Below are 261,068 nucleotides of genomic sequence, written 5' to 3'. Positions count from 1 at the left end.
TGCAAAATACTGTCTGTTTGTCATTTGCACACCTGAACGATTTAGTAAAACAAGCCACTAATGCCCTCGTATTATACCAAACGGAAATGATGCACAGTGGGTCACCTTGATAAAATACTCGTATGAAACAGATCAGCTCGCAAAGTAAAATAACAGATTTGATATATACCAGTGACAACTACCAACCAAATCTACATTAAGAATATTGATATATATTTATCGAGGCTTGATGATCGCATAAATATTTTTATCAATTTTTAAAACTAGAAAAGTATTGCAAAAACTTCCATAAGCACAAATTAACCTCTTTTTTTAACTACTTGCATGTGCATCAAAAAGTGGAAATAGTTATTAATTAGTATATTGATGGTGACCGCGTAATGGTAAAAGCAGAAGTAGAACTTTGCATGTGAAGTTCAAGGCGGAGAAACGGCTTTAAACCACGTGCTTTTAATTAAGTACACTCCTCACACGTGCTTCCAAAAGGTGACAGAGGACTTAACTTGTTGAATAGTTGTTAGATTAAACTATGTGTTTTTTCTGGGCTACACAACTATAGATGTTCTTACTGACTTACCGACGGACTTTATTTATAGCAGCATTTCAAATTGTATAAGTTTATTCTCCAGATGATGTGAAGAATTTGATACTTTCAGTCACAGTAATCTGCTTCACTTGTTTAGAAATTTGAATATGTATTGATCAAGCTTTTTCTTTAAAATGCAATACTGGATAGACTTGTAATTAATCAGTATAAGTATATATGATTAACATCGAGTTTCCCATAGTCCTTAGACATAATGTAAAAATATTGTGATATTCTAATGTTATATCATGTCCCAGTATTTTCCCACATTATGATGAATTTAGGACAGAAAGTCACAGTACAAAAATTCACAATTCATTTTTTTTTATTTTTTTTAATTAAGATAACATTTATTTTCAAAAATCTTTTTTGTATGTTTTCTAGAACTTTATATATATGGTGGCAACTTTGTAAACAAAATTTATTCTGAAAAAAATGGATAATGAGAAAATAATTGTTAAGATAACAATTTATCAAAGTCATGAAAGTGGCTTGGCATTAAAATGGTTTCATGGTGCCAATAAATATATCTTTTGCATGCATACAATTTGACAAACTTTTCATTACTCAAGGTTCATGAACAATTTTATAAACTGTGAAATGAATATATGCAAAAAAAAAAAAAAAAAAAAAAAAAAACAATATCTCAAGAAATTTTTCTCATATATGTATTCAAACAATAGTAAACAATTAGTGTGTTTGACTTTTTTCCTGTCAAATTTGTTACTTTCTGTCCGTTTACCATATAAACAGCATTGTATTCAATGTAATCTATGTCTGTGTCCTAAATCACAGGCCTATAATTTGTGTTATTTGAAAATAAGATATAAAACCTATATTGTAGAAATATAAAAGCAACAAATTTAGTAAATGAGTTAAAACATCTAGGAGCATTTAAAATTACAACAAACACCACTGAAATAAAATCTTTAGAAAAAGGGGTGTGCATTTCCAAATAACTTGTGTCCTAAATCCAAAATGTTCTGATCACAACAAAAATTTGTTTTCTTAGATAACAAAATTTTAACATACCGTCTTGAAGGTTTAGAAAAATTGACATTTGAAAATTAAAGCAATGACAATCAAATAACCAAACAAGGAAAATATTAATCCTTTATAACAGTCCGTAATTTGAAACCAGGGTAAACAGTGGCTAATATCCCTACACTCAGGTAATTAACAACTTGGCAATGCAGAAATGCCACCTGTTTTTATAAATTGTTGAAAATTATGGTTAGATTATTAATATTATTAGATAGGTATTGTGAATACCCGGTGTTATCTTGCAATTTTATAACATGGAAAAAAGCCCTACCGTCATATGTTGTCAAGATTTTAAGCAATTTTTCACGTACATTATTTTCCTCGTCTCTATGAAAAAAATATTAGTAGCTAGAATATAGTTTAACCCCATTCCTTTTTTTTTTTTTCTTTTGAAACACAAAATTAATACACTTCTCTTCTGACACATACTTTTTTCCATTTGACAAATTGATCCTAATAAACAATGAGCTTTGAAGAGGAAGCGAAATTCATTGGAATTGCTTAAATCAACGATCAGGACAAGTTCATTATTAATCAACGTTTAGATAAGTCAAAGAAGTGGCCCACGGTATGTCAATTCCTGTAGATTTGGTTTTAGCGCTGTTTCCAGAAATAGCGTTGGTTAGATTTTCTTAAGGTAAATATAATTGAACTTTACACGCAATTATCTCTATATTTAATTTAATAATCGATCAATTACTTCGACCTTTTAGATCAAAATTACTTGTTCAGTTTTCAAAATAGAATTGTATGTTGAAAGAGAAAGGTCATATTACTATCTTTGGAGATATTTTCTTTAACACATATGATGAAATTAACATTATCAATTATCTATTAAAAATAGGGTTAAGGTCAGATAACCTATGGACGTGTACACCTTATAATTAAAGAATACACATAATTGCAGACATCATGTTGAAGACATTGATGCGACTGTCGTACAAGTGAGAGGTGTAGCGCTATAAAACCTGTCTATCCTCCATTTTCTACATTTGAAAATGCCTGTACCGAGTCAGGAATATGACAGTTGTTGTCCATTCGTTTGATGTGTTTTATCATTTGATTTTGCCATTAGATTAATAACTTTCCTTTTTGGATTTTCTCGGAGTTCAGTATTTTTGTGATTTTACTTTTTGTTTATAGTCATCGTGAAACAGATTGACACACGACATTGACCAATGAACCCTAAAATTGAGGTTATTATGGTCAATGTAAGATGGAACCTACAAGACGGACATGTACATATTATAATCATTCAATGCACCAAGTATAGTTTACCATTTTGTATATTGTTTCTTAGAAAATGACTTTGTCATCAAAACTAACCATTGACCACTGAGCCATGATAGTGAGGTCATGGTCAAATGAACCTGGTATGAGGAGAATGTTTATCTTGCAATCATTCCATATAGCAAATGCATTGTTAATAATAGTATCTAAGATACAGACCAAACCAAAATAACTAAACGTTTATCAATGCACCATTAAAATCAAGTGAAGTCGATACAAAACCCGTCATACGTATTTGTTTATTGAATAATAGTATTCATTTTTCTCTGTTGCTTCACATGCTAATTCTCGTCTGGTTTCTACCCGTGAAGATTTATTTTCATTCTGATTACATTGTCATTTTTTTTCTACATTTTCGTTGTTCGTCCCAACACTCGTTTTTGACAATCAGACAACTATACAACGATAGAAACTGACGATTTATTGATTGATTGTTGGTTGCTTTACGCCGCATTAGCACAAAAATGCTATATCGCGGCGAGTAGAAAGTGACGAGGATGAGTTCACATGCAGCCTTCAACAAATAGAAAAGCCGATATCATATTGCAAAATTGCAAACGGCCCGACATGACGAAATAAACAATCAGTTGAAACAAGAAAGCATACGGCCTGAGATATGCTCTAATCATTTAACAAACAATATAAAAATGAAAAATATGACGGATAGTTACAAATCACTGAACTGACAAATTGTGTGTTTGCTCGTAAAAATTGTTTAATATTTTGCTATGTAGATTTATTCAAAGCTTACTATACGGTATGGATTTTGCTCATTGTTGAAGTTCGTACGTTGACGTTTAGTTGCTAACACCTACATCATTTCACGGTGGGTATGGTTGTCCTGCGAGAGAACGTTCTGTGCTGGTGATTTGGTCCTGTCAGGTGCTGGTGGGTCCTGATTCTGTGCTGGTGGGTTTGTTTACATTGTATCAGAACGGCAATAAAACGACTGTTTTGTTGCTTAATTTTTCTCTGATGCGTCATAAGTACCATGCAAAGTATATTACAACAATATTATATTGCAAAAGTCATGCAAGTTCGTAAAACGGAATTGTCCTGACGCTGTGCTGGTGATAAGAAAAACGGTCCTGGTTCTGTGCTCCTATGTCCTGGTTCTGTGCCTTTATATTTTAGTTAAAAGTGGCATATATTCAAGATCATTGATGCTGTACTGTTATTGACTAATTAACTGTTGTCTGCTTTCTTGAAATTGACATTGTTGTGAATCTGTTTACTGTTATTATGAGAGAAAATAAAAACTTTTTCTTTTTTTTTTAAATTAACTGTAATCTTATTAATTGACATGTTAATGGAACCCTTCTTGCACCCTTTTAAGATAAGAAAATATGTTTCCGATTTTCGGGATTACGATCATTTTGCAAGATCACCAAAATACGTTGTAATTTATACAATACTTATATAAAGTAGATGGTGTGGTATGTTTGTTGTCAATGGACAAATTTCCATAAGAAACCAAGGGAAGTATGTGTTAACAACCATACGTCATCGTACGACCTTCAACAATAACCCATAAAATAAAAATGTAAAAGGTTTTGCATAATAATGGAGAGCAAAAATATAGAACAAAGGACTTCCTAAGCGTTTGAATCATATGTCTTCACCAGCTTAAAAAACATTTGTTTGTGAACAATTTAGTGCTGACTATAAGAATGAAAATAGTATTGCGGGTTTGTTTGTTTGGTTTTTTTGTTGTTTTTTTTTGGGGGGGGGAGGGGATAAGTTAGAGCGAGGTTACAGTGAAAGTTTTAAGCTTGGAATAGTTTCCCGTAAGATTTAAAAGTTGTATTTTTAAAAGAAAAATGTATCTTATAGCTATTAAGAATCACTTGCTGTATCTGTAAGATGTTTTCAACATAATTGTTTTGTCTGAACGGTTATCAGGTATTTTTTTTCGAAAGTTCGATAGATCACTAAAAAAAATTCACTATTTTATGAAAGGGCAGACTAGAATATGTCAATTTCAAAATTTAAAATATCTCGTAGCTTCATACTACCAATTGAGTATAAAACAAGTATATAAGTTTAAAAAAGAAATTCTTAGATTAAACACCTACATTTAACTTTAAAAGGTCATAACAGTTTAAAACAATACAATTCTACACACACAAAAAAACTGGCTTAATTTCAACTGGTTATCAACCCGAATCGCTATAAGATCATATATAAGCTCACCTGTGTCAATGGGTCGTGTGAGGTTCATGTATTGTCTTGGAGTCCGCAATTACAAAAAGATCTTTTCTGAAATTACTTGACCAAATGTTACCAAATGATTTTTCAAGAGTGAATCTAGGAAAAACAATATTCATCAACAAACACGACCACTGTCTGTTAAAATGTATTCGAGTTTTTAGTTGCAGCCGATTCCATTGAGTATGTAGGCAAATGTAATATCTTTGATTAGCTTACTTGTTAGCTAAACCGTGAAGTCATTGTTAGGTAAGGTATACTACCCTCATTTCGAAGTAGCCTGGTCCTAGAGACAGAAAGATGTGTCATTTGTCGGACTAGTCTACTCTTAAAGTAAAGTAGTTTACATAACCTAACAATGACTTTTCTGTTCAGCAAGCAAGATAACCAAAGATATTCCCTTTGTCTACACACTAATTGAAATCGGCTTTATTGCAAAAGTTCAAGCAATTAGGGCATAACTTACCGAGTAAAAAAATCAAAAGGCCAATGTCTATCTACCTTGCACAATTCAGAAAATTCAGATCAGATAACGAAACTGGGTCCAGCAACATTTATAAGCAATTTAAGATTTTGCCCCCCCCCCCCCCCCCCACCCCCACAGTTTCCATTCACCAGAAATATTCTCGTTACAACGAATCATGTTAAATACAAAAATACCAGTTGCAGCCTTTTGTTTATCTATTAATATATGTATACGGATAAAGTTATGAAAGGCAGCAGGGTCACCAGGGTGAGGAGTCCATGTCATCTGAAATAAATGCTAAGCATAGATCTAGAAAGCGACAGATAATCATGACATTAAAAAAGCTCTCTTCTTTTCGACTTTTTGACATAAAATGAATTATATAGTATTGTGGAATTTTTATCTTGTGTTCAATTCATTGGTTACACCTTTTACTAGGATAACAATCCTGTCAAGTATGAGCTGGGTAAAATATTTCAGAAAAGAAGATGGAAATGTGAAAGTTTCCGTGCGTCAGGTGCAACAGCATACGAAAAGCTAGCATGCCTCGTCAGGGTGGAAGCTAAAAAGTCCACGAAAATTTAATTTAAAACCTTTATTCGTATCAACAAAGTTATTCAGATTTTGTTGTGGATTTAACCATCTACGACAACAAGAATTTTTTTTTTGAATTTTCAGCTCTTCTATAAATATATGCAAAGCAAACCATTGATCAAATTGCTTGCTATGATTGTTTGGATGTTTGTAAACGACAGGTAAGTAGTCTGTTTACTATATACTAGAATTTGTTTGGACAATAAACATTAACTTCAATTCCTGTCAGTTTGTATTTGTCCAAATCAAATCAAATCCCAGTATGTATTGAAACTCCGCATACCTATTGTTTGAAAACATCCAAGCAAACATATGCATAGCAAGCAAGTCAATCAAAGTTTTTTTTTGCATGCTTTTATAGAAGAGCTGTACTATATAATGCAAAGAAGCGTTTAAGTCTTTCGACAAAAAATACTATCAATAATTATTTCTTTTTGTCCTATGTAAACTTCCATACCATTTCCTTCCATTCATGATCATAAAATTGAACTGTAAAATATTCTTGGTACCTTCTTAGTACCTGCGAATATTCGTTGTTCAATAATGTGTGTCTTTGTGTTATTATTTTATGTGATAAATTGTTGTGTTGGTACACCACTGTAACAATGAAGGAGGAACTGAGGAGGGTTGGTTGGGTGGAAGTGGGGAGGGGTATGCGGAGCGCTAACAAACATGTCTATGCGGCATGGGCTTTGATCATTGTTGAAGCATCAATGTAAGGGGCATTTAATATCTTAATAAAACTATTCTTATTTTAGATACTATATATTGTTATCTGATATTGGACGAAATATGTTGCCTTTTTATGTAATTATGTAATACAAGTTACGCTCATTTGAAAACACATATTAAAGAGCCAAATGGATGCACAAGAGCTAAAATAGGAGTCATAGATCCTATTGACAACAATTATCTGCCCAATTTTATTGATTTTGTAACATTTGTTTCAAATATGACCAACTTCTTATCCAAAATCACCAGCACCGTATCAGGACCCACCAGCACAATGACAGGACTCACCAGCACAGTATCAGGACATGAATAAATTGAGAAAATGCTGAATTTTAATAAATTGCAATGTTTTTTCACAAAATTGTTTTGTCGTGTGGATTGCGGTATAGAAAGCGGACTCCATGAGCATTTTTGATTTATTTTTTCAGTTCTAGATTTTCTGAAAATGAGCATTTTTGTGTTACGCTTACTGAAACAGTTTAGAGGGTCAACTTTTTAAAGGTTTACATATGAACCCATAAGAAACAAAAAATAGTTGGATGCATGTCGGGTATCAGTTGAATGTATGTTTAACATCAGTTCCTCTCCTCTAGCTGGTTTGGAAGTACGTTGGTATTTATAAACAATATATGTTTATTGTTGGAAAATATAAAATCTAATTGTATGAGCTTTTAGAAACCGGATTAAAACAAATTCTCTTGTGTTTTCCTTCAATTTAACCATAGCACTTTATGTTTTTTTCAAACTTCGAATGGTTCTCTTTGGGTTTTATTGTTTTTATTTATAAATCGACTCACAGAAGGAGGAGCTGACCCCAAAGTAAATAGTACTGTACGGTTCGTTGAGAATAAAGCAGGATAACGTAGAACATTTGTATATTTCAGGAGATCTCATAATACAAATGCAAATTAACAAAAATGCATGTGTATACCGGTTACTTGTACTATGGTTGGTCAGGAACGTACTATATTTTACACTTTATATAAAAATTCATCGACTTGCGATGGCTTATTTCAGGATACTTGTTATCTTCAAATAAATGATTCCACAAATGTATATCCATTTCTATTAATTTGAACTTCTTACTTGGTGTTCAACCTTTCCAAATAAAATTCACAGTCATAATGTACGTGTACCCCATAACCATGATATCGTCACAAAAAACTTCTAGAGAATAATGAAATATAACAAAACTATTACAAATCTTTAAAGGAGTCTTGTTTTCATTCTCTTCATTTGTTATATGTTTTATACAATAAGGCAAACTGTTTTAACTATGACTATTAGCTTGAGAATACCAATTGCACCGTTTTATTTATCTAATTTTTGTAATCACTTTAAAGTTTTATGTTCAGAAAACATCAACTCTATTATGCATTTTAATCGTCTAAGTATATACCAAAACTTATGAACCACACAAGAGCTGATTTTTTTTTATTATTAAATTATGGGGTATATACAAAACATATTCAAAATTTGCGGGTACAAAATATGCACATTTTCAGAGACACATATTTAATATACACAGAGACATATATATGCTTATTTCTCTGCTATTAAGATTTGAGTGTGGCTATAGCTGTATAAGTATGAATACTATTGCTGACGGGATATCGTCTCTTTCTTTGCGATGGATTACATGTATAAGGTAGCAATAAACAGTTTGGAAAAAATACTAAAATTTGCCCTTATGAATTTAACCACCCCCTTTTCATTGCTTTCTTGCACTAACAAGCTTACTGTTTGCGTCATATATGGGCATATGTATGTAATCAGAATCTTCCATAGATTTTATATCCAGTATATAAAATGGTAAAATATAATTTCGTTTTGGTGTATCCATGGCAACAATCTGCATTTATTTGTTTTAAAATATTGCAAAAAGTGGGGGAAAGATGTCACATATTTCCCTAAAATGTGGCCAAAAGTAGAATTTCAAAGGCTTGAAGTAATACCTTTTCTGAAACTGTGTACATATATCATTCAGCAAATCCAATGAAAATCATATGTCTTTCATCTCGTTTTTTGGTAAAATTGCGTCAAATACTTCGTGTAGAAAAAGAGTGTTTGTAAACAGTACATTAATTTCTGGACCGATGGCCGGTCTAACTATGAAAATACGGATTGTCAAACAGAAAACAGCCCATAAAACATGTATAAAAAATAATCTTGATGCACTTATAAACCATCTTTGAAGGCTAAATTAGCACTCATCCGTCTAAAAATGAATTTTATTACACAATAACTTTCCTATTTGACAAATCCAAAATGCGAAACTAAACTCCTAACTGTATTGCTAACTAAAGCGTTTAAATTTAAATCAAGATATGATCCATGTTATCTACGTGATCCTTAATATTCACTCATTCTTCAAGAGTATTTTCTTAATTTAACATTATTGTTAATTGGTTACGTATTGCCTTAACCTTAATCATGTTCAACGGATTTCTATAATCTAACGTTTACCTTGACATATAACGAATGTGACTACACACTGCATCCCATTTATGTATTAACTGCGAGTAATTTTAAATTCAAATTTCATTTTTTTTCTTTGTTACTCGTTTTATTTTCTTATTCTTCATAGTTAAACTATCTTACGAGTTAAGTACATGTTCAAATGCTTTAAGTAAGTTGTTACATAATTATTCCAGGTTAAGGGATAGGAAGCTAGAGAGCACGCTTCCACTAAAAGTACATTGTCTTTAAATATTTTTCTTTTTCAATTATAGCTTGCTTACTTAACAATTGTACGTATTGTTAAAAGGCTGACCTATAGTTGGTTTGCTCACATTACACGTTAAGCCGAGGTCAGCTCGACCATTGTTCGTTCGGCCTTATTTGTTAATTATAAACGCGGTTTTTTCATGAATAAGTATTTGGTTTTGGTTATTTGAAATAAAAGGTAAAATTATAAACAAAAATGATTTTGATATGAACTAATACATGAGGGGGAAGATACCACAGGGACATTTGAGCTCATAACATTAACTACAAAGCCATGGCTAAACAGGTAAAAGTAAAACAGACAAACTATTATACACGAAACTCAACATAGAAAAAGAACAACACAAACCCAACCAAAATTAGGGGTGATATCATGTGCTTCGGAAGGGTAAGGATATCCTACTCTTCATATGACACCCGTCGAGCTGCTTATGTTGGTACAAATTCGGTAATAAGTCTTATTTGATATTTTTCGAGCTGTTTGAGTTCAAATGTAGGTTTTGTATTTAAGTTTTAATGACAATTGTTTGGTATAAACTTCACCAATAATGTATTGCCTTGTGCTTTGTGTTGCATGCAGGGTGTTATAAGAAGCTTTTATAGTATAAAAATAAACGAGTTTCTTGAAATATTAATGAAATTATTCAACTTTACAATAGATTTTTATACAAAACTAATGATCATATGCAGGTTTTTTTATACTTATTTCACATCTGTAACATTTTATCGTCAAATACTATTTGATGCAGTGTTGTCGATCACAAGCTTAGTAACTTTCGTGTTTATTGCCGAAGTTGACTGGATCGTTACATTCATTAGTTATTAAACATATTACTTGGAAAGCATAACGAGAATGTGAATTGAAAAAGTGTTATACTCAAATAACGCATTATCCTGCATCTAATATATATATATAAACTTAGACAGTAATGTTACAGCAGAATTGCACTTCATGATAATTTGACATGTACAAACACATTTATTAAGTAGCAAGTACTATGAATATGACAAAACAGAAATGTTTTAACTTCAAAATATAAAGATTTATTAAAAGGATATGCCCTTATATTAATCAAAGTTGACATGTTATATAAGAGATTCATTAGATACAGATACGAATATTTATAAATGACTATGTCGTAAGTCTTGATTAAAATACAATAAAAGATCAGGAAGGTTCATGTGGTAAATTGTTTAATGTTTTTGTTTTCATGTACTTGTAAAAGCAAGATTAATTGAATGTGGAAAATAACATGTTTACTAAACAAACTGAACGCGGATTTGAAGGGAATTTTTTTCTCTTTTTTTTTATATGACTCGCTTGTTGAATAGCGGTTATTTTACAAGGTATGTTTATATAAAAGATCCTGCAGTTGTTGTGATAAATTATATACAAAACAATGTTCACATTAGCTTGCAGGATCATTTTCAGTATTGTTCTGATATTTGACTTCAATACTGAAGTATCGGGTATGTATATTTTTTCTATTCAATTTAAGATGTAGTTAAGCACAGTTATTTTCTTCGTCCAATAAGTCCGTCAATTTCGTTAAATTATTCGACATAAGAGTATAATGTATACGAAACACGCATCTGTCGTATTTATTTATTATCCTGGTACCTTTGATATAACTTGTGATATTAGTTTTATCCGACGAGACACTTTAAATAGCGATATAACTATCTGTAAACAAAAAGACTCGGTGGTTTTATCATAACATCTTCCTTAATGTACATCGTTTGTATAGATAATGTCGATACATACACTTTAGAAGAAAACACTAAAGACAGTATGGATTTATTAGGAATATTAATATGAGTTAAATATGTTTTGGACTTGATAAGCATATGCTGCTACGCACATGAACTGCATTTTAAAATTAGCTAGAGATTTGCTTTTGTCTATTTCTATTAAATCTAGTTAGCTCATTTTGAAACTTTTGTGGTCTTTTAAAAAAATGACCGGAAAAGTAAAAGATGAATATATATTACCAGACTTTTTGATACTACATGTACCTTAAAGAAGTTTAGTGTTCAATTAATAACATATAATTTCTACTCATAGATATAAAAAAGAAGATGTGGTATGAATGCAACTCACCATAAGAGACCAATCAACCTAGAAATTAATAGTTATAGGTCATTGTACGGCCTTCAAAGCCCAAACCTCATAGACAGCTAAAAAGAGATCACCAACAGAAAATTTTCAAACGATAAACAAATCATTTAATTAATGTACAAAAAAACTAACGAAAAATTTATATGTAACACAGCAACAAACGACAACCACTTAACAGAAGGCTCCTGACTTCGGACAGGTACACACATACAGAATGTGACGTCGTTCAACATGTCAGTGGGATCTGAACTCTCCCCTAACCTTGGACAGTGATGTAACCGTACAGAGTATATTGTTTTTTCAACATTCAATGTAAATACCTTTAAACGTATTTGAATGTTCGGAAATATAAAAAGGTCAATGTAAATATTTAAGAATTGAATGCTTCTTTTTGGAACTTTATTGGGGTGTAAAAAAGTACATTCGCGCTTCGTCTAAAATTGTGCGCACGGTCAACGCTTTTACAATTATGAAGTTACAAAAAGAAGCATTCAATACTTATATATAATTTTTTTTTTAGCAAAGATCATGAAAACACGAATTTTATCGTTTTTTATATAATTTACCTGTGCACTTTATTTTCGGACCTCGTGTTATCTAAGTTTAATTGTGTAATGAAATTGCTTAAGGAATAACACGTGATGTGCAGTTAGCCAATAAGAATAACGTATTGAAATGAAACATACATCTAATGTAATTATTGAAACTTAAACAAATAATATTATTGCTGACAAAAGCATGTCTAAGGATTTTGTATATAAACAAGTATGAAATGGAAAAAAAAACATTAAGCTGTATGAAAGAGAGGAAGAAATAAAGTTGAATTTGATCAAAACGATTAAATCAGACATCGGGTTACTGGGTAATTAATTGTAATTTTTACGAAAAAGTCAGACGAGTGTAAATGATTAATGTAAAGTAGAAGACATGAGAAGCAAACACACTTATTTCGTGATCAATTTTACTGACATAATTTTTTAATGTTATATAACGTTCTTTAGAGTTGAATGACAAGTAATTTAGCAATGCAAAAAAAGAATTGACATACCGTTTATATCAAATTATTACAGGTGGAACAGTACCACCACCATGTAGAATGAAATGTCCGCATGTCCCTCCTGGTACAGTTAGCCATTGTGCTGAAATGTGTACACCAGGTAGCTGTAAATTCGGACTGATGTGCTGTTCTATTGGCTGTGGGAAAGACTGTAGAAGAGAAAGCCTTGTTTGTGGATAAAGCAAACATGTGGTAAGATATTATTATATATCATTGAAAAAATCTTCTGGTGTTTCATAAGTGTTGACGTTTTTTTTTTTCAAATTCATTTTATAAGGGTATTTCTTATGCAACATTTTAAAGAGTTCATATCATTTAATTGTGTGCTCTTTTAAGTCATCAAAGTCTTTCAAATTGAAAAAGAGATGATGCATTTGTTTTTTATAACTAAATGACTACTTTTATACAAAAACTTATTTACATATCCCTTTTTCTCAAGACGCTAACTTTTTATTGTTTGCCTTCAGTTAACAATTTGCAAATATATTTACCGTATGCAGTGAACTCAGCGAGACCTTTCTCATAAAAATCCGGTGATCGCAATACGCATAGATCTTTAATTGAAATAAACTATATGATATTATTGTACATGTTATACACGTGCGTAATATCAATGCTTCTTTGCTGCCATATTTTCACTTTATAGCAGACCGAGAGAAATCATTTTTACGATTATACAATATGGATGCGTAAAAAATGGTAAAATCGTGGACAGAAGAATAAGTTTTTGATATACACATGTATTGGTTAAAAAATAGGATAAACATTATTTTTCCCCAATGATTCGCTACATGTGACTTTATTGGTATATATCATTTTTCAAATGTGATTCAAGTTTTACACATTGTTATATAAAAATACATTTATTTAAGATAAACTTTTAATTGGATGTGAAATACATTTGATTTGATATTGAGGTATATTGCTTGCATTCATTATGCGAATATTTTCCATGTTGTAGGTACAAATATGAAAGAAAACAGATAAAAAGAAACGACATAATATTGTTTTACATAGATTTGAAATGATCGTTTATAAATTTTGAAATTATAAAGAACCTTAAATTTCAACTTCCTAGGTCAAAGTTAACCTAAGATGGATTTGGCTAAAAAAAAATGCATATTCCTTTGTTAACTTAGCTCCCTAATTATGAGGGTTTTTCTAAAACTCTGGATTTAAAATAATTGGTTTAAGTGTTCCTGATGAGGGAAAATCCAGAGTAGTGCTTCGAATGCATGAAATGTATATAGGATTGTTTTTAAATGGATTTATGTGATTTTAACATCGGTTAACTACTACCATCACTACTGCCCTGAATTAATTTACTAGATCTATAAGTTTTCATTGATCATATCTTAATCAACTCACCATAGATACCAGGTTGAACATTGTGTACAAAAGCCACACGTTAGGTAAACAAAAGACTTATCATTAAATAAAAAGTTGTAAGGTTAGATCAAATACATGTAAAAATTAAATGAGCATCGAAGACCCATGTATAAAGATCACAAAATAGACGATAATTATTTGCATCAGTTTGGTTGTGAAGGATTTTTATTAAAACGGTTCCAACGAAGATAGTAACAACAAATTACAATTAAAAGCGATCCTTTTCTGTAATAAATTTGTTTTTTTTTCTTGTGACCATACAGATGTTCCAATCACCCCTTGGATATTTACACAGGCAAACACAATGGAATATATTAATTTAAGGTAAAGTTTGCGACACCAAAAGGACGTCAATCTATTCACAACGACAACGTTACTCAAAAACCAAATTATTGGACGTCATGGAAATGTAGTCAAATTCACTGAAAGATTTCCTATAAAGGACTCTGTTTTTCTCCATTTCAAAGACAAAATTAACAGCAATGGGCAATGTGACAACTAAAACATCGGTGAAACTAAGGACCCTAGATTGACTACAAAGGAGTAGGTCCAGTAAAACCCTTTTTTGGCCCCAAAATATAGCAGTTTTACAAAATTGTTAAAATGTAAATTTTTAGTTATTTATTGGAAAGTAGAATGCTTATGCTATATAAACTATTTTTGACAATACAATGCACATATATCATGTATATCGGGTACTAGCATCATCAAGTCTTGCTACATTACTGAAATCTTCACAATTTTAGCATTTTAGCAGATGGTATTTGTTAAAAATGAAAGTGACCGCATTTGTTTTCATTCTTAATATTGAAATGAAAGTTGTTTTTGATGATAATTCATAACATATATAAAGGTTGAGAACACGGATGCGGCCACTTTTATTTTTGACAAATACTATCTGTAAAACGACATTTTTTGGCATATTTGATAGATTTTTCATATTAAAGCTAGAATCGGAGCGTTTTGAATGGCTAAATCAGTTAAAGTCTTTCACATAAACTAATTGAATCAACTAAAATAGACATTTAAGTGTTTAAAAAGTGTCAGATAAACCTGAAATATGAGGCCAACATCGGCTCTTACCGGACCTACTCCTTTGTTGATATAGTGGATGTGTTGAAATGATCGACTCTGTTCACATACTTTAATCAAACAGATCATGTGGGTGCATTTGGCTGACGCGTCTTATCTCGACCGAATACCCCGATTTGTTTATGAAAAATAAAATAGATTGCAACATTAAATGGAGAGGACTGACACTACTAGATATACTTGAAGAGAAAGCATTCAAATATTGTGATTTTTTAAGAATAACAGAACACACACAAACTTTTTATTATTTTGCATATTCATGATAGCAGTTTTATTGTATGTAAACTGACAGAAATAAAAAAAAAAAGTACATATTGTTTAGGGATTTTAGTATTGTTTAGGGATTTTAGTATTGTTTTAATTCATAATTTTAAAACTTTAACAATGTTAACTATTGTCACTTTTAATATGAAATAAAAGATGACAAAGAAGGTATTTCTAATCAAATGAATAAATGGGAATGTGGAGTATGGATCAATGCAAATTGACGGAATAAATAATCCAACGACAGCTGAACTGTATACAGTTTTAAACAATAGACATGTATTGAAATTGCCAGTCGGCACTTTAAAAACTATTTCCCTGAAACGTACATCAATGTTAATTATAATCTAGCTCCAAAAGATAGGTGTATACCTGTCCGTCTTACATGTGTGCCTCTGCCCGTTTGTTCTATGGACGTTTCGTTGTATTTGTCAAAATAAACAAAACAAAGATCCTGTACATGTGTATCACGCTTCATTTTATGTCATACAGTGTGATGTATTTCAATGGTCAATGTTTCAACTTTTCGAGCGTCACTGCTGAGTCTTTCGTAGACGAACGCGCGTCTGGTGCGAATATAATACATCAATCCTGGTATATATGACGAATTATTTCGATTCTAATAGGACAAATTCGGTAATTTTGTTAACCGTGAAAGCCCTATACATACGATACTGTTTTGGCTGTTTGTTTTACCCAATTTCGTATATATCAATAATATTGTATAATTCAATGATTATTTTTTAATCGCATTTCTCACTGACATATATGTTCTTCCAATGTAATTTTATTCGTTCTGAGGCGTACAAGAAGCTTTAAAATGCCCGATACTTACATTTGAATTTTTGTTTAAGGAAAAATATTTGTGACGTCACCTTGTTTCGTTACCATGACTAGACAATAACATCATTTCGCGGAATTTTCTTTTTATGAAATTGTACCATGAAAATTTAATTGAAAATAGACAGATTTATTTATTTTGCTGTAGAATAGAGATAAATATATTGTAATTCAATCTTTACCTTCGTAAACTTGGGATTTTGATGTCGAAAATTGACAATATCTGGCAGTATAAATAAGTTGGTCGTAACCTTGGATCAGCCGTTTTTGTGTAATACTGTGTTTGCACTAAAGGTAGATATATTGCGATTATACTAGTTGTCGATAATAGGTCGTTATCATTATAGAATTATACAGATAATCACTGTACAATCATACAAAACACTATAGGTTAATAGTATTTATAGTACAGAATACTGTAAAAATTAATTGCTGTCGGGTATTTGATCTTTCTGCACTCAAACCTCGCAAGTAATATTTATATCTTAATCCAATTTTTGTCATGATCTGATTGTGAATAATTCTCTGTATAGTAAGGGTATATAGTGCGTTTTTGTGTATTTACTGTGGTCTGTTTTCAAGTGTATCAATAAGTAATATAATAGCCATATATGGAGTTCGGTACTTTTCCCTCTTTTTTCAGTTCCCAAAACGGAAAATGAAAAGAAAATATCGTGCTATTTGAAAACAATGATAAAAGAGAGGCGGCGAAAGATACTAAAAGAACATTCAAAATCCTGAGTCGAAATCAAACTGACAACTAGCATGAATAGATGGCAAAAAAATGAAAAAGACTTACAGATAAACAATAGTTCCCGTCACTTAACATAGACCACTAATATATAATCAAAACTACCAAAAACTGGGGGTGGGGTAATTTTAGGTGCTATTGTAGTTTAAGCAGATCATGCACCACATGTTGCACCCGTGGTGTTGCTCATATTCGAACAAACCACGTTACAAGTCTAATTCGGTAGGTCACTTTCGGGAAAAGGGGACGACATAGAAGTTTAATACTACACTAGGAACAAATTCGCAATCATCTGTGAAAATGATAATCCATAACAGTCAACCAACTCGATACGGCGTCCGTTAAACTTACAATAGGAAGATTTCAACTTAACCACTTGAAACTCTTTGTTAACACCTTCCTTGTGAGCAGCACCTGTCTATCAAGAAAATCATGATAAGACATTGATGTCGTTTACATAAAAACATATACATTGTCTTCCAATTAAACGATTTAAAAACCCAAAAAGGTAATATATTTAACTTTCAGTTTCATATCGAATAAAGCTAAAAATAACTGAGTTGTATTTCCATTCCTGTTGTAAAAATATCCGATTTTCGGAAAATATCAGAAGTGGATCCACAGGCAATTATTATTGAAAGTTGACAGAATTGCGACATTATTTTACACTCCCATGGTTAGAATAAGTCCTGATTTACTCTCTAAATCGTTCAATATATATAATTGACGAACTTGATAACATTATAGTACTTTTAATTCATTTACGTTTATCATGTTTATGGAGTGAGAAAAACTTGCAATTTCGTGGATATTTGATTTCGTGGTGTTGCCAAAGTTACAAAGTTCATATGGAAGATTTGTCATTTGTTGGACATTTACATTCCTGCTTTTTTGTTAATCCCAAAGTCAATAACAATTGTTATGAAACGATTAATAATGACACAGAAATTGAGGAGCAATGCGATCGTGTCTTTTTTCTTTTAGATAATTTTATAATTATCTAGTAAGTAAAATATTCAATATTCCCATATAACAAGGATACTTAATCAACATCTTCCTATATGTTAAGCTTCATGCAAATAGTAGTAAACTATCAGCTAATAACAATTTTGCAAGTTTTAAAAGGTTTGAGATTTGTTTTAATTTTTAATTTTAGACTATTTGTGTGTATACATATAATCAGAACAACCATTATAACGTCTTAAAAATAAAATAATTGAAATTAGACTACTTTAATCCGTAAATTATTTTGTGTTATGACTGTGTGATACTCAGAAAATATGTTTTTATTGTCTCCCTCTAATGCAATTACATAAAAAAAATTAAATGAAAACATACGTTATTATCTATCAGAAAAAAAATACCGTTTTAACGTTTTGTGTAATTTCACAATTTATTAAAAGAATCAACAGAATTCTCAAAAACGTTTTCAACCTTTATTCTGTTTTTGATACGTATGGAACTTAAATGTCAATATTGCATTAACGTCCCTCACTTATCTATCAAAAAGTGTGTTACCTCTTGAAAAGATGTTGTTAAAGTGCACTTGACAGGTGTAAATCTATTTTTAGTTTCTAAATCAATTTTACGAGGATAATTGTCCATGTTTTAAAAATAGATTAATCGATATACCGAGGAAAAACCAATTATGACTGCAGAAATAGGATTTCCAAAATTATGTAACATATGTACATGTTAAAACAAGGCAACCTAACTAGTCAAACAATTACTATATAGTACCTAGTACGTTATCTGAATGGAACAATCATTCTTTTATTTTTGCCTGAATTTTACTAAAATGCGAAATCCTACAATAACTCCGGCATTAATAGTCACTCTCCGTGGGTGCTCACACGTGCACGTGAATGTATGGCAAAAAAAATGGAATAGTTTTAGAAACATAAAATAAAAAGTCAAAACTGCCAAAATTAAATAACAAAAATACTGAACTCCGAGGAAAATTCAAAACGGAAACTCTGTAATCAGATGGCAAAATCATAATCTCAAACACATCAAACAGATGGATAACAACTGTCATTTGTCCTGACTTCATATAGGCATTTTTCTATATAGTAAAGGATAAATTTAACCGTGTTTTAAAGCTAGCTTAACCACTTATTATACTTTCACTCATTTGTGTTTCAAAAGGTAAGTGTGTTTATGTTTACTTTCTGATAAGTATTGCAGTATAACTAATACAGTTGACATTAATATCTGATTAGATAATGCTACCCTTTATCGACAAGTCCTCATCTGACCTGGTATGGTGAGTTTATCATACCCATTCAAACAGATGACTGTAAAAAATTATAATACAATTACATTTGAAAGGAAAAACGTTTTCAAAGATTCGATCCAAACAATTGATTTAATTCGCATTTCGACAAACTTTGATAGAATCGGGGTTTTTTATTCATTTTTTTTTAACGTTGGAATTAGGCCCTAATCAAAAATTTAAATAACTGTTACAAAAACTAGATTTGCTTTAAATTTTTCTTGTGCTAAACATGATCAATGGTGGTTATACAAAGACAAATCCTTGACATTATTTCAAGAAAAAATATTTTTTTATATAAAAATTATAAAAGGGTATATACATGTTAAAAACGCAAATGTAGTACATATATATAGTCAGTGACAACCCTACAACAGATGTATCCATCGGATCGCCATCAATGCTGGTGATACATGGCCGTGTACACAATGTATATACAACTCGTCTAAACATCAACCCAACAATGGTATATCTGTAAATTTGCTTTCGCAAATTTTTGGTTCTTCCCTCGCCGGGATTCGAACCCATGCTATTGTGATATCGTGACACCAAATCGCCTGCACTGAAGCCGTCCAGCTAGACCACACGACCACCTGGGCTGTATCACCATCATTGATGGCGATCCGATGGATACATCTGTTGTAGAGTTGTCACTGACTCAGACGTACTTATATATATATATACAACTCGTCTAAACATCAACCCAACAATGTTAGATCTGTAAATTTGCTTTCGCAAATTGTTGGTTCTTCCCTCGCCGGGATTCGAACCCATGCTACTGTGATATCGTGACACCGAATCGCCTGCACTGCAGCCGTCTCGCTAGACCACACGACCACCTGGGCTCTACTAAAATAGACCTTTCGCTGGCCGTGTGTTACCTTTATGATATATATTGATTCTTCTGGTTTATCTCTTCTTTTCTATTTTTAAGAGTTTTTTTTTACATCTCGTTCATTTTGATGATCTTTGTTGGAACACAATATTCAAAACATGAGTACCAAATCTGCCAATGTATGGGTCACAGAAAGAATTTCAAGTGAAACACAGGGGAACAAAATATATCTAAGTCATTTTGGATAATATATTTTACAGTTGAATATATAACCGGTCTTATAGATGTTTTGTTGAATACATGCAAATGTGCTTAATTATATACCGCTCAAATTAAGCTGCAATGTAGATACATGTACATTTTTGCTTTTGTATTTACATGTTGAAGTCGGAAAATTGATACACTCTATCACATAACCTCTGTGAAACAATAGACGAAACAATTTTGTTTGTTTTCGTTTCCTCTAACATTTCTAGATATCTGTATTCTTCAAACAATTCATAGATATCATCTGTATTTGATTGTCTAACTATTCGAAAATAGTGAGTCAAAATTACATCCTTATTTCATTTTCTATGACATCACTAATGATAAATTGCAATATACACCAGATTGTTGACTTTATTTGAGCGGTAGAAACGTCTCCTCTCTTCTGTTGTAAAAATTGTGTTGATTGATATTGTACTGCATGAAGTGTAGTGTAGTCGTGTTTGTGGTGGTTTTTTTTTTTTCGAATTGTAAATTATAAGAACGTACGTGTCAGTGTTTTAATTTCTTTAAATTCGGGTTTAAATAAAGGCAACAGTAGCATACCGCTGTTTGAAAGTCATAAATGAATTGAGAGAAAACGAATTCGGGTTACAAACTAAAACCGAGGAAAACACATCAAGTATAAAAAAAAACATAAAAAAACAAACGAAAATATAACACACACAGACACGAACTACAAGATACCAACTGTCATTTTCCTGACTTAGAACAGGACATTTTAATACCACATTGATGGGTTGAACCTGATTTTGTGGCTAGCCAAACTTCGCGCGTTTATGGCAATATCAAATATAACACTGAAAGGACAACATAAAATGACAAGACTACAGCACAAATAAATACAAGGATATACCAAATAAACGTTTTCACATACACATATTTATTCTTGTAATTACTAAGTATATCAATCAAGTGTAACTGGTTCTATGCCTTAATTGGTCCTGTAATTTGAAAAATTAAAATATTCTATTCTATACGTTCTGACAAAAAAAGACAACTTTGAATTAGTTTTAGTGCCTATAAATTTGTCGAAACATTTGCTCCATTAACATAAAAGTACGCAATAAGTATTTGAAAGTTTTCAGAAAAACAGAGATAAACCAAATATCTTATTTTTAGAATTCAAATTTCCATGTTCCTAAAATAGAATGACACAAATACTACGGGTATTTTCTGGACACGTTTAAAAGCTAATGTAACAGTTGCGGTTGATATCGTCATACGTTTGTAACCGCACAGGAAAGTAAGTCATTATTGTTATAAATAGTGCTCTTATCAATATACCTTGATACCATGCAATATGCAAAATTTGTAGCAATGTTAGTTTAAGTTGCTGCGTTTACATCTGTTTAACTTGTACATGTTGTATCATAAACAATAATACTGTTTTTCTTACAGAAAATGGGAAAGGAACTACAGTTATTTTTGAAAGGTCTGGAAGGTAAAACAACGATCATTCGCATTGATGAAGTAAGTCTGATTTTACATTTTTTGATTCGTGTATATTTAATGTCTTATCTGAGTGATTTTGTATAATTTTAATTGATCATGAGGTGGGGGTTGTGCGGTAACACAGTACGGCAGTTATCCTGCAAACTACTAATGACAAGCATAGTGAAGTGTCTGTGTCTCTTATACTAATTGACAAACTGCCAGTATTCCTCAATACGATCAGCGCTTGAGTTATTGCTACTGTTGCTTCCTCCACAAATATTTTCTTCTTCTTCAAAACATAAACACAATAGGTAGAAAGAGAAAGAAAGACTTATACTTACATGGACATCTACATGTATACTCATTTTAGTTGGTGTAGTAATTGTTTCTAACACCATCTTATTGCGTAAAAGAGAGACGAAAGATAGCAAAGGGATATTCCAAATCATTAATCGAAAATAAACTGACAATCGCTAGGCAAATATTCGAAAACCGACTAACAACAGTATACCATTACCAATGAAAAATAAAGACTATGCTGGATTGTGTCCTTATGTATTTTTGGAATCGAAGAGTTGTCTGAACCTTTTTAGTTTGGAATGCAATCATGGGTTGGTGAATTGTACAAAGGTAAATAATGACGACTCACACTTTTGTTTGCAAAATTCTTTTGGGATAATATTGTAACTTTAAAGTAATTAATTATGTAAGCGTGTTCCGGCTGATATTTTTGTACAGTAGTGTATCCGGATGACTTTATCAATTCCGATTTTGTATCCGTTCCTGTTGTGTTTTTTTTTTTTTTTTTAAAGCACATAATGGGGCATTTGTGTTGAAATGCAAAGCTTGTTTCTTTTTTAATGACAGCATGGTAATAACAGTTATCAAATATGCTTTTTTTTCTAAATGGTTTATTTTTTGTTAATTGCAGGATGCAAGTATTGCTCAACTGAGAAGAATGATTCATGAGAAAACGTTAATCAGCCTTGAGGAAATGAGAGTACTCTATTGTAGTGAGTATTTGCTTAATTTCGCAAGACGTGTATGCCATCATCTATTTAAATCGAAAGTGAAAGTACAATTTAATCAACATAATTTATTTACTAAATAGTTTATACTGACGTGATTGCGTTTAATTTTGATTTCTATAGTTAGTTCATATTCGCTCATGCATTGACTTAAAAATAATTGATCTTCTGATTTAAATGGTTTTTATTCTCTGATCCGGCAATTTGTGCGGTAAACAAGATTGTTATGAACACCGATTCCCTTGTCGTTTACAAAACACTTAAAATTTCCCGAAGATAAGTTATCAGCTATGCATGTGTTTGGATTAACCACTTAATCTTATATTACTTTGTTGCAGTGTTTTTCAATTAGGAACAGTATTGGTATTTATACATCTTATAACATCTGAATGTAAAAGACATAATGTGAATTTTGCTTTTTTTTAAATTGTATTACACGATGGGAATGCATCCTCTAAGTATCTAAGTATCTTCCTTATGTACTGTATATGAAAGAAGATAGAGAGATATTCATGAGAGATATTCATATCTATGGCTAATGTACATTTTTTGGAAGTTACAGAAGTCCAACATATTTTATTTATGGAAGTATTCTACAGTCGGGAAATCATACGAAAATAAATAAGGCTCGTGTCCGCATACGGAGGTTCTAAATGCAAAAGCCTTTCCTAACTTACTATCATATATGGTGTGTGCTCATTGTTGGAGGGTAGGGTGACTTATAGTCGATTTCTTCGAAGTCATGTACTGTGTAGTGGAGTCAAAGAGCTATCGCGTTGACAATCATACCTCATCATCATATTTGTATTTAAACCATGCCTTGATTTCCTATTGCTAAACATTGGAAATATATGTATTGTTTCTCAATTTATCAATGAAACATTTTTTTCATTTACTAGTGTTACATGAAAGATGTTTACTGTTAATTATTCGGTGCCACATGTTAAGCAGGATCCGCTTACCCTTATCACGAATTTGGATTGGGTTCGTGGTGCTCAGTCTTTAGTTTTCAATGTTTTGTTTTTGTACTATTGTTTTTCTCTCTGTTTTTCTGATTACCTTTTCCTTTTTTGCCAAGGCGTTATCAGTTTATGTTCGAATAATGAGTTTGAATGTCCCTCTGGTATCTTTTGCCTGTCTTTTAGAATAATAGAATAAATCGTATAATTTGTATTTTAGGTAAGGAACTCCGAGATACTGACGAGAATAGGAAGGAGCAATTTTTATCGGACTACAGAATTCAAGATGAAGGGAATCTTGTTTTAGTTCTTCGTTTACGTGGAGGATCTGATCAACAAGGACAAACGAATGGAACTGACACAGGAACGGTAGAAATTGTTGACTCTGATACCGTCGAAACAACCGAAGATCTTTCACCTCCTTTAAAAGTTTTGGGTCCTGATGTTGAACTGACCTCTGAACCCGACATGATAACATTTGATGATGACAAAGATGGACTGAGGGCAAAGATGCCATGTGGTCATGCTATAGGTAAAATGAAACTTTCAACTTTTTCAAAATCATACAATGAGCTAACGTCAAAATATCATGACGCAGTGCAAAAAAAAAAATTAAAACAAAATCGAAACATAAATAACCGATAAACAAATATTGTATGGAGCGTAAATTTATGAAAGAAACTTAGTCAACTATTCGAACTAATTTTGAAAATTGGATTATATTGATAAATTGAAGTAAAAAATGCATTAGTCTGCACTTGACGTACAGTTGATGCGTACCTAAAGTAGACTTAGCCTGTTGAAAGTTTTGATGATAATCTCAACAATACTCATGAGAGTTGGGTATATGTAAGTAACATAAGAAACAAAGAAGATGGGATACGACTGCCAATGACAAATCTATCCACCAGACTATGGTCTAATAGAGGATAAAGTATAACGGCCAATAACAAAAAGGCTGTTACACAGTACACGCAGACTTGTATTTAAAATAAAATAAACGTTTAACATGTACGGTTTTCAATGTTAGTCACGTACAACGGTTAAGATTTCCGCCATAATCAAAACAATGTGTTGGTCTCTAATAGACATTATATTCAACGTGTAATCAACATTGAAGAAAAAAAAGAAACCCACAGAACGGCATGTACCGAGAAAACTGTTCCAAACACATACCCAAAACCCTTCTCGTGCTCTTTCAAGGATCATGAATTTGCATTTTTGTTTGAAGGCAATACATAAAAGTTTATAGTTACAAACGTTTACCTATTTTTAAATTTATTTTTTCTTGTATTCAAAATTATTTAAAAGACAAATTGAAATCAAATTTGCACTGACATTTTCTCAGCCGACCCTTATTTATGATAACAAAATCATTATTCAATACTTTGCTGACATTAATTATTTCAATCTTTATTTTTAGGCCCAGAATCACTCACAGCTTACTGCAGGAGTCTACTAACAAGTGGAAAATACGAGTTTAGATGCCCACATATGGATCCATCTTACTGTGGTCGAATCTGGGAATTCTACACAGTAAATAAGTTAGCAGTTCTGACAAAGCAAGAAAGAAAAGAATTTGAAACGCAAATAGCAATGAATTTCCTTAGAAAAGCTGTTGGAATTCAAGAATGTCCTAGATGCCAATCTTACTGCGAGCGAATGGATCGGAAAGACGTTCGAGTAGTCTGTCCTGTATGTTCAAGAAAACCCGGTGGGAGGTTTGAATTTTGTTGGTTCTGTCTTCGAAAATGGTCAACGTCGGGCACTGCTGAATGTGGAAACCTTAATTGTTCAGGAGAAGATCCAAGAAAGAAAATTTTAAGAGAATGTCCAGAAAAAAAGGTTGTCGAGGTTAGTTGTCCTTCTGTACGTGCTTGTCCAAAATGTGGTCTAATGATTGAACACAGGGAAGCCTGCAAGCAAATGGAGTGTCTATGTGGACAGAAATTTTGTTTTATTTGCTTGAAAATGGCAGATGAAAGAGGCCAATACACCTGTGGAGCCTGGAACTTTAAATGTGTAAAAGCGCCCGTGCAGACTCAGCTTCCTTGAAATCTAAACAAAATGTGATAAATATACAATAGTCATGTGATTCCGGTGCAAGGGATCAAACAATGAAGTGAATAGTTTTTAATTGGTCTTTCAACAATAAATTTACGGTTTACTCGACATTCAGAAATGTCTCCATAACAATATTGTATGTGATGTTATTAACATGTTTTTTATTGTGTTTTGTTATTTATCGTTTGTATGTAATGGATAATTAGTTGGAAATTAAAACTTGTGTGGGTGATCCTATTGTCAATGTCTTCGGACAATGAAATATGTTTTTGATTTTAATTAATCATATTGATATATTTGTTGAGGTGCTTGTTTTTGTTAAAAAAAAGAGGGACGAAAGATACCAGAGGGATAGTCAAACTCATAAATCGAATATAAACTGATAACGCCATGGCTAAAAATGAAAAAGACAAACAGACAAACAATACTATAAATGACACAACATAAAGAAAAAACAACACGAACCCCACCAAAAACTAGGGGTGATCTCAGATGCTCCGAAAGGGTAAAAAGATCCTGCTCCACATGTGGCACCCGTCGTGTTGCTTATGTGATAACAAATCTGGTAAATAGTCTAATTCGGTAGGTCACATTCACAAAAGGGAAGGGGATTGTAGTTACGATGCTATCATTTGTGAAACGGTTATTCCATAACGGTCAATCAACTCGTGATGGCAACATGATTTCAACTTCACCATTTGGAAATCTGAATTTGATTGTTTCCTTGTGACAAACAACCCTCTATCAAGAAAATCATGATAGGAATTGTAAGCACGGGAATATTATATCTAGTTCGATGGAATAGATTCGTTCAACATATTCACAAAATTTTGAATTATTTAGTGAGAGAACATCATCTATATAGCGGAAGGTAGAGTTAAAGGATATTGCTAACTTTTTGTCCTTCTTCCTAAGAAGTTCTTGTATGAAGTCAGCCTCATTATAATAAAGAAAATCTCTGCAAGAAGAGGGACGTAATTTGTAACCATTTGAATGCCGACAGTCTGTTGAAAAACATGTCATCCGAACGTAACCATATGTTCTCAATCAAGAAATCAAGCATCTTGATAATGTCAGTTTCAGAGAATTTTTTGTTTGTAACAGAGTGATCCTTTACAAGGTAGGATGTATCCCTCCCTAAGACAAGATATTTGTTTCTACGTTGGCCATTTTTTTTATGAAACAACGCTTCTTTTGACTTAATTTAGATGAAACAAAATAAACTGTATATTGTTTGATTATTTTTTTTTTATTTTTTTTTTTATCTAAAAAAGACATTTATTATATGAATGTCAGTATTTTATCTTAACGAGATATGCACAGTCAGGACAATATGAGGTAAATTGTATTTTCAGAAATCATCATAACGTTAATGTTTTTCATGTTTATCTTTGACAAACATTCCAATTTTAGAAAAAAAAATCAAATTTTGTAAAAAAAAAGATTTTGTATAATGTAGGTATTTCCTATAACAAGGGTATAATAGCAGATTTCGTATTGTTCATATTTTAATCTGTTGAAAAAGAAAAAGTAAATTAGATTTTTAGAACGTTCCTTTCATATATAAAAAGTTTGCAAACATTCGTGCCAAAAACATATTTCATATAGCATAATATCATAATAACTCATTTGTATAACTATATATATACATATACACCTGTGGCATCCAAAGTCAATGTACAAAATTAGTTCCTGGTATCTGTGATGAGTTTATTTACAACCACTGGGTCGATGCCACTGCTGGTGGAGATTTATTTCCCCGAAGGTATCACCAGCCCAGTAGTCAGCACTTTTTGTGCTGACATGAATTATCATTGATATGGTTATATTTATAAATTTACTGTTTACAAAATTTAGAATTTTTAAAATACTAAGGCTTTCTTCCTCAGGCATATATTACCTTTGCTTGATTTGACAAAACGTTTAGGAATTTTGGTCTTCAATGCTCTTCAACTTCGTACTTTATTTGGCCTTTTTAACTTTTTTGGATTTGAGCGTCACTGATGAGTCTTTTGTAGACGAAACGTGCGTCTGGCGTATATACAAAATTAGGTCCTGGTATCTATGATGAGTTTATTTAAATGGTTTTTGTGTCAATAGATAACGTTTCAGCAAATCATGATATTGACCGAATTGAATCATTGATTTCAATAAATAAAGGAAGTGATACACATTGTTCATAAAAATCTTATGTGTCAAAGAAAACAATTTCCGCAGTGGCACACACAGACTATTTATTTATACATTATATTTTATTTCGTCCCAAATCAAAAAGTTGACTCATATCAGTGACATGTCTATCATTAATTCATTAAGAACGTGACATCCTACCAGCGACATCGAAATTATTTTTCACGCGCACACAATTTACATTGTTATCTAAACGAAATTGGAACCAAATGCGACGATATACAACGAATTAATCGTAATTCCATGCAGCTTAATCATAAATTACGTTTTTTAAGTATTGCATAACCATAACAAAACTCAAAGAACATCAAAAGAATATAATGACGGAATAGGTGCATATATGCGTCAGGGTTAAACATGTTTATTGAGATCTCAAGTTTCACCTTTACCTTTAATCAATAGAATTAAAGAAAACACAATGAAAGGCAAAATGAAAACAGAACTCCCAGTCTGATTTCATGCCAGCTCCAGTCATCATTTAAACTGATTGGAAGATGCATGATGTCTTCCGCATATGAAAAATTAACACAATTCCCGATCGTCAGGGGTTAGTATCATACTATCATAAGTAAAAAAACCACTTAACCCATATGATACCAACAACTGGTTTTAGACTAAATGTGTTGATCTTAGATACAAACACCCTTTAAACGAATCGATATTAATTCCTAAATATGCAATATTTACTGACCTTACCACGATATCATAACTGCATATTTCCCCCTTGTAACAAATCAGAACGTGTAATGTTAGATATATTGTTGATATACGATGTTCTTATCATTAACAATGCGAACTTTTCTGATTGGGTTCTATTATTTTATCCCCCAGAACTAAAAATTAAAGAAACAACAGCCACAGCCTCCTCTGTCTGAACTTTTGACTTATACCTCGAATTCGACATACAAAGTCATCTCAGTACCAGAATCTATGACAAACGAGACGATTTGATTTTGAAACTATCAATTTCCCCCACCTTTATTTAGTAGAAATATACCAATTTCAACTATATATGCATTTCCCTACTTATTCAATATTCAAGAGATTGCAGCTCCTACTCAGAATTTTTAAAACATCACCAGTGTCAGAGCAGAAAGTTGATGAACCAGGGGTATGTCAAAAAACGTCTCGTCCTTTTTCTAAAAAAGTTCTTCGGAAGGTATTCCGTATAAACTTAACAAATAACATATGATGGTCTTGGTGTATAGACTCTGCGTACTGACGTTGCTATCATCTCAATAACGTGTTATATTGTTCTTTTATATGTCCTTGTTTTATAATTAATATTACTTTTACTGTCTGGTTTGTTTTCGGGGATATTCATTTGACGTGGCTCGGTACTTAAACATCCCGTCAATGTGTTGTTTGTGTTATTTGGACTATCTTTCATATTTGCTGATGTTTTTTTTATACGTGTGACTTTTTGTGTTTCATTATGACATGGTTCTGTACTTTCAAACATCCCGCCATTATGTTACTGTTCTATTATAAAGCCAATATGTTATTGTTCTATTATAATTTAAAAATATTTGAAAGACAAAATTACTTTATATCCCTTCCTGTGTGAGTTAACATTTTGACGTCAAACACGCGACCCTACACAAGAGTTGATGTGAATCATGCCATTCAGTCACATGAATTCACATATTTCAATCCTTTATGGGTTGAAATATAATACAAATGTAAGTCAGCTATGAATGTGGTTGTTAAATTTGATAGATATTTTTTTTTGCTTTTTTGTTAAATATATTTTTTTTTTTTTTTGGTTCTTATTGAGATTGTGACACGGTCTTGACTGCTATACCCCTATTTTGATAATTTTACTTATTTGTACTATCTTTCATATTTGCTGATGTTTTTTTTATACGTGTCACTTTTTGTGTTTCATTATGATATGACATGGTTCTGTACTTTCAAAAATCCCGCCATTATGTTATTGTTCTATTATAAATCCAATATGTTATTGTTCTATTATAATTTAAAAATATTTGAAAGACAAAATTCCTTTATATCCCTTCCTGTGTGACGTTAACATTTTGACGTCAAACACGCGACCCTACACAAGAGTTGATGTAAATCATGCCATTCAGTCACATGAATTCACATATTTCAATCATTTATGGGTTGAAATATAATACAAATACAAGTCAGCTATGAATGTGGTTGCTAAATTTGATAGATGTTTTTTGTGCTTTTTTGCTAAATATATTTTTGTTTTTTGGTTCTTATTGAGATTGTGACACGGTCTTAATTGCTATACCCCTATTTTGATAATTTTACTTATTATTTCTGTTTTGATCACGCATCGTTGTAAAAATAATGGTATTTGATGCGACTGTCATACAAATGAGAGATTTAGCGCTATAAACCCAGGTTCAATCCACTATTTTCTACATTTGAAAATGTTTGTTCCAAGTCACATGAGTCAGGAACATGGCAGTTGGTGTGCATTTGTTTTATGTGTTTTATCATTTGATTTTGCCATGTGATTAGAGACTTTTCGTTTTAAACTTTTCTCGGAGTTCAGTATTTTTGTGATTTTACTTTTTTTCTAAGTAAAGCTTTTCCTTGAAAATGTAAGAAAGTTTTGGTCCTAAATGCTCTTCAACTCTGTACACTTGTTTTGTTTTATAACTTTTTTTTTTCTAAGTGTCGATTATAAGTCTTGTGTAAACGCATGTCTGGCGTATCAAATTATAATCCTGGTACTTTGATAACTAAAAAACAGTTCATCTTGATTATCACCTTATTGTTATCTTAAAGTTGACGAACAATACTAAGGTGCTTGATATACTTTCCTTTTGGGTACCCCGTTTTGAGGGGGGTTTGTGTTGCTCAGGTTTTATTTTTCTATGTTGTGTTTTGAATACTGTTGCTTGTTTTTGGTCTTTTTTCGTGTTATTTTCACGAGCTTGTAAGTTTATTCTTGACTAATGAGTATTAAAGTCTCTTTCCTATCTTTTAACATGCTTATTACATTTGGTCCTTCCCTTATTTAAATACATTTCTCTATACTTATACATGTAAATGTCATGAAAGTTGCTTACTATTTAAGTTACGGATTTTAATTGATTTTGTTTTTGCAAAGGGCAAACACCACCTAAAAAGGTAGCCATAATATATATTAAATGTTTTGCAATTTATTTACTCGATATGAGTACGATTCAGAGTTTAAAAAAATATATCCTATACCGAAGAGGTATAGGAATAGTATAATAACAACTCAATAATTAGTGTAGTAGATTTTTATAAGGTTCAATTTTATTGATGATTTTAATTCGTAAAATGTAGGTAACAATATACTTAAAATATGCCAATCATACACATTGAAAGAATTTGACGCCTTAAAAAATGTAACGATTTGCCTATCAAAAGTAAGCATCATTTCAGAAATGCTGGTTTTGAATTTATAAAACTTTCGAATCAGATTTTTGTACTCATAAACCAAAAGCAACCAATGAAAATGCTGGATTTCATGTTTTGAGAAAAGTTTTACGACTTCAATCCATGATTTATTATATTTAGCTGTACATGTATAATCATTTATCATATACTTAGCATTAATATGATGGCTCCATGTTTGTTGTACTATAAAATGATTTATAATTGTCAATGGCAAAACTATCCCCACAACAGTTCCCGTAAAGTTTGACGACGTCATAAAAAATGTCTAACGCCACAATGGAAAAGCAAACAACCAATACGGGAAATACCGGAGGTAAATTGCACGAGAGACACTATTATTGGTTTTGTGCGCGAGATGCCCCTGATATGGGTTATCAGCCCGTGTGGGAAATTATGGCTTGTGTACTTCTGCTCATAACACATAATTATGCAAAAGCTATCATATCAATATCAATAAGTATATGATAAAGAGATATAATAAATGACATTTTCCATATCGGTCTGGGTATCATCCCGAAACCCAAATATCAGCCCGAGACTTAGTCGAAGTGATGATATGAGGTTCTTGGGATGATACTTGCACCGTAATGGAAAATGCCTTGTAACAATCTATATGTATTGAAAATCTACGATAAAACAAATAGAACTGCATTTATATTGAATTGGGCATGCACGAGGTAAATGTCTATGTTTATTCAAATTACACCAAGATATCGTTAAATGTTTTTTTTTTTTTTTTTTGCTTAATGCTTTTAATGTGTACGGATTGATAATTTAATCTTAGATGCATGCTTTTTAAGGTCTTTCCCCTACGTGAGAGAAGATCTTATTGTTTTTCTAATGTTTTTTCTTTTTCTTTGTTTTTTTTTTTATCTTCCAACATTTTTTTTTCGTATGGCTTCCCCATGTTTCCTTTGAAGTTATCAAGACCAAATATGAACCATCGATAGACCTCATCATGAAGTATAAACAGATGACCCTGTTAAGAATTTTATCATCCCCTCTAGAAGTTATCTCCTTTTTATTGTTTTTTTCAACATACAGTGTATAAAATGTTCCCCTCGATGAGCTTTACATTTTATACCTAAGCTAAAATATGTCCGACCGTCTGTTCAAAAGTTACAACGGAATGATTCTTAAAAGTACAGTATTGTGTGTATATCTTTTTAAAGGTAACATATATCAACTTACTATATACTATATACTTCAATTTGAGGTCAATGTAAAGTCATGATGAAATTTCACCTTGACCTTCACAGTATACTATGACCTTGACCATGTGATATTTGAAAGGTCAAGTGGTATTGAGTTGAATGGTGGTAGTCCCGTGTCTCTACTACTTTCTGTTCTTAAGTTTGGTATTGCTTCATATATTTAATGAATCATTGTGACCTTGATGAGTTTTTCCAAATTTTTACAATGTTGTCCTTCAACTGCAGATCATTTATCACTTAACAGATTTGAGATATCTGCTGACGTTTTAGAGAAAATTCAGTTTAAAGTTTTGCGAGCGGAGGCATGCATTTCTGAAACTAAAACAGCTTACCACCTGCATTTTTTCAGAAAAAAAAAGAGTTTAACATGATTATATGTTTGACCAAATATCAAAAACATTCAATGAAAAATATACAAAAAAAAAAATTTGAAATTTTCATGTTTTGCATTGACTTTGTAAGTTTCATAAGTTCTATTTTATATTAATTTATTGATATGCATAATTTTTGTCTCTTTGCAGAATGGGGTCATTTGATATATCAAATTGAAGGTGTTAATGAGCTCTACTCAAAAATGAAAATTTTAAACCCCTTTCTCATCCCAGTTGAAAGGGTGGGGTCATTTAGTGCAAACATTCATTTTCTCAGATGGTAAGGTTTGTAGCATATCAAATGAATGAACATAAAGCGTACATTTAAAATTTCAAATTGGCGTCCCCGAAAATTTGGTTGGGTGGGGTCATGGAGTGCAAAAACTATTTTTTTTTTTAAGATAAGGTTGTTGTATATCAAATGAAAGGTTATTTGAAATATCAACTTCCTGACCTTCAAAAATGAGTTGGATGGGGTTCCTAGTGCAAAAATTAAACTTTCTAGAATATGGCGTTGTCGCATATCAAATGAAAGATCATCAAATCTATGTTACATATATCATACTTCCGAACTCGAAACTGTAGGCGGATGGGGTCATTAAGTGTTAAAAGCAAAAAGTTTCAAAAAGTATGTTGTTGGGATGTACAAGTACCCGACCACTTCCATTTGTTTTTATTTTTTTTTTGTCCATCTGATGAGTTAAACCTTTTTCAACTGCTTTTTATAGCTTGTTCTTATGTTGTTCTGTTATACAACTACTCCAGGTTAGGGGGTTGGAATCCCGCTAACATATTTAACCCCTCCACATTACATTGTATGTATGTATGAGCATGTCCCATGTCCAATGTCAGGATCCTGTAATTCAGTGGTTGTCGTTTGCTCATGTGTTACATTTTTGTGTTTCATTCATTTCTTTTATATATATATAAGGCCGTTAGTTTTCTTGTTTGACTTTGTTTACATTGTCATTTCGGGGTCTTTTATAACTGATCATGCGGTATGGCTCTGCTCATTGTTGAACGCCTTTTAATGATCTATAATTATTAATTTCTGCTTTATGTTGGTTTCTTGTGGACAGTTGTCTCATTGGCAATCATACCACATCTTCTTATTATAAAAAATGCATCCTTGTTTACAAAAAATTCTCAGGCATGCGCTCTCCTTGTCTTTTTAGAAAAGTCATAAAATTGTACAAATCATTCTACATGTTCTAATACAAATACAATTGATAGACAATTTGGCAATAATACATGAGCTACTTGTTTGTTTTAATGTTTAATATTCATGCTGAACTGAGTCACGAACTTACAGCACGTTGGGAAAAGAAGGAAGGTTGGGTAACAACGTGCGATACCACTATTTATCACTGAAAATGACAGCTTTAAATATCAATCTAAAATTTCAATATTTCATCTTAAAAGGTGTGCGCACTATCATGATAATAAGTAAACGGTATTTGTTTTTGGGCCTTTTTCAAAAGCGAAATGTATCTTTACAATTTTATCATTGACATACATAACATTTTTAGAACAAAAATATTTCCATCATGTAAAAATAGATGTACATTGTAATAGAATTCGGGTATTTCCTATAACACTGTTATATAAGCAGACGATTTGTCAATATTCACATTGCATCTAGCTCTTTCAAAAGGAAAAGTATGTTTATAGTATTTTTATTAGTTGCTTTATACTTCATTTTACTTTAATTTTTTGGTGAACTTTATTCAAAAATATGTATGCCCTTTGCAAAAAGCGAAAAGCATTGAAAAAATACATTGAATTTATAATTTTCTGCTTGCAGATAATGGCAAAGATATTTCAGTTATTTCTAATAGGGCTTGAAAACAGGGCAGAAATTATTCGCATCCATGAGGTACGTCTCAATCAATCATTTTATCATGATCTAGCAATTTTTTGTCATATTGGCGTATATATATGTCCCTCTGTCCGTCTGTTATATACATAATATTAAATTAATGATTTTTGTAAGAGCTGATTATAAAAGTATTGAATAAATCAATGTAAACCTATTGCATTTAGTACTAATGGAGTTTCTAAATTTCAAGCTTAAATAACGACCATTTGTTTAAACATATATTCGTTTCAATAAGTAACAACAAAAATAAATTAATCGTACTGCAAAGCATGACATAAGACTTTATGTAATACTAATATTTTGTTGAATATACACTATAATTATAGATTTGTTTAGTTGCGATTGATTGCAAATTTTAGATTTATATAGGGAATATATTTTTTAAATCCCGTCATGTAATAAAATGTTTGTAAAGTAGATTAAGTCATCGACTGGACTTGTAATTTTAATCATGGAATTGCTATGCAATAATTTTGTATTTGATGATCTGTATTTTACTTTATGAATCTGATCTAATCACAATTAAATTTGTATTATATGCTGTAAATTTACGTATTTGATAAATTCGAATTTTCTTTCTCGATTTTATGAACACTGATTTCTTGATTTCCTATTTTTTATATAGAATGCGAGTATTGCTCAGCTGAGAAGAATAATTCACGAGAAAACCTCAATCGGCCTTGAGGAAATGAGAGTTATCTACTGTAGCAAGTACTTGTTCAGTTAAAGGAGGGGCAAAAGATACCAAATTGACAGTCAAATTCATAGATCGAAAATAAAATGACAACGCCATGGCTAAAAAGACATGGGCAAACAGACATATAATAGTACACAAGACACAACATAGAAATCTACATTTTTATGAATCAAGCAACATGAACCCAACCAAAAACGGTGGGTATCTCAGGTGCGCCTGGATGGGGAAAAATCCTGCTCCCTAGATTTTTATGGCATTCGTTTTGAAATAGCCAAAAAAGTTAGTATAAACTCGAGTCGTACTATTATTTATTGGAGTCCTGTATTTTATGTTAATAAATTTCCCACTATTTGTTTGAATACATACTTGTTATGTGATCGTCTACATTTTAGCTAAGGAATTGCGGGATATCGTCCGAATGGTAAAGATCTGTTTCTGACTGACTTCCACATTCAAGATGAAGGAAGTCTGGTATTGGTATTTCGTTTACCCGGAGGGTCTAGTCAGCAGGGACAGCCCAATGAAACTGTTACAGAAACCGTGGAAATTATTGACTCGGATAGTATTAACAATACTGAGGACATTTCCCCCTCCTTTAAAAGTTTTTGGTTCTGACGATGAGCTGACCTCAGAACCTGATATGATAACATTTGATGATGACAAGGATGGTAAAAGAGCAAAAATACCATGTGGTCATGCAATATGTAATCATGTTTATTGTTAATGTATTGACATGTATAAGAATCATGCTTATGTTTTAATTATGCGAAATCTATGCAAATGTAACAGTATAAAATTTGTTCAAGATACTGATGTAAAATACACATATATAATGTTATACATGTAAGATTGTAAATCATTAAATCATTTTATAATAACAAGTAAACTTTAAAGTTAAAAAAGAAATTTAAATAACAAAACTTTATACGTGAAAACTTATGAAAGAAATATTCTTTTATTTAATTTGAAAGATTTTTAAAAGTTGATTCATGACGGTGCATTTTAAATAACAAAAATATAACACAATCATTTGGTATACAATTCATGAAAACGGAAAGGATTTAAGACGTTTTTTTTTTTATAGAATAGAAGTGTCTAATGTTTATGTTTGTATTGTTCACATGTGCTTTAATATTTAATGTAATTGTTTATACATATATATTCTCTGTAACTATGTAATTTGTAGTTTATGAGAAATAAAAATTCATTCGAAGCATACATGTATGTGTTACTCTTAATCTATCAAATGCAAATTTAATAATTTCTAAAATTATTTTAAGTTGTCGAATTAGTCTCACGTTTGAATTTATCTGAGTCTTCTAACAGAATATTTCGAGTCTTCAGGCATTTACTTTAAGTTATGACTGGTTAACAAGAAAACAATCTTGAAAGGACTAGTTGTAAAATACATACCGCTTCCGTATACTTTACAAAATGTATATGGCAATTTTAACTCTTTTTTTATTCGAGCGTCTGGCGAAAATACAAGATTTTAATCATGATATCTATGATGAGTTTATTTCCCTCTTATATTCATGGTTATTTTGCCACGTTACACAAACAGTCATATACATTTAAAAGGTATTAGTTATAGTTATACACCGAGGGAAAGGTGTGTCTGGATAAGAAACCACGTCGGGCGGTGGCCGGAGTGGTTTCTTATCCAAACACGCCGTATCCCGAGGTGAATAACTAACTTACACCCCGGTCTAAACTATATATTGTTAACATTGATTACAAAATAATAAAAAAAAAAACGATAGCATGTATTTTATTAACAATATCAAACCATGATTTATAAGATTTATTTTTATTACATAAAACCCCACAAGTAACCTTTTTTGGTTATCTTCGTTCAAACTTTGACAAGTGAGTATATTTAACAATGTCAAGGTTGTTTTGCATATTCCTATTAAATACATGGGTTAACATTTTTTGTCAAGCGTTGGATTTGATAGAAGAGACCAAAGATAAAGGCAATATTATAACCCAAAGTACTTTAATGTACCTGTATAAGTTTAAGAAAGGTAATTATAACTATATTTTTTATCTTCCGGTTTTATAGAAAAAAAGCCCCTGCCCCCCCTTTTTTCTCGAGAATAAATAAACATTCATGTTCGGACCAACAAAGCGATAAGTGTGTCTGCAATAGAAACCCGATTACCAGACACTTTCAGAATACAAAGATACTAATTTATTGTTTCGTAACTCTTTCTTTTGGGGACAGGGGCTGATCCAGCTGGGCTCCCAATTCAACAGAAAGGGGTTAGGGTTCCAATCAGCCAAATGCATTAATATTTTAAATCGGGTCCAACCCGCGGAACCACTACCCCAGATAGGCCACTGAATAACGAGGGGTGGGGTGGTCCGAGACTTAGGATCCCCTTTAAAAAAGATCAATGCTTTAGAATAGAGACATATGACTGGGATAAAAAATATAACTTTCAGCAAAGATTACTTTTGTATTCAAAATAGATGCTTGATTTTTTTTTCGCTATTGGAATTTTCTAAAGTGTTTTCTTTTAATATCTTGAAACAATTTGTAGTGAACACTATTAGTAATTTCTTATGTTCATGCTATTAAAAGAATAATCAATTTCTATTGTTATGAATAACAATGGACTTTGTTTGCGGGATGTAGAAGCAGGGGTTTCAAGAAACCCCGCTCGTCACAGCCTGTGGTCAAAATCCACTGTTATTCGTAACAAAAGATCTATTCAATTTACACGTGTTACAAAAAAAGAAACTATCAGGTATAACAATAGAACTGGGGTGTAAGTAGTTTTCTCTAATTCTATGGAAATATTTGCCTTTCCGAACCCATTGTATAAAAAAAAAATAATCAATGTGTGGTTGCCGGTGATCTCGGAAGATGATTGGCTGAGTCAAAGGGTCATATCCTTTATCAGCGCCCTGAAATGATCAAAATGTTGTAACAGGTGTTAATCAAATTGACAACTTTGTGAAAAGTGAAAGGCACTCAAAGGGGATTTTGATGTAGAAAAGAACGAAATTTATCGTTTAATCATTAGACAAACATATTATAACATAGTAACGCGTGGATTATCGAATTTATCCAATCACGATAGTTAAATTATAAATTTTAAAGTCCTCGCCAAGGCTTGGATTTTAAAATTGATAATTTAACTATCTCGATTGGATAAATCCTATAATTCACTTGTATCAATGTAATAATCTATATTGATCCAATAGATGGTTATCATTTTAATGTTAAATTTTACTTGGCCATAAAGGAGGGAGGTTTGGCATGCCACAAAACCAGGTTCAACCCACCATTTTTTTTCCTTTAAAATGTCCTCTACCAAGTCAGGAATATGGCCTTTGTTATATTATAGTTCGTTTCTGTATGTGTTACATTTTAACATTGTGTTTCTGTTGTGTCGTTTGTTTTCTCTTATTTTTGAGTGTGAATTCACATTACTATAAACATGTCACGGTACTTATGTATCCAAAATTCATGTTTTTGGTTTTGATGTTACATTTGTTATTCTCATAGGATTTTGTTTAAAGCTTAGTCCGTTTCTGTGTGTATTACATTTTAATGTTGTGTCGTTGTTCTCCTCTCATATTTAATGCGTTTCCCTCAGTTTTAGTTTGTTACCCCGATTTTGTTTTTTGTCCATGGATTTATGAGTTTTGAACAGCGGTATACTACTGTTGCCTTTATATGTCATAAGTTGAAAAAACAAATACATTTAGTTAACTTAACTGTATGTGAAACATTGAAACCAGGTCTAACAGATCATACAAAACAACAATATTTTGTAACATTGAACAGTTTTTAGATAGCATAACAAAGTTACAGTTTGCTAAACTTGAAACACACGAGCCGAGTGCATAGGTACACCCATTACACAAAAGTAAATAAAAATGTACCTTTTTGTGATGCTCAAGTGATAAATATAAAGAAAAAAAGGACGATGCCGTCATCACTAAAAATTTATCAAATGTGTCACTTGTTTAAATAAAAAAAGCCAAATGCACTTTAACATACTATCGAACTCTAAGTTCTTTACTGTCTCTAAAAAATCGATCAAGTTCAGGTTTTTATATAAAATCTTGTTCAGAACTGCTGAAAAAATGATAATAAAAGGTAGAAAAACTAACCGAACACGATTAAATAACATAGATATAGGAAGGTGTGGTACATGTATGAATGTCAATGAGACAAGTCTCCATTTTAGGCGCAATCTACAAAAACAAATCATTACAAGTCAAGGTATTGTCTTAAACACGGACCTTTGTCTCATACCTAACAGCAAGCTATAAAGGACCCAAAAACGTCACTAGTGTAAAACCATTCAAACTTGTTCTTTATCTTAATTTTAAGGTCCCGAATCACTCACGGCCTACTGGGAAATACGAGTTTAGATGCTCAAATATGGATCCATCTTACTGTGGCCATCTCTGGGAATTTTATACAGTAAAGAAGTGAGAAGTGCTTACAAAAGAAGAACGAAAAGAAATTGAGACAAAAATAGCGACTAATTTTTTGAGAAAAGGTATTGGTATTCACGAATGTCCTAGATGTCAATCGTATTTTGAGTGTATGAATCGGAAAGATGTCCGCGTTCAATGCCCCATTGTTCTAGAAAAGGTGAGGGGGTTATTTGAATTTTGTTGGTTCTGTTCAAGGAAATGGGTACTGCTGAATGTGGAAATCGTAATTGTTCAGGAGAAGATCCTAGAATGAAAAAATGTTGAGAGAGTGTCCAGAAAAAAAGGTGGTCGAGGTTAGCTGTCCTTCTGTACGGGCTTGCCTAAAATGTGGTCTAACAATTGAACACATGGAAGCCTACAAGCAAATGGAATGTCCATGTGGACAGAAATTTTGTTTTATTTGCCTGAAAATGGCTACTGAAAGAGGATAATACATCTGTGGAGCCTGGAACTTTAAATGTGTTAAGGCGCCAGTGCAGACTCAGCTTCATTGATTACCAATGTGATAGATGTACAAAAGTCAGTTGATTCCAGTTCAATTTATCAAACAATGAAATGCATAGTTTGAAACTTTAATTTATTATATGTTTAATTATATAGAGGTGCTTGTTTTTTTAACGATTGTTGTTTGTGTGATTTTGTTTAAAAATAAAATGAAAGTCTATGTTGTTTTTCGGTGTTTTAGCCATTCCTTCATTGCTCTACACACATTATCAGTTAGCTACTGAAAACCAGAAAGTTTTAAATATTTGTCAACAATTCTTCAAATAAAGTTTAATACATGTGGCAACAGATTGATTATCTTGTTCAATTTGATACAAAATAGGTGGAAACTAATAAAATTTTAAGTGAAATAGAATCTCAAATGTCAAAGAGAAACCTTTAAAACCAATGCAAAAAAATCAAAAGCTATTGAGAAAAAAAAGTCATAGTAAAAGTAAGAACATAAAGACACCTTCGAAAAAGATAACGTAATATAGAACACCGCATTTTCCAGATATCATAATGGAGTTCAACCAGTTTCTCGTGCACATCTCTTGATTAATCCCATAAAGATGTAGATTTCATGACCGAAAATAACAATAAAAACATGTTCAGTGATCAAAAACACAGAAGAATCATTATGGAAGAGGACACAAAGCAATACAAGACACAAAGTTATTGATATTGTAACTTAATTCTTAAAATGTTGCAAATATTTATTATGTATTGCTTAACATCCAGTTGTAAATATGTCAAACATGGTCGGACATGACATAGTATGCAAAAGCATATTAAAATGAAAAAAAAAATAATGACGGCGTTGACAACAAAAATCATTCTGATTGTATAAAGGCTATTGTCATAACTTTTAGCCTTAAGATGGACCATAACATAACGGAAAGATAACTGTATAGTGGGAGATATTATGAACATAATTGTGCAAATTGTGAGTCAAGCATGAAATTTGGTATGTGGGTGGACTAAATGATAATTAAAAAAAATCAGCTGCTGGCCATAAAAAAAATCCTTTTTTCAAAATGGCCACCGCTCATTTTGCAAATGGCGTCATATCCAATTGGTTAAAATCGTACAATATAACCAAAATGAGGATGTTAATTTGATGTATGCCTTTTTGTGCTTCTTCGTTACATTTGTTGTTTTTATAGTTATTAAGATGATAACACAATGTTTACTGCTGTACCCCTATTTTTGACATTTTTAACTATTGTGTCTGTTTGTTTTGTTCACGCATCGGTGTCAATATAATGCAATTTGATGGGACTGAGAGGTTTAGCTAGCTATAAAACCAGGTTCAATCCACCATTTTCTACATTTGAAAATGCCTGTACCAAGTCAGGAATATGACAGTTCTTGTCCATTCGTTTTTTATGCGTTTTGTTATTTGATTTTGCCATGTGATTATGGACTTTCCGAATTGATTTTCCTCTGAGTTCAGTATTTTTGTGATTTTACTTTTTACATTTCGTAAATCTTTTGAAAGCTGTGTAATAGGTAAAATCCAATGTAAGTTTTGATAAAAACAATACCTACATGAAGAAAAAAGTGACTTCCAGTTCAAAAATGGCGGCAAAACGAGAATAAGGTCAATTTTGATAATTTCTATCAACCTAATAAGAGATATCACTGACTTATGTCAAATGCATATATATATATATAGTTTAGAAATACAGGTTGCTTATCTTATAATTATCTGACTAATACACAAACCTGTACACGGAAGGCCAGAACGGTAGCATTTACAGTTACCAACACAGCTGAATTTCTTGCATCCGCTTTTCAAAAAATCATGACACGAGGATCAGCGGCCACAAAAGAAGTCCATTTTGGTTTCCAAATGTCATTGTTTTTTTCTTTAACCCAACTTCTGTGTTCATGACTTGGTACATGAACCTGGCGAATGCATATATCCGGACGAGCCCAAACATGTCAAACTTGATATGCTTTGCTTTTGAGGTGCTATTCCTCCTACCACAGGTAATGATAATGAGTTTGTGGTAGGCGGAAAACGATTTTAATCGTGCCTCCTTAACCGAAAACGTTGATGTTTCCGTACATGATCCAAACAAATACTTCTATGATGTCCATGTCTGTGTCTTCATACAAAATTGGGCAAAAACGTCCGTTACATCTGAGAATACTCTCAAAGTCTGCAAAACTGACCTCTTCATTTTGCGATGAAATGCCGAAACAGTGTCACACCCATTAAATACACGGAAGAAAGAAGCAAATGTTACACAAGGACCAAACGCATTTGATATGGCATGTACAGGAAGCAATCGAAAGTCTTGATTCCTTCAAAAATCTATCAACAATTTGTTCACACCTAATCTTGCGAGTACTGCAATTCCTAATGCTACTACATCTATGTCAGTACTTCTTATAATTACTTTTTAAAACCTTTTTCAGCAGCATACTTATCATGGAAAATCATTCGTGTATCTGCTTTTTCATGGTTACAAGGGGGTACCTTGGAAGTATCCGTATTGAAATTGCAAAGAATATTTTCATTTTGAGTAGCATAAGCATTTTCATTAGTCTCTAAAGAAGCAATTCTGTCGGCAAGAAACTTGAACAATTCCGTTTTGTTGTCATCTTCACAGAGAAAACTACTCCAAATCCTTGGTGTTCTACCAGAACCAACAACTTTCCGTCTTGCACCAGTACTTTTGTTTTCGTCCCAGCTTTTAAATAATTAATTTAGTAAACATCAAATCAATGTCTACTCTTGGATACTTATCGAATGAAGATTTGTAGTAAGGCAGTACGATATCATTTGCATAATCATCAAATATGTTTGTCCCAAGTGGTGACAATAAATTAACCATTGCTGGCCCACAAACGATAAATGCGTCAGAACTTGGATTAGTTGATGGCAAATCGCAGAAATGTTTCAAGTATACCCAAATGCTGCGATTTAATACCACATCCTGACAAAAAGACGGGGGAGCAGTTTGGTTTTCATGGCTAAAGAAGAAATGAAAGGTATAGAAAAGGGACCGCAATTGGTGTTCAGGTTTTCTAGCTTTGATTTTAAACAAAGTTTTAAGTTTCATTTTACGGCTTTTATACGGAAACATTCTTTTTCATCTGGTTAAAAAAAAAACAGGTTGTCTTTCGCTTCGCATTTGCTTCAAAAGATCAAACTGTTTGAACCCAATTTCTTGGAGTTTATATACACATCTTACTTACTTCTGATTCAACAATTTCCTTAAAAGAGTAAATTTAATACAAATCTGAAGACTATTTTAGTAATGGATTTCCAAACTCGTTCATCACTTTGGAAAGCCTTTAAAGTTTTCCGAAGAAATCCTTTTGTGTTTTCGTTGAGTCTTCGTGACGTCGTTCATCTATTGTAGAATGGCCCAAACAACTAAATCTTTCAAATTCATCTGCCAGTTTACCTACTTCTGTTCCAACTAACATCCATCGTCTCAACGGGATCTTCGATTAAACGTATGGTACCTTTGGGTGATGTTCGTGGCGGGAAGCCATATCTTGGATATGAATCGGTAACCATTTAGCATAATTAACACGATCAAGACCAATATTGGTGTCATGCTTGATATGGACTGTTTGTAAAGTACGATATCTGACTACCGAAGGTACATGAAGTTCTTAATTCATAATTGAACGCCAGAAATTAAACTGTGGCCGGTATGACTCTATTTCATTACACCCGTACGCGTTGATCACATACTCGAACGTCACAGAGTCATGAACTATATTTTCTGTGTTGACGCTTTCAAAACGGCTGGCATTATCAATTCAAGCAAAACACCTGCAGTTATCTGATGCGCGTGTCTATTCCTAATTACGTTTGAACATATATGAAAAGCATCTGCCATTCTAGGTGTTGCAATATCGGCTTCAGTGAGGGCACATATTCATCCACTATCATGCAATATATCACTCAGAATTTTAAAACAAGCCATTTTAATGTGCAATCCATCAAACATGACGATACACTTATGTTCTCAGTATAAATCTGGCTATTCCCACTGAAATTGCTTAGCCAATACCAAAGGGATTATCTACAGCTATAATTGATGATTCTCCGATATAGTGAAAGTTAACCACCTTTTTCACCTTATCTATCTAATGCTTGATCATTGCAACTGGAAGGGTGTGTTTTCAAACAGCGGAATCAAAGAAGTAACACTTTATACTCGAAAAGAAGGGCCTAGATGTTTAGAGGAATGAATGACGACCAAGATAATTATGTTTTAGGAATTCAAATTCTCATCTGTTAGATGAACAACGATTTCCATCATTATGCCCTTGTAGTGCGTGTAATTTGTTCTTTATTTATAAATAGTTTGCGCATGCGCGAAATTGTTAAATGTAAGTGTATCATAACCACAACAAATGTCATCAAACAAATTCATAACATCATTAAAAATTCAAAACCGTTAAGCATGTAATAAATAAATCAAATGTTTGTGTGTTAATTTTGTAACAATTTCACGCATGCGCAAACCCAGAAAATGTCAAATATTAATTTCTAGGATATACGTCAAATATAAAGAAGTTATCCACCAAACCTGATAGTATTTTTTACTCAAAGAAGGTCAAAGAAAACGTTTTCCAGAAAAATAAGTATTTTAATCTGGAAAAAACAGCCATTTTAGAAAAGGTGCTGGCCATCTTGAAAAAATGAATCTTTCTTATGGCCAGCATTGTTTTCTTAAAAAGTATATAATAATTATGCTTCGTGCTAATTTTCATGCTTGTATCATCATTTGCACAATTCCCTTGATTTTGCTTGCTAATATCTTCCACTAGTAAAATCAGCTGAATGTTTAACCAAGTTCTATTGATATAGAAGTATAAGGCTTCTTACCCAGTAAACAATCCAACGTTGACATTACGTTGTGACAACGTAATACTATCGTTGTGACAACGTAGTAGAATTACGTTGGTACAACGTAATTTTGTGAACTCCAAGGCACGTGCTGACAACCATCCACACAACGTTGGCACAACGTAATTTGTGACGTAAATTATTACCATCATAAAACGTTGTAACAACGTCACAGCACAACTATAAATGTCCCTTGTCCTCATTTAATTGATAGAATCAATGCAATTCCATTGAAGAATTATGTAAACAGGGTCTTTATTTTTTCTCTTGATCCGTTTTAAGTTGTAAATTTTTCTATGTGGGAAAGATGGACTGATATGTACTCTATTTCCAAACTGCCAGCTGTATATGAAATTATCAAAAAGTTTTTTTTTTAATCTTTTTGGCAGGTTTCAGTGTGAAATGTATAAATATCTAGTTTTCCCAAAAATAGTTGTTTAAGGTTTATAAAGTCTTAAGTTTTTAACTTTTGCAATACTGAAGTACAAGAATTACACATTTCCATTTAACAAATGCAACTTTTCTTTCTTTTAACAGATAATACTTTTCAAAAAAAGGAGATTGTGTATGATGGGCAATAAGACAACCCTCTATCCTAAAATCAAATATTGATGATGTTAGCAATTATAGGTACATGTACAGCCTTCAACATGACATCTTGGTACATGCTTCAAATTCTGAATGTTTAGTGTTTCAGTGGCCTAGAATATAGATTTCACTATGATGGCGGAAATTCTAGAATGTAGGTTTCACTTTGACGATGGAAAACCATTTTTAATAAATTATTCAGAACTACAACAAACTACCACATTTACCTTTATATTTACTGAAAATTCATTCAGCTGGATTCACTACACGATTACAAGCTAGGAAAATTGGCCCAAAATCTGACTGTCTAATTTATAAATATATATATTCTACACAATTCATACACACTTCTAAAAATATCCCAAATGAAGATTAGAAAATACCTGAAATTCAATTCAACTAACTATTGCTTTTTTTCCATTGACCAACTAGAGATAGTATAAAAAAGAAGATGTGGTATGATTGCCAATGAGACAACTGTCCACAAGAGACCAAAATGATAGACCCATCCAAAAGTTAAGACTTCTTTTTTCTTACAATGTACATGTAGCTACATGAACCAATAAAAAAAATAATAGTTTGTTTCTGAATTTTTAATTTTTAGTCCAAATTTTAGTCTTGTGTTGGTTGTATACATTGTACATGTCATTCCAAATGTTGGTTTTCTGCCCTATAATCAGCTGGGCAATTTGCGCAATTGTTTCTGCATACATGTAGTTGGTATTGGTAATGTTTTCTACTCTAGCGCAGTGAATATAGTACACTGGATATGTAGGATGGCTTGTTTCGAAGCTAAGACATTTTCACATATATGTGGTTAAATTTTCGGAATACGAAGTGCGATTTTTTTTCACACAACAATTTCTTTGAAAATTTAATACTTTGAATACATTAAAAAAACTCCATAGTTTTACATATTTATACTATGATCCTCTACTTTCCAGATCAACACAAATGGTAAAGCTCCGTCACTTTTTAAAAATGAAACATGTTCAATATCACTAGAGACAATTTTTGTTTACACACAACTTTTGTGTTCCTCATTTGATGGCGCATTAGTTACTCATTTGGAGGCGCATTAGGAATATTGACCCAGCTGGTCTTGTGTTGGTTTCAGATCTCTGAAAAAAAATCATAAATTATAAAATACAAAAAAATAAATTGATCCGAACTTATGAATTACAGCAGTTCTTAAAAATTATCCTGTGTTTAAACATAATCAATATTTTTTCTATTGCTGGTCCTATAATAAACTGCAGATTCATAATTATTTTGTGTTGTTACTGAGATGTTTGTATCTTTGCCAATTATACACATTTTGATGATGTATGTTAGAAATTTAACACAATTTCAACAGTATATAATTATTCATAACTTATGATTAACCTTTGTTCTTATTTAAAAAATAAATTTGTTGTTAAATTGAACATGTGTTAATAAAATTATGTCTGTTCCAGAAAATACTATGTCCGCCCCTAAGGGACAGCCCTAAGCCCTTTTAAAAAAAAAATCCCAGCACCGACAGAATTAAAAATTAATTTAAGATATGCAAAGGATTCTACCTTAATAAATTTAGAATGTACATCGATACAACAAGACCTCATAGCATATGCCAATGAACGCAATCTATAAAATCAACAAATTATAATTTGATAAATAAAATTAATATAAGAAGAATGTGTCCATGAGTCACAAATGATCTTATCAAACTTAATTTAAAGGACATATTTAGAGAACAGTAAAGCAGATGCTCTCCAAATTCAAACTCTGTGTTTTATGATAATAAGCGTTGTGTATTGGTTGCATAACATGTGGTTTAGGCAAACTTTAGATAACAGAATCCAATTTTGAGTTCAATGTACATGTATGTACGTACAGTACAAGAGTTAAACTATATCACTCAGTTAAGGAGGACATAAAAAGAGCTGATCAACTGATGTTTACCTTTTTAAAATCTTGGTCCAAATTTTTGAGCTGGTGCATGCTTAACTGTTACATGGTTACTGCAATGATTTCCTCAACCTCCGACACATTGGATCTGTGGATTTATGTACAAGACTCTGGAAAAAAAAATTAAAAATACATTCAATTATCTTTTATATTCTTCTGTCTGTTTCATATAAAAAAGAAGATGTGGTATGATTGCCAATGAGACATATCTTTACAAGAGACCAAAATGACACAGAAATAAACATTTATAGGTAACCGTACGGCCTTCAACAATGAGCAAAGCCCATACCGCATAGCCAGCTATGAAAGGCCCCGAAATGACAATGTGAAACAATTCAAACGAGAAAATTCACCGCCTTATTTATATAAAAAAAAATGTATGCATGTTAGTCCAACAAATCTTTAGAACAAAGTGACAAATTTAAATGCATTCCAAAATGCATATGTTTTATGATTGATTACAACATTGTTTCTGATCACATATTTAGTGATTGTACATGTAGCTCGTCATTGATAAATATGTAGATTTCATACTATAAATTGTACAGCAAAAAAGATGTCCCTATGTACTCTTTTTTAACACCTGTAAACTGGGTTTACCCTGAAAACAAGAAAATTTTACCCAACTTTGATGGCTATCTTAATTTTTTTCTGTGACGCCTACATTTGTGTATATTTTACAACATCTTTATTGGCACAATTGTCTATTTCCATGTCAGACCCAGTGATACAATGATTGATCGTTTGTTGATCAACATCCTGTGGCAAATATTTCATGCATGTAAGCGACGACCCCCAGTGATATATGCAGTATTATCATTAATAGGCCGAGTTGGTAATATGCCAAGTTTGAAATGTGCGGAGTTTGTAATGGACCCAGATATCTAAAGTGCTGAGATGTTTAGCTTCACATTTTCTGATATTGATAACATGGATAAGACTTTTATGCTTCAATGATTATCAAAAAATAACAGAGCAAAAGACACTTGTAGCCTTAATATATATGGATAGTAGCTCTTGTCACAGATAGAAAACAAGTACTTATGGCTGTGCACCCCTCCCCCTTTTTTTACTTTCTACAGTTATTACTTATTATTAATTGCATATATCTTCAGAAACAACACAAGTTAGTCAAGCAATTTGATAAATGGATTCAAATAACACACATTATGGCTAAAATATCTTGTATCAGTGCAATATATTGACAGTATAAGAAAAAGTATCATATTTCAACACGGTCACGTATAACAGACTTGAAAGAGGCGCCCAACACGGTAACAGCTGTTTTATTTTCATTAATCAAACTTGTTTTTATCATGGAGAACCTATTTGATGTAATGTGCAATCATTATTTTACCTTTTTCTTTGTTCTGGAATCTGGATCAAGCTAAATTTCCACTGCAAATTTCTCACTGTTTTCAAAAATCAAGCGGCAAAAGTGCGCATGCTCAGACTTTTCATAGTATGCAGCGGTAAAACCCCGAGTATTGCTGAACGTTACACTAATCAAATCGTAAAAAACGATCTATGAAATCCAAGTGATAAATGATGACAAAATTTTAATGATATATACAGCCCGTAACAGAGAAGTGATCGAATTCGCGTTTCTTTACCGTCAGAATAAGTTACGTTATCGACAAACTTATTTCAGAAGTGACATAATTTAATTTTCTTCATCGACAAAATATTTCATGTACAATGTGTAAGTTTTCATTCTTTAAGTCGAAGTTTTTTTCTTTATATCGTCTATAATCTCTATACTTTCGTTTCCATGAAAAGGCAAATATAGCTTACGTTTACATAGAACAAGAACGAATTGCACTGTACATGCTGTAGTTTATACATTGTTTCTTTGAAAGTCGTTATAAAGAATTATTTACATCACTGTATACAGGTTCATTTAATTTTAGAAATAACCGATTATTTATTATACACTGCTTGCACTGTGAATATTTATGGGATTCAACACTGTAAAAGTTTTTCTTTCGTCTGATACAGAATACCCCATATCTTTTCTTTTTCATACCTATCTGTTTATTGTGTCCCCGGGATTATGTCAATCATACATTGTTGCAATACCGACATATAAAAAAGAAGATGTGGTATTATTGCCAATGAGACAACTATCCAAAAAAAGACCTAAATGACACAAACATTAACAACTATAGGTAACCGTACGGTTATGCGTGTACTTTGTCACAGAAAAAACTGAAATAAATTTCTTTCAAATCGAAGCAAAAAATACAAATGTACCCTTTAACATTTGAAATTTGAAATGTTAAAGACAAAATTGCTCTTTATCTTAAGTTATTGACGAATATTTGAAATTTAAACCTCTATAAGATGTGATGTACGGCATTTCATTTTATCATTGGTGATGATCCATATCTGACAGAGAAGAAATATTCATAATTCTCAGAAAGTTTTCGTAAATATTGTTAGATACCACTAATCGTTCCAACAATCAAGAGATCAGAGACAAACAGGAAAAAAAATATGAAAATGAAAAGATATGACTTAAGTGTTAGCATGTTCAGGGAGAAGGGCACCCAATTTACAAAAAAAATAATTGATGTTTTAAGAAACTGTAGAGAACTCCACAGGTTTTCAACAAGGGTAGAATTCAAAACCTTGAATATGAAAGCCTCGAAATCCATGATACTTTTTCTGTGCGGTAGTTATATCTACAAAATCCAATCATGTACACGACATATAATACATGTATATTCATACATGTATATGTATATATTGGGAATTTATTTTTGTTTCCAAACAGAATTATAAGGTTATGTATAAGTGCCTACGTTCACTGCACAATTGTAAATTGTCTTCCTAACGACCAGCAAAAATAAATGGCACAAGTTCACGTAGTCATAAAAAAAAGTCGTATAATTTACGTTATCGAACAAAAACTCAGAAATACGGAATAGTATAAATTCAAATTCAAATATTTTATTGGACAAAGCACATATGATACAATGCGTATTCCAAGATATAAACACATTAAACATGACAATTTATGCAAATACAACATAAAGAAAACATTTGAAGTACCAATTATATATATATATATAATATCACAGTATTACATAGTATTATACTTATGGTAGACCAACTGACATTAGATTATTATTACGAGCTTCAAAAGCTTGACTTAAATAAGTGAATGGTTAGGAAATCCCGTTTACCCTGCGTGTTTTAAAAGTCAAAGACAAATGTTTTCCCTGATACAAACGTTTTAAGAACTAGCTTTGTGTAACCTATAGACAAATTCGACTGTATATAAGGAAGTGAATATGTTTACTCTGATTTGAAACTATCTTATAGAACTTGTTTTAGTAATTGAGAACCTATGTTGTTTATGGGTAATAGGTGAAATGTTGCATGACCCATCAAAATGACAGCAAACGCAGTTTTCCGGACGATTTTTATTTGTACACTGTTAAAAACTGACAATCATGTGAAACGGACGAAGACATATTCTAACAGAAGTACAAATACCAGTCCTCCCTTTTGTGTATACATATGAGAAAACATTTCAAAGTTATTAATTGAATTCAAATCCATCACACATACGGTACACATTGTATTCCGAAACAAGAATGTGTCCAAAGTACACGGATGCCCCACTTGCACTATCATTGCACTGGCATTAAAATTAGAAAGATCATACTATAGGGAACATATTTACTAAGTTTCAAGTTGATTGGACTTCAGCTTCATCAAAAACTACCTTGAACAAAAACTTTAACCTGAAACTCCCACTTTCATTTTCTATGTTCAGTGGACCATGAAATTGGAGTCAAAAGTCTAATTTGGCTTTAAAATTAGAAAGATCATATCATAAGCAACAAGTGTACTAAGTTTCAAGTTGATTGGACTTCAGTTTCATAAAAAACTACCTTGACAAAAACTTTAACCTGAACGGACGGACGGACGCACAGACGGACGGACGAACGAACGGAGCCACAGACCAGAAAACATAATGCCCCTCTACTATCGTAGGTGGGGCATAAAAATAAAGGACTTCATTCCTATCAAACACCTTTTTAATTGTTTAAACCAGTATATTTCTTTTAGTTTTGGGTAAAATTGTAAAGGAAATAATACTACCAAGACGTCCTTCCATAAACCTTCTTTTTCTGTTCTGTCTTTGAAGAAATGACTTCTTTTCACCCAATCGAAATGGTGCATGGACATATTTTGTTTCATATTATTAGAATTATTTTCAGTATTATCGGTATTAAACTTGATTATCGACACATGAAAGTCTGTCAGCATTGTCAATCTTTTTAACGTTAAAGTTCCAATAGTTCGGTCACTACTCAGTTAAGTTTGTCGATAACGTAGCTAATTTTGACGGTAAAGAAACACCAATTCGATCACTTCTCTGTTACGGGCTGTATTAAACAATAAATATTCATATAAAATACATATATTAGAACATTAAAATTGGATTTGTAATATTTTCTTTGACATTTTGGTGCAAATTATGTCTGCGGGAAAAAAGGGGGATTTTTTTTTTAAATCGAAAAAATCGTAAATATATTCTAGTGAAGGCGAATGATCGATATATCCAGGAATACTCATTATGACATACCCCAAAAATTCGTCCAATAAAACCAGATTTTTACAATGTATTCACTACGTTCTTATAATGTCGATACGACGTAACATTTTGTTACGTCGGATTATGACAGTTATAAGCACGTTGTCACAACGTAATAAAATGTTACGTCCTGACAAGGTAGTAAATTTACGTGAATCCGACGTAATTTTATAACGTCGTCTGTACGTCTGCATCCAACGTTGGATTTTTACGTTCCCACAACGTTGGTACGACGTAAACTCACGACATGACGTTCAGACGACCATTAACCGACGTCGGGAGTACGTCGTGTGTTTACTGGGTAATGATCAAAATTAGAGTTGGTCAAACTGCTATGTGCCGACTGCTATATATTAAATGATTCTTTTCCGATTAAGTGTGTGGTTCAAGATTTTACTTATTTTTTTTTATATAATTGGCAAGGGTAAAGTTGAATATGTTGATTTTAAACGAGCCAAATTAATCTGTGTGGAAATGTTCGATACTACCATAAACTATGCTCTTCATTGTACACTTTTTACACCATATATGTGCATTTCATAAGATGATTTATTTACATATTAAACAAATTTAACGATATTTTTTAAAGAATCAAATGGAGCTCTGTAGAACACATGACCAATGCACCCTAATAGATTGTGTTATTGATTGATTAGTGTCTACGGCCACTTTCAGAATAATTTTGCTATTTCGAAGCAATCAGTTTGAACTGAATAGGAGGACGCCGGGTTGCCCGTTGAAAATCACCGACCTTCGATAGGAAAACTGACAATCCCAGTCAGCTAAGATTGGAGTCGACCACAGCTGCGACGTGCGAGATTCAAAACAAAAAAAAACTAAGTGTTGATAGACTAGTGATACAGTAGTGCAACTACTTAGACCACTAGGCCACCTACATTGTGAATTATACCAGATGCCTTGTCATTGGATCTAAAATTTTGATCACATCGATCGACGATTTTATTTAACATATAGCGTCAAAACTAGATTCAGTTTTTTTATTCAACATTTGATCAAACAAACTGTCCAAATGAAGAAATACTCGTAACGCTAAAATAGTTGTTCAAAGTAAACATTTTTTTTTTTCGGATCATTGTCCTCAATGTCATTTATCAAATGACAAAAATCAAACACGCAAACATATTGAACAGATACAAAACAACTGTCATATTCCGAGCTTGGTGCCAATATTTCTTTTAGAAAATAATAAGATTCATTTCCTTTCCTTGATAGATCTCTTTTCGAAAACAATTGCTTTCTCGAATGGATACGGACAATTGTACCCTACAACTAATTCTATTAGTAAACAGATCTAAAAAGTTGTACCTTGATACGTATTATAACAGTTCTGCATGAACTTATTCTCACATGGTTAGAACTTTAAAGGTAGAACTGTTCTAGAACTAATTAGAAATTATTTCATTTGGACTTGCGCTGTGTGATTTACGAATTTTAACAAGAATTCACAGTGACTGCATACTGAAAAAAACTGTCGACGAATTAGAGACACTTGTTATAAAAAGAAGTACATTTCTGTAGATTGAAGCAAGTAAGTAAACGTACAAATATACATGTAACCATTCAAATAAAATAGATATACTCTCTCTCTTTTTTTTTTTTTTATAAAATCAACATTTACTATGAGTCACAATGAGTCAGATCAGGTGATAAAATACAACCAAAACCTATATGAGGTTACGACCATTTAAGTTCCAAAAAAGGAAGGGAAGGGTGGGGTTGGAGGTTCTGTTTTTTTTTTCAAATAAAACAATATTATCCGAATTTGATGTTGTGGTCGAGCAATTCCCGAAAAATACATTCTGAATCCAAATTTTCCCATACCTTATATAGTGTTTAGCTTTGACAAAAATGAAAGCGTCAAATTTAAAAAAAAATGTTAAAGAACACATATTTTATTACTGTACTATAACATTTTTTTTAATACGTACATTGTCAAGCAGTTTCTGCCACTATGTCTTCTGTATTATCATTTTAACCTTTATATGGTTGACACTCTATTTTTATTTGTTCTGTTTATAAATAAAAGGTAAAGAAAAACACAAATATGTTAGATCAATACTTGTATATGTTGTTAACATTGTTTTATACTAGAAACAAAATACTTTTTTGGTAAAGTAGACAAAACACATTTGTTTTATGTGTTAACGTTGTTGTTGATAATTTTGTTACGATTGGTGTTCCATATAGTATTGTGAGTTTATTAATAGAATGGGGTTATGTGTTATATATGCTACCTATATCAGAATCAATTATGAATTTATTTATTTAAAAGGTAAGGTCATATATATGATATTAATACTATAACTTGAACCATGTACTATTATAAATGATCGTTATATGAATTACATGTAAGTATTGCACTTTATTTGACATGATAACAAAACAAAAATTATATAACAAATACACAAAAATATGGAACACAAAAGTTTAACAATCTATGTCTAACTTACAAATAATTTATTAATTTGGAAAATGTTACCAGACATGCACCGGAAAAATTTCAATGTTCGGGGGATAAAAATTTCACTGTTCGGGGGGGTATCCTGAATATCAATGAAAGATGAACCCTTCAATGGTAAAACCATAATAGTCAACATGGTCAAGTTGAAATCTAGTGAAATCTTCTGAAGATCAATTTTGTTTAACATGTTTAATGTTATTCGCGTGTGTACAGTACAAGAAAAAAGTAAAATCACAAAAATACTGCCTTAGAGGAAAATCAATTTGGAAAGCCCATAATCACATGGCAATTTCAAATAACAAAACGCATAAAAAACGAATGGACAAGAACCACGATGCGCCATTTTGAAAATGTGTGAGTGTTTAACTCTTAAATTATCGACGTAAATAAATTTAGTACTTTTAGATTTAAAAACACTTGTGACAATATACATTGTTAGAGGAGGATGACCAATTAAACATGATAAAAGATATACGATCAATTTATGAAATAATAAGGTGTAGAAAAGTAGAGACAATAATCTCTTTTCGGGCAGCAATAAACTTAATAAATAAATATAGATTTTAATTCTCAAATTCATTAATTTTTAGAAATACATTTATAGAACTTTAATATAATAATTTTATCTCAGTGTTTCAGTTCACATTTTGGCAAAATCCATTCATATATATGCAAATAACAAAATTTTGCACAAATTCTGACACCTAAAGTTGTATTGACTGACTTCTCGTTACTCTTTTGTTCATTACTTCACATCTCTCATTACATCTTGGTAGTTTTAAACCATCAGTTCACTTGTCTATCATTGTTCCTGAAAGAAAAAAGTACATATTATTGTATATAATAAATGTTGATGTATGTAAAACAAAAAATATGCATACATCATGCCCATTAAGGTGGCATGGAAATAAAATCACCTCTAGTTTTTATACATTTTGTATATATCTCTTCTTGTTATATTTGATGGTATTTTTTTATATTTTTAATGCAGCAATTTAAAAAAAAATGCTGACTTGTGATTTATCATTTGGCAAAGGTAAAATTTTATATTTCTGAATTGTTATTAAGCTAAAAAAACACTGATGATGAATTCAGACTCTTGCAATTGGATAATTCAATCTCATTGAATCCCTATGCATGTGATCTTCAATTAAACCCTTAGCTAGAAATTGATTATATAAAAAAGAAGATGTGGTATAATTGCCAATGAGACAACTGTCCACAAGAGACCAAAATGACACAGACATTAATAGCTATAGGTCACCGTACAACCTTCAACAATGAACAAAGCCCATACTGCATAGACACTTATAAAAGGCTTCGATAGGACAATGTAAAACAATTCAAACGAGAAAAATAACGGCCTTATTAATTATATAAAAAAATGAACGAAAAACAAATATATATCACATAAACAAACGACAACCACTGAATTACAGGCTCCTGACTTTGGACAGGCACACACATAAATAATATGGCGGGGTTAAACATGTTAGCGGGATCCCAACCCTCCCCCTTACCTGGGACAGTGGTACACGTTTAACAGTACAACATAAGAACGAACTATAAAAATCAGTCAAAAAAGGCTTACCTCATCAGATGGACAAAAATACAAGTGGACTTGGTATGGTTGATGTGTGTTAGGCTATTAATCTTGTTAATAGAAAAGAATGTCAACATTGAAAGTGAAATAAAGGTAAATCATTAGATTGAATGATTCGATCCACAAAAAAAATCATGTTTATACAGCATGTACAGATAAACAGTCATGGGACTTATTGAAATAAGTAACTTTTAAATCAAAACAAAATGACAATTTATCTATGTGTTACATATTTGTTTTTCGTTCTTTTTTTTTTTATATAAATAAGACCGTTAGTTTTCTTGTTTTTAAATCACCTATTTAAGTAGCAAATTCGAAATTTTGTCATAAAATGTGATTTAGTAGTTTTACTAAAATTTTAAACACATAGGTTTAGATAATATCTTTTTTTTTATTTGTATAATTGAAAAAAAATGAACCTTTTGTTTGTTTTAATTAGCAAGGTTTATGCCTTTGATGCTATCATTAAGCTGTAAATTCTATTTTATTGGAAAAATTGTTATAATAATGGCTTAACTTAATGAACTGATACTTTCTTAACAGATTTTTCCCAGCAGTGGTAGTATTTTTCCTGTATAGTTCAGGGTTTCATCTTTCAGATTATGTAATAAAATTCTACAGTTCGTGATAAAAAAAAATCACTGCTCGTGGGGTATCCTGAATATCAATGAAAGATGAACCCTTCAATGGTAAAACCATAATAGTCAATAGAACCCGCACACACTAATTGGCATTCACACACCTTTATAGTGTTAGTTATTGAGCACTTGCTCATCCTTCTTTTACAATCTGTACCTGTACCTGCTTCAAGTGTTCGTCTTTGAATGTTGCACTCTCCAATCTGCAACCCCAGTGCTCAGGTATAAACAGCGGGAGTACCTCCATAATTTACAGTGCCAATCTTATGTTCAAAACTTGACGATGTACATGTGTAACACAAAAAAATCAAACATGCAAACATGCAGTAATTAGTGAACATCAGTTTTAATTTCTGATGCGTAGAAAAACCATAAAAAATTGTCTGAAATCGGATAGTGTTTTGCTACATTTGTACATGTATTGTTTTTTTACTGTTGAGATCAGCTGTTATGTAATAATACATAATTATCAGGTTTGACATTCGTTGTATTGTTTACAATGAGAAATTCTTTTTGACGTACCAGTCAGCAGTTATTTGTATGTTTCGTTATATAATACTACTAGGATCTCAAAAGAATAAAACAAAAACTGGGATATTCTAAATTGATAATAAATGCAATAAATGTGATTTTGTTTCTTTCAAAGCAAAAAAGAAGTAGGTAAGTAAACGTCCTTATTATACTTGTATATATAAATTTATTTTCATCTTTCGTAACAAGAATTCAATACTTTCATGACTTTAAGTCATGTCAAAAAATAAAATTCAATCCAAATCTATAAGACAAAATAGACAGACGACATTACCAATTTTGACTTGTTAAAAGATAAGATAATCCTAGGTTTACACTACACATGCTACACAGAGTATCAGAATTAGAAAAAAATATTTTACTCAAAACCAACCTTCAAACAAAATTAGTAATTAATAATAATAAAAACAACAACAAACGAACGAACGAACGAACATGCAAGTATTGAAGGACATTAGCAATTAAAGAAAACATCACATGCTTGTGATAAAAATTATTCCATCTAAAAATTGATATGTTTGTTACATATTTTACTTTATTTAAGTATATATTATACGACATTTTTTTAGACATTTCGGCTATAGGTTTCTTCAACTTCTCTATTATCATTCTAACCTAAATATGGTAGAAAAATATATGATTTGTTCTGTTTATAGATAAATTATAAGACAAATACGTTAAACACATATTTGTTTATATCATGTATATGTTCCAGACCATATGAGTATTTGGTACATACCCATATGGTCCGACCGTATGCGTATGGTCGTGTGATTAACACTTCTTCTTCTGTGGGTTTTTAAAGGACGGCTTTCCTAATGGAAATTGTGCCCTATATGTTCCTAATGTTTTTGGTTTTTTTTTTATTTAAAAAAAAAGATTCTACTTAATGTTTGTATTTTTTTTTTTTTTTAATTTTTGTTGTGAGTTTTACAAGAACCTAGTGTGTCGCTTATTTGTCGTTTTTTATCAGATGTTACTTATTTTCTTTTGAAATATACGACTAAAGTTTTTATCAGTTGCCCCAGCCAGTGGTCCCGTGAGAATCGTGTATACGCACTATCCCACGGAGGTACTAACCATGGTAGTGTAAGTTTATTGCAAACTGGAACCAGACATTGACCTGTTCTCTGTCTGGTGATCAGTCAGGCAGAGAACAGACCACTGTCTAGATCCCGAAATGCCAAAAAACTGTTTCATGATCCCCCCCCCACAAAAAAAAATCCAAATTGTATATATATAAAGAAAATTATATTATCTTATTTTTATGATAATATACGGGACTTTATACTTCTATATTAATTTACTAGGATGCTCAAGGATTCCAGTTTGAATTGTACCCCAGACAACATTGGTACGTTGGCACAACGTTGGCCCAACGTATCTACATTCATTGGCCCAACGTTGTTTTTAAACGTTGGCCCAATGTATAAGTGCAAAGTGGCCCTATGTTGGCCCAACGTGATGGCTAAACGTTGGCACAACGTTGTAAGGTTTTATACAATACATTGGCCCAACGTTGGTCCAATGATGGAATAATACTTGCTGATGTTGAACAAACGTTAGGCTAACGTAGTAATACAAACTGTTAGCAAACGTTGGAACTCCGTTGGTTCAATTTATAAACCTTTTTATCCATATGAAGGAAACTAAAATCCATTCCAGGCAACAACTGCAATATAACTCCTGGTTTTTACATCAGTTCAAAATGGCGAAACTATTACTTCTTTAAATATTGCAATTATTGCGTTTTTCATTTCCACTATACCATGTTGTGTCTTAAATACTACCCGAAAATTTTGTATTTTGCCACTTTCATCTTCCTGAACATGCATGAAATATTTGCCAATGGATGTTTCAGTAACCAACAACCAATCAGTCTCTCCAGGAATTGTACTTTTGAATGTTACCCAATTTTCTTAAATAATGTAAATACAAAGGTATGATTAAATATAATTTATTATTAGCTAGACAAACAGCAAAGTTTAAAAAAATCTGTTTTGTATCTATACGTTGCTAAATCAGATCTAGAAGGAAAATTATAAAGTCTATTCATGATAATTCATTTATCCCCATTACAGTTTATGTAGAAATATCAAAGTATGAAGGCATTGATAATTCATTTCACACAGCTATTTTTCTAGTTCTGTATTACAACATGGTTTTTATTCACAAGAGTTATCCTTTTGTTTTCTGGTACACTTTGTTTTGTCACTATTTCTGACTCCGTCTTATGTTAAATCCTTTATCCAGTTTAGCATATCTTCATAAAAGTTATTTCACTGACTCTGTAATAAAGAAATGAATAAAATGAGTACTCAATGTATGTATATTTTGAAAATATTAAATCCTCCTAAAAAATAAAAAAAAAATAAAAAAAGTACATTGTTTCTGGTGTCCTGGCACATAACATTTTTTTACAATAGTTAGAAAAAGAAAAAATACTCTTGTTTTTAATATTTTCCCTAGCCTATACAAGCCAAGGCAAAAAGCATATTGCATGCTTTACCATAATAGTTAGACTTCACCAAGCTAGGTAGGTTAAACCGGACACTTGAGTGTAGAAATGGTTACAGGAAACTTTGTCAAAAAATGTTCTAAGTAAATAAATAAAACTAGTTGAAAAAAAATACAAAGTCAAATCTAAATACACTAGCATTAACGGTAGTATTAAACATGTTATACATATATATCTGTGAAATTCGAATCCGATGTAGCATAAAGGATGGCTATTATGTTAACTAACTTTCTTAAAGTTATTCATTCTGGGCTATCAAATGGTAGAATGCATTTTTCCCCATCTCCATTCCCATGCATTTTGTAGACAGGATGTTGTCAATAATTCTTATTATTCCTAGTTCTCTTTTTTTTCTTTTTTCACTCTGATTTATTTTGTCTTCTGTAGTACTCAAATACCTGACCTATAAATTTATATTAAAATGTAAAATTGTATATTAAAAAGAAAAGCTACTTCAAGTAATTCAGACACTAATTTATAGTCTTTTTCTTTTATAAATATCCGTCTGTGTGGTATAGTTTTTTACCGCACCTCCCGATTTTGTTTTGCAAAAGTTTTGCCGATGACAAAAAACTAAATTCAGCCGAGTCCGTATAATTATATACAAATAACAACATATTCTTGCAATGAATTTAGATAAGATTTTTAAATAAGATTAAGAAATAAATACTCTATTTGATATCTCATACACTGTTACACATGCAAGTGTGTATATATGATCAGGTTTCACAAATATATCGTATATGTTTGTATGCGATCTAGAAATACAATAAAACGAAAAAATTCATTATATTTCAATGAAGTAGAAATCATTATACCACATTTCTGAAACATTACGGAAAAGGTACATCTTAAGACAGATTTTTTCCATTAACTTCAGTAATGGTCATAAATGTTATCGTTATCATGGTTATAGATTTTAGAAAAAAAAACTTTTAAAATATTGGTAATTTACAATTTGTTTGAAGATACTAATGTTCATTGGCAAATATTTCATTATGATTAATAGGATTGAAATGATTTAAAATAAAGAAAATATTTCTCCCGAAACGTATAAACTTCAAGATCAACATTATAAAATAATAGAAATTAATATATATGTTTTAATTTTTAACAACATCCCTCAGATTAAAAATTCATTTTGTATTTGTCATTATTATAAATCGTATATATATATATATATATATATATATATACTAACTAATTGCTACCAAAGTCCCGATGCGTTAAAACAGCTACTAAAGTAAGCATGATTCAGCATTTTCAAAGAATTTAAGAAATCGGTTATTATCGAAAATCTTGATGTTATATTAATATTGTTTGGACGTACAATATGTTTTTTATAACAATTTAAGATAAATATGTTACTTTAAACTCAAAAAAAAATCGGGAAATGTGTAAACTCGGCCTCCAAAATGTATACGTGCCTACTTTAAATTTTGTGCCTTCTTATACAATTTAAAAAAAAAATATTGTTAAATTACTACTTAAGTCGCAATCACCGGAACATCTCTTGATTTTGTATTTAAACAAGTATAAGGTCGTTAAAGTCAGCGTATATATTAAGGATAAGAATAACATTTCTTTTCGGAAGTCTTTGTTAATAAACAAACAAAACGGCAGTTCTGTTGGCAAGGAAGTTATATTAAAATTTTGTAGAAAAAAATGAAATGTAATTAAAAACTTTCAAGAAATTACGAGTAGTTTGTCTGAAATTGAATTAATACATAAGGAATATCAAAATAATATGTTAAATTCGAATTGATACGTGCTGCAAAAAAAAGTGCACTGGTATATAAAAGAAAAACTTGATCCAACTTTTTGTTTTGTCTTATTAGCATAGAAATATAGTTTTAAGAAATGAATGCTTCTTTATGTATATTTTTTGACGGGAAAAGAGAAGGGGGATTTTATATTGTTGATCGTGTGAATATTTTTCGAACGAACCGCTTCGTACAAGTTATGCTCCAGTCAACACTTTTACAACTCAATCAAATTATTAAAATAAGCATTAATTTCTTAATCATACAATCTTGTTCTACATATGATACGCGTTTTAAAAACCTAGACGGCTATATTATAAAAATATTTGCATTGTAACAAACGTTATACATAATGTACATTTATATATTATAACTGACTAAGCGGTATGGGCTTTGCTCATTGTTAAATGCTGCTCGGGTGACCTTTAGTTGTTTATTTCTAGGTCATCTGGTCTCTTGTGGAGAATTGTCTCATTTCTACATAATGTAGATGTAATTTAAACCCGTCCCCTTACATCTATAGTCTTCTATTTTCTAAAGCATGCATATATTCTGGGTTTCTTTTATACAATTGAATGTTATTAATTGACAGGTAGTGTTGAAGAGTTTTAAATTCTTCCCCACATGTGATCATATCAATGTTTTCGTACTTTATATATGCATGCTTGCGTGCGTGCACTCTTAAGTTATATGTTTGAAGCAAGCGCATAGGTCATCATATATATATACATCTTTAAATTTCGAAGTGTCGGCATTTCACTAAAATAAACGCAATTGAGCTAATTTTGGTGCATCTGAAAGATAATGTAAAAGCCTTTTAGAATAATACCATAATTTAATGAACAAATAAGTTTTTCATAGAAAAATACATCGTTAAAGTTTATGTATGCAGGGAAATGCACACTTAAACCCCGTGCCTACTTTGGTGAAATGCTGACTTGTACGGAATTTATAAATAGTGCTCTTCTGTGTATTGGTTGTTCTAAAAATAGAATAATCTAAAAATACGCAACTCTACTTTCTATTTACAAAGAATATAAGTATAAAGATTGGTCATTTTTTTCTTTTTTAAGAGGTGAAATCAGTAAATATAGAATCTGTACTTTGGCAACTTCCCTGAATGATTTGACGGTGTCAATTTGTCAAATAGAAAGAAACTAAAGGATTTAAACTTTCACTTATTAGAAATTCTGCACAAATTACCAATTTTGGAATTATATGGTCAAAATAAGCATTACAGACCTTTTTTTCAATTTTGATGACTAAGTGGCATTCTGACTTTCTATCTGACAGGTTTTCATGTGGACATATTACTGTTTCTATTTGTTAATCCAGTTGTTTGACTCTTACGTAAACTAATTTTAATATCAAGACGCCAATATTGACCATACTTACCCTGGATCTTTTCACCCTAAGGACAAAACTGAGCATATTTTTGGTCTATACAATGTGTCATTTTCATCGTAAAGGCCTTGGCTAACTTTAACATGTGTTTTTCAATATAAATAGGTGCTTCATTAAGCGGATAACACGATAAACCGTCATAAAAGCCTGTAAAACCAAAATAAAGGCAACTACCCATAAGAGTGAAAATCTTCCCCCAGCACCGCCTAGGCATTCCATTGGGCTATATTCTAGCTCAAACTAATGCTTATGGTGTCTACTTCATGCCTGCATCTTTATATATACTAAAATATGTGGCCGTAGGCCAACAAAATCTTTAATCGACCCTTACCCCCAAATTCGATAGCCTGACGCCATTATTGATCATACTTACCCTGGATCTTTTCACCCTAGGGACGAAACTGAGCATATTATTGGAATAAACAAGGTGTCATTTTCATCGTAAAGGCCTTGACTAACTTTAACATGTGTTTTTCAATAAAAATAGGTGCTTCATTAAGCGGAAAACACGATAAACCATCAAAAAAAGCCTAGAAAACCAAAAGAAAGGCAACTACACATAAGAATTCAAATCTTCCCCCAGCACCGCCCAGGCATGCCATTGGGGTATTTTCTAGCTCAAACTAATGCTTAGGGTGTCTACTACATGCCTGAATCTTTATTTATACTAAAATGTGTGGACGTAGGCCAACAAAATGTTTATTCGACCCTTACCCCCAATTTGGATAGCCTGGCGCAATTATTGACCATACCAACCCCGGATCTTTTCACCCTAGGGACCAAACTGAACATATTATTGGTCTATACAAGGTGTTATTTTCATCGTAAAGGCCTTGGCTAACTTTAATATGTGTTTTTCAATAAAAATAGGTGCGTCATTAAGCGGAAAACACGATAATCCATCAAAAAAGCCTAGAAAACCGAAAGAAAGGCAACTACACATAAGAATTCAAATCTTCCCCCAGCACCGCCCAGGCATGCCATTGGGGTATATTCTAGCTCAAACTAATATTGAGGGTGTCTACTACATGCCTGAGTCTTTATTTTTACTAAAATATGTGGACGTAGGCCAACAAAATGTTTATTCGACCCTTACCCCCAATTTGGATAGCCTGACGCCATTATTGACCATACCAACCCCGGATCTTTTCACCCTAGGGACCAAACTGATCATATTATTGGTCTGTACAAGATGTCATTTTCATCGTAAAGGCCTTCGCCAACTCTAAGATGTGTTTCCAACATAAATAGGTGCTTCATTTAGCGGAAAACACATTAAACCATCATAAAAGCCTGGAAAACCAACATAAAGGCAACTACCCATAGAGTGAAAACTTTCCCCTAGCACCGCCCAGGCATGCCATTTGGGATTATTTTAGCGTAAAACTAAGGTTTAGGGTGTCCACTACATGCCTGAATCTGTATTTATACGAAAATATGTGAACGTAAGCCAACAAAATGTTTATTCGACCCTTACCCCCAATTTGAATAGCCTGACACCAATATTGACCATACGAAACCTGGATTTTTTCACCCTAGGGACCAAACTGAGAATATAATTGGTCTATACAAGTTGTCATTTTCATCGTAAAGGCCTTGGCTGATTTCAACATGTGTTTTTCAATATAAATAGGTGCTTCATTTAGCGCAAAACACGATAAACCATCAAAAAAAAGCCTAGAAAACCAAAAGAAAGGCAACTACACATAAGAATTCAAATCTTCCCCCAGCACCGCCCAGGCATGCCATTGGGGTATTTTCTAGCTCAAACTAATGCTTAGGGTGTCTACTACATGCCTGAATCTTTATTTATACTAAAATGTGTGGACGTAGGCCAACAAAATGTTTATTCGACCCTTACCCCCAATTTGGATAGCCTGGCGCAATTATTGACCATACCAACCCCGGATCTTTTCACCCTAGGGACCAAACTGAACATATTATTGGTCTATACAAGGTGTTATTTTCATCGTAAAGGCCTTGGCTAACTTTAACATGTGTTTTTCAATAAAAATAGGTGCTTCATTAAGCGGAAAACACGATAAACCATCAAAAAGCCTAGAAACCCGAAAGAAAGGCAACTACACATAAGAATTCAAATCTTCCCCCAGCACCGCCCAGGCATGCCATTGGGGTATATTCTAGCTCAAACTAATATTTAGGGTGTCTACTACATGCCTGAGTCTTTATTTTTACTAAAATATGTGGACGTAGGCCAACAAAATGTTTATTCGACCCTTACCCCCAATTTGGATAGCCTGACGCCATTATTGACCATACCAACCCCGGATCTTTTCACCCTAGGGACCAAACTGATCATATTATTGGTCTGTACAAGATGTCATTTTCATCGTAAAGGCCTTCGCCAACTCTAAGATGTGTTTCCAACATAAATAGGTGCTTCATTTAGCGGAAAACACATTAAACCATCATAAAAGCCTGGAAAACCAACATTAAGGCAACTACCCATAGAGTGAAAACTTTCCCCTAGCACCGCCCAGGCATGCCATTTGGGATTATTTCAGCGTAAAACTAAGGTTTAGGGTGTCTACTACATGCCTGAATCTGTATTTATACAAAAATATGTGAACGTAAGCCAACAAAATGTTTATTCGACCCTTACCCCCAATTTGAATAGCCTGACACCAATATTGACCATACGAAACCTGGATTTTTTCACCCTAGGGACCAAACTGAGAATATAATTGGTCTATACAAGGTGTCATTTTCATCGTAAAGGCCTTGGCTGATTTTAACATGTGTTTTTCAATATAAATAGGTGCTGCATTTAGCGGAAAACACGATAAACCATCATAAAAGCCTGGAAAACCAACATAAAGGCAACTACCCATAAGAGTGAAAATCTTCCCCCAGCACCGCCCAGGCATGCCATTTGGGTATATTCTTGCTCAAACTACTGCTCAGGGTGTCTACTTCATGCCTGAATCTTTATATATACTAAGATATGTGGCCGTAGGCTAACAAAATGTTAAATCGACCCTTACCCCCAATTTGGACAGCCTGATGCCATTATTGACAATATTGACCCTGGATCTTTTCACCCTAGGAACCAAACTGAGCATATCATTGGTATATACAAGGTGTCATTTTCAACGTAAAGGTCCTGGGTAACTTTGACATGTGTTTTTTTTTTTATTTAAATAGGTGCTTCATTAAGCCAAAAAGACGATAAACCATTGTAAAAGCCTAGAAAACCAAGAGAAAGGCAACTACCCATAAGAGTGAAAATCTCCCCCCAGCACCGCCCAGGCATGCCATTTGGGTATATTATAGCTCAAACTAATGCTAAGGGTGTCTACTACATGCTCGAATCTTTACTTATAACAAAATATGTAAACGTAAGCCAAAAAATTATTTAATCGACCCCTACCCCAAATTTGGATAGCCAGACGCCAATATGGACTATATCAATCCCGGATCGTTTCACCCTAGGGACCAAACTGAGGATATTATTGGTCTATACAAGGTGTTGTTTTCATTGCGAAGGCCTTGGCTAACTTTAACATGTGTATTTCAATATAAATAGGTTCTTCATTCAGCGGAAATCACGATAAAGCATCATAAAAGTCTAGAAAACCAACATAAAGGCAACTATCCATAAGAGTGAAATCTTCCCCAGCGCCGCCCAGGCATGCCATAGGGTTATATTCTAGCTCAAACTAATGCTTAGGGTGTCTACTTCATGCCTGAATCTGTATTTATACTAAAATATCGGAACATAGGCCAAACAAATATTTAATCGACCCCTTACCCCCAATTTGGATAGCCAGACGCCAATATTGACCATATCAACCCCGGAACTTTTCACCCTAGGGACCAAACTGATCATATTATTGGTTTATACAAGGTGTCATTTTCATCATAAAGGCCTTGGCTAACTTTAAGATGTGTTTCCCAACATAAATAGGTGCTTCATTAAGCAAAAAACACGATAAATCATCATAAAAGCCAAGAAAACCAACATAAAGGCAACTACCCATCAGAGTAAAAATCTCTCCCCCCAGGCACCACACAGGCATGCCATTGGGGTATATTATAGCTCAAACGAATGCTAAGAGTGTCTACTACATGCCTGAACCTTTACTTATAATAAAATATCACTACAAACTGCTCAGAGTCTGAATTGACCAGTTTTTGTGCTCGACCAGTAAAATCGAGCACACATTTTACTTGACTAGTCTCGACATCGTCTCGACTGTACTTAACTGTACTTAAGTGTACTCGACTAGGTCTCGACTTTACTTAATTAGTCTGATTCAGTACTTGATGATCTTTGTGTAGTCTGAAATGGTCTTGACCAAGGCTCAACCTGTCTCGACCTGTCTCGACAAGTCTTGACCTTCAAATTTAGTTTTGACTGGTGTAAATCAGCCCATCTAACTAAATTAAATATTGATCTTACAAAATTCAAGCTTATAAGGTAGTTTGATTTATTGCTGTCAAATGAAAGAATTTAATTTTACAATAGGTAAAAATAAAAATTATTATATAAATTCAGATAGGCATCTTTAATTTTTTTTATAACTTTTTCAAATCAACTTGGATTTTTATCAAACTATGCAGCTATTTCAGATATATATCAAGCTTACTGAATCCCATGTAATTTAGTTTTTTGTTGTATTGCTATAAAATTTAAAAATTTAATTAATCCAGGTAAAAAAAATAGAACACTATAATTTTTTTCACAACTTTTTCAATTCAACTTGGATGTTCATCAAACTCTACAACTATCTTTGCCATATATTGATCTTACTGATTCATAGGTTTTTATTTAGTTTTGTGTACTTCTGTCAAATTTAAGAATTTAATTGATCTAGGTCAAAAAGCTACGGTATTAGAAATATATCTTTCCTGATATATTAAATGATATTAAATTTTTGTTTTAACAACAAAAAAAAAGTGTCTTTTTTAAGACTTCATATTTTTTTTTAAATCAGCTTAAACCAAATAAACACCTTTTTTTGTTAAAACAAAAATTTAATATCATGAACTTTCATAACAATCCTTGATAACCTTTTAAAAAAAGAAATGTGTTTCAAAGTTACAGTAAAACTTTATTTAAATCAAATCTTAAAATATTATTTTGGTCAAATTTAATGACATGGCACTATACATGGTTTAATTACATCAGTACATGTGAGTTTTACAGGTAAAAAGAAAGCCATTCTTTTCTTACACTCGTGTATTACTTATCTAGTAAATTAAAAAAGCCTTGCGATTTAGATTTAACAGGATGTTGCAACTTTGATTAATGTTATTTAGAATTTAAAACACTGGTAGATGTGATCTTTTTAAAAGTTTGCCCCAAGCAAAAGGTATTGCTTTTTAAATCACCACAAATCAGAAAAACTATTTTAATAATTTCTTTAATGTTTCATCACTATTTGATATATTTATATAATATATATTAAAAAGAATAAATTATTAAATAATTATATATACTTTTTCCCAAATAATGAGGAAAGATGTATTTCTAATATCGCAGCTTTTTTACCTAGATTAATTAAATTTGACAGAAATACACAAAACTGAATAACAACCTATGATTCAGTAAGATCAATATATTGCAAAGATAGTTGTAGAGTTTGATGAAAATCCAAGTTGATTTGAAAAAGTTATTAAAAAAATTAAAGTGTACTATCTCTATTTTGACCGAATTGCAAATCCTAGCTTTTTTTTTACCAAGATAACTTTAATTCTTAAATTTTACAGCAATACAACCAATAACTAATTGATACAGGATTCAGTAAGCTTAATATATATGTAAGATAGCTGCATAGTTTGATGAACATCCAAGTTGATTTGAAAAAGTTATTAAAAAAATTAAAGTGTATTATCTCTATTTTGTCCGAACTGCAAATTCTATTTTTTTTTACCTAGATTAATATAATTCTTGATTTTGACAGCAAGACAAAAACAAAATGACCAGGGATTTAGTAAGCTTAATATATATCTAAGATAGCTACATAATTTGATGAAAATCCAAGTTGATTTGAAAAAGGTATTAAAAAAAAATAAAGTGTACTATCTCTATTTTGACCGAATTGCAAATCCTAGCTTTTTTTTTACCAAGATAACTTTAATTCTTGAATTTGACAGCAATACAACAAAAAATAAAATGACCTGGGAATCAGTAAGCTTAATATATATCTAAATTAGCTACATGGTTTGATGAAAATCCAAGTTGGTTTGAAAAAGTTATTAAAAAAATTAAAGTGTATTATCTCTATTTTGTCCGAACTGCAAATTCTATTTTTTTTTACATAGATTAATTTAATTCTTGATTTTGACAGCAATACAAAAAAAAAAAATGACCAGGGATTTAGTAAGCTTAATATATATCTAAGATAGTTACATAATTTGATGAAAATCCAAGTTGATTTGAAAAAGTTATTAAAAAAATTAAAGTGTACTATCTCTATTTTGACCGAATTGCAAATCCTAGCTTTTTTTTAACAAGATAACTTTAATTGTTAAATTTTACAGCAATACAACAAATAACTAATTGATACAGGATTCAGTAAGCTTAATATATATGTAAGACAGCTGTATAGTTTGATGAACATCCAAGTTGATTTGAAAAAGTTATTAAAAAAATTAAAGTGTACGATCTCTATTTCATCCGAACTGCAAATTCTAGCTATTTTACCTAGATTAATTTAATTCTTGAATTTGACAGCAATACAACAAAAAATAAAATGACCTGGGATTCAGTAAGCTTAATATATATGTAAGATAGCTGCATAGTTTGATGAACATCCAAGTTGATTTGAAAAAGTTATTAAAAAAATTAAAGTGTATTATCTCTATTTTGTCCGAACTGCAAATTCTATTTTTTTTTACCTAGATTAATATAATTCTTGATTTTGACAGCAAGACAAAAACAAAATGACCAGGGATTTAGTAAGCTTAATATATATCTAAGATAGCTACATAATTTGATGAAAATCCAAGTTGATTTGAAAAAGTTATTAAAAAAATTAAAGTGTACTATCTCTATTTTGTCCGAACTGAAAATTTTCTATTTTTTTTTACCTAGATTAATTTAATTCTTGATTTTGACAGCAATACAAAAAAAAAAAAAAATGACCAGGGATTTAGTAAGCTTAATATATATCTAAGATAGCTACATAGTTTGATAAAAATCCAAGTTGATTTGAAAAAGTTATTTAAAAAATTAAAGTGTATTATCTCTATTTTGTCCGAACTGCAAATTCTATTTTTTTTTACCTAGATTAATATAATTCTTGATTTTGACAGCAAGACAAAAACAAAATGACCAGGGATTTAGTAAGCTTAATATATATCTAAGATAGCTACATAATTTGATGAAAATCCAAGTTGATTTGAAAAAGTTATTAAAAAAATTAAAGTGTACTATCTCTATTTTGACCGAATTGCAAATCCTAGCTTTTTTTTACCAAGATAACTTTAATTGTTAAATTTTACAGCAATACAACAAATAACTAATTGATACAGGAATCAGTAAGCTTAATATATATGTAAGACAGCTGTATAGTTTGATGAACATCCAAGTTGATTTGAAAAAGTTATTAAAAAAATTAAAGTGTACGATCTCTATTTCATCCGAACTGCAAATTCTAGCTATTTTTACCTAGATTAATTCAATTCTTGAATTTGACAGCAATACAACAAAAAAAAATGACCTGGGATTCAGTAAGCTTAATATATATGTAAGATAGCTACATAGTTTGATGGAAATCCAAGTTGATTTGAAAAAGTTATTAAAAAAATTAAAGTGTACTATCTCTATTTTGATCGAACTGAAAATTTTCTATTTTTTTTTACCTAGATTAATTTAATTCTTGATTTTGACAGCAATACAAAAAAAAAAAATGACCAGGGATTTAGTAAGCTTAATATATATCTAAGATAGCTACATAGTTTGATAAAAATCCAAGTTGATTTGAAAAAGTTATTAAAAAAATTAAAGTGTATTATCTCTATTTTGTCCGAACTGCAAATTCTATTTTTTTTTACCTAGATTAATATAATTCTTGATTTTGACAGCAAGACAAAAACAAAATGACCAGGGATTTAGTAAGCTTAATATATATCTAAGATAGCTACATAATTTGATGAAAATCCAAGTTGATTTGAAAAAGTTATTAAAAAAATTAAAGTGTACTATCTCTATTTTGACCGAATTGCAAATCCTAGCTTTTTTTTTACCAAGATAACTTTAATTCTTGAATTTGACAGCAATACAACAAATAACTAATTGATACAGGATTCAGTAAGCTTAATATATATGTAAGACAGCTGTATAGTTTGATGAACATCCAAGTTGATTTGAAAAAGTTATTAAAAAAATTAAAGTGTACGATCTCTATTTCATCCGAACTGCAAATTCTAGCTATTTTTACCTAGATTAATTTAATTCTTGAATTTGACAGCAATACAACAAAAAATAAAATGAACTGGGATTCAGTAAGCTTAATATATATGTAAGAAGATAGCTACATAGTTTGATGGAAATCCAAGTTGATTTGAAAAAGTTATTAAAAAAATTAAAGTGTACTATCTCTATTTTGTCCGAACTGAAAATTCTATTTTTTTTTACCTAGATTAATTTAATTCTTGATTTTGACAGCAATACAAAAAAAAAAAAATTGACCAGGGATTTAGTAAGCTTAATATATATCTAAGATAGCTACATAGTTTGATGAAAATCCAAGTTGATTTGAAAAAGTTATTAAAAAAATTAAAGTGTACTATCTCTATTTTGTCCGAATTGCAAATCCTAGCTTTTTAACCAAGATTACTTTAATTCTTAAATTTTACAGCAATACAACAAAAAAGTAAATGACATGGGATTCAGTAAGCTTAATATATCTCTGAAATAGCTGCATAGTTTGATGAAAATCCAAGATGATTTGAAAAAGCTAAAAAAAAAAATAAAGATGCCTATCTGAATTTATATAATAATTTTTATTTTTACCTATTGTAAAATTAAATTCTTTCATTTGACAGCAATAAATCAAACTACCTAATAAGCTTGAATTTTGTAAGATCAATATTTAATTTAGTTAGATGGGCTGATTTTCACCAGTCAAAACTAAATTTGAAGGTCAAGACTAGTCGAGACAGGTCGAGACTAGCCAAGACAGGTCGAGACAGGTCGAGCCTTGGTCAAGACCATTTCAGACTACACAAAGATCATCAAGTACTGAATCAGACTAATTAAGTAAAGTCGAGACCTAGTCGAGTACACTTAAGTACAGTTAAGTACAGTCGAGACAATGTCGAGACTAGTCAAGTAAAATGTGTTCTCGATTTTACTGGTCGAGCACAAAAACTGGTCAATTCAGACTCTGAGCAGTTTGTAGTGTATGTCAATGTATTAAAGCCAACAAAAATATTTAATCGAACCCTACCAACCAATTTTAATATTAAGACGCCAATATTGACCATACTTACCGCGGATCGTTTCACCCTAGGGACCAAACTGAGCATATTATTGGTCTATACAAGGTGTTGTTTTCATTGCAAAGGCCTTGGCTAACCTTAACATGTGTTTTTCAATATAAATCGGTGCTTCATTAAGCGGAAATCACGATAAAGCATCATAAAAGCCTAGAAAACCAAAATAAAGGCAACTACCCATAAGAGTGAAAATCTTCCCCCAGCACCGCCCAGGCATTCCTTTGGAGTATATTCTAGCTCAAACTAATGCTTAGGGTGTCTACTACATGCCAGAATCTGTATTTATACTAAGATATGTGGACAGAGGCCAACAAAATGTTTAATCGACCCTTACCCCCAATTTGGACAGTCTGACGCCAATACTGGCACTATTTACCCGGGATCTTTTCACCCTAGGGACCAAACTGAGCATATTTTTGATCTATTCAAGGTGTCATTTTCATTTTAAAAGCCTTTGCTAACTTTAACATGTGTTTTTCAATATAAGTAGGTGCTTCATTAAGCGGAAAACACGATAAACCATCATAAAAGCTTAAAAAACCAACATAAAGGCAACTACCCATAAGAGTGAAAATCTTCCACAAGCACCGCCCAGGCATGCTGTTGGGTATATATTATAGCTCAAACTAATGCTAAGGGAGTCTTCTACATGCCAGAATCTTTATTTACACTAAAATATGTGGACGGAGGCCAACAAAATGTTTAATCGACCCTTGCCCTTATTTGGAAGGCCAGACGCCATTATTGACCATACTAACCCGGATCTTTTAACCCTAGGGACCAAACTGATCATATTATTGGTTTATACAAGGTGTCATTTTCATCAAAAAGTTCTTGGCTAACTTTAAGATGTGTTTTCCAACATAAATAGGTGCTTCATTAAGCGAAAAACACGATAAATCATCATAAAAGCCAAGAAAAGCAACATAAAGGCAACTACCCATCAGAGTAAAAATCTCCCCCAGCACCGCACAGGCATGCCATTGGGGTATATTATAGCTCAAACGAATGCTAAGAGTGTTTACTAAATTCCTGAACCTTTACTTATAAGAAAATATGTCAATGTAAGCCAACAAAAATATTTAATCGAACCCTACCAACCAATTTTAATATTAAGACGCCAATATTGACCATGCTTACCGCGGATCGTTTCACCCTAGGGACCAAATTGAGCATATTATTGGTCGTTTCAAAGTGTCATTTCCATCGTAAAGGCCTTGGCTAACTTTCACATGTGTTTTCCAACATAAATAGGTGTTTCATTAAGCGGAAATCACGATAAAGCATCATAAAAGTCTAGAAAACCAACATAAAGGCAACTATCCATCAGAGTGAAAATCTCCCCCCAGCGCCGCCCAGGCATGCCATAGGGTTATATTCTAGCTCAAACTAATGCTTAGGGTGTCTACTACATGCCTGAATCTGTATTTATACTAAAATATCGGAACATAGACCAACAAAATATTTAATCGACCCCTACCCCCAATTTTAATATCCAGACGCCAGTATTGACCATACCAACCCCATATCTTTTCGCCCTAGGGACCAAACTGAACATATTATTGGTCTATTCTAGGTGTCATTTTCATCGTCAAGGCCTTGGCTAACTTGAAGATGTGTTTCCAACAGAAATAGGTGCTTCCTTCACCGGAATACACATGAAACCATCATAAAAGCCTGGAAAAACCAACAAAAAGGCAACTACACGTAGAGTGTAAACCTTCCCTTAGCACCGCCCAGGCATGCCATTTGGGAATATTTTAGCTCAAACTAATGCTTAGGGTGTCTACTACATGCCCGAATCTGTATTTATACTAAAATATGTGGACATAGGCCAAAAAAATATTTAATCGGCCCCTACCCCCAATTTTAATATCCAGACGCCAATATTGACCATACCAACCAAGGATTTTTTCACCCTAGGGACTAAACTGAGCATATTATTGGTTTATACAAGGTGTCATTTTTATCGTTAAAGCCTTTGCTAATTATAACATGTGTTTCCAACATAAATAGGTGCTTCGTTTAGCCAAAAACATATTAAACCATCATAAAAGCCTAAAAAACAACATAAAGGCAACTACCCACAAGAGTTAAAATCTCCCCCCAGCACCGCTTAGGCAAGGCATAGTATAGCTCAGACTAAAGCTTAGGGTGTCTACTACATACTCGAATCTTTACCTATACTCAAATATGTGACCGTAAGCCAAAAAAATATTTAATCGACCCTTACGCCAAATTTTGATAGCCAGACGCCAATATTGACCGTACCAACCCCGGAACTTTTCACCCTAGGGACCAAACTGAGCATATTATTGGTCTATTCAAGGTGTCATTTTCATCGTAAAGGCCTTGGCTAGCTTCATCATGTTTTTTTCAATATAAATAGGTGCTTCATTAAGCGGAAAACCCGATAAACCATCATAAAATCCTAGAAAACCAACATAGAGGCAACCACCCATAAGAGTTAAAATTTTCCTCCAGCACCGCCCAGGTGTGCCATTGGAGTATATTCTAGTTCAAACTAATGTTCAGGGTGTCTACTACATGCCTGAATCTTTCTTTATACTAAAAAATGTGGACATAGGCCAACAAAATGTTTAATCGACCCTTACCCCCAATTTTAAAATCCAGACGCAAATATTGACCATACCAACCCCGGATCTTTTCACCCTAGGGACCAAAGTGAGTATATTATTGGTCTATACAAGGTGGCATTTCCATCGTAAAGGCCTTGGCTAAATTTAACATGTGTTTTTCAATATTAATACGTGCTTCATTAAGCGGAAAACACGATAAACCATCATAAAAGCCTAGAAGACCAACGTAAAGGCAACTACCCATAAGAGTGAAAATCTTCCCCCAGCACCGCCCAGGCATGCCATTGGGGTATATTATAGCTCAAACTAATGCTAAGGGTGTCTACTACATGCCTAAATCTCTATTTATACTAAAATATGTGGACGTAGGCCAACAAAATATTTATTCGACCTTTACCCCCAATTTGGATAGCTTGACGCCAATATTGATCATACCAACCCAGGAATTTTTCACCCTAGGGACCAAACTGAGCATATTATTGGTCTATACAAGGTGTCATTTTCATCGTAAAGGCCTTGACTATCTATAACATGTGTTTCCAAAATAAATAGGTGCTTCATTTAGCCGAAAACACATTAAACCATCATAAAAGCTTAGAAAACCAACATAAAGGCAACTACCGACAAGAGTTAAAATCTCCCTCCAGCACCGCTTAGGTAAGGCATAGGGGAATAGTATAGTTCAGACTAAAGCTTAGGGTGTCTACTACATGGTTGAATCTTTACCTATACTCAAATATGTGACCGTAAGCCAAAAAAATATTTAATCGACCCTTACCCCCAATTTTGATAGCCAGACGCCAATATTGACCGTACCAACCCCGGATCTTTTCACCCTAGGGACCAAACAGAACATATTATTGGTCTATTCAAAGTGTCATTTTCATCGCAAAGGCCTTGGCTAACTTTCACATGTTTTTTTTTTTCAATATAAATAGGTGCTTCATTAAGCGGAAAACACGGTAAACCATCATGAAGGTCTAGAACACCAACATAAAGGCAACTACCCATAAGAGTGAAAATCTTCCCCCAGCGCCGCCCAGGCATGCCATTGGAGTATATTCTAGCTCAAACTAATGCTTAGGGTGTCTACTACATGCCTGAATCTGTATTTATACTAAAATATGGGAACATAGGCCAACCAAATGTTTAATCGACCCGTATCCCCAATTTTAAAATCCAGACTCCAGTATTGACCATACCAACCCCGGATCTTTTCACCCTAGGGACCAAACTGACTATATTATTGGTCTTTACAAGGTGTCATTTCCATCGTAAAGGCCTTGGCTAACTTTAACATGTGTTTTTCAATATAAATACGTGCTTTATTAAGCGGAAAACACGATAAACCATCATAAAAGCCTAGAAGACCAACATTAAGGCAACTACTCATAAAGTTAGCCAAGGCCTTTACGATGAAAATGACACCTTGTATAGACCAATAATATGCTCAGTTTGGTCCCTAGGGCGAAAAGATGTTGGATTATCATCGTCTTACACAGATACTATATTGTAAGTAGAAAGTAGAATTGCATATTTTTAGATTATTCTATTTTTAGAACAACCGATACATTTCTTAATTACGTATAAGTCAGCATACCACCAAAGTAGGCACGGGGTTTAAGTATGCATTTCCCTGCATACATAAACTTTAATGATATATTTTTCTATGAAAAAAACTTATTTGTTCATTGAATTATGGTATTATCCTTAAAGGCTTTTACATTATCTTTCAGATGCACCAAAAATTAGCTCAATTGCGTTAATTTTTGTGAAATGCCGACACTTTGAAATTTTAAGACGTATATATGATGACCTATGCTTGCTTCAAACATCTAGATTAAGAGTGCACGGTCTTAAAATCATTTATATTATATCTCAATTAAACTTTTTTTTTAAATCTGGCATCAAGAGGGTTAACATTATAGTAAAGTTCCATCATAATTGGTCCATACAATTCCGAGAAATAGTCTGGACAAAAACGTGTTCAATAATAAAAATTAAAAAAAGAATCGTACAATAACAATTTTTTCCGTCAGGGTGACATAAAAAAATAAAAAGAAACGTTGAATAACAATACGTCACCTGTTGGGGTGCAATAATAAAAGTTATTATATCTTTATTTAATTTCAATTTTTAAAACAATTAAATCGGCAAAGGGTTTGCAAATATGTCCCAATTAATGTGGATTTACATGGGAAGTATATTGTTACAGCCATTATTATGTATATCATAAGTATAGATTTTTTGTATACAAAGTGAAAGAAACACGTCATATTAGAATTAGTAATATATTTTTGTACATATCGATTTTAGTAAAATGGTAGAACAGTTTTGGAATGAGAACTCACTTTTGTCCTATGAGTGTACAAAATTAAAAATCATTTTACAGCGTAATAAGCGAGAAAAAGGGACAAGCTTTTTGAGAAAAGCTATTACTTGTACCGAAATTTTGCAGTTTTTAGCTATTATCTTAGATATTATTATATCTAATACTATAAACTATGATTTTAACCTTATTTTACATGATTTCCAAAGCATCAGTCAATACAGGTGAGAGACACAGGCTCTTTAGAGCTTCTAGCTGTTTATGTTGTACAAAACTAAGCTTATACTGTTATTGACCAACCGACAGACACTATAACTATTAAAGAAAATAAATATAATAACTTAAATGATATAGATAAATTAAAACATATCCTCAATCCTGAAACAAAACAGGACACTTGCAAATTAGGCTCCTTCTTAAAAAAGTCACTAAGACCGAGGACAGGGAGTCCTTGATATAATTTGAATCTCTTATATATATATATATTGATTTAAAGAAAGACAAGGAGTATAGTTCAAAGTGTCTACATTGTTTATTTTCATTGTTTTATATATGTAAATTGTATATTATGTATCATGTTTTAAGCCATTGGCCCATATGGGTGTAAAGTGCTTTTCAATAAAGAATTAAAAAAATAACAAAAGTATGCTCTCCAAAAAAAGCGAAAATAACCCCCACCCCAAAAAAATAAAATAAACAGCTATAGGGTATCTTTTGATTGTAAGAAGTTTGGTAAAAATTCAGGATAGATTTTGAATCAAATAAATGTTTTAAAAACTTTTAACTGAAGACTGTATGTAATGCTAACTGGAAGAAAAACTAAGTCAATTTATAAGTAAAATACAGCAAACCAGGAACAAAAATGTTCTGCTAGGTAATAGCTACGGATCATAAACAAGCTTTTGGCCAAGTCCGGTATAATTACAAGATAGTTTTAGAAAATTATTAAAAGTTTAAAGACTTTAAACGCAGAGTGAATGTTATGTTTCCTAGGAGAAAAACTAAGTCGATTTATAAGGAAAAAAATACGGAAAAAATGAAAAAATTTTACAAAATTTTATTCTTGATATTTTTATGATCCTAAACAGGTGAGTGAATGAAATGCTTCGTGGCAGAAAAATATATGTTCACTTTAGTTAAATATGAAAAAAAACAGGATATTTTTTTTTCAAATTTACTCCTAGATACTATCTTATGGTCATTAACAAGTTTCTGTCCCAGTTTGGCAGAAATTCAGGACAGTTTAAGAAAGTCATTATAATTTAAAAAACCTTAACCACATGGTCAGTAGTTGTGGATGACAACGTCAGAATGTCGGATCCCTATGTCTCTTTTTTAGCTCACCTAAAGGGCCAAGTGAGCTTTTCCCATCACTTGGCGTCCGTCGTCCGTCGTTGTCGTCGTCCGTCGTCGTTAACTTTTACAAAAATCTTCTCCTCTGAAACTACTGGGCCGAATTAAACCAAACTTGACCACAATCATCATTGGGGTATCTAGTTTAAAATATGATAAAACACCCTAGTCTGGCATTTGTGACATCCTAGTCATACACAATCAACTTGATAATCCATAAAGACATCATATCTTTGTAAAAACTGTTCTATTGTATCTATCACACCTTCATTTATAATGTCTTCATCTAACACCCCAGTCATGCCCTCATAGCACCCTAGTAAGGCATTTGGGACATCCCAGTCATATACAATCAACCATTTAATACATACAGACATCATATCTTTGTAATAATTGTTCTATTCTATCTATCACACCTTCATTTATGATGTCTTCATCTAGCACCCCAGTCATCCCTTACAACACCCTAATCAGGCATTTGGGACATCCCAGTCGTACACAATCAACCATTTAAAACATTCAGACAATCATATCTTTGTAATAATTGTTCTATTGTATCTATCACACCTTCATTTATAATGTCTTCATCTAACACCCCAGTCATACCCTTGTAACACCCTAATCAGGCATTTGGGACATCCCAGTCATACACAATCAACTATATAATACATATAGACATCATATCTTTGTAATAATTGTTCTATTGTATCTATCAAACATTTTTTTTATAATGTCCTATCTAACACCCCACTCATGCCCTTTTAACACCCTAGTCAGGCATTTGTGAATCCTAGTCGTACACAATCAACTATATAATACATACAGACATCATATCTTTGTAATAATTGTTCTATTGTATCTATCACACCTTCATTTATAATGTCTTCATCTAACACCCCAGTCATGCCCTTGTTACACCCTAATCAGGCATTTGGGACATCCCAGTCATACACAATCAACTATATAATACATACAGACATCATATCTTTGTAATAATTGTTCTATTGTATCTATCACACCTTCATTTATAATGTCTTCATCTAACACCCCAGTCATGCCCTCATAGCACCCTAGTAAGGCATTTGGGACATCCCAGTCATATACAATCAACCATTTAATACATACAGACATCATATCTTTGTAATAATTGTTCTATTCTATCTATCACACCTTCATTTGTGATGTCTTCATCTAGCACCCCAGTCATCCCTTACAACACCCTAATCAGGCATTTGGGACATCCCAGTCGTACACAATCAACCATATAAAACATTCAGACAATCATATCTTTGTAATAATTGTTCTATTGTATCTATCACACCTTCATTTATAATGTCTTCATCTAGCACCCCAGTCATGCCCTTGTAACACCCTAATCAGGCATTTGGGATATCCCAGTCATACACAATCAACTATATAATACATACAGACATCATATCTTTGTAAAATTGTTCTATTGTATCGATCACACCTTCATTGATAATGTCTTCAACTAACACCCCAGTCTTGCCCTCATAGCACCCTAGTCAGGCATTTGGGACATCCCAGTCATACACAATCAACTATATAATACATACAGACATCATATCTTTGTAATAATTGTTCTATTGTATCTATCACACAGTTTTTTTATAATGTCCTATCTAACACCCCACTCATGCCCTTTTAACACCCTAGTCAGGCATTTGTGACTCCTAGTCGTACACATTCAACTATATAATACATACAGACATCATATCTTTGTATTAATTGTTCTATTGTATCGATCACACCTTCATTTATAATGTCTTCATCTAACACCCCAGTCATGCCCTCATAGCACCCTAGTCAGGCATTTTGGACATCCCAGTCATACACAATCAACTATATAATACATACAGACATCATATCTTTGTAATAATTGTTCTATTGTATCTATCACACCTCCTTTTATAATGTATTCATATAACACCCCAGTCATGCCCTTGTAACACCCTAGTCAGGAATTTGTGACATCCTAGTCGTACACAATCAACTATATAATACATTCAGACATCATACCTTTGTAATAATTGTTCTATTGTATCTATCACACCTTCATTTATAATGTCTTCATCTAACACCCCAGTCATGCCCTTGTAACACCCTAATCAGGCATTTGGGACATCCCAGTCATACACAATCAACTATATAATACATACAGACATCATATCTTTGTAATAATTGTTCTATTGTATCTATCACACCTTCATTTATAATGTCTTCATCTAACACCCTAGGCATGCCCTTGTAACAACCTAATCAGGCATTTGGGACATCTCAGTCATACACAACCAACTATATAATACATACAGACATCCTATCCTTGTAATAATTGTTCTATTGTATCTATCACACATTTTTTTTATAATGTCCTATCTAACACCCCACTCATGCCCTTTTAACACCCTAGTCAGGCATTTGTGACTCTTAGTCGTATACAATCAACTATATAATACATACAGACATCATATCTTTGTAATCATTGTTCTATTGTATCTATCACACCTTCATTTATAATGTCTTCATCTAACACCCCAGTCATGCCCTCATATCATACTAGTCAGGCATTTGGGACATCCCAGTCATACACAATCAACTATATAATACATACAGACATCATATCTTTGTAATAATTGTTCTATTGTATCAATCCCACATTCTTTTATAATGTCTTCATATAACACCCCAGTCATGCCTTTGTAACACCCTAGTCAGGCATTTGTGACATCCTAGTCGTACACAATCAACTATATAATACATTCAGACATCATACCTTTGTAATAATTGTTCTATTGTATCTATCACACCGTCATTTATAATGTCTTAATTTAACAACCCAGTCATGCCCTTGTAACACCCTAATCAGGCATTTGGGACATCCCAGTCATACACAATCAACTATATAATACATTCAGACATCAGATCTTTGTAATAATTGTTCTATTGTATCTATCACACCTTCATTTATAATGTCTTCATCTAACACCCTAGTCATGCCCTTGTAACACCCTAATCAGGCATTTGGGACATCTCAGTCATACACAACCAACTATATAATACATACAGACATCCTATCCTTGTAATAGTTGTTCTATTGTATCTATCACACATTTTTTTATAATGTCCTATCTAACACCCCACTCATGCCCTTTTAACACCCTAGTCAGGCATTTGTGACTCTTAGTCGTATACAATCAACTATATAATACATACAGACATCATATCTTTGTAATCATTGTTCTATTGTATAGATCACACCTCCATTTATAATGTCTTCATCTAACACCCCAGTCATGCCCTCATAGCACCCTAGTCAGGCATTTAGGACATCCCAGTCATACACAATCAACTATATAATACATACAGACATCATATCTTTGAAATAATTGTTCTATTGTATCTATCACACATTTTTTTTATAATGTCCTATCTAACACCCCACTCATGCCCTTTTAACACCCTAGTCAGGCATTTGTGACTCCTAGTCGCACACAATCAACTGTATAATACATACAGACATCATATCTTTGTAATAATTGTTCTATTGTATCTATCACATCTTCATTTATAATGTCTTAATTTAACAACCCAGTCATGCCCTTGTAACACCCTAATCAGCATTTGGGACATCCCAGTCATACACAATCAACTATATAATACATTCAGACATCATATCTTTGTCATAATTGTTCTATTGTATCTATCTCACCTTCATTTATAATGTCTTCATCTAACACCCTAGTCATGCCCTTGTAACACCCTAATCAGGCATTTGGGACATCTCAGTCATACACAACCAACTATATAATACATACAGACATCCTATCCTTGTAATAGTTGTTCTATTGTATCTATCACACATTTTTTTTATAATGTCCTATCTAACACCCCACTCATGCCCTTTTAACACCCTAGTCAGGCATTTGTGACTCTTAGTCGTATACAATCAACTATATAATACATACAGACATCATATCTTTGTAATCATTGTTCTATTGTATCGATCACACCTCCATTTATAATGTCTTCATCTAACGCCCCAGTCATGCCCTCATAGCACCCTAGTCAGGCATTTGGGACATCCCAGTCATACACAATCAACTATATAATACATACAGACATCATATCTTTGTAATAATTGTTCTATTGTATCAATCCCACATTCTTTTATAATGTCTTCATATAACACCCCAGTCATGCCCTTGTAACACCCTAGTCAGGAATTTGTGACATCCTAGACGTACACAATCAACTATATAATACATTCAAACATCATACCTTTGTAATAATTGTTCTATCGTATCTATCACACCTTCATTTATAATGTCTTCATCTAACACCCCAGTCATGCCCTTGTAACTCCTTAATCAGGCATTTGGGACATCCCAGTCATACACAATCAACTATATAATACATACAGACATCATATCTTTGTAATAATTGTTCTATTGTATCTATCACACATTCATTGATAATGTCTTCATCTAGCACCCCAGTCATGCACTTGTAACACCCTAATCAGGCATTTGGGACATCTCAGTCAAACACAATCAACTATATAATACATACAGACATCCTATCCTTGTAATAGTTGTTCTATTGTATCTATCACACATTTTTTTTATAACGTCCTATCTAACACCCCACTCATGTCCTTTTAACACCCTAATCAGGCATTTGTGACTCTTAGTCGTATACAATCAACTATATAATACATACAGACATCTTATCTTTGTAATCATTGTTCTATTGTATCGATCACACCTTCATTTATAATATCTTCATCTAACACCCCAGTCATGCCCTCATAGCACCCTAGTCAGGCATTTGGGACATCCCAGTCATACACAATCAACTATATGATACATACAGACATCATATCTTTGTAATAATTGTTCTATTGTATCAATCCCACATTCTTTTATAATGTCTTCATTTAACACCCCCGTCATGCCCTTGTAACAACCTAGTCAGGAATTTGTGACATCCTAGTCGTACACAATCAACTATATAATACATTCAGACATCATACCTTTGTAATAATTGTTCTATCGTATCTATCACACCTTCATTTATAATGTCTTCATCTAACACCCCAGTCATGCCCTTGTAACTCCTTAATCAGGCATTTGGGACATCCCAGTCATACACAATCACCTATACAATACATACAGACATCATATCTTTGTAATAATTGTTCTATTGTATCTATCACACATTCATTTATAATGTCTTCATCTAGCACCCCAGTCATGCCCTTGTAACACCCTAATCAGGCATTTGGGACATCCCAGTCAAACACAATCAACTATATAATACATACAGACATCATATCTTTGTAATAATTGTTCTATTGTATCTATCACACCTTCATTTATAATGTCTTCATCTAACACCCCAGTCATGCCCTCATAGCACCCTAATGAGGCATTTGGGACATCCCAGTCATACACAATCAACTATATAATACATACAGACATCATATCTTTGAAATAATTGTTCTATTGTATCTATCACACATTTTTTTTATAATGTCCTATCTAACACCCCACTCATGCCCTTTTAACACCCTAGTCAGGCATTTGTGACTCCTAGTCGCACACAATCAACTATATAATACATACAGACATCATATCTTTGTAATAATTGTTCTATTGTACCGATAACACCTTCATTAATAATGTCCTATCAAACACCCCACTCATGCCCTATTAACACCCAAGTCAGGCATTTGTGACTCCTAGTCGTACACAATCAACTATATAATACATACAGACATCATATCTTTGTAATAATTGTTCTATTGTATCCATCACACATTTTTTTTATAATGTCCTATCTAACACCCCAGTCATGCCCTCATAGCACCCTAATCAGGCATTTGGGACATCCCAGTCATACACAATCAACTATATAATACATACAGACATCATATATTTGTAATAATTGTTCTATTGTATCTATCACACATTTTTTTTATAATGTCCTATCTAACACCCCACTCATGCCCTTTTAACACCCTAGTCAGGCATTTGTGACTCCTAGTCGTACACAATCGACTATATAATACATACATACATCATATCTTTGTAATAATTGTTCTATTGTATTGATCACACCTTCATTAATAATGTCTTCATCTAACACCCCAGTCATGCCCTCATAGCACCCTAGTCAGGCATTTGGGACATCCCAGTCATACACAATCAACTATATAATACATACAGACATCTAATCTTTGTAATCATTGTTCTATTGTATCGATCACACCTTCATTGATAATGTCTTCATCTAACACCCCAGTCATGCCCTCATAGCACCCTAGTCAGGAATTTGGGACATCCTAGTCATACACAATCAACTATATAATACATACAGACATCATATCTTTGAAAGAATTGTTCTATTGTATCTATCACACATTTTTTTTATAATGTCCTATCTAACACCCCACTCATGCCCTTTTAACACCCTAGTCAGGCATTTGTGACTCCTAGTCGGACACAATCAACTATATAATACATACAGACATCATATCTTTGTAATAATTGTTCTATTGTACCGATAACACCTTCATTAATAATGTCCTATCAAACACCCCACTCATGCCCTATTAACACCCTAGTCAGGCATTTGTGACTCCTAGTCGTACACAATCAACTATATAATACATACAGACATCATATCTTTGTAATAATTGTTCTATTGTATCCATCACACCTTCATTTATAATGTCTTCATGTAACACCCCAGTCATGCCCTTGTAACACCATAATCAGGCATTTGGGACATCCCAGTCATACAGAAGCAACTATATAATACATTCAGACATCATATCTTTGTAATCATTGTTCTATTGTATCGATCACACCTTCATTGATAATGTCTTAAACTAACACCCCAGTTATGCCCTCATAGCACCCTAATCAGGCATTTGGGACATCCCATATTGTCAGAGTCAATCTATCACAGTCAGATGATTTATCCTTTATAAAAAATGGTACTGTGGCCTATAGACATGGTGTCATAGTCAATCGATCACAGTCAGGTGATTTATTCTGTAGCAATAATGGTACTGTGGCCTATAGACATAGTGTCAGAGTCAATTTATCACAGTCAGATGATTTATCCCGTAATAATAATGATACTGTGACCTATAGACATGGTGTAAGAGTCAATCTATCACAGTCAAATGATTTATCCCGGAAAAATAATGATACTGTGACCTATAGACATGGTGTCAGAGTCAATCTATCACAGTCCGATGATTTATTCTGTAACAATAATGATGCCTTAACCAAAAGAAATGGCGTCAGAGTAAACCTATTACAGTCAGATGATTTATCCTGTACCACCAGTGGTACTGTGGTCAATAGACATAGTGTCAGAGTCAATCTATTACAGTCAGATGATTTATCCTGTAACAATGATGATACTGTGAGTTATAGACATAGTGTAAGAATCAGTCTATCACAGTCAGATGATTTATCCTGTAACAATAATGATACTTTGACCTATAGACATATTGTCAGAGTCAATCTATCACAGTCAGATGATTTATCCTTTATAAAAAATGGTACTGTGGCCTATAGACATGGTGTCATAGTCAATCGATCACAGTCAGGTGATTTATTCTGTAGCAATAATGGTACTGTGGCCTATAGACATAGTGTCAGAGTCAATTTATCACAGTCAGATGATTTATCCCGTAATAATAATGATACTGTGACCTATAGACATGGTGTAAGAGTCAATCTATCACAGTCAGATGATTTATCCCGGAAAAATAATGATACTGTGACCTATAGACATGGTGTCAGAGTCAATCTATCACAGTCCGATGATTTATCCTGTAACAATAATGATGCCTTGACCAAAAGAAATGGCGTCAGAGTAAACCTATTACAGTCAGATGATTTATCCTGTACCACCAGTGGTACTGTGGTCAATAGACATAGTGTCAGAGTCAGTCTATTACAGTCAGATTATATCTCCTGTAACAATATTGATAATGTGACCTATAGACATGATGTCAGAGTTAATCTATCACAGTCATATGATTTATCCTGTAACAATAATGATACTGTTACCTATAGACCTGGTGTCAGAGTCAATCTATCACAGTCAGATGATTTATCCTATAACAGTAATGATACCTTGACCAATAGAATTGGCGTCAGAGTAAATCTGTCACAGTCAGATGATTTATCCTGTACCACTAGTGGTACTGTGGCCAATAGACATAGTGTCAGAGTCAATCAATCACAGTCAGATGGTTTATCCTGTAACGGTAATGATACTGTCACATATAGACATGATGTCAGAGTCAATCTATCACAGTCAGACGATTTATCCTGTAACAATGATGATAATATAACCCATAGACATAGTTGTCAGACTCCATCTATCACAGTCAGATGATTTATCCTGTAACAATAATGATACTTTGACCTATAGACATAGTGTCAGAGTCAATCTATCGCAGTCAGATGATTCATCCTGTAACAAAAATGGTACTGTGGCCTATAGATATGGTGTCATAGTCAATCCATCACAATCAGATGCTTTATCCTGTAACAAAAATGGCACTGTGGCCTATAGACGTGGTGTCAGAGTCAATCTATCACAGTCAGGTGATTTATCCTGTAGCAATAATGGTACTGTGGCCTAAAGACATAGTGTCAGAGTCAATTTATCACATTAAGATGATTTATCCCGTAATAATAATGAAACTGTGACCTATAGACATGGTGTAAGAGTCAATCTATCACAGTCAGATGATTTATCCTGTAACAATGATGATACTGTGAGTTATAGACATAGTGTAAGAATCAGTCTATCACAGTCAGATGATTTATCCTGTAACAATAATGATACTTTGACCTATAGACATATTGTCAGAGTCAATCTATCACAGTCAGATGATTTATCCTTTATAAAAAATGGTACTGTGGCCTATAGACATGGTGTCATAGTCAATCGATCACAGTCAGGTGATTTATTCTGTAGCAATAATGGTACTGTGGCCTATAGACATAGTGTCAGAGTCAATTTATCACAGTCAGATGATTTATCCCGTAATAATAATGATACTGTGACCTATAGACATAGTGTTAGAGTCAATCTATCACAGTCAGATGATTTATCCCGGAAAAATAATGATACTGTGACCTATAGACATGGTGTCAGAGTCAATCTATCACAGTCCGATGATTTATCCTGTAAGAATAATGATGCCTTGACCAAAAGAAATGGCGTCAGAGTAAACCTATTACAGTCAGATGATTTATCCTGTACCACCAGTGGTACTGTGGTCAATAGACATAGTGTCAGAGTCAATCTATTACAGTCAGATGATTTATCCTGTAACAATGATGATACTGTGAGTTATAGACATAGTGTAAGAATCAGTCTATCACAGTCAGATGATTTATCCTGTAACAATAATGATACTTTGACCTATAGACATATTGTCAGAGTCAATCTATCGCAGTCAGATGATTCATTCTGTAACAAAAATGGTACTGTGGCCTATAGATATGGTGTCATAGTCAATCCATCACAATCAGATGCTTTATCCTGTAACAAAAATGGCACTGTGGCCTATAGACGTGGTGTCAGAGTCAATCTATTACAGTCAGGTGATTTATCCTGTAGCAATAATGGTACTGTGGCCTATAGATATGGTGTCATAGTCAATTTATCACATTAAGATGATTTATCCCGTAAAAATAATGAAACTGTGACCTATAGACATGGTGTAAGAGTCAATCTATCACAGTCAGATGATTTATCCCGTATCAATAATGACACTGTGACCTATAGACATGGTGTCAGAGTCAATCTATCACAGTCAGATGATTTATCCTGTAACAATAATGATACCTTGAACAAAAGAAAAGGCGTCAGAGTAAATATATCGCAGTCAGATCATTTATCCTGTACCACTAGTGGTACTGTGGCCAATAGACATAGTGTCAGAGTCAATCTATCACAGTCAGATGATTTATCCTGTAACAATAATGATACTTTGAGCTAAAGACATAGTGTCAGAATCAATCTATCACAGTCATATGATTTATCATGTAACAATAATGATACTGTCACCTATAGACATGATGTCAGAGACAATCTATCACAGTCATATGATTTATCCTTTAACAATAATGATACTGTGACCTATAGACATAGTGTCAGAATCAATCTATCACAGTCCGATGATTTATCCTGTAACAGATAATGATACCTTGACCAATAGAAATGGTGTCAGAGTTAATCTATCACAGTCAGATGATTTATCTTGTACCAATAATGGTACTTTGGCCAATATACATAGTGTGAGAGTCAATCTATCACAGTCAGATGATTTATCCTGTAACAATAATGATACTGTGACCTATAGACATACTGTCAGATTCAATATTACAGTCAGATGATTTATCCTGTAACAATAAAGATACTGTGACCTATAGACATAGTGTCAGAGTCAATCTATCACAGTCATATGATTTATCCTGTAACAAAAATGGTACTGTAGCCTATAGACTTGGTGTCAGAGTCAATCTATCACAGTCAGCTGATTTATCCCGTAATAATAATGATACTTTGACCTATAGAGATGGTGTCAGAGTCAATCTATCACAGTCAGATGATTTATCCTGTAACAATAATGATACTGTGACCTATAGACATAGTGTCAGAATCAATCTATCACAGTCAGATGATTTATCTTGTACCAATAATGGTACTTTGGCCAATATACATAGTGTGAGAGTCAATCTATCACAGTCAGAAGATTTATCCTGTAACAATAATGATACTGTGACCTATATACATACTGTCAGAGTCAATATATCACAGTCAGATGATTTATCCTGTAACAATAGGGATACCGTGACCTATAGACATAGTGTCAGAGTCAATCTATCACTGTCAGATGATTTATCCTGTAACAAAAATGGTACTGTGGCCTATAGACGTGGTGTCAGAGTCAATCTATCACAGTCAGATGATTTATCCCGTAATAAAAATGATACTGTGACCTATAGACATGGTGTCAGAGTCAATCTATCACAGTCAGATGATTTATCCCGTAACAATAATGATACTGTGACCTATAGAAATGGTGTCAGAGTCAATCTATCACAGTCAGATGATTTATCCCGTAACAATAATGATACTGTGACCTATAGACATGGTGTCAGAGTCAATCTATCACGGTTCGATGATTTATCCTGTAACAATAATGATGCCTTGATCAAAAGAAATGGCGTCAGAGTAAACCTATTACAGTCAGAAGATTTATCCTGTACCACCAGTGGTACTGTGGCCAATAGACATAGTGTCAGAGTCAATCTATTACAGTCAGATGATATCTCCTGTAACAATAATGATACTGTGACCTATAGACATGGTGTCAGAGTTAATCTATCACAGTCAGATGATTTATCCTCTAACAATAATGATACTGTCACCTATAGACATGATGTCAGAGACAATCTATCACAGTCAGATGATTTACCCTGTAACAATAATGATACTATGATCAATAGAAATGGTGTCAGAGTAAATCTATCACAGTCAGATGATTTATCTTGTACCAATAATGGTACTTTGGCCAATATACATAGTGTCAGAGTCAATCTATCACTGTCAGATGATTTATCCTGTAACAATAATGATACTGTGACCTATAGACATACTGTCAGAGTCAATCTATCACAGTCAGATGATTTATCCTGTAACGGTAATGATACTGTCACATATAGACATAGTGTCAGAATCAATCTATCACAGTCAGATGATATTTCCTGTAATAATAAGGATACTATGGCCTAAAGACATAGTGTCAGAGTCAATCTATAACAGTCAGATGATTTATCCTGTAACAATAAGGATACTGTGACCTATAGACATAGTGTCAGAGTCAATCTATCACAGTCAGATGATTTATCCTGTAACAAAAATGGTACTGTGGCTTATAGACGTGGTGTCAGTGTCAATCTATCACAGTCAGATGATTTATCCTGTAACAATAATGATACTTTGAGCTAAAGACATAGTGTCAGAATCAATCTATCACAGTCAGATGATTTTTCCTGTAACAATAAGGATACTGTGGCCTATAGACATAGTGTCAGAGTCAATCTATCACAGTCAGATGATATATCATGTAACAATAATGATACTGTGACATATAGACATGGTGTAAGAGTCAATCTATCACAGTCAGATGATATATCATGTAACAATAATGATACTGTGACCTATAGACATGGTGTAAGAGTCAATCTCTCACAGTATATGATTTATCATGTAACAATAATAATACTGTCACCTATAGACATGATGTCAGAGACAATCTATCACAGTCATACGATTTATCATGTAACAATAATAATACTGTCACCTATAGACATGATGTCAGAGACAATCTATCACAGCCATACGATTTATCCTGTAACAATAATGATACTGTGACCTATAGACATAGTGTCAGAGTCAATCTATCACAGTCAGATGATTTATCCTGTAACAAAAATGGTACTGTGGCCAATAGACATAGTGTCAGAGTCAATCTATCACAGTCAGATGATATATCATGTAACAATAATGATACTGTGACATATAGACATGGTGTAAGAGTCAATCTATCACAGTCAGATGATATATCATGTAACAATAATTATACTGTGACCTATAGACATGGTGTAAGAGTCAATCTCTCACAGTATATGATTTATCATGTAACAATAATAATACTGTCACCTATAGACATGATGTCAGAGACAATCTATCACAGTCATACGATTTATCCTGTAACAATAATGATACTGTGACCTATAGACATAGTGTCAGAGTCAATCTATCACAGTCAGATGATTTATCCTGTAACAAAAATGGTACTGTGGCCTATAGACATGGTGTCTGAGTCAGTCTATCACAGTCAGATGATTTATACCGTATCAATAATGGTACTGTGAGCTATAGACATGATGTCATAGTCAATCTATCACAGTCATATGATTTATCATGTAACAATAATGATACTGTCACCTATAGACATAGTGTCATAATCAATCCATCACAGTCCGATGATTTATCCTGTAACAATAATAATACCTTGACCAATAGAAATGGTGTCAGAGTAAATCTATCACAGTCAGATGATTTATCTTGTACCAATAATGGTACTTTGGCCAATATACATAGTGTGAGAGTCAATCTATCACAGTCAGATGAGATATCCTGTAACAATAATGATACTGTGACCTATAGACATACTGTCAGAGTCAATATATCACAGTCAGATGATATATCATGTAACAATAAGGATACCGTGACCTATAGACATAGTGTCAGAGTCAATCTATCACTGTCAGATGATTTATCCTGTAACAAAAATGGTACTGTGGCCTATAGACGTGGTGTCAGAGTCAATCTATCACAGTCAGATGATTTATCCCGTAATAATAATGATACTGTGACCTATAGACATGGTGTCAGAGTCAATCTATCACAGTCAGATGATTTATCCCGTAACAATAATGATGCCTTGATCAAAAGAAATGGCGTCAGAGTAAACCTATTACAGTCAGATGATTTATCCTGTACCACCAATGGTACTGTGGCCAATAGACATAGTGTCAGAGTCAATCTATTACAGTCAGATGATATCTCCTGTAACAATAATGATACTGTGACCTATAGACATGATGTCAGAGTTAATCTATCACAGTCAGATGATTTATCCTGTAACAATAATGATACTGTCACCTATAGACATGATGTCAGAGACAATCTATCACAGTCAGATGATTTACCCTGTAACAATAATGATACTATGACCAATAGAAATGGTGTCAGAGTAAATCTATCACAGTCAGATGATTTATCTTGTACCAATAATGGTACTTTGGCCAATATACATAGTGTCAGAGTCAATCTATCACTGTCAGATGATTTATCCTGTAACAATAATTATACTGTGACCTATAGACATACTGTCAGAGTCAATCTATCACAGTCAGATGATTTATCCTGTAGCAATAATGATACTTTGACCTAAAGACATAGTGTCAGAATCAATCTATCACAGTCAGATGATTTTTCCTGTAATAATAAGGATACTATGGCCTAAAGACATAGTGTCAGAGTCAATCTATAACAGTCAGATGCTTTATACTGTAACAATAAGGATACTGTGACCTATAGACATAGTGTCAGAGTCAATCTATCACAGTCAGATGATTTATCCTGTAACTAAAATGGTACTGTGTCCTATAGACGTGGTGTCAGTGTCAATCTATCACAGTCAGATGATTTATCCTGTAACAATAATGATACTTTGAGCTAAAGACATAGTGTCAGAATCAATCTATCACAGTCAGATGATTTTTCCTGTAATAAGGATACTGTGGCCTATAGACATAGTGTCAGAGTCAATCTATAACAGTCAGATGATTTATCCTGTAACAATAAGGATACTGTGACCTATAGACATAGTGTCAGAGTCAATCGCTCACAGTCAGATGATTTATCCTGTAACAAAAATGGTATTGTGGCCTAAAGACGTGGTGTCAGAGTCAATCTATCACAGTCAGATGATTTTTCCTGTAACAATAAGGATACTGTGGCCTATAGACATAGTGTCAGAGTCAATCTATCACAGTGAGATTATTTATCCCGTAACAATAATGATACTGTTACCTATAGGCATGGTATCAGAGTCAATCTATCACAGTTAGATGATTTATCCTGTAACAATAATGATACCTTGACCAATAGAAATGGCGTCAGAGTAAATCTATCACAGTCAGATGATTTATCCTGTACTACTAGTGGTACTGTGGCCAACAGACATAGTGTTAGAGTCAATCTATAACAGTCAGATGATTTATCCTGTAACAATAAGGATACTGTGACCTATAGACATAGTGTCAGAGTCAATCTATCACAGTCAGATGATTTATCCTGTAACAAAAATGGTACTGTGGCCTATAGACGTGGTGTCATTGTCAATCTATCACAGTCAGATGATTTATCCTGTAACAATAATGATACTTTGAGCTAAAGACATAGTGTCAGAATCAATCTATCACAGTCAGATGATTTTTCCTGTAACAATAATGATACTGTGACCTACAGACATACTGTCAGAGTCAATCTATCACAGTCAGATGATTTATCCTGTAGCAATAATGATACTTTGACCTAAAGACATAGTGTCAGAATCAATCTATCACAGTCAGATGATTTATCCTGTAACAATAAGGATACTGTGACCTATAGACATAGTGTCAGAGTCAATCTATCACAGTCAGATGATTTATCCTGTAACAAAAATGGTACTGTGGCCTATAGACGTGGTGTCAGTGTCAATCTATCATAGTCAGATGATTTATCCTGTAACAATAATGATACTTTGAGCTAAAGACATAGTGTCAGATTCAATTTATCACAGTCAGATGATTTTTCCTGTAACAATAAGGATACTGTGGCCTATAGACATAGTGTCAGAGTCAATCTATAACAGTCAGATGAATTATCCTGTAACAATAAGGATACTGTGACCTATAGACATAGTGTCAGAGTCAATCTATCACAGTCAGATGATTTATCCTGTAACAAAAATGGTACTGTGGCCTATAAACGTGGTGTCAGAGTCAATCTATCACAGTCAGATGATTTACCCCGTAATAATAATGATACTTTGACCTAAAGACATAGTGTGAGAGTCAATCTATCACAGTCAGATGATTTTTCCTGTAACAATAAGGATACTGTGGCCTATAGACATAGTGTCAGAGTCAATCTATCACAGTGAGATTATTTATCCCGTAACAATAATGATACTGTTACCTATAGGCATGGTATCAGAGTCAATCTATCACAGTCAGATGATTTATCCTGTAACAATAATGATACCTTGACCAATAGAAATGGCGTCAGAGTAAATCTATCACAGTCAGATGATGTATCCTGTACTACTAGTGGTACTGTGGCCAACAGACATAGTGTCAGAGTCAATCTATCACAGTCAGATGATATATCCTGTAACAATAATGATACTGTGACCTATAAACATGGTGTCAGAGTTAATCTATCACAGTCAGATGATTTATCCTGTAACAATAATGATACTGTCACCTACACACATGATGTCAGAGACAATCTATCACAGTCAGATGATTTATCATATAACACTAATGATACTGTGACCTATACACATAGTGTCAGAATCAATCTATCACAGTCCGATGATTTATCCTGTAACAATAATGATACTTTGACCAATAGAAATGGTGTCAGAGTCAATCTATCACAGTCAGATGATTCATCCCGTAATAATAATGATACTGTGACCTTTAGACATGGTGTCAGACTCAATCCATCACAGTCAAATTATTTATCCCGTAACAATAATGATACTGTGACCTATATACATGGTGTCAGAGTCAATCTATCACAGTCAGATGATTTATCATATAACAGTAATGATACCTTGACCAATAGAAATGGCGTCAGAGTAAATCTGTCACAGTCGTATGATTTATCCTGTACCACTAGTGGTACTGTGGCCAATGGACATAGTGTCAGAGTCAATCCATCACAGTCAGATGATTTTTCCTGTAACAATAAGGATACTGTGGCCTATAGACATAGTGTCAGAGTCAATCTATCACAGTCAGATTATTTATCCCGTAGCAATAATGATACTGTTACCTATAGTCATGGTATCAGAGTCAATCTATCACAGTCAGATGATTTATCCTGTAACAATAATGATACCTTGACCAATAGAAATGGCGTCAGAGTAAATCTATCACAGTCAGATGATTTATCCTGTACTGCTAGTGGTACTGTGGCCAACAGACATAGTGTCAGAGTCAATCTATTACAGTCAGATGATTTATCCTTTTGCAATAAGGATACTATGACCTATAGACATAGTGTCAGAGTCAATCTATCACAGTCAGATGATTTATCCTGTAACAAAAATGGTACTGTGGCCTATAGACGTGGTGTCATTGTCAATCTATCACAGTCAGATGATTTATCCTGTAACAATAATGATACTTTGAGCTAAAGACATAGTGTCAGAATCAATCTATCACAGTCAGATGATTTTTCCTGTAACAATAAGGATACTGTGGCCTATAGACATAGTGTCAGAGTCAATCTATAACAGTCAGATGATTAATCCTGTAACAATAAGGATACTGTGACCTATAGACATAGTGTCAGAGTCAATCTATCACAGTCAGATGATTTATCCTGTAACAAAAATGGTACTGTGGCCTATAAACGTGGTGTCAGAGTCAATCTATCACAGTCAGATGATTTACCCCGTAATAATAATGATACTTTGACCTATAGACATAGTGTGAGAGTCAATCTATCACAGTCAGATGATTTTTCCTGTAACAATAAGGATACTGTGGCCTATAGACATAGTGTCAGAGTCAATCTATCACAGTGAGATTATTTATCCCGTAACAATAATGATACTGTTACCTATAGGCATGGTATCAGAGTCAATCTATCACAGTCAGATGATTTATTCTGTAACAATAATGATACCTTGACCAATAGAAATGGCGTCAGAGTAAATCTATCACAGTCAGATGATGTATGCTGTACTACTAGTGGTACTGTGGCCAACAGACATAGTGTCAGAGTCAATCTATCACAGTCAGATGATATATCCTGTAACAATAATGATACTGTGACCTATAAACATGGTGTCAGAGTTAATCTATCACAGTCAGATGATTTATCCTGTAACAATAATGATACTGTCACCTACACACATGATGTCAGAGACAATCTATCACAGTCAGATGATTTATCATATAACACTAATGATACTGTGACCTATACACATAGTGTCAGAATCAATCTATCACAGTCCGATGATTTATCCTGTAACAATAATGATACTTTGACCAATAGAAATGGTGTCAGAGTCAATCTATCACAGTCAGATGATTCATCCCGTAATAATAATGATACTGTGACCTTTAGACATGGTGTCAGACTCAATCCATCACAGTCAAATTATTTATCCCGTAACAATAATGATACTGTGACCTATATACATGGTGTCAGAGTCAATCTATCACAGTCAGATGATTTATCATATAACAGTAATGATACCTTGACCAATAGAAATGGCGTCAGAGTAAATCTGTCACAGTCGTATGATTTATCCTGTACCACTAGTGGTACTGTGGCCAATGGACATAGTGTCAGAGTCAATCCATCACAGTCAGATGATTTATCCTGTAACGGTAATCATACTGTCACCTATAGACATGATGTCAGAGTCAATCTATCACGGTCAGACGATTTATCCTGTAACAATGATGATAATGTCACCCATAGACATAGTTGTCAGAATCAATTTATCACAGTCAGATGATTTATCCTGTAACAATAATGATTCTTTGACCTATAGACATAGTGTCAGAGTCAATCTATCGCAGTCAGATGATTTATCCTGTAACAAAAATGGCACTGTGGCCTATAGACGTCCTGTCAGAGACAATCTATCACAGTCAGATGATTTATCATATAACACTAATGATACTGTTACCTATAGACATAGTGTCAGAATCAATCTATCACAGTCCGATGATTTATCCTGTTTCAATAATGATACCTTGACCAATAGAAATGGTGTCAGAGTCAATCTATCACAGTCAGATGATTTATCCCGTAATAATAATGATACTGTGACCTATAGACATGGTGTCAGACTCAATCCATCACAATCATATTATTTATCCCGTAACAGTAATGATACTGTGACCTATATACATGGTGTCAGAGTCAATCTATCACAGTCAGATGATTTATCCTATAACAGTAATGATACCTTGACCAATAGAAATGGCGTCAGAGTAAATCTGTCACAGTCAGATGATTTATCATGTACCACTAGTGGTACTGTGGCCAATAGACATAGTGTCAGAGTCAATCAATCATAGTCAGATGATTTATCCTGTAACGGTAATGATACTGTCACCTATAGACATGATGTCAGAGTCAATCTATCACAGTCAGACGATTTATCCTGTAACAATGATGATAATGTGACCCATAGACATAGTTGTCTGAATCAATCTATCACAGTCAGATGATTTATCCTGTAACAATAATGATACTTTGACCTATAGACATAGTGTCAGAGTCAATCTATCGCAGTCAGATGATTTATCCTGTAACAAAAATGGTACTGTGGCCTATAGACATGGTGTCATAGTCAATCCATCACAATCAGATGATTTATCCTGTAACAAAAATGGCACTGTGGCCTATAGACGTGGTGTCAGAGTCAATCTATCACAGTCAGGTGATTTATCCTGTAGCAATAATGGTACTGTGGCCTATAGACACAGTGTCAGAGTCAATTTATCACAGTCAGATGATTTATCCCGTAATAATAATGAAACTGTGAGCTATAGACATGGTGTAAGAGTCAATCTATCACAGTCAGATGATTTATCCCGTATGAATAATGATACTGTGACCTATAAACATGGTGTCAGAGTCAATCTATCACAGTCAGATGATTTATTCTGTTAACAATAATGATACCTTGACCAATAGAAATGGTGTCAGAGTCAATCTATCACAGTCAGATGATTTATCCCGTAATAATAATGATACTGTGACCTATAGACATGGTGTCAGACTCAATCCATCACAGTCAGATTATTTATCCCGTAACAGTAATAATACTGTGACCTATATACATGGTGTCAGAGTCAATCTATCACAGTCAGATGATTTATCCTATAACAGTAATGATACCTTGACCAATAGAAATGGCGTCAGAGTAAATCTGTCACAGTCAGATGATTTATCCTGTACCACTAGTGGTACTGTGGCCAATAGACATGGTGTCAGACTCAATCCATCACAGTCAGATTATTTATCCCGTAACAGTAATAATACTGTGACCTATATACATGGTGTCAGAGTCAATCTATCACAGTCAGATGATTTATCCTATAACAGTAATGATACCTTGACCAATAGAAATGGCGTCAGAGTAAATCAATCACAGTCAGATGATTTATCCTGTGACGGTAATGATGCTGTCACCTATAGACATGATGTCAGAGTCAATCTATCACAGTCAGACGATTTATCCAGTAACAATGATGATAATGTGACCCATAGACATAGTTGTCAGAATCAATCTATCACAGTCAGATGATTTATCCTGTAACAATAATGATACTTTGACCTATAGACATAGTGTCAGAGTCAATCTATCGCAGTCAGATGATTTATCCTGTAACAAAAATGGTACTGTGGCCTATAGACATGGTGTCATAGTCAATCCATCACAATCAGATGATTTATCCTGTAACAAAAATGGCACTGTGGCCTATAGACGTGGTGTCAGAGTCAATCTATCACAGTCAGGTGATTTATCCTGTAGCAATAATGGTACTGTGGCCTATAGACATACTGTCAGAGTCAATTTATCACAGTCAGATGATTTATCCCGTAATAATAATGAAACTGTGACCTATAGACATGGTGTAAGAGTCAATCTATCACAGTCAGATGATTTATCCCGTATGAATAATGATACTGTGACCTATAGACATGGTGTCAGAGTCAATCTATCACAGTCAGATGATTTATTCTGTTAACAATAATGATACCTTGACCAATAGAAATGGCGTCAGAGTAAATCTGTCACAGTCATATGATTTATCCTGTACCACTAGTGGTACTGTGGCCAATGGACATAGTGTCAGAGTCAATCCATCACAGTCAGATGATTTATCCTGTAACGGTAATGATACTGTCACCTATAGAAATGATGTCAGAGTCAATCTATCACAGTCAGACGATTTATCCTGTAACAAGGATGATAATGTGACCCATAGACATAGTTGTCAGAATCAATTGATCACAGTCAGATGATTTTTCCTGTAACAATAATGATTCTTTGACCTATAGACATAGTGTCAGAGTCAATCTATCGCAGTCAGATGATTTATCCTGTAGCAAAAATGGCACTGTGGCCTATAGACGTGGTGTCAGAGACAATCTATCACAGTCAGATGATTTATCATATAACACTAATGATACTGTTACCTATAGACATAGTGTCAGAATCAATCTATCACAGTCCGATGATTTATCCTGTTTCAATAATGATACCTTGACCAATAGATATGGTGTCAGAGTCAATCTATCACAGTCAGATGATTTATCCCGTAATAATAATGATACTGTGACCTATAGACATGGTGTCAGACTCAATCCATCACAGTCAGATTATTTATCCCGTAACAGTAATGATACTGTGACTTATATACATGGTGTCAGAGTCAGTCTATCACAGTTAGATGATTTATCCTATAACAGTAATGATACCTTGACCAATAGAAATGGCGTCAGAGTAAATCTGTCACAGTCAGATGATTTATCCTGTACCACTAGTGGTACTGTGGCCAATATACATAGTGTCAGAGTCAATCAATCACAGTCATATGATTTATCCTGCAACGGTAATGATACTGTCACCTATAGACATGATGTCAGAGTCAATCTATCACAGTCAGACGATTTATCCTGTAACAATGATGATAATGTGACCCATAGACATAGTTGTCAGAATCAATCTATCACAGTCAGATGATTTATCCTGTAACAATAATGATACTTTGACCTATAGACATAGTGTCAGAGTCAATCTATCGCAGTCAGATGATTTATCCTGTAACAAAAATGGTACTGTGGCCTATAGACATGGTGTCATAGTCAATCCATCACAATCAGATGCTTTATCCTGTAACAAAAATGGCACTGTGGCCTATAGACGTGGTGTCAGAGTCAATCTATCACAGTCAGGTGATTTATCCTGTAGCAATAATGGTACTGTGGCCTATAGACATAGTGTCAGAGTCAATTTATCACATTAAGATGATTTATCCCGTAAAAATAATGAAACTGTGACCTATAGACATGGTGTAAGAGTCAATCTATCACAGTCAGATGATTTATCCCGTATCAATAATGACACTGTGACCTATAGACATGGTGTCAGAGTCAATCTATCACAGTCAGATGATTTATCCTGTAACAATAATGATACCTTGAACAAAAGAAAAGGCGTCAGAGTAAATATATCACAGTCAGATCATTTATCCTGTACCACTAGTGGTACTGTGGCCAATAGACATAGTGTCAGAGTCAATCTATCACAGTCAGATGATTTATCCTGTAACAATAATGATACTTTGAGCTAAAGACATAGTGTCAGAATCAATCTATCACAGTCATATGATTTATCATGTAACAATAATGATACTGTCACCTATAGACATGATGTCAGAGACAATCTATCACAGTCATATGATTTATCCTTTAACAATAATGATACTGTGACCTATAGACATAGTGTCAGAATCAATCTATCACAGTCCGATGATTTATCCTGTAACAGATAATGATACCTTGACCAATAGAAATGGTGTCAGAGTTAATCTATCACAGTCAGATGATTTATCTTGTACCAATAATGGTACTTTGGCCAATATACATAGTGTGAGAGTCAATCTATCACAGTCAGATGATTTATCCTGTAACAATAATGATACTGTGACCTATAGACATACTGTCAGATTCAATATTACAGTCAGATGATTTATCCTGTAACAATAAAGATACTGTGACCTATAGACATAGTGTCAGAGTCAATCTATCACAGTCATATGATTTATCCTGTAACAAAAATGGTACTGTAGCCTATAGACTTGGTGTCAGAGTCAATCTATCACAGTCAGCTGATTGATCCCGTAATAATAATGATACTTTGACCTATAGAGATGGTGTCAGAGTCAATCTATCACAGTCAGATAATTTATCCTGTAACAATAATGATACTGTGACCTATAGACATAGTGTCAGAATCAATCTATCACAGTCAGATGATTTATCTTGTACCAATAATGGTACTTTGGCCAATATACATAGTGTGAGAGTCAATCTATCACAGTCAGAAGATTTATCCTGTAACAATAATGATACTGTGACCTATATACATACTGTCAGAGTCAATATATCACAGTCAGATGATTTATCCTGTAACAATAGGGATACCGTGACCTATAGACATAGTGTCAGAGTCAATCTATCACTGTCAGATGATTTATCCTGTAACAAAAATGGTACTGTGACCTATAGACGTGGTGTCAGAGTCAATCTATCACAGTCAGATGATTTATCCCGTAATAAAAATGATACTGTGACCTATAGACATGGTGTCAGAGTCAATCTATCACAGTCAGATGATTTATCCCGTAACAATAATGATACTGTGACCTATAGAAATGGTGTCAGAGTCAATCTATCACAGTCAGATGATTTATCCCGTAACAATAATGATACTGTGACCTATAGACATGGTGTCAGAGTCAATCTATCACGGTTCGATGATTTATCCTGTAACAATAATGATGCCTTGATCAAAAGAAATGGCGTCAGAGTAAACCTATTACAGTCAGAAGATTTATCCTGTACCACCAGTGGTACTGTGGCCAATAGACATAGTGTCAGAGGCAATCTATTACAGTCAGATGATATCTCCTGTAACAATAATGATACTGTGACCTATAGACATGGTGTCAGAGTTAATCTATCACAGTCAGATGATTTATCCTCTAACAATAATGATACTGTCACCTATAGACATGATGTCAGAGACAATCTATCACAGTCAGATGATTTACCCTGTAACAATAATGATACTATCACCAATAGAAATGGTGTCAGAGTAAATCTATCACAGTCAGATGATTTATCTTGTACCAATAATGGTACTTTGGCCAATATACATAGTGTCAGAGTCAATCTATCACTGTCAGATGATTTATCCTGTAACAATAATGATACTGTGACCTATAGACATACTGTCAGAGTCAATCTATCACAGTCAGATGATTTATCCTGTAACGGTAATGATACTGTCACATATAGACATAGTGTCAGAATCAATCTATCACAGTCAGATGATATTTCCTGTAATAATAAGGATACTATGGCCTAAAGACATAGTGTCAGAGTCAATCTATAACAGTCAGATGATTTATCCTGTAACAATAAGGATACTGTGACCTATAGACATAGTGTCAGAGTCAATCTATCACAGTCAGATGATTTATCCTGTAACAAAAATGGTACTGTGGCTTATAGACGTGGTGTCAGTGTCAATCTATCACAGTCAGATGATTTATCCTGTAACAATAATGATACTTTGAGCTAAAGACATAGTGTCAGAATCAATCTATCACAGTCAGATGATTTTTCCTGTAACAATAAGGATACTGTGGCCTATAGACATAGTGTCAGAGTCAATCTATAACAGTCAGATGATTTATCCTGTAACAATAATGATACTGTGACCTATAGACATAGTGTCAGAGTCAATCTATCACAGTCAGATAATTTATCCTGTAACAAAAATGGTACTGTGGCCTATAGACGTGGTGTCAGAGGCAATCTATTACAGTCAGATGATTTACCACGTAATAATAATGATACTTTGACCTAAAGACATAGTTTCAGAGTCAATCTATCACAGTCAGATGATTTTTCCTGTAACAATAAGGATACTGTGGGCTATAGACATAGTGTCAGAGTCAATCTATCACAGTGAGATTATTTATCCAGTAACAATAATGATACTGTTACCTATAGGCATGGTATCAGAGTCAATCTATCACAGTCAGATGATTTATCCTGTAACAATAATGATACCTTGACCAATAGAAATGGCGTCAGAGTAAATCTATCACAGTCAGATGACTTATCCTGTACTACTAGTGGTACTGTGGCCAACAGACATAGTGTCAGAGTCAATCTATCACAGTCAGAAGATATATCCTGTAACAATAATGATACTGTGACCTATAAACATGGTGTCAGAGTTAATCTATCACAGTCAGATGATTTATCCTGTAACAATAATGATACTGTCACCTACACACATGATGTCAGAGACAATCTATCACAGTCAGATGATTTATCATATAACACTAATGATAATGTGACCTATAGACATAGTGTCAGAATCAATCTATCACAGTCTGATGATTTATCCTGTAACAATAATGATACCTTGACCAATAGAAATGGTGTCAGAGTCAATCTATCACAGTCAGATGATTTATCCCGTAATAATAATGATACTGTGACCTATAGACATGGTGTCAGACTCAATCCATCACAGTCAGATTATTAATCCCGTAACAATAATGATACTGTGACCTATATACATGGTGTCAGAGTCAATCTATCACAGTCAGATGATTCATCCTATAACAGTAATGATACCTTGACCAATAGAAATGGCGTCAGAGTAAATCTGTCACAGTCAGATGATTTATCCTGTACCACTAGTGGTACTGTGGCAAATAGACATAGTGTCAGAGTCAATCAATCACAGTCAGATGATTTCTCCTGTAACGGTAATGATACTGTCACCTATAGACATGATGTCAGAGTAAATCTATCACAGTCAGACGATTTATCCTGTAACAATGATGATAATGTGACCCATAGACATAGTTGTCAGAATCAATCTATCACAGTCAGATGATTTATCCTGTAACAATAATGATACTTTGACCTATAGACATAGTGTCAGAGTCAATCTATCGCAGTCAGATGATTTATCCTGTAACAAAAATGGTACTGTGGCCTATAGACATAGAGTCAGAGTCAATTTATCACAGTCAGATGATTTATCCCGTTATAATAATGAAACTGTGACCTATAGACGTGGTGTCAGAGTCAATCTATCACAGTCAGGTGATTTATCCTGTAGCAATAATGGTACTGTGGCCTATAGACATAGAGTCAGAGTCAATTTATCACAGTCAGATGATTTATCCCGTTATAATAATGAAACTGTGACCTATAGACGTGGTGTCAGAGTCAATCTATCACAGTCAGGTGATTTATCCTGTAGCAATAATGGTACTGTGGCCTATAGACATAGAGTCAGAGTCAATTTATCACAGTCAGATGATTTATCCCGTTATAATAATGAAACTGTGACCTATAGACATGGTGTAAGAGTCAATCTAGCACAGTCAGATGATTTATCCCGTATCAATAATGATACTGTGACCTATAGACATGGTGTCAGAGTCAATCTATCACAGTCAGATGATTTATCCTGTAATAATAATAATACCTTGAACAAAAGAAAAGGCGTCAGAGTAAATATATCACAGTCAGATGATTTATCCTGTACCACTAGTGGTACTGTGGCCAATAGACATAGTGTCAGAGTCAATCTATCACAGTCAGATGATATATCATGTAACAATAATGATACTGTGACATATAGACATGGTGTAAGAGTCAATCTATCACAGTCAGATGATATATCATGTAACAATAATGATACTGTGACCTATAGACATGGTGTAAGAGTCAATCTCTCACAGTATATGATTTATCATGTAACAATAATAATACTGTCACCTATAGATATGATGTCAGAGACAATCTATCACAGTCATACGATTTATCCTGTAACAATAATGATACTGTGACCTATAGACATAGTGTCAGAGTCAATCTATCACAGTAAGATGATTTATCCTGTAACAAAAATGGTACTGTGGCCTATAGACATGGTGTCTGAGTCAGTCTATCACAGTCAGATGATTTATACCGTATCAATAATGGTACTGTGACCTATAGACATGGTGTCAGAGTCAATCTATCACAGTCATATGATTTATCATGTAACAATAATGATACTGTCACCTATAGACATAGTGTCAGAATCAATCCATCACAGTCCGATGATTTATCCTGTAACAATAATAATACCTTGACCAATAGAAATGGTGTAAGAGTAAATCTATCACAGTCAGATGATTTATCTTGTACCAATAATGGTACTTTGGCCAATATACATAGTGTGAGAGTCAATCTATCACAGTCAGATGAGATATCCTGTAACAATAATGATACTGTGACCTATAGACATACTGTCAGAGTCAATATATCACAGTCAGATGATATATCCTGTAACAATAAGGATACCGTGACCTATAGACATAGTGTCAGAGTCAATCTATCACTGTCAGATGATTTATCCTGTAACAAAAATGGTACTGTGGCCTATAGACGTGGTGTCAGAGTCAATCTATCACAGTCAGATGATTTATCCCGTAATAATAATGATACTGTGACCTATAGACATGGTGTCAGAGTCAATCTATCACAGTCAGATGATTTATCCCGTAACAATAATGATGCCTTGATCAAAAGAAATGGCGTCAGAGTAAACCTATTACAGCCAGATGATTTATCCTGTACCACCAATGGTACTGTGGCCAATAGACATAGTGTCAGAGTCAATCTATTACAGTCAGATGATATTTCCTGTAACAATAATGATACTGTGACCTATAGACATGATGTCAGAGTTAATCTATCACAGTCAGATGATTTATCCTGTAACAATAATGATACTGTCACCTATAGACATGATGTTAGAGACAATCTATCACAGTCAGATGATTTACCCTGTAACAATAATGATACTATGACCAATAGAAATGGTGTCAGAGTAAATCTATCACAGTCAGATGATTTATCGTGTACCAATAATGGTACTTTGGCCAATATACATAGTGTCAGAGTCAATCTATCACTGTCAGATGATTTATCCTGTAACAATAATTATACTGTGACCTATAGACATACTGTCAGAGTCAATCTATCACAGTCAGATGATTTACCCTGTAACAATAATGATACTATGACCAATAGAAATGGTGTCAGAGTCAATCTATCACAGTGAGATTATTTATCCCGTAACAATAATGATACTGTTACCTATAGGCATGGTATCAGAGTCAATCTATCACAGTTAGATGATTTATCCTGTAACAATAATGATACCTTGACCAATAGAAATGGCGTCAGAGTAAATCTATCACAGTCAGATGATTTATCCTGTACTACTAGTGGTACTGTGGCCAACAGACATAGTGTTAGAGTCAATCTATAACAGTCAGATGATTTATCCTGTAACAATAAGGATACTGTGACCTATAGACATAGTGTCAGAGTCAATCTATCACAGTCAGATGATTTATCCTGTAACAAAAATGGTACTGTGGCCTATAGACGTGGTGTCATTGTCAATCTATCACAGTCAGATGATTTATCCTGTAACAATAATGATACTTTGAGCTAAAGACATAGTGTCAGAATCAATCTATCACAGTCAGATGATTTTTCCTGTAACAATAATGATACTGTGACCTACAGACATACTGTCAGAGTCAATCTATCACATTCAGATGATTTATCCTGTAGCAATAATGATACTTTGACCTAAAGACATAGTGTCAGAATCAATCTATCACAGTCAGATGATTTTTCCTGTAATAATAAGGATACTATGGCCTAAAGACATAGTGTCAGAGTCAATCTATAACAGTCAGATGATTTATCCTGTAACAATAAGGATACTGTGACCTATAGACATAGTGTCAGAGTCAATCTATCACAGTCAGATGATTTATCCTGTAACAAAAATGGTACTGTGGCCTATAGACGTGGTGTCAGTGTCAATCTATCATAGTCAGATGATTTATCCTGTAACAATAATGATACTTTGAGCTAAAGACATAGTGTCAGAATCAATTTATCACAGTCAGATGATTTTTCCTGTAACAATAAGGATACTGTGGCCTATAGACATAGTGTCAGAGTCAATCTATAACAGTCAGATGAATTATCCTGTAACAATAAGGATACTGTGACCTATAGACATATTGTCAGCGTCAATCTATCACAGTCAGATGATTTATCCTGTAACAAAAATGGTACTGTGGCCTATAGACGTGGTGTAAGAGTCAATCTATCACAGTCAGATGATTTACCCCGTAATAATAATGATACTTTGACCTAAAGACATAGTGTCAGAGTCAATCTATCACAGTCAGATGATTTTTCCTGTAACAATAAGGATACTGTGGCCTATAGACATAGTGTCAGAGTCAATCTATCAAAGTCAGATTATTTATCCCGTAGCAATAATGATACTGTTACCTATAGGCATGGTATCAGAGTCAATCTATCACAGTCAGATGATTTATCCTGTAACAATAATGATACCTTGACCAATAGAAATGGCGTCAGAGTAAATCTATTACAGTCAGATGATTTATCCTGTACTGCTAGTGGTACTGTGGCCAACAGACATAGTGTCAGAGTCAATCTATTACAGTCAGATGATTTATCCTGTTGCAATAAGGATACTATGACCTATAGACATAGTGTCAGAGTCAATCTATCACAGTCAGATGATTTATCCTGTAACAAAAATGGTACTGTGGCCTATAGACGTGGTGTCATTGTCAATCTCTCACAGTCAGATGATTTATCCTGTAACAATAATGATACTTTGAGCTAAAGACATAGTGTCAGAATCAATCTATCACAGTCAGATGATTTTTCCTGTAACAATAAGGATACTGTGGCCTATAGACATAGTGTCAGAGTCAATCTATAACAGTCAGATGATTAATCCTGTAACAATAAGGATACTGTGACCTATAGACATAGTGTCAGAGTCAATCTATCACAGTCAGATGATTTATCCTATAACAAAAATGGTACTGTGGCCTATAAACGTGGTGTCAGAGTCAATCTATCACAGTCAGATGATTTACCCCGTAATAATAATGATACTTTGACCTAAAGACATAGTGTGAGAGTCAATCTATCACAGTCAGATGATTTTTCCTGTAACAATAAGGATACTGTGGCCTATAGACATAGTGTCAGAGTCAATCTATCACAGTGAGATTATTTATCCCGTAACAATAATGATACTGTTACCTATAGGCATGGTATCAGAGTCAATCTATCACAGTCAGATGATTTATCCTGTAACAATAATGATACCTTGACCAATAGAAATGGCGTCAGAGTAAATCTATCACAGTCAGATGATGTATCCTGTACTACTAGTGGTACTGTGGCCAACAGACATAGTGTCAGAGTCAATCTATCACAGTCAGATGATATATCCTGTAACAATAATGATACTGTGACCTATAAACATGGTGTCAGAGTTAATCTATCACAGTCAGATGATTTATCCTGTAACAATAATGATACTGTCACCTACACACATGATGTCAGAGACAATCTATCACAGTCAGATGATTTATCATATAACACTAATGATACTGTGACCTATACACATAGTGTCAGAATCAATCTATCACAGTCCGATGATTTATCCTGTAACAATAATGATACTTTGACCAATAGAAATGGTGTCAGAGTCAATCTATCACAGTCAGATGATTCATCCCGTAATAATAATGATACTGTGACCTTTAGACATGGTGTCAGACTCAATCCATCACAGTCAAATTATTTATCCCGTAACAATAATGATACTGTGACCTATATACATGGTGTCAGAGTCAATCTATCACAGTCAGATGATTTATCATATAACAGTAATGATACCTTGACCAATAGAAATGGCGTCAGAGTAAATCTGTCACAGTCGTATGATTTATCCTGTACCACTAGTGGTACTGTGGCCAATGGACATAGTGTCAGAGTCAATCCATCACAGTCAGATGATTTTTCCTGTAACAATAAGGATACTGTGGCCTATAGACATAGTGTCAGAGTCAATCTATCACAGTCAGATTATTTATCCCGTAGCAATAATGATACTGTTACCTATAGGCATGGTATCAAAGTCAATCTATCACAGTCAGATGATTTATCCTGTAACAATAATGATACCTTGACCAATAGAAATGGCGTCAGAGTAAATCTATCACAGTCAGATGATTTATCCTGTACTGCTAGTGGTACTGTGGCCAACAGACATAGTGTCAGAGTCAATCTATTACAGTCAGATGATTTATCCTGTTGCAATAAGGATACTATGACCTATAGACATAGTGTCAGAGTCAATCTATCACAGTCAGATGATTTATCCTGTAACAAAAATGGTACTGTGGCCTATAGACGTGGTGTCATTGTCAATCTATCACAGTCAGATGATTTATCCTGTAACAATAATGATACTTTGAGCTAAAGACATAGTGTCAGAATCAATCTATCACAGTCAGATGATTTTTCCTGTAACAATAAGGATACTGTGGCCTATAGACATAGTGTCAGAGTCAATCTATAACAGTCAGATGATTATTCCTGTAACAATAAGGATACTGTGACCTATAGACATAGTGTCAGAGTCAATCTATCACAGTCAGATGATTTATCCTGTAACAAAAATGGTACTGTTGCCTATAAACGTGGTGTGAGAGTCAATCTATCACAGTCAGATGATTTACCCCGTAATAATAATGATACTTTGACCTAAAGACATAGTGTGAGAGTCAATCTATCACAGTCAGATGATTTTTCCTGTAACAATAAGGATACTGTGGCCTATAGACATAGTGTCAGAGTCAATCTATCACAGTGAGATTATTTATCCCGTAACAATAATGATACTGTTACCTATAGGCATGGTATCAGAGTCAATCTATCACAGTCAGATGATTTATCCTGTAACAATAATGATACCTTGACCAATAGAAATGGCGTCAGAGTAAATCTATCACAGTCAGATGATGTATCCTGTACTACTAGTGGTACTGTGGCCAACAGACATAGTGTCAGAGTCAATCTATCACAGTCAGATGATATATCCTGTAACAATAATGATACTGTGACCTATAAACATGGTGTCAGAGTTAATCTATCACAGTCAGATGATTTATCCTGTAACAATAATGATACTGTCACCTACACACATGATGTCAGAGACAATCTATCACAGTCAGATGATTTATCATATAACACTAATGATACTGTGACCTATACACATAGTGTCAGAATCAATCTATCACAGTCCGATGATTTATCCTGTAACAATAATGATACTTTGACCAATAGAAATGGTGTCAGAGTCAATCTATCACAGTCAGATGATTCATCCCGTAATAATAATGATACTGTGACCTTTAGACATGGTGTCAGACTCAATCCATCACAGTCAAATTATTTATCCCGTAACAATAATGATACTGTGACCTATATACATGGTGTCAGAGTCAATCTATCACAGTCAGATGATTTATCATATAACAGTAATGATACCTTGACCAATAGAAATGGCGTCAGAGTAAATCTGTCACAGTCGTATGATTTATCCTGTACCACTAGTGGTACTGTGGCCAATGGACACAGTGTCAGAGTCAATCCATCACAGTCAGATGATTTATCCTGTAACGGTAATCATACTGTCACCTATAGACATGATGTCAGAGTCAATCTATCACGGTCAGACGATTTATCCTGTAACAATGATGATAATGTGACCCATAGACATAGTTGTCAGAATCAATTTATCACAGTCAGATGATTTATCCTGTAACTATAATGATTCTTTGACCTATAGACATAGTGTCAGAGTCAATCTATCGCAGTCAGATGATTTATCCTGTAACAAAAATGGCACTGTGGCCTATAGACGTGCTGTCAGAGACAATCTATCACAGTCAGATGATTTATCATATAACACTAATGATACTGTTACCTATAGACACAGTGTCAGAATCAATCTATCACAGTCCGATGATTTATCCTGTTTCAATAATGATACCTTGACCAATAGAAATGGTGTCAGAGTCAATCTATCACAGTCAGATGATTTATCCCGTAATAATAATGATACTGTGACCTATAGACATGGTGTCAGACTCAATCCATCACAATCATATTATTTATCCCGTAACAGTAATGATACTGTGACCTATATACATGGTGTCAGAGTCAATCTATCACAGTCAGATGATTTATCCTATAACAGTAATGATACCTTGACCAATAGAAATGGCGTCAGAGTAAATCTGTCACAGTCAGATGATTTATCATGTACCACTAGTGGTACTGTGGCCAATAGACATAGTGTCAGAGTCAATCAATCATAGTCAGATGATTTATCCTGTAACGGTAATGATACTGTCACCTATAGACATGATGTCAGAGTCAATCTATCACAGTCAGACGATTTATCCTGTAACAATGATGATAATGTGACCCATAGACATAGTTGTCTGAATCAATCTATCACAGTCAGATGATTTATCCTGTAACAATAATGATACTTTGACCTATAGACATAGTGTCAGAGTCAATCTATCGCAGTCAGATGATTTATCCTGTAACAAAAATGGTACTGTGGCCTATAGACATGGTGTCATAGTCAATCCATCACAATCAGATGATTTATCCTGTAACAAAAATGGCACTGTGGCCTATAGACGTGGTGTCAGAGTCAATCTATCACAGTCAGGTGATTTATCCTGTAGCAATAATGGTACTGTGGCCTATAGACACAGTGTCAGAGTCAATTTATCACAGTCAGATGATTTATCCCGTAATAATAATGAAACTGTGAGCTATAGACATGGTGTAAGAGTCAATCTATCACAGTCAGATGATTTATATCGTATGAATAATGATACTGTGACCTATAAACATGGTGTCAGAGTCAATCTATCACAGTCAGATGATTTATTCTGTTAACAATAATGATACCTTGACCAATAGAAATGGTGTCAGAGTCAATCTATCACAGTCAGATGATTTATCCCGTAATAATAATGATACTGTGACCTATAGACATGGTGTCAGACTCAATCCATCACAGTCAGATTATTTATCCCGTAACAGTAATAATACTGTGACCTATATACATGGTGTCAGAGTCAACCTATCACAGTCAGATGATTTATCCTATACAGTAATGATACCTTGACCAATAGAAATGGCGTCAGAGTAAATCTGTCACAGTCAGATGATTTATCCTGTACCACTAGTGGTACTGTGGCCAATAGACATGGTGTCAGACTCAATCTATCACAGTCAGATTATTTATCCCGTAACAGTAATAATACTGTGACCTATATACATGGTGTCAGAGTCAATCTATCACAGTCAGATGATTTATCCTATAACAGTAATGATACCTTGACCAATAGAAATGGCGTCAGAGTAAATCAATCACAGTCAGATGATTTATCCTGTGACGGTAATGATACTGTCACCTATAGACATGATGTCAGAGTCAATCTATCACAGTCAGACGATTTATCCAGTAACAATGATGATAATGTGACCCATAGACATAGTTGTCAGAATCAATCTATCACAGTCAGATGATTTATCCTGTAACAATAATGATACTTTGACCTATAGACATAGTGTCAGAGTCAATCTATCGCAGTCAGATGATTTATCCTGTAACAAAAATGGTACTGTGGCCTATAGACATGGTGTCATAGTCAATCCATCACAATCAGATGATTTATCCTGTAACAAAAATGGCACTGTGGCCTATAGACGTGGTGTCAGAGTCAATCTATCACAGTCAGGTGATTTATCCTGTAGCAATAATGGTACTGTGGCCTATAGACATACTGTCAGAGTCAATTTATCACAGTCAGATGATTTATCCCGTAATAATAATGAAACTGTGACCTATAGACATGGTGTAAGAGTCAATCTATCACAGTCAGATGATTTATCCCGTATGAATAATGATACTGTGACCTATAGACATGGTGTCAGAGTCAATCTATCACAGTCAGATGATTTATTCTGTTAACAATAATGATACCTTGACCAATAGAAATGGCGTCAGAGTAAATCTGTCACAGTCATATGATTTATCCTGTACCACTAGTGGTACTGTGGCCAATGGACATAGTGTCAGAGTCAATCCATCACAGTCAGATGATTTATCCTGTAACGGTAATGATACTGTCACCTATAGAAATGATGTCAGAGTCAATCTATCACAGTCAGACGATTTATCCTGTAACAATGATGATAATGTGACCCATAGACATAGTTGTCAGAATCAATTGATCACAGTCAGATGATTTTTCCTGTAACAATAATGATTCTTTGACCTATAGACATAGTGTCAGAGTCAATCTATCGCAGTCAGATGATTTATCCTGTAACAAAAATATAGTGTCAGAATCAATCTATCACAGTCCGATGATTTATCCTGTTTCAATAATGATACCTTGACCAATAGATATGGTGTCAGAGTCAATCTATCACAGTCAGATGATTTATCCCGTAATAATAATGATACTGTGACCTATAGACATGGTGTCAGACTCAATCCATCACAGTCAGATTATTTATCCCGTAACAGTAATGATACTGTGACTTATATACATGGTGTCAGAGTCAGTCTATCACAGTTAGATGATTTATCCTATAACAGTAATGATACCTTGACCAATAGAAATGGCGTCAGAGTAAATCTGTCACAGTCAGATGATTTATCCCGTAACAATAATGATACTGTGACCTATAGACATGGTGTCAGAGTCAATCTATCACGGTTCGATGATTTATCCTGTAACAATAATGATGCCTTGATCAAAAGAAATGGCGTCAGAGTAAACCTATTACAGTCAGAAGATTTATCCTGTACCACCAGTGGTACTGTGGCCAATAGACATAGTATCAGAGTCAATCAATCACAGTCATATGAGTTATCCTGCAACGGTAATGATACTGTCACCTATAGACATGATGTCAGAGTCAATCTATCACAGTCAGACGATTTATCCTGTAACAATGATGATAATGTGACCCATAGACATAGTTGTCAGAATCAATCTATCACAGTCAGATGATTTATCCTGTAACAATAATGATACTTTGACCTATAGACATAGTGTCAGAGTCAATCTATCGCAGTCAGATGATTTATCCTGTAACAAAAATGGTACTGTGGCCTATAGACATGGTGTCATAGTCAATCCATCACAATCAGATGATTTATCCTCTAACAAAAATGGCACTGTGGCCTATAGACGTGGTGTCAGAGTCAATCTATCACAGTCAGGTGATTTATCCTGTAGCAATAATGGTACTGTGGCCTATAGACATAGTGTCAGAGTCAATTTATCACAGTCAGATGATTTATCCCGTAATAATAATGAAACTGTGACCTATAGACATGGTGTAAGAGTCAATCTATCACAGTCAGATGATTTATCCCGTATGAATAATGATACTGTGACCTATAGACATGGTGTCAGAGTAAATATATCACAGACAGATGGTTTATCCTGTACCACTAGTGGTACTGTGGCCAATAGACATAGTGTCAGAGTCAATCTATCACAGTCAGATGAGATATCATGTAACAATAATGATACTGTGACCTATAGACATGGCGTCAGAGTCAATCTATCACAGTCATATGATTTATCATGTAACAATAATGATACTGTCACCTAAAGACATGATGTCAGAGAAAATATATCACAGTCATATGATTTATCCTGTAACAATAATGATACTGTGACCTATAGACATAGTGTCAGAATCAATCTATCACAGTCCGATGATTTATCCTGTAACAATATTGATACCTTGACCAATAGAAATGGTGTCAGAGTAAATCTACCACAGTCAGATGATTTATCTTGTACCAATAATGGTACTTTGGCCAATATACATAGTGTGAGAGTCAATCTATCACAGTCAGCTGATTTATCCTGTAACAATAATGATACTGTGACCTATAGACATACTGTCAGAGTCAATATATCACAGTCAGATGATTTATCCTGTAACAATAAGGATACTGTGACCTATAGACATACTGTCAGAGTCAATCTATCACAGTCAGATGATTTATCCTGTAACAAAAATGGTACTGTGGCCTATAGACTTGGTGTCAGAGTCAATGTATCACAGTCAGATGATTTATCCCGTAATAATAATGATACTGTGACCTAAAGAAATGGTGTCAGAGTCAATCTATCACAGTCAGATGATTTATCCTGTAACAATAATGATACTGTGACCTATAGACATAGTGTCAGAATCAATCTATCAGAGTCCGATGATTTATCCTGTAACAATAATGATACCTTGACCAATAGAAATGGTGTCAGAGTTAATCTATCACAGTCAGATGATTTATCCTGTAACAATAATGATACCTTGAACAAAAAAAAGGCGTCATAGTAAATATATCACAGTCAGATGATTTATCCTGTAACACCAGTGGTACTGTGGCCAATAGACATAGTGTCCGAGTCAATCTATTACAGTCAGATGATATCTCCTATAACAATAATGATACTGTGACCTATAGACATGATGTCAGAGTTAATCTATCACAGTCATGTGATTTATCCTGTAACAATAATGATACTCTCACCTATAGACATGATGTCAGAGACAATCTATCACAGTCAGATGATTTATCCTGTAACAATAATGATACTATGACCAATAGAAATGGTGTCAGAGTAAATCTATCACAGTCAGATGATTTATCTTGTAACAATAAGGATACTGTGACCTATAGACATACTGTCAGAGTCAATCTATCACAGTCAGATGATTTATCCTGTAACAATAATGATACTGTGACCTATAGACATACTGTCAGAGTCAATATATCACAGTCAGATGATTTATCCTGTAACAATAAGGATACTGTGACCTATAGACATACTGTCAGAGTCAATCTATCACAGTCAGATGATTTATCCTGTAACAAAAATGGTACTGTGGCCTATAGACTTGGTGTCAGAGTCAATCTATCACAGTCAGATGATTTATCCCGTAATAATAATGATACTGTGACCTAAAGAAATGGTGTCAGAGTCAATCTATCACAGTCAGATGATTTATCCTGTAACAATAATGATACTGTGACCTATAGACATAGTGTCAGAATCAATCTATCAGAGTCCGATGATTTATCCTGTAACAATAATGATACCTTGACCAATAGAAATGGTGTCAGAGTAAATCTATCACAGTCAGATGATTTATCTTGTACCAATAATGGTACTTTGGCCAATATACATAGTGTGAGAGCCAATCTATCACAGTCAGATGATTTATCCTGTAACAATAATAATACTGTGACCTATAGACATACTGTCAGAGTCAATATATCACAGTCAGATGATTTATCCTGTAAAAATAAGGATACCGTGACCTATAGACATAGTGTCAGAGTTAATCTATCACAGTCAGATGATTTATCCTGTAACAATAATGATACCTTGAACAAAAGAAAAGGCGTCATAGTAAATATATCACAGTCAGATGATTTATCCTGTAACACCAGTGGTACTGTGGCCAATAGACATAGTGTCCGAGTCAATCTATTACAGTCAGATGATATCTCCTGTAACAATAACGATACTGTGACCTATAGACATGATGTCAGAGTTAATCTATCACAGTCATGTGATTTATCCTGTAACAATAATGATACTCTCACCTATAGACATGATGTCAGAGACAATCTATCACAGTCAGATGATTTATCCTGTAACAATAATGATACTATGACCAATAGAAATGGTGTCAGAGTAAATCTATCACAGTCAGATGATTTATCTTGTACCAATAATGGTACTTTGGCCAATATACATAGTGTCAGAGTCAATCTATCACTGTCAGATGATTTATCCTGCAATAATAATGATACTGTGACCTATAGACATACCGTCAGAGTCAATCTATCACAGTCAGATGATTTATCCTATAACAATAATGATACTTTGACCTAAAGACATAGTGTCAGAAGCAATCTATCACAGTCAGATGATTTTTCCTGTAATAATAAGGATACTGTGGCCTAAAGACATAGTGTCAGAGTCAATATATAACAGTCAGATGATTTATCCTGTAACAATAAGGATACTGTGACATATAGACATAGTGTCAGAGTCAATCTATCACAGTCAGATGATTTATCCTGTAACAAAAATGGTACTGTGGCATATAGACGTGGTGTCAGTGTCAATCTATCACAGTCAGATGATTTATCCCGTAATAATAATGATACTTTGACCTATAGACATAGTTTCAGAATCAATCTATCACAGTCAGATGATTTATATTGTAACAATAATGATACTGTGACCTATAGACATAGTGTCAGAGTCAATCTATCACAGTCCGATGATTTATCCTATAACAATGATGATACTGTGACCTATAGACATAGTGTCAGAATCAATCTATCACAGTCAGATAATTTATCTTGTAACAATAATGATACTGTGACCTATAGACATAGTGTCAGAGTCAATCTATCACAGTCAAGTGATTTATCCTGTAACAATAAGGATACTGTGACCTATAGACATAGTGTCAGAGTCAATCTATCACAGTCAGATGATTTATCCAGTAACAAAAATGGTACTGTGGCCAATAGACGTAGTGTCAGAGTCAATCTATCACAGTCAAATGATTTATCCTGTAACAAAAATGGTACTGTGGCCTATAGACGTGGTGTCAGTGTCAATCTATGACAGTCAGATGATTTATCCTGTAATAATAAGTACTTTGACCTATTGACATAGTGTCAGAATCAATCTATCACAGTCAGATGATTTATCCTGTACCACTAGTGGTACTGTTGCCAATAGACATTGTGTCAGAGTCAATCTATCACAGTCAGGTGATTTATCCTGTAACAATAATGATACTGTCACTTATAGACATGATGTCAGAGTCAATCTATTACAGTCAGATGATTTATCCTGTAACAATAATGATACTGTGACCTATAGACATAGTGTCAGAATCAATCTATCACAGTCAGATGATTTATCCTGTAACAATAATGATACCTTGAACAAAAGAAAAGGCGTCATAGTAAATATATCACAGTCAGATGATTTATCCTGTAACACCAGTGGTACTGTGGCCAATAGACATAGTGTCAGAGTCAATCTATTACAGTCAGATGATATCTCCTGTAACAATAATGATACTGTGACTTATAGACATGATGTCAGAGTTAATCTATCACAGTCATGTGATTTATCCTGTAACAATTATGATACTCTCACCTATAGACATGATGTCAGAGACAATCTATCACAGTCAGATGATTTATCCTGTAACAATAATGATACTATGACCAATAGAAATGGTGTCAGAGTAAATCTATCACAGTCAGATGATTTATCTTGTACCAATAATGGTACTTTGGCCAATATACATAGTGTCAGAGTCAATCTATCACTGTCAGATGATTTATCCTATAACAATAATGATACTTTGACCTAAAGACATAGTGTAAGAAGCAATCTATCACAGTCAGATGATTTTTCCTGTAATAATAAGGATACTGTGGCCTAAAGACATAGTGTCAGAGTCAATCTATAACAGTCAGATGATTTATCCTGTACTGTGACCTATACACATAGTGTCAGAGTCAATCTATCACAGTCAGATGATTTATCATGTAACAAAAATGGTACTGTGACCTATAGACGTGGTGTCAGTGTCAATCTATCACAGTCAGATGATTTATCCCGTAATAATAATGATACTTTGACCTATAGACATAGTTTCAGAATCAATCTATCACAGTCAGATGATTTATCTTGTAACAATAATAATACTGTGACCTATAGACATAGTGTCTGAGTCAATCTATCACAGTCCGATGATTTATCCTATAACAATAATGATACTGTGACCTATAGACATAGTGTCAGAATCAATCTATCACAGTCAGATGATTTATGTTGTAACAATAATGATACTGTGACCTATAGACATAGTGTCAGAGTCAATCTATCACAGTCCGATGATTTATCCTGTAACAATAATGATACCTTGACCAAAAGAAATGGCGTCAGAGCAAATATATCACAGTCAGATTATTTATCCTGTACCACTAGTGGTACTGTGGCCAATAGACATAGTGTCAGAGTCAATATATCACAGTCAGATGATATATCCTGTAACAATAATGATACTGTGACCTATAAACATGGTATCAGAGTTAATCTATCACAGTCAGATGATTTATCATGTAACAATAATAATACTGTCACCTACACACATGATGTCAGAGACAATCTATCACAGTCAGATGATTTGTCATATAACATTAATGATACTGTGATCTATAGACATAGCATCAGAATCAATCTATCACAGTCCGATGATTTATCCTGTAACAATAATGATACCTTGACCAATAGAAATGATGTCAGAGTCAATCTATCACAGTCAGATGATTTATCCCGTAATAATAATGATACTGTGACCTATAGACACGGTGTCAGAGTCAATCTATCACAGTCAGATGATTTATCCTATAAAAATAATGATACCTTGACCAAAAGAAATGGCGTCAGAGTAAATCTGTCACAGTCAGATGATTTATCCTGTACCACTAGTGGTACAGTGGCCAATAGACATAGTGTCAGAGTCAATCTATCACAGTCAGATGATTTATCCTGTAACGGTAATAATACTGTCACCTATAGACATGATGTCAGAGTCAATCCATCACAGTCAGACGATTTATCCTGTAACAATGATGATAATGTGACCCATAGACATAGTGTCAGAATCAATCTATCACAGTCAGATGATTTATCCTGTAACAATAATGATACTTTGACCTATAGACATAGTGTCAGAGTCAATCTATCACAGTCAGATGATTTATCCTGTAACAAAAATGGTGCTGTGGCCTATAGATATGGTGTCATAGTCAATCCATCACTATCAGATGATTTATCCTGTAGCAATAATGGTACTGTGGCCTATAGACATAGTGTCAGAGTCAATTTATCACAGTCAGTTGATTTATCCCGTAATAATAATGAAACTGTGACCTATAGACATGGTGTAAGAGTCAATCTATCACAGTCAGGTGATTTATCCTGTAGCAATAATGGTACTGTGGCCTATAGACATAGTGTCAGAGTCAATTTATCACAGTCAGTTGATTTATCCCGTTATAATAATGAAACTGTGACCTAAAGACATGGTGTAAGAGTCAATCTATCACAGTCCGATGATCTATTCCGTAACAATAAGGATACTGTGACCTAAAGACATGGTGTCAGAGTCAATCTATCACAGTCTGATGATTTATCCTGTAACAATAATGATACCTTGAACAAAAGAAAAGGCGTCAGAGTAAATATATCACAGTCAGATGATTTATCCTGCACCACTAGTGGTACTGTGGCCAAAAGACATAGTGTCAGAGTCAATCTATTACAGTCAGATGATATATCATGTAACAATAATGATACTGTGACCTATAGACATGGCGTCAGAGTCAATCTATCACACTCATATGGTTTATCCTGTAACAAAAATGATACTGTGACCTATAGACATAGTGTCAGAATCAATCTATCACAGTGCGATAATTTATCCGGTAACAATAATGATACCTTGACCAATAGAAATGGTGTGAGAGTAAATCTATTACAGTCAGATGATTTATCTTGTACCAATAATGGTACTTTGGCCAATACACATAGTGTCAGAGTCAATCTATCAGAGTCAGATGATTTATCCTGTAACAATAATGAAACTGTGACTGATAGACATACTGTCAGAGTTAATCTATCACAGTCAGATGATTTATCCTGTAACAAAAAGGATACTGTGACCTATAGACATAGTGTCAGAGTCAATCTATTAAAGTCAGATAACAAAAATGGTACTGTGGCCTATAGACGTGGTGTCAGAGTCAATATATCACAGTCAGATGATTTACCCTGTAATAATAATGATACTGTGACCTCTAGACATGGTGTCAGAATCAATCTATCACAGTCCGATGATTTATCCTGTAACAATAATGATACCTTGACCAATAGAAATGGTGTCAGAGTAAATCTATCACAGTCAGATGATTTATCCTGTAACAATAATGATACTGTGACCTATAGACATACTGTCATAGTCAATCTATCACAGTCAGATAATTTATCCTGTAACAATAATGATACTGTGAACTATAGACATAGGGTCAGTATCAATTTATCACAGTCAGATGATTTATCTTGTAACAATAATGATACTGTGACCTAAAGACATAGTGTCAGAGTCAATCTATCACAGTCCGATGATTTATCCTGTAACAATAATGATACTGTGACCTATAGACATGGTGTCAGAGTCAATCTATCACAGTCAGATGTTTTATCCTGTAACAATAATGATACCTTGACCAAAAGAAATGGCGTCAGAGTAAATATATCACAGTCAGATGATTTATCCTGTAACAATAATAATACTGTCACCTACACTCATGATGTCAGAGACAATCTATCACAGTCAGATGATTTATCCTATAACACTAATGATACTGTGACCTATAGACATAGTGTCAGAATCAATCTATCACAGTCCGATGATTTGTCCTGTATTAATATTGATACTTTGACCAATAGAAATGGTGTCAGAGTCAATCTATCACAGTCAGCTGATTTATCCCGTAATAATAATGATACTGTGACCTATAGACATGGTGTCAGAGCCAATCTATCACAGTCAGATTAATAATCCCGTAACAATAATAATACTGTGACCTATATACATGGTGTCAGAGTCAATCTATCACAGTCAGATGATTTATCCTATAACAATAATGATACCTTGACCAATACAAATGGCGTCAGAGTAAATCTGTCACAGTCAGATGATTTATCCTGTACCACTAGTGCTTCTGTGGCCAATAAACATAGTGTCAGAGTCAATCTATCACAGGCAGATGATTTATCTTGTAACGGTAATGATACTGTGACCTATAGACATGGTGTCAGGGTCAATCTATCACAGTCAGATGATTTATCCTGTAACGGTAATGATACTGTCACCTATAGACATGATGTCAGAGTTAATGTATCACAGTCAGACGATTTATCCTGTAACAATGATGATAATGTGACCCATAGACATAGTGTCAGAATCAATCTATCACAGTCAGATGATTTATCCTGTAACAATAATGATACTTTGACCTATAAACATAGTATCAGAGTCAATCTATCACAGTCAGATGATTTATCCTTTAACAAAAATGGTACTGTGGCCTATAGATATGGTGTCATAGTCAATCCATCACAATCAAATGATTTATTCTGTAACAAAAATGGCACTGTGGCCTATAGACGTGGTGTCATAGTCAATCTATCACAGTTAGGTGATTTATCCTGTTGCAATAATGATACTGTGACCAATAGAAATGGTGTCAGAGTCAATCTATCACAGTCAGATGATTTATCCCGTAATAATAACGATACTGTGACCTATAGACATGGTGTCAGAGTCAATATATCACAGTCAGATTATTTATCCCGTAACAATAATGATACTGTGATCTATAGACATGGTGTCAGAGTCAATCTATCACAGTCAGATGAATTATCCTTTAACAATAATGATACCTTGACCAATAGAAATGGCGTCACAGTAAATCTATCACAGTCAGATGATTTATCCTGTACCACTAGTGGTACTGTGGCCAACAGACATAGTGTCAGCGTCAATCTATCACAGTCAGATGATTTATCCTGTAACAAAAATGGTACTGTGGCCTATAGACGTGGTGTAAGAGTCAATCTATCACAGTCAGATGATTTACCCCGTAATAATAATGATACTTTGACCTAAAGACATAGTGTCAGAGTCAATCTATCACAGTCAGATGATTTTTCCTGTAACAATAAGGATACTGTGGCCTATAGACATAGTGTCAGAGTCAATCTATCAAAGTCAGATTATTTATCCCGTAGCAATAATGATACTGTTACCTATAGGCATGGTATCAGAGTCAATCTATCACAGTCAGATGATTTATCCTGTAACAATAATGATACCTTGACCAATAGAAATGGCGTCAGAGTAAATCTATTACAGTCAGATGATTTATCCTGTACTGCTAGTGGTACTGTGGCCAAAAGACATAGTGTCAGAGTCAATCTATCGCAGTCAGATGATTTATCCTGTAACAATAATGATACTGTGACCTATAGACATAGTGTCAGAGTAAATCTATCACAGTCAGATGATTTATCCTGTAACAAAAATGGTACTGTGTCCTATAGACATGGTGACATAGTCAGTCTATCACAGTCAGATGATTTATCCCGTAACAATAATGCTACTGTGACCTATAGACATGGTGTCAGAATCAATCTATCACAGTCCAATGATTTATTTTGTAGCAATAATGGTACTCTGGCCTATAGACATGGTGTCAGAGTCAATTTATCACAGTCAGATGATTTATCCCGTAATAATAATGATACTGTGACCTATAGACATGGTGTAAGAGTCAATCTATCACAGTCAGATGATTTATCCCGTAACAATAATGATACTGTGACCTATAGACATGGTGTCAGGATCAATCTATCACAGTCCGATGATTTTTCCTGTAACAATAATGATATCTTGACCAAAAGAAATGGCGTCAGAGTAAACATATCATAGTCAGATGATTTATCCTGTACCACCAGTGCTACTCCGGCCAATAGTCATAGTGTCAGAGTCAATCTATTACAGTCAGATGATATATCCTGTTACAATTATGATACTCTGACCTATAGACATGATGTCAGGGTTAATCTATCACAGTCATATGATTTATCCCGTAACAATAATGATACCTTGACCAATAGAAATGGCGTCAGACTAAATCTATCACAGTCAGATGATTTATCCTGTACCACTAGTGGTACTGTGGCCAATAGACATTGTGTCAGAGTCAATCTATCACAGTCAGATGATTTATCCTGTAACAATAATGATACTGTCACCTATAGACATGATGTCAGAGTCAATCTATCAAAGTCAGATGATTTATCTTGTAACAATAATGATACTGTGTCCTATAGACATGGTGTCAGAGTCAATCTATCACAGTCCGATGATTTATCCTATAACAATAATGATACTGTGACCTATAGACATGGTGTTAGAGTCAATCTATCACAGTCAGAAGATTTATCCTGTAACAATAATGATACCTTGACCAAAAGAAATGGTGTCAGAGTAAAGATATCACAGTTAGATGATTTATCCTGTACCACTAGTGGTACTGTGGCCAATAGACATAGTGTCAGAATCAATCTATCACAGTCCGATGATTTATCCTGTACAAGTAATGATACCTTGACCAATAGAAATGGTGTCAGAGTCAACCTATCACAGTCAGATGATTTATTCCGTAATAATAATGATACTGTGACCTATAAACATGGTGTCAGAGTCAATCTATCACAGTCAGATGATTTATCCTATAACAATAATGATACCTTGACCAATAGAAATGGCGTTAGAGTAAATCTGTCACAGTCAGATGATTTATCCTGTACTAGTGGTACTTTGGCCAATATACATAGTGTCAGAGTCAATCTATCACAGTCAGATGAATTATCCTGTAACAAAAATGGTACTGTGTCCTATAGACATGGTGACATAGTCAATCTATCACAGTCAGGTGATTTATCCCGCAACAATAATGATACTGTGACCTATAGACATGGTGTCAGAATCAATCTATCACAGTTCGATGATTTATTTTGTAGCAATAATGGTACTCTGGCCTATAGACATGGTGTCAGAGTCAATTTATCACAGTCAGATGATTTATCCCGTAATAATAATGATACTGTGACCTATAGACATGGTGTAAGAGTCAATCTATCACAGTCAGATGATTTATCCCGTAACAATAATGATACTGTGACCTATAGACATGGTGTCAGGGTCAATCTATCACAGTCCGATGATTTATCCTGTAACAATAATGATATCTTGACCAAAAGAAATGGCGTCAGAGTAAACATATCATAGTCAGATGATTTATCCTGTACCACCAGTGCTACTGTGGCCAATAGACATAGTGTCAGAGTCAATCTATTACAGTCAGATGATATATCCTGTTACAATAATGATACTCTGACCTATAGACATGATGTCAGAGTTAATCTATCACAGTCATATGATTTATCCCGTAACAATAATGATACCTTGACCAATAGAAATGGCGTCAGACTAAATCTATTACAGTCAGATGATTTATCCTGTACCACTAGTGGTACTGTGGCCAATAGACATTGTGTCAGAGTCAATCTATCACAGTCAGATGATTTATCCTGTAACAATAATGATACTGTCACCTATAGACATGATGTCAGAGTCAATCTATCAAAGTCAGATGATTTATCTTGTAACAATAATGATACTGTGTCCTATAGACATGGTGTCAGAGTCAATCTATCACAGTCCGATGATTTATCCCATAACAATAATGATACTGTGACCTATAGACATGGTGTTAGAGTCAATCTATCACAGTCAGAAGATTTATCTTGTAACAATAATGATACTGTGACCTATAGACATAGTGTCAGAATCAATCGATCACAGTCCGATGATTTATCCTATAACAATAATGATACTGTGACCTATATAGATGGTGTCAGAGTCAATCTATCACAGTCAGATGATTTATCCTGTAACAATAATGATACCTTAACCAAAAGAAATGGCGTCAGAGTAAATCTATCACAGTCAGATGATTTATCCTGTACCACTAGTGGTACTGTGGCCAATAGACATAGTGTCAGAGTCAATATATCACAGTCAGATGATATATCCTGTAACAATAATGATACTGTGACCTACAAACATGGTGTCAGAGTTAATCTATCACAGTCAGATGATTTATCCCGTAATAATAACGATACTGTGACCTACAGACATGGTGTCAGAGTCAATATATCACAGTCAGATTATTTATCCCGTAACAATAATGATACTGTGATCTATAGACATGGTGTCAGAGTCAATCTATCACAGTCAGATGATTTATCCTTTAACAATAATGATACCTTGACCAATAGAAATGGCGTCACAGTAAATCTATCACAGTCAGATGATTTATCCTGTACCACTAGTGGTACTGTGGCCAACAGACATAGTGTCAGAGTCAATCTATCGCAGTCAGATGATTTATCCTGTAACAAAAATGGTACTGTGTCCAATAGACATGGTGACATAGTCAATCTATCACAGTCAGATGATTTATCCCGTAACAATAATGCTACTGTGACCTATAGACATGGTGTCAGAATCAATCTATCACAGTCCGATGATTTATTTTGTAGCAATAATGGTACTCTGGCCTATAGACATGGTGTCAGAGTCAATTTATCACAGTCAGATGATTTATCCTGTAACAAAAATGGTACTGTGTCCAATAGACATGGTGACATAGTCAATCTATCACAGTCAAATGATTTATCCCGTAACAATAATGCTACTGTGACCTATAGACATGGTGTCAGAATCAATCTATCACAGTCCGATGATTTATTTTGTAGCAATAATGGTACTCTGGCCTATAGACATGGTGTCAGAGTCAATTTATCACAGTCAGATGATTTATCCCGTAATAATAACGATACTGTGACCTATAGACATGGTGTCAGAGTCAATATATCACAGTCAGATTATTTATCCCGTAACAAAAATGGTACTGTGTCCAATAGACATGGTGACATAGTCAATCTATCACAGTCAGATGATTTATCCCGTAACATAATGCTACTGTGACCTATAGACATGGTGTCAGAATCAATCTATCACAGTCCGATGATTTATTTTGTAGCAATAATGGTACTCTGGCCTATAGACATGGTGTCAGAGTCAATTTATCACAGTCAGATGATTTATCCCGTAATAATAATGATACTGTGACCTATAGACATGGTGTCAGAGTCAATATATCACAGTCAGATTATTTATCCCGTCACAAAAATGGTACTGTGTCCTATAGACATGGTGACATAGTCAATCTATCACAGTCAGATGATTTATCCCGTAACAATAATGCTACTGTGACCTATAGACATGGTGTCAGAATCAATCTATCACAGTCCGATGATTTATTTTGTAGCAATAATGGTACACTGGCCTATAGACATGGTGTCAGAGTCAATTTATCACAGTCAGATGATTTATCCCGTAATAATAATGATACTGTGACCTATAGACATGATGTAAGAGTCAATCTATCACAGTCAGATGATTTATCCCGTAACAATAATGATACTGTGACCTATAGACATGGTGTCAGGGTCAATCTATCACAGTCCGATGATTTATCCTGTAACAATAATGATATCTTGACCAAAAGAAATGGCGTCAGAGTAAACATATCATAGTCAGATGATTTATCCTGTACCACCAGTGCTACTGTGGCCAATAGACATAGTGTCAGAGTCAATCTATTACAGTCAGATGATATATCCTGTAACAATAATGATACTGTGACCTATAAACATGGTGTCAGAGTTAATCTATCACAGTCAGATGATTTATCCCGTAATAATAACGATACTGTGACCTATAGACATGGTGTCAGAGTCAATATATCACAGTCAGATTATTTATCCCGTAACAATAATGATACTGTGATCTATAGACATGGTGTCAGAGTCAATCTATCACAGTCAGATGATTTATCCTTTAACAATAATGATACCTTGACCAATAGAAATGGCGTCACAGTAAATCTATCACAGTCAGATGATTTATCCTGTACCACTAGTGGTACTGTGGCCAACAGACATAGTGTCAGAGTCAATCTATCGCAGTCAGATGATTTATCCTGTAACAAAAATGGTACTGTGTCCTATAGACATGGTGACATAGTCAATCTATCACAGTCAGATGATTTATCCCGTAACAATAATGCTACTGTGACCTATAGACATGGTGTCAGAATCAATCTATCACAGTCCGATGATTTATTTTGTAGCAATAATGGTACTCTGGCCTATAGACATGGTGTCAGAGTCAATTTATCACAGTCAGATGATTTATCCCGTAATAATAATGATACTGTGACATATAGACATGATGTAAGAGTCAATCTATCACAGTCAGATGATTTATCCCGTAACAATAATGATACTGTGACCTATAGACATGGTGTCAGGGTCAATCTATCACAGTCCGATGATTTATCCTGTAACAATAATGATATCTTGACCAAAAGAAATGGCGTCAGAGTAAACATATCATAGTCAGATGATTTATCCTGTACCACCAGTGCTACTGTGGCCAATAGACATAGTGTCAGAGTCAATCTATTACAGTCAGATGATATATCCTGTTACAATAATGATACTCTGACCTATAGACATGATGTCAGAGTTAATCTATCACAGTCATATGATTTATCCCGTAACAATAATGATACCTTGACCAATAGAAATGGCGTCAGACTAAATCTATCACAGTCAGATGATTTATCCTGTACCACTAGTGGTACTGTGGCCAATAGACATTGTGTCAGAGTCAATCTATTACAGTCAGATGATATATCCTGTTACAATAATGATACTCTGACCTATAGACATGATGTCAGAGTTAATCTATCACAGTCATATGATTTATCCCGTAACAATAATGATACCTTGGCCAATAGAAATGGCGTCAGACTAAATCTATCACAGTCAGATGATTTATCCTGTAACAATAATGATACTGTCACCTATAGACATGATGTCAGAGTTAATCTATCACAGTCATATGATTTATCCCGTAACAATAATGATACCTTGACCAATAGAAATGGCGTCAGACTAAATCTATCACAGTCAGATGATTTATCCTGTACCACTAGTGGTACTGTGGCCAATAGACATTGTGTCAGAGTCAATCTATCACAGTCCGATGATTTATCCTATAACAATAATGATACTGTGATCTATAGACATGGTGTCAGAGTCAATCTATCACAGTCAGATGATTTATCCTTTAACAATAATGATACCTTGACCAATAGAAATGGCGTCACAGTAAATCTATCACAGTCAGATGATTTATCCTGTACCACTAGTGGTACTGTGGCCAACAGACATAGTGTCAGAGTCAATCTATCGCAGTCAGATGATTTATCCTGTAACAACAATGATACTTTGACCTATAGACATAGTGTCAGAGTCAATCTATCACAGTCAGATGATTTATCCTGTAACAAAAATGGTACTGTGTCCTATAGACATGGTGACATAGTCAATCTATCACAGTCAGATTATTTATCCCGTAACAATAATGATACTGTGATCTATAGACATGGTGTCAGAGTCAATCTATCACAGTCAGATGATTTATCCTTTAACAATAATGATACCTTGACCAATAGAAATGGCGTCACAGTAAATCTATCACAGTCAGATGATTTATCCCGTAACAATAATGCTACTGTGACCTATAGACATGGTGTCAGAATCAATCTATCACAGTCCGATGATTTATTTTGTAGCAATAATGGTACTCTGGCCTATAGACATGGTGTCAGAGTCAATTTATCACAGTCAGATGATTTATCCCGTAATAATAATGATACTGTGACATATAGACATGATGTAAGAATCAATCTATCACAGTCAGATGATTTATCCCGTAACAATAATGATACTGTGACCTATAGACATGGTGTCAGGGTCAATCTATCACAGTCTGATGATTTATCCTGTAACAATAATGATATCTTGACCAAAAGAATCATAGTCAGATGATTTATCCTGTACCACTAGTGCTACTGTGGCCAATAGACATAGTGTCAGAGTCAATCTATTACAGTCAGATGATATATCCTGTTACAATAATGATACTCTGACCTATAGACATGATGTCAGAGTTAATCTATCACAGTCATATGATTTATCCCGTAACAATAATGATACCTTGACCAATAGAAATGGCGTCAGACTAAATCTATCACAGTCAGATGATTTATCCTGTACCACTAGTGGTACTGTGGCCAATAGACATTGTGTCAGAGTCAATCTATCACAGTCAGATGATTTATCCTGTAACAATAATGATACTGTCACCTATAGACATGATGTCAGAGTCAATCTATCAAAGTCAGATGATTTATCTTGTAACAATAATGATACTGTGTCCTATAGACATGGTGTCAGAGTCAATCTATCACAGTCCGACGATTTAGCCTATAACAATAATGATACTGTGACCTATAGACATGGTGTTAGAGTCAATCTATCACAGTCAGAAGATTTATCCTGTAACAATAATGATACCTTGACCAAAAGAAATGGCGTCAGAGTAAAGATATCACAGTTAGATGATTTATCCTGTACCACTAGTGGTACTGTGGCCAATAGACATAGTGTCAGAATCAATCTATCACAGTCCGATGATTTATCCTGTACAAGTAATGATACCTTGACCAATAGAAATGGTGTCAGAGTTAATCTATCACAGTCAGATGATTTATCCCGTAATAATAATGATACTGTGACCTATAAACATGGTGTCAGAGTCAATCTATCACAGTCAGATGATTTATCCTATAACAATAATGATACCTTGACCAATAGAAATGGCGTCAGAGTAAATCTGTCACAGTCAGATGATTTACCCTGTACTAGTGGTACTTTGGCCAATAGACATAGTGTCAGAGTCAATCTATCACAGTCAGATGATTTATCCTGTACCACTAGTGGTACTGTGGCCAACAGACATAGTGTCAGAGTCAATCTATCGCAGTCAGATGATTTATCCTGTAACAAAAATGGTACTGTGTCCAATAGACATGGTGACATAGTCAATCTATCACAGTCAGATGATTTATCCCGTAACAATAATGCTACTGTGACCTATAGACATGGTGTCAGAGTCAATCTATCACAGTCCGATGATTTATTTTGTAGCAATAATGGTACTCTGGCCTATAGACATGGTGTCAGAGTCAATTTATCACAGTCAGATGATTTATCCCGTAATAATAATGATACTGTGACATATAGACATGATGTAAGAGTCAATCTATCACAGTCAGATGATTTATCCCGTAACAATAATGATACTGTGACCTATAGACATAATGTCAGGGTCAATCTATCACAGTCCGATGATTTATCCTGTAACAATAATGATATCTTGACCAAAAGAAATGGCGTCAGAGTAAACATATCATAGTCAGATGATTTATCCTGTACCACCAGTGCTACTGTGGCCAATAGACATAGTGTCAGAGTCAATCTATTACAGTCAGATGATATATCCTGTTACAATAATGATACTCTGACCTATAGACATGATGTCAGAGTTAATCTATCACAGTCATATGATTTATCCCGTAACAATAATGATACCTTGACCAATAGAAATGGCGTCAGACTAAATCTATCACAGTCAGATGATTTATCCTGTACCACTAGTGGTACTGTGGCCAATAGACATTGTGTCATAGTCAATCTATCACAGTCAGATGATTTATCCTGTAACAATAATGATACTGTCACCTATAGACATGATGTCAGAGTCAATCTATCAAAGTCAGATGATTTATCTTGTAACAATAATGATACTGTGTCCTATAGACATGGTGTCAGAGTCAATCTATCACAGTCCGATGATTTATCCTATAACAATAATGATACTGTGATCTATAGACATGGTGTCAGAGTCAATCTATCACAGTCAGATGATTTATCCTTTAACAATAATGATACCTTGACCAATAGAAATGGCGTCACAGTAAATCTATCACAGTCAGATGATTTATCCTGTACCACTAGTGGTACTGTGGCCAACAGACATAGTGTCAGAGTCAATCTATCGCAGTCAGATGATTTATCCTGTAACAATAATGATACTTTGACCTTTAGACATAGTGTCAGAGTCAATCTATCACAGTCAGATGATTTATCTTGTAACAAAAATGGTACTGTGTCCTATAGACATGGTGACATAGTCAATCTATCACAGTCAGATTATTTATCCCGTAACAATAATGATACTGTGATCTATAGACATGGTGTCAGAGTCAATCTATCACAGTCAGATGATTTATCCTTTAACAATAATGATACCTTGGCCAATAGAAATGGCGTCACAGTAAATCTATCACAGTCAGATGATTTATCCTGTACCACTAGTGGTACTGTGGCCAACAGACATAGTGTCAGAGTCAATCTATCGCAGTCAGATGATTTATCCTGTAACAAAAATGGTACTGTGTCCTATAGACATGGTGACATAGTCAATCTATCACAGTCAGATGATTCATCCTGTAACAATAATGCTACTGTGACCTATCTACATGGTGTCAGAATCAATCTATCACAGTCCGATGATTTATTTTGTAGCAATAATGGTACTCTGGCCTATAGACATGGTGTCAGAGTCAATTTATCACAGTCAGATGATTTATCCCGTAATAATAATGATACTGTGACATATAGACATGATGTAAGAGTCAATCTATCACAGTCAGATGATTTATCCCGTAACAATAATGATACTGTGACCTATAGACATGGTGTCAGGGTCAATCTATCACAGTCCGATGATTTATCCTGTAACAATAATGATATCTTGACCAAAAGAATCATAGTCAGATGATTTATCCTGTACCACTAGTGCTACTGTGGCCAATAGACATAGTGTCAGAGTCAATCTATTACAGTCAGATGATATATCCTGTTACAATAATGATACTCTGACCTATAGACATGATGTCAGAGTTAATCTATCACAGTCATATGATTTATCCCGTAACAATAATGATACCTTGACCAATAGAAATGGCGTCAGACTAAATCTATCACAGTCAGATGATTTATCCTGTACCACTAGTGGTACTGTGGCCAATAGACATTGTGTCAGAGTCAATCTATCACAGTCAGATGATTTATCCTGTAACAATAATGATACTGTCACCTATAGACATGATGTCAGAGTCAATCTATCAAAGTCAGATGATTTATCTTGTAACAATAATGATACTGTGTCCTATAGACATGGTGTCAGAGTCAATCTATCACAGTCCGATGATTTATCCTATAACAATAATGATACTGTGACCTATAGACATGGTGTTAGAGTCAATCTATCACAGTCAGAAGATTTATCCTGTAACAATAATGATACCTTGACCAAAAGAATTGGCGTCAGAGTAAAGATATCACAGTTAGATGATTTATCCTGTACCACTAGTGGTACTGTGGCCAATAGATATAGTGTCAGAATCAATCTATCACAGTCCGATGATTTATCCTGTACAAGTAATGATACCTTGACCAATAGAAATGGTGTCAGAGTTAATCTATCACAGTCAGATGATTTATCCCGTAATAATAATGATACTGTGACCTATAAACATGGTGTCAGAGTCAATCTATCACAGTCAGATGATTTATCCTATAACAATAATGATACCTTGACCAATAGAAATGGCGTCAGAGTAAATCTGTCACAGTCAGATGATTTATCCTGTACTAGTGGTACTTTGGCCAATAGACATAGTGTCAGAGTCAATCTATCACAGTCAGATGATTTATCCTGTAACAATAATTACATAATAATTAATTATGTAATAATTATGTCATAATGAAATTATCACAATTTGAAAGACTAATCTTTCTTCTTTCTTTTGGTACCTCGTTTATAAAATATAAAGAAGGATGGAATGAACTACATCAGTTTAAAGTTGTCTGTTTGGGAATGACAAAAACTTTGTATTGTGCTACCTTAAGTTATACAACATTAATAATTATGTTAAAAGGTACATTTGTGTATCAATTTTAAACCTGGATCATGCAGTATGAGCAATGAAAACCTGTCCGCATCTCTGAACTATATCATGACTTTATTAAAACAGTACATATTATATATTATTTCTTATTTTATTCAAAAATCTTGAATTTGTCGTCTGTTTATTTATCATTCTACATTAAAAATTCATAACGGATACAGTAAAAACGGTATTTCAGGATTCACACATTATATACACTGAATCTCTAGTTATACTACATGTACTAAGTAGTTGTGATAATGTGTTTTGAGACAGTGAGGCAATTTTGTAAAATGTATTTAAAATTTTAATTTTCAATTTTATTATTAGATTGTTGGTTCCGAGTATGACCTGCCAATTTTGAAGGAAGGTGACAGGTATGGTCACAGAGAGAAGAAACAGAGAAATAAGCTGTATACATGGGTGAAAAACCTTTGTGTGCAGCATAAGCATGGGAATGCTTATAAAGCAGGTACATGTATGTATAACTACATGAAATTAATAACACAGATTGATATACTGGGTTGTTGGTGGTCAAGTGGTTTAAGTAGTTTATCTACAGGGATAAATAGCTTGTCAACACTAACAATGACTGAGATTGTGAGATTATGAGGTGCATTTGACGGATATCTTTAAAATTGACAAGGATTACCATTTTTGCTGTTGAAGGTCAATACTCATTGATGGTTCTCTCCAGATAGTATGGCTTCTTCCACCAATAAAAAATGGCTACCGAAATATAGCTGAGAGTGCTTAAAGTTGAGTTCATCACCAACAAAGAAACAGATTGATTTGTGTATGATATTTAAAAACCAGTTTCTTTGCTGTATTCTTTGTTATTTGATGCAAAGTAAATACATGTATAATCTGCTTATCATGATCTATTATGTTAATATGAGGCAGGAGTTACCTGTAAAAGGGGATGAAGTGTGTATAAATTATTTTTGAACTTGATTAAGCATATTTAACTTTTGTCTTTAGTGATTTTGTTAGTTATTTTTACCTGCATCACCAATGTTAAAAGAAGTCTAGTAACCCCTTGACTTTGCACATCATTCAGTTTGTCTGTACGTATGTACATCTGAATAACCTTCTGTAGAAAACTTTCTAACTTGTTTTGGCTTCTATAAAAGGAGGCAATTTTATATTTGGTCTGGAAATTGATAATGTTGATTTGTAGCATGTAAACAATTTTTAGAAGCTTTATGTGAACATGCTCAAGTGTGTGATACAATATTTCAGATTCTTCACTCATCTGAACTGCCTTTTTCAGAATGTATAATAATAATAAGAGAGGAGACCTGTTTTCATGGTTTTTGTGTGTCTCTTTGGTTCCTTTTCTTCTAGATAAAATCAAGCAACTTGGCTCACTACTGTTAAAGGGGCATTTTGTGTGTATTTCAGTATAGACACCATCTGATTAACTATTGAGGTAACCTCCAAAGTCTGCCGACGGTCATATAACTTGATATAAATATAGATATAAATAGATAGCAAACCTGTGCAGTTTGATTTTTTCTAGGTTTGTTTGATTTCATATTATAGATTAAAAATATATGTTAATCATCATTTTTGTCGAGCCTGCAACTTTTGTTGCAGAAAGCTCGACATAGGGATAGTGATCCGGCGGCGACAGCGTTAGCTAACTTTTTAAAAGCTTTATATTTTAGAAGGTGGAAGACCTGGATGCTTCATACTTTGAATATAGATGCCTCATGTTACGAAGTTTCCGTCAGTTACATGTCAAATGTCCTTGACCTCATTTTCATGGTTCAGTGACCACTTGAAAAAAAAAGTTCAGATTTTTTGTAATGTTGAATTCTCTCTTATCATAAGTAATAGGATAATTATATTTGGTATGTGCGTACCTTGCAATGTCCTAATGCCTGTCAGACAGTTTTCATCTGACCTCCACCTCATTTCATGGATCAGTGAACAAGATTAAATTTTGGTGGTCAAGTCCATATCTCAGATACTATAAGCAATAGGGCTAGTATATTTTTCGGTGTATGGAAGGACTGTAAGGTGTACTTGTCCAACTGGCAGATGTCATCTGACCTTGACCTCATTTTCATGGATCAGTGGTTATAGTTAAGTTTTTGTGTTTTGGTCTGTTTTTCTCATACTTTATGCAATAGATCTACTATATTTGTTGTATGGAATGATTGTAAGGTGTACATGTCCAACTGGCAGATGTCATCTGACCTTGACCTCATTTTCATGGTTGAATGGTCAAAGTTAAGTTTTCGAGTTTTGGTCTTTTTATCTTTAGAATACTATATGCTATAGGTCAACTATATTTGGTGTATGTAAATATTTTATGATCTATATGTCAGTTGCGCAGGTTTTATTTGACCTCGACCTCATTTTCACGGTTCATTGCTTAGTGTTAAGATTTTGTGTTTTGGTCTATTTTTCTTAAACTATAAGTAATAGGTCAACTACATTTGTTGTACTAAAGCATTGTTAGCTGTACATGTCTGCTTGGCATGGTTCATCTGACCTTGACCGCATTTTCATGGTTCATTGGTCTTTGATTAGTTATCTTGGTTAATGTTAAGTTTATGTGACAGTTTTTAATAAAGCTTTATACTTAGGACTATCAACATAATATCAATGATAAGTAAAGAAGGCGAGACATTTCAGTGTATGCACTCTTGTTACCTGTATAAGAATGAGATTTTGTGGATCGAATCAGTCAATCAAATGATTTATCCTTGTTTCACATTTAATGTTGACATTCTTTTCCTTTTAATAACAAAACACACCTCATTCTTGCTTAACCAATCTCTAGATAAGGGGTTAAATTGAAGGTCACATGAATATGGATTAAATAAAGTAAAATTATTCACTTGCAAGTTAATAATTCATCAGCAATCTTTCTTAGCATATTCTGACAAAATTGAACCAAACTGGCTGCTAAAAGCGAATTATGATTGTAAGGTGTACATGTCTGATTGGAATGTGTCATCTGATATTGACCTCATTTTCACAGATCATTGGTCAATGTTAAGTTTTCCTGGTTATGTTTGTTTCTTAGATAGTATATGCCATAGGGCAACTATATTTGATCCATTGAATGATTGTAAGGTGACATGTCTGTATGGCAGGGTTCATCTGACCTTGACCTTGTTTCATTGGTCAATATGAAGTTTTCAAGGTTTGGTCTGTTTCTTGTATATTTACTGTAAGTAATAGGTCAAATATGATTGATATGTATGGAATGATTGTAAGGTGTAATGTATTTCTGGCTTGATTTATCTGAGTATGCCCTCATTTTCTTGGATCAAATTAAGTTTATATATGTGATACACGAAGTAAAACTTCATATTTAGGACTATCAACATAAAATCAATGCTCAGTAAAAACAGGTGAGACATTTTAGCATGTGCACTCTTGGTAGTCTTAGGGGGAGGATTGGCACCTTTAAACTAATTTAACATCCAACATTCTGTTTGTACATGTCCCTAGTCAGGAACCTGTAATTCAGTGGTCGTCATTTGTTCCTGTGTAACATATTGTTGAAGGCCATACAGTGACCTATAGTTCTTAATTTCTGTGTTATTTGGTCTCTTGAGGAGAGTTGTCTCATTGTCAATCATAACACATCTTCCCATTTTTATATTGACTACTGTGATCTATCTTGCTTTTTCATTTGTACTTAAAAAAAACCTTTAGGACTTCTAACAGGGGGTAAAAATCACTATCATTTTATATTTTTGTTGTAGTGACCACGACAGAGACATTTCTACACAATAAAAACCAATTATACAAAGCATGTTTCATTAAATAGACCATCTAACATCATAGTACTATCTTTCTACACAATAAAAACCATTTATACCAAGCATGTTTCAGTAAATAGACCATCTAACATCATAGTACTATTTTTCTACACAATAAAAACCAATTATACCAAGCATGTTTCATTAGATAGACCATCTAACATCATAGTACTATCTTACTAAACAATAAAAACCATTTATACCAAGCAAGTGTCATTAGATAGACCATCTAACATCATAGTACTATCTTTCTACACAATAAAAACCAATTATACCATGCATGTTTCATTAGATACACAATCTAACATCATAGTACTATCTTTCTACACAATAAAAACCAATTATACCAAGCATGTTTCATTAGATAGAAAATCTAACATCATAGTACTATCTTTCTACGCAATAAAAACCAATTATACCTAGCATGTTTCATTAGATACACCATCTAACATCATAGTACTATCTTACTACACAATAAAAACCAATTATACTAAGCATGTTTCATTAAATAGACCATCTAACATCATAGTACTATCTTTCTACACAAAAAAAAACCAACTATACCAAGCATGTTTCATTAGATAGACCATCTAACATCATAGTACTATCTTTCTACACAATAAAAACCAATTATACCAAGCATGTTTCATTAGATAAACCATCTAACATCATAGTACTATCTTTCTACACAATAAAAACCAATTATACCAAGCATGTTTCATTAGATAGACCATCTAACATCATAGTACTATCTTATGTCGCAATAAAAACCAATTATACCAAGCATGTTTCATTAAATAGACCATCTAACATCATAGTACTATCTTTCTACAAACTAAAAACCAATTATACCAAGCATGTTTCATTAGATAGACCATCAAACATCATAGTACGTTCTTTCTACACAATGAAAACCAATTATACAAATCATGTTTTATTAGATAGACCATCTAACATCATAGTACTATCTTTCTACACAATAAAAACCAATTATACCAAGCATGTTTCATTAGATACACCATCTAACATCATAGTACTATCTTTCTACAAAATAAAAACCAATTATACCAAGCATGTTTCATTAAATAGACCATCTAACATCATAGTACTATCTTTCTACACAATAAAAACCAATTATACCAAGCATGTTTAATAAGATAGACCATCTAACATAATAGTACTATCTTTCTACACAATAAAAACCAATTATACCAAGCATGTTTCATTAGATAGACCATCTAACATCATAGTACTATCTTTCTACACAATAATAACCAATTATACCAAGCATGTTACATGAGATAGGCCATCTAACATCATAGTACTATCTTTCTACACAATAAAAACCAATTATACCAAGCATGTTTCAAAAGATAGACCAACTAATATCATAGTACTATCTTTCTACACAATAAAAACCAATTATACCAAGCATGTTTCATTAGATAGACCATCTAACATAATAGTACTATCTTTCTACACAATAAAAACCAATTATACCAAGCATGTTTCATTAGATAGACCATCTAACATCATAGCACTATCTTTCTACACAATAAAAACCAATTATACCAAGCATGTTTCATTAGATAGACCATCTAACATCATAGTACTATCTTTTGACACAATTAAAACCAATTATACCAAGCATGTTTCATTAGATAGACCATCTAACATCATAGTACTATCTTTCTACACAAAAAAAACCAATTATACCAAGCATGTTTCATTAGATAGACCATCTAACATCATAGTACTATCTTTCTACACAATAAAAACCAATTATACCAAGCATGTTTCAAAAGATAGACCATCTAACATCATAGTACTATCTTTCTACACAATAAAAACCAATTATACCAAGCATGTTTGATTAGATAGACCATCTAACATCATAGTACTATCTTTCTACACAATAAAAACCAATTACACCAAGCATGTTTCATAAGATAGACCATCTAACATCATAGTACTATCTTTCTACACAATAAAACCCAATTATACCAAGCATTTTTCATAAGATAGACCATCTAACATCATAGTACTATCTTTCTACACAATAAAAACCAATTATACCAAGCATGTTTCATTAGATAGACCATCTAACATCATAGTACTATCTTTCTACACAATAAAAACCAATTACACCAAGCATGTTTCATAAGATAGACCATCTAACATCATAGTACTATCTTTCTACACAATAAAACCCAATTATACCAAGCATTTTTCATAAGATAGACCATCTAACATCATAGTACTATCTTTCTACACAATAAAAACCAATTATACCAAGCATGTTTCATTAGATAGACCATCTAACATCATAGTACTATCTTTCTACACAATAAAAAACAATTATACCAAGCATTTTAAAAAAAATAGACCATATAACATCATAGTACTATCTTGCTACACAATAAAAACCAATTATACTAAGCATGTTTCATTAGATAGACCATCTAACATCATAGTACTATCTTTCTACACAATAAAAACCAATTATACCAAGCATGTTTCATTAGATAGACCCCATCTAACATTATAGTACTATCTTGCTACACAATAAAAACCAATTATACCAAGCATGTTTCATTAGATAGACCATCTAACATCATAGTACTATCTTATGTCGCAATAAAAACCAATTATACCAAGCATGTTTCATTAGATAGACCATATAACATCATAGTACTATCTTTCTACACAATAAAAACAAATTATACCAAGCATGTTTCATTAGATAGACAATCTAACATCATAGTACTATCTTTCTACACAATAAAAAACAATTATACCAAGCATTTTAAAAAAAATAGACCATATAACATCATAGTATTATCTTTCTACACAATAATCAAAGCGCTGTAAGCGCTGAAGGCAGTTAACCAAAAACCAAGACAACCGTAATTATGAAAACTGGCAAAGTTGCCTTAACATTAAACATTCATATATAGTACATTTATGTTTATCTAATGATTTATTTATTAAGGCAAATAATTTATATGTTATCAATGTTTCAAAAGCAATGCATATAGCAATGTATATCTTTTATGGTGAGTCTGCAGTGGTACAAGTTCCCAATGATTGCAGTTGTTCTACTTGGTAGTTAACCTTGGTTTTATTTGACTGCTTGAAGTTCAAGTTGACTTAGTATGAACATGTAATAGTATGAATGGACTGGTTTCCATGGAAAGAAAACTGAGTTTGTGTTTTATAGTACAAAAGTTATGAGACACGAACAGACAAATGTTTACTACAACAGGGATCAAAGGTGAGGTCTGACTGACTTGCCCATAGTAAATGTAAATGATTTGTTATTTTGTCCCATACATATAAATATATATAATTTAGGGGTGGGGATCTCAACGGTTTTCAAGTTCTCAAACAGGTAGGGGTAGGCAGAGGATTTAGGGGCTGCCCCTCCCCCTTTTTGGGAAAAAAATTGGTTGCTTATATAGAGAATGATCACTGAAGCGTGACTGGAGTGGGCCCCTCTTAGGTCAGTCAGTGGGCCCCCCCACTAATGAAAATTTTTGGATCCGCCACTGGGGGTAGGGTGACCCTAGATATATATATAGGGACTTCCCCTACATTTCATTTTATTTGTTATATTGTCCCATACATAAATATATATGGTTTAGGGGTGGGATCTCATTGGTTTCCAAGTTCTCAAACAGGAGGGGTAGGGTGACCCCGGGGACTCCACCTATATTTCATTTAATTAGTTATATTGGCCCATATATGAATACATATTGTTTTGGTGTGGGGATCTCGACCGTTTCCAAGTTCTCAAACAGGAGGGTTGGGGTGACCACAGGGACTTCCTCTATATTTCATTTCATTTGTTATATTGTCCCATACATGAGTATATATGGTTTAGGGTGAGGATCTTGACCATTTCCAAGTTCTCAAACAGGAGGGTGTACAGTGACCCAAGGGACTCCCCTATCTTTCATTTGAATTGTTATATTGTCCCGTACATGAATATATATGGTTAAGGGGTGGGGATCTCAACAGGTTTCAAATTCTCAAACAGGAGGGAGTGGGGTGACCCAAGGGACTCCCCCTATATTTCATCTGATTTGTTATAATGTCCCATACATGAATATATATGGTTTATGGGTGGGGATCTCGATCATTTTTAAATTCTAAAACAGGAGGGTTGAGGTGACCCCCAGCGACTCTTCCTATATTTCATTTGATTTTTCATATTGTCACAAACATGAATATATATGGTTAAGGGGTGTGGATCTCAACCGTTTCCAAGTATATTGTCCTATACTTGAATATATGCAGGGGCGGATTCAGTCGAGGGGGGGAGGGGGGTGGTTGGCAGGCGTGCACCCCTTAAATTTGCAAAGCATGGGTTGTTCTCAGCTTAATAAAGAATATTCCGATAATTTTACCTCAAATTTTTTTTAGCCTCGCTCTACTCGGAGAAAATTTAAGTTTGCGCCCCTCCTAAACCTAAGATCCTGGATCTCCCCCTACTGTTTAGGGTGGGGAGCTCGACGGTTTCCAAGTTAATAAACAGGAGGGGTAGAGTGGCCCAAAGAATGCCACCTATATATCATATGCTTTACTTACATTCAGGTATATATAATATAGTTGCATTATTTGTGAAAATAGAGAAAGAAACTTTCAGCTACTTTAATTAACCCTTCAAAATTGAGATAAAAAAATAACCCTTCGAAATTGCAGTAATATGTTTACACTTTAAAAGCATCTAACATGCACTATCATCATTTATCACTGATAAAGAAAATTTAGACTGTGACCATGAACATGTATATTGTTAGATATACTATTCCCAGCTGTCACGTTGTATTGGATTTTTAAATTAAAATTTGTCAAAAAAAAATTTGAGTTTCTGTATAAAATATTTTTCTGCTTTTTGTCGAGCCTGCAACTTTTGTTGCAGAAAGCTCGACATAGGGATAGTGATCCGGCGGCGGCGGTGTTAGCTAACTTCTTAAAAGCTTTATATTTTAGAAGGTGGAAGACCTGGATGCTTCATACTTTGTATATAGATGCCTCATGTTACGAAGTTTCCGTCAGTCACATGTCCAATGTCCTTGACCTCATTTTCATGGTTCAATGACCACTTGAAAAAAAAGTTCAGATTTTTTGTAATGTTGAATTCTCTCTTATTATAAGTAATAGGATAACTATATTTGATATGTGCGTACCTTGAAAGGTCCTCATGTCTGTCAGACAGTTTTCACTTGACCTCGACCTCATTTCATGGATCAGTGAACAAGGTTAAGTTTTGGTGGTCAAGTCCATATCTCAGATACTACAAGCAATAGGGCTAGTATATTCGGTGTATGGAAGGACTGTAAGGTGTACATGTCCAACTGGCAGGTGTCATCTGACCTTGACCTCATTTTCATGGTTCAGTGGTTATAGTTAAATTTTTGTGTTTTGGTCTGTTTTTCTCATACTATATGCAATAGGTCTACTATATTTGTTGTATGGAATGATTGTAAGGTGTACCTATCTAGCGGGCAGATGTCATGTGACCTTGACCTCATTTTCATGGTTCAGTGGTTAAAGTTAAGTTTTTGAGTTTTGGTCTTTTTATCTAATACTATATGCCATAGGTCATCTATATTTGGTGTATGGAAATATTTTATGATCTTTATGTCTGTCGCGCAGGTTTTATTTGACCGTGACCTCATTTTCACGGTTCATTACACAGTGTTAAGTTTTTGTGTTTTGGTCTATTTTTCTTAAACTATAAGTAATAGGTCAACTATATATGTTGTATAGAAGCATTGTTAGTTTGGCATGGTTCATCTGACCATGACCTCATTCTCAAGGTTCATTGGTCTTTGTTTAGTTATCTTGGTTAATGTTAAGTTTATGTGACAGTTGTATTAAAGCTTAGCTTTATACTTAGGACTATCAACATAATATCAATGATTAGTATAGAAGGCGAGACATTTCAGCGTGTGCACTCTTGTTATTTCTTTTACATTTATCTTTTGGTTTACAATTCTAGTGTTTATATTTATTTACCATGCATAGATGTATTTTTTCACCTGCTTTGATTTATTTTGTAATGATCGCTAAACCCGGAATTACCCTTATCCGCTTCCGGAATCGGATCCGATATTGTAAAATTTTGTCGTCACGGCCGCCATTGTTAGGTGTTTACAATGTTGTTTTTGTCAACCAGGTACGATTTTACTCGAATTTATACAATATTTGTCGGCGATTTTCTGTTTAAAGCTAGCGGTTAAACAAAATGAACATCGCTGTCATGAATAAAAATGATAAACATAAGTTTTTAGCTCGTTAAATTGGAGACTGGTGAACATGGTGAAAAGGTTTGCAAAGTTAATTCTTATTTTCTTTCAAGTGGAAGGTGACTACGTCGGGCGTAGCTAGAAACCAACTATCCTAGTCGAAATTCCGCTTGCAATAGTGGAAGGTCGCGGACCTCGGACCACCGCTAATTCGCACACCTGCCTCCAAATTGAAAAGATACGAAAATTTCTTTTTCTAATTTGAAATTGCCGCCAACAGCATGAACAATAGACTACTGACGTAGTTGTACTACGTATTGATGACAAACAATATTCCTACGACTTATGCCATTTAAGAAATCTAAACTACTTGTCTTAAGAGATTTTCGGCGATTAAATATTTCATACAATTGTTCTTTGACATCTTGGCCAAAAGCATAAATCATAATGAACTACACAAGGATTCTTAATAAGCACTACTTCCTATGTGTAACTTCAAAACTTTTGGATAAATCGACGATCATTTAAGGTTTTTCTGGTCATATTTTTTGTAATCCAGTATAAAAAGTATTAAAAAAGTGTTCAATTAGTTATATATAACATAGTAGCGAGCTAGATAATAACAATGGCAAGTCTTTCAGCATTTATTGGGTAGAACACAAATCTATGGTGCTCGCATAATGCAGCTTAACTGCATAAAAACCAATTATACCAAGTATGTTTCATTAGATAGACCATCTACCATCATAGTACTATCTTTTTACACAATAAAAACAAATTATACAAAGCATGTTTAATTAGATAGACCATCTAACATCATAGTACTATCTTTCTACACAATAAAAACCAAATATACCAAGCATGTTTCAAACGAAAGACCATCTAACATCATAGTACTATCTTTCTACACAATGAAAACCAATTATACCAAGCATGTTTCATTAGATAGACCATCTAACATCATAGTACTATCTTTCTACACAATAAAAACCAATTATACCAAGCATGTTTCATAAGATAGACCATCTAACATCATAGTACTATCTTTCTACACAATAAAAACCAATTATACCAAGCATATTTCATTAGATAGACCATCTAACATCATAGTACTATCTTTCTACACAATAAAAACCAATTATACCAAGCATGTTTCATTAGATAGACCATCTAACATCATAGTACTATCTTTTTACAAAATAAAAACCAATTATACCAAGCATGTTTCATTAGATAGACCATCTAACATCATAGTAGTATCTTATGTCGCAATAAAAACCAATTATACCAAGCATGTTTCATTAGATAGACCATCTAACATCATAGTACTATCTTTCTACAAAATAAAAACCAATTATACCAAGCATGTTTCATTAGATAGACCATTTAACATCATATTACTATCTTTCTACACAATAAAAAACAATTATACCAAGCATGTTTCATTAGTGAGACCATCTAACATCATAGTACTATCTTTCTACACAATAAAAACCAATTATACCAAGCATGTTTCATTAGATAGACCATCTAACATCATAGTACTATCTTTCTACACAATAATAACCAATTATACCAAGCATGTTTCATTAGATAGACCATCTAACATCATAGTACTATCTTTCTACAAAATGAAAACCAATTATACCAAGCATGTTTCATTAAATAGACCATCTAACATCATAGTACTATCTTTCTACACAATAAAAACCAATTATACCAAGCATGTTTCATTAGATAGACCATCTAACATAATAGTACTATCTTTCTACACAATAAAAACCAATTATACCAAGCATGTTTCATTAGATAGACCATCTAACATCATAGTACTATCTTTCTACACAATAATAACCAATTATATCAAGCATGTTACATGAGATAGGCCATCTAACATCATAGTACTATCTTTCTACACAATAAAAACCAATTATACTAATCATGTTTCATTAGATAGACCATCTAACATCATAGTACTATCTTTCTACACAATAAAAACCAATTATACCAAGCATGTTTCATTAGATAGACCATCTAACATCATAGTACTATCTTTCTACACAATAAAAACCAATTATACTAATCATGTTTCATTAGATAGACCATCTACCATCATAGTACTATCTTTCTACACAATAAAAACCAATTATACCAAGCATGTTTTATTAAATAGACCATCTAACATCATAGTACTATCTTTCTACACAAAAAAAACCAATTATACCAAGCATGTTTCATTAGATAGACTATCTAACATCATAGTACTATCTTTCTACACAATAAAAACCAATTATACCAAGCATGTTTCATTAGATAAACCATCTAACATCATAGTACTATCTTTCTACACAATAAAAACCAATAATACCAAGCATGTTTCATTAGATAGACCATCTAACATCATAGTACTATCTTATGTCGCAATAAAAACCAATTATACCAAGCATGTTTCATTAGATAGACCATCTAACATCATAGTACTATCTTTCTACACAATAAAAACCAATTATACCAAGCATGTTTCATTAGATACACCATCTAACATCATAGTACTATCTTTCTACAAAATGAAAACCAATTATACCAAGCATGTTTCATTAAATAGACCATCTAACATCATAGTACTATCTTTCTACACAATAAAAACCAATTATACCAAGCATGTTTAATTAGATAGACCATCTAACATAATAGTACTATCTTTCTATATATTTACACAATAAAAACCAATTATACCAAGCATGTTTCATTAAATAGACCATCTAACATCATAGTACTATCTTTCTACACAATAAAAACCAATTATACCAAGCATGTTTAATTAGATAGACCATCTAACATAATAGTAATTAGATAGACCATCTAACATAATAGTACTATCTTTCTACACGATAAAAACCAATTATACCAAGCATGTTTCATTAAATAGACCATCTAACATCATAGTACTATCTTTCTACACAATAAAAACCAATTATACCAAGCATGTTTAATTAGATAGACCATCTAACATAATAGTACTATCTTTCTACACAATAAAAACCAATTATACCAAGCATGTTTCATTAGATAGACCATCTAACATCATAGTACTATCTTTCTACACAATAATAACCAATTATACCAAGCATGTTACATGAGATAGGCCATCTAACATCATAGTACTATCTTTCTACACAATAAAAACCAATTATACCAAGCATGTTTCAAAAGATAGACCAACTAAAATCATAGTACTATCTTTCTACACAATAAAAACCAATTATACCAAGCATGTTTCATTAGATAGACCATCTAACATAATAGTACTATCTTTCTACACAATAAAAACCAATTATACCAAGCATGTTTCAAAAGATAGACCAACTAATATCATAGTACTATCTTTTTACACAATAAAAACCAATTATACCAAGCATGTTTCATTAGATAGACCATCTAACATCATAGCACTATCTTTCTACACAATAAAAACCAATTATACCAAGCATGTTTCATTAGATAGACCATCTAACATCATAGTACTATCTTTTTACACAATTAAAACCAATTATACCAAGCATGTTTCAAAAGATAGACCATCTAACATAATAGTACTATCTTTCTACACAATAAAAACCAATTATACCAAGCATGTTTCAAAAGATAGACCAACTAACAAATTCAGTAATTTTTTCATTTGTAAAGGGGCATAACTCTAGAAAAGTAATAGTAACACCATCAAAATTTGAATTTCATCTGTATTTTGTTGCAATAAGAATTGTGTATAAGTTTTATAACGTTAGGTTGAGGGAAACTTAAGTTTGAGAAAGAAAACGACGAAAAATTCAGCAATTTTTCAATATGTTAACAAGCATACATTTATTTTTGGCATTGCACAAGTCATGTCTTCTTTGACTGTTCATGACGTTGAAATACTAAATCTCTGGGATCTGTTTTAGTTGATTTTAGTCTCTGATGCATGATTTTTTTTTTAATTAATTGTTTTTGGCTTTTCAGTAACTAAGAGTACTCTCAAATCGTACTTTCTTGTTTATTTGACCTGTTGATACTATTTGTAATGCTCTTTAGTTATTTAATGTTTACTTATTCAGGGATGTAACTGGTCTATATACCAGCTTTGATAAGTGTTTGATAGTACTATACATTTTCTCTAGAAAGGTTAAAGTTATGCCACTAAAATTCAAACTTGATCCGTGTTTTGCGTAATAAGCATTGTGTATAAGTTTCAAACATTTGGTCGAGTCAAACTATAACATCCATAGCTAAGGCTGCGGCATGAAAATTTTTGTTGTAAACTCCTTGAACTACAGTACTGAGATTGGTGAACTATCTGTTACGCAAAAACAAGGAATCATTACATGCCTGCCGAAGGGAAATAAGCCTAGACATTTCTTAAAAAATTGGCGACCTATATCTTTATTAAATACAGTATATAAAATTGGCTCTGGAGTTATAGCAAAACGCTTTAAAACAGTTTTAGATAAACTGATAGATTTCGATCAAACTGGATTTATAAGTGGGAGATATATTGGAGAAAATCTTCGTTTAATTTATGATATTATGCAATTTACTGAGGAAAAAGATATTCCAGGACTTTTGCTGCTCATAGATTTTGAAAAGGCATTTGATTCGATTTCTTGGGAATTTTTAACCAGTGTCTTGAAGTTGTTCAATTTTGGAGAATCAATAATTAATTGGGTTAAAGTTTTTTATAACAATATCAAATCAGCTGTAAACCAGGGAGGACATCTATCAGAATTTTTTTCTATAGAACGAGGCTGTAGACAAGGTGATCCCTTGTCGCCTTATATTTTTATTCTCTGTGCTGAGATATTAGCATTAAAAATACGAAATAATGATAAGATAAATGGTATTCAGTGTTCTCCCCAGGCCGTTTTAGCGTAGCGGTACCGCGACGCTATATTTTTTCACCGTGATGCTATAATAATTCCCGCGACGCTATAATTATTTTGAAGATGCTATTTTACTTGTCCTCAATTTTGAACTTTCATCTATTATCGATTAAGATCATAAATATTATATCACCTTTAATTGTAATCCCTTTAAATCGGACACTAAAAGCAATTAAGAGATTAAATAGCCAGGTGTTAATTGCCCTCAGGGTTATAACTGTTTGGATGCGAATATCCAAAGCTGACACTTGTGACATGACTAATACCACGTGTCTGCAATCACCAATTTCGACATGGAAAAATGCAATCACAAAACAATTCGAAATCTACGTTTTGTATAACGAAATTTCAAAGATTGAAACGATTTTTTTTTTTAAAGTCGTTTATTTGTGCAACTCTCCAATCTCTTCCGGTAATACGAAAACGAGAATTTTGGTTTTGAGCTAAAATAAGTTTTATACTTCTTTAAAAAGTGATCATAATTGGCTTAAGTTTATGTTTAATCCATATAATGCCTTAAAAGCGTCTTATTCATTCACAATCTCTTGTCAAACAATGTTTATTCTCGGCCTCATTTTCGTAAATTTTTCTACGGCCGCCATTACGGTCGCGCCATTTCACATTTTTGTGTAAACTACGGATCGGAACCGGACCAAATATGACAAAAATCCGCATTTTCACGATAATGACAACAGATGGACAGTAGACGGAAAACATATACCAATTGAGAAAACTACGCATAAACAGACTATTTGTTAGATAACTTTGTTAAAAATACATATCATTTTGATGTAAACATAAGAAACAACTGGGACTAATTCATTGAGTGCCATGAAACAATGAATTTCATAAACATGATAAAAAAATATTTTAAATTGATTTTTTTTTGCTACTTTTGCTACATTATCTTTACTATATATAATATAAAAAATAGTTAATTTTGTGTACTAGATATTTAGTTTTGTATATATACAGGTTGCACTATAATGAACCATTTATTCATTTGACTTATTGTTGGGTAATTGAAACCACATATTCATTTTTATTTGGCACAAGAGGAAAAAAATAATTCTGTAACTATAAATGAATGAAGAAAACATAAACTGAAACAACTGTTTTTGTGGTTATAGTTTAATTGTATTCTCAGTTGTGAATTGAACAATATAAACTAAAACATATAAAGGAAATAGAGCATCAACGCGACACGACAAATGACATTAAAAAAAAATACAGTTATTTTTTTTTACGCAAAATGTGATGCTATCCAAAATTTCTGGGGAGAACACTGGTATTACAATTACGCAAGTTGAGCACAAACTTTCACAATTTGCTGATGACACATCTCTTATTTTAGATGGTAAAGAAGAATCTCTGAATGAAGCATTAAATGAATTAGATTGGTTTGGAAATATATCTGGTTTAAATATTAATTTTTCTAAAACACAAGTTATTTGGATAGGAAATAAAAAGTATAGTAATGAGGTATTATGCCAAAATAGAAACCTTACATGGGGAGAAACATGTTTTACGGTACTAGGTATAAGCTTTCATGTTAATCTTGATAGAATTGTAAAAATTAATTATGATGAAAAAATTGTACAAATTAAATGTGTAATAAGACAATGGTCAAAACGAAATCTTACTGTTATTGGTAGAATTACTGTAGTAAAGACATTGATATTGCCTATTTTAAATCATTTGTTTATATCCTTACCAAATCCAAGTGATGATATTTTAAAAAATGTTATTCATCTTATGTACAATTTTATATGGAGTTCACCAATTGATAGAATTAAGAGAGATGTTTTACAAAATGATATTGAAGATGGTGGACTCAAAATGATAAATCTTAGTGCATTTATTTTAGCACTGAAGTGTACATGGATAAGGAGATTATTTAAAACAGACAACAAATGGCAGAATGTTTTTTTGTCAAATGTTCATGTAGAACTTGAAAAATTTTATGGTTGTGGAAGTGTTTATATCCAAAAATTAAAGCAACATATCAAAAATAAATTTTGGCTAGATGTTCTGAAAGCATGGCAACTTCTTAGAGAAAAAGATGAATATGACAGTTGGGAATGCTTTCTTGCTAGTCCAATCTGGCTTAACAATAATATAAAGGTAGCAAATAAACCTATTTTTTATAAAGACTGGTTTGAAAATGGTATAAGATTTATAAATGATATTGTAAATGAAGATGGGACCTTTTTCTCTCATCAAAAGATAGAAGAAATGTATCAGATAAATGTGAATTTCATGAGATATAATAGTATTATATCTGCTATACATCAAGCATCAAAATCATTTGTGGGAAAAAATCACAAATTAGAACTACCTTTAATTCCATTTGCTATTAAAAGACTTGTTAAAAGTTCAAAAGGATCTAAAGATATGTATATTGTTTTGAATAAAAATGGAAGTGTTCCCACTAGTCAGTTAAGATGGACTGAAATTTTTGGCTTTGATCAAAATCATTGGAAAAAAATTTATAAACTGCCATTTGTTGTCACAAATAATACTAAGTTACAGTGGCTACAGTTTAGATTCAATCATCGAATCTTAGCTACAAACAAATTTCTTCATAAAATTAAGATTTATGATAATCCAAATTGTACATTTTGTAATAGAGAAATTGAAACATTAGAACATTTATTTTGGGAATGTGAACATACACAATTATTATTAGAACAGATTGAAAATTGGTTTCTAACCAATGGAATTAGTGTACTTTTTAAAAAAGAAGTTTTTTTGTTTGGTAACACTGCAAAAATATCAAAAGGCAATGCAGAAAATACTATTTTTCTTACCATAAAGCAATATATTTATAATTCCAGATTTTTTAAAAAACAACTGACAATAAACTCAGTAAAAGAAAAGATAAAATATGTGTATGCAATGGACAAAAATATTGCTATGAAAAACAAATGTGAACATCAGTTTCTCAGAGAATGGAATGCTTTTGATATATTACTTAGCATGCTTAGTTAAGTACAAAAATGTATATACATGTTATAAATGAAAATGCTGTATTTACTATACTAAAATAGAATTCAATTTCTAGATGAATTATATTGAAAACTCACCACACTATTCTCTCTCGCTCTCTTTCTCTTTCTATATCTCTCTCTCCGGTGTTCAAACTGCTTTACTCTTTATCTTATATTTGTATATTTAAAAAAAAAAAAAAAAATTGCTTCCTAATAGAAAGATGTATTGATTAGATAATATCTATAGATTTATATATTATATATTGCTATTATATTTGTGTATATTATGTTGTAAATTGGAAGTTATAAATAATAAAAAAAAAAAAAAAAAAGGCTGCGGCATAAAAATGTTGGTTATCCCCATTATTATTCAATCTATTGATAACTTACGTTACTATCCTTATAAATCTATCTATAATCAGCTTGCATGTTAAATAGTCTAGAGCTGTTCCATTGAATTTGTCTTCTTTTTCTGTTTCTTGAGGAAGTTAAATCAACCTGTTCAGTCACTATAAAGTGTTACAATTCATATTTAGACGCAACACATAAATAGTGACCAAAAAGGTACCGCAATCTCAGGATAAACGCTTAAATAAAAAAAAAATATGAACACACCTCTTATGTCTCACCCCGCAACATTCTGTATGTATGTTTCTATCCCTAGTCAGGAGTCGGTCATTCAGTGGTTGTCCTTTGTTTATGTGTTACATATTTGTTTTTGATAGATTGGACTGTTAGATCTCTCGTTTGAATTGTTTTACAATGTCATTTCGGGGCCTTTTATAGCTGACTATACGGTATGGGCTTTGCTAATTGTTGATGGCCATACTGTGCCCTATAGTTGTTAACTTCTGTGTCATTTGATCTCTTGTGGAGAGTAGTCTCATTGGCAATCATACCACATCTTCTCTTTGACATATATATATTTTCGAATAACAGCCACTTTAACTCGCTTTGTAACTACGATGTACACCTTATCTACTAATATATATAAATAACGTCACATAATCTGTATATCTGTGTGGACCTAATCTACCATGTACCTATCTGATCATGTGACATGAATATTAATACACAAATTCTTGTTCAAATGTATAATTCCATAATATTTAAATAAACACAATTTCTTTTATGGTTGTGAAAATATTGAAGTTTCAAATATTAAACTCATGCAACACACATTATTTACATTTACCACAATTGATATTCTTTACAAAACAAAATCGAATAATACTGCATTCTTTTATACTAAATAAAATATCTGATATATAGATTCACTTACGTTTGCATGCATTTTATTCACATTCGAGAGATATTTTCCTTTTCGTGTTTCAACACATCATCTCATTGTCAACTCATTGTCAACATTGATGTAAACAATCGCCATATTGCTTTGTGACGTATTGGAATTTCCACAATAATATATATATATATTTCGATTCACAACCACTTTAACTCGCTTTGTAACTACGATGTACACCTTATCTACCAATATATTTAAATGACGTCACATAATCTGTATATCTGTGTGCATCTTATCTACTATATGTATGATAACTTTTTAATTTACAGTAATTTTTGGGCCGAATAAGGGCCTTATTGCTCCTACTCCTTTGATTGGTTAAGTTCCAATGATGGTTATTTTCTTGTATGCAATCAAATGTTATGTTAAATTTTTTCTATAGTACTGGACAGGATAAAACTTTACTCATGCCAAGTATATCTTTATTTGTAACAAAGATAAATTCTGCACATTTTTTCTAAAAGTGCAAATTTAACAAAGACTATGGGCGAGTTGTTGTCGCTTTGACACATTCCCCATTTCCTTTTTCAATTTTAATAGGGAAAAATCAATGGTGGTATTACACCTAGAGCAAATCTGACATGTGTGGGTAATCTTCTTTCTATGAAACTACTGAGACACATTTAACCATACTTGACCATAAGGCAGCAACCATTTGATTTTCTGGGGGGGGCTATGGTTTTTTTTTCTGGACAAATTTTTTTTTTCGCCTGCGGCGAAAAACAATCTATTTTTTTCACGACAAGTCGAAAACAATTTTTTTCTTTCAATTTTAGCATTACATATAGTGGCAGCTGAGGGTGAAACAAACAATTTTTTTTTCTCAGAATCAAAAACAAATTATTTTTTTCTCCAAAAACTGGAAACAAACTTTTTTTTCCAAAAAAAACCATAGCCCCCCCCAGAAAGTCAAATGGTTGCTGCCTAATAATTAATATGTTTTTTCTTTAAAAAATGTATCAGATGACCCCACCTTCCAACCCTCATGGCCCACATGAATAAAAATGGAACATAGGGGTAAAATGCAGATTTTTGTATATATCTCTGAAACTAAACCATTTGGAGCAAATCAGACAGGGGGCAGTTGATGGTTTTCTCAGAGCATGGGTCCTGTGTAATTTCGAGGAGAAGATTTTTTAAAAGTTAACGGACATTTAATATGGACAACAGACAACAAGTGCTGCCCATTGGACCAAGATCGTTTTTAACCCTTAAAGTACACCACTTACCATTTTGTGTACAACATCCCAGGAAATTAATAATATTTTCATGGCATCCTATTAATTTCATCACTTCCATTTCTTGCATTAAATCTGTCAATTCTCTATCGGTTGCATCCTCTAAAATATTTAAATAATATTGACAATTATTAATGGATAAAACCATTGGTCACATTCAAAGAATACTGTGGATTCATTCATTTTCATGGATTGCTTAAAACTTGCATAATCGTGGATATTTGATTTTGTAATTTTTCCAATCTCTGTATTCAAAGCCTATTCAAAATATGTTATTCAATGAACATTTGAATTCAATGTTCACCTGTACCCACGAAAATTGGTATCAAACTAATGTTAATGAATCAAAAGTAATTTGTCCCAACCCAGGACTATATGTCCCCATTCAAAAACATTGATCAGGAACCCTCCCCTTGCAGTGGCATAGCTTGCATGTATGCTCAGATGCTCAAGCATCCACATCATTTTGACAAAACAAAAATAAAAAAAACAGCAGTTTAACTCGGAAGTATCAAAATGTAACAAGGCTGAGGATATGAGGATAACATCCAGTCAGTTTCGAAGCAGTATGCCTGGTCTTTCATTTAGGATAATTTAGTTTGATACATGAATCGCAGAATAGTGTTTCAAGTTAACTTTTCTTCGTATAAATAGTCTATGTCATCAGCTAAGGCAAGCGGAGAGGACTGATACGCAGACCCGTGGACATGTTTCATCTGAAATTGAACCTAGTGGAGGGATGGCTTCTCATTTGACTATAGTAACTAACAACTAAAACACCATATCCTGATATCGTTTCTTGCGACATTGTAAACGACGTGATAAAACAAATCAATTTGTAATAGATCGTGATAAGTCCTAGGCTTATGAATTCCCGTTTCTATTTAGGTTCAAATACTAATTTTATTTTTATTCAGTAAAGAACAAAGATCCAATATTCCCCGCCATGCACATTACATGTCATATTTTATCTATCAAAGGCCAAGGAACAAGGGAATAACTAAAAAAAACTTTAATTTCTTTTTCTTTTTTATTTTTAATATCTAAAAAGAAATAAAAGCTTCACAGCAAATGAAATGGGATTTCCATTACAATTTATATTTCAAAGGGACATTACTAGTTAAAAATATTTGATTACGAATTATTTTCAAAATTGTCAAAGACATTGCTTATGATATGAGTTTCACTTAATCTGACATGAATTGTACACATGAGAGTGCTAACAATACCGGACGATCGGACGCCCGGTATTTTTATGTCTCCTGCATGCGTTTATCTCAGTAATAAAAAATCAAAGGTTGTAGACTCAAATTCCTGGAAAGAGAAGTCACTTCAGTTCCTATACTCAGAAGTTCCTAAATTATACAGAAGTGCCGCTGTAATGGAGTCCGTTTAAACGGTTTTTGATATGTCAAATAGAAGATTGGGGGGGGGGGGGGGGGGAAACTTTACATCAAATATTTATGAATTGAATGATGGTAGTTTCAAGAAAACAATAAAATTTGGTTAAAAATATAAATATATGAATTGGTGGGTATTTTGAATTTAAACAAAAATCTAACTAGTGTCGGATTCTGGGGGAGTACATGTGCTTAAATAAAAAATATTTTCTGCACAAAAAGGTCCAAAACATTTTTCGGCTCGCTCGACTCGGCAAAACATCCACATCATTTCAACCCTGGCTACGCCACTGCCTTGGATCCCCAATAGAACAAGCAGAGCTTGCATTGCTCACAAGTTTGTTTTTTTGCTTAAATCTTTCATCAATGACTGTTTTTGCTTTTCAATTTATATTTAATAATAAGAGGCTTACAAATGCCAATACAATGTTCATTGTATCTGTCATATTTTCATTAAAAGCAAATAAATGCATTTTACCCATTTGTTCCATTTTAACCATAGTGTCTTTGTTTCTTGAAGTACAAGGAAATAAAATACAAATTTATACTAAATTCATTTGCGAAGATTTATATAGTTAAAAAAAAATTAAAACAACTTGTGTAATTTTCCTTAAAGGTCAATAACTCCGTAACGGGTCAATTGACAATTTTTGTCATAAAAAACATTTTTGAAGATGTTACTTTGCTGAACATTTTTTGCTGTTTACAGTTTATCTTTATCTTTAATTAATTTCATACAAAAACTAAAAAAAATCCTTAAAATAACCAATTTAGTGGCAGAAACCCAACAATGGCAGCCATGTTTGTCGATGGATCAAAACTTCGGATACAATTTATAAGCAAGATACCAGATAATTAAGGAAATTTTTTTTTGTTAAAGTTTGAAATCTTTGGCCCAGTAGTTTCAGAGAAGGTTTTTTGAAATAGTTAACAACAGATGATGATGGACGCCAAGTCATTAGTGATAACATAAGCTCAAATGGTTATAGCTAACAAGAATGTGTCCCCAGTACATGAATAGCCCATCCACACTATCATTTTCTATGTTCAGTGGACCTTGAAAATGGGGGAAAATTTCTAGTTTGGCATAAAAATTACAAAGATTATAAAATAGAAAACATGAGCCCTAAGTTTCAAGTTGATTGGACTTCAACTTCATCAAAAACTACCTCTACCAAAAACTTTAACCAATCCTTTAACCTGAAGGGGGACAGACAGACGGAAGGACAAACGGACGGAAGAACGAACCAATGGATGGACAGATGAACAAATGGACAGACAAAAGAACGAATGAATGGACGCACAGAACAGAAAACATAATGCACCAAAATGGGGCATAATAAATGGGACATTAAAATGGGTTTTAATCGATCCTACAAACTATCCATGTTTATGTAATAAGGAGTACTGTCTTTTGGTATGTATAACGAACACATTTACATTTATACCCTGTGTGTTATACATGACTACAAATATTTTCTTAGTTTTTTTTCAGGTCCAAAATTGGACCAAGAAATTTCCAATTGAAGTGAAAAGTAAGGATTTTTTTTGCTCAAACCTTGATTGTTTTTTATGTGTTATAATATTAATATTCTTGATTTGTCATGTTTTATTCAAATAAAATACATTTTATATCTTTGTTGTTACGTTTTTCGTGTAAATTTGTCAATATGTTTTGCAATCCGGAAATTTGCCAATTGTCTTAATATTGAAGACACAATAAAGCTTTTGTTATTGGTTAAATCAGCCTAGAGTTGTGTTCCTTGTTGTCATAACTTATTGTTTTGTATGTGTTCATCATAAAGAGTTGAAGAAAAGTGTATGAAAATTGAATAAACAACACTCATTTTGAAAAGATAAACCATATAATATATCAGGTGATCACAAGTCATGTTGGTCAGTCATGTGACATAATATTGTAAAGTGATGATTTATTCTATGAGAAGTTTATTTTTATAAATACGTTTTTACTTTGTAACTTTTCAACTTTTAAACAACTGTTTAAAACCTTTCAAGAAATTATGATTGAAAACATGATTATCACATAATTGTAACCTGAACAAATTTAATTAGGAACAAGGTCAACCTGTCACTGATTTGTTTTGACATTCATTAGACCTGGGGTTGAAGTCATAAAACTTTGCTTAGTGCTCGGAGCACAAAAATCTTGCTCAAAACATAAAATCCAGCATTTTGATTGGTTTTTATTTGTTTAAGTACAAAAAACTGACTCAAATATTTATTACTTCAAGGCCTGTTGATTGAGGTGGGATAATCCAGATTAACAGCTAGAATCATCAAACAAAAAATAAAAGTATTGAGATTTTAACAATTCATTACAGCACTAATGACATTAATTGATTTGTAATTATTTTATTGTTTGAATCAGAACATTAATTGGATATTTATAATCTTGTCCTTTATACTCAAACAATTCATCCTTTTAACTGTGATTTTCAAAAAATTATCAAAGTTCAAAGCCCATAATTATAGCAAAAATGAGCCAAGCGGAACAAAACTGAAACTTAACAATTCCTAGTTGTGGAATTAGGGAATGACAGAATGATGGAATGACGGAATGACAGAATTACGGAATGACCGAATTACGGACATGGGTAAAACTATATGGCACCGACATCTTTGTTGCGGGCCATATTCGTTGCAGGGCCATAACAATGCAAATTTTTCAATAAAGATAAAAAAGATGGAAAAAATTCAATTCTTATTTCCCAAAATTTTATGCTTGTCTAATAAAAAAAGAAAACCTAAGCATAAATCCAGTTTTCATTAATACTATTTGATTTTTTATCTAAAATATATAAGTAAATTTTACCCTTCAACATCTTGACTGCTATGGCAGTTGTTGGAGCTTTATTTAAACCAACAGTTTCTGCTTTAAAAACTTTACCAAATGCTCCTTCCCCAAGAGGTTCACCAAGTGATAACCTATAACAATAAATAAATTATTTCATCTCATATTCATTTAGATATTAACATACTGATTGATGTAACCATATATATATAACTAAATAAAATTCTAATAGTTGTACACATTTTCTTAGATATAAGAAGATATGGTATGAGTGCCAATGAGACAACTCTCCATCCAAATGACAATTTATAAAAGTAAACCATTATATGTCAATGTACGGCCTTAACACAGAGCCTTGGCTCACACTGAACAACAAGCTATAAAGGGCCCCAAAATTACTAGAGTAAAACCATTCAAACGGGAAAACCAACGTTCTAATCTATATAAAACCAGAGGCTCTAAAGAGCCTGTGTCGCTCACTTTTGTCTATGTGAATATTCAAGGACATGACAAAATTGTGTTTTGGTGATAACTAAGATTTATGAAAAATGGTTAAATATTGACTATAAAGGGCAATAACTCCTAAAGGGGTCAACTGACCATTTCGGTTATGTTGACTTATTTGTAAAACTTACTTTGCTGAACATTATTGCTGTTTAGTTTATCTCTATCTATTATAATCATGATAATATTCAAGATAATAACCAAAAACAGCAAAATTCAGGGGTAGCAACCCAACAAAAGGTTGTCCGATTCATCTAAAATTTTTAGGGCAGATAGATCTTGACCTGATAAACAATTTCACTCTATGTCAGATTTGTTCTAAATGCTTTGGTTTTTGAGTTATAAGCCAAAAGCTGCATTTTACCCCTATGTTCTATATTTAGCCCTGGCGGCCATCTTGGTTGGTTGGCCGGGTCACTGGACACAATTTTTAAACTAGATACCCTAATAATGTTTTGGCCATGTTTGGTTAAATTTGGCCCAGTAGTTTCAGAGGAGAAGATTTTTATAAAAGTTAACGACGATGGATGACGGACGCCAAGTGAAGAGAAAAGCTCACTTGGACCTTCGGGCCAGGTGAGCTAAAAACAAGAAACGAGAAACACATATAAATTATATAAACAAACTACAACTACTGTACATCAGATTCCTGACTTAGGACAGGTGCAAACATTTGCAGTGATGGATTAAATGTTTTAATGGGTTAAACCATTTATTACTAATGATTTACAATTTTCAGTGTTTTTGAACAATTTTGTACTGAGACACATGTTTTTTTTTTATCTAGGTAATGTGAGAATGTTATATTTGCTCTTTTAAAAAATTACCAGAAAATCAAGTTTCTCACATTGTATTGCATGATCAGACCTCTACAATAACATTTTTTTCAACTTGTCCAGGAGGACTTTGCATTATAAGTTGATTCAAGGAACAAAAGAAATTTAAAACAATAGAACAGAAGTTAGTTTTATATCTTTTGAAATATTTTTCAAAAATTATGAGTCAAGAAAAACTGAAACTAGTCATGTAACAGAACTTAGGATCTACTTTTTAACAATGCCAAGTCAAATCAGACTTGCATATGAGGCACCGTCTGATAGGCATGTCAATGTAAATTCATTGGATTTGTATCTTGTTTTTATTTTAAAGTCGAATTTTTTGTCAGCTTTTTCCAGTTTTATCCATTTCATACAGTAAGTACAGAGTGAGTCATGGATGATATTACGACACTCATTCCAATTTATAATTGACTGTGGAAGATAATTAGGTCCTTTACTGAGGAATGATTTTAACTCTCCGTCTTGAAATATGTTAAGATCTCCTGTTATAACATGGGAAATTGGTCCATAAATGTATTTGGAATTACTGCAATTACATGAAGTAGGTGTATTTTCACTGATATTAAAATCTTTACACAATTGGCTATAATTTAACACAAATTTCCAGGTAGATTTCTTGTAAATATAACAAATAAGAGGGAGCTCAGTATTATCAAAATATCCAGGAATTTGTTCTTTAACAGAATGGTTGTTAAAAATACCAGCAATATTTACAAAATCAAAACCTTTATTGACATACTTTATTTTAATAAAATGTTTTTTATGATCTTCAGGACGATCAATTTTAGGAAACAGTTTAGAATAACAATATGCCATTATAATTTGAACAATTTCGTACTTAGGACTGCTATATGAAATTGTGTTGCAATCCTCTAAAATTTTATTTAACTTATTAATCGGTAATGAACAGAGCTTTGTTAACAGATAATGTCTGCCGTTGTTTTTTGAAATAGAAATTAGGTCCGAAATATTGGTGTGATTGGTCCGAAATTTTCTTTGATTGTGATTTTTTCTACGACCATGAGAATGTTTTTTTTTCGAACAGTTTTAGAAACAATATCCAAAATGTTAACAGTATCGGTTCTTGATATTTTTTAATCTAATTTAATTCAATTATTTTCCGTGATTGTACAAACTTTGAATGAGATTCACAAGGCTGCTTATTTACTTCTTCCAGAGGTTGAACTGCTAAATATTTGATAGGATGACTGTGCTTCTTAAGGTGTTGATAAATGATACTTTTGAATTTATTGGGTTATTTTCTTGAGTGCGTTTAGATAAATATCGACCAGTTTAACCTACGTACTGAATACCGCATCCTGGTTTGTTTCATGTGAGTAAATAAATAAAGACTGTTTGTTTTTCAAGTTATATCAGTTTCAAATTTTAAAGAAAATGAGCGACCATTAAGTGTGGACCTTACCGTATTGTTGGTGGAAAGACAGGGACATGTTACTCATTTTTTGGCATGACACTTATCGATAGAAGGGTAACCACGATTTTTATTTTTAAAAATGTTAGCGATGGTAGTATTTTTAGATAGGCGATTTTGAAGATTGAGACGTGTAATTACCCTTTGAACGAGTTAAGTATTTAATATTTTTCCATTTCTAAGCTTCCTATTTGTTTTTTGTTTGTGAATTATATTAGAAAGGAGCAAAGACTGGTGTCCAGAATATGAACCAGCATACAATGAATTAAGTTATGAAAAAATGATAAATCTGTTCAGCTAAAGATGTCAAACGCTATTTGTATTAATTACCCAAAAAAGATAGGGTATATCAGGGTAGCGACTGACGTCTGACTAAACATTCTCGCTCGGACACACACTCCATAATCTAGTATATTATAAGAGCATATAAACCTGTTAAATTAAATTAATATTGATATAGCTTTTACTTGTCTGACCTTTTTATCCTCTAGTACAAGACAATCAGACAAGTGTTATTGTTGAACCCTAATGATTCCAGTATATATATGAGAAAATGTTAAACCTTGGAAAAAAAGAGTTTTTGGAAAAACTTCTTGTTATATTTCATACTACAGTGGTTACAATATCTATTGAATTCATCTGAAAATTGATACAACCAATCAAATATCAGGTCATTATATAGCTTTTAACCAAAGAAACAATCTGGATGTCAGAAACAGTGAGCAATGCTATTTGTGGGTCGACAGATATAAGTTAAAATGTTGTCATGAGTCAATATATATGTCTTTACAGTATGATAACTTTCATGGAATGGTCAATGTTATGCTTTAACTTACTGTTCCCGTCTAAATTCCCAGTGTTTGTCCAGAGGGAGATCATACTCTGACATCATGGTCAAATCAGATGACAAGCGTCTTCTTGGACCAGGTTCAATTCTGATTGTGGGTAAAACAAATGGTTGTGTACCATCATAAGATTTGTATGGATGGTAATTCTCATTCTGGAATTGATGCAAAACATTCTGATATGAAATTAAAATGTATACCTGTTTCAAATTTGTGTGCAGATCCATGTCATTTTTTTAATTATCATGATTTTGTAATAGAAATAAACATCATAAAAGTTTGAAGAGCACACAGACTATCGCTAATAATAAATGAAGCAAGTCCAGATGCAAAGCTGTTATAAATATTCAAATCTAAAATTGACAAAACTTCCTTAAAACTAAATTAGATTCTGTCTAGATTGAATATCTCTATTTTCATAATCTAAACATTACTGATGAACATTTAATGAATCTCAATAATCTTCCTTTCTTAAGACTTACTTTGTAACTTTTACACCATATAAAGACAACTTCCTCATAAAACTTCATTTCCTAATTATAACCGAATAAGTCAAACATATTCTTTTTTGTGCACTTGTATTTGAACTTATCAGTAATAAAATATGTTTGAATATTGAAACTAGCCTGTGTCATGACAATTACTCTCTTGACATGTCTATATTTGCTGGACTGAACCCTCTTGTAACGTCTATAACATATAAATATCAGGAGAAACAGGAAGAGAACAACTACTGATGCGACACCACCAATAATGTAGATTACTATTTGCTCTTTATCGTTTGTTCCTCCTGACCTAATGTCTACTGCTTCTGCTTGTTCATCTGCAATTAAAGTATTTGTAATTAAAAAGTTTTCAAAAGATGAAATAATATGTTTGAAAGGAAATGGTAAATATGTGTCAGCTCAATAGCTGGCTTATCTACAATATTTATAACCAATTCAATCCTTTTTTCCTCCTCATCAAACTTTTAATTGTTAAAAGTCTTTATTTTAGGAATGATTGTAATATTTTTTTCTGTCTATGAAGGAATAATATCATTAAAAAAAATGTGGTTCACACTGAATAACCCACTACATAAGTTACTCTAAAGTGTGTATCAAATTCAACATTTTTAACGATGAACGCCATGATTATTTTTGGTGTTAAAACTGCTTATTCTCCTTTTTTGTAAGTGTTCTATACTTTAAGCACCTGCATAGCCATTTTTACTTGATAGAAATATAAGATAAGGGGGTTTCAAATATTTATTTATTACATATACAAAGTTAAGATAAAGTGATCAGCCATCATATATAGTTGGTAAAAAGTATCTCTGCTTAAGCTACATAATGTCAACTTTGGTAACACTATTGAGCAGTGGCTTTCTGGTAGGTAGCTGTCTCAATATGTTTGGTAAAGTCATTAGGGTCACCATAGTCAGCTTGGCAAGAAGTGTAGTAAGCATGATCTTGACCCAATGGCACTGGACTTGTACAATTTAAAATCAGATCTCCAGGCAGAGAAAATATGGCTAGATAATTGGTTGTTTTTAATTTGCTGCTAGGGTATTTGGTAATAACAGAGACATACATGTATAATACATTATATGTCTATGGGATAACATAGTTTGCATTTCATCAAATTATAAAAGTTTAGAATTTTCAAAGACAAACATACTTATACTTAGGTATTCCATTGGTTTAGATAGAAAACAAGCCATAAATATCGTATTTGATTTCATTAAGACATTTGTCTTTGAGGCTCAGTACTATAACTGTTCAATGTTTTCAACAGCATCAAATTAAAGTCTTTTTTTTTTTACATCTTAATCCATTGTCAGTATTTCACTTTTAATCATCCAGACGTGTGTCTTAAACTAGCTAGTTGATGACCAGGTAATTGCCAATAATTTGTTATTGCTGTATATATAGTCTTATAATAAACACCTTCATTGATTACTCGAAGCTATTTACCTTACGACACAAAAACAAGAAAAAGAAATGGTGACCTTCTGTTTTTACAGACTTTTCCGATATCAATTTCGAGTTTCTCAAGAGTTTTTCCCTGTCAGTTTTAATTCTGTAAACAAAAATGTTTACTGAAACCTTTTCGATGTTGACATTTTCAAAAGTTGTAGATTTCAAATTTTAATGGGAGGGATGGAAGAGGGTCTGAAAAACAAGAGATTTCGACTCCCATTGGAAGAATCACATGTATGACATACAAAATTTAATTATTACACAATACAAACTAGACTAAGTGAAATCCCTGGCCACACTTCACTCTGAAACTGTTTTATAGCAAAGTCAATGTTGGATTTCTTTGACAGACACAAATGATGCCCCTGCAGATGCAAAGTCTTATTTAAAAATAACTGTCTAACACTTTACCTAAAATATGACAAAGGTAAATTATATTATCACCCAAAAGAGCAAATATAAATAAGAATCAAAATCCTGACCCCATGCACAAAAAATGGAAAAACCACCAACTAAGTGAACACTTCCTAGCATAAAACTGTAGGACAATTATCTGTATGCGAGCTCCCCTTATGCAAGTAACTACTACAAAAAATGATTAAGAGCAAATATTAAACAAAATCAAAACCCTGACCACATGCACACCTTCAATACATGTACAAAGACTACAAACAGACATCAGAGTGAAAACTTCCTAGAATTCAAACTGTAGGAGGAGTTAAGTGGAATAACTGTACACCCATAATGGGAAGGACATACAGAGAGACACTGACAGGGGTAAAATAATATGACGTTTCAGTTGTGGCGGCATTAAAAGAATTAATTTTTTAAGAAAAAACTGTACATTTTTCCAATTTTCATGATGCCAAACCTCCTATTTTTATGACAGTCTATAAAAAAATTATTGATAATGATGTAATCGAAAAATTGATAATTAAATTCTCCAAACGATTAAATCATTTTTATGTGAATATTTTGCTCTAAGACGTATTATTTCTTGGTGAAAAACAAACATTTCTCATTCTTACCTAAGCCTTTACCTAAAACTGTTAGCCAGGCAGTCTGGTAATATCTACCACGTGGATTAGAAATCAAGCAACCATACCATCCAGCATTATCTTTTGTTACATTCTTTATTGTCAGTATTTCTGGGTGACCTAAATTCACCATGGATTGCTAAAATATCAAATAAAACAGCATTAGAGGATGAGTATAAAACATTGAAAAGCAAAATTTTCAAAAAAGTGAACTAAGACAATAAATTATAAAAAAAGTGAAAGAAGAAGAAAATATTTCAATAAACTAGACAATTAGAATCACATTATTTTCTTAAGTCACTTGAGATTTGTCATGCAGTCAGTTTTTTAAATATACACATGTATATATACTATTGTATAAAACTTTTTAACAGCAAGATAAACTTATCAACAGACAATAAGAAATTAAATTTAAAGAAACATTCACATCAAGATCATTCAGACACACCATATCTGTAAACATTTCATGACTCAGTGAGACATTTTTCAAGCGACATACATTTTGGTGTGAAAATCCCAATGCAACCTTCTACTTGAGGTATTAATAAGTTGAAGTTATGAAATAACTGTTTCACAAATGATATCGGATATGTTCCTTATGTTGTTACTACAATCCCCTTCCCTTTCATGAATGTGACCTACCAAATTAGACTATTTACCGGACTTGTTATTACATAAGCAACATGACGGATGCCACATGTGGAGCAGAATCTGCTTACCATTCCGGAGCACCTGAGATGACCCCCAATTTTTGATGGGATTCGTGTTGCTTATTCTTTATTTTCCTATGTTGTGTCATGTGTTCTATTGTTTGTCTTTTTTATTTTTAGCCAGGTGCATGTTGTCAATTTATTTTAGTTGATTTATAAGTTTGACTGTTCCTCTGTTATCTTTCGTCACTCTTTTTTTGAAGTCTAGATTGACTATATAGATATAGATAGAAAAATACTGGTCTTGGCCCGTAATTCCTAAACAGTTTGGACCATCACCACCAAAAAAAAATCTGAATCTTCCTTTTGTGGTTTTAATATAACTAAAAAGTGTGTGAAGATTTATGGAATAATCATAAATAGTTTCTGAGATACGGCACAACATGTATTTTTAATAAACATGATCACTCTAAAATAAGATAAAGAATCATCACAAAAAAGTAAACAGATCTTCAGATTAATATAACTTACCACTGAACCATGAAAATGAGGTCAAGTTCAGATGACACCTGCCAGTTGGACATGTACACCTTACAGTCCTTCCATACACCGAATATACTAGCCATATTGCTTGTAGTATCTGAGATATGGACTTGACCACCAAAACTTAACCTTGTTCACTGATCCATGAAATGAGGTCGAGGTCAAGTGAAAACTGTCTGACAGACATGAGGACCTTTCAAGGTACGCACATATCAAATATAGTTATCCTATTACTTATAATAAGAGAGAATTCAACATTACAAAAAATCTGAACTTTTTTTTCAAGTGGTCACTGAACCATGAAAATGAGGTCAAGGACATTGGACATGTGACTGACAGAAACTTCGTAACATGAGGCATCTATATACAAAGTATGAAGCATCCAGGTCTTCCATCTTCTAAAATATAAAGCTTTTAAGAAGTTAGCTAACACCGCCGCCGCCGCCGGATCACTATCCCTATGTTGAGCTTTCTGCAACAAAAGTTGCAGGCTCGACAATTAGCATCCACAGATTTTATCAAAACATTATATGATTAGGCGTTGTTAATTAAAGTCTATTTTTGCTAATGAGAGTAATATTAACATGTTGGGATAAATTGAGTTATTTTGTGTTTTAGTATAAATATCGTTGCAAAATTTTGGAAGAGCAGTCACCCTTCGGAAACCCAAACTTGCACTGCTAAAGTCTATTATACTGGACCTGTAGGACTGACGATCAGTCTTCCAGTTGACTTTGTAGTGTTTGGACAAAAATGTATTTTTTGACTCCCCTTTTATTTTTGAGAATATTTTAAGATAGCAGTCAGTGTTCTGGAAGCGTAACCTCACACTACTCGTCATGCTCATGTCATTATACTAGACCTAAAAGATTGTTTCACCAGTCTACTAGTTGACTGTGCAGTGTTGAGACAAAATTTATCTCTGAATCATAATTTAATTTTAGAAAATACTTTTAAGACTTTTATATTTTGATTTTGAGATTAAGTTCATTTTATGATTTAGTAAATTTGGCATTTATTTTATATTTTACATTGTAAGGAGAAAATAGTTTTACTTTGGATTTTTTATTTTGAATTGATACTATGTACTTTAATTGGATTATTATTATTATTTGGAATTGTTTAATAATTGATTTATTATCATCATACGTCTAAATTATTATAGTAATTAAAGTATGAAAACCTAGTGATTTTTAGCCTTATGTTACAGTTCTATGTAATATAGGCATTTTCTAGTAATATTACTGTTTTATGTAATATGGAGACTATATTACACATTTCAGTAATATAACAATATTACAGGTTTTAGTAATATAAGAATTATATTACTATTTTTTGTAATATTACTTTTACTTGTAATATTATATAAAAAAGTAATATTACAGTTTTCAGTAATTGCCTGGACTGTGATAACAGCAAAATAAAATTTCATGTAGACAAGAAAAGATACCAAAGAAGACATCATAAGTCTTAGCTTGTGTCTCATTCCCTTTGATGATTACAAATAAAATATGTTTATATTAAGGGGGCTCTCCAGTATAAATCTTTTTTTTCTTTCTAATATATGATTTCTTTATATTTTTCTATAAACATGATAAATGAACTTTATCATATACTTAATAGAACAAGAGGCTCTCAAGAGCCTGAATCGCTCACCTGGTAAACAATGCCTTATTGAACATATTGAACCATGCCAGGCAAACATGTACAGCTAACAATTCTTCAATATTAGAAATACAAGTTCTACCATGTTTACACGTTTCCTTCTAATATAATATGCATACAAGAAGAGCGGCAGGACGTTATTTTTATTACATTATAGTTACAATAAAAGAATTTTAACAATAAAATTGTTATTGTTACATTATTAAATTGTTATTCTTTCGAATTTCTTCATTCATGATTTGGATTTATTCCACTGCTGAGAAGGGGCAAGGGGCTCCAATAACAGCAAAACAGTTAAATGATTTCATTAATAACAGTTAGGCATGGACCATTTAACTTGTAGGGGGACATGGTTTTTTTTCTGGTCAGAATATTTTCTATTTTTTGGAAGTAGCACAACAAATTATTTTTTTTGCAAATTGCAAATTGAAAATTTCAGGACAGGTAGACCTTGACCTAATAAATATTTTAACTTCTAGTCTTATTTGCTCTAAATGCTGGAGTTTTTTTAGATATAAGCCAAAAACTGCATTTTACCCTGTGTTCTATTTTTAGCCATGACGGCCATGTTTTTAGACAAAATAGAAAATAAAACACAAACTTTATTTTATACACCCTACTGATCATTCAGTTGAAGTTTGGTTGAATTTGGTTGAGTAGTTTTAGAGGAGAAGATTTTTTAAAGTTAGCAAATATGATGAACAAATTGTGAAAAAATTGTCATTAAAGGACAATAACCCCTTAAGGGGTCAATTGACAATTTTGGTCATATTAAACTTCTTTGTAGATCTTACTTTGCTGATCATTTTTGCTGTTTACAGTTTATCTTTATCTATAATGATATTCAAGATAATGACCAAAAACTGCAAAATTTCCTTAAAATTACCAATTAAGTGGCAGCAACCCAACAATGGTTTGTTTGATTCGTCTGAAAATTTCAGGGCTGATAGATCTTGACCTAATGAACATTTTTACCCCAAGTCAGATTTGCTCTAAATGCTTTCGTTTTTGAGATATAAGCCAAAAACTGCATTTGACCCCTATGTTCTATTTAAAGTAAGGGCGGCCATGTTTTTTGACAGATCAAAAATCGAAGCACACATTTTGTGCAGGATAATCTAAGGAACTATCATGCTAAGTTTCATCCAAATCCATTCAGTAGTTTCAGAAGAGAAGATGTTTGAAAAATTGTTAACGAAGACAGACGACGACGACGGACGCCAAGTGATGAGAAAAGCTCACATGGCCTTTTAGGCCAGGTGAGCTAAAAATGAAATAAAAAAATTGGGTCACCGTTCATTTACGCTAACAATCTGCCTCTGAAAGAAGCATAATTTTTTGTTTATGTCCTTATTTACTGTTGAACTAATAGGAGAAAAAGAGGTAATATCGAAATAAAAAAAGAACTAAATTACAGAAATCGCTTAAATTTTACAAGTATTTAGTTTATGTACAGCTTTTGGAAAACAATAATAAACAAGAGGCTCTCAAGAGCCTGAATCGCTCACCTTAATTTTTTTGGTTAAATCTCTCATCAATGATTATTTTGGCTTTTCAATTTATTTAAATGTTCTTTGAATCGTCCTATTTTCTTCAAAAGCAAAAAAAAAATCATTTTCTCCTATGTTCTATTTTAGCCATAGGAGCTATGTTTCTGACATACAAGGAAATGAAATATAAAATTTATACTAGATACTCTGAAACTCATTTAGCCTAAGTTTGGCTGAAATTGATACAGCAGTTTCAAAGGAGAAGATTTTTTAAAGTAAGTCAACATGATGAACAAATTGTGAAAAAAGTCTTTAAAGGGCAATAACTCCTTAAGGGGTCAATTGACAATTTTGGTCAAATTGACTTACTTGTAGATCTTACTTTGCTTAACATTTTTGCTATTAACAGTTTATCTGTATCTATAATAATATTCAAGATAATAACCAACTAGAGGCTCTAAAGAGCCTGTGTCGCTCACCTTGGTCTATGTGACTATTAAACAAAGGAAGCAGATGGATTCATGACAAAATTGTATTTTGGTGATGGTGATGTGTTTGTACATCTTACTTTACTGAACATCCTTGCTGCTTACAATTATCTCTATCTATAATGAACTTGGCCCAGTAGTTTCAGTGGAAAATGTTAGTAAAAATTTACAAATTTTATAAAAATTGTTGAAAATTGACTATAAAGGACAATAACTCCTTAGGGGGTCAATTGACCATTTCGGTCATGTTGACTTATTTGTAAATCTTACTTTGCTGAACATTATTGCTGTTTACAGTTTATCTCTATCTATAATAATATTCAAGACAATAACCAAAAACAGCAAAATTTCCTTAAAATTACCAATTTAGGGGCAGCAACCCAACAACGGGTTGTCAGATTCATCTGAAAATTTCGGGGCAGATAGATCTTGACCTGATAAACAAATTAACCCCCATGTCAGATTTGCTCTAAACGCTTTGGTTTTTGAGTTATAAGCCAAAAACTGCATTTTACCCCTATGTTCTATTTTTAGCCATGGCGGCCATCTTGGTTGGATGGCCGGGTCATCGGACACATTTTTCAAACTAGATACCCCAAAGATGATTGTGGATAAGTTTGGATTAATTTGGCCCAGTAGTTTCAGAGGAGAAGATTTTTGTAAAAGATTACTAAGATTTACGAAAAATGGTTAAAAATTGACTATAAAGGGCAATAACTCCTATATGGGTCAACTGACCATTTCGGTCATGTTGACTTATTTGTAAATCTTACTTTGCTGAACATTATTGCTGTTTACAGTTTATTTTTATCTATAATAATTTTCAAGATAATAACCAAAAACAGTAAAATTTCCTTAAAATGACCAATTCAGGGGCAGGAACCCAACAACTGGTTGTCCGATTTATCTGAAAATTTCAGGGCAGATAGATCTTGACCTGATAAACAATTTAGCACCTGTCAGATTTGCTCTAAACGCTTTGGTTTTTGAGTTATAAGCCAAAAACTGCATTTTACCCCTATGTTCTATTTTTAGCCATGGCGGCCATCTTGGTTGGATGGCTGGGTCATCAGACACATTTTTTAAACTAGATACCCCAAAGATGATTGTGAATAAGTTTGGATTAATTTGGCCCAGTAGTTTCAGAGGAGAAGATTTTTGTAAAAGATTACTAAGATTTACGAAAAATGGTTAAAAATTGACTATAAAGGGCAATAACTCCTAAAGGGGTCAACTGACCATTTCGGTCATGTTGACTTATTTGTAAATCTTACTTTGCTGAACATAATGGCTGTTTACAGTTTATCTCTATCTATAATAATATACAAGATAATAACCAAAAACAGCAAAATTTCCTTAAATTACCAATTCAGGGGCAGCAACCCAACAACAGGTTGTCAGATTCATCTGAAAATTTCAGGGTAGATAGATCTTGACCTGATAAACAATTTTACCAAATGTCAGATTTGCTCTAAATGCTTTGGTTTTTAAGTTATAAGCCAAAAACTGCATTTTACCCCTATGTTCTATTTTTAGCCGTGGCGGCCATCTTGGTTGGTTGGCCGGGTCACCGGACACATTTTTTAAACTAGATACCCCAAAGATAATTGTGGCCAAGTTTGGATAAATTTGGCCCAGTAGTTTCAGAGGAGAAGATTTTTGTAAAAGATTATTAAGATTTACTAAAAATGGTTAAAAATTGACTATAAAGGGCAATAACTCCTAAAGGGGTCAACTGATCATTTCGGTCATGTTGACTTATTTGTAAATCTTACTTTGCTGAACATTATTGCTGTTTACTGTTTATCTCTATCTATAATAATATTCAAGATAATAACCAAAAACAGCAAAATTTCCTTAAAATTACTAATTCAGGGGCAGCAACCCAACAACGGGTTATCCGATTCATCTGAAAATTTCAGGGCAGATAGATCTTGACCTGTTACACAAGTTTACCCCATGTCAGATTTGCTCTAAATGCTTTGGTTTTTGAGTTATAAGCCAAAAACTGCATTTTACCCCTATGTTCTATTTTTAGCCATGGCGGCCATCTTGGATGGTTGGCTGGGTCACCGGACACATTTTTTAAACTAGATACCCCAATGATGATTTTGGCCAAGTTTGGTGTAATTTGGCCCAGTAGTTTCAGAGGAGAAGATTTTTGTAAAAGTTAACGACGCCAGACGACGACGGACGACAGACGACGGACGACGGACGCCAAGTGATGGGAAAAGCTCACTTGGCCCTTTGGGCCAGGTGAGCTAAAAACTGCAAAATGTCTTTAAAATCATCAATTCAGGGGCATTATACCTGAAAAACCAGTTACCCAATTCGGCTGAAAATTTCAGGACAGGTAGACCTTGACCTAATAAATACTTTAACTTCTTGTCTTATTTGCTCTAAATGCTGGAGTTTTTGAGATATAAGCCAAAAACTGCATTTTACCCTGTGTTCTATTTTTAGACATGACGGCCATGTTTTTTGACGAAATAAAAAATAAAGCACAAACTTTATTTTATACACCCTACTAATCATTCAGTTGAAGTTTGGTTGAATTTGGTTTAGTAGTTTTAGAGGAGAAGATTTTTTAAAGTTAGCAAATATGATGAACAAATTGTGAAAAATTGTCATTAAAGGACAATAACCCCTTAAGGGGTCAATTGACAATTTTGGTCATATTAACTTATTTGTAGATCTTACTTTGCTGATCATTTTTGCTGTTTACAGTTTATCTTTATCTATAATAATATTCAAGATAATGACCAAAACTGCAAAATTTCCTTAAAATTACCAATTAAGTGGCAGCAACCCAACAATGGTTTGTTTGATTCATCTGAAAATTTCAGGGCTGATAGATCTTGACCTAATGAACATTTTTACCCCATGTCAGATTTGCTCTAAATGCTTTCGTTTTTGAGATATAATTAGCCAAAAACTGCATTTGACCCCTATGTTCTATTTTAAGTAACAGCGGCCATGTTTTTTGACGAACAAAAATCGAATCACACACTTTGTGCAGGATAATCTAAGGAACAATCATGCTAAGTTTCATCCAAATCCATTCAGTAGTTTCAGAGGAGAAGATTTTTTAAAGTTAGCAAATGTGATGAACAAATTGTGAAAAATTGTCATTAAAGGACAATAACCCCTTAAGGGGTCAATTGACAATTTTGGTCATATTAACTTATTTGTAGATCTTACTTTGCTGATCATTTTTTGCTGTTTACAGTTTATCTTTATCTATAATAATATTCAAGATAATGACCAAAAACTGCAAAATTTCCTTAAAATTACCAATTAAGTGGCAGCAACCCAACAATGGTTTGTTTGATTCATCTGAAAATTTCAGGGCTGATAGATCTTGACCTAATGAACATTTTTACCCCATGTCAGATTTGCTCTAAATGCTTTCGTTTTTGAGATATAAGCCAAAAACTGCATTTGACCCCTATATTCTATTTAAAGTAAGGGCGGCCATGTTTTTTGACAGATCAAAAATCGAAGCACACATTTTGTGCAGGATAATCTAAGGAACTATCATGCTAAGTTTCATCCAAATCCATTCAGTAGTTTCAGAAGAGAAGATGTTTGAAAAATTGTTAACGAAGACAGACGACGACGACGGACGCCAAGTGATGAGAAAAGCTCACATGGCCTTTTAGGCCAGGTGAGCTAAAAATGAAATAAAAAAATTGGGTCACCGTTCATTTACGCTAACAATCTGCCTCTGAAAGAAGCATAATTTTTTGTTTATGTCCTTATTTACTGTTGAACTAATAGGAGAAAAAGAGGTAATATCGAAATAACTAGAGGCTCTAAAGAGCCTGTGTCGCTCACCTTGGTCTATGTGAATATTAAACAATGGACACAGATGGATTCATGACAAAATTGTGTTTTGGTGATGGTGATGTGTTTGTAGATCTTACTTTACTAAACATTCTTGCTGCTTACAATTATCTCTATCTATAACAGTACTTTCTGTGGAAAACGTTATTGAAAACCTTCAAATTTTAAGAAAATTGTTAAAAATTGACTATGAAGGGCAATAACTCCTTAGGGGGTCAATTGACTATTTTGGTCATACTGACTTATTTTTAGTTCTTACTTTGCTCTACATTATTGCTGTTTACAGTTTATCTCTATCTATAATAATATTCAAGATAATAACAAAAAAACAGCAAAATTTCCTCAAAATTACCAATTCAGGGGCAGCAACCTAACAACCGATTATCCGATTCATCTGAAAATTCCAGGGCAGATAGATCGTGACCTGATCAACAATTTTACTTCCTGTCAGATTTGCTCTTAATGATTTGGTTTTTGAGTTATAAGCCAAAAACTGCAATTTACCCCCCATGTTCTATTTTTAGCCATGGCGGCCATCTTGGTTTGTTGGCCGAGTTACCGGACACATTTTTTTAACTAGATACCCCAATGATGATTATGGCTAAGTTTGGTTAAATTTGGCCCAGTAGTTTCAGAGGAGAAGATTTTTCTAAAAGATTACTAAGATTTACGAAAAATGGTTAAAAATTGACTATAAAGGGCCATTACTCCTAAAGTGGTCAACTGACCATTTTGGTCATGTTGACTTATTTGTAGATCTTTCTTTGCTGAACATTATTGCTGTTTACAGTTTATCTCTATCTATAATAATATTCAAGATAATATCCAAAAACAGCAAAAATTCCTTAAAATTACCATTTCAGGGGCAGCAACCCAACAACCGATTATCCGATTCATCTGAAAATTTCAGGGCAGATAGATCGTGACCTGATCAACAATTTTACTTCCTGTCAGATTTGCTCTAAATGCTTTGGTTTTTGCGTTATAAGCCAAAAACTGCATTTTAGCCCTATGTTCTATTTTTAGCCATGGTGGCCATCTTGGTTGGTTAGCCGGGTCACCGGACACATTTTTTAAACTAGATACCCTAATGATGATTATGGCCAAGTTTGGTTAAATTTGGCCCAGTAGTTTCAGAGGAGAAGATTTTTCTAAAAGATCACTAAGATTTACGAAAAATGGTTAAAAATTGACTATAAAGGGCAATAACTCCTAAAGTGGTCAACTGACCATTTTGGTCATGTTGACTTATTTGTAGATCTTTCTTCGCTGAACATTATTGCTGTATACAGTTTATCTCTATCTATAATAATATTCAAGATAATATCCAAAAACAGCAAAAATTCCTTAAAATTACCATTTCAGGGGCAGCAACCCAACAACCGATTATCCGATTCATCTGAAAATTTCAGGGCAGATAGATCATGACCTGATGAACAATTTTACCGCTCGTCAGATTTGCTCTAAATGCTTTGGTTTTTGCGTTATAAGCCAAAAACTGCATTTTACCCCTATGTTCTATTTTTAGCCATGGCGGCCATCTTGGTTGGTTGGGCGGGGCACCGGACACATTTTTTAAACTAGATACCCCAATGATGATTGTGGCCAAGTTTGGTTAAATTTGGCCCAGTAGTTTCAGAGGAGAAGATTTTTCTAAAAGATTACTAAGATTTACGAAAAATGGTTAAAAATTGACTATAAAGGGCAATAACTCCTAAAGGGGTCAACTGACCATTTGGGTCAGGTTGACTTATTTGTAAATCTTACTTTGCTGAACATTATTGCTGTTTACAGTTTATCTCTATCTATAATAATATTCAAGATAATAACCAAAAACAGTAAAATTTCCTTAAAATTACCAATTCAGGGGCAGCAACCCAACAACGGGTTGTCCGATTCATCTGAAAATTTCAGGGCAGATAGATCTTGACCTGATGAACAATTTTACCCCATGTCAGATTTGCTCTAAATGCTTTGGTTTTTGAGTTATAAGCCAAAAACTGCATTTTACCCCTATGTTCTATTTTTAGCCATGGCGGCCATCTTGGTTGGTTGACCGGGTCACCAGACACATTTTTTAAACTAGATACCCCAATGATGATTGTGGCCAAGTTTGGTTAAATTTGGCCCAGTAGTTTCAGAGGAGAAGATTTTTGTAAAAGTTAACGACGCCAGACGACGACGGACGACAGACGACGGACGACAGACGACGGACGACGGACGCCGGACGCCAAGTGCTGAGAAAAGCTCACTTGGCCCTTTGGGCCAGGTGAGCTAAAAAAAGAACTAAATTACAGAAATCGCTTAAATTTTACAAGTATTTAGTTTATGTACAGCTTTTGGAAAACAATAATAAACAAGAGGCTCTCAAGAGCCTGAATCGCTCACCTTAATTTTTTTGGTTAAATCTCTCATCAATGATTATTTTGGCTTTTCAATTTATTTAAATGTTCTTTGAATCGTCCTATTTTCTTCAAAAGCAAAAAAAAAATCATTTTCTCCTAAGTTCTATTTTAGCCATAGGAGCTATGTTTCTGACATACAAGGAAATGAAATATAAAATTTATACTAGATACTCTGAAACTCATTTAGCCTAAGTTTGGCTGAAATTGATACAGCAGTTTCAAAGGAGAAGATTTTTTAAAGTAAGTCAACATGATGAACAAATTGTGAAAAAAGTCTTTAAAGGGCAATAACTCCTTAAGGGGTCAATTGACAATTTTGGTCAAATTGACTTATTTGTAGATCTTACTTTGCTTAACATTTTTGCTATTAACAGTTTATCTGTATCTATAATAATATTCAAGATAATAACCAAAAACTGCAAAATGTCTTTAAAATCATCAATTCAGGGGCATTATACCTGAAAAACCAGTTACCCAATTCGGCTGAAAATTTCAGGACAGGTAGACCTTGACCTAATAAATACTTTAACTTCTTGTCTTATTTGCTCTAAATGCTGGAGTTTTTGAGATATAAGCCAAAAACTGCATTTTACCCTGTGTTCTATTTTTAGACATGACGGCCATGTTTTTTGACGAAATAAAAAATAAAGCACAAACTTTATTTTATACACCCTACTAATCATTCAGTTGAAGTTTGGTTGAATTTGGTTTAGTAGTTTTAGAGGAGAAGATTTTTTAAAGTTAGCAAATATGATGAACAAATTGTGAAAAATTGTCATTAAAGGACAATAACCCCTTAAGGGGTCAATTGACAATTTTGGTCATATTAACTTATTTGTAGATCTTACTTTGCTGATCATTTTTGCTGTTTACAGTTTATCTTTATCTATAATAATATTCAAGATAATGACCAAAACTGCAAAATTTCCTTAAAATTACCAATTAAGTGGCAGCAACCCAACAATGGTTTGTTTGATTCATCTGAAAATTTCAGGGCTGATAGATCTTGACCTAATGAACATTTTTACCCCATGTCAGATTTGCTCTAAATGCTTTCGTTTTTGAGATATAATTAGCCAAAAACTGCATTTGACCCCTATGTTCTATTTTAAGTAACAGCGGCCATGTTTTTTGACGAACAAAAATCGAATCACACACTTTGTGCAGGATAATCTAAGGAACAATCATGCTAAGTTTCATCCAAATCCATTCACTAGTTTCAGAGGAGAAGATTTTTTAAAGTTAGCAAATGTGATGAACAAATTGTGAAAAATTGTCATTAAAGGACAATAACCCCTTAAGGGGTCAATTGACAATTTTGGTCATATTAACTTATTTGTAGATCTTACTTTGCTGATCATTTTTGCTGTTTACAGTTTATCTTTATCTATAATAATATTCAAGATAATGACCAAAAACTGCAAAATTTCCTTAAAATTACCAATTAAGTGGCAGCAACCCAACAATGGTTTGTTTGATTCATCTGAAAATTTCAGGGCTGATAGATCTTGACCTAATGAACATTTTTACCCCATGTCAGATTTGCTCTAAATGCTTTCGTTTTTGAGATATAAGCCAAAAACTGCATTTGACCCCTATGTTCTATTTTAAGTAACGGCGGCCATGTTTTTTGACGGATCAAAAATCGAAGCACACACTTTGTGCAGGATAATCTAAGGAACAATCATGCTAAGTTTCATCCAAATCCATTCAGTAGTTTCAGAGGAGAAGATGTTTGAAAAATTGTTAACGACGACAGACGACGACGACGATGCGACGACGACGACGGATGCCAAGTGATGAGAAAAGCTCACATGGCCTTATAGGCCAGGTGAGCTAAAAATATAGGTCATCGATGATTTAAAAAAGATATTTCAACTTTAATGCCAAAAAAATGTATTTTTGCATCAAAGGGAGATAATTTGGAGCTTTTTCAATGCTATAAACATATTAAAAGTCACCTGGGGGCAAACAAAATTGATTTTTTTAGTTGATTTTTGTACCATATCATAAAGCAATAACTAATAGGTCCGAGACCACAATTGTCGTCCCTTGATTTTCGTTGTTCACGAATATAGTCCCTATTGTTAACAGTGGGTTACTTGCCAATAATTTTTAAACCCCTTCCAAATTTATTTCTCCATGTTTAATGCCTCAAATTGTAAGTAGTGGGGTGAAATTACACTGTAAAAAAATTTGGGTCCAGAATTTTACAGGAAAGTAGTGATTTGGTCCAGCTGAAAAAGGTTAAAAATTAGCACTTCGGAAGCTGTCAAAAGATTTCAAGACACCCTAAACACAAAATTGTCCATATTTTGAGTTAGAGGCGATGAAGTTTTCTATAATTTTGATATAACTTGTCCCAAAAGTAGTACAACACACTGTAAAAATTTCATTGAGAAAGCGCAGGTGGGATTTTTTTAATTTTCATTTATGTTCTAAAAGAAATGCACTACGAATTAATTGTGTTCTCAGACCAATAGTGTGATGAATAAAATTTGTAATGAAAAAATTCGTAAGGGTTCCGCGGAACCCAGTGTCTCACCTACTTTTGCTGTAAATCGCAGGCTGAACAAAAAAAAGGAAAACAAGAGGCTGTCACAACGACAGCAAACCGGATTTATTAACATTTATTTGTGTCCTAGCAATATCACAAGAACCATTACTGATGAATGGTGAAAGGGAAAATCGTCAATATCAAATTTGACCTCCATTTTGTCATCAGTATCAACATATTAAAATTAGAAAAGCTTAGATTGAATGGTTCATGAGTAAATGCAATAAAGTGAATGGAAACGCCATTTTACGATCTTTCAAGAACCATAACTCCTGAGCGGTAAAAGTCAAAATCGTCATTATTGAACATGTTGAACTTGACCTCTATTTTGTCATCAGTAACAACATATAAAAATTTCAAAAGCTTTGGTTGAATGGTTCATGAGAAAATGCACGGACATGACTGGAAACACCATTTTTCAATCTTTCAAGAACCATAACTCCTGAACGGTAAAAGTCAAAATCGTCATTTTGAATTTGACCTCCATTTTGTCATCAGTAACAACATATTAAAATTTGGGAAGCTTTGGTAGAACAGTTCATGTGTAAATACACGGACACGACTGGAAACTCCATTTTTCAGTCTTTCAAGAACCATAACTCCTGAACGGTAAAAGTCAAAATCGTCATTATTGAACTTGACCTCCATTTTGTCATCAGTAACAACATATTAAAATTTGGGAAGCTTTGGTAGAACAGTTCATGCGTAAATGCACGGACACGACTGGAAAAACCATTTTTCAATCTTTCAAGAACCATAACTCCTGAACGCTAAAAGTAAAAATCGCCATTATTGAACTTGACCTCCATTTAGTTGTCAGTAACAACATATTAAAATTAGAAAAGCTTAGATTGAATGGTTCATGAGTAAATGCAATAAAGTAAATGGAAACGCCATTTTACGATCTTTCAAGAACCATAACTCCTGAACGGTAAAAGTCAAAATCGTCATTATTGAACATGTTGAACTTGACCTCTATTTTGTCATCAGTAACAACATATAAAAATTTCAAAAGCTTTGGTTGAATGGTTCATGAGAAAATGCATGGACATGACTGGAAACACCATTTTTCAATCTTTCAAGAACCATAACTCCTGAACGGTAAAAGTCAAAATCGTCATTTTGAACTTGACCTCCATTTTGTCATCAGTAACAACATATTAAAATTTGGGAAGCTTTGGTAGAACAGTTCATGTGTAAATACACAGACACAACTGGAAAAGCCATTTTTCAGTCTTTCAAGAACCATAACTCCTGAACGGTAAAAGTCAAAATCGTCATTATTGAACTTGACCTCCATTTTGTCATCAGTAACAACATATTAAAATTTGGGAAGCTTTGGTAGAACAGTTCATGCGTAAATGCACGGACATGACTGGAAAAACCATTTTTCAATCTTTCAAGAACCATAACTCCTGAATGGTAAAAGTCAAAATCGCCATTATTGAACTTGACCTTCATTTAGTTGTCAGTAACAACATATTAAATTTTAAAAGCTTTGGTTGAACGGTTCATGAGTTAATGCACGGACAACATTTGATTGACGCCCGAAAAATACCGAAAAAATGAATTTAATTTTTTACAAAATTAAGTTCTGGATACTATCTTATGATCATAAACAAGCTTCTGTCCAAGTTTGGTACAAACCCAGGATAGTTTAAGAAAGTTAAAGTTAAAAAACTACCTTGCTCAAAAACTTTAACCTGAACTTTGCTCTATCATTTTCTATGTTCAGTGGACCATGAAACTTGGGTCAAAACTATAATTTGGCATTAAAATTAGAAAGATCATATCATGGGGAACATGTGTACTAAGCTGAATGGACTTCAAATTCTTCAAAAACTACCTTGACCAAAAACTTAAACCTGAAGCGGAAGGACACACAGATGGACGAACAAACGAACGAACGAACGGAGGCACAGACCAGAAAACATAATGCCTCTCTACTATCGTAGGTGGGGCAATCGTAGGTGGGGCATAAAAATGAAATCACATTTAAACTTTTTTTTACACCAGAAATCAGGGACGTTCTCTGAAAGCAGGAAATATATTTCCTGACTTGTGCTCAACCTGTTCAGACGTCTCAGACTATTTTTACTCAAAAGATTTTATCCTTTAAACAGGAACAGAGGTTAAAGACAAATCCAATCAAGGTGCACTCAGTGGGTTGAAAGATGCTTCAGATTTAAGATCACCCTTGCACACAACACAAATCATGTGGCAAGGCATTATGTTTGTTTTCCTTGATTCCAAATCATAAAGAAACTTCAAAGCAAAAAAGCTTTGATTTAAAACGTTTGATGACTGCAGCATCAGAAAGGTATATAAAAAAAACCAACGCATCGGAAAGATATCACTAAAAACCAACATAGAAAAAAAAAATTTGGACAAGAATGGCCAATAAAAATTTTCGTGTTGCAGTGATTTTACAGGGTTAGTCGTGGAAAGGGAAACAAACAATAATTAATTTTTGGCCTACATAGCTAGTTGACACACAATGAATGTTGTGTTAGAACTTAAAAAAATTAAATTGGACATTTACCTGCTATGGCCCAATATACAAAATCTAAATACATGATTTGATTCAGCATATTTTAAAAAGAACCCCAACAATTCAATTTTTGATGAAATCAAAGAAAGTTCAATTTTGGAACCTCTAGAACTCAATGTGGACCAATTTGATAAAGGGGCCCAGACATCACAAATCTAAATAAACGATTAGAATCGGCATATCAAAGAACCCCAATAATTCAATTTTTGATGAAATCAAACAAAGTTTAATTTTGGACCCTTTTGGCCCCTCATTCCTAAACTGTTGGAACCAAAACACTAAAAATCAATCCCAATCTTCCTTTTGTGGTCATAGATTTCTATTTACTTATTCATACTAAAGTTATTATCCCGAAATCATTGGTCTTGGATGACGCTCAACAAGGCAGATGACAACAACGTATAACAAATATCAACTAAATTTTTTTTAATTATTTTTGCGGTTGTATCAAACGGACATATAAACCCATAACGTTAAAAGTGAATGTACCCAAATTCATGCTTCATTAAAAATTTGTGTGAATAAGCATTGTGTATACATTTTTTATATTATTTGGTTGATGCAAACTTCAGTTAGAGAATGGAAACAGAAAATTCAGCATTGTTTCCATAATTGTAAAGAAATATTTAACTTAAATGGAAATTAAGACCTCATTTAACACAAAATTAAAAATAAAAGGTTGAAAAATAAAAGGCAAAGCTACAATATTTACAAACCTTTCGGCTCACTAATGCCATGAATTGATAGCCATACCACAGTGGTAACATCCTGTGTTATCTGATCTAGAAAAGAAAAAAAATACAAAAATAAATATGTAGTAAATATATATACTGTCTTAAGTGTTGATGTACAATATCCAATAAAGAAAAATAAATCTAACATTAAGACGAAGTTGCAAGTGTTGAATTAATATTTCTGAATGCAGTTGTTTGCCAGCCCAGAATTGCATCAATTGAGGGCAGTATGTTTATTATACTAAGTGCTTGCAGAAATTAATCCTAACTACATAAGCCAAGGTTGTTTATAATTATTAGGATTTTAAATAGCATGAAACATAACCAGTGCTTAACAATTGTAAAGTATTGTGTAACTTATATTCAGAACTGTTAACGTTGGATTATGTTGCTTGATGAATTTGGTGATTAGATTTTGTCAGTTGTCATGGTTGTTGTAGGATTTTTCTTGGATTTCAGTATTTCTGTTATTCTACTTTTTTTGTTATGTATAACAGCACTTACAAAAAGATTTTAATCATTTTAATTAGCCAAACATCATGTAGTCGCCAGAAATATGGTCATTGTATCGAAGCACATGTGAATGGTTCCAGTATGAAAAGAAGATAATTACACTTTTGCAAGATATGAACAAAGAAATGTATAGCAACATTTTGAAAGCATATATTTCATGCTATTTTCATTGCATGAAGTTTTAGAAGAACAATAATGTATACAAAATCATACATGTACATGTATTATTGGGGAAAAAAATTAAAAGCAAAGGAAGGGTGCTTTGGCTGTTGTCTTTCATCCTAAGGTCATGGTCAAATGGTGAGTACCCTGATTTAACATAAGTGAATTTCTTTGTTAGTGTGAGTAACCCTGCAAAGACGCCATTGGCATTGCAACAATTAATAAAAGTATATTTCAGGTGTAAGTAGGATGACAAAAGTATCTCTTATATTTGGAACTTGTAGCTTAACAGTGGAAAAGGTGTTTTCTAGAATTGATGCCACAGTAAACCAATCTTATTTCTCGGATTTAAACAAATGAGTAAAGGTTCTGTGCTACAAGAAAAAAAATATCATAAGTATAATGTGTACATACATTTTGAAGTTATTTTGCATTTTTTACAAAAAATATTTACATGGTAATAATGAGAAGTTCTGTTAATATTCACATGCAAATTTCAAAAACGCACACATGACATAGAGGGAATAAAAAGCCATATCTAGTTGTTACAATGTCAAAGTCAAAATCGTCATTATTGAACTTGACCTCCATTTTGTCATCAGTAACAACATATTAAAATTTGGGAAGCTTTGGTAGAACAGTTCATGCGTAAAGGCACGGACACGACTGGAAAAACCATTTTTCAATCTTTCAAGAACCATAACTCCTGAATGGTAAAAGTCAAAATCGCCATTATTGAACTTGACCTTCATTTAGTTGTCAGTAACAACATATTAAATTTTAAAAGCTTTGGTTGAACGGTTCATGAGTTAATGCACGGACAACATTTGATTGACGCCCGAAAAATACCGAAAAAATGAATTTAATTTTTTACAAAATTAAGTTCTGGATACTATCTTATGATCATAAAGAAGCTTCTGTCCAAGTTTGGTACAAACCCAGGATAGTTTAAGAAAGTTAAAGTTAAAAAACTACCTTGATCAAAAACTTTAACCTGAACTTTGCTCTATCATTTTCTATGTTCAGTGAACCATGAAACTTGGGTCAAAACTATAATTTGGCATTAAAATTAGAAAGATCATATCATGGGGAACATGTGTACTAAGCTGAATGGACTTCAAATTCTTCAAAAACTACCTTGACCAAAAACTTAAACCTGAAGCGGAAGGACACACAGATGGACGAACTAACGAACGAACGAACGGAGGCACAGACCAGAAAACATAATGCCTCTCTACTATCGTGGGTGGGGCAATCGTAGGTGGGGCATAAAAATGAAATCACATTTAAACTTTTTTTTACACCAGAAATCAGGGACGTTCTCTGAAAGCAGGAAATATATTTCCTGACTTGTGCTCAACCTGTTCAGACGTCTCAGACTATTTTTACTCAAAAGATTTTATCCTTTAAACAGGAACAGAGGTTAAAGACAAATCCAATCAAGGTGCACTCAGTGGGTTGAAAGATGCTTCAGATTTAAGATCACCCTTGCACACAACACAAATCATGTGGCAAGGCATTATGTTTGTTTTCCTTGATTCCAAATCATAAAGAAGCTTCAAAGCAAAAAAGCTTTGATTTAAAACGTTTGATGACTGCAGCATCAGAAAGGTATATAAAAAAAACCAACGCATCGGAAAGATAACACTAAAAACCAACATAGAAAAAAAAAATTTGGACAAGAATGGCCAATAAAAATTTTCGTGTTGCAGTGATTTTACAGGGTTAGTCGTGGAAAGGGAAACAAACAATAATTAATTTTTGGCCTACATAGCTAGTTGACACACAATGAATGTTGTGTTAGAACTTAAAAAAATTAAATTGGACATTTACCTGCTATGGTCCAATATACAAAATCTAAATACATGATTGATTCAGCATATTTTAAAAAGAACCCCAACAATTCAATTTTTGATGAAATCAAAGAAAGTTTAATTTTGGAACCTATAGAACTCAATGTGGACCAATTTGATAAAGGGGCCCAGACATCACAAATCTAAATAAACGATTAGAATCGGCATATCAAAGAACCCCAATAATTCAATGTTTGATGAAATCAAACAAAGTTTAATTTTGGACCCTTTTGGCCCCTCATTCCTAAACTGTTGGAACCAAAACACTAAAAATCAATCCCAATCTTCCTTTTGTGGTCATAGATTTCTATTTACTTATTCATACTAAAGTTATTATCCCGAAATCATTGGTCTTGGATGACGCTCAACAAGGCAGATGACAACAACGTATAACAAATATCAACTAAATTTTTTTTAATTATTTTTGCGGTTGTATCAAACGGACATATAAACCCATAACGTTAAAAGTGAATGTACCCAAATTCATGCTTCATTAAAAATTTGTGTGAATAAGCATTGTGTATACATTTTTTATATTATTTGGTTGATGCAAACTTCAGTTAGAGAATGGAAACAGAAAATTCAGCATTGTTTCCATAATTGTAAAGAAATATTTAACTTAAATGGAAATTAAGACCTCATTTAACACAAAATTAAAAATAAAAGGTTGAAAAATAAAAGGCAAAGCTACAATATTTACAAACCTTTCGGCTCACTAATGCCATGAATTGATAGCCATACCACAGTGGTAACATCCTGTGTTATCTGATCTAGAAAAGAAAAAAAATACAAAAATAAATATGTAGTAAATATATATACTGTCTTAAGTGTTGATGTACAATATCCAATAAAGAAAAATAAATCTAACATTAAGACGAAGTTGCAAGTGTTGAATTAATATTTCTGAATGCAGTTGTTTGCCAGCCCAGAATTGCATCAATTGAGGGCAGTATGTTTATTATACTAAGTGCTTGCAGAAATTAATCCTAACTACATAAGCCAAGGTTGTTTATAATTATTAGGATTTTAAATAGCATGAAACATAACCAGTGCTTAACAATTGTAAAGTATTGTGTAACTTATATTCAGAACTGTTAACGTTGGATTATGTTGCTTGATGAATTTGGTGATTAGATTTTGTCAGTTGTCATGGTTGTTGTAGGATTTTTCTTGGATTTCAGTATTTCTGTTATTCTACTTTTTTTGTTATGTATAACAGCACTTACAAAAAGATTTTAATCATTTTAATTAGCCAAACATCATGTAGTCGCCAGAAATATGGTCATTGTATCGAAGCACATGTGAATGGTTCCAGTATGAAAAGAAGATAATTACACTTTTGCAAGATATGAACAAAGAAATGTATAGCAACATTTTGAAAGCATATATTTCATGCTATTTTCATTGCATGAAGTTTTAGAAGAACAATAATGTATACAAAATCATACATGTACATGTATTATTGGGGAAAAAAATTAAAAGCAAAGGAAGGGTGCTTTGGCTGTTGTCTTTCATCCTAAGGTCATGGTCAAATGGTGAGTACCCTGATTTAACATAAGTGAATTTCTTTGTTAGTGTGAGTAACCCTGCAAAGACGCCATTGGCATTGCAACAATTAATAAAAGTATATTTCAGGTGTAAGTAGGATGACAAAAGTATCTCTTATATTTGGAACTTGTAGCTTAACAGTGGAAAAGGTGTTTTCTAGAATTGATGCCACAGTAAACCAATCTTATTTCTCGGATTTAAACAAATGAGTAAAGGTTCTGTGCTACAAGAAAAAAAATATCATAAGTATAATGTGTACATACATTTTGAAGTTATTTTGCATTTTTTACAAAAAATATTTACATGGTAATAATGAGAAGTTCTGTTAATATTCACATGCAAATTTCAAAAACGCACACATGACATAGAGGGAATAAAAAGCCATATCTAGTTGTTACAATGGTCAACAAATATGGTCATAATTTAACTTAGGACTCAATAAAAACCAACGCATCCCAGCTGGAGAAAACTCTGCAAATTTTGTTTGTTTTTGGATTTGCAAATTTTAAATTCTTCTTCTTGTCTTTATCATGTTTTTGTGTTTACAGATTTTTTTACATCATTTATTAATCTCCCACATTCATGACATTTGAATCAAATGATTGATGATTTGAAACAATCACATGGTCACAGTGTGCCCACATATAACGCACCCACAGACGATTGTGTAAGATTTATTTTAATTCATTCAGAAGTTATATTATAACTTGCTTATTTATAAAAATCTGATATTTTTTTTTTTTAATATTGCAATGTATTGTAATGAAAGAAAAAACAGTGTATCGTAATTTTCTGTCGATAAACACATCTACATATTTTGTTCTTGTTATCTACAGAGTTTTATAAAATTCTGTTGAGTGGTTTCAGAGGAGTTGGGATGACTAGAACAGGACTGATGGACAAAGTCAAAAACATTATACCCTACAGAACTTTGATCCATGGGTTATAATTAATGTACATGAAATAAAAATCTCAGACATAAGAGATTTTATTTTACTTACACACAATTTTCCATTAGGATCCCCCATGATGCAAACTGTCACATGTCAGTTCTTACCATGTTGACCAAACCAATCACTCTGTTTTTCTCGATACTGTAACAAAAAAGAAAGATACATGTATAACAAAGGTATATGTTCCATACTCCAAGGTATATCTAAAAGTAAATGTCCATAAAAACTGTCAATACAAAATCCCACTATCATATATATCACTATTAGGTAAAAATACCATTTTTTTTTTAATCATTGTTAATGTTCCATTTTCTGTTCATCGTTCCAGAGTTTTATTTTTTTTACACTATCTACATGTATAGTATATAAATACAAATGGTGTTGTGATGTAAACAAATGACACCATAATGACATTTATGTGGTGAAAACAGATACTTTTGCAGTATAAGCTATTTATTTGTCTAGCAAATATGAATAATTGCATACAATTCACATTTTGTATCATAATCCTTCATGCTTAACAAATAAATTATATACATGTACATGTAATCTGGCATATTTGACTGTAAACACTGAATTTGACTGAGAATGTGTATGTATGCATTGAAAGAAGTGAGCTCCTTCTTCATGTGTTCATCAGAAAAACCAGATGCTCCGCAGGGCGTAGCTTTATACGACCACAGAGGTTGAACCCTGAACGGTTGGGGCAAGTATGGACACAACATTCAAGCTGGATTCAGCTCTAAATTTGGATTGTGATTAAATAGTTGACACATCATAGGTTTCTGACACAGAATGAATGTGTTCTAATGAACTTGAAATTTTTGTTTTCTCTTCGAGCAATTCACTATGCTGTTGAATATTAAACCTCTCAAAAAAATGTTTGAAGAAATTTTCTTTTTTATTTATGAAATTTCAAATGAGAAAAATTGAACCCAATTTTTTTAATCACATCCCCCTTTCCTTTATTCCAAAACTAATCTCAATTAAAATTTCTAATGGAGTTTGCAACAATAACTACTCATTTAAATACATCATAAAATATTAAGATGTAAAAAAACTGCTTGTTATCACTGAATGGTAAAGATTATTTTAATTTATCAGTTGGTAGTAAAAAGTGAATATACATTGTATATTGTATATAACAAAGATTTAAGTTGATTCTGGACAAAGAAAGATAACTCCAATTAAAAAAAAATCTTGCTATTGCACAATATTTTGCAATTAGATATTTCTTGCTTACTATTCTGGACAAAGAAAGATAACTCTAATTAAAAAAAAATTTGCTATTTCACAATATTGTGCAATTAGATATTTCTTGCCATTGCGCAATACTGTGCAATTGAAAAGACTTGCTATTGCACAATACTTAATATAATAATTTTAGATCCTGATTTGGACCAACTTGAAAACTGGGCCCATAATAAAAAATCTAAGTACATTTTTGGATTCAGCATATCAAAGAACCCCAAGATTTCAATTTTTGTTAAAATCAGACTAAGTTTAATTTTGGACCCTTTGGACTTTAGTGTAGACCAATTTGAAAACAGGACCAAAAATGAAGAATCTACATACACAGTTAGATTTGGTATATCAAAGAACCCCATTTATTCAATTTTTGATGAAATCAAACAAAGTTTAATTTTGGACCCCGATTTGGACCAACTTGAAAACTGGGCCAATAATCAAGAATCTAAGTACATTTTTAGATTCAGCATATCAAAGAACCTAACTGATTCATTTTTTGTCAAAATCAAACTAAGTTTAATTTTGGACCCTTTGGACCTTAATGTAGACCAATTTGAAAACGGGACCAAAAGTTAAGAATCTACATACACAGTCATGACAGTTAGATTCGGCATATCAAAGAACCCCAATTATTCAATTTTGATGAAATCAAACAAAGTTTAATTTTGGACCCTTTGGGCCCCTTATTCTGTTGGGACCAAAACTCCCAAAATCAATACCAACTTCCTTTTATGGTCATAAACCTTGTGTTTAAATTTCATAGATTTCTATTTACTTATACTAACGTTATGGTGCGAAAACCAAGAAAAATGCTTATTTGGGTCCCTTTTTGGCCCCTAATTCCTAAACTGTTGGGACCTAAACTCCAAAAATCAATACCAACCTTCCTTTTGTAGTCATTAACATTGTGTTTAAATTTCAATGATTTCTATTTACTTAAACTAAAGTTATTGTGCGAAAACCAAGAATAATGCTTATTTGGGCCCTTTTTTGGCCCCTTATTCCTAAACTGTTGAAACCAAAACTCCCAAAATCAATCCCAACCGTTTTTTTGTGGTCATAAATCTTGTGTCAAAATTTCATAGATTTCTATTAACTTAAACTAAAGTTATAGTGCGAAAACCAAGAAAATGCTTATTTGGGCCCTTTTTGGCCCCTAATTCCTAAAATGTTAGGACCAAAACTCCCAAAATCAATACCAACCTTCCTTTTGTGGTCATGAACCTTGTGTTAAAATTTCATAGATTTCCATTCACTTTTACTAAAGTTAGAGTGCGAAAACTAAAAGTATTCGGACGATGACGACGACGACGACGCAGACGACAACGACGACGCCGACGACGACGTAGACGACGACGCCAACGTGATAGCAATATACGACGAAAAATTTTTCAAATTTTGCGGTCGTATAAAAATCTAAATTTTATGCATTTGAATATATAGTTATATACCTTTTATGGCAGGAATTTCATTGCAAACTCCATGATTATTAAAATCTGCTGAGGCTTGAGGTCCTTTAGGATATCCAGTTGTGATTGGTCTTAGTTGATTGTTCAGACTATATGTCTCTTCCAGACATGCATCTGATCCATGGTTTGATACAGTTAATTTTCTCTCCTGAATCTTCACAGAACTGAGCACACTGTAACATTTTCAACATCTCGAATCAGCAGACACTGCTCATGATCACATGCTGAGTATAATTCTAGCCTTTTGGGGTAACTGAGAAGTCAAGTAATGCAATGGTCTGCACGTCTACTCTGAGATGCACAATGTACATGACGTAGTTTAAAATCAATTTTAAGGCACTGCTTTGCTGCAGAAAGCTTATTCTTACAAAACTTGGGCTGTTCATTTGACATACATGTGGATCCCTTATTATGAAGCTCATCAATCATCTCTTCAAGTCGTGTAAATGGGCGTATGACATTTGCGCCGATTTTAGAAATTTTCATTCTATCATTTGCGCCGATTTCGTTTTTTCATTTGCGCCGATTTCGTTTTTTCATTTGCGCCGATTTTATATTTGCTCCTAATGAGATTTACAGGTAAGTTAATACTTGTACATGTACTATACCATTGGTAATATCTGGTTATAAATGTTGTTCACTTATGTTTAATTAGTTAATTTTGATTCATATTGTTCTGGAACTTCGTTGTAACATGATGGACATATTGCACATTAAAACTAAGCCGAGGAGTCAATTCTTTAATCAGCGACGATCATACATACAGGAAGGTCAGTGTCCTAAAACATATCTTACTAATGAACCATACAATCGTCTAAATCCAGTCACCACGGATTCTGATAGTCTGACTATTATCAAAACACGAAACGAGCATAACCATGTGGCAGATGACCGAAAGTCAGAGGCTATGAACTACGGGTATGGTCAAGGAAAAAGTCTGGAGATGTTTCCTGTGGTCCTTCTTCCATCTCCCCGTGGTGAGCAGGGGACAACAGTTATATATATATATATATACATGTTATGATTGACAATTCATTTCATTTGTACAAGTGGCTAACCGAAGACGTCTATAATAATTAATGAAAAATAACATGACTTTGTTAGAGAGTTGTCTCATTGGCACTCATACGGTACCACATCTTCTTATATCTATTCACCTGTAATTTACCGGTAAAAAAATCGGCGCAAATGAAAAAAAAATCGGCGCAAATGAAAGAAAAAATCGGCGCAAATGAAATGCAGATCGGCGCAAATGCAAAACGTCGGTGTAAATGTGTCATTTTCATCTGCTGCAATATTGTCTAGACCTTGTAAACTTGTTCTTTTTGAAGCTGCATATGTTTGTAAGATTCTATACAAGGATGATTTTCTTAATGGAGTAAAGTCAGTATTTCACAATAAGAAAGATATGTATCATATATATATTAACCATCTGTGAAAGACATACTGTTCTGACTACATCTGGAATACTTAGACTTTTGCCACAGAGTCCAATTTCATATCTGGTGTTTCATACATTTAACTAACTGATTGAACAAAACAGGAGTCAGTTAAGAATGCCATAAAATGTTTTAATTTGACAGTGTTCATCCTTTGTCTGGGGTGTTTTTCTTTGACCATGTCAACTAATCCTGTGGTTTCAATATCTAATATTTAGACTGATAATACATGTAGCTTGAAATGTTAGGTATGTATCTGTTTATATCTGACTTTGTGTATTTTTTGGACAGAACAGCCAGCAGTTGCTACTTTAATACATTGTTTTCAGTCTGTATGTTCATCTTAAATAATGTTAATATAAATCCTTCAGGTAATGAAGTTGTAATTCCAGAAGATAGTTTTGCTTTCTTTTAAATTCATCAGACTGGCCAGGTGCAATTCAAATATGTGTGATACTACTTCCTCAGTTTTTCGTGTATAGTATCTTTTGGTGCAGTCTGATGTACTACATGTATTCCAAGTTGTTTTAGTTGCAATTTTAAGGAACTCACAGTATTATTTGAGATCAGTGTCAAACAGTTATTAACATTACCAAGTTGATGATCAGTACATGTACTTACCTGTGCCACAAAAATTCTGACGTCTGACTCCAATTTGATATCTGTGAATCTGTAATAGATCCCTGAAATAAAAGAATACAATTAACAGATATCTATGAACATGATACATTAATAATTCTTATAATAATATGATTTACATATATCAATAAATACTTGAACGGGATTGGTCAATTTCATTATTCCCCCTTGGTTTACACTTCAATAAATATAAAAAAGAAGATGTGGTATGAATGCCAATGAGACAACTATCCACAAAAGACCAAAATGATACAGACATTAACAACTATAGGTCACTGTACGGCCTTCAACAATGATCAAAGCCCATACCGCATAGTCAGCTATAATAGGCCCCGATAAGACAATGTAAAACAATTCAAACGAGAAAATGATACATTAATAATTCTTATAATAATATGATTTGCATATATCAATAAATACTTGAACAGGATTGGTCAATTTCATTATTCCCCCTTGGTTTACACTCCAATAAATATAAAAAAGAAGATGTGGTATGATTACCAATGAGACAACTATCCACAAAAGACCAAAATGACACAGTCATTAACAACTATAGGTCACTGTACGGCCTTCAACAATGATCAAAGCCCATACCCCATAGTCAGCTATAATAGGCCCTGATAAGACAATGTAAAACAATTCAAACGAGAAAACTAATGGTCTATTTATGTAAAACAAGAGGCTGTCACAACAACAGCAAACCAAATTTATTAACATTTATTTGTATCCTGCCAATATCACAAGAACCATAACTGATGAACGGTGAAAATGAAAATCGTCAATATCAAATTTGACCTCCATTTTGTCATCAGTATCAACATATCAAAATTTGAAAAGCTTAGGTTGAATGGTTCATGAGTAAATGCACAGGCACAACTGGAAAAGCCATTTTTCAATCTTTCAAGAACCATAACTCCTGAACGGTAAAAGTCAAAATCGTCATTATTGAACTTGACCTCCATTTAGTCATCAGTAACAACATATTAAAATTTGAGAAGCTTTGGTTGAACAGTTCATGTGTAAATGCACGGACATAACTGGAAATGCCATTTTTCAGTCTTTCAAGAACCATAACTCCTGAACGGCAAAAGTCAAAATCGTCATTATTGAACTTGACCTCCATTTTGTCATCAGTAACAACATATTAAAATTTGAAAAGCTATGGTTGAACAGTTCATGGGTAAATGCACAGACACGACTGGAAAAGCCATTTTTCAATCTTTCAAGAACCATAACTCCTGAAAGGTAAAAGTCAAAATCGTCATAATTAAACTTGACCTCCATTTTGTCATCAGTAACAACATGTTAAAATTTGGGAAGCTTTGGTTGATAAGTTCATGCGTAAATGCACAGACAAGACTGGAAAAGCCATTTTTCAATCTTTCAAGAACCATAACTCCTGAAGGGTAAAAGTCAAAATCTTCATTTTATTGTCTGTAACAACATATTAAAATTTGAAAAGCTTTGGTTGAACGGTTCATGAGTAAATGCACGGACAATATTTAGTTGCTGCCCGGCCGCCCGCCCGACTGGTTGCCCGCTGTACATCCCCAAATCAATAACCGACATTTTTGTCACAAAAATCCGGTTAAAAATGAACGAACAACAAATATGTAACACATAAACAAACGTAAAACCACTGAATTACAGGCTCCTGATTTCATGTTTCTGAAACCACTTTCATAAACTTCAGTGATCTATTCATGCGCAATACACATGCATAAAAGGATCCCAGGATTTTTATCAAATTGAGATTGAAAAACAAATAAACATAACAGTAGACTTTTTTCTATTTAATGCACATATAACAGAAAAAAACAAGAATGTGTCCATATATAGTACACGGATGCCCCACTCGCACTATCATTTTACATGTTCACTGGACCGTGAAATTGGGGTCAATACTTTAATTTGGCATTAAAATTGGAAAGATCATATCATAGTTAATATGTGTACTAAGTTTCAAGTTGATTGGACTTCAACTTCATCAAAAACTACCTTGACCAAAAACTTTAACCTGAGCTTCACACTATCTTCTTCTTTGTTCAGTGGACCATGAAATTGGGGTCAATACTTTAATTTGACATTAAAATTAGAAAGATCATATCATAGGGAACATGTGTACTAAGTTACAAATTGATTGGACTTCAACTTCATCAAAAACTACCTCAACCAAAAACATTAACCTTAAGTCTTTCCACTTTTCTGTGGAAAGACTTATTGTTTTTGTTCTGATTATTATTATTATTAGGTCTTTCCACTTTTGTGGAAAGAACTATTGTATTTGTTCTGATTATTATTATTATTATTATATTTTTTTTTCCGCCAAATTTTGTTCTTGCGATAAATGTTTGTTTCGCAATATGTCGCTTAAATATTTCTCATAATGTATCGTATAGTTTATGCGCTTTTAAATTTCACCCTGCTAAGCCGAACCATTTTCTTTGTAAAAGTTATCTCCCTATTCACTGTTTTTCATCTATGTGCATCTCCTTCGTAACAAAAAAAGATATCGACAAAATTCTTTTTACAAATTGTTCATTACATCCTCAGTAATTTTTGGCTTATTTGGATCGAAGCGATTCGATGAAATTTTTATGGAGTTATCTCCCTTGACAAAATAAATTTGTCGGTATGTTCATTTAACTCATAAACAGTTAACCGTATAACCCTGGAATGTTTTTATTTGAGTCCCCTAGGTCCTAACTTAGAAAATGAGGTCAAGGTCAAAGGTCAAGGTCATGTTCTCAATTGTGACTTTTGCTTGTTTTTGCATTTTCTCCGACACTTTGAAAGATACATACTAAAGAACAAGTGCAAAATGTAAGCTTTATTGTAATGAAGATATGCTACATTTAGTCTAATACAATTTAATGGCATCTTATAGGAGTTGTTGCCCCTCAAATGTCTTGATATGAGGTTATTTGATTATGACTTCAACTATGTTCATTATAAAGGCATTTGACCTTGTACAAAAGATTAGGTGACAAATGACCTTGAAAAATGACTACCGGAAGTGACCTTGAGAAAACCGGAAGTAGCCTTTTTTGCAATTTTTTCATATCAAAATACTCAGAATCCATGTATTTTGTCATATAGATACATAAACTGATTACTGAAGACTTCCAACAAACCGGAAGTGGCCAATTATCTCCCATTCTACATACAAAAGTAAATAGAAACTATATATTTTTGGAATCAGTGTGAAAGAAGCATTCATATGAGAACGGAAGTGACATTCATTTCACCGGAAGTAGTATATAATCTCCCTTACATCATTCAAAAGTATAATTAAACCATTATTTATTGCATTAGCATGAAGAAACTATCTTCTTATCAAAATTTCTTTGTTGTGGAAAGACTTTCAATTGTTCTCTGAACAATTGGTTTTTAATTAGGTCTTTCCACTTTTCTGTGGAAAGAACTATTGTATTTGTTCTGATTATTATTATTTTTTTTTTCTTTTTCCGCCAAATTTTGTTCTTGCGATAAATGTTTGTTTCGCAATATGACGCTTAGATATTTCTCATATGGTATCGTATAGTTTATGCGCTTTTAAATTTCACCCTGCTAAGGCGCACCATTTTCTTTGTAAGAGTTATCTCCCTATTCACTGTTTATCATGTGTGTGCATCTCCTTCGTAACAATAAAAGAAAGCGACAAAATTCCTTTTACAAATTGTTCGTTACATCCTCAGAAATTTTTGGCTAATTTGGATCGAAGCGATTCGATGAAATTTTATAGGAGTTATCTACCTTTACCAAATAAATTTGTCGGTATGCTTTTTTAACTCATAAACCGTTAACCGTATAACCCAGGAATGTTTTTATTTGAGGTCCCTGGGTCCTAACTTAGAAATATAGATCAAGGTCAAAGGTCAAGGTCATATTTTAGATTTTCATATGTCTTTGATTTCCCTATAATTCTTGAATGGTTATAGATACAGAAAATTTAAGCAGTGAAAATTGCTTAGTACTTCAAGGGGCAACTTTGTTACATTATGACTGTATTCGTTTTACCATTATGTAAGGGACATAACCCCCATTGATGGTTTATAAAAAGCCATTATTAGGCAAAACTCTTGAACAAAAGGTCCTTGGCCCATACGGTGTTTTGCAATGACATTGTAGAGCAATGACCTTGACGAATGTCACAAGGTCAAAGGTCAAGTTCATGTACTTAGAGGCAAATTGTGTGTTTTTTGGCACTATTTAAAGAGTTTTATGTGTGTTTGAATTCCAACCAACCAACCCTCCAACCAATCAACCAACAAACCACCCAATCAATCAATCAATCAATCAATCAATCAATGCATGAATGTTTCTGTCTCATGTGTTTAATCAAGATCTTTTTTGTTTCTTTTTCGCTGTTTCAATTGCCCTATCTAACGTGTTTAATCAATCAATCAATCAATCAATCAATCAATCAACCAATCAATCAATCAATCAATCAATCAATCAGTGCATGCAATTTTCTGTCTCATGTGTTTAATCAAGATCTTTTTTGTTTCTTTTTCGCTGTTTCAATTGACCCTATCCAACGTGTTTAATCAACCAACCAATTAACCAATCAATCAATCAATCAATATATCAACCAACCAACCAACCAATCAATCATTGTATATATGCTTCCGTTATGTGTGTTTAATACGGGGTCCAAGTTCTAATTTGGGTTTTTTCGCTTGTTTCAAGAAAAAAATCCACATGTACTCTGAAACTACAAGTCGAATCGACCTGAAAATTTGCAGGCAGCAGGGCATACATGTACTAAAGATTCATAAAAAAATTTGGTGCAGATATCTCTCAAGACTTTTCCTAGAGAAACGAAATGGCAATGCCGTAAAAATCGCTTGCTAGGTCCGTAAATCTCAGTAAAAACCTACAATAAAATGTCCGCTCCGAGATTGAAATACTAATCTGTGTTATAAACAGGTGCTGAAAAATGTACATTATCAGAAAATAATCCTTAAATGTGTATTAAAGTTACACCAGATCAATTAAATCCAAAACATGCACTGCTGGTGAACTGTGATCAAAAATGTCAATTTCCTCCTACAATGACAAAAGAAATTACATTGTGTACATTCCGTCTCTATACATGTTGTCTGTTCAACATCCCGACCTAAAGAGAAATAAAAATACTAAGTTTTCGTTATTATAAACCCAAGTCATGTGATGTCTCCTCAATCTGACGCGCGCGCTGTACCTAAAATAAAATAAAAACTTTCCAAACTAGACATGAAACTTCCCCGGAATAATATAGATCCCTTACAGAAACAAACAAACAAACAAACAAACAAACAAACAAACAAACAAACAAACAAACAAACAAACAAACAAACAAACAAACAAACAAACAAACACACACACACACACACACACAACAAACAATCATGTTTCTAAGGGGGGAAAGACCGTTTACAATTGCTTTTTAAAAGCAATTGATTTATATTTGTATTTGTTCTGATTATTATTATTTTTTTTCCCGCCACATTCTGAAATTTTTGTTTCGCAATATGTCGCTTAGATATTTTGTATATTGTATCGTATAGTTTATACGGTTTTAAATCTCACCCTGCTAAGACGAACAATTTTCTTTGTAAGAGTTATCTCCCTATTCACTGTTTATCATTTGTGTGCATCTCCTTCGTAACAAAACTAGAGGCTCTCAAGAGCCTGTATCGCTCACCTGATTCTACTTGGGTTTTTGAAATCATATGAAAAAATATAAAATTTGGCTAAAAGTGACAACACAACCTCATTGATAAGGAAAGGAACATGTTTAATTTCATTCAAAAGTCCCCCACTGGCGGCCATCTTGGATTGCGGATCGGCTACAAAGTAACAACACTTGGTCAGCACCTCATAAGGAACATTCATGCCATGTTTGGTTTTATTCCATTCAGTGGTTCTCTAAAAGAAGTCATTTGTATGCATTTTCCATAGGGTCCTATGTTAAACTAAGTCCCATGCTGGCGGCCATCTTGGATAATGGATGGGCTACAAAGAAACAACACATGGTCAGCACGGCATAAGGAACATTCATGCAATGTTTGGTTTCATTCCATTCAGTTGTTCTCTAAAAGAAGTCATTTGTATGCATTTCCCATAGGGTCCTATGTTAAACTAAGTCCCCCGCTGGCGTCCATCTTGGATAATGGATCGGCTACAAAGTAACAACACTTGGTCAGCACCACATTAGGAACATTCATGCCATGTTTGATTTCATTCCATTCAGTGGTTCTCTAAAAGAAGTCATTTGTATGCATTTCCCATAGGGTCCTATGTAACTCGAATAATTCAAGCCCTTTCCGTGTCCGATTTTCTCCCACACGAGGGCTTGAACTCCTCATGATCATTGGCCGCGTCGCCTGCTCTCTGTGAGAGAGAGCCAATCAGCGGCGATCAGGAGAATGAGTCTGCGCAACTCTCTTGTAATTGTCTTACCAAACACGTGTGTTCAATTAACACACATCCGATAATAATTAATTAACATCAATTAACATCAGTTTACATCATTTAACATCAATTAGCTCCGGAACTCCTCCTTCTTTAGCTGTCAATTTAACTCAAAATTCCCATATTGCAAAGCGGTGTGAAAATTCCGGTTGACGGTCTTGATCGAGGAAGACGTTCAGGCGTTAATGTAGCCTTCGTAGATCAGCGGAATATAACGACTGAATTATTCGGGTTAGGTCCTATGTTAAACTAAGTTCCCAGCTGGCGGCCATCTTGGATGATGGATCGGCAACAAAGTAACAACACTTGGTCAGCACCTCATAAGGAACATTCATGCCATGTTTGGTTTCATTCCATTCAGTGGTTCTCTAGAGGAAGTCATTTGTATGCATTTCCCATAGGGTCCTATGTTAAACTAAGTCCGCCGCTGGCGGCCATCTTGGATGATGGATCGGCAACAAAGTAACAACACTTGGTCAGCACCTCATAAGGAACATTCATGCCATGTTTGGTTTCATTCAATTCAGTGGTTCTCTAAAAGCAGTCATTTGTATGCATTTCCCATAGGGTCCTATGTTAAACTAAGTCCCCTGCTGGCGGCCATCTTGGATGATGGATCGGCTACAAAGTAACAACACTTAGTCAGCACCTCATAAGGAACATTCATGCAATGTTTAGTTTTATTCCATTCAGTGGTTCTCTAAAAGAAGTCATTTGTATGCATTTCTAATAGGGTCCTATGTTAAACTAAGTCCCTGCTGGCGGCCATCTTGGATAATGGATCGGCTACAAAGTAACAACACTTGGTCAGCACCACATTAGGAACATTCATGCCATGTTTGATTTCATTCCATTCAGTGGTTCTCTAAAAGAAGTCATTTGTATGCATTTCCCATAGGGTCCTATGTTAAACTAAGTCCCATGCTGGCGGCCATCTTGGATAATGGATGGGCTACAAAGAAACAACACATGGTCAGCACGGCATAAGGAACATTCATGCAATGTTTGGTTTCATTCCATTCAGTTGTTCTCTAGAAGAAGTCATTTGTATGCATTTCCCATAGGGTCCTATGTTGAACTAAGTCCCCCGCTGGCGGCCATCTTGGATGATGGATCGGCAACAAAGTAACAACACTTGGTCAGCACCTCATAAGGAACATTCATGCCATGTTTGGTTTCATTCAATTCAGTGGTTCTCTAAAAGAAGTCATTTGTATACATTTCCCATAGGGTCCTATGTTAAACTAAGTCCCCTGCTGGCGGCCATCTTGGATGATAGATCGGCTACAAAGTAACAACACTTGGTCAGCACCCCATAAGAAACATTCATGCTATGTTTGGTTTTATTCCATTCAGTGGTTCTCTAAAAGAAGTCATTTGTATGCATTTCCCATAGGGTCCTATGTTAAACTAAGTCCCCGGCTAGCAGCCATCTTGGATGATGGATCGGCAACAAAGTAACAACACTTGGTCAGTACCTCATAAGGAACATTCATGCCATGTTTGGTTTCATTCCATTCAGTGGTTCTCTAAAAGAAGTCATTTGTATGCATTTCCCATAGGGTCCTATGTTAAACTAAGTCCCCCGCTGGCGGCCATCTTGGATGATGGATCGGCTACAAAGTAACAACACTTGGTCAGCACCTCATAAGGAACATTCATGCCATGTTTGGTTCCATTCCATTCAGTGGTTCTCTAGAAGAAGTTCAAAATGTAAATTGTTAACGACGACGACGACGGACGACGATGGACGACGACGGACGACGGACGCCAAGTGGTGAGAAAAGCTCACTTGGCCCTTCGGGCCAGGTGAGCTAAAAAGATATCGACAAAATTCTTTTTCTTAATTGTTCGTTACATCCTTAGGAATTTGAGGAATTTTTGGCTTATTTGGAACAAAGCCAGTTATCTATCTACCTTCATTACCTTTAAACAATAACTTTGTCGGCATGTATTTTTAACTTATAAACCATTAACCGTACAACCCTGGAATGTTTTTATATGAGTCCCCTAGGTACTAACTTAGAAAATGAGGTCAAGGTCAAAGGTCAAGGTCAAGTTCTCATTTGTGACTTTTGCTTGTTTTTGCATTTTATCTGACACTTTGAAAGATACATATAAAAGAACAAGTGCAAAATGTCTGCTTTATTGTAATGAAGATATGCTACATTTAGACTTATACAATTGAATGGCATCTTATAGGAGTTGGTGCCCCTGAAATGTCTTGATATGACGTTATTTCATTATAACTTTAACTAAGTTCATTATAAAGGCATTTGACCTTGTACAAAAGGTCAAAGGTCAAGGTCAAGGTCAAGTTCCAGTTATGAGACTGGAAGTGACATTCATTTCACCGGAAGTAGCATATTATGGCCTTTGTTAGTCTTGTATTATTTTAATTTTAGTTTCTTGTGTACAATTTGGAAATTAGTATGGCGTTCATTATCACTGCACTAGTATATATTTGTTTAGGGGCACTCTGAACGATGCCTCCGGGTGCGGGAATTTCTCGCTACATTGAAGACCTGTTGGTGACCTTCTGCTGTTGTTTTTACTTGTTGTTGTCTCTTTGACACATATCCCATTTCCATTCTCAATTTTATTTAAAAATGTATAACTGTATAAAATTAAGATTCATACACAATTCCGGGAAATTTCATGAATGATTTGGTGAATTTACGTCATGGCAATTTAGGCAAAACACAATGTCATACGATAGAAAACTTTCAAAGGGAAGATTATTTCGTTACTTGTACACTTCAAATTCAGTTTATATCTAGTTAAAATGAAGTTTTTGAGGTAAGTGCTATTTCTTTTTAAATCCTGTTGCATTTATCGGACATTTATGGTTTTTAGAAAGTAAAGATGGTGGCATACTCCTTAGTTACAATATTCCATTGTGCTTTTGGTGGTAAATATAGTAGTCATCAATTAAATGATGTTAATTAATAATCGCTTATGATTGCCTGAAGAATTATAAGGATTAAACACATTTTTTCTAGAGGTTATTGATGTGTAAACTGGGTCTCTTACTCACAAACAGGGTTTACGCTGGCAGTTGCCATTTTCGTATTTTGAAAAAATAATAATTGTGGTGAATAAATTCCATCATTTGCAAAAGAATTTAATCTTGTTTATTTGGTTTGTTTTGAGTTTCTCAGACTTTACCTGATCAGACAATACTCTGAATTGACCTTAAGCTTGTTAAAATTTTGACAAAAAATCAATAATCAGGTGATTGCATTTAAGATGGTACCTACCACAACAGGGAGATAACTCTGTAAAGTCATCTAAATGTTTTAATTACGTTGTGTTGTAAAAGGAATATTTAGCTTCTCAATGATCAAAATTGGTGTTTGTCAAACTGCTATATAACCAGTGTAATTCTTCTGACAAAACAGTTGGTTCAAAATTTTTGAAATTTTTATATTTTTGTTAAAGGGTCAAAGTACATACTTGACAAAATTTTATGAAAATTAAACGAGCCAAATTAATTTTAGTGAAAGTGTTGGGTACCACCTTTTAAAATAGATATAAGCAACAAAGAACTAATCGATGAAGGTGTTAATTGTATTGTTTGACAAAATGATATGATTAAATGACATATATGTCACATGTCACATAAAGGATTTTACCACTTTGCGTCGCACGTGTTTAAAGCCAACTTTTGGCTTTGATATAGATAATTGATTTGAAATGGTCTTTTTTCATTAAAGTCGTTTTGACGATGCATGTGTTTCAAGGATAGTTTTTACGTCTCAACTTTTTCATATTTTTACGTCAACTTTTTCATATCATTGGTTTGGAATAGAAAACTGTCCGGATGAAGGAATATATTCAACAGGTTGAGATCAACAACTCAAATGCATGTTAACCCTTCAATGTATTTTTTTTATTACTACAAATGTAATGAGGGATCCATTTAAAGTGATACAAAATTTGTTTTGTTTTAAAAAAATAAGAAACCTTTCCTAAAGAGCTTTACATCTATCTGCAATTATAAGGTCAGACATGTCCAGGAATTTATTTTCTTCCTGGACTTGTATCTCTTCTTTAAAAGTGAAAGTAAGTGGACCCCTCTTTAAGGTAAGTTGTTCCAAATATAATGGATCCCCCCCCCTTCCCTATAAGCTAAAAAAGCAAAGAGCTTATTTTAAACCAGATGCTCCGCATGGCGCAGCTTTATATGACCGCAGAGGTTGAACCCTGAACGGTTGGGGCAAGTATGGACACAACATTCAAGCTGGATTCAGCTCTAAATTTGGATTGTGATTAAATAGTTGACACAGCATAGGTTTCTGACACAGAATGAATGTGGTCTAATAAACTTAAAATTTGTTTTTTGCCTTTGAGCAATTCACTATGCTGTTGAATATAAATCCTCTCAAAAATATGTTTGAAGAAATTTTCTTTTTATTCATGAAATCTGAAATGAGAAAAATTGACCCCCCCCCCAATTTTTTTTTCACAATTCCCTTTCCCTTATTCCAAAACTGATCTCAATCCAAATTTCTAATGGAGTTTGCAACAATAACTACTCATTTAAATACATCATAAAATATTAAAATGTAAAAAAAGTGCTTGTTTTCACTGAATGGTAAAGATTGTTTTAATTTATCAGTTGGTAGTAAAAGTGAATATACATTGTATATTGTATATAACAATGATTTAAGTTGATTCAACTACTATTCTGGACAAAGAAAGATAACTCCAATTGAAAATTTCTTGCTATTGCGCAATATTGTGCAATTAGATATTTCTTGCTATTGCGCAATACTGTGCAATTGAAAATACTTGCTATTGCACAATACTGTGCAATTGAAGATTTCTTGCTATTGCTGAATACTGTGCAATTGAAAATTTCTTGCTATTGCACAATACTTAATATAATAATTTTGGATCCTGATTTGGACCAACTAGAAAACTGGGCCCATAATAAAAAATCTAAGTACATGTTTAGATTCAGCATATCAAAGAAGCCCAAGAATTCAATTTTTGTTAAAATCAAACAAAGTTTAATTTTGGACCCTGATTTGGACCAACTTGAAAACAGGGCCAATAATCAAAAATCTAAGTACATTTTTAGATTCAGCATATCAAGGTGTAATACCACCATTGATTTTCCCCTATTAGTCTTTGTTAAATTTGTACTTTTCAAAAAAATGTGCAGAATTTATCTTTGTTTCAAATAAAGAAATACTTGGCATGAGTAAAGTTTTATCCTGTCCAGTACTATAGAAAAAAATTCACATAACATTTAATTACATATAAGAAAATAACCATCATTGGAAGTTAATCAATCAAATGTCTCCCCTTATTTTATCTGTGTACAAGGTTTAGTCACCATGTAACCTCAAGATTACAAAATTTTCTATAGAAATCCAAAATAAAAAATAATGGTGTTTTGAAATACCCAAGACATATGTTTATGACACAGAAATGTTTTTACTGTAATAAAATGTAGGATTAATTACCTACAACTGTCAAATTCAAGGGAATATTTTTTTAAACCTACTTTCGTATACAACCGGATGTGACGTACCATGATTTGGTGGTATTACACCTAGAACCCCAAGGATTCAATTTTTGTTAAAATCAAACTAAGTTTAATTTTGGACCCTTTGGACCTTAATGTAGACCAATTTGAACACGGGACCAAAAATTAAGAATCTACATACACAGTAACATTTTTTGTAGATTCGGCATATCAAAGAACCCCAATTATTCAATTTTTGATGAAATCAAACAAAGTTTAATTTTGGACCCTTTGGACCCCTTATTCCTGAACTGTTGGGACCAAAACTCAATCCCAACCTTCCTTTCATGGTCATAAACCTTGTGTTTAAATTTCATAAATTTCTATTAACTTATACTAAAGTTATGGTACGAAAACCAAGAAAAATGCTTATTTGGGCCCCTTTTTGGCCCCTAATTCCTAAACTGTTGGGATCTCAACTCCCAAAATCAATCCCAACCTTCCTTTTGTGATGATAAACCGTGTGTTTAAATTTCAATGATTTCTATTTACTTATACTTAAGTTATTGTGCAAAAACCAAGAATAATGCTTATTTGGGCCCCTTTTTTCACCCTAATTCCTTACAGTTGGAACCAAAACACCCAAAATCAATCCCAACCTTCCTTTTGTGGTCATAAACTTTGTGTCAAAATATCATTGATTTCTATTCACTTAAACTAAAGTTATAGTGCGAAAACCTAGAAAATGCTTATTTGGGCCCTTTTTGGCCCCTAATTCCTAAACTGATGGGACCAAAACTTTCAAAATCAATCCCACCTTCCTTTTATGGTCATAAACCTTGTGTTTGAATTTCAAAGATTTCTATTTACTTAAACTAAAGTTTTAGTGCGAAAACCAAAAGTATTCGGACGACGACAACGACGCTGACCCCAACGTGATACCAATAAACGACCAAAAAATTTTCAATTTTTGCCATCGTATAAAAAGTAGTGTTTAGTGTTTCTTCATTACAATTTACAATGTAAACTAAAAGATGAGTTTGAGAATAATCATAGACAACAATAGGGCAAACTCATTTTGGTTGGGGGAGGGGGGAAAATAGAAAGAAGGGAAATTTCAAACAAACAGTATATTTATGATACTTGGCGAATAAAATAATAAAGTGGCGAAAAATATATTGTTCTGGCGAAAGAGGTGGCAAAATTAATAATTGACCCAGGGGAAACCCTGCTCACAAACTTGACATATATATACAAATCTGAATATTTAGTTTGTGAGTTAATCGCCCCGGTTTACACAGCCATTACAGCAATAACCTCTAGAAAAAATGTGTTTAATCCTATAATGTTCATGATGTTTGCAAGTATTGAAGGTATATAAAACTCTATGTTTTAAATTTCTCAAATAAACCAATATTAAGGTATAATCTTAGGCTACATGAACATGCTAATTGTCATCATATTCATGATATTGGATGGCTGTGAGACTTACTGTATCTATCCTAAATTTCTAATCAACAATAATTTTATAAAAATTTAAATTATATCAAAATTGGATTGTGATTAAATATTTGACACATCAAAAGTTCCTGACTTAAAGAATTTGATCAAAGAACTTAATATATGACATGTATGACATTACATTACCTTCTGTATTACCCAATATTCTAAATCTAAATACACATGGTTAGATTCAGCATATCAGAAACCCCAAGAATTAAATTTTTGATAAAATCAAACAAAGCTTAATTTGAACATAAATTTGGACCAATTTGATACAAAGGCTCAAAATCAAAATCTAAATATAGCTAATATGATTAATTTTTATTGAAATCGAACGAAATTTAATTGGTCTCTGAAATTTAAGAAAATTTGAAAACTGGACACAAACACTAAAATATGGATACAAATTTCATTTTTTCTTCTTATTAAAATCAAACAAAGTTTAATTTTGGACCCTTTGGATCTAAATGTGAACTAATCTAAAGGCAATTATTATTAATTTCTTTGTCGTCATTGCTTGTGGAGAGTTGTCTCATTGGCAATCATACCACATCTTCTTTTTTTTATAATATTGGACTTTTTGGACTTTAATATGGATTAATTTAAATTGGTTCAAAAATAAAAAATCTTAATGCAGTTAGTATAAGCATATCGTAGTACCAGAATAATTAGTTTGTGGTGTAATCACACAGATTAATTTGGGATCCTTTGGACCTCAACATGCTCAATGTGGACCAATTTAAAAGTAAGGCCAAATTTTCAAAATTCAAATACATTACAGGAATCCAAATGGTCACCTCATGTACATTAGTTTTCAAAGAGGATCATCTATGGACCATTTCACAAGTGTTGTCCTGATTGGCTCAGAAATTCAGAGGATAAAGTTTTAAAGATTTTTTTTATCATGAATTACTTGTACTTCAATATATATGTACTTCTTATTGGCTATTCAGTTTGAGAGGAGAAGATTGAAAGATGTAATTTGAAGAACAGCAGATGTAAAAATGCCAGCTGCCACTCATCCAACAAGAGCTCACAAAGCAGTTGAAGTTATTATCCATCATTGTCCATAATTACCTTATCACTGGTTTGAGATGCATAAACATATTTTCTTTTCCTAGTATTGTAATGACTCTCTGGATCAAATTGATTTTCCTGCAAAAATTATGAAATTTTAACAAGAAGGCATGCAATGTCATATTACAAATACCAATTATCCCCCTTGTAGTTCCAATTTTCTGCTTACAGGCAGTACATGTACATTGTGTAGGTGTTTGATAGATCTGAAAAGTGCTCAAATATTACAAGTTATCACTGTGAAGCTCATACATAAAATAGTCAATATAAGAAGTAGTTTCAGAGAAACATGTGACTGAAATTGAGTCACTGATTTTTTTAGGACCAACTGGCCAAGGACAAATGGAGTGACACAATATAGCTCCTACTTTTAGAGTTAACACAGTTCTATTTACAGATCATTACATAAAAAAAAAATTTAAAAATCATTTGAAGTCCTTTTCATGCTTTTCGGGCAGATCATTACATATTTTGTTTTTTTCAATTTCATTTTAAGTCCTTTTCGGCCAAGTTTTCATTTATGCCAATCAAGGTTACTTTTTTTTTTTAATTTTTGATCATTTCCAGATCATTGACAAATTAAAACATGAATATTTAATCAAAGCATGCAAAGTATTAACAAGAATGTGTCCATAGTACACGGATGCCCCACTCGCATTATCATTTTCTATGTTCAGTAGACCATGAAATTGGGGTCAAAACTCTAATTTGGCAATTAAATTAGAAAGATCATATCATAGGGAACATGTGTACTAAGTTTAAAGTTGATTGGACTTCAACTTCATCAAAAACTACCTTGACCAAAAACTTTAACCTGAACGAACAGACAGACAGACGGAAGGACGGACGGTCGGAAGGACGGACAGACGCACAGACCAGAAAACATTATGCCCCTCTACTATCGTAGGTAGTAGACCATAAAAATGTAAGAACTTTACATTTTTGATATATTAGATTTTTTTCATGACTTACATGTACTGGACTAGACAATCATAATGAACTACATGTACATGTATAAAGTATACATTACATGTACATGTTTATAGCTACATGAACTAAGAACATTTTTTTTAAAAGTTTTGTTTGTACATGTACATACATCTATTAATGGCTCCGGTGGTACTTGTAGCTGAGCTGGTAATTCTCTTCCTCAGTCATACATGTAGCATTCTTTTGACTGCATCTCTTGTATATGTTGTAGCAGACTATACATAATCCTGTGCAAATTGAAGAAAAAAATCATATGTCATAAGCTGTCCACGTTATGCAAACATTTGAAAATCATAATAAACAATGATAAACTGCAGCTAATATTTTCCACCTGAAGTAGAAATTAAAAAAAAATATATCTATCATGTTCAGTTCATCAAAAAATGTTTTACCCATGTGCATATATACTACATACATGAACATGTATGTATATGTGTATACATGTATATTGTCATGATTGTGTTCAATACTATAAAATTGTGATAGGAGTAAATCGGTAAAAAGATTGTGAACAGCTGGATTCATATTTATGATTAACAACATTAATAATAGGTTTTTTTTCACTATTATATTATGAAGAAATAGCTACATTTGTAGTACAATTATTTATGGATCTCAGAAAGGCTGATCCTGAAGTCCCTTTCTTACAAGTGCAGTGTTATCCCCAGAAGATAGCATCCCATTTGGCGTAAAAAAAAATTAACTGTGTCATTTGTCGCGTCTCAGCGATGCTCTATTTCCATTGATTTCCTTTATGTTATACATGTATATGTTTATATTGTTCAATTCATTACTGAGAATACAATTAGACTAATCACTAATACCATGAATACAGTTGTTTCAGTTTGTTTTATTTATTCATTTATAGTTACAGAATTATTTTTTGCCTCTTGTGCCAAATAAAAATATATATATGTGGTTTCAGTTACTGTGAAAGTACTTTTATTCGTGGGGTACCAATTTTCGTGGTTTTCGTGGATGACTTTATCCACGAATTTAAGTGTCCAACGAAATAAAACACCCATTGTCCAAATCAAGTCATGGAAAGATTCCCATCGGTAGGTTTGACTATTGATATGATCTAGAGAAATATTGAATAACGCCAAATCTGAGAATACTTTAATAGCAGTCACAGAACTACAACCGTATGCAGGATTATACCCATTTAATCTGTAATAACCTAAACTGTACAACTGTTGATCTTTTTATTCTCATAAAAGATATTTTTGATCGACGAAAGTCAGATTTCCGGTATTGATATGCCAGTATGATAAAGTGTTCATTTTATATCCTCATAGTTCTCGTACATATGGGAAATAATAATTTCATGCTGGGCTTGATTTTGATAAGAATTATTTGACAATTCAAGGTACGTTTAAAGCATTTGTTTATGTTACTGTTTTCTTTAGGTGACATATTTATGGCCTAATTAACACCTTTGATGGTCTTTAATCTGTTGATCACTTTATCATGGGTTAATTAGTGTTATCACTACGATTTACACGGGTCAATGTTTACTTTGCAATTTCCTTCAATCAAGACTATTTGTAACCTTCGTTTCTAAAGGCTTTAGTTTTTCAATTATTTTTTTTATTAGAAAACTAAAATCCACGAATTTAAAAACCCACGAACATGTTAATATTGATCAAACCACGAAAATTGATACCCACGAATTAAAGTACTTTCACAGTACTATAAGTCATGAACATGATGAAAGTAAAATGAATGAATGATTTATCATAGTGCAACTTGTATATATATACAATGATAAACATATAAATATCTAGTACAAAAAAGGAACCTTTTTTTTTATATCAAAAGAGTAAAGAAAGTGTTATAAATAGCAAAAAAATCTCAATTTAAAAACTTTTTTCTTCATCATGTCTATGAAATTCATTGTTTCAAGGTACCCAATTGGGCCAATGATTTAGTTCCAGTTGTTTCTAATCTTTACATCAAAATGATATATATATTTTTGACAAAGTTTTCAGAAAAATAGTCTTTTTATGCGTAGTTCTCTATCGTGAAAATGCAGATTTTTGTCATATCTGGTCCGGTTCCGAACCGTAGTGTGCAATGGCAGCCAAATTTTTTTTTAACAAAAATGAGTCCAACAATAAACAATGTTTGACAAGAGATTGGGAATGAATGACGCTTTTAATGGATTAAATGGATTAAACGTAAACTAAAGCCAATTATGATCACTTTATGAAGAAGCATAAAATGTATTAAGCTCAAAATCAAATTGTTCGCTCTCAATAGAAAAGTAGTACCGGAAGAGACAGAAAGTATATTTTGGAAAGTTGTAAAAATAAACCAACAAACCTTTTTTTAAGAGAAAAATGGTTTCAATCTAAGATTTTCGTAATACAAAACGTAGATTTCAATAAATGCGACGAAAATATTCATGGGACTGACGGAAGGACAGACAGAGGTAAAACAGTATACCCCCCTTTTTTAAAGCGGGGGTATAATAAGGAATGGGTTGTCCAGAAATTTTTCAGTATTTACGCAAGAAGAGTTAATTAAGGAAGAGGTTGTCTAGAGATATTCACTTAATTTTATTCACATTTTTTGGGGGTTGATGTAAATATTTTTTTCTCTCATATAAACTAAATGTGTATTTTTAATTATGTATAAGAGGTAATGGATATTTTTTATACATTTTTTAACCAGTTGAACATTTTGCAGGATTGTTGGTTTAAAGGGAAACTTCGCAAAAAAATCAAAAATTGATATTATGTCCATTCTGTATAAAAATGCTCAAATTTATAGATATTAAAGTTTTATTCCGCTAGATAAGAGATCACCATTGATTTTAAATTTTGAGTATCAATTGTCTGCATTCCGCTATTTTGTCATCTTCTCCGATAAAAAAATCATGATATGTCTATAAACCACAAAGATTTGAAGAAAGTAGAAATCTATTTAGATATTTTTTCCAAGGGTTTATTTGGAAAAATGTAATATATACTCGTTGTCAATAGTAAAGGACAGATTGGAACATACCAGATATTGATTTAAAAAATGTACGCACTTCTTGTCGATTCGTTTATACGCCTGGATAGAAAGTTACGGAACTATAGCGTAATTTAAAATATATACATGTATACATTGAACATAAGAAAGGAACATACATTTTGTGTAAATTTGGGTAAAAGTTTTGTAAATAGACTAGTCAACGTATGCCAACGGTATGTAATCAACGAATTCGATAGACTTTTGTATACCAAAAGAAGAAGAAGAAGAAGAGAACCAATTTGATTTAAATACAGGTCGATATATAACTTGCTTTGGTTCATCAAAGTTATGAACATAGTAAAATCACAGATTTATATATCAAATAGATTGTTCTCGAATAAAGGAAGAAATTCGTCATCATCACAATTGTTCCGACATTCATGTAATATATATATGCAACTGGAGGTACACTGATAATCCCCAAGGGATGTGAATATTTTCTAGGAAAACTATTAAGTATTACGTACAGTTTCAAATCAATTTCGGGATTTATTTTCTTTCTTGATATTCAATGACAGCAACTTAAAGAATAAACTGCTTGTCCGCTTTAGGGGTATTCTTGCCAGTTGAACAGACTTATAATTACATTCAAAAACAGGGAAAGATGACATTAAATTTGTTGTCTGTTGTTTTTAAGTAAAAGTTAATTGAATCATCAAAGTTAATATCCTTTGGTCTTGAATGTATGTTAACTAATTAATGTGTTTTTATAGGCTAGCTCAAATCCTCATCCAAATAATATAATCTATATGTAATAATCCCTTCCTTCCACACAGAGATTTAATGCCAAGCAGTAGACATATAGGTACTAATTAAGTAATTAAATGAACAATAGATAACAATAATTAATCATAAATGTGAAAAGATGTGAAAACAAAAGTATTCGTACATATTATATTACGCTTCGGTAGAGTTATCTTCAGATAGTTTCAGATATTAATTAATACATGGCTTTCAAAAGTCTAACTCGTACATTTTTTTGCCTAATTAAGACAATCAAAATGCTTTGGTTAAGCTATTTCTAATTTCTAAGTTCCCCTTTTTTATGAGACATAAATCAAGGACAAGCGGTGTATATCATTTCATTCTGACACATGAATTAGGTTTCCCGTCTTTAACCAAAAATTGTTTATTTCTTAGTAAATTAACTTATTTGAATTCAAATAAATAATCATGATAATAGCACCAAATATAATTAAATAATTCCACGGCGATCTATTTTTATTCGTCACCAACTTGAGTATGTACTTTAAATGTGTGTATTACAGTACCCTTCAAGAGTACCAACTCTCCCACACCCTACACCGAGGAAAATGTCGGAGCCACTCCGAAAAACTCCGATATTCCTCCCAAAATGTTGGGAGGAATTTGGGAGTAATCTCTCCCAAAATCAGGTAAATGTTTATTGTGATAACGAGCTCACTCTCTACACCGAGGAATTAATTGCCCTTATCCTACTTTGATCTATACCGGCACAAGACTGAATGGGTAATTGGATTACCTGACAGGTAAAGGTTGAAGTAATAAAGAATTATATTTCCGGTCTACTGTACCAGTTTAAGTGTCAAACAGGTGTATAATTTTAAATGTCTTTAATACTAATTAAATTTCATTTGTGGTAATAAAAACTAAAGTCAAAATATTTTAGTATTTTTTGTTAGCCCATCTAAAAATATCTTAACCTTAATGTACTTGCTTTAAAAAAAAAAAAAAGATTATTAAATATAGCGGAATATGTGAAAAACAAAATATTCTACTTCAAAGTTAAAGTCTTTATTTAAAAATTATAAGTCTAAAAGTTTTATATATGCAAGTAAAAAGGAAAATTTATTCACCATTCATTAGACAAAATAATTGCCCCGTTATAATTGTGTAAATCTACGGCATTTTCTTTTTAAGATTATCTAATTGCTGGAATGAATAAAAGATTTAAAAGCAAAATGTTGTTGTTAATTCTTTCAATTGTATTCAAGTTTTATAAAAAATGAAAACTACTTAATTTTGACCTCGATGTCTTCACCAGTAAATTAATATTTTATTGACGAAATGAGCATACTTGTGTAAAAATAACCGGAAACTTTCGCTAAAATAATTTGAGCAGTTAAATAAAATTACGTGTTTGAAAGTTTTGTATATTCAAGTAAAAAGGAAAATATTATTCACCATTCGTTATGCTTAACAATTACGGCATTTTCGTTTTACGATTTGTTGGCAGTACAGCAGAATAATAATACATTTCCGTTACAACAGGAATACTTCCAGCTGCATTAATTCAACTTTGTTTAATATTAACTTTCGCACAATGAATGTAAATTTGTGTATTTTCAACAAAAGATTTTAAAAACAATTATTTGCCGTGTGAAGACAATTCCACGATACACATCTCAGTTATCAACAGTTTGGGTTGAACTTGAACTTGACTTACTTAACAATGTTAAATGCTAAAAATAGTTAACATCAATGTTATCCACAGCACGAGTTTTTTAAAGGGCGGGAAAAAATATCGCGTACTAGTAAACTCAGGTGACCTTTCTGGCCGACCGTGGGAAAGTCCATTCAAGGTTTCTAAAGTTGCAGAACGACATTTTGGTGCAATCGTATTGAGGCTCCAGAAGGTCCTTTTACAATTGATTTATCGGGAAAATATAATTCTTATCCGAATAAACGTGAACACATTTTTAACTATTTGAATTTTAATGTTTTATCTTTCAAAAAAGAAAGTACATTTATAGTTATATGTCCATGGTCAATAATATAGATTTACAGTTGGTGATGTATTAATTGAAATTATGATGGAAATTGTCCGGGGTGATTGATTGTATTCAAATGACAATAATCATGATAATACGATAAAGAAATGCCAATTGTAGGCGGTTGGGAAATTTTTAAAATAAAATGATGACTGATTTAACTGGAATACAATATTATGATGGGCAATTATGAGGTTTGATAAATTTTATTAATAATTAAAGGATTAGTGACCTATCGGATAGCGATAAGCGGATTACTTATCATCACAACTTTTAACATCTTTTGTAAACGTAAAATGATTGAGCGTCATAAACTTGTCAAACACCGGTAGAATTATAGTACATTTATTATATAATTAATGTGAAAATATTTTTCACTTTCCAAATTCAAATGACGAAATTGATATAAATACTTTCGTCAATTTGAAAACCGTTCCGTAAAATGCGAAAATGACGAGCACTATCAATATCACTTGAAATTATTTTCTTTGTCAACAGAGTTGTCATTTAACAGTTTCTGTTCGTAATTTGAATTATTCAAGTCTGTATAAATGTACTGAGGTGGTGAAACATAATATTTCACATGGCTCAATAAATTAAGTTTACTTGATGATCCGATGAATCGGGTTACCGAAAAAACAACATGATTTTATTAGCCAGTTGATTTTTTAATAATGAACAATTAATGCGCTAATATTGCTTATTGAATAAGTTATAAAAGAAACTAATTGTGGCAAAATCGTCCTTGCTGAAAGAACACTGTTACACAATGTATGACCTGACCGGACTGTAATAGAAACACAAAATAACAATTTTCTTCATACTTTTTCGTATGTACGTTCTATTTTAAAGATAACGGCATAAGACACAAATATAAAGGATACTAATTATCTTATTCTAAATGATATTGTCACACATTTGTTCAATTTATAATACCGTGATTTTAAAGCACACCTGTGCAACCAAGACAGAGATGCAAACAGTTTTTTTTCCCTGTCAGACAATGGGGCCTACAGGGTACCAAGTTTTGCCAGACCCATCAAATTTCTGCCAGACCCATATTTTCACTCAAAAATCAAATGAAATTATGCTATTGAACAAACGTTAATTTTGATTTTGTTGATATTATTATTATTTTAAAATAGCCTGTGATTCATTTGAATAGGTGACTGGTTTGGTCTTTTACCGGGTGTCGACCCACTTACAAATTTTATTGGCCATGACATATTTCCTGAACTTATCAACTATGCTTAATAGACCTCCTTCCTAGAGAGCGAATTTCTAAAACAAAAAACATGACGGAAATACGGAGAATTGTTCGGGGCGAGATGGACAAGGTACGAAAGACTATTACTGGGCGGAAATACTGGTTCCCGGAGTTAGAAAATGCGGGGGAACAGGACATTTACTTTTATTAAAGATGATCGCAATTTTATAAACAAAATACTCTGCCGGGGCCGACGGGGATTTCAGTTTTGGCGGACCCAAGCGGACTTAAATATTGCCGGCCATCAGGTCCTGCACAGCTACGAGTTTTGCCGGACCTGCATAAATTCTGCCCCTTAGGTCCGACGGGTCCCACGATTAGTTGCATCTCTGCCAAGATCGATTAAATGTTCAAAGGTAAATTATCTGGGTAATCCAATTATGTTGTCACGCGTCGTTAATTTGAAGTACATCCGATGGGCAATAAACCAATTAACAGCCACGCGGTGTTGGGAGAGAATCTTTGGAGGATTTTAGGAGTGAAATCCGCGGTACTCGGTGTGATTCCGAGAAACACGGAAATCGGAGAAAAAAGTTATCGAATCGATATTTTTGAAGAGTACTGTAAATGCTCCCTTGTTTTATAATCCACTGATCCGAATAGACAGTCACACCTGGCAAGGTGTGCCCTAGAGGCGTGGTTAAATACTGAAGTGCAAATAACAATTTACCTTTCAACAAGCCATCTACAAGTATTGCCACAGAACCGTGAATACACACACAGTCATAGCAGAGGTAGTAAAAGGTCAATCAATAAGAGTACACCAACATATTGTCTTAACAGATTATTGTACGTTAATTTATTCACTTAATTAGTCCGAAAATGCATTAATTAAAAATAAATTTATAACTTTTTGTGTTGTCTACAAAAATAATTCAAATATATACGTTTTACATAGAAAATTTATCTCATGAATGTGTACAATTGCACGTCTGTGTGTTTTATCTTCTTATTATCAGATGGTTATTAGATAAAGCATAAGTCATTGGTGAGCTTACAATTACGTTAAAATATGATTAAAAGCCAAGACTTTTAATGATTGTATTTTAAATCCCAGCATGCAAAAACCAGGCGAAAACGTCACGACCTACAGGAAGTAGTTAATATTTTTTCATTAATTATTGCAGGGCTTCGTTGTTTCTTATGAAGTTTTTGAAGTAACTATGTTATTAATTACCTGAAAAGAAAAATTATCAAAATGTCAGTCATAGAATGTTGGGAAAACTTTAGATAATAAACTTTTGCATTCTAGCTGCTTGATGCGTTTTAATGCATGCTAAAATCTAGTCCAAATAATTATGACGTCTGGCAAGGCTATTTTTATTTTTTTTCTGGGACGACTTCCTAAAATTAGGTGTCAAAGTTCCCCCCAAAATTTGCTCTCAAACTCCAGATGTAAAAAATGGCTTCGCCGTTATGACGTCGTAGGAAGGCGTCCCAGAAAAAAATTAAAATAGCCTTGCCAGACGTCATAATTATTTGGACTAGCTAAAATCCAACCTCCATAATAGATCATGAATTTATACATTTTTAGAATTATTTATATTTATTTTATCAAATATTATAGGATGCCGAATTGACTTTAAATAGGTGATGATTTGACTAGTTCCGATTTAACAAGGTGCCGATTTGAACAGGTGCCGATTTGACTTGAAGTTGTACCCATTATAAATAAATTGCCTTCCGACAGAATTTCGGCTGTAAAATCTCGTCTCTGTCCACATTTCAGTCCTAACCTTTTGAAATGTGATGTAACATCCCCCTGGCAATCAAACAACTTTACTAAATGTGTGCCATGAAGATGTAAACATAAAACATAAATCTATAAATAGTTCTAAAGGGAGATAAGGTAAACTTCTTCTTCTTCTTCCAAATTTTCACATCCTTTGTAGGACAACCACACCGTTACGGCGTGTAGAACAAAACCCACCACCATGAATGTAGGAATATAATATGTACACTATATATTGAATAATGATATCCTCCACTAATATATACAGGATCCCTTTCTAGTTGCACAGAATGGGCAGATTTAATACTGCTGTTCCTCAATCCCAATCTTAACCAGCGCATACCAAATTTAAAGCACAGAGAACTTGAGAAAATACGTCGAGGAAAACGCACCAGAGAGGAAAACTGCACATTGGGACAATTCGTGCCAACAGGCTATAAGATTGAGGATTGAGGACGTATAGAAGAGGGACGAAAGATACCAAAGGGACAGTCTAACTCATAAATCTAAAACAAACTGACAACGCCATGGCTAAAAATGAAAAATACTAACAGACAAACAAAAGTATACATGACACAACATAGAAAACTAAAGAAAAAACAACACGAACCCCACCAAAAACTAGGGGTGATCTCAGGTGCTCCGGAAGGGTAAGCAGATCCTGCTCCACATTTGGCACCCGTCGTGTTGCGTATGAGATAACAAATCCAGTAAATAGTCTAATTCGATAGGTCACATAGCTTGTAGTATGCATTCTTAGTTGCGTTAAAAATTGTTAGGCTAGTTACCGGACATATATACAGGGGGGATTACAGTGGCGGATCCAGAACTTTTCATAAGGGGGCCCGTTGACTGACCTAAGGGGGGCTCCAGTCATGCGTCAGTGATTCCTTATATAAGCAACCAATTTTTCCCACACAAAGGCGGGCGGGCCCCCAGGCCCCCTGGATCCGCCTATGGGTTATATATATGTTTACGTAGTAAAATAGTAAAAGATAAATGTTGTAAAATAAATTACTTCACTCACATTCACACGGGTACAAAGAATAACAAGCTTGCAGCATTTAAATCTAAAAATAGTTCGCTTTTCACAATATAGACTAAGGATCTAAAAGCTAAAACACTTTGTCTTCTTTTCATCAGAGACTCTGTTTTCATTAACTAAAATCGAATAAAACGTTCATAGTGTCTACATACTTAATCCACGCATAGAATTTGTCGTTTTACATCATAACATCTAATAAAAAGGTTTTTAAGATTTCATCATAAATATATATTAGCACTTTGTGTGACGTTTACGATCTAGGCACGCACTGTATATGTAAAGCCAATTGTCATGTTTTTATTTACTTAGATCTAAAACTTAAAAACTTGTCTTCGTCTCAACTCGGCCGATTCCGTACCCTCATCTAGGAAGGAGCTAGAGTATCGGATTCTACCGAGGATTGTCGAATGCAAACCATCCTTCAGCTAATCAGAAAATGTTTCACGACTATTTTTCTGACTTACAGTGTTTTTTTTTGTTTTTTTTGTTTTTTTTATAACCTTCTTCAGTTCAAATAATGATAACCTAGAATTTATTGTCGTTCTTTGCAAATCAAAGAACTGTGTTTTGTTTTTTTACAATTTTGGTATGGATACATACAGGATCATAAAGGAGGGGGAATAGGACCTTTATCGGGACTCCGGGATCGGGTGTTTTTAAACTCGGGATTTCGGGATTGACCCTTTCGGGATCCGGGAATCCTTTTTTTCGGATTTCGGGATGTCGGGATTTGCTTTATTTAAATTCGGGACCTCGGGATTTTTTTCAAGTCCGGGATTTCGGGATCAAGATCCCTCCTATCCCCCCTCATAAAGGGAAACTGATAATTTTTTGTATGATATGTGCTCATGTTTTTCAGCGATGATCCTTTTGTGCTGGGTTTTATACTGAATAAAATTAGTTAGTTAGTTTCTATACTTTTTTTTATTAAATGGCTATCCGCAATATGTTTAATAAGATCATTTAGTCTGAGTTGTTTGATTGAGTATCGAGAAAGAAAAAAAAATCTGATGTATGCAGCATAAACACGAAAATTTTGATAACTACATGGCAGAGGGAGGGGCAGGACTTTTTCGGGACGTCGGGATTGGGTGTTTTTAAGCTCGGGCCTGATTTCAGGATTGACCCTTTCGGGATCCAAGATTTATTTTTTCTAATTTCGGGATGTCGGGAATTAAATTTCTTTAAATTCGGGACCTCGATTATTTAGATATAGAGGTTGTTTTTTTTTTTTTTTTTTTTTTTTTTTATTATTAAAGACAGTTTTTGTACTAGTGTAAATTGATATCATTTACCTGAATGGTCTCAAATATTAGATAGTATCAGATAGTAGAGAAACAACAGTCATATCACATCCCATATATATGATAATAAGAGATGTTTCTGGAATTACGTATATCAAAATATTTAAGTTTAGTGCTTTTCGGTAAAATCCTATTTATGACAGAAATGCAATCTAAAACAAAAACCAAAGGCATCTTTTTAAATAACAAGATACCCAAGTCGGAAGAATTGATATTTTAATTAATGATTAAAAAAAGGAAGCTGAAAGTATCTATTTAAGGTCTTTCATAACAGTGGTATTTGTTAAAGGGACTGAAACGATTAGACGCGTGCTCAAAATCAGCATGCATGATGAGTTGGTTACCGTTATGTGGTTAAAAGCTTGATAAGTGAAATGACAACTTTATTGCACCTACGCCTACGCAGGTCAATTCAGTTCAATGATGCACCGTCTAATAGTTCTCGCACTTATATCATTAGCAACGCCAAAGTAAATACATCAATTGAGTGAAACATTTATATGCAACAGTTTTATCAAACGGTGCGAAAAGATGCAATTTAGTATTTATGATTTGTATTTTTATATGTTGAATTTATATGTAGTAGTTTTAGACAAAACCGATTAATAATCTGATTGAAAAAAATACCATTTACCTGAATGGTCTCAAATATTAGATAGTATCAGATAGTAGAGAAACAACAGTCAGTGGCGGATCCAGAGGGGGGGGGGGTTCCGGGGGTCCGCACCCCCCCTTTATTTTGGCCGATCAATGCATTTGAATCGGGACATATGTTTGCACCCCCCTGCACCCCCCCCCCCCTTTGCCCTGGGCTAGCACCCCCCTTTCGAAAATTCCTGCATCCGCCACTGACAGTCATATCACATCCCATATATATGATAATAAGAGATGTTTCTGGAATTACGTATATCAAAATATTTAAGTTTAGTGCTTTTCGGTAAAATCCTATTTATTACAGAAATGCAATCTAAAACAAAGACCAAAGGCATCTTTTTAAATAACAAGGCACCCAAGTCGGAAGAATTAATATTTTAATTAATGATTAAAAAAAGGAAGCTGAAAGTATCTATTTAAGGTCTTTCATAACAGCGGTATTTGTTAAAGGGACTGAAACGATTAGACGCGTGCTCAAAATCAGCATGCATGATGAGTTGGTTACCGTTATGTGGTTAAAAGCTTGATAAGTGAAATGACAACTTTATTGCACCTACGCCTACTACGCAGGTCAATTCAGTTCAATGATGCACCGTCTAATAGTTCTCGCACTTATATCATTAGCAACGCCAAAGTAAATACATCAATTGAGTGAAACATTTATATGCAACAGTTTTATCAAAAGGCGCGAAAAGATGTAATTTAGTATTATGATTTGTATTTTTTTAAAACTTTACATCAGTAGGATACAGTCCTGCATGATCTAAGCCGTGGAGATTTTTTTCTCAGTTATAAAAAGGCAAAATAAAGCTATTAATCTGTTATGGCATGCAGATAATAACATGCTAAAACAAAAAATTCTAAGGTTTTGGGATTTTCTAATAACCACTCAAAGATAGAAAAATATAGTACATGTTCTAGAAATGGGACAACTTTGACAGATTATCTATACACATACATTTAATGCATTAAAAAGAATGAAGGAAATTGAAAAGAAACTTCAGTTTTACATATAATATTAGGTTTACATGCATTTAATAATCTAACCATACTCATTTTTTTCTAATAACCTATAATGAGACTTAATTAATTAATTAACTTAATTAATTTTTGTTGTTTTGTTTTTTTCAATGTAATAATGTCAAACTGTAACCAACACAAGAATGACGTTAAGATTTATACCGAAAACATGAATTTGGATGGTTTCGTTTTCCTGCGTTATGATATAATAGACCAAACATCAAAAACAATGTATGGATATAAGTTGTTTGCTTCACGTCCAATGGACAATATTTCATGATATTCAGGACGATACTAATTAACAAAAACACTCAGTTGTATTAGCATTAGCAAAACTCATATCCGTGATTCAAGATTCAAGATTCAAAGTTTTATTTAGAGTCGATATTCAATAAACTACATAACACAAGCTCTAGACTTAATAACAAAATACAATACACACATACACAATACAATACACACATACAAAAGTCATGAAAAACAACACAATTTTAAACATATAATGCATAGTAAGATACCATAAATGACATATATAAGTTAAAAGCATATAGTACACTTAAAACATAGCACAAGTTAATAATAAGATTGCACAAATCATATAGTCACACAAAAAATAAAGCAAAATAAAACAGGCATAAACACTATATGCATGCACTCCACTGGCATGATCTATATTATGAATATTATATGAATGCATGGTCGACTTTGAAACTTTTGCTTATATATTATATATACTTTCTATGTTGAAGTTTGTGATGGAATGTCTGTCAATCAAAGATGGACCCATATAAAGCTGCTCAGTCTTAATATTTGGTATGCAGGTGTAATAATATTAGAACATCTCATTTCTTTGCCGCATAGTACATGGCCCAGCAGGGGCGGATCCAACCATTTTAAAAAGGGGGGTTCCTAACCCAGGACAAAGGGGGGGGGGTCCTAACCCAGGACAAAAGGGGGTGTTCCAATTACATGTCCCCATTCAAATGCATTGATCGTCCAAAAAAAGGGGGGGGTTCCAACCCCCGGAACCCCCCTCTGGATCCGCGCCTGCCCAGTCGCCACAGTCCGCATAATGGACTGTTCACCGACTGGAACTTTTCTTCTATGGTACTGGCACGATTTAATTTATGATTATCATGATTATAGGTCCCTTATATTAATGATATATGGTACGCAATTGGATTAACATCGACATATCTCAATTCACTGAGATAATTTTACTCTACAATCAATGAAGTTTTTCACCAGTTATTTAATCGTGTAATCTTTCGGGGTTTCCCTTACAAAAAATGCTTAACTAGTATATTTATATATATAAATATAGGAACATTTGGTATGATTGCCAATGAGACAAATCTCCACATGGTCAGAGAACAAATGCACAAGAATTATACAACTATTAGTTAACGTACGGTCTTCAAAAATGAGCAAAACCCAAACCACATATAGCAAGCTATGAAAGGCCTCAAATGACAAATATAAAACAACTAACGGCCTGACTTATGTACAACAACAGCGGAAAAATATTATGATATATAGCAATAAATGCAAGCATACAGATTTACACAGGCTACTAACTTGCTACATGCACATTTAGAATGACGCGGATTTAAACTAGTTTGCTGCCTCAAGAACTCCCTGAATACCTGGGACAGTGCATGGTGAACTAGTACATAGAACATAAGAACAAACTATAAAAAAAATCATTGAAAAGGGCTTAACTCATCAGATTGATCGAAAGCACAAAACAACTAACAGAACACATCCTGGAAGTGCCAGGGATTTATTCAACCCCACAACAACAACAGACACATAACGTTACTCGCAGTTACTAACAGTTAGTTCAAAGTCAATAACAAATAATTAAAAAAATATCTAATACAGATCTTATCAAAACGGGGAGCTCCCTTTCTGAATTGTATTGAAAATAGGTTAAAGGTTCCCCATATTAAGTTTTTTCTGGTGCAATTGAATACCTATAAACTGGTATCAATATAAAAATGAATACATGGTATGATTGCCAATGAGACAACTCTCTACAAGAGACCAAATGACACAGAAATTTACAGATATACATTAGGTCGCCACGTGCGCACGGGCTTCAAGAATGAGTAAAACCCATACCGTATAGTCAACCATAAAAGGCTTCAAAATGACAAATGAAAAAAATGAAATATGTACTAAAACAATGAACGGAAAACAAATATGATATACAGCAACAAATGACAACCTCTGGTTTACAGGCTCCTAAGTAGGAACAGGCATATATATTTATATATATATACATAATGTGACAGGGTTAAATCATGTTAAAGGCGCCAAGCATTCATGACCTTGGAAAATGGTGTAACGATTGGAATATTCGATTAAAAAAAATAAAATAATTAAAAATGAGCTTTCCAAAATTTTCTGTACTTGTAAAACGAAGATGTGGTACGATTACCGATGAGACAACTCTCCACAAGAGACAAAATGACACAGAAATTAACAGAACAGTATAATCAATGATCGAGATCTTCATTTGTACTTGTGAGAGAACGAAACGGATGCAATCAACTGAAAACCAAGATATCTTATCCTAATCAATTAATAAATCAATATGTCTACGACATCTTTAGAATTTCACTCATTTCAAGTGTTTATTTCATCGCATGTTATTTAAAGCAAATGTCTAAACTTCTTGAGATAGCGGATAACTGCAAGCTATTTTCTTCTAACTAGAGTATTAATATAGAAAAACATGTATGAGAAATCTGACAAGGACAGAACAGCCCATCTCCGAACCGTAACCACCAACAGAAGTTTCATCTTTAAAGACATTTATGAAGCAACATAATAATGAGAAAATGTAGTAAAATTGCCAATGAAACAATTAGTACAGACGAGAGTCAGATTTTGAACTTTTGTTTAATTTTGTAGACTGGGTATCTCAAATCTTTTTATCTAAAAAAAAAACGAAATGCCTTTAGTGGGAACTCTCGAGCTGAAACCTACACTATTCAGGCTAGCTGGGACAATATACTTTGTTATTTAGTTTTGTCATTTTTGTGCATGGGATCGTTAAAGAGACTGTCAGTGGTTTAAAGCATTGCTTGTCAAAGACATAAAATTGAGAATGGAAATGGAGAATGTGTCAAAGCGACAACAACCCGACCATAGAGCGGACAACAGTCGAAGGCCACCAATGGGTCTTCAATGTAGCGAGAAACTTCCACACACGGAGGTGTCATTTAGCCGGTCCCTTAACAAGATGTATACTAGTTCAGTGATAATGGACGTCATACTAAAATCCGAATTATACACAAGAAACTAATACTAAAAATCATAAAAGACTAACAGAGGCCAGAGGTCCCTGACTTGGGACAGGGGCAAATTGCGGCGGGGTTAAACATGTCTTTAGAGATCTCAACCCTCCAAACATGCTCCTTTTGAATAGCGACTGCTCTCTTTATTCTCAGAATTACTCTTTTCTATTGGAAATAGATATTCTACATTATTAGGTGTCGACTTTAAGTAAGGAATGTAACCTTATCCTTGGAAATGTTATATATCTTCTCATTACTTATTGTTTTCCCTTAAGGTAGCTGACACAATATTAAGATAGTTTTGCTTTAAAATTATCTATTCCACTAGTTGTTCAAAATTAATAGAGTTTGAGCTTTTTCATATCCAGCGGCACATATTACAGTGTAATCCGGATTCACTATTAAACGATTCGGGGAAATTTCTATTGTCAAATTCAATTTCAAATAATAATACTTATGTTTAACAAAATTATGATCTGTTTGTGAAACGTGAAGGATATATAATGATTGGTGTGTTCATTGTTGGTCTTTAACGCCACTTTTATCATTATTCGCTATTTCATGGCATGTAGAGAAAAACTGGGAAGCCTGGAGAGAGACACTGACCTTCGACATGGAATCTGTCCATCCTTGTCAACTACGAATGAAGTGAAACTAAGCACCAAGTGTTCAAACTCTGAAATAAGTAATGAAGCAGTATTTTTCGAATTCACTAATGAAAGAAAATTCAGTTTTCGTTTTATTTGAATTTTTCAAATTGGAGAAACAAAGAGGTTTTAAAAACGAACTGAAGAATAAAAAGGTAGCAAAATGCTAAGTTCTTTCAAAAATATTCTTTTATCGCTAAGAGGCTGGCTTGTCATGCCAAGAAATTGCCTCCGTTGAAATTTCAAACATCCAATAGAGCAAATTACATCGATGATTAATATTGACCTTATGGTATGGGCACAGGACGTTTGCGCTTTTTTACCTTTAAAACGATAGGACATTTGCGCTTTATGTTTTGATTCACCTGTATTAAATTGATTGTACATTTGCGCTTTTTACCTTTGTATAAGTGAACTTGGATGTTCCAAATTTGCAGACTATCTGCAAAAATTATGTGACAATTGAATCACGATTTACTTGACTCATCCTGCTATGTTTATCTTGTTGAAGAGTATCATTGAACAACACTCAGTGAATTACATTTAGATTCATTATATAGAGAGCAGGCATTCCAGTCAAGAACTGAGAAAGAAAAACTTGATTTTTGTATTTGAAATGTGGACAAAATACCAGTCAGAATAGATAACAAGAGCTACTTATTTTGACTCTTTAGGCTTCAGATATTAAGCGAAACATGAACTGTGATGACTGTTCGTGTTTTATGTGTTTTAAAATGTTAACTTTTAGCTGTATATAAACTTTTAAACATTTTAAAAAATATGACTTGTCGGTCCCAAGCCAGTATAAGAGAGGAAGGAAGTCATAAAAACAAATATTGCAAAAGCGCAAATGTCCTATGTAAAAAGCACAAATGTACATTTTTAAAAAGCGCAAATGTCCTATGATTTGAAGCGCAAGTGTCAAAAATTAAAAGCGCAAATGTCCTATGAAAAAGCGCAAACGTCCCGCGCCGTATGGTATATGGCCGTTTTCTAAGCGATACGTACATGCAGGTCATACATTAAATTAATTTGTTTAGTAAAAACAAATCTTTAACTACTAATAGGTGCCGTAGGAGGTCCACAGAATTTTTAGCAAGGATTTCTTGGCTAGATCAAACACTTTAAGAACAGAAAGCATTGCACTGATGTATGTCCATTATTAATTTTTCAGTAGTCAAAATTCAATGTTAAGTGATGTATATTGAATAATGATATATAGTTTGTATTTCTGTTTTCAACATAAAAAGTGAAGGTTCAATGTATGGACAACCTGAAAACCAAGACATATATATGATTCGGCGCGGGACGTTTGCGCTTTTTCATAGGACATTTGCGCTTATTTTTTTGGACACTTGCGCTTCAAATCATAGGACATTTGCGCTTTTTAAAAAAGGACATTTGCGCTGTTAACATAGGACATTTGCCCTTTTGCAATATTTGATTTTTATGACTATCATATCTTCCTCTTTAATACTGGCAGAATACTATTTTTTCTTTATGGTTAAAGGTTTAAAAAAAATCATTTAATAGCACATTTCATAGCACATTCATTTCATAGCACATTGATATGTGTTTAAAAGTCTATATACACTGAGCTAAAGGTAAACATTCTAAAGACCTAAAAACACGTACAGTCATCACAGGTCAGTTTTCGCTTGATATATGAAGACCAAGGATTGGACAAATTTAGCTCTGTTTATCTGTCCAGACTGGCATTTCGCACACATTTCAAATATATATTCAATATTCTCTTTCCCAATTCTTGACAGGGGTGCCTGTTCATCAATATAACGAATCTAATGTGATTCACATACTGTTGTTCAATGATGCTCTTTAAAAAGATAAAAATATCAGGATGAGTCGAGTAGAACTGTTCATTATAATGTACAGGGAATGATTCTGGACCATTTGTCGTACTAATGCCAAATATAAGTTAAATTTATTTACGCAATAATTACTTCTCTTTAAAATTACAGATAGACGACAATAGGTGCAAAAGCGCAAATGTCCGGTCAATTTAATACTGGTGAATCAAAATTTAAAGCGCAAATGTCCATAGTATTTGAAGCGCAAATGTCGTATCGTTTTACAGGTGAAAAAGCGCAAACGTCCTGTGCCCATATGATTAAGGTTATTTTTATTTATGTATTTGCTGTTATTTATCCCCTGATTACAAAACATGTCGATTGAGCCACAATGATTACTACATTGGTTACGGAGGACCTAAATACCAAAAACACGCAAGACAAGGAAGAAATGCCCAATTGTGATTATAATGGAATGGATATTTTAAGTAATGGAATGGATATTTCAAGTAATGGAATGGATATTTTAAGTAATGGAATGGACTACAACGACCCTTCAGTCACTAATTACAGATATACTTTATACCTTATTCGAAAGTTTATTAATTGAGGAACAAAAGGTACATAGTTAATGTGTTCCACAACGCATATTAGAGGAGTAACAATACCTACATATCGAAATACGCGTGAACATTAAGAAATAGCTTATTTTAAATGATGAAATGAACTGCTGCGACATTTCATCCCTTAATTCAGGAAAACTTTATGTACCATTTGAGAGTTCATTGCTGTCGCAATGACCATTAGAAGGATTACGGAGGATCTAAATGACAAAAATACGCGTGAAAAGAAAGAATTATGAATGATAGCATGGATATTTTGAATAATGACATGATCTGTTGTGACCCTTCATCCCCTAATTTCAGAAATACCTTTAACCTCATTCGAAAGCTTATTTATAGAGGAACTAAAAGTATATAGCTAAAATGTAATGCGGGGAGTAACGAAAGACAAAAAATCGAAATACATGTGAGCATTAAGAAATACAATTGTAGCTTATTTTAAATAATGAAATGGATGAATGCGCCCCATCAGCCCATAATTAAGGAAAACGTTGTAACCATTTGAAAGTTCATTGAGAAACAAAAATGGTTTAGATTATAAATAATATGTGCAGCAACGACCATTAAAGAGGTTGAGGACATAAATGCCAAGATAACAGTGAAGATTTAAAAATAGCCAATTTTGAATGATGGAATGGATTGCTTTGACCCTTCAACCCCTAATTACAGATATACATAATACCTCATTAGAAAGCCTATTAATAGCAGAACAAAATGTATGTAGTTAATATGTTCCGCAACGCATATTATAGGAGTAACGAAGGATCTTAATGTCAAAATATGCATAAACATTATGAAATATAGCTTTTTTAATAATATAATGGACTGCTGCGACTCGTCAGTAACAATATCGTTATTTAGAGGCAGTAACTCAGGCCCTAATTAGCGAAAACTTTATAGACAAAGTGAAAGCTTATTGATAGAGAAACCACAATGACGTTTAATAGGGTTACAGGGGACCAAAATGCCAAAATACGCGTGAAAATAAAATAAAAATAGCCAATTTTAGATAATGGAATTGATTGCTTCGATAATTCAGATCCTAATTACAAATAAACATTTTACCTCATTCGAAAGCCTATTAAAAGAGGAACAAAAGGTATATAGTTAATATGTTCCACAACGCATATTGGAGGAGAAATGAAGTACCAAAAATTCGAAATACGGGTGAACATTATAAAATAGCTTATTTTGAATCATGAAATGAACTTCTGCAACCCATAAGCCCTATAATTAAGGAAAACTTTATACACCATTTGCAAGGTTATGAATAGAGGAACAAAATTTTTATTGATAATATGTGCCCCAATGACAATTAGAAGGGTTACGGAGGACCTAAATACCAAAATACGCGTGAAAATTAAGAAATAGACAATTTTGAAAATTGGAATGGATATTTTGAATAATGCAATGGCCTGCTGTGAACCTTCAGCCCCTTATTACATATGAACCTTATATCTCATTCGAAAGCCTATTAATAGAGGAACAAAAGATATATAGTCAATATGTTCTGCAATGCAAATCTGAGGAGTAACGAAGGACTTAAAAATCGAAATGGGGGTGGACATTATGGAAAAGCTTACTTTGAATAATGGAATGGACTGATGCGATCTGTCAGCCCCTTATGAAGGACAACTTTATACACCACGTGAAAGCTCATTGATAGAGAAACAAAATGTATCAATAATACGTCCCTCAATGACCATAAAAGAGGTAACGGAGGACTTAAATGCGTGAAAAGAAAGAAATTGCCAATTTTGAATAATTGAATGAATATTTTGAAATAATGACATGAACTACTGTGACCCTTCAGCCCTATAATTACAGAAATAACTTCAAGCTCATTCGAAAGCTTAATCATAGAGGAACAAAAGGTATATACTATGTATATTGCTAATATGTTCCGCAACGCGGATGAGTAACGAAGTACCTAAAAATCGAAATACATGTGAACATTAGGAAGTACAAATGTAGCTTTTTTTAAATAATGAAATGGACTGCTGAGACTGTCGGCCCCTAATTAAGGAAAACGTTATAACCATTTTAAAGTTCATTGATCGAGAAACAAAATGGTTTAGGTTATAAATAATATGTGCCGCAATGACCATTAGAGAGCTCGAGATTACGGAGGACATCAATGCCAAAATAACCGTGAAGATTAAGAAATAGCCAATTTTGAATGATGCAAGGGATTGCTGCGACCCTTCAACCCATACTTACATATTTACATGATACCTCATTCGAAAGCCTATCAATAGAAGAACAAAATATATGTAGTTAGTATGTTCCGCAACGCATATTAGAGGAGAAACGGAGGATCTAACATGTCGAAAAATACATAATGCATATTATGTGTCATTTAAAACTCTTATGGACCGTTGTCTCATTAGAAATCATACCACATCTTGTTTTTTATATAAAAATTAAGACATAGTTCTTTTTAAGAAAAGAATGAATTGCTGTGACTCGTCAGTAATAAAACTTTATTTAGAGGCAGTAACTCAGTCCCTAAATAAGAAAAACTTTAAATACACCATGTGAAAGCTATTGATAGAAAACCCACAATTACGTTCAAAACGGTTACATAGGACCAAAATGCCAAAATACGCGTAAAAATTAAGAAATAGCCAATTTTGAACAATGGAATGGATATTTTGAATAATGGATTAGATTGCTGCAACACTTCAGCCCCCAAATACAAATATACCTTTTACCTCATTCGAAAGCCTATTAAAAGATGATCAATAAATATGTTCCGCAACGCATATTAGAGGAGTAATGAAGTACCTAAAAATCGAAATACGGGTAAAAATTATAAAATAGCTTATTTTGAATCATGAAATGAACTTCATAATTATTTTTTTTTTCTAAATGAAAACCAAATATTTGTTTAGCCCCAACATTCACTTTGTCAAGGGGGTATAGTTATATTTGCTCGGAACAAACATTTGTTTTCCAAATCGAAGGATAAAACGCCCTGGAACAAACTAACATATTCCCTTTTTTTCAATATACATGGTTCCTTTTATAAATGAAAAGATGGTCGATGTTTAAAAATAGTTAAAAAAGACTGTTGCAATTTAAAGTATCATATTAATAATTTTTTGATTCTTTTTTATATCTAATCCTTTATCGGTGAAGCAAAATACTTTAGAATGATGTCGAGCACTGTCAGATTAATTATCAATTGCAGCGGAAACTAGAGGATGGAATGTGTACTTGTGGTAGAGATGATAAAACAACGACCTTCCCTGTATCAAATATCCGTGAGAAATGCGTAATCAGCATGTTATGTATAATAGCTTACAGTTATATTTCCCGCTTCATTCGCCCTATCATCATTTAACAATTTTGGACACTATCTAAATAAACATGTTAGTTGGGTTAACACATGCTGATTTATAATGTATAGCTTACAGTTACATTTCCCGCTCCTTTTTAGTCTCAAAACAAAGTGTTTGTACATGTATCTGAGTATTAATTTGGAGAACAATTTCGTTTTGGTGTTAAATATATGGTTTTAATAAAAGACTTTGAACTGGGAAATATCATTATATAGAAAGATCTTCTGATCTGCACAATTATAATATAATTAAAACAAATAGATGCATGCATTTCTTGTTTCTTTTAATATTTAGACATTTGTTTTAAGGTGACTTCTAACACACATGACCTTTTAGCATATTTATATCTCTTAGAGATCTGAATAATAGGTGGTGTGAGTATACATCGACGAGACAGCAATCTAACAACACAAAACTTTTGGGTTTTAACTATTTGTTTATTAACAAATGGTGTGATGAGTGAAAATGGTTTAAACTTGGACTATGGATTTTATATAACTACTTACTGTAGATTCAGAAATCATTGCGTGCATTTATTATTGCGATTTTGTCATTTTAGACTTAAATGCGATTTTTAACTTTTACGAATCTTATTATTGCGTTTACAACTCTGTCGCAATTTTCGCAATAATTAAAAACCTCGCAATAATTTAAGAATTTACAGTAATATACCTGGCAGTCTTTAAAGAAATAAAGTAAAATACCACATATATAAGATCTTTAAACTTCATTATTTGCATTTGAAAAACTCAACTCTGTGTGTGTTTACGGCGCTTCACTATATATATATATCTCGATAAGAGTGGGGGCCCGGGCCTGAAAAACCCTTCAAATCCGTGAAAATTAAGAAATAGCCAATTTTGAATAATGAAATGGATATTTTGAATAATAAAATGGACTGCTGTGACCCTTTAGTCTCTAATTATTAATATACCTTATACCTCATTCGAAAGCTTATTAAGAAAGGAACTAAAGTTATCAAGTCAATTTGATCCGCAACGCATATTAAGGGATGACATAGGAACTAAACATCGAAATACGCTTGAACATTAAGAAATAGTTATTTTGAATAAAGGAATGGACTGCTGCAAGCCTTTAGTCCCTAATCAAGGCAAAATTAATACACGACGTTAAAGCTTATTGATAGAGGAATAAATTCATAAAATTTAGAAAGGAAATGGGGAATGTGTCAAAGCGACAACAACCCGACCATAGAGCAGACAACAGCCGAAGTCCACCAATGAATCTTCAATGTAGCGAGAAACTCCCGTACCCGTAGGCGTCCTTCAGCTGGCCCCTTAAAAATATGTATACTAGTACAGTGATAATGGACGTCAAACTAAACTCCGAATTATACACAAGAAACTAAAATTAAAAAGCATATACAAGACTAATAAAGGCCAGAGACTCCTGACTTGAGACAGGCGCAAAATTGATGCGGGATTAAACATGTTTGTGAGATCTCAACCCTCCCCCTATACTTCTAGCCAATGTAAAAAAGTTAACGCATAACAATACGCACATTAAAATTCAGTTCAAGAGAAGTCCGAGTCCAATGTCAGAACATGAAACAAAAGAAAATAGATAAAATGACAATTATGATACATAAATAACAGCAGACTACTAGCAGTTAACTGACATGCCAGCTCCGGACCTCAATCAAACTGATTAAAAGATTATGTTTTCATCATATGAATATCAGGCATTAATGATATGTGCCGTAATGACCATTAGAGGGGTAACGGAGGACCTAATGTCCAAAATACGCGTGAAAATTAAGAAATAGCCAATCTTGAATAATGAAATGGATATTTTGAAAAATGGAATGGACTGGTGCGACCATTTAGTCCCTACTTATAGATATACATTATACTTCATTCGAAAGCTTATGAAGAGATGAACAAAAGGTATATAGTCGATATTTTCAGCAACGCATATTAGAGGAGTAACGAAGGGACTAAACATCGGAATACGCTTGAACATTAAGAAATAGCTTATTTTGAATAACGGAATGGACTGCTGCAAGCCGTTAGCCCCTTTTCAAGGAAAAATTAATACAACAAATTAAAGCTTATTGATAGAGGTATAAAATGAGTATTAATAATATGTGCCGTAATGACCATTAGAGGAGTTACGGAGGACCTAATGTCCAAAATACGCGTGCAAATTAGGAAATAGCCAATCTTGAATTATGAAATGGATATTTTGAATAATGGAATGGACTTTACGAGACTTTAGTCCCTAATCATAAATATACATTATACTACATTCGAAAGCTTATTTAGAGATGAACAAAAGGTATATAGTCGATATGTTCAGCAACGCATATAAGAGGAGTAACGAAGGAATTAAACATCAAAATACGCTTGAACATTAAGAAATAGCTTATTTTGAATAACGGAATGGACTGCTGTAAGCCGTTAGCACCTTATTTTGGCAAAATTAATACACGGAATTGAAGCCTATAGATAGAGGAATAAATTTAGTTTAAACGATATGTGCCGTACTGACCATTAGAGTGGTACGGAGTACCTAAATGCCAAAATACGCGTGAAAATGTAGAAATCGCCAATTTGAATAATGAAATGGATATTTTGAATAATGGAATGGACTGTTGCGAGACTTTAGCCCCTAATTATAGAAATACCTTCAACCACAATTGAAAGCTTATTAAGAGAGAAACAAAATATATATAGTTGATAAGTTCCGCAACGCATATTAGAAGAGTAACGAAGGACCTAAACATCGAAATACGCTTGAACATACAAAAATAGTTTATTTTGAATAATGGAAAGGACTGCTGCAAGTCATTAGCCCTTAATCAAGGCAAAATTAATACACGAAATTAAAGCTTATTGATAGAGGAATCAATTGATAAAATTTAGAAGGGAAATGGGAAATGTGTCAAAGCGACAACAACCCGACCATAGAGCAGACAACAGCCGAAATCCACCAATGGGTCTTCATTGGAGTGAGAAACTCCCTTACCCGTAGGCGTCCTCCAGCTGGCCCCTTTAAACATATGTATACTAGTACAGTGATAATGGACGTCATACAAAACTCCGAATTATACACAAGAAACTAAAATAAAAAATCATACAAGACTAACAAAGGCCAGAGGCTCCTGACTTGAGACGGGCGCAAAATTGCGGCGGGGTTAAACTTGTTTATGAGATCTCAACCCTCCCCCTATACCTCTAGCCAATGTAGAAAAGTTAACGCATAAAAACACACACATTAAAATTCAGTTCAAGAGAAGTCCGAGTCCGATGTCAGAAGATGAAACAAAAGAAAATAAATAAAATGACAATAATACATAAATAACAGCAGACTACTAGCAGTTAACTGACATGCCAGCTCCGCACCTCAATTAAACTGATAAAAAGATTATGTTTTCATCATATGAATATCAGGCATTAATGATATGTGTCGTAATGACCATTAGAGGGGTTACGGAGGACCTAATGTCCAAAATACGCGTGAAAATTAAGAAATAGCCAATCTTGAATAATGAAATGGATATTTTGAATAATGGAATGGACTGGTGCGACCATTTAGTCCCTACTTATAGATATACATTATACTTCATTCGAAAGCTTATTAAGAGATGAACAAAAGGTATATAGTCGATATTTTCAGCAACGCATATTAGAGGAGTAACGAAGGAACTAAACATCGGAATACGCTTGAAAATGAAGAAATAGCTTATTTTGAATAACGGTATGGACTGCTGAAAACCGTTAGCCCCTAATCTTGGCAAAATTAATACACGGAATTAAAACTTATTGATAGAGGAATTAATTTAGTTTAAACTATATGTTCCGTACTGACAATTAGAGTGGTTTCGGAGTACCTAAATGCCAAAATACGCGTGAAAATGTAGAAATCACCAATTTTGAAAAATGAAATGGATTTTTTGAATAATGAAATGGACTGTTGCGAGACTTTAGCCCCTAATTATAGAAATACCTTCAACCACAATCGAAAGCGTATTAAGAGAGAAACAAAATATATATAGTTGATAAGTTCCGCAACGCATATTAGAAGAGTAACGAAGGACCTAAACATCGAAATACGCTTGAACATGAAAAAATAGTTTATTTTGAAAAATGGAAAGGACTGGTGCAAGCCATTAGCCCTTAATCAAGTCAATATTTATACACCAAATTAAAGCTTATTGGTAGAGGAATAAGCGGAGTATAAACGATATGTGCGACAATGGCCATAAAAAAATCATAGCCAATTTTGAATACGAAATGGATATTGATTTATGCAATGGACTGCTGCCACCCTTTAGCCCTTAATTATAGATATACCTTATACCTCATTCGAAAGCTTATTAAGAGAGGAAAGAAAAATATATAGTCGATATGTTTTGCAACACATATCAGAGGAGTAACGAAGGATCTCAACATCGAAATACGCTTGAACATTAAGAAATAGCTTATTTTGAATAATGAAATGGATTGCTGCAAGCCCTCAGTCTGTAATCAATGCAACAAGTATACACCAAATTAAAGCTTATTGATAGAATAATTAACTGAGTATAAACGATATGTTCTGCAACGCATATTAGAGGAGTAACGAAGGAACTAAACATCGAAATACGTTTGAACATTAAGAAATAGCTTATTTTAGATAAAGGAATTGACTGCTGCAAGCCTTTAGCCCCTTATCAAGGCAAAATTAATACACGAAATTAAAGCTTATTGATAGAGGAATCAATTGATAAAATTAAGAAAGGAAATGGGGAATGTGTCAAAGCGACAACAACCCGACCATAGAGCAGACAACAGCCGAAATCCACCAATGGGTCTTCATTGGAGCGAGAAACTCCCGTACCCGTAGGCGTCCTTCAGCTGGCCCCTTAAAACATATGTATACTGGTACAGTGATAATGGGCGTCATACTAAACTCCGAATTATACACAAGAAACTAAAATAAAAAATCATACAAGACTAACAAAGGCAAGAGGCTCCTGACTTGAGACAGGCGCAAAATCGCGGCGGGGTTAAACATGTTTATGAGATCTCAACCCTCCCCCTATACCTCTAGCCAATGTAGAAAAGAAAACGCAAAAAAATGCGCACATTAAAATTCAGTTCAAGAGAAGTCCGAGTCCGATGTCAGAAGATGAAACAAAAGAAAATAAATAAAATGACAATAATACATAAATAACAGCAGACTACTAGCAGTTAACTGACATGCCAGCTCCGGATCTCAATTAAACTGATAAAAAGATTATGTTTTCATCATATGAATATCAGGCATTAATGATATGTGTCGTAATGACCATTAGAGGGGTTACGGAGGACCTAATGTCCAAAATACGCGTGAAAATTAAGAAATAGCTAATCTTGAATAAGGAAATGGATATTTTGAATAATGGAATGGACTGGTGCGACCGTTTAGTCCCTACTTATAGATATACATTATACTTCATTCGAAAGCTTATTAAGAGATGAACAAAAGGTATATAGTCGATGTTTTCAGCAACGCATATTAGAGGAGTAACGAAGGAACTAAACATCGGAATACGCTTGAACATTAAGAAATAGCTTATTTTGGATAACGGAATGGAATGTTGCAAGCCGTTAGACCCTTATCAAGGAATAATTAATACAACAAATTAAAGCTTATTGATAGAGGAATAAAATGAGTATTAATGATATGTGCCGTAATGACCATTAGAGGAGTTACGGAGGACCTAATGTCAAAAATACGCGTGCAAATTAGGAAATTGCCAATCTTGAATTATGAAATGGATATTTTGAATAATGGAATGGACTTTGCGAGACTTTAGTCCCTAATCATAAATATACATTATAATATATTCGAAAGCTTATTTAGAGATGAACAAAAGGTATATAGTCGATATGTTCAGCAACGCATATTACAGGAGTAACGAAGGAATTAAACATCAAAATACGTTTGAACATTAAGAAATAGCTTATTTTGAATAACGGAATGGACTGCTGTAAGCCGTTAGCCCCTTATTTTGGCAAAATTAATACACGGAATTGAAGCCTATTGATAGAGGAATAAATTTAGTTTAAATAATATGTGCCGTACTGACCATTAGAGTGGTTACGGAGTACCTAAATGCCAAAATAGTCGTGAAAATGTAGAAATCGCCAATTTTGAATAATGAAATGGATATTTTGAATAATGGAATGGACTGTTGCGAGACTTTAGCCCCTAATTATAGAAATACCTTCAACCACAATCGAAAGCTTATTAAGAGAGAAACAAAATATATATAGTTGATAAGTTCCGCAACGCATATTAGAAGAGTAACGAAGGACCTAAACATCGAAATACGCTTGAACATAAAAAAATAGTTTATTTTGATATAATGGAAAGTCATTAGCCCTTAATCAAGGCAAAATTAATACACCAAATTAAAGCTTATTGGTAGAGGAATAAGCGGAGTATAAACGATATGTGCGACAATGGCCATAAGAAAATCAAGAAATAGCCAATCTTGAATATGAAATGGATATTGATTTATGGGATGGACTGCTGCCACCAATTAGCCTGAAGTATAGATTTACCTTATACCTCATTCGAAAGCTTATTAAGAGAGGAAAGAAAGATATATAGTCGATATGTTCTGCAACACATATTAGAGGTGTAACGAAGGATCTCAACATCGAAATACGCTTGAACATTAAGAAATAGATTATTTTGAATAATGAAATGGATTGCTGCAAGCCCTCAGACTGTAATCAATGCAGCAAGTATACACCAAATTAAAGCTTATTGATAAAACAATTAACTGATTATAAACGATATGTTCTGCAACGCATATTAGAAGAGTAACGAAGGAACTAAACATCGGAATACGCTTGAACATGAAGAAATAGCTTATTTTGAATAACGGAATGGACTGCTGCAAGCCGTTAGCCCCTTATCAAGGAAAAATTAATGCAACAAATTAAAGCTTTTTGATAGAGGAATAACATGAGTATCAATGATATGTGCCGTAATGACCATTAGAGGGGTTACGGAGGACCTAATGTCCAAAATACGCGTGAAAATTAAGAAATAGCCAATCTTGAATTATGAAATGGATATTTTGAATAATGGAATGGACTGTTGCGAGACTTTGGTCCCTAATCATAGATATACATTATACTCCATTCGAAACCTATTAAGAGATGAACAAAAGGTATATAGTCGATATTTTCAGCAACGCATATTAGAGGAGTAACGAAGGAATTAAACAGCGAAATACGCTTGAACATTAAAAAATAGCTTATTTTGAATAACGGAATGGACCGCTGAAAGCCGTTTGCCCCTAATTTCGGCAAAATTGATACACGGAATTAAAGCTTATTGATAGAGGAATTAATTTAGTTTAAACTGTATGTGCCGTACTGACAATTAGAGTGGTTACGGAGTACCTAAATGACAAAATACGCGTGAAAATGTAAAAATCGCCAATTTGAATAATGAAATGGATATTTTGAATTATGGAATAGACTGTTGCAAGACTTTAGTCCCTAATTTTAGAAATACCTTCAACCACATTCGAAAGCTTATAAAGAGAGAAACAAAATATATACAGTTGATGAGTTCCGCAACGCATATTAGAAGAGTAACGAAGGACCTAAACATCGAAATACGCTTGAACATAAAAATAATTAGCTTTTTTTGAATAACGGAATGGACTGTTGCAAGCCGTTAGCCTATAATCAAGGCAAAATAAATACACCAAATGAGAACTTATTGGTAATGGAATAAACTGAGTATAAACTATATGTGCAGCATTGACTATTAAAGGGGTTGTGGGGGACCTAAATGCTAAAATACGCCTGAAAATTAAGACAAATAAGAAATTTTAAATAACAAAATGAATGATTGCAATAATGGAACGGACTGGTGCGATCTTTTAGCTCTTATTATAGATATACATTATATCTCATTCGAAAGCTTTTTAGCAGAGGAACAAAAGGTATACAGTCGATATATTCCGTATCGCATATTCGAGGAATAAAGAAGGAACTTTACCTCGAAATACGCTTGAACATTGAGAAATAGCTTATTTAGAATAACGGAATAGATTGCTATAAGCCGTCAGAGCCTATTCAAGGCAAAAAAAAAAAATACCACAAATTAAAGATAATTGATAATTGAATAAACTGAGGATAAACGATATGTGCAGCAATGACCATTACAGGGGTTATGGAGGACCTAAATGCCAAAATATGCTTGAAAACTAAGAATTAGCGAATTTTGTATAATGAATGGATATTTTAAATAATGAAATACACTGCTGCGACCATTTAGTACCTTATGATAGATATACCTTATTTCTCATTCGAAAGCTTATTAAGAGAGGGAAAAAAAAAATATATAGTGGATATGTTCTGCAACGTATATAAGAGGAATAACGAAGAACCTTAAAACGGCAAAATGCGTTTGAACATTAAGAAATAGCTTATTTTGAATAATGGAATGGACTGCTGCAAGCCGTTAGCCCCTTATCAAGGCAAAGTTAATACACGAAATTAAAGCTTATTGATAGAGGAATAAATTTAGTTTAAACAATATGTGCTGTAATGACCATTAGAGAGGTTACGGAGGACCTAATTTCAAAAATACGCGTGAAAATTAAGAAATAGCCAATCTTGATTAACGAAATGGATATTTTGAATAATGGAATGGACTGGTGCAACCCTTTAGTCCCTTATTATAGATATACATTATACTTCATTCAAAAGTTTATGAAGAGATGAAAAAAAATATATAGTAGATATGTTCAGTAACGCATATTAGAGGAGTAACGAAGGAATTAAACATCGAAATACGCTTGAACATTAAGAAATAGCTTATTTTGAATAACGGAATGAACTGCTGCAAGCCGTTAGTCCCTAATGTAGGCAAAACTAATACACTAAATTAAAGCTTATTGATAGATGAATAATTTTAGTTGAAACGATATGTGCCGTATTGACCATAAGGGGTTACGGAGTACCTAAATGCCAAAATACGCGTGAAAATTTAGAAATAGCCAATTTTGAATAATAAAATGAATATTTTGAATAATGGAATGGACTGTTGCGAGACTTTAGCCCCTAATTATAGATATACCTTCAACCTCATTCGAAAGCTTATTAAGAGAGAAACAAAATATATATAGTTGATAAGTTCCGCAACGCATATTAGAAGAGTAACGAAGGACCTAAACATCGAAATACGCTTGAACATACAAAAATAGTTTATTTTGAATAATGGAATGGACTGTTGCGAGACTTTAGCCCCTAATTATAGATATACCTTCAACCTCATTCGAAAGCTTATTAAGAGAGAAACAAAATATATATAGTTGATAAGTTCCGCAACGCATTTTAGAAGAGTAACGAAGGACCTAAACATCGAAATACACTTGATTTATGGAATGGACTGCTGCCACCTTTTAGCCCCTAATTATTGATATACCTTATACCTCATTTGAAAGCTTATTAAGAGAGGAAAACAAGATAAATAGTCGATATGTTCAGCAACACATATTAGAGGAGTAATGAAGGATCTAAACATCGAAATACGCTCGAACATTAAGAAATAGCTTATTTTAAATAATGAAATGGACTGATGCAAGGCCTAGGCCTTTAATCAAGGCAAACTGTATACAAATTAAAGCTTATTGATAGAGGAATAAACTGAGGATAAACGATCTGTTCTGCAACGCATATTAGAGGAGTACAGAAGGAACAAAACATCGAAATACGTTTGAACATTAAGAAATAGCTTATTTTGAATAACGGAATGGATTGTTGCAAGCCGTTTGCCCCTAATCAAGACAAAATTAATACACCAAATGAGAGCTTATTGGTAATGGAATAAACTGAGTATAAACGATATGTGCAGCATTGACTATTAGAGGGGTTACGGAGGACCTAAATGCCAAAATACGCGTGAAAATTAAGAAAAATAAGAAATTTTGAATAATGAAATGAATAATTTGAAAAATGGAATGAACTGCTGCGACTTTTTAGCTCTAATTATAGATATACCCTATATCTCATTCGAAAGCTTTTTAACAGAGGAACAAAAGGTATACAGTCGATATAGTCCGCAACGCATATAAGAGGAATCCTGAAATTACTCCCAACACTTGAAACTTTAGTTATAAAATCAAAATCATTGTCTCTAATTTCAGAAAATCGACAACGTTGAAACACGGACCGCGAAGAGGACCCCAAAATGAACTGGTATTGAAACAGAAATGTTCATATTACTGCTTGCTCAACGTGGAATTGGGGTAACAGGACAAGTACAAAAAAGCAAACATTTATTTGTATGTACCTGTTATTTATACAATAGTTGGCTAATTGCAGGATTCATTTTTATACCCCACGCAACGAAGTTGCGGAGGGTATAATGTTTTTGACCCGTCCGTCCGTCCGTCAGTCCATCAGTCCGTCCGTCAGTCCTGTTTCTTGTCATCGCAACTCCTCTCAAACCAAACAACAGAATGTCATGAAACCTTTTTAGATGAAAAGGGCATATTATGTAGTTGTGCATATCGTCAGGAAATTACGATTCAACTTTTTTCTAGGAGTTACGCCCCTTTGAACTTATTTGCTTCAATGTACTACTGCAACAGTTTGTCATCGCAACTCCTCTAAAACTACACTACAGAATTTCATGAAACCTTTTTAGATAATAAGGACATACTATTAGATGTGCATATCGTCAGGAAATTACGATTCAATTTTTTTTCTAGGAGTTACGCCCCTTTGAACTTATTTACTTAAATGTACTACTGCAACAGTTTGTCATCGCAATTCCTCTGAAACTACACAACAGAATTTCATGAAACCTTTTTAGATAATAAGTACATACTATGTAGATGTGCATATCGACAGGAAATTGTGATTCAATTTTTTTTATAGGAGTTAGGCCTCTTTGAATTTTTTTGCTTTAAGGTACTACTTCAACAATTTGTCATCTCAACTCCTCTGAAACCACACAACAAAATTTCATGAAACTTTGTAGATAATAAGGACATACTACGTAGATGTGCATATTGACAGGAAATTACGATTCATTTTTTTTCTAGGAGTTAGGCCCCTTTGAACTTATTTGTTTCAATGTACTTCTGCAACAGTTTGTCATCTCAACTCCTCTGAAACCACACAACAGTATTTCATGAAATTTTGTAGATAATAAGGACATACTACATTGTGACACAACAGCCGACAGTTTATTTTTGTGTTGATTTAGATGTAAATGTGAAAATAAAAGAAGATAAAAGATAGACGTTTTGCTATATAATATTTTGATATGAGCGTCACTGATGAGTCTTATGTAGACGAAACGCGCGTCTGGTGTACAAAATTATAATCCTGGTACCTTTGATAACTATTGCTACATTTTTGTTGATAAACAAACGCCACTCCGTCAATCACGCTCGTCGTTGGGAGATGTCCGACGTGGAGCGATTTTGCTTTTTATAATTATTTTCTCATCCGTTAATTCACTGACCAATTCAGATTCACAGTCACTGTCATATGACGATTCCGTAGTTGAATCGGGAATGTCATTGTACACACGAGTTATCGGACTAAACTGGTCACCCGCTGATTGATACTTCGGCACACGATAACAGTGAAACAACAGCAGGGGTCCAGTTTATTCTCTGACTTTATCGTTGCTAAATAACTAACGGAAGTCTTCGGGAGCATTCGAATCAAATATATAGGGCCTCTAATGGGAATCCAGCAATCGAAATCCATTGTGTTGCACGACTTCTTAATCCGGTGAAAGGCTTTCAAACTATTATTTATTTAAACAGTTTAGCTACAGAATGGCAGTTTCGATTTTGTGGCCGTAATTATTTGAGTAAGGTTCATTTAATTGATCTGAGGAAAAGTTCCTTTCTTGTCATTATCGGCGATGGGGGTAACTGACCAGTTTAACGTTTCTTTACGAAAAAATCACTTTATACATGCACACAGACATGCTAATTAGTTTGTAATAACAACTCACAAGTTCATTAAACCTCAAATACCTTCGGGGATACTCTGCCACCCTGTGTTTGTTTAATTAAATCATGCAAATAATTAATTATATTTTATTGTTTTGATTGGTATTGATCGATTTTGACAGGTAATTTTAAGATACAAATTTACTAACGAGCCTTCAAAAAGCGTTCGGAATTCGGTGTTGACAGGGTTCGGTTTTTTCAGGTTAGATTAACGTTAATTAATAGGGAAATTGTGTGGGACTTTGAAAATTTTTCGGTTTAAACTGAAATTCGGTTTTATCAGGGTTCGGTTTACCCAGGTTTCACTGTATGTAGATGTGCATATTGACAGGAAATTATTAGTCATTATTTTTTCTTATACAATTTTTTTTTCTTACACTTATTCAATTTCTCCAGTGACAATGTGGGGACGTGGGGTATGTGAGCGTGCTCACTAAGGTTCTTTAATTTTATATGCTAAGACTTCATAAAGTTATCCTTAAAGTGAAAATGTCCTTAAGACCTTAGTAGTACTCCTAAAGTTGGGACCACCATTAGGACATCTCTTAAAATAAGATCGTTTCAATAACATGGCTAAGAGCAAAAACATCTCCTACGATGGTCTTGGGACATGTCTTAGTCCTAAGACACCTTCGATGACACGACCCCAGGTCACTACAATTTAATTTATTTATCTACAATGTACGCTTGCGTTAAACAATGGAAATTAACACTGTATATTATAATTCTGTTGACTGGTAAAGAAGAATTTTACAAGCCTGTCGAAAGAAATTGTACAAGCCAATTCGGTAGAAATTATTGTATAGCGTGAAGATTGTATGTTTTTCTTGTATATGTTTCGACATTTTACAGATCGTTTTCAAAACTCCATTTCATTACTCTGTAATATTTTCCACTGAACATACACAAAACACTTTTAAGGATAATTATATAAAAACCGCGCCCAATAGTCAATAGTGTCCTGGTTTTGATTCCAAAATATGTAGTCATACTTGAATGCAAATGTTTTAGCTCACCTGACACCAGGGCTAGGTGAATAATTCTCATCATTTGTCGTGCGTTAACTTTTACAAACATAAAAAAGAAAATGTGGTATGATTGCCATGCAATGAGACAACTCTCCACAAGAAACCAAAATGACACTGAAATTAACAACTTTAGGTCACCGTACGGCCTTCAACAATTAGCAAAGCCCATAACGCATAGTCAGCTAAGAAAGGCACCAAAATGACAATGTAAAAAAATGAAACACTTAAACAAAAGACACCGGTACGTCTAAACACCGCTCAGGACGTCCTGAGTGCACGCAGGACATACAAACTGCACTCAGGACATGAAATATATGTTTTAGTGTGTTGTGAAGGTATGCATTCGATAGATAATATAACTCTTCATCTAATAATTTTTGTTTTTATAAAATCATTTTAACATTTTAACATTTAAGGAGTTATCGAAGTTTTCATCGGCCGTTTTTGTGAAATATGTCAGGCATGACCTAGGATTATATATATTGAATACCAATTATCAGGTTTATTTTGCCTAGCCAGTCAAGGTCGTTAAAAACTTCCATTTGTTGTTGTTTATTAGGTCATTTGGTCTTTAATAGTTAGGAGTTATTAGTGATGGTACTAACCGCATACAAGTAAGCTTGGCAAACAAACAAAATAAGATGTCTTTTGAAATATCAAAAAACAATGAAGATATATTGTTTTAGAAAAAACCCGCTAAATAAACATTTTTCTTTTTGTTTGTAATAATTGAAGACAGTCGAGAAATATGAGAAATCTACATATATAGTTTGGAAATTTTAATTCAATAGACCACTTTCGAGTTCATCCGTCACCGGAAAAAAACTCGTCAATTATACGCGCCTTTATGACGTCATTTACCAGATAGAGGGGATCGCCTGTATCCCTGCACTATTAACGTTCATCAAGCGTCTTAGTGATCGTCATTATGCAGGATAAACTAGAAATAATGCTTGTTATATAGGTACTTAATGACAATTCCGAATGACAGTAGTGCTGATTGTCAATTTTGAGAATTCAATTTGCCGAATAATTCGTACAATATAGAAGTATAGTTTTCCAACCACTCGTTCAATATTGGAATGGAAGTGACGACGCCCCTAAACGCACAAATGACGTTCACTAAAACTAGAGTTTTTGACGGAAATGCATCGAACTCGAAAGTTGTCTATTCGTTTAATTTCATTAACTTAATAGAAACAAAACATATCGTTATTTAATATTTTATTTGTATGGATTTTCGTACACTATATTTTATTTCAATTTCGTGCGATGAAAATTTTAGTTTTATTCTTGCTTCAAAATTAGGAATTTTTATTATTAGATGTATTAACGACTAACTTCTTTCGATGACAGAAACCAACCCGCGTCAGCATACACTCCAAAATTCATTTTTGATGGGGGAGTGTTATGACGACAAACGCTCGAGAGCTGTAACCGAGGTGTTGAATAATGGACATTCATTTAACTGTCTCACGACTTTGGTACTGATTATGCTACCTGTCATCGTTATTACTACGTCAGAAACTCGTAGACTAGTACGCCATCATCGTTGTTAGCGGGCTAGCTATCAAGCTAACCAACCTGGGCCTGAAAGTAGCCGTTGTGAAGTACAAAAGAAACATCAAAAGAGTAAACAAACCAAAAATAACTCAGCATAACCAAGATGGCCGCGCACCAAAATAGCGGCCTTCAACCTGTTGCTGATTACCAAGGATTTGTATAGTAAGTCTTACTATACAAATCCTTGTGATACCAACTGCAGAAAATATCTAAAGCTCACCAATTGCCCGCGGGATGTATATCCAGTCAATGTCGTTAAACACTTCCATCATCATCATGTTTAAGCACGTACAACAAGATCAAAGCCACAAACATGATAAGCAGAAAAAAAGCATTATTATATTCCATTTGCCAATTCCCGACCCTGTAATTAGATACCTTGTTTTAGTTGTCTCCATTATGAGGGACATTCATTTTTTTTTATTACAATGGAGAGCTAGCAGGAACAGCAAATTTACCTGTGCGTAATCTTAGATTTTGAAATCTTTTAATTACATTAATTTGTTGTTTAGATACATACTTACGACATCAGAAATTATTGTTAAAAACTTCCAAGTGCTCCACGAAACCTCTTTCTAAATTATTAACATCTATTTTATCAGCAATCAAAGATGGGCTTCAAAGTTATTGTGAAACTGCCTATTCTAGAGGTGGCGTGAATCAGATGTGGATACTTAAAAATTCCAAAGATCTTTTAGAGTACATACAATCTAACTCTCTTTCATCTTGTAACAGTGTTAAAACATTTGACTTTTCTACTCTTTACACAAGTATTCCACATTCCAAACTAAAAGACGAAAGAGTTGGTATTACTTTGCTTCATAAAAAAGAATGGCCAACGTAGATACAAGTATCTTGTCTTAGGGAGGGATAAATCATACTTTGTAAAGAATCACTCTGATTCAGACAAAAAATTCTCTGAAACCGATATTATCAAGATGCTTGATTTCTTGATTGACAACATATTTGTAACGTTTGGAGGACGTGTTTTTCAACAGACTGTCGGCATCCCAATGGGAACAAACTGTGTCCCTCTACTTGCCGACTTGTTTCTTTATTATTATGACGCTGACTTCATGCAGGAACTTCTTAGGAAGAAAGATAAGAAGTTAGCAATATCCTTTAACTCTACTTTCCGCTATATAGATGACGTTCTTTCACTAAACAATTCAAAATTTGGTGACTATGTGGAACGCATCTATCCCATCGAATTGGAGATAAAGGATACTACAGATACAGTTAAGTCGGCTTCATATCTTGACTTACATCTAGAATTTGACAATGAGGGTCGGTTGAAAACAAAACTTTACGACAAAAGAGATGATTTCAGCTTTCCAATTGTGAACTTTCCATTTCTAAGTAGCAACATTCCAGCAGCACCTGCATACGGGGTATATATCTCCCAATTGAAACGATATTCCCGTGCTTGCATTGCCTATCATGATTTTCTTGATAGAGGGTTACTGCTCACAAGGAAGCTATTAAACCAAGAGTTCCAAATGGTGAAGTTGAAATCATCCCTTCGTAAATTTTACGGACGCCATCACAAGTTGGTTGACCGTTATGGAATAACCCTTTCATGAATGTGACCTACCGAATTAGACTATTTACCGGATTTGTAATCACATAAGCAACACAACGGGTGCCACATGTGGAGCAGGATCTGCTTACCCTTCCGGAGCACCTGAGATCACCCCTAGTTTTTGGTGGGGTTCGTGTTGTTTATTCTTTAGTTTTCTATGTTGTGTCATGTGTACTATTGTTTTTCTGTTTGTCTTTTTCATTTTTAGCCATGGAGTTGTCAGTTTGTTTTAGATTTATGAGTTTGACTGTCCCTTTGGTATCTTTCGTCCCTCTTGTTGTTTAGATAAATACTTACGACATCAGAAATTATTTTTCATACAAAATTAGTTTAACCGCCGATACATCATTTTCAATCCATCATACTTTGCATTGGCAAAAGCCAAATTGTCCGGTATGGAACCAGTCTCAGATTAACAAAGGGAAGTAATTTGTTTAAAAAGTTTGTAATAACAGAATCAAATCGGACCAAACATTTTGCCTTATTTTGCATTAGAAATGCACAGAAGACTAAGTTGATGATATACATGCATTGGTTTAAGAATGGGATAAACATTACTTTTAACGAGTGACTCACTTTAAATATTGATTTTATCGTGCAAAAAACCAAAAAAGAAGACAATTTTCATTCCAAATGTAATTAAGATTAATTGTATCGATGTATACCACCAGGACCAGTGCATCTATCCATTTTCAATGATTTTAATCTGAGGAATCTGCTCTAATTTCTGCATGATGACATTTTCAACCTTTCAAGCAACTGTGAAGTGCTGCAATATATTTTTAAGCAGCACATAAACAGTTATTAGAGAGGTACTTTCAGCTGAAACGAGAAAATATATTAGTTTTGAAAAAACACTTTATACACTAAATAAAACATTTCAGTATCTCTTTTTATAATTTTTTTTTAGTGTTATAATATTTTTTTTGAATTTTACATTTGTTAGAGATACATGAAGTACCGGTACCTTATCCCGGCCTCCTGTTTCTTGTTTGTACATCTGATTTCTCTCACAGTCTATTAAAAAATAAACAGGGACTAAATTTAAAGTCAGTCCGGAGATTTAAAAAAAAATATGTGTTCCAGGGTTCACGTTCCCCTTTTCTTGCCCACTCTTCGTGTTCTTTGTATGTACTTCATGTCCAGGTAAATGAAATGTGAGGTGAATATCAACTAAGGTGTGATCAAGTATAAAAAATCAAATGACACTCTCTCTAAAAGAACAGATATTATGAAACCATATAACATTTTAGTTCCAGGAAAATATCTTAAGAAGGTGGAAATAAAATTATGTTATGTTTGTTCCAAAGAACTTATTACCATTCAAAGACTTGTTCCAGGGGGAACAAGTATTATGGGAACAACAATCATGTTCACACCACTATGAGAATAAAAAGTTTTCTGGCTTTTGGCTTCAGTTGGAAAAGTTTTAAGATCTGTCATACACTAGATGTGTAAAAGTTAAATGCATTTTGTGTTTCAGAAAGATAATTTCTACAGAGGCGGATTCAGCCATATACATTATTAGATAAAGAACTTGTGTTATGATGAATCTTGAAAAATAAGTGATGAAAACTGCATTAATATGACCTCAATTGGAGATATAACCCAGAGCCCAGAGGTGGATTTAAGGGGGGAGCAGGGTGTTATTTCTGAACAATTGGTGGAATATAAAGGGAACACAGACGGATCAACCCATTTTAAAAAGGGGTTCCTAACCCGGGACAAAAAGGGGGGATTATATAGGGAACACAAAATCTTACCGGTTTTGAATCCGCCACTGTGGAATCACTGAAGAATGACTAGAGAAGGCCCCTACTTTATGAAAATTTCTAGATCCGCCAGGGTCTGTGATAAATTTAAATCTAAATAAGCTATTGTTATTTATTACATTAAGTAGGTCAACAGCTCATCTAGCTAATAAATATATTGTTGTGCCTTTTTATGTATATGGCTCGTTGTAGATTAACATCTAAGAAATAGTTAAATTCATGTTTATGATTTGTGTCATTATTGTTTCATTATTGTAACAATTATTAAAATCATTGTAATAACGTATTTTAGCACGTGAGATTCATTGCTATAAAAAAAAAAACAGCTTACGCCCGACGTCTTGTGTGGAAGTTTTATGCAATAATCATAAATAGTTTCTGAGGAAGTTTTAAGCAATAACCATTTATTGTTTTTGATACACGGCGGGACATGTGAACCCCCCCCCCCCTTCCCACCCTGTTTTATTTTACAAATATCACTAAAATAAAATTTTGAATCAAACCAAAAAGTATACAGATCTTTAAATTAGTATAACAAAGAAGTGTGTACAGTTTCAAGCAATAATCATAAATTGTTTTTGAGCTACGGCGCGACATGTAAAAAAAACCCTCCCCTTTTTAACAAAATACTCAATAACTCAAAAATAAAATTTTGAGTCATCACCAAAAAGTATACAGATCTTTAGATTAATATAACAAAGAAGGATGTAAAGTTTTAAGCAATAATCATAAATCGTTTTTGAGATACGGCGCGACATGTAAAAAAACCCTCCCCCTTTTAACAAAATACTCAAAAACTCAAAAAGGAAATTTTGAATCATCACCAAAAAATATACAGATATTAAGATTAATATAACTAAGAAGTGTGTAAAGTTTTAAGCAATAATCAAGAAACGTTTTTGAGATACGGTGCGACATGTGAAAAAAAGCACACCCCTGTTTAGTTACAAAGTGCCGTAACTCAAAAAGTTTAAATCTTATTTTCACCAAAAAGTATACAGATCATTTGACCATCATAAGAAACAACTATATTAAGTTTCATGAAATTTGGATAAGTCGTTCTCAAGTTACGGTGCGACATGTTTACGGCGGACAGACGGACAGACGGACGGACAGACGGACGGACACCAGACATTTGTATACCATAAAAGAGGGACGAAAGATACCAAAGGGACAGTCAAACTCATAAATCTAATATAAACTGACAACGCCATGGCTAAAAATGAAAAAGACAAACAGAAAAACAATAGTACACATGACACAACATAGAAAACTAAAGAATAAACAACACGAACCCCACCAAAAACTAGGGGTGATCTCAGGTGCTCCGGAAGGGTAAGCAGATCCTGCTCCACATGTGGCACCCGTCGTGTTGCTTATGTGATTACAAATCCGGTAAATAGTCTAATTCGGTGGTCACATTCATGAAAGGGAAGGGGATTGTAGTTACGACGTAAGGAACATATCCGATATCATTTGTGAAACGGTTATTCCATAACGATCAACCAACTCGTGATGGCGTCCGTAAAATTTACGAAGGGATGATTTCAACTTCACCATTTGGAACTCTTGGTTTAATAGCTTCCTTGTGAGCAGTAACCCTCTATCAAGAAAATCATGATAGGAAACGTCCCATTTTTGACGGGCGTATAAAAAAACCTTTTAACGAGGCGTATATCGGTTTATTAAATATATCTTTTTAAACTAAGAAAGTTGGTTTTACTTAATTTAAACAAAACATTAAGGTATCTTACACTTTATCTATTTCATAAATAAAAAGCAATATATACATATAGTTATATATCGTTACAGTTTATGTATAGAGGGGAAATGCATACTTAAACCCCGTGCCTACTTTGGTGTTTGTACACCTGATTTCTCTAATATGACCTCAATTGGAGATATAACCCAGAGCCCAGAGGTAGATTTAAGGGGGTGCAGGGAACTATTTCTGAAAAATTGGTTGAATATAAAGGGAACACAGGCGGATCAAGCCATTTTAAAAAGGGGTTCCTAACCCGGGACAAAAAAGGGGGGATTATATAGGGAACACACAATCTTACCGCTTTTGAATCCGCCACTGTGGAATCACTGAATAATGACTAGAGAGGGACCCTACTTTATGAAAATTTCTAGATCCGCCAGGGTCTGTGATAAATTTAAATCTAAATAAGCTATTGTTATTTATTACGTTAAGTAGGTCAACAGCTCATCTAGCTAATAAATATATTGTTGTGCCTTTTTATGTATATGGCTCTGATCTGGTTGTAGATTAACATCTAAGAAATAGTTAAATTCATGTTTATGATTTGTGTCATTATTGTTTCATTATTGTAACAACTATAAAAATCATTGTAATAACGTATTTAATCACGTGAGATTCATTGCTATAAAAAAAACCTTTTAACGAGGCGTATATCGGTTTATTAAATATATCTTTTTAAACTAAGAAAGTTGGTTTTACTTAATTTAAACAAAACATTAAGGTATCTTACACTTTATCTATTTCATAAATAAAAAGCAATACATATATAAAAATATATCGGTACAGTTTATGTATAGAGGGAAATGCATACTTAAACCCCGTGCCTACTTTGGTGTTTGTACACCTGATTTCTCTAATATGACCTCAATTGGAGATATAACCCAGAGCCCAGAGGTAGATTTAAGGGGGCGCAGGGTTCTATTTCTGAAAAGTGGTTAAATATTAAGGGAACACAGGCGGATCAAACCATTTTTAAAAGGGGTTCCCAACCCAGGACAAAAAAGGGGGGATTATATAGGGAACACAAAATCTTACCGCTTTTGAATCCGCCACTGTGGAATCATTGAAAGTTGACTAGAGAGGGCCACTACTTTATGAAAATTTCTAGATCCGCCAGGGTCTGTGATAAATTTAAATGTAAATAAGCTATTGTTATTTATTACGTTAAGTAGGTCAAGAGCTCATCTAGCCAAAAATAACAACTAAATGCATTTAATACCTATCTATTATATCTATTATACTGACAATAAACAAATACTACAAATAAAATCCTATTTGGAATTTTCATACCTTGATAAACTCGTAATATAGTGTAAATCTCAAAATATATAACTTCCATTTTCTACAGACTGTACATGATATCAAATGTCCTTCACATAACATGTGACGTATTTAATCACGTGAGATTCATTGCTAGAAAAGAAAACCCTTTTAACGAGGCGTATATATCGGTTTATTAAATATATCTTTTTAACTAAGAAAGTTGGCTTTATATAATTTAACCAAAAATTAAGGTATTTTACACTTTATCTATTTCATAAATAAAAAGCAATATATATATCAGTTTAAATGAGAAATATATGATTAAAGACCGTGCACTCTTAAGTTATATGTTTGAAGCAAGCGCATAGGTCATCATATATACGTCTTGAAATTTCGAAGTGTCGGCATTTCACGAAAATAAACGCAATTGAGCTAATTTTTGGTGCATGTGGAAGATAATGTAAAAGCCTTTAAAATTAATACCGTAATTCAATGAACAAATAAGTTTTTCATAGAGAAATATATCGCTACAGTTTAAGTATGCAGGGAAATGCATAGTTAAACCCCGTGCCTACTTTGGTGGTCATTTTTACGCACGAAATGCTGACTTTTACGCCAATAATTGATATATATATATATATATATATATATATATATATATATATATATATATATATATCAGATTTTTTAAAGTTACAACTTACATGTTACTTTCTTTCTCTTTGAACCTCAGATGATATGATTTTCTCGTTTGTTTTCTTCGTTTTACTGCTTTCTTACAAATACACAACAGGAAATAACCACAAATAAAGGCAACAGTAGTATACCGCTGTTCAAAACTCATAAATCCATGGACAAAAAACAAAATCGGGGTAACAAACCAAAACCGAGCGAAACGCATTAAATATAAGAGGAGAACAACGACACAACATCGAAACGCAACACACACAGAAACAGACCAATCATCAGACAAAACACCACGAGAATAACAAATGTAACATGAAAACCAAATACATGAATTTGGGATAGACAAGTACCGTGCCACGTCTTATCTCAATATCTCAAAAATAAGAGAAAACACAAACGACTCAACGTTAAAATGCAACACAAAGAGAAACGAACAATATATAACAATGACCATCTTCCTGACTTGGTACAGGACACTTTTAAAGGGGAATAAAAGTGGTGGGTTGAACCTGGTTTTAAGGCATGCCAAACCTCGCACTTTAATGGCAAAGTTAAATATAACATTGAAATGACAACATAATATTACAGGACTACAATACAAATAAATAGGAGAACATATTAGACACAGAAAAACATGATTAATAGATAACAAAAAGCATCAGGTTTAAAATTCAATACGTCAAAAACGCGCCTTGCCCACACAAGACTCACCAGTGACGCCCAGATATAAAAGATCGAAAGTGAAAAAAGTACAAAGTTGTACAGCACTGAAGATCAAAAGTTGAAAAGGTTTCGCAAAATACGGCATTGTTTTTATGCCCGGGATAAGAACATTCTTATTATATAGAACAATTCATGCTATTGCAAACAGTAAATTTTATCAAATGAATATGAAAGAGATATACACAAAGAAACTAAAGTATTAACTAATTACAGAAAACTAAACCTTAATACATAACGCCTAGATATAAAAGATCGAACGTGAAAAAGGTACAAAGTTGTACAGCACTGAAGATTAAAAGTTGAAAAGGTTTTGACAAATACGGCATTGTTTTTATGCACGGGATAAGAACATCCTTATTATATAGAATACTTAATGCTATTGCAAACAGTAAATGTTAACAAATGAATATGAAAGAGATATACATAATGAAACTGAAATATTAACTAATTACAGAAAACTAAACCCAAGTTTATCACAAAATAGACACACATCCGAATCAGTCCAAGCGTCAACGTAATTAAAAAAATTGTGACGTCACATACGATAGCGAAAAGGCAGAAACGTTATGCCACATTTGAATTTATGAAATTTAGAAACAGCATGACGTCACATATGAAAAACTATCATTCAAAAATGAGATAGAATTAGGATTGATTTAGAACTAAATACTGATAATTCATTTAAACAAAATGCATATTGCAATACTTATTAATAGCAATTAACTGTAATATATATATGTCCAGTATTATGAATCCAACTTCAAACGTAAATAATCGTACAAAATTTAATATAATTAATAAAGAGGAGGTGGTTAATTTTTCTATACGTCATACCTAAATATATAATAAGAAGACGTCAACACATTTGACAAAATCTGATGAGAATTACAAATATAACATTAAACATGTAAACTAAATACATGAATTTGGGATAAACAAGTACAGAAACACGTCTTATAGTAATGCGAATTCACATTCAGCAAAACGGTCACAATCGGGAATAAGTCACGTTTGGTAATTAAAAGATTAGACGACATAATGACAAACCACAATCTACCATGTGGTAAAAATGTCCTTAGCTAGTTTAGTTAAAGAGACATTATATGGATCAACCAATTCGTGATGGTGTCCATAAAATTTACGGAGTGTCAATTTTAATCTGTCCTCCTCATAACTTTGTTGGAGCAGTTTCTGCGTAAGGAGCACACTCCTGTATATGAAGTCCGTATAGTGTGAACAAGCACGTGAATAACGTATCAATTGTGATATGTAAACACCATACGAAGGGGCAGAGGGTATGTTACTGCTGAGAAATGGGAAATTGATAATTGGGAAGTTGAAATCGTCCCGTTTATCATAGATTTTTGTGTGAAGTCGTCCATCTACGTCAATATTGAGGAAAAGATCAAGGTATGAAGCAGTCCTTCTAGTATCAGTAGTATCCTTAATTTCAAGTTCACTGGGATATATGAGATGTAAGTATTGGCTGAAGTATGGGTTGTTCAATGATAAAACATCATCAATATATCGAAAAGTAAAATTAAAGAATTTCGCAAGGTGCTTTTTCTTTTGGTCTTTTAGAAGGTTCTGAATAAATTCTGCTTCATACGAATACAAAAACAAATCAGCCAGCAGGGGTGCACAATTAGTACCCATTGGAATACCGACTGTCTGTTGAAATATAAATCCTCCAAACTCAACAAATATATTGTCGATCAAAAAGTCCAGCATTTTAATAATATCATCTTCAGTATATTTTCTGGAAGATTCACAAAAGTGACCATCCCATTACATTCAGATTTCTTATAAACTTAATTACCATAGCAACTGTCTTTGAAATTTGTCTAACATATGGTCAACCTTATCAGAATGTGCTTGATTAACAGACTGGCTGTATCAAATATCACTCTGCATATAATTGCTAAATTATTATGTTTCACAAAGTTTAATGAATAAAGTTATTATAAATAATGATTGCAATAAATCTAAACTTTTATCCAGACAATCTATGTTTACGATATACATTTTTAGCTCACCTGGCTCGAAGGGCCAAGTGAGCTTTTCCCATCACTTGGCGTCCGTCGTCCGTCGTCGTCCGTCGTCGTCCGTCGTCGTTAACTTTTACAAAAATCTTCTCCTCTGAAACTACTGGGCCAAATTAAACCAAACTTGGCCACAATCATCATTAGGGTATTTAGTTTAAAAAATGTGTGGCGTGACCCAGCCAACCAACCAAGATGGCCGCCATGGCTAAAAATAAAACATAGGGGTAAAATGCAGTTTTTGGCTTATAACTCCAAAACCAAAGCATTTAGAGCAAATCTGACATGGGGGTAAAATTGTTTATCCGGTCAAGATCTATTTGCCCTCAAATTTTCAGATGAATCCGACAACCCGTTATTGGGTTGCTGCCCCTGAACTGGTAATTTTAGGGAATTTTTGCTGTTTTTGGCTATTATCTTGAATATTATTATAGATAGAGATAAACTGTAAACAGCAATAATGTTCAGCAAAGTAAGATTTACAAATAAGTCAACATGACCAAAATGGTCAGTTGACCCCTTTAGGAGTTATTGACCTTTATAGTCAATTTTTAACCATTTTTCGTAAATCTTAGTAATCTTTTACAAAAATCTTCTCCTCTGAAACTACTGGGCCAAATTAATCCAAACTTGGCCACAATCATCTTTGGGATATCTAGCTTAAAAAATGTGTTGTGTGACCCGGCCAACCAACCAAGATGGCCGCCATGGCTAAAAATAGAACATAGGAGTAAAATGCAGTTTTTGGCTTATAACTCAAAAACCAAAGCATTTAGAGCAAATCTGACGCGGTAAAAGTGTTTATCAGGTCAAGATCTATCTGTCCTGAAATTTTCAGATGAATCGGACAACCTGTTGTTGGCTTGCTGCCCCTGAATTGGTAATTTTAAGGAAATTTTGCTGTTTTCGGTTATTATCTTGAATATCATTATAGATAGAGATAAACTGTAAACAGCAATAATGTTCAGCAAAGTAAGATTTACAAATAAGTCAGCATGACCAAAATGGTCAGTTGACCCCTTTAGGAGTTATTGACCTTTATAGTCAATTTTTAACCATTTTTCGTAAATCTTAGTAATCTTTTACAAAAATCTTCTCCTCTGAAACTACTGGGCCAAATTAATCCAAACTTGGCCACAATCATCTTTGTGATATCTAGTTTAAAAAATGTGTGGCGTGACCCGGCCAACCAACCAAGATGGCCGCCATGGCTAAAAATAGAACATAGGGGTAAAATGCAGTTTTTGGGTTATAACTCAAAAACCGAAGCATTAAGAGAAAATCTGACAGGGTTTAATTGTTTATCAGGTCAAGATCTATATGTCCTAATGTTTTCACATGGATCGGACAACCCGTTGTTAGGTTACTGTCCTGAATTGGTAATTTTAAGGAAATTTTGCCGTTTTTTGTTATTATCTTGAATATTATTATAGATAGAGATAAACTGTATACAGCAATAACGTTCAGCAAAATAAGATCTACAAATAAGTTTCATGACCAAAATAGTCAATTGACCCCTTAAGGAGTTATTGCCCTTTTGTAGTTAATTTTTAACATTTTTCATAAATTTTGGTAAATTTTTAGAAAATATTTTCCACTGTAATTACTGGGCCAAGTTCATTATAGATAGAGATAATTGTAGCAACAAGAATGTTCAGTAAAGTAAGATCTACAAACACATCACTATCACCAAATTAAAACACAATTATGTCATGAATTTATCCATGTCCATTGTTTAATATGCACAAGACCAAGGTGAGCAACACAGGCTCTTTAGAGCCTCTAGTTTTATTACAGTAATGATATTCCAGTATAAATTTTACCTGGCTTATATATAGAGTATAATATATGATCAAAGTTGGCCCAGCATTGGTCCAACATAGAGTTGTAAATGTAATTTCAGTTGATAAACACTTTCGGTACAACATTAACATTTCATAAAGCATGCAGCAATCGAAATTATCCGCCTCCCAAGAGAAATAAAGCGTAAAATATTTCATAATCAATTTTTATAAACAAAATTTCATATCGGCCCTATGTTGCTACTAACATAATGCCAACATTTGCCCGATTTTTTTATAACCAACATGAGATAATAATACGGATTTACAACAACAGACCAACGTTGGGCCAATGTTGTGCAGCCAACCCCAACATGCGACCAACGTACCGACAATTTGCCAACGTTGGGCCAATGTTGTGCAGCCAACATAAACTTGCGACCAACGGACCGACAATTTGCCAACGTTGGGCTAATGTTGTGCAGCCAACACCAACGGTCGACCAACGGGCCGACAATTTGCCAACGTTGGCCCACTGTTAGTCTGTTGACTGGGACTTGCTTGTTTTTCCCGTAAGTACATTCGATGTACTTATGCTGACGCCATTGTTAAACAAGCTTCATACACGACAATCTGGTTAAATATTTAACATAATTTCATACCCTGTATATCACGACTACCATGTCAGGGGGTGACCACTGGTTGGCACCACTAATCTACTTGTCTATATGTAGTGTTGATGACTTTCATGAATTCATACTTGAATATTAAAACAGTGTAGTAAATTAAGCAGCTTAAACATGAAAATGAATGTAATGAAATTTAATTCTGTAGTGCTACGTAAGTAGTGAATTCTTAATCGATGTCGAGTTGAAAATTTAAAGATATCGCTTTATTTATGCTAATGTCTCTTGGTGAGTATTGTTCCTTATCTTTGGCAAAGAGTTTCTTTTGTGTATTTCTTTCTATATAGTGAAGGTAGCTATCCTGGTGTTGTGATGTAGGTGAATATAGCATGATAAAAGTCTTTAACAATTAAGAGTATTCATTAACAAATTTAACAATGTTTATCCTGGGGCAGAAAATGAATTCTCCCTAATATACATGAATATAGGTAGACTCCTATTTTTTTTTTTTTTTCTTTATTATATGAATTATATATAAAAGGTAAAACAAAGTACAGCATTTGAATTTAGTTGACATAAAAACTAATAAAATCTACAAAATTGCTACGTATTGTTGACATAATGTAGTCTTTTGGTACTCAACACATATTCATAAATGGGAGCAAAGTTATAACCTTTTAGTAATTTTTTAAGTGAAAAATCAGTAACATTTAACTTTTTTTAGTTTTTCAAATAAAATGTTCCTTTCTAAATTAAATAATTTACAATTTAACATATAATGCTCTACACTTTCGATCTGGTTGCAGTTTATACATAGATTTGAGGTAACTACTCCAATTTTATTTAGGTGTTTATTTAGTCCAATATATCCTGTTCTTAATTTGAAGAGTAATAGTTCTTTCTCTCTTGGTAAATTTGGAATACTAATTTGAGAATTTACTTCATCAATAATTTAAATAATGATCTATCTTTGTTTGTTTCCCAATTTTTTTGCCATGAATTTGTCAGAAATGTTTTACAGACCGTTTTAATGTCTTCTTTAAAAAGAGGTATAAGATATATGCAGTTGTCTAAATTAAGTGCGTTTTTGGCTTGTAAATCTGCACTTTTGTTGCCCATTACTCCGACATGACTTGGTATTCATTCAAATATAATTTCTGATCCACCCTTTTTAAGTGAAGTCAACATTAAATGAATATCGTATAAAATTTGATTCTTTACTTTAAAAATAGGAGCTCTGATGGCTTGAAGAGCTGACAAAGAATCTACAAAAATTACAGTTTTTTTAATTCTAAAATCTTCTAGCCATAATAGACTTACAAATATCGCCATTAATTCTGACATGAATATTGAGATATAATTTGGTAGTTTAAAACTTTTTTTTATTTTAAGTTCTGGAACAACATATGCACAACTTGTATTCCCATGTGGGTCTTTAGATCCATCTGTAAATATTTGCAAATGTTTTGAATATTCTAAGTCAATTAATAGTTCGGCTTCAATTTTAATTAAATGTGGATCCTTTTTACTTATTTTGTCATGAAGTTTTGTTTTAACTATTGATTTTTCAATATGCCATGGTGGACATGGACATTCTGAATATCTATAAATACGTTCTGTAGAAAATTTATTTTGAGCTAGGAAATCTCTTGCTGTTATTGAAAAGGGTTTTCGTTTAACGTTTTTTTTAGTAATAATCAAAAATGAAAGTGTCATTTACCGCGGCTTTAGCCGGGTGTGAGTTATAAAAACTAGTCATATTCCAAAAAGCTTTTACTATTAGACTTTGTCTTCTTATTTCTAAAGGCAGATCTCCCATTTCAACTTGCAAAGCTTTCAGGGAAGCTGATCTCATTGAACCAGTACAAATACGTAATACCTGATTTTGAATTTTTATCTAGACATTTTTTATTACTAAAAGAAGCTAAATTAAAAATTTCACATCTAATCAAGTTTTGATCTAATCATTCTGTTACAGTTTACTTTTAATACTATAAACTCTTCATATGGTTTGACCCTTCATTAAAAAAGCCCTATCATATAGGTAATTTTATTATCATATTATAATAAAGAGATTAGCTAAATAAAAATTTGAAGTTTCACATAGTTAATTTTACTTACTTGTCAAAACTATAATAAACACATTTAATACCGATGGTCATTACCGATGATCATCACCGAATTGTTACTACGAGTGCATAGCGATATGTCGGCTTAAAAAATTAAATTCCAAAAATTTCCTAATGAACTGTTACACAAGAAGTCACTGGAAAGTAACATAATTTATTTAAGTTGTCTTGTAATAACATTAACGGTACCAATTTTCCTGCACTAGATGCGCATTTCGACAATACATGTCTCTTCAGTGATGCTCGTTGCCAAAATATTTGAAATCCAAAGCTTATATAAATAATGAAGAGCTATAATCCAAAAGGTCCAAAAAGTATAGCCAAATCCGTGAAAAGAATCAGGGCTTTGCATGAGGGAGATACATTCCTTGATTTATAATAATTTCTAACATTTTGAAACAGCAAATTTTAATAATACAAAAACATCCGTATTTTCATGTCAGTACCGAAGTACTGGCTACTGGGCTGGTGATACCCTCGGGGACTAACAGTCCACCAGCAGAGGCATCGACCCAGTGGTAGTAATAAAATTAACGGTACCAATTTTCCTGCACCAGATGCGCATTTCGACAATACATGTCGTAAATATGGTGTATTGCAATCAAGTTACGATATTTGAGATCTAGAGGTTCTTAAAAACACCGTATACATATTGGAATGACCTCGGTATTACTGTGCGCAGCTACAAAAAGGCTAGCTTTTCACTCACAAGCAAAAGATGTAAATAAAAAGGATCGTGCACAACCGACTTGCAAATGCAAAAAAGCTATGATACCATGTGGAAATAAATGTCACCCAAAGCCTATGTGCAAGAATGTAATTAGCGATGACAACTAACTATGGTATCAATATTTATTTTTTACGTAATATTTGAATTATAAAAATAAAACATTGTCATGTAACCATCATTTTCTTTAGATAACGTTTTTGTATTATTGAAGCTTTTATAATGTAATCTAAAGAAAATACCTACATGGTCCGAATACTCATATGGTCTGGCCCGTTAATAACCAAACGAGTATTATACCCATATGGTCCGACC

General features: G+C 33.2%; 2 protein-coding genes and 4 long non-coding RNA genes across 6 annotated transcripts; 1 reads left to right on the top strand and 5 right to left on the bottom strand.

Annotated features, from left to right (window-relative positions):
- Window positions 1-19,288: 19,288 nt before the first annotated feature.
- On the top strand, window positions 19,289-26,254 carry LOC143075975 (uncharacterized). Its single transcript, XM_076251581.1, has 5 exons — window positions 19,289-19,307; window positions 21,938-22,009; window positions 22,905-22,986; window positions 24,181-24,492; window positions 25,384-26,254. The coding sequence occupies exons 2-5, from the start codon at window positions 21,941-21,943 to the stop codon at window positions 26,013-26,015; spliced, it is 1,095 nt and encodes a 364-aa protein (XP_076107696.1). The 5' UTR covers window positions 19,289-19,307; window positions 21,938-21,940; the 3' UTR covers window positions 26,016-26,254.
- Window positions 26,255-46,791: 20,537 nt separating this feature from the next.
- Window positions 46,792-49,641, bottom strand: LOC143075974 (uncharacterized). The gene is made up of 3 exons (XR_012978490.1): window positions 49,502-49,641; window positions 48,139-48,254; window positions 46,792-47,315 (listed from the first exon to the last, which is right to left on the bottom strand). It is a non-coding gene; the product is annotated as an uncharacterized LOC143075974 (long non-coding RNA).
- A 10,328-nt stretch (window positions 49,642-59,969) lies between these two features.
- On the bottom strand, window positions 59,970-252,834 carry LOC143075972 (uncharacterized). Its single transcript, XR_012978488.1, has 3 exons — window positions 252,743-252,834; window positions 60,754-60,928; window positions 59,970-60,295 (listed from the first exon to the last, which is right to left on the bottom strand). It is a non-coding gene; the product is annotated as an uncharacterized LOC143075972 (long non-coding RNA).
- LOC143075970 (fibroblast growth factor receptor 2-like) lies at window positions 155,159-164,015 on the bottom strand. Its single transcript, XM_076251580.1, has 4 exons — window positions 163,921-164,015; window positions 163,286-163,449; window positions 159,696-159,808; window positions 155,159-155,564 (listed from the first exon to the last, which is right to left on the bottom strand). Exons 1-4 carry the CDS (start codon window positions 163,927-163,929, stop codon window positions 155,368-155,370), a joined length of 483 nt encoding a protein of 160 aa, XP_076107695.1. The 5' UTR covers window positions 163,930-164,015; the 3' UTR covers window positions 155,159-155,367.
- LOC143075971 (uncharacterized) lies at window positions 186,000-217,410 on the bottom strand. Its single transcript, XR_012978487.1, has 5 exons — window positions 217,325-217,410; window positions 208,660-208,777; window positions 207,561-207,638; window positions 190,950-193,089; window positions 186,000-186,519 (listed from the first exon to the last, which is right to left on the bottom strand). It is a non-coding gene; the product is annotated as an uncharacterized LOC143075971 (long non-coding RNA).
- LOC143075973 (uncharacterized) lies at window positions 247,860-252,651 on the bottom strand. Its single transcript, XR_012978489.1, has 2 exons — window positions 252,066-252,651; window positions 247,860-248,060 (listed from the first exon to the last, which is right to left on the bottom strand). It is a non-coding gene; the product is annotated as an uncharacterized LOC143075973 (long non-coding RNA).
- Window positions 252,835-261,068: the final 8,234 nt, after the last annotated feature.

Source organism: Mytilus galloprovincialis, chromosome 5, assembly GCF_965363235.1.
Source record: "Mytilus galloprovincialis chromosome 5, xbMytGall1.hap1.1, whole genome shotgun sequence".
Classification (NCBI taxonomy): domain Eukaryota; kingdom Metazoa; phylum Mollusca; class Bivalvia; order Mytilida; family Mytilidae; genus Mytilus; species Mytilus galloprovincialis.
This window is presented reverse-complemented; position numbering and strand designations above follow the sequence as displayed.

Excerpts from the sequence above, each read along its gene's own strand:
- LOC143075975 (XM_076251581.1), top strand. The coding sequence starts at position 21,941 with ATGGGAAAGGAACTACAGTTATTTTTGAAAGGTCTGGAAGGTAAAACA. Across the intron at positions 22,010-22,904 it reads CGATCATTCGCATTGATGAA|GATGCAAGTATTGCTCAACT; the intron begins GTAAGTCTGATT and ends TGTTAATTGCAG. Across the intron at positions 24,493-25,383 it reads GCCATGTGGTCATGCTATAG|GCCCAGAATCACTCACAGCT; the intron begins GTAAAATGAAAC and ends CTTTATTTTTAG.
- LOC143075970 (XM_076251580.1), bottom strand. Across the intron at positions 159,809-163,285 it reads TGGGAATTTAGACGGGAACA|GTTATCACTTGGTGAACCTC; the intron begins GTAAGTTAAAGC and ends TTATTGTTATAG. Across the intron at positions 155,565-159,695 it reads AGCAGTCAAGATGTTGAAGG|AGGATGCAACCGATAGAGAA; the intron begins GTAAAATTTACT and ends TAAATATTTTAG.